The 288358-nt window shown below is 40.1% G+C and overlaps 4 protein-coding genes across 14 annotated transcripts; 3 read left to right on the top strand and 1 right to left on the bottom strand.

The window, feature by feature from the left end:
* Window positions 1–20961: 20961 nt before the first annotated feature.
* Window positions 20962–28887, top strand: ANKRD1 (ankyrin repeat domain 1). The gene is made up of 9 exons (XM_022569369.3): window positions 20962–21003; window positions 21664–21843; window positions 22760–22897; window positions 23025–23132; window positions 24172–24270; window positions 25802–25900; window positions 26043–26141; window positions 26279–26377; window positions 28473–28887. Exons 1-9 carry the CDS (start codon window positions 20977–20979, stop codon window positions 28581–28583), a joined length of 960 nt encoding a protein of 319 aa, XP_022425077.1. The 5' UTR covers window positions 20962–20976; the 3' UTR covers window positions 28584–28887.
* Window positions 28888–29174: 287 nt separating this feature from the next.
* Window positions 29175–72666, bottom strand: RPP30 (ribonuclease P/MRP subunit p30). Of its 5 annotated transcripts, XR_002643956.2 has the most exons (14): window positions 72558–72666; window positions 71004–71059; window positions 70400–70456; window positions 69117–69191; window positions 66178–66249; window positions 58371–58460; window positions 49985–50101; window positions 49405–49434; window positions 48994–49031; window positions 48530–48609; window positions 44850–45033; window positions 43547–43686; window positions 41571–41661; window positions 29175–40034 (listed from the first exon to the last, which is right to left on the bottom strand). XR_002643956.2 is itself a non-coding variant. In XM_022569367.2 (11 exons), the coding sequence occupies exons 1-11, from the start codon at window positions 72637–72639 to the stop codon at window positions 44924–44926; spliced, it is 807 nt and encodes a 268-aa protein (XP_022425075.1). In that variant the 5' UTR covers window positions 72640–72666; the 3' UTR covers window positions 43688–44923. The 5 variants fall into 5 exon arrangements, 3 of the variants coding, with proteins under 3 accessions (XP_022425075.1, XP_089754039.1, XP_022425076.1); XR_016388117.1 differs by having other exon boundaries at window positions 29175–41661; XM_022569367.2 differs by lacking the exons at window positions 29175–40034; window positions 41571–41661; window positions 43547–43686 and having other exon boundaries at window positions 43688–45033.
* Window positions 72667–87140: 14474 nt separating this feature from the next.
* Window positions 87141–210427, top strand: HTR7 (5-hydroxytryptamine receptor 7). 7 transcript variants are annotated; one of them, XR_016388115.1, is made up of 4 exons: window positions 87141–88044; window positions 169649–170407; window positions 180380–180516; window positions 193678–210427. XR_016388115.1 is itself a non-coding variant. In XM_089897907.1 (4 exons), the coding sequence occupies exons 1-3, from the start codon at window positions 87500–87502 to the stop codon at window positions 177616–177618; spliced, it is 1416 nt and encodes a 471-aa protein (XP_089754033.1). In that variant the 5' UTR covers window positions 87141–87499; the 3' UTR covers window positions 177619–177622; window positions 178226–178993. The 7 variants fall into 7 exon arrangements, 5 of the variants coding, with proteins under 5 accessions (XP_089754033.1, XP_089754036.1, XP_030620422.2 ...); XR_016388116.1 differs by lacking the exons at window positions 180380–180516; window positions 193678–210427 and adding exons at window positions 172027–172155; window positions 178226–178993; XM_089897907.1 differs by lacking the exons at window positions 180380–180516; window positions 193678–210427 and adding exons at window positions 177507–177622; window positions 178226–178993.
* LOC111172504 (heterogeneous nuclear ribonucleoprotein A1-like) lies at window positions 93622–146543 on the top strand. Its single transcript, XM_089897911.1, is given in 2 exon segments — window positions 93622–108737; window positions 108739–146543. Coding segments are annotated over 2 exon segments (918 nt in total). The 5' UTR covers window positions 93622–108327; the 3' UTR covers window positions 109247–146543.
* Window positions 210428–288358: the final 77931 nt, after the last annotated feature.

The following is a 288358-nucleotide window of genomic DNA, read 5'->3' as shown; positions in this document are numbered from 1 at the left end:
ATTATTTGCTCTCTAGACTGTTAAATATAATTACCTGAAAAATCACAAATGTGCACATGAAAAAAAAAGTTCGAGAAGTTTGGTTTAGATCCTCAATGTTTTGAGAGGTTTTTGGTTTTTTGCTAAAACAGACATGTTTTGTTTTGGCTTCATATTAGAAATTATTTTTCACTTAACTGGAAGTCAGATAAATAAGTGTTTTGGTTATCCCTTGCTGTATAACAAGCCACCCTTAGACTTAGTGGTCTAAAATAAGGATTTGTTTTCCTGATCCTGCATCAGGATCAGGTCCTAGCCTCTGCTTGCTTCCTTTGTGCCCACTCACCCAGCTGTATTCAGTTGGAGACTCAGCTGTGCTTACTTTTTTTCTATAAAGGGTCAGCTATTAAATATTTTAGGTTTCTATGGTCATAAGATCTCTGTCACAAATACTCATGTCTGTTATTATAACACAAAAGAAACAATAGACAATTTGTAAACAAGTAAGTGTGGCTATGTTCTAATAAAGCTTTATTTGTGACTCTAAAATTTGCATTTCATATAATTTTCATGAGTCAAAAAATATTCTTCTTTTATTGATATTTTCCAACCATTGGAATGGTTAAAACCATTCTTAGCTCATAGGCTATACAAGAAGAGCTGGGCTCGATTTGGTGCAAGGACTGTAGTTTGCCAACCCCTATTTACAAGGTCTGGGATGGTCTTGCTCATATGCCTGGCAGCTGCTGGCTGTTGTCCGGGGCACCTTGGTTTCTCTCCACAAGGCCTCTTATCCTCGGCTTTGGTTCCTGGCTGTCCCAGGGCTGCATTCCAACTGGGGGAAGACAGAAGCTACAAGGACTCTTGAGGCCTAGGCTCCAGTCCTCAAACATCAACACCGTTATATTCTCTTAGTCAGAGTAAGTCACAAGTCCTGCTCACACTCAAGGATGAGAGAATAGACTCCACCTCTTGTTGAGAGGAGCTGTAAAATATTGTGGCCATATTTTTCACTCTACCATAATGAGTAAATGTTATGGGTTAAATTGTGTCTCCCCAAAATTCAAATGTTGAAGTCTTAACTCCTAGTATCTCAGAATACAACCTCATTTGGAAATAGGGTTGTAGCAGATGTAGGCAGTTAAGTTGAAGTCATATTGGAGTAGGGTAAATCATTGGAGTAGAGTGAGTGACCTTATTTGGAAATAGGGTTTGTAGCAGATATAATTAGCTAAGATGAGGTCAGATTGGAATAGGGGATGGGCCCTAATCCCATATGAAATGTCCTTTATCAAAGGAAAAATTTAGAGACAGACATGCGCATGGGGAGATCGCCATGTGAACATGAAGGCAGAGCTCAGGGTGATGTGTCTACAAGCCAAGGAACACCAGATTGTCAGTATGTTAGTTTCCTAGGGCTACTATAACAAAGTACCACAAAGTGGGTGGCTTGAAGAACAGAAATTTATTGTGTCATAGTTCTGCAGGCTAGAAGTCTGAGATCAAGGTTTTGGCAGGGTTGTTTTTTTCTGAGGGCTGTGAGGGGGAATCTGTTCCAGGCCTCTCTTTTTGACTTACAGATGGCTGCCTTCTCCCTGTGTCTTCATGTCTTCTTTCTTTTGTGTGCGTCTGTGTCCAAATTTTCCCCTCTTATAAAGATACCAGTCATATTGGATTAAGACCCACCCTAATGACCTCCTTTTAACTTGATTAAATTTATAAAGACCCTACCTCTAAATAAGGTCACATTCTGGGGTACTGAGGGTTGAGATGTCAACATATGGACTTAGGGGGAACAGAAATCATCCCATAACAGCTAGTAAAACAACAGAAGCTAGGTGGGAGACATGGAACAGTCTTCCTCAAGACCTTCAGAAGGAACGAATCCTGCTGACACCTTGATCTCAGAATTCTACCTTCCAGAATTGTGAGAAAATAAATTTCTACTGTTTAAGCCACCCTGTTTGTGGTACTTCGTGATGGCAGGCCTAGAAAACTAATACAATAACCAGAAGTAAAAGGCAATTTTTCAAGAGCTGAAGCTGCAACTAGAAATCAATGACAGGTTGTAACACATTGAAGATCTGAAGTTCAGCACTCAAATGCTTCTATTCAAATCTGTTGACAGATAAAAATATTTCAGAAGTCACTTTGAGGGATTTTACATGCGTTAGTTACAAATACCAAGGGTTGGGAATTTTCACATATCACACTTTTTCAAAATAGAAATTCAGGCAATAGTCTTGATCTTAATTTATATTCCTACACAAACATGAAAACATAAATTGAAGCAAACCAACAGTCAAATATCAAAATAGGGCTTCCCGGGTGGCGCAGCGGTTGAGAGTCCGCCTGCCGATGCAGGGGACACGGGTTCGTGCCCCGGTCCGGGAAGATCCCACATGCTGCAGAGCGGCTAGGCCCGTGAGCCATGGCCGCTGAACCTGCGTGTCCGGAGCCTGTGCTCCACAACGGGAGAGGCCACAACATTGAGAGGCCCGTGTACCGCAAAAAAAAAAAAAAAAAAAAATCAAAATATTTAGGGATAAAAAGGGGTATTTGATAACAGCTAGTCTAACTTCACTTAATAGCTGAGAAAAATGAAGTTCCAAAAATATGTATGATTTATCTAAATCCAGGAAGTTAGTCAAAGTGTTAGGTCATTTCCTGGGACCCACTATGCAAGAACCGTGTGGTTTTTTTTTGTTTTTTTTTTTTTGCGGTACGCGGGCCTCTCACTGTTGTGGCCTCTCCCGCTGCGGAGCACAGGCTCCAGACGCGCAGGCTCAGCGGCCATGGCTCACGGGCCCAGCCGCTCCGCGGCATGTGGGATCTTCCCGGACCGGGGCACGAACCCGTGTCCCCTGCATCGGCAGGCGGACTCTCAACCACTGTGCCACCAGGGAAGCCCTAAGAACTGTGATTTTTAAATTCTTGACCAAGTGCTCTTTCTGCCAGCCAGCTAGCTTGTCTCCTTCTTTTAAATTTAACTGAGAAATGTCATATTGCATAATTTCAGTTTAGGGTTTATATATTTTTTTACATATATATTCTCATCTTTGTCCCGAATGATAGGATTTATTATCTCAGTTTTATAGGTGAGAAATGGGAGCTCAAGATCACTCAAGATAACCAATTTGGACTTTCCTGGTGGTCCAGTGGCTAAGAATCTGCACTCCCCATGCAGGAGGGCCAGGTTCGATCTGTCTTCAGGGAACTAGATCCCACATGCCGCAACTAAGAGTACGCGTGCCGCAACGAAGATCCTGCGTGTCACAGTGAAGGCCCAGCACAGCCAAATAAATAAATAAATATTAAAAAAAAAAAGATAACCAATTTAAGTGGACAGAACTTGAACTCAGGTCTTCAGATTCCAAACTCGATCCACTTTCTACTACACTTCAGCTGCCTCCCTAATAATGAATGAAGACATCTCAGAATACAAAGCCAATTGGACCACAGAATCAAGGAAATTAGATCTCACCTTAAGTTGTGAAACCAAAGCTTCACTGTAAAAGCTCTATGAGTCAACTTATTTTTTAAACCAATATTTACTTATAAATATATTTTATATATTTTAAATATATATGTATGTATGTACGTTTATATACATATATATTTCTCAAATTCCTGCCCTAAATTTGGTGAGAGGGATATGGATTCTCATTTTGTGGCATGAAAGACGAACTAGCATGGAGCGTATCCCATAGTGGGTGGAGTTTTCAAACACTCTTAACCATCGTCATCATATTGCTGTGTTTCCCATACTGTGAGATGTCACCAGTGTATTCACTCCTCAGCTGACCAGAGCACCCTGGTCTGAGCACCTGGGCTAAGAGGGAGCTATCAGTATTTTCTCATTTCTCATAACAGCATTACAGAGTTGGGTTTAGTGAAGAGTGTGGGCTTAGGAACCAGAAGACCTGACTTAGACTCTGGCTCTGCCACTTGCTAGCTGGGTGGATATAGCCTAGTTACTTAATCTCTACAAGCCTCAGGGTCCCCATCTATAAAATGAGGACAGCAACTAGAAGTACTAGCACTGTACTCAGCACATGGTTCTCCAATTTGGTCATCAGTATTTTTCATCTCATGCATATTATTAATTGGAGGGCATAGCTAAGCATTAAAGCAATGGAGGACAGGGAATTGGACGGTGACGGCCACTGGTGTTCATTGCTTAATCACACTGCACACCGTCCAGAGCATTTTTATTTTGGAAATTGTTAGCGTATTTTATCCCTGTTATCAGTTAAGGGGTCAAGTTCCTCTTTCTGCTTTGGCTGCTAGAAAATCAGAACCAAATTAGTGACTTAACCCTAATGGCAGGGCAGGACTGGAAGGCCTGTGGATCTTTGACTCGACTTTTCTTTCTTCTTGATTATCATACTGTTCAGTTTGTATTTTTTTTCTTATCATAGTTTTCATTTTCCATTGTATCAAATGGCTTCTTATAAACGACTTTAAGTCTTTTGTGGGACAAGGTCAGGCATGTAACTAGGTTACTGAAGAATTTTGACTTGTTGGAGTATAAACATGAAACATTTTGATTTCTTTCAATAGCTGTTCCCAAGTTCCAATTATACTCCATCGAATCATTCTTTAGGCTTTAACAGAAGTTAGGTATATTCCATAACCTTCCTGTCACTTTCTGCTGTTACAATTTAGCCTGATACAGTATAAAACTTCAATCTCTTACGTGGTTCAAAGCTCTATACCTTTCCTCCCCACTTGTCAGGGTGCTAAATATATACAGAGGGAACTATACTCAGTATTTTGTAATACCCTATAAGGGAAAAGAATCTGAAAAAAGTAGATATATCTGTATGTATAACTGAATCACTTTGCTGTACACCTGAAACTAACAAAACATCGTAAATCAACTATACTTCAATAAATAAAAGAAAGAAAAATAAATATATACACAGAGAGATTTATTGTAAGAATTGGCTCAGGTGATTATGAAGGCTGACAAGTCCCAAGATCTGCAGTGGCAAGCTGGAGACCCAGGGCAGCTGATGGTATAATTCCAGTCCAAGTCTGAGTCTGAAGGCAGGTGAAGACAGATGGATGTCCCAGCTCAAAAACAGTCAGGCGGAGATCAAATTCTCGCTCACTCAGTCTTTTATTCTATTCAGGCCTTCAACGGGTTAGATGAGGGCAATCTGCTTTACTCAGTCTATGGATTCAGATGTTAATCTCATCTAGAAGCACCTTCACAGACACACCCAGAATAATGTTTAACCAAATATCTGAGCACCTTGTGGCCCATCAAGTTGACACATAAAATTAGCCATTGCAAGTGAAGAAGAGGAAGGAAGAAACGGAAAACTTGTCTTCACTTAACTAGTTAAGGTCCTCACCTGTTGTGTTGCTAATTATCCAGTTTATGCCACCCCCTGTTCCCCCTGCTGCTGTGTAACTCCCTGACTAAAACATTTGGCTCCAGCTCCATGTCCTCTGCTCCTGGGCTCTCCTTCCATCTCAGCTCCCACTGAAGGTGGCATAGGCAACATCCTCTTGGTGGGTACTTGCACTGGATAGACAACCCTCTTAGGTGGAATAACAGCAAGATGGCTCAGGCCCAGCTCCCTGCAGTGCACTGTGTCCAGCTGTCCCATGGGCAGCTCAAGCTCACTGACAGGCCCAGTGGTGGGCATGCAGCTCCAAGTGGTGAATAATTTCTCTGCACCTTCCACATCTCTCCAATCCTCTTTGATGCAGAGACAGAGGAGCTGGTCTGCTGTGAATATCCAGCTGGGGGAAGGAGATGCCAATCTCCTTTTCATGCTTCCTCAATCTCTATACTCAATTCTCTTGGCATCTGCCCTCCTTACCATGTAACATCTTATTACAGGTATAAATTAATTAATAATATTTAATATTATTAATTTATTGGTGATTTCTGGATATTGGAAATGTCAGATAGGGAGATGTTCTGTGTTTTCCTTCTCATAAATTCTAGCTCTGTTCCTGTTTTATTGAACTATTTCACTCTGTAATACATTGATCACCAGGCCTACCATATTTACTTTGGTCCAGGTACATTTACTTTACCTTAGTTCATTCAATTCAGTTCCATTTCAGTTAGAATCAACTCAATTCAAATTCTGAGAATTCTCAGAATTTCTGAAGCTGGTCTCCATTTCCTCTTCTGTAAAATTATGGGACTGCACAAAATAGATCAGTGGTGACATAATTGTGGCAAGTGTGCTGCCAATCCTCATTCTGGTGTCCATGCCGACATGACTAATCAATCATGACACTTTTTTCTTGCCAAGTCTTGATCCATCCTGAGACTATTTTTCAAAACAACCCTTCAGACTAGTAATGCTCAATTGAGTGTAGTTGGCCCAGGAGAAGCCACTCAAAGGACAAAAGTGAGATGAACCTTGGCCCAAGTCTTGGCTCTGTCAGTTCCCAGGTATGTGACCTTGAAGGAGTCACTTAACCTCGTTGAGTCTTAGTCTCTTTTTCTGTTAAAATGGGAACAATAACCTCTAAATCACTAAATTCTAGAAAAAAGCACCTGAGATAATAGATATCAGGCTTTGCAAATGTATAGGGCTTAACAAAGCTAAATAGTTCTTACTACAATGGTCTCCATAATCTTCCCATCTGGGACATTCATTCCCATTGTGGCTTGGAGCCAATTTTCTCTCTGTAGCTGAACTCCTGATATCAAGTCTAGCCCTGGGACAGGTATTTAAAAATACAGACTGTAAGGTCAGCAGACCTGGGTTTGAATCCCAGATCTCTTCCTTCTTAGCTGTGTGAACAAACTGCTTTAACTCATCAGGCTCAGTTTCTTCATTGTAAAATAGGGAATATTAATCTTACCTGTATTAAAGGATTACTGTGAGATTTAAATGAGCTAATTAAACATTTATCCCATGATGTGGCATATGGTGAATGCTCAGTAAATGGTAATAAATAGGCTGGGTTGAGGGGAATGTACCATTACAGTTTAGAATTTGTCCTATAGGTGGGAAGTTTCACACCCTACATAGCCCTTCCACAAGACTTAAGAAAACCTTTCTAATCAACTTCATGAGCCATGAATTTAAGGGATAGGATTCCCTGCCTTTTTGATTTGGACTCCTCTTTAAAAAAATACATCACAAAAGGGAAATACAGAAAAATGAAGCTGTACCCTTGACATACGGCACTATAGCCTATCTCCCCTAACCTTCACTGCAGCTGTGTTCTGCAGCTGAAGTTAGTGCTGTCCATTTTGGTCTTTCTGCAGGTTCTGGAAGGATTCAGTAAAAGTGAAATCCCTAAAATACCAGAGACGAATGCTTGATTAAGCAAAGTCCTTTAACAAAAAAGTTATTTCCCCATAGGTTGGTTGAACGTTTTTCCATCAGCCTTTTGCTCAAGGAGGACCTTGGAAAAATACTTCTCAGGTGGGTTAAAGCTCAGGCAAACAAAATTATCCTTTATCCTTCACTCTAAAGAACAAGCAATTGCAGTGTTCTAGAATGTTCCTGGCATTAGCTACAGCAAGAAATGAGAGGAATTCTTGACATTTCAGAACTCTGATGTGGCAATTTCTTTGAACATTCTTTTAAAAGGAGGGTGAATTAAAAAAAAAAAAAAGATCTTTCAATAGTTTCATTGTTGTACCTGAGCATTCCTTATCCAGTGGATTTACTCTAATTATCTAAATGATTCTAAGGAAGACAGTTTCCCCTCCAGTAAGGGCACAGCAAAGTGATCCTTACGGAGACATGAATGTAAATTGCTTTGGGATGGAAAATTGACTGAATTTTAACAAGGGGCTTCTGCCAACAGAGAGCCTCTGATGCCTTTTATAAAGCAGGATTTGGCTACATCTCTCAGTCTCCTCTTGATCTCAGGAGCCTGGATGTGAGGTGGGCCAGTGTTTGCGATGGTCCTGAGTTCCCTGAGCACTGTGCAGGGTACAAGCACTGCTTGGCTACCATGATCTCAACCCTGACTGAAACCCGTTACCGTATTTGGTCATCCTGAATGCTCACGCCATCAACAGAAAATGCATCATAGCAGCAGGGGCAGTAGCACATCCAGAGCAAAAGGCAAAAGTAGAAAGAGGAGGGAGGCAGAGAGAGGAAGAGAGAAGGGCAGACAGCCTATGACTGACAGAAATACACTGAGCTCCATGAAGAGACACGCAGAGAAAAGAACTACCTACTGGCAGACACACAGGGAATAAAAAGCAGAGGCAGAGAGTTAGGCCAGAGAGAGGGGGAAAAGAGAAAAGAGAACGCAAGGAATGGAAAGGGAGAGATAGAAATAGGACCCAAATTAATATCTGCCTATCTACCTATAGGTATATACATGTATAGACATACACATATACAAATAAAAATACATATGTGTGCGCGTGTGTTCAATCCATCTACACACCAAAAAACCTTGTTTGTCCATCACCTAGTAGGATTTCCATTCTACATTCCCACAGAGTTTGGAAGTATTTATTGTTTTTTGTGTTTTTTTTGCCACGTGGCATGTGGGATCTTAGTTCCCCAGCCAGGGGCCGAACCCTCGCCCCCTGCCGTGGAAGCGCAGAGTCTTAACCACTGGACCTCTAGGGAAGTCCCGGAAGCATTTATTGGATTTGGATGTAGAACATAAGGTACCTGTGAGCTCAACTACATTAATTTTCCCTCAAGTGTTTCTAATTTATTCATTGCCTAATTTATACTTACCAGACAAAATACTATAGATTTGCACTTACTAGTTTTAGGTTTCCTTTAATATCAACTCAAATTGTGTCCCCCTCAAAAGACATCATTTAGAACCTAGGTGCCTAGTCCACAGACAACCTTCACCCTCATTAGCCTCTTGACCCCTTTCCTCCACTGGCCCAAGCCCTGCTGGAGAAGATGAGGTTTGTTTAAGAACTGAGCACTTTAGTTCCTTACTTTTCCTTACTTGCTTCTCATCTGTGAGAAGCTCTAAGCTACATCCTCACTCTCTTGCCTAAAACATGGTATATATGAGTTGAAGTAACTGGGTTTCTTTCTGTATATATTTCCATTTCTGGCAGGAAGGGGTTCAATTTTCTGGCATAAATTCCTTTCCTGGATTCATGCCCACAGTCCTGGAAGAGTTTAGCTATCAATCCTTTAAAGTTTGATTGATTTGTCATTTTCTGATGCTGGAATGAGTTTGTTAGGGGAAATTTATGAACACATTACCCTAACTGGCAAGGGCCTTGAGTGCTTGAGGATTTCCTGAAGAGACACTCCAAGAACCTTCTGTGGCTTTTTGTTTTTCCTTAGGATGTGGTGTGATCTTCACGGTCTATTTGTTATAATGCTTCCCTGACGTAAAACACTGGTAACGCGTAAATAAGCTCTCCCTGGAATACTTTGAATCTTTCCAATCTGGAAGTCTGAGCTTAAGCTCCCTGCTTTAAATATATTGCATACAAATTATCCACTGGAAGAGACAGCAAGTTCCTATCGAGCCCAAAGAGTACTTTTTACTCAAGTGTACCCGTTCTTAGCATGCCTGAGTACACAGATTTGGTCTTTAGAAATTTTGATGCTATGTTGTTGACTGCATAAAAATAATTATTGGTAGAAATAATTGTTGGATGGTGTTTTGCATCCTTCTTTGTCTCATTTAGTGCTTTTTTGCTTTGAATTTATTTTGTCTGATACTAACATGCCCCTTCTGCGTATTTTGGTAGCATTTACATGGTATCTCTTTGTCCGTCCCTTTATTTTCATTCTCTCAATGTCATCCTGATATAAGTGTGTCTCTTACAAAACAGCAGGTAGTTTGGTTCATATTGTTATACCCCATATAAGAGCATCTGTCTTTCAAAAGAGGCATTTAACTCATTCATATTTATTGATTTGGACATATTCCTGCCACTTTATTTCACGTTTACACCTATTCATTTACTGACGTGCTTAGCAAATATTTTCTCTGCTTTCTTGTTGTTTCTCAGATATGGAGTCTTTGTAAATTGCATTTGAGTTGTGGTTGTAACCATAGTGATGTTGATGAATAATGAAAGTGCCGCTTTTGCTAGCATGCCTTGAAGAAAGAATACTTGTCCTGAAGTTAATGATGTCTGAACTTGGTGAATCTTCTTGAGAGTGATTGCCATCGGGGTCGTGCATAGTTGTGATGGGATTTAACTACAATAAAAGTGCTTTGGACTTGGAATCAGCCTAGGGTTTGAATTTGCCCCTCATCGTCCACACACACACACACACACACACACACACAAACACACACATTTGTTATGTGACTGTGGATATTTAATTAACCTCTGCACCCACTAATTTCCTCATCTGTAAAAATCCTGAGATGATTGAGGGGATTAACTCAGGGAACAGCAGTAACATGGGAAAGCACTAGGCTTATTGTAGAGTCTTAACAATGTCTATATAAAAATAAAAACTCCATCTATCTTGGTTTGTGGTGCATTTCCTTTTCGAAGCTGGGGTCTGGTTGGTATGCAGGAAAAGGAGAAGGCATGTGAGCTATGTTATCTGCTTGTCATCACAAGGGGAGCCAAGTGGCAGGCCATGGATTGAAGCACATCCGGAGCACTGGGGTGGGCCTGGGAATTCCACAGTGAAGACTGTGAGATAAGGAAGTGCCAAGGGGGGAAGCTGCTGAATGGCTTGAGCTTCTGCTGACCAGGGCCAGGGTCTCATAGGATGAGAGATGAGGAGGGAATGTGGCTTCCACAGCCACCAAATAAGGAAGAATGTCATCTCTCTCCATCTCACCCAAGTGTAAATGTCAGCCACCAGAGCAACTCACCCCACACCATCTCAGGAACGCCAAACATGGTTTTGAAAGGATCTAGGACAAGCTCTGAGCTAAGTGGTACATTAGGAAACATTTCTTTTAGTTTTCAATATGCTTTCTCACCTCTCAATTTTTTTTTCTTTTTCTTCTTTTGCAAAACATAATTTACCAAGAGGACAGCTGTTCTTTGAAGGCAGGAGTTGCTTTACACATCACAAAGCTCCTGTGATCCCAGTCCCCTCGCCTGCCCCACCTAGTGTGCTCTGCCCAGGTTGGCGGTTCTGATCTGTCACTCACCCAAACTGCTTCCCCAGGGGGCCACTGGGCTGAGCCTCCAGAGGTCATTTCCTTGCCAAACATTCCTTTTCAGTGAGAGGACGTTTTCATCCCCTGGTAAACAATCCCAGTCCACACAAAGCAGAGAGGGGTGCCTGTCCCTCTTCACGCTCTCCACTCAGTCCTGAGCCCATTCCAACCCCAGAGGCGTCAGTCTGCTCTATAAATTCCTTTGTGAAACCTGAGCGCCTGGGCTCCGAAGGGGAGCAAAGATCTTGGAGGGGTTACAGTTTCCCTCCTCTCTAAAGATCTGCTTGTGTTGGCAGCAGAAGGGGATGTTCTTCCAAACAGGCTCTTCCCTTTCTTATGTGAATTCAGTTCACAAAGCACTGCCAGTCTCCTTCTAAGTGGGAGAGGTAAGACCACCTCCTTTGCAGGTCTACACAGGAAAGAGCTGACAGGCCTGGGGGGATTTTCTGAGTTAAGAGGGTCTGAACCTCTTTCTCCAACTGTCACTATTAGGAGGGACATGGCTCCACTTATGGGGGGTGTAGGGGTGGAGGCTGGCTTCAGCCTGAGCTTCACGTGATTTTTTTTTAAGAAAGAGAGAAAAAAAGAAGGAAAGAAGGAAGGGAGGGAGGGAGGAAGGGAGGGAGGGAGGGAGGGAGGAAAGGAGGGAGGGAGGGAGGAAAGGAGGGAAGGAGGGAGGGAGGGAGGAAGGAAAGAAAGAAAGGAGACAGTAAGAGGATAGAAGAAAGAAGAGAAGGAGAAAGAAAAATAAAGAGGAGGATGGAGACATTTTTAGTGGCAGGACTTTCACTGAGCACCCTAGTCCCTCACCACCAACTCCTCCATTAACTTCCAGTTCAGTTTTTGAATTCATATTGTATCATTTCTTAATATATACGTTTCCTTAACCCCAGAATTTAAAAACAAAGTAGTAAGCCATCAACTGGTAGAATCTTAGAAAACGCATCTTTGAAAAACAATGTATTGTTTTGGTGGCATTACAGGAGATAAAATGCAGAATAGAAGTCAGCTGTGGCTCTCCTGTAAGACTTTCCATTTCCCCATTTGCCCGGGGTCTCCTGGAGCTTGTGGTCCAGGAGGTTTTCCCCTGAGCCCACGGGGTGGCTGAACCCGTGTGTGCCGACGGGTGCTACATTTTAATACTCTCATCAGAAACATCTCCGTGTCATTTCCAGTTGGATCGTGGCGAATGGTGAGAAAGCAGGTCATGGGAAAGCCATTCTGGCTGAGTGACTCTTCTTTCCCCCAACCTTCTACCTAGCTGGCAGCACCAGGCTAGCGCTGGAGCCTCCTGAGGGAGCTCAGAACCATGCTGACAGGCAGGGCGCTGCTGGGCAGACACGCCTGCTCTCTGGCCTCCATCCATCCCCCTGAGTCCAGGCTGGGGCCACCTTTTTTGTTTGTTTTTCATTAAACAATGTTTATTGAGTGCCTACTATGTGCCAGGGGCTGCTCTAAAGACTTGCGGAACACCAGTGAGAGAAACAGACAAACATACATTCCTTGCTTCATGGAGCTATGTCCTAAGGTTCCTATTTTACTAAGAGGTTTTATTTATTTATTTTAAAATTTTGAAAGGGACAGAAACATTGAAATAGTACAGTGAGCACCAGTATACTCTTCACCTAGATTCAACTGTTAGTATTTTAAAGCTGTGCTCTTTTTCTTTCCACCTCTCTCTCAACACACAAACAGACACACACACACACTTTTTTTGCTGAACCATTTGAAAGCAGGTATCACGACACCTCACCCCTAAATAATTCAGAGTGTATTTCCTAAGAATAAGGACGTTCTCCTATACTACCTCAAAATCATTATTACACACAAGAAAACGATCATCAAGTCAAATACAGTGCCTAAAATACAGCCCAAATTCAGACTTCTTTAATTGGCCCCAAAATGTATTTTATGGCTTTTGTTCTTTAAATTACAGGATCCAACCAAAGTTCACGCATCTTGTCTGATTGTTCTGTCCCTTTTGTTTCTTTTACTCTAGAACAACTCCCCACTTCTTTTTTGTTTGGTTTTTCAAGTCATTGACGTTTTGAGGAGCCTAAGCTAGTTGTCTTGCTGACTGTCCAACATTCTAGATTTGTCGGAATGTTGCCTCATGATTGGATTCAGGTTAAACATTTTTGGTAAGACTATTACATAAGTGATGCTACTTCTTTTTTTTGTGTGTGTGTGTGATACGTGGGCCTCTCACTGTTGTGGCCTCTCCCATTGCGGAGCACAGGCTCCGGACGCACAGGCTCAGCGGCCATGGCTCACGGGCCCAGCCGCTCCGCGGCATGTGGGTTCTTCCCGGACCGGGGCATGAACCCGTGTCCCTTGCATCGGCAGGCGGACTCTCAACCGCTGCGCCACCAGGGAAGCCCCCATCATTCTTTTTGACATGACATATCCCAAATTTGGAGAGCAGGAGCCCTTACGGCCGTTACAGCTGCATCTTTGGGCAAGTTCCCCATAGTCCATGAGTACCTCCTTGCTTTCCAGCACAGTGTAGTCTGAGCTCATCTTGTACCTTCTCCATTCCAGACCTGGAATCAGCTATTTCTCCAAGGAATGGGAGCCTATATATATTAAAGTGACCAAGGTATAAACCTCTGTATAGGAGGAGGCAAAACATGAAATGATACAGTGTGGGCATTTAAATACTTGGAAGGGAACAGACCACTGAATATCAGCTAGCGTGAAGAAAAATAACCAAGATACTTTTAAGCTGGGGGTGGAGTACTGGCCTGGAAGTAGGGAGACCTCGATTTGGATCCTGACTCTGTGTGTGATTTGGGATGAAGTACTTAATCTCTTCTGGTGTCACTTGCTCCACTGTGTTTAATTTGGGGACTGGGCTAGACAGTACTGAAACCCTTTCTATGCTCCAAAATTTGATGTCCTGAAGAGTTTAACAATACATAGTTATAAGAAGGGTTTTGAGCCCATAGAGGGGATTGTTCCTGTAAGATTTCAAGGGCAGAAACTTCACCTTTTAGCTTTTTCTCCTCTTGATCTAACAAAACTCATTGTAAATGTGCTCAATCAACGTTTTTGGTGGTGATGATCTTTCCTGAAGCTAGAATGAAACAAACAGACTGAACTGCCAAGATTTAGGTAAACCATAAAAAAACAAAACAAAACAAAAAAACTATGTTAAAGTGAGAGTTTAAGCATTGGGATGTTTACAAAGGGAGGTTTTAATCTTTAAAGTAAGAGGGTCCTACCTGCCTAAACCTGGCCCTTCCTGATGGTCAGCAAATGGACTCAATGACTGCTCAGTGCTTTTCCTGGCCCTCGAGTTCTCTTCTTCCCAAACTTAAGATGTTTTGCAGCATTTTCTCTTTTATTAGGAAACTCCAAACTACACCAAGAAGAATTTTTTTCTAACACTCCTTAAAGTCAGAAACTGTGTTTAAAAAATAATTCTCCTCTGCTTTAATAAATGGACTAGAAAGCTTAAATGGACTTTCTTTCTGTTTGCAGTGACAGAAGCACTTATCTCTCACCCCAAGTGGATGTCCTATGTAATTGAATGTGAAGTAATTCCAAAGTTGCATCAAAATCTTTTCAGAGTGTTACTATGACAATCATACTTCTTTTTTAAAAACCACTTCAATGCAAACTCTCCATCATCCCACTGTCCATTCAGTACAATTTCATCGCATGAAGTAAGCTTAGCTTTTCAGAAAGCTTAGGGGCAGGAGGGGGAGTCATTATGCACGCACATTAGCTGCTTCTTCCACACACCCATTCTTCTCCGAGTGGTAACAGGCAGTCCACTCATCTTTATCACCATCTCAGAATGTTGGTTGTTAAAGGCTCTGCCTTCCTAAGACTGGGAATTAGGACAGAAGCCTAAAAGAGAACACACTGAGGAAATAAAGTCACTGACAGCTCTTCCTGCTTATTGATACCTTTCCTGCACGGACTCTGGCAAAAGCAAGAACCTGGGCAGAGATTCTCAGAGGGGAAGGAGGAGGGAAGGAGCCTTATCAATATCTCGAAGGCCTGGGAAACTTTGGAAAAGCATATTACCATTTCTTTCATTGGTTTGGGCCCCAGGCTGATCTTGACATTTCTATTCATGTTAACAGAGGGTGTGAGATCTTTATGTTTATCAAGTGGGGCATGTCTTAAAAATGTTTGAAATACGCTGGGCAAGTGAAGGCTTTACCGGCCATTTCCTGTTTTAGAGGTTTTGGAGAATCAACTTTGTGGTCTGCATGTGACCTTCACACGTGAGTGTTGTTTATTTCTATCTTTTGATTCAGTGGTTTTGAGACCTCAATAAAACTTTAGGGGCCCAGAAATCATTTTGTTCAAAGTTCTCCTTTGGTAACTTGAGGAGTTGAAGGGACTTGCTCAACTAGTCCCAGGGCAGAGGCAGGATTAAAAGCCAGGTTCCCTAATTCCTCATCCTACACCCTTCATCCTTTACAACTTCATATATATACAACTGCTGCCTTCTCTGACCCTCCTTGGCTTTGTGCCAGAAGAAGCATATTCTATTGCCTGCAGTTTTCCTTAAATAGCTCAGTAAAACTGAAAACTCCACAAGGGCAGGAGAGTTTGTCTCTTGTGTGCATTGGTATATCTCAGCTCTAAAAAATGCCTGACACATAGTAGGGCCAAATAAATATTGATGAGTAAATTTTATGTGTGTGTGTGTGTGTGTGTGTGTGTTTGTTTCCCATAGTCGTAGTAAAGGCAAAGCCTTTCACAATCAGAATTCTGAGACTGGGATAAGGATGGCTTGACTGCCTTCTACATCTTCAAGGATATACGTATGTATATTTATGTACATATTCATTTAAATCTATACTCTGGAGCGGTGTTCTCAATGCTGGGTGGAAATTAGAATCAACTGGAGAGTTTTTTTTTTTCCAAGACAATACCTGGATATTAAAGCAAAGATTCAGATTTCATTCACCTGGGTTGAGGTCAGGGCATCAGCACCTTTTAAAAGCTTCACAGATGATTCTAAGATACACTCAGCCTTGGAATCACACCCTAGGAAAGGGCACTTCTGAGGTGCCCTAACTGGGAGGTTACACTTGCTGTGGTTAGTTGGCGTTTGAAAGATGCTAATAAGTTGCTCATACTCCAGAGTAGGTCACCCACTTTAACTATCTTTACCTCTAATTAGTATTAGCAGATTATTTGTTATTTAAGAAAGGAGGATTCAAGATATGTGGTTTGGCTAGAAAAGAATGTAAGACTCCTGCCAGGTGTCAACTAAATATTTAGCTTCACTATGTGTCAGGCACTTCGCTGTGCCCTTTAGAGTCCTAGGCCTATATTCAGTAATAGGAATTGGTCAGATCTTGTGTTGGGTCATCCACGAAAGGTTCTGTCACCTGATTAGACTAGAAAGTTAGCTGAAATCTACTGCTAGAATGCTTTCATCTGCCTCAAGTAAACTTTTTGTGCCGGGCACTGTCTTAGGATCTAAATGGCCAGGGGCTGCTTCATTGAGTTTACACAACAGTCATGTGGCTGTGTGTACCTGTTGGCTGACATGAATCCATATGTGTGGCAGAATTTGGCTGGAGACACAATTTACATAATTTACAACAAGGCACCTGCTGCTGTAAGGTGTGGAAGAGAGACCTACAGCCTTCACCTACATCTACCAAAGGAGGCCGCCGATATCTGCAAAAAGGCAGCTTGTACTGGGTTGCTTACTGCAATGTGCATGCACTTTCTATACAGAGCCCTGGATACAGGAGGACTTTGGTCTTGACTCTGTCCTTTTTTTTTTTTTTTTTGTGGAACGCTCACTGTTGTGGCCTCTCCTGTTGCGGAGCACAGGTTCCGGACGCGCAGGCTCAGCGGCCATGGCTCACGGGCCTAGCTGCTCCGCGGCACGTGGGATCTTCCCAGCCCGGGGCACGAACCCGTGTCCCCTGCATCGGCAGGTGGACTCTCAACCACTGCGCCACCAGGGAAGCCCTTGACTCTGTCCTTTGAGAGGAGATAAAGGCAGATGCCACAACCCTGCTCAAAATGTCTCAGTACGTGCGGCTTTTCAAATGCAGGTGATTCCATCCCTGGTTGGCAGGGGAGGGGAAACAACCTTGAACCTCATTTGCTTCAGCCTTATGACCTCCCTTTGGTATTTCTGAGTGTGTAACTGAGCCTTGGCTTCCTTGTAGGGATACTTGGGTTCCTAGTTGCACAAAGTCAGCTATTTCACTGAGCCAAGAGTGGTGAGTAGCAGCTGGGACTGGGAAGGCAATTAGGAGGGATGGCAAAATGAGCAATTACAGGTGCAACAGCAGAACAATGTGGCTTCCAAGTCAGAATCTGGCTACAGTCCCCCAAGTCCTTCCTTTTAGTATCAAGGTGGGTGCTCTAAGGGAAAGGAGTATTAATAACAATAACATTTTTGTGCTATAAAATACTTTGGATTGTAGCAAATAAAAGGACCATTTTGAAACACAGCCTGAATGTCCATAAATAGGAACATGGTTAAATAAGCAAGGGTATGTCCACACAGAGAAATCCATATAGTTGTTGAAGATAATGAAACAGACTTATCTGTGCTGTTAGAAGATGATCTCTAAGACAAGGATCAAGTGAAACAAATCAAGTACCGAATCAACACTCAGCAAGATTGCAATTAAGCAACCTTCTCTCTGTGTTGTTTTAATTTTCAACAACATATTTATATATTACTTACACAGTCAAGAAAATATAGTAAAAAGTCTGAGTAGAAGTATAATATCCTAAAATTTGTAAAGACAAAATCGTCCTTGGAGCTGAGCTGTGGCCCACGAACCCTGGTGGTGTCTGGGCATGTCTCTCAAACCCTGGGGGACAGCAATAGGTGCTTTAGGCCCTGCTTCTCTGCCTCTCACTTTCCTCACCTGTAAACAGGGTTATAAGTCTGGTCTTGTTGAAATGCATAAATCCTGAGGGGAGGGGAAAGGTTCGTCAGGTAACTCTGGCCAAGTCCTGGCCAAGCTCAGGACTATTCCCCTGCTCATTCCAGCCACAGATAGTTGACACTGGGTTGCTAAATCATTCTAGAACCAACTTGCAGGTCTGTTGTCTTAATTCATCTTGGTAAGGAAAGGTTATGCCTAGTTTGAGGTTATGATCAAGCCAAATATACAAATTTCAGAACTTATCCCACTAGGGGAACTTTTATGGGAGGGAAGCTCCTGAGAAACAAGTGACAGAGAACTCTCCTCTAGTTGCAAAGTTTGGTTCTCAATTTTGATGAATAAGAATGATTTGAAAATACAATTTTGTCTGATGTGTTGTTAGGGAGCTAAATGTATCTAGAATTTCTTTCTGAAGAGCAAAATCCTCTCATGTTTTATAATGACAAATTATGATTTTCCTCGTGTGAAGATACCCGAGGATCTGGCCAGCTGGCTCCTTCTTTAAGTTCTGCCCATTCCATCAACCCTTCCTCAAGCGTCATCCTCTGCCAAGTTTTGGTACTTCTTGGACTCTCCTGCATACAACCAGTCAGGTTTGAGGGGATGATTAATTGACCAGAGGAAGGAATGGGCTTGGTGAGCCCTCCCACCCACTTTCACTTCCATTTTTTGAGGTGATCTGAACACAGAAGAGCCCTTTAATCAGTTTTGGTTGGGCCCTGAGTGGGTCTAGGTATGAACCACCATGGGAAATCTGCTCTGGCCTCAGTGATTCTCTGCTTCTGATGGATGGAATCCAAACTCTTCAACCTAGCATCCACCAACTAGCTGTGTGTCTGCAGCCAGTGACAACACATTTCTGTGCCTCAGCATCCTCTCTGCAGAATGAAAGCATTGGTCTTGTTTGAACTCTGAGGGCACTAACAGCTCTGGGATTCTATATCCAAGATGCTTAAACAACGCACAACCCTTCCCTCAAAGATATCTCCTAAGGCTCCCCTCAGTTTGGGTCAGGCCTGGAACAAAAAGGCATAACACAAATGGTAGGAAAACCTTAAATGGCCACTTCTTATTTAATGAGACCAATGAAAATGGTTATAGCTGTCTCCACCTCAAAGAAAATGCCAGGAAATTTCCTTTAAGTAAAACCTTTTAGGATAGAACTTTAGGAGACCAGAATATATAACAGGAGTTATTGCGAGGGTCCCTCTTTGCCAGCACTTTGGTTTTGGGGTGTGTGTGTCAATGTCTCATTCTGAAAGTTCCAGAAAAAACATCAGTTCAAGGGGGAAGAGATTGGCAGCCATGTTTGTTGTGTGGACACGTTTAAGGGAGTGATAAACAAAGGTCAACATAACATCCTAATGAACACACTTGTTCCATTCAGACTCTCACTCCCCCACTCCTTTCTTTTACTAAGAAAAATTAGGTTTTAAATGGCTTTGGAGATAGTAATCTCAGTTTCTCCTTGAACTGTAAAGAGACCTAAGTATTTTCACATAATTAAACACCTCAGAGATGAGAAGCCAGAAACAGAGGTCTTTTCACCCCATCCCAAAACAAAGCTCTTTGCTCCTCTGGCAACCTGTATCAAGCATTCATGCATCAGAATTACCTGAGTGCTTTGAAAAATACAGATTCCTAGGACTCACCATAAATCAACTCAGAATGCCTGAGGTGGGGCCCAGGGATATGCCTTTTTTATTATTATTATTTTTTACTTACTAATTAACTTTATTTTTTTTTCCAGGAATTTTAAATTTCCTTTTTTTTCCCCCACAACTCACACATACACACTGTATTTTATTTTTACAAGAGATAAACAAACTGACACCAAGCATTGTAAATGGATGACCGCAACAAAAGCAACAATGATTGCAATTACCAAACACGAAACACACTCATACTATGTCATAATATTGACATTCAGTCCGGGAATCCTCCACTGTAACAGCTCCTTTACTTTGCGGTGAAAATTGACTTGTATATTTTTTGCCTCTGAGTCCTTGTGGGATTTTTTTTTAATTAAAACGGAGAGTCACAAAAATTATAATCATCCTCATCAGGTCACTCAGTCCCATGTAATTATTTTTTTTATCTTGATCTTTTGTTGGCACTTTTATGAATTCATCAGTTTTCCATTGACCAGCTCCCACAGGTTAGTCTTTTATCCACAGCACCTGAGCACTTTGGCTCTCTGACCTAATCAAGGTTATATTGTTACTAATAACCGATCTCATATAACCTATCTTGGGACATTTTGGAAACTTTTTGAATAAAAATTGCTCCAGTAAGCATGCTGTTTAAGAAGACAGTAAGCATGTCATGTGCTAATTATGGCCTGTGACACCATAAAATAAAAGTGCATTACTGAATGCTTTCAATTTCTTATAATGATGGGAAGGTGGCATGTCATGGGGCCTTTTTAGCCCCAGACATCACTCCAGAGAATTCCAAACAGATATAGACAAGGGCAATTAGGACCCGGATCCTTTCCTCTCAGGCTGTTTACCCATGGGAATAGGATGTCCTGAAGCAACACTTCCCCCAAGTGACGTGTGGATAAGTCTGGTTATCAGAAAGATATTATTGGTGGTGTGATATGTAGGGCATTTACATTTTCTTGATAGGGTTAGTCATATGAAAGCTGACAAAGAAGGAAAAGGAGCAGTGGTGTGGTGCAATGTCAACAGACAGCTGTCCCCTGGCTTCCCGATAAATAGGATGACTTGCATTGCTGAGCGGTGTGGTCACTGCCAAAGGAATGGCCCTCTCACATTTCTTCCTGATTCACATATTCAGTGGGGTTACTTGTCATCCCCTCCCTCTCCTGCTTCCCAGACACTGAGTCTGGAATGAAACTTCACCTGCCTCTGAGCTGGCCCCGGGTGGGGGCAGGGGTGTTACTTGGGTTCCCAGGTTGGAAGATTAGCTCACCGGGCCCTAGCTATATAAGCTGATCAGAGCAAGGGGGCTCCCCAGGGCCGACTCAACGTTTCAACCCCCAGGAGGAAAACAGACAGAGGAACTTTAGGTCAACATGATGGTTCTGAAAGTAGAAGAGCTGGTATGTAAAGCACATTATTTCTACGCAGTGAAAAATGGGGCAGCCTTGATTTTTATTTGAAAATTGAAATGCCCTTTTCTTTCTTGCATAATGTGCTGGTACTCTGAAAATGTCATATATGGAAAATGGTTGGTTTATGTGATGAAATAAGTGAAACTGGAAAAAGGGAGCTGGCAGTAATGAATTCTCTACATATTTCCTATCTATTATCTTCTCCTTCGCTTTTATTACTAAAGTGTGTAATCATGTATTGTTATCAAAATGCCTTAGGGGAGAAGTTCTATTGCAAGAATATATGTCTGGAAACTATAACTCAAGGCAAGGGATCATCAACCTAAAATGAAACAATTTTAAATAATCGGTGGGGATGCGGAGGCCAGATTGTGATTTTCCTAGGAAAAATGTGATTAAGTAAATTAAAAGTAGATTTAAACATTTCAACCTAACCTAAACCTTGATTTAACCAAGAGAGGGGGACAAGCATCTGAAGGCTATCCTGGAACACTGCAGCAACTCGTTGCTGCCTGAGATAGGAGAATGTGCTGCAATGGAGGCCACCGTCAGCAGGGAGGGAAGGCCGGGGGCTGCCTGCAGCATCTTCTGTGGAGAATGACCCCAGGACAGGCCTGCTACTTCTGACCCTGCCATCTTCCCTTGTAGGTTACAGGGAAGAAGAATGGCAGTGGGGACGCTGGGGAGTTCCTTCCTGAGGATTTCAGAGATGGAGAGTATGAAGCTGCTGTCACTTTAGAGAAGCAAGAGGACCTGAAAACACTTCCAGCCCACTTTGTGAGCCTGCGGGAGCAACAGTGGAAAACTGAGAAACAGCGAGAGGCAGAGGTAAGACCCTTCCATGAAATTCATGAGTGGGAGGTTGGGGACGGGGCAGAGGATGGAGGTGCCAGACAGGAAGGAGAAGAGAGAGAAACCAAACAAATGCAACCATTCCAAAGATGTTTCTTTACCAGATTCTAACCTATAAAGAAGCAACTTCTGTGGGACAGGTTGCAGGAAATAATTCTTTGGCAAGACTATGACCTCTGGATTCCAAATCAATCACTGTATGTTCTGTGACTGTGTTTTGATTGAAAGACTTGGAAAGAGAAATGTGTCCAGTGAATTTCTGATGTCTTACACTGTCTAGTTAATCCCAAACAAGGGAGCCTTCTTTTTCTTAGTAATGTGGTTTGTGGTCCATGGATCATTGTTTGACTGTGGCCGCTTTCTGTGTTGACAAAATGTGTTGCTGGGTGAATTTTCATTACTTACTAACCACAGATAAAACATGCATTTGTTAGCTGTAGTCCAGGATAGTCTATTTCATGAGCCCTGCTTAGTGGGCCACCTGAAAGACACTGGCATTGACATTTTAGAGCTCAAAACTTATTAGTGGAGTCTTTTGGGTAAAAAAAAAAAAAAAAATTCATGAGCATGATACAAAATTCTACAGAAATCTGGGGTTTGTTTATGGAAATAATTACAAAATCATCACTTAGAAACTAGATCCTATCTCCAGTGAAAAGCTGATGCTATGAGAAAGGAAAGTGAAGATGAAGGCAATTAGCTGAAAAATTTGACCCCTAAGTACTTGAATAAGAAATCACTAAATCCAAGTCAAAGACTTATTATAAATTTTTTATCTTTTTGCGCAAACTGTTCACGTACTTAGCTCAGACCTTGCAGATTCTGTTTTGACACAACCAGAATGCTTGTCAGTAGAACTCACTGTATTTTGAAACATGGATTTCTTTTTTAGCTCAAGAAGAAAAAACTAGAACAAAGATCAAAGCTTGAAAATTTAGAAGACCTTGAAATCATCATTCAACTGAAGAAAAGGAAAAAATACAGGAAAACTAAAGTTCCAGTTGTGAAGGAAACTGAACCCGAAATCATCGTAAGGGCTGCTTGGTTTTGCAGTATTACACCTCGGCATTAGGCTACAGGGGAATAAATATCTGTGAAGGGTGTGACTGAATGTTGGAAAACCCATGGTAACTCTCACACTGTTTTTTCGGCTTTAGACAGAACCTGTGGATGTGCCTAGTTTTCTGAAGGCTGCCCTGGAGAATAAACTGCCAGTAGTAGAAAAATTCTTGTCAGACAAGAACAATCCAGATGTCTGTGATGAGGTAAGGCTTATACAAAGCACTGCAAAATCCAGCTCATTAGTTTTGTGTTTCTTATGCTTTGCTGCAGCCTTGCTAATCTGGTGCCAAAAATCAATCCACCTGAAACAGTCTCCCCAGCTGTTGCCACATATGCCAATAGCATAACAGGGGAGTGCAGTGGTCCAAAAAAAGAAAATGCTGGATTAGTGCTACGGATTGCATTATTTTTTGCAGTCTAATATACTTCTGACTGCTTTTTCAGCTTGTCTTTAATTTTTAGATCTTTGGGATAGACTCTTAATACGGCAGGACCAACGAGTCACCAATGGAGAAATATATTATTAGCATTATCTTTGATTGGACTCAAATACATCAGCTCCACACAGGGAATCTGTAGACTGGAGTTCAAGTGCTAGCTCTATCACTACTGGCCTATTTGATTTTTAGCAGCCAATCTGCATTTTCTGGACCTCAGTTTCCTTATCTGAAAATAGAGGGCATTGGAGTGAAATGCCTAAAAGGTGTTCCAGCACAGTCTATTAATCCATTTATATGAAGCCATTTACCAGAAATCACTAATCCTTTTTGTATCCTTTCCCCCATGAATTGAAATGGGGAATCATTTCTGAAGTTGAATGAAAAATGTCTCCCATTTTCTTAAAAATGAATTGAATGCTTTTTGATATTCAACCTATCAACCGTCCCAGATGGAAGAAAACAGCCTGAACTGCATGGCAAATACTACAAACACCATGAAGGCACAAAATACAAGAAAGGGAAATGTCAGCATTTAGGTAGTTTTGAATCTTTAAGCCCACGTGCCTCAATGTAGACCTCGAAGCACTTACAAATGTATGTTGCAGGAGGCGCAAATCTCAGTTGCAGAATAATTGTTGTCGACAACAAGTTTAGTAAAATTGACATTTCTAATTCATAAAGAAGCACTCAAGTTTCTATCAGCTAGGTCATCAGAGTCCCCAGCTTCATACTTCTTAGAAAGGATTTATGCTCATTTTTATATGCATCGCTCCCTCTCTTTCTTAAATCTCTATTTTGACAGTATAAACGGACAGCTCTTCATAGAGCATGCTTAGAAGGACATTTGGCAATTGTGGAGAAGTTAATAGAAGCTGGAGCCCAGATTGAATTCCGTGATATGGTAAATATATTTCTTTGTTTGGAAGTGAGCCAAAGTAAGTAGACTATATGAAACTTGAGAAAACCTACAATGGAAAAGGGGGCTGACTGTATTGAAAATTGATCCGCGAGAACTAGGCAGAAGCTCGTTTCTCCATACAAAGGGAAGTTGGGAGATGGGACTAGGTCATGTGGGAAGTATTTTCTACACATACTGAAAGGAGAGGAGTGTTCCAGGGAAACGAAGGAAGTGAGAGCTGCTGGACAGAATTCAATATCCTCATCGAAGACTTGGGTCATTATCAAGTCAGTAGCCTTACTGAGAAGTAACGCAGTCAACACTTGCCTTTCAGCCTCCATGTCCTTCCACCATATGTGGCCGCCTGCTCCTGGCCCCTTGGCTGCCAACAACATCTCAGAATTCTCTAGCTGCACACCTTATATGATAGATGCCGATTGCCATCTGTGAGATTTGGGGCTAGACTGCATACAAAATGAATTGCATCTACGGAAAGTAGCTGCTATTCAGACCTCAGTAATTCAACCACTGTGATTTCTACACAGACCGGTACACAGCATATTTTACGACCTGAAGATTGAGCTGGGAAAATGCTTTATTTAAATACAGCTCAATTTGACTTTTCAGCAAAGTGGAAAAGGGACTGGAAAAGTCCAAAGGAACTGGCCAAAATTGAGCCCAAAAGACGTACACACAGAAAAACAAGAAAAGAAACAAAATATAAAGTTTGTATAGAAAGACACAAAAATTCACAAGCATGGGATTTGGAGGGCCAGGGATATACCAGACTTACTCCTATGAGTAAGTGCAGTGACCATGAGTGATGATGGTCAAGGTACAGAGGGTGTGCTGGCACAAATGGCAGGAGAGAACCAGCAAGGGATGAGGAAAAAACAACAGGGACAAGGGAGAGGTGTCAGATCCAGATGAACATCTTTTGGAAGGGAATACTTTTATTCTGCCAGAATTTTAAAATACATTTGTCTAGAACTGTTGAGTCTATCTGGCAAAAGCGGTTAAAAGTTCCAGGCAGACTGTGGGTTGGAATATCTCTTCTGCCACTTACTAGCTGTGTTTCCTTGGGCAAGAAACTTGAATATTTCGGAGCCTTGTTTTTCTCATCTGCAAAACGAGCACAGAATACCCACTTCATAATGTTGCTGGGAGCATCATTGTGTCTGAAGTACGCGGCACTATGTTGGCACGAGGAAATTCCCAATAAATTGTAGTTCTTATCCTCTTTTAAAAAGATTTATTAGGTTTATTAAGAACCTCCTAACGATGCAAACACGCACATAGATACATACACAGAAGCGCATACACTCACATTCACACACTTAAGAGTTTAGCCAAAACATTAGGCAAGAGCCTTCGACTACAATAGTTACAACTGGCAACCTAGACGAGGACAGCCCAGTGTCACCCACGGATGCCCTAGCAAACCTGGCGTTCCTGGGCTTTAGAAACGAAGTACTAAGTCCTCTGTTTAGGTTCTTCTTTCACTAACTCCTGTCCTTTTACCTTCCCGGTATAGCTTGAATCCACAGCCATTCACTGGGCAAGCCGCGGAGGAAACCTGGATGTCTTAAAACTGTTGCTGAACAAAGGAGCAAAAATCAGTGCGCGGGATAAGGTATTTCTCCTCCTCCTGTCCCCCTCCTTCTTCCCCTCCTCCACCCTGTCCCTCCTCCACTTCTCCCCTTCACACATGCCTTGGGGTCTGGGCAGCCTTTGTCCTCAAGCCCAGGGACACAGCAGGCTCTTGCATTTTGCAGTTGCTCAGCACGGCGCTGCACGTGGCGGTGAGGACCGGCCACTACGAGTGCGCAGAGCATATCATCGCCTGCGAGGCGGAACTCAACGCCAAGGACCGAGTGAGTAGCCCGGCAGAGTTTGGCCTTCTAAAGCTTCACTCATTTACATATTTGGAATAACTGCCCCAGCCGGGCACCCTTGCGGGACCCACTTCCTGGCCTCAGGCTCACCTTGTCTGTTCACTCTGCTTCTCTAGGAAGGAGATACCCCCCTGCACGACGCCGTGAGGCTGAACCGGTACAAGATGATCAGACTCCTGATCACGTATGGCGCCGACCTCAACATCAAGAACTGTGTAAGTGCTCAAGCAAGGGGCCCTGCTTGCCAGCTTTCTCATGAACAAAAATATGGCTCACATACTTGAAAACATTCTTACAACGGTAGTGTTGATATTTCAGGGGTCTCTTGATGGTTTAAATGCCCCTGGTCATTCCCATAAGGACATTGCTGAGTTTGGCAAGGACTCAGATCACCTGGTCAGAGATGGGGAAGCCATCGTGACTGCTATGACCTCGGTGCCTAATATAGCCTGTAGTAATTCTTTAAAAATTTGGCCTTGAAGATAAAAGATGGCCAAACCGCCCACACTTACAGACATAAGCACAGTCTGCCTTGGCCATCCCTGGCTGAGCAAGGTTTGGGGTAGTCAGGAATAAAAACACCCAGCATTGCTGAAGCTGTCAAAAATTCCACAGTGGTCAATGCAACCAAGGGCCAAGGAACTCAAATTAATCAACATCTAATCCAAGTAATTCTGAATAGTCCTCCCCTCCTTACAGCAGCATGACAGGCTACCACTTTTTCCAGGGGGAGCCATGCTTTTGCTTTTTTTTTTTTTTCCTTTTTTTCTTTGCGGTATGCGGGCCTCTCACTGTTGTGGCCTCTCCCGCTGCGGAGCACAGGCTCCGGACACGCAGGTTCAGCGGCCATGGCTCACGGGCCCAGCCGCTCCGCGGCATGTGGGATCTTCCTAGACCAGGGCACGAACCCGTGTCCCCTGCATCGGCAGGCGGACTCTCAACCACTGCGCCACCAGGGAAGCTCCATTGCCTATATTTTTGAGATAATTTCTGTTCATTCTCCTCTTTGGTTTATCTGCACATCCCTCAAAATACTTTCCTGTATTTAGGCCCTGAAAATGCTTGTATAAGTCCCCTTTATAAGTACGTATTAATTAAGCTTCATCTGTAAGCCAGGGAATGTAACCAAATTTTCCTCATGGTCCCAATTCCCACTCAAGCATCATCTAAGCTTTAAAAATATCACTGGGAGGGGGCACAGGTGCGATGCTACAAGGTGAGAAGGTCCAGAATGAAGGTTGCAGGGCCACTAACTCAAATCCGCACAGGTTCCAGGCAGATGGCATAGATGACTTACATGGTGGCTGCTGGTGCCATGCACACAGCTTACTTAAAGGTAGCAGCCCTTCCCCAACTCAGCCCATTGCTGCTCCGTGAAACCACGGGAATTGTGCCGCCAGGTCTCCCAGTTTTTTCACAGAGATCACAAATTCAGCTGGGAAATCTCTTAATTTCCAACTGTTGCCAATTAATTCCAGGTTTAAAAAAAATCTAAGCTCTGTTTGGGCCAAAACAGGTCTCTAGCTTTATTTGCATCTCAAAGCTGCCAGTCTGCAATCTCTGGGATAAAGAGAGACTTCTGAATGAACAGAGATGGAAAATTTTAGGACTTCTCAAATTTAAAGACAAGAGTTGAGAGGTGACACAGTTTTAATTGTTGTAAATATCTTGAGATGTATGCTTGAGGTAAAAAACTTTTGGTCTCAAAAGTTACTTATTCATACATCATTGATATCATCTCCAAGAAAAATAAATTTCTTGGGAGAGACCAATGTAAGTTCTGAGCAGCTGTGAAAAATCTACCCCTTGGAGTGGTACTTGTGTACTTAAGCCAAGGTGTTGAAGCAGCTCATTCTCCACCAGTTTTTATCAATCAGGAATCATTTTCCAAATTGATAGGAAGTGGTTCTTGACCAAGAGGGATACTACTACCTCCCCATACCCATTTTGCAGGATACTGGGTAAGTATGGAGGCATTTTTTGAGTTTGAAAATGACTTGGCTTACTCTTGCTGTTTAGTGTCTAGGGACTGGGGATTTTTACCACCACCTGGGATATCCCACAGGAAAGAAAACCATTGCTAATCTGAAATGCCAAAAGCATTCCCGTGAGAAACAGTGAAGGGCTGGTTTGAATATAAACTGCAAATCACTCATAATGGAAAACATAAAACACTTCAATAACATACACCTATCCATTACCTCATTAAATACACATACACACACATACACACACACACACACACACACACGAGATGAATTTATAAACGCCTCCCCCCGGAAGTCAAATTCCCTCCTCTATTTTGATTAGGCTGGGAAGACCCCGATAGATCTGGTGCTACAGTGGCAGAATGGAACCAAAGCAATATTTGACAGCCTCAAAGAGAACTCCTACAAAGCCTCTCGCATAGAGACATTCTGAGAAAAACGACGATAGAAGCTTCCATTGGCTGCTCTTCACCGCCCCGAAGAGCAACTCATCATGAAAACCAGCTTCTCTTTATCAACCTGTTGTAAAGCGGCACCTAATTATGTTTTGAGAAAGCACAGGGACATAGGTATTGACATTTCCCTTAGTGAAACCCACTCTATTTATTTGTATTTATTACTGTTTATTTATTTATTTACTGTGATACCACCGACATTCAGATCCTTTGTGGTCACCCATTTGGAGAACAAGCTTAGTTTCTATGGGATGCATCAGAGCCTCTTCCCATAGGTAGCCCTTAAACTGTGTTAACCAGAAGTGCTGTCAGTGCCGACTTACGTGTCACCTCGCTTATGGAAGATGTTTCAGGGTGTTTTTGAAAGACAAAGGGGATTATTGCAGCCTTCTTTTCTCCTGAACTTTTCATGCTGAAGTGTGAGGCCATGGAAAGCCTGTAGCGACAGGAAAGGAAACAGAATGAAAGTGATTCTGTGAGGACTGTAAAGCCCGCCATTCGACGCCTGGGCCTGGTAATTCTTACTAGGTCACACGCTGTACATACCAAGGTAAAGAGAATGTCTTGAGTGTAAGTGGAAGGAGCGGGCCGCTGGGCCGTGCAGAACTGAATGAGTTCAAAAGAGATGAAAGTAACTGCGAATTGTAAATGTGTAAATGTATATTATGCTGTATGTATATTTTATGTTCATAATAAAAGCAAATCCTAACCCTCTTTCCTCCTTTTAGTGAGAATCATGCAAAAAGGCCATTTAGATGGGGTTTTCTTTGTCTTCCAAGCTTTTCATATTAGGAGTGTCCTGTAGAACCGCACCTCTCAGTATTTAACGTGTACACAGATCACCTGAGGATCTTGTTAAAATTCAAATTCCGATTCCTCCAGTGTGGGTGGGGCCTGAGATTCTGCATTTCCGACAAGCCCCCAGGCGATGCAGAAGTGGTGGTATAGCACAGCCACATTGAGCAGCACAGCTGTGAAAACCATAAAGATACCCAGGAGTTCAAGCTTTTTTGGCCCCAGTGATGGGGAGAAAGAGACCTCTGGTGGGCAAAATGATTACTGCAAGTTAAGGTGTTCCCTTAAGATGTTCCCCTGGGGCTTAACTAATCTGAGGATTGTGCACACCCGCGGTAATGTCAAAGACTGCCCACGAGAAAACACACCTGGCCAATGATTGCTGACCTCCAAGGGGAGCTACTTTGCCGCCACGTGCTGGGCCAGGTGCTATGACTTGTGATGAGAAAACCAAATTGTCCCCGTCCTGCCTTCCTGGAATAGATGAATATTAAAGAAATAATCACAGAAATAAATACACGGTAACAATCTGCAGTAAGTATATAAAGAAGTAAAAAGTACAGAGTGCTGAGAGTCTAAGCTGTGGAGACCCATCATTCGATGGGGAGGCAGCGGAGAGGGTTTCTACAAAGACTTCTTTGAGGTGGGAGCCTTTCAGGGGAGTCTGAAGGATAAACTGGAGTTATTCAAGCACAGTGTTCAGGCAGCAGAGAGAACACAGAAAAGGGCAAGGTTACGGGAAAAGTATGAAGGCCAACGTGAAACACTCGCACTAGTACCCCTCCCATAAAACACCCCAGATAGGATAAAACTCATAACCTCTTTGCTATGCCTCTAACACTTTGAGAGGGCGTGTAGGCACAGTCCATAACCAGAAGATCCTCCAGTTAGCTGATCATGGAATTGTGAGGATGGTTTGAAATATTTTTGTACCTTTTCTATCTAGTCTCTGAAGAATCTGTAGAGTCCACCTCGTGGGGGGCGTCAGGAGCTTCATTCTCTCTGTTATCTCCCTCTCAATCCCCTTCTGCCACCCCCTGCTCTCCCTTGAGGGTCCTGGCTCTAACCCGTCAGATCCTTAAGGCTTGGGGTCCTTCCATTTCTTCCAAGTAAAGCACCTACAACATAGGCAGCATCTCCACTGCTGCAATGATGTCTCCCACAGCATAGCTTGGGTGTGTTATTATTTACATGGCTAAGTTTTCTCTTGATGTCTTCCTCAAATTCCCCTCCCCACAAGAGCTGGAAGCTAAAGGAGAGAAGGAAGTAACGGGTTAAAACACTTTTGTGTTGCTGTGTATAAAGATTTGCACTAGTACAGAGGTTGGGGGCATGAGAATCAACATGGAATAAGTCCCATTATAACAAGGCCAACTCAGTGACCTTTGCTAATGGAAAAGATAAACACTTCAGGCAAAATCTTCAAGTTTCTGTCACACTGGCGGTCAACATTTTTTTTTTTTTTTTCGGTACACGGGCCTCTCACTGTTGTGGCCTCTCCTGTTGCAGAGCACAGGTTCCGGACGCGCAGGCTCAGCGGCCATGGCTCACGGACCTAGCCGCTCCGTGGCACGTGGGACCTTCCCGGACCGGGGCACGAACCCGTGTCCCCTGCATCGGCAGGCGGACTCTCAACCACTGCACCACCAGGGAAGGCCCTGGCAGTCAACTTTTATAAGCTCCCTGTCTTCCCACTTAAGCCAGCTCCCACCTAAGCCAGACCCACATTCTGCGTCTTGTGTCCTTTTACCAGTGAAGGGAATGTCCCACTGGCCGATGGAGACTCTTGGAAGTTGTTCTAGACTTTCCCTTTGCCTCATCCCTCTTTCAACCAACCACCAAGACTTCTTACCAAGCATACTACCTAAGGGGTGCTGTAATCTGTCCACTTCCTCTCATCCTAGGGGCCGCTCCCCTAGTTCAGATCACCACAGCAGCTCCCAGATTACTCAAATGCCCTCAGCTTACTTCCCTCCAGTCTGTTCCTCAAGTTGCAGCCAGGGTGATTTTTCTAAAATGCAAATATGATCAAGTCATTCTCCACTTCAAAATTTTTCAGTGGCTGCCCACTTCTCTCAGGATGAAATAAAAGTGCCTTAACGTTTTCTAAAACTCTTGAAATCTGGCTGCCGTTAACTCTTTATTCTCATCTATTTCTCATTACTTTCCTAGCTAAACAGCAAATTTCAACTCTACTGAATTTTCAGTTTCTTAAAAAATCCAGGCACTAGCTTTTGTTCTCATATATTGTGCCAACTCCCTGGAAGGCTCTTCTTCCCACCCCACTGCATCATTTCTCCCCATTCCTCCCCTTCAGGGTAGCTGTATGTCCTCCAGGAAGCCATCCTTAACTCTTACTTAGACTTTGTTAGTCTCAAGTGTGTTCCTGCTGTACTTTTTTTCTCCATGTCATAACATCTGTCATACTGCCTTTATCCCCCAAATGAAAAAATTTCCTCTCCCCTTGAACAAGCAATACATGCTCGTTAAGTATTAAGCCAATTATAGAAATGAATGAAGAAAGCAAACATCACCAATAATCCTAATTTAATGATGCTGATTATTTCTGTGCACATTACATATGGGCACTGTACATTTAGCTTTATAACTCTTTTCAGTTGAACAACTTATTCTAGACATCTTTATAAATGGTAGTCTTATGTTTCAATGTACAATGGATCATTTAACCAATCCTATCATTATTGGACATTCAGGTTGTTTCCATTTTCCCATTTTAGACATTGTTGCAATGAATATTCTTATCCATGCATCCTTTACACCTAACCAGTTATTTCTGAAGAAATATTTATAGAAATACCTATAAGGTTGGTATCAAATTAGCCCTTCCACAATGTTATTGCCTTTCCCCACAATCATGAAAATACTCATTTTATAAATGTTTTATTTTTTCAACCCAATTAGCAAAAGAAAGATATATTTTTGATTATTTTCCCTTGATTACTAAAAAAGTTCAGCATCTTCAGGTTTATTGAGCTTTTTTCTGGGCCAATCTTCCTTGCTCAATTTTCTATTAAGTCAGGTTCCCTGGAAGTGGTGCTTGAAATAAGGATTCTTGTGGAAGTGATTTCTTGACAGTGGTCTATAAGGGACTGAGGAAAACAGGACAGGGCAGGAGAAGAAAAGAAAAGAGGCAAACACATGGTTTAAGAAGTCTCTCCTAAACCCAATCCCATGGGGAGCTCAGGAGCATAAACTGCACCACAGAGGCCGGAAGGCCAGGCTGTAAGGCCCTGCTCAGGCATTCACCATGGGCCAACCTCCAGGGGAGGGTGAGGATAAACCATTAATATCCAACATCTGCAGCAGCTGGAGAAGGGGTACACCAGCCTGGTAAAAAGGATCTGGAGCTTCCCTGGTGGCGCAGTGGTTGGGAGTCCGCCTGCCGATGCAGGGGACACGGGTTTGTGCCCCGGTCCGGGAAGATCCCACATGCCGCGGAGAGGCTAAGCCTGTGAGCCATGGCCGCTGAGCCTGCGCTCCGCAATGGGAGAGGCCACAATGGTGAGACGCCTGCGTACCGCAAAAAAAAAAAAAAAGGGATCTGGATGGACACTAGCAGTATTTGTCATGTTGCATATTTGTTTTTTAAAAGCAATTTCTTTAAAGAAGCATATTCCTCTCTGGGATATGCACTGTAAATGTTCCTTCCTAGTTGTTCGTACTTTTCTAACACTAAATTTTTATAGACAAATTGATCAAGCTTTTGTTTCCTGGCTTTGATGACCACGTTTAGGTCTTTTCCAATCCAAGCTTATTTTCTTTTTAAATAATTACCTTTTTCTTTAGTATTTTACACTTTAAAAAATTTAAATCTTTAATCCACCTAAATTTATTATGCGTGTGTACTGGGTATGAGGTAGGGAATGGACTTGTTGTTTTTCCTAAATGACAGAGTAACAGCTGACATTTAGTAGGTACATTCTATATGACAGGTTCTGCTCTGGGCCTTCTACAAATTTTAATCCACTTAACCCTTGCAATAATGCCATAGGGAGAAGAGAAGAAGGAAGTGAGGCACAGAGTGGTAACGTCATTTGTCCAAGGTTACAGGTAGTAAGTACTAGCAAGTTGGAATTTTAACACAGGCAGTGTGTCTACAGTCTTTGCACTTAACCGTACAGTACTGTGCTGTCCTGCCTCTCCTGCCAGGTAACCAGTTGTTCCAACACCACTTACTGAACAATCCATCATTACTTCCTATAACTGAAGTGTTCTGGACTCCCAGCTCTTTCATTCTTCTATATGAATTTCTGTACCAATTATACACTGTTTTAGTTACTAGAGTTCTGTTGTACTCTGTAATACTCAGCTGTACAAGTGTCTTTCATTGTTTTTCTACAAAATTCCCTAGCAATTCTCAAACTTTTTTCTTTCAAAATAGCAAGTCTAAAAAGAAAACCTATACACAAGCAAACAAAAATACATACAGACACTTTGTTTTGGATTTTGTTAAATTCATAGATTAAATCAGGGGAGAATTTGATGTACCACATCTCCCTTCATGTATTCCAGTCTAATTTCCCACGTCACTTTTATTTAACAGTTTTCCTCACAGAGTCCCATCATTTCTCGGTAATTTATGTCTTTGTGATTAGGGCCACTTTTTTTTTTTTTTTTTCATTTTAAAGTAGACTTGTTTTATTTTTTAAAATTTTTATAAATTTTTTAACATCTTTATTGGAGTATAATTGCTTGACAATGGTGTGTTACTTTTTGCTTTATAACAAAGTGAATCAGTTATACATATATATATATCCCCACATCTCTTCCCTCTTGCATCTCCCTCCCTCCCACCCTCCCTATTCCACTCCTCTAGGTGATCACAAAGCACTGAGCTGATCTCCCTGTGCTATGTGGCTGCTTCCCACTATCTATTTTACATTTGGTAGTGTATGTATGTCCATGCCACTCTCTCACTTTCCCCCAGCTTACCCTTCCCCCTCCTCGTATCCTCAAGTCTGTTCTCTAGTAGGTCTGCGTCTTTATTCCAGTCTTGCCCCTAGGTTCTTCATGACCATTTTTTTTTGTTTGTTTTTTAGATTCCACGTATATGTGTTAGCATACGGTATTTTTCTCTTTCTGACTTACTTAACTCTGTATGACAGTCTCTAGGTCCATCCACCTCACTACAAATAACTCAATTTCATTTCTTTTAATGGCTGAGTAATATTCCATTGTATATAAGTGCCACATCTTCTTTATCCATTCATCTGTTGATGGACACTTAGGTTGCTTCCATGTCCTGGCTATTGTAAATAGAGCTGCAATGAACATTGTGGTACATGACTCTTTTTGAATTATGGTTTTCTCAGGGTATGTGCCCAGTAGTGCGATTGCTGGGTCATATGGTAGCTCTATTTTTAGTTTTTTAAGGAACCTCCATACTGTTCTCCATAGTGGCTTATCAATTTACATTCCCACCAACAGTGCAAGAGGGTTCCCTTTTCTCCACACCCTCTCCAGCATTTATTGTTTGTCGATTTCTTGATGATGGCCATTCTGACTGGTGTGAGATGATGTCACATTGTAGTTTTGATTTGCATTTCTCTAATGATTAATGATGTTGAGCATTCTTTCACGTGCTTGTTGGCAATCTGTATATCATCTTTGGAGAAATGTCTATTTAGGTCTTCTGCCCATTAGGTCTTCTGTCTTTTCTTTGTCTTGTTTATGGTTTCCTTTGCTGTGCAAAAGCTTTGAAGTTTCATTAGGTCCCATTTGTTTTTGTTTTTATTTCCATTTCTCTAGGAGGTGGGTCAAAAAGGACCTTACTGTGATTTATGTCATAGAATGTTCTGCCTATGTTTTCCTCTAAGAGTTCGATAGTGTCTGGCCTTACATTTAGGTCTTTAATCCATTTTGAGTGTATTTTTATGTATGGTGTTAGGGAGTGTTCTAATTTCATTCTTTTACATGTAGCTGTCCAGTTTTCCCAACACCACTTATTGAAGAGGCTGTCTTTTCTCCACTGTATATTCCTGCCTCCTTTATCAAAGATAAGGTGACCATATGTGTGTGGGTTTATCTCTGGGCTTTCTTGATCTATATTTCTGTTTTTATGCCAGTACCATACTGTCTTGATGACTGTAGCTTTGTAGTATAGTCTGAACTCAGGGAGCCTGATACCTCCAGCTCCGTTTTTCTTTCTCAAGATCGCTTTGGCTATTCGGGGTCTTTTGTGTTTCCATAAAAATTGTGAAATTTTTTGTTCTACTTCTGTGAAAAATGCCAGTGGTAGTTTGATAGGGGATTGCATTGAATCTGTAGATTGCTTTGGGTAGTAGAGTCATTTTCACAATGTTGATTCTTCCAATGTAAGAACATGGTATATCTCTCCATTTGTTTGTATTATCTTTAATTTCTTTCATCAGTGTCTTATAATTTTCTGTATACAGGTCTTTTGTCTCGTTAGGAAGGTTTATTCCTATTTTACTTTTGTTGCAGTGGTAAATGGGAGTGTTATCTTAATTTCACTTTCAGATTTTTAATCATTGGTGTATAGGAATGCAAGAGATTTCTGTGCATTAATTTTGTATCCTGCACTTTACCAAATTCATTGATTCGTTCTAGTAGTTTTCTGGTAGCATCTTTAGGATTCTCTATGTATAGTATCACGTCATCTGCAAACAGTGACAGCTTTACTTCCTTTCCGATTTGGATTCCTTTGTTTCCTTTTCTCTTCGGACTGCTGTGGCTAAAAATTCCAAAACTGTGTTGAATAACAGTGGTGAGAGTGGGCAACCTTGTCTCTTTCCTGACCTTAGAGGAAATGGTTTCAGTCTTTCACTAGTGAGAATGACGTTGGCTGTGGGTTTGTCATATACAGCCTTCATTATGTTGAGGTAAGTTCCCTCTATGCCTACTTTCTGAAGGGCTTTTATCATAAATCGGTGTTGAATTTTGTCAAAAGCTTGCTCTGCATCTATTGAGATGATCATATGGTTTTCCTCCTTCAGTTTGTTAATATGGTGTATCACATTGATCGACTTGCACATACTGAAGAATCCTTGCATTCCTGGGATAAACCCCACTTGATCATGGTGTATGATCCTTTTAATGTGCTGTTAGATTCTGTTTGCTAGTATTTTGCTGAGGAGTTTTGCATCTATGTTCATCAGTAATACTGGCTTGTAGTTTTCTTTCTTTGTGACATCTTTGACTGGTTTTGGTATCAGGGTGATGGTGGCCTCGTAGAGTGAGTTTGGGAGTGTTCCTCCCTCTGCTATATTTTGGAAGAGGTTGAGAAGGATAGGTGTTAGCTCTTTTCTAAATGTTTGATAGAATTCGCCTGTGAAGCCATCTGGTCCTGGGCTTTTGTTTGTTGGAAGATTTTAATCACAGTTTCAATTTCAGTGCTTGTGATTGGTCTGTTTATATTTTCTATTTCTTCCTTGCTCATTCCAAGGCTGAGCATTTCTAAGAATTTGTCCATTTCTTCCAGGTTGTCCATTTTATTGGCATATAGTTGCTTGTAGTAATCTCTTATGATCCTTTGTATTTCTGCAGTGTCAGTTGTTACTTCTCCTTTTTCATTTCTAATTCTATTGATTTGAGTCTTCTCCCTTTTTTTCTTGATGAGTCTGGCTAGTGGTTTATCAATTTTGTTTATCTTCTCAAAGAACCAGCTTTTAGTTTTATTGGTCTCTGCTATCATTTCCTTCATTTCTTTTTCATTTATTTCTGATCTGATCTTTATGATTTCTTTCCTTTTGCTAATTTTGGGGCGTTTTTTTGTTCTTCCTTCTCTAACTGCTTTAGGTGTAAGGTTAGGTTGTTTATTTGAGATGTTTCTTGTTTCTTAAGGTAGGATTGTATTGCTATAAACTTCCCTCTTAGAACTGCTTTTGTTGCATCCCATAGGTTTTGGGTCATCGTGTTTTCATTGTCATTTGTTTCTAGGTATTTTTTGATTTCCTCTTTGATTTCTTCACTGATCTCTTGGTTATTAAGTATTGTTTAGCCTCCATGTGTTTGTATTTTTTACAGATGTTTTCCTGTAATTGATATCTAGTCTCATAGCGTCGTGGTTGGAAAAGATACTTGATATGATTTCAATTTTCTTAAATTTACCAAGGCTTGTTTTGTGACCCAAGATATTATCTATCCTCGAGAATGTTCCATGAGCACCTGAGAAGAAAGTGTATTCTGTTGTTGTTGGATGGAATGTCCTATAACTATCAATTAAGTCCATCTAGTTTAATGTAACATTTAATGCTTGTGTTTCCTTATTTATTTTCATTTTGCATGATCTGTCCATTGGTGAAAGTGGGGTGTTAAAGTCCCCTACTATGATTGTGTTACTGTCGATTTCCCCTTTTATGGCTGTTAGTATTTGCCTTATGTATTGAGGTGCTCCTATGTTGGGTGCATAAATATTTACAACTGTTATACCTTCTTCTTGGATTCATCTCTTCATCATTATGTAGTGTCCTTCTTTGTCTCTTGAAATAGTCTTTGCTTTAAAGTCTATTTTGTCTGATATGAGAATTGCTACTCCAACTTTCTTTTGATTTCCATTTGCATGGAATATCTTTTTCCATCCCCTCACTTCCAGTCTGTATGTGTCCCTAGGTCTGAAGTTGGTCTCTTGTAGACAGCATATATACAGGCCTTGTTTTTGTATCCATTCACCCAGTCTGTGTCTTTTGGTTGGAGCATTTAATGCATTTACATTTAAGGTAATTATCGATATGCACGTTCCTAAGACCATTTTCTTAATTGTTTTGGGTTTGTTATTGTAGGTCTTTTCCTTCTCTTGTGTTTCCTGCCTAGAGAAGTTCCTTTAGCATTTGTTGTAAAGCTGGTTTTGTGGTGCTGAATTCTCTTAGCTTTTGCTCGTCTGTAAAGGTTTTAATTTCTCCATCAAATCTGAATGAGATCCTTGCTGGGTAGAGTAATCTTGGTTGTAGGTTTTTCTCCCTCATCACTTTAAATATGTCCTGCCACTCCCTTCTGGCTTGCAGTTTCTGCTGAAAGATCAGCTGTTAACCTTATGGGGATTCCCTTGTGTGTTATTTGTTGTTTTTCCCTTGCTGCTTTTAATATATTTTGTCTTTAATTTTTTTTGAGTTTGATTAATATGTGTCTTGGTGTGTTTCTCCTTGGATTTATCCTGTATGGGCCTCTCTGTGCTTCCTGGACTTGATTATATATTTCCTTTCCCGTATTAGGGAAGTTTTCAACTGTAATCTCTTCAAATATTTTCTCAGTCCCTTTGTTCTTCTCTTCTTCTTCTGGGACCCCTATAATTCGAATGTTGGTGCGTTTAATGTTGTCCCAGAGGTCTCTGAGACTGTCCTCAGTTCTTTTCATTCTTCATTCTGCTCTGCAGTAGTTATTTCCACTATTTTATCTTCCAGGTCACTTATCCGTTCTTCTGCCTCAGTTATTCTGCTACTGATCCCTTCTAAAGAATTTTTAATTTCATTTATTGTGTTGTTCATCACTGTTTGCTCTTTAGTTCTTCTAGGTCCTTGTCAAACGTTTCTTATATTTTTTCCATTCTCTTTCCGAATTCTTTTTCAGGTAGACTGCCTATTTCCTCTTCATTTGTTAGGTCTGGTGGGTTTTTACCTTGCTCCTTCATCTGCTGCGTGTTTTTCTGTCTTATTTTGCTTAACTTACTGTGTTTGGGGTCTCCTTTTCACAGGCTGCAGGTTCGTAGTTCTTTTTGTTGTCTGTCCCCAGTGGCTAAGGTTGGTTCGGTGGGTTGTGTAGGGTTCCTGGTGGAGGGGACTGGTGCCAGTGTTCTGGTGGATGAGGCTGGATCTTGTCTTTCTGGTGGGCAGGTCCACGTCTGGTGGTGTGTTTTGGGGTGTTTGTGGCCTTATTATGATTTTAGGCAGCCTCTCTGCTAATGGGTGGGGTTGTGTTCCTGTCTTGCTAGTTGTTTGGCGTAGGGTGTCCAGCACTGTAGCTTGCTGGTCATTGAGTGGAGCTGGGTCTTGGCGTTGAGATGGAGATCTCTGGGAGATTTTCGCCATTTGATATTACGTGGAGATGGGAGGTCTCTGGTGGAACAGTGTCCTGAACTTGGCTCTCCCACCTCAGAGGCACAGGCCTGACGCCTGGCTGGAGAACCAAGCGCCTGTCATCCACACGGCTCAGAATAAAAGGGAGGAAAAGAAAGAAAGAAAGAAAGAAAGAAGATAAAATAAAGTTATTAAAATAAAAAATAATTATTAAAAAAATTTTTTTAAATAAAAAGAAAGAAGAGAGCAAGCAAATCAAAAAAATCCACCAATGATAACAAGCACTAAAACCTATATTGAAAACAAACAACAAAGGACAGACAGAACCCTAGGACAAATGGTAAAACCAAAGGTATACAAACAAAATCACACATAGAAACATACACACTCACAAAAAGAGAAAAAGGGGAAAAAAAATATATCGTTGCTCACAAAGTCCACCTCCTCAATTTGGGATGATTCATTGTTTATTCAGGTATTCCACAGATGCAGGTACATAAAGTTGATTGTGCAGGTTTAATCCGCTGCTCCTGAGGATGTTGGGAGAAATTTCCCTTTCTCTTCTTTGTTTGCAGAGCTCCCAGGGTTCAGCGTTGGATTTGGACCCGCCTCTGCGTGTAGGTCGCCTGAGGGTGTCTGTTCCTGCCCAGACAGGACAGGGTTAAAGAAGCAGCTGCTTTGGGGGCTCTGGCTCACTCAGGACGGGGGGAGGAAGGGGTACGGAATGTGGGGGTGAACCTGCGGTGGCAGAGGCCAGCATGACACACCAGCCTGACGCGCGCCATGTGTTCTCCTGGGGAAGTTGTCCCTGGATCACGGGACACTGGCAGTGGTGGGCTGCACAGGCTCCCATGAGGGGAGGTGTGGATAGTGACCTGTGCTTGCACACAGGCTTCTTGGTGGCTACAGTAGCAGCCTTAGCGTATCATGCCCGTCTCTGGAGTCCACACTGATAGCCACGGCTCGCGCCTGTCTTTGGAGCTCCTTTAAGCTGTGCTCTTAATCCCCTCACTTCACGCACCCCTAAACGATGGTCTCTTGCCTCTCTGGCAGCTCCAGACTTTTTCCCAGACTACCTCCCAGCTAGCTGTGGCACACTAGCCCCCTTCAGGCTGTGTTCACGCAGCCAACCCCAGTCCTTTCCCTGGGATCTGACCTCGAAAGCCCGAGCCTCAGCTCCCAGCCCCTGCCCGTCCCGGCAGGTGAGCAGACAGGCCTCTTGGGCTGGTGAGTGCTGGTCAGCACTGATCCTCTGTGCGGGAATTTCTCTGCTTTGACCTCCGCACCCCTGTTGCTGCGCTCTCCTCCGTGGCTCCGAAGCTTCCCCCCACCGTCACCCGCAATCTCCACCCATGAAGGGTCTTCCTAGTGTGTGGAAACCTTTCCTCTTTCACAGCTCCCTCCCAATGGTGTAGGTCCTGGCCCCAACCTTTTGTCTGTTTTTCCTTTTTTCTTTTGCACTACCCAGGTACGTGGGGAGTTTCTGGCCTTTTGGGAGGTCTGAGGTCTTCTGCCTGCATTCAGTAGGTGTTCTGTAGGAATTGTTCCACATGTAGATGTATTTCTGATGTATTTGTGGGGAGGAAAGTGATCGCCATGTCTTATTCTGCTGCCATCTTGAAGCTCCTCCCTCAGGGGCATCTTTTAAAATGGTATTTTATAACGTTATTGTTAATGAAAACTACTGGCTTTTGTATTTATTTTATAATTGACCACTTTGCTGAACTTTTACTGAAGGTAATGTCACCTTGTTGCAACTAAACCAGTTCATGTTCTAACAAAAGCAAACTTTAAAGAAGCCCACTTGCTGTTCTTCACTGGTGACCAGCCATCATGCCCTCCTATTTTGAATAACAGGATAAGCACCTGCTCATAAACAGAAAGCAAGCCCAACTGCAAATACATAACAAATGTATTTGAAATACAGGTGCTAAAAAGCACCTGTATTTCTATCCTTTACCCAGTTGCTTTTCTTGAGTTTTTCAAGACTCACATTGTGCCATTAACTTTTCCTCCTTTCTAATATAACATGAAAGACCTCAATATTATACCTGGTACAGTTGGGGCTAAAATATAGTCAGTTGGTTGAAAAAGTAGATCATTGTGGGGCATCAAAAAAAAGTTGAACATACATCCTCTTAAACATTTTAAGTTTAAAATATATAAATGTACACTCACGTGCCAATCTTTTAAAGAAAGGTCAAAGCCTATTCTTGGAAGTATGGCTCCACTGATGGGAGATCTACAGTTTGTTCTTGAGTTCCAGTCTCTTTAAAGAAGAAAGAAAAGTGATATTTCATTAGGTTTGATTTGCATAATTAGTAATGTTGAGCATCTTTTCATGTGCCTATTGGCTATCGGTACATCTTCCAAAGACATATTGGATATTTTTCAGATCTTCTGCCCATTTTTATTTATTCACTTATTTATTTTTGGCTGCGTTGGGTCTTCGTTGCTGCACGTGGGGTTTCTCTAGTTGTGGCAAGCGGGGTCTACTCTTGGTTGCAGTGTGTGGGCTTATCATTGTGGTGGCTTCTCTTGCTGTGGATCATGGACTCTAGGCACGTGAGCTTCAGTAGTTGTGGCACATGGGTTCCGTAGTTGTGGCTCACAGGCTCAGTAGTTGTGGCACATGGGCTTAGTCGCTCTGCAGCATGTGGCATCTTCCCGGACCACGGCTCGAACCCATGTCCCCTGCATTGGCAGGTGGATTCTTAACCACTGTGCCACCAGGGAAGCCCCCTCTGCCCATTTTTAAATTGGGTTGTTTGGTATTTGTTGTTGAGTTGTATGAGTTTTTTATATATTTTGGCTATTAACCCCTCATCAGATATATGATTTTAAAATAGCTTCCCATTTAGTAGGTAGTTTTTTTTTTTTAACCTGACAAAAACTTTTACATACTCACACACACACACACATATATATGTATATTTCCAGATTCTTTTCCTTTATAGGTTATTACAAAATACTGATTATAGTTCCCTGTGCTATACAGTAGGTCCTTATTGGTTGTCTGTTCATTTTGTTGATAGTTTCTTTTGCTATGAAGCTTTTTAGTTTTGCATTTGTTTCCCTTGCCTGAGGAGATATATGTGGAAAGATAATGCTAATACCTATGTCACGCCCGATAGCCTGTTAGAATGGCTATTATCAAAAAGGCAAGAAATAAGAAATGTTATAGAGAGGATGTCGAGAAAAGGGAACCCTCATGCACTATTGGTAGGAATGTAAATTGGTCCAGTCACTAAGGAAAACACTATGGAGATTCTTCAAAAAATTAAGAATAGAACTACCATATGATCCAGCTATTCCTCTTCTGGGAATTTATCCAAAGAATATGAAAGCACAAATTCGTAAATATATACATACTCCTATGTTCACTACAGCATTATTTATATAGCCAAGATATGGAAAAAACCTAAATGTCCATCAACAAATGAATGCATAAAGATGTGGGGTGTGTGTGTGTGTGTGTATACACACACACACATATATAAAATGGAATACTACTCAGCCATAAAGTTAGAGGAAATCTTGCCATTTGTGACACCACTGATGGACCTTGAGGGTATTATGCTAAATGAGATAAGTCAGATAGAGAGAGACAAATACTATATGATTTCACTCTTATGTGGGGGAAAAAAAAGAAAAAGAACAAACTAAATGAAACAAAAACAAACACACAGATAAAGAGAACAGAGTAGTTGTTACCAGAGGGGAAGGAGGGATGGGGGGGAAAGCAAATCGGGTAAGGAGTCAACTGTATGGTGATGGATGGAAACTTTTGCTGGCAAGCTGTAATGTACACATGAGTTGAATTATAATGTATACACATAAAACAATGTTATAAACAATGTTACCTCAATTTAAAAAAAAAGAAGAAAAAAGAGAACTTATAAAGACTCTGGTAAAGCAATCCAAGTGCAGAATTTCCACTGGATCTCCTCTAAATCTAGTTGTCTTGCTCACAACTAATTTGACAGTTCTTTTTAATGACTCATCTTTTTCAAACTTTTCAAAAGCATTAATTTTCCAGGGAATTCCTTTTTTTCCCCTCCTGGTTCATCAGTTTTTATAATTTTAAATTAACTTATATTAATTTTACAATGCTAAATACAGTGGCATAAACAGACTTGTGAATAAACACACACCTAACTTTTGGTGAATCCAAGTGGGGTGAAGGCAGAAGCAAGCTGGCACTCAAGGAAGTGGCAGACTCTGGGTGTGAGGGCTCAGCAGCAGTGGCCATGAGTTTTATGGAGGGAGTGTAGTAGGCTAATCCATCATGTTGCTTAAGAAGAAGTAAAAAATGCTTTATTTTTAGAACCATGATGCTTAATACATATACAATATATAAAGAGAAATGAACATATACACATATGTGTGAAATATTCTTCTATTTGTATTTTGTCAAGGGTTTTTATTCTTGTTTATTTTTCAAAAATCAGGAGTGGACTTTAAATTTTATCAAATGTCTTACAGGCATCTATTAAGATGATTCTGATTTTTCTCATTTGACCTAGTAATATGATAAAGCGTAGTACATTGAAAAGAACTGAAAAATCCTTACATTTCTAGAATAAATCTCACCTGGTTATGGTATACTCTGTTTTACCAATATCTAATTTAAGGATCTAAATTCGTAAGTGAGTTTGGTGTAAAGCTTTCTTTTTAAAATTATCTATTCTCTGACTCTCAGAACAGTGTTCATATCTTCATTTAAATGATTTTCTTAACATCAATATAGCATAAATGCAGATATTTACAAAAAAGGCTACTTCTACTTAATACAATGATCCTGCTATTAAAAAAATCATTTCCAAAGTTGATTGAGTCCAGTGCTTTGAGATTTTTACTATAGCAATTAGAAAAATCAATATTAGGTTTTCAGGGGCTTCCAACTCAAAGGAATCCTATTTCAAGGATATCACGGAGGTAAGAACCAGCAAACGAAGAGGCCAGGTGTGATTTTACATGCACTTTTCCTTTCCTTCCGCAAATTTTATAGCAATTCCTTTTAGAAAGGACTTGGACTTGATGATTATAATGAAAGAGAGGCTTAAAGCAAGGGTAGATCAACTAAAAGCCAACCCCTTAACATAAGTTTTAAGAGTCCTCAAAATAACCACTTTTTGAGTAGTAAAATTTAAATAAGCCATGTATATCAAGTAAAGCTGAAAAGCATGAACTTTTAAATGAGCAAGAAACATTTTTAAAGAGTCTCTTGAATATTGAAACATCGTATTCAATTATACCTTCCATTTATCACTTAACGGAAAGGATAAATGAACTAGTCTTTGCTTTTCTCTTAAAATATCTAAATTCTTTACGGGGACAGCCTTTTTTTTTTTTTTTTAAATGCTTTACTAGGTTTTGCTATTTTAATGGCTTAAATATAAGACTGCTTTTATAGACTACCGGTATCTAGCTCCAAGTGAAAATAGTGAATCATACGAGGTTCTGTTTCTGTTGCGGCTGATGGATTCTCAAAAGGCAGAAGGGAGTGCTGACAGAGACGGGGACTCATTTCAGCTCTCACACTTGGCTTTCTTGCAGGCTGGAAGAGAATCATCATCTACTTCTGATGTCCGAGGTTTCTTCACCGTGGAAATAATTCCAAAAGCAGTTTTTCTAGTTTCTATAAGATAAACAGGGAAACCAAAGTGCCTGAAGTTAAGCCATGATTTCAAAAGAGGTGGTTTTAACAAGCATCCCCATGTTACTGTGACTTACAGCATGAGTAAATGATGAAACCATAATAAACTGCTATGAGTGTTGATGCCATTTACAGTTCTCACCTTTCCCCACCACCAGCTTCTACAAATATCTGTATATTTTTAACATCTAGTTCATTCCAAAGGGACTACCCCAAGGGTAAAACTACATAGGGCAGGTTATCGCTAATGGTCTGTCCGAGGCATCTTAGGTAGCCAGAACCCAAGTTTCAGAGCTTGGTGCAGCACATGCTTAAAGTGTGGTAGAAACACAAATGAATCAAGATGGCAACTACAACAGTCTGCTTCCCTGGCTGTGTGTGTGCTCACTTCATTTTATAGCACAGACCATTCATTATCTGTGTCCCCCACTAGATCATGATTATACCTCTGAAGAATCAATCGTATGGCGAACATCCAACAATGCCTGGTTATTTAACAGGTGTTTAAGAAATACTTGTTGAGTGAACGAGGAATAACGCACATGGTTATTGATCTCTTATATATTGGTGACAATGAACAAAGAAGAATGGGAATTACTAAAAGTTTAGGTCAGGTTGCTAGTAGAGTTCAACTTAAATGTAGCTAACTTCTGCTAAAAATGTACTAAGGGGCCAGGCTCTGTGTCATCTACAGAGGATCTTAGGATGCCTAACACAGTACTTCTTCCTACCACACACTGAGATAGCACATCAGGGGCAAATATAATAGGAATGGAGGCACCACAAGAAGTAACTCTGCCTGGATGAATCAGGAAGGTATCATGAAAGAAGTGATGCTAAGAATAGGGAAGAAGGAAAAGGAAAGGAGAGGAAAGTGTTCCTTTGCAAAGGCATAGGGAGAGAGGTAAGAAGAATCTAATATACTTAGGGGACGATATGGCCGGTGTAAAGGAGGAGCATGAAAAAATTAGGGGGAAACGAGGCTGGTACTTGTGAAGGGCCACAGTGCTGTGAAAAGAGATTTAAACTGAGTCCTTAGGAAACAGGGAAGGACTGGGGAGGAGAGAAAGAGAGACCCCTTGGATACAAAGGAGATAAAAATCAAAAGGATTTGATAAACATAAATTTAGTTAAGAATTATTTCTTATTTCATGTACAAAAGTCAATTCTAAAAGTTAAATATTACCTTCTCATTTATCAGGATTAATTTACCAAGTCTACTAAATCTTTGCCAGTTATTTAAAAGCATTTTAATTTATAAAAGGGACAAAACTGCTCTCAAGGTCATTAAATACCAACATAATCAGAGAATCTCAAAATAAACAGAAATTGCCCGTGATTTCCAAAAAATGTTACATTTAGAGATGTTTATCACTATGATTATGAGTAAACGTCTAAAAATCAGTAGAATGAATAAAAAATATAAAAATTAAATTGTGAAAATCAATACTTTGTAACAAAACTAAATGCATTAGTTTCAAAATTGTATTAGTTCCATCTCAGAAATATTTTTTTTTACATCACATGAACATTTACTTCTTAATCTAAGACAACGGATTATAAACCGTTGAAAAACAAGACTTTTATAATTATCAGATAAAGTAACTCTTTTAGATCTTGAACCTCTTTCCTCTGTCCCCTCCCCACAACCTCCTTAGAATTGCTATTCATTGGTTTCTAGAATCCCACAGGACCCATCTAACTGTGATGCCTTGTAGCAAGCCTTCCAATGTAGAAGCCCAGCTACTGCATGTCCCAAGTCTTCTGTTTTCCAGGTATCCATTCCTGCACTGCCTTCAACAATTGCTCTCATGATAAGGTTTTCACACCCTCCAAGAATTAACCATCTTCTGGTAGTGCTTCAGTGCAGTGCTGTCCTTCTTAAATGTGGCACTCAGGGTGATAGAGATGCCAGCCAGGACTTACCAGTGCAGAGGATAATGATGACACTTTGAATCTTCCTGCCTCAGAATCTTGTATTTCTTCTAATGTAACCTTAGGCTGAATTTGCAATCCTAGTAGACTGAATTTTGAAACTGCTGTCTCAAATTGATCCCAATGTCAACTAAAGTCAGGGTAATTATAACATCCTGTAGATGTGCTGTTAATTCTGCAGGGACAGCAGGCATACACTAGGACTGTCCTGGGCACAACTAGAATGAATGGGAATGCTAAAGTCCACAAGGCTTCTTTTAGTTTAGCTTCTGTAAAAGCCTAGCTTTATATATAACTTATTTTGAATAGCTGAGTTTTCTGAAGCACAGATCTTCATATTTTTCCCTACTAACTTTTAAAAATTAACTTCCCTTCCTTGTCTCAGTCTGTTTTAAACCACTAATTGTTATCCAAAACCTTGACGATTCCTTATGTTCATTTAAAATAGACAAAAATAATGGCAGAACTACCAGTGTGAATCAACTGTTCCCTAATTTCAAGAAAATCCTGATAAAGTTTTAATTAATTTGGTCATTCCCAGAGCTTATGTGATGGGTCTAGGCTATGTAATACAACAATCTCAAACTAAAAATGTTGAAAACAAAAGCAAAATCATCTAATTCACGGTAATACAGTAACCAGTTCTACGAAGTGGAAATCAGATTACTAAAATCCAGACGTAATACACAAGCTCTCAATAACCTAACTATTCATATGCTAAATCACCCAGTTTATATGTAGCAACCAATTCTGAAGTTTAACATTCATCTGGGTGATATCAAGTCAACTGCTTCTTGACCACTACCACCAGTGCTAAAAATTACGAAGAGAATGAAGATAAAACAGCAGATGAAAAGTGTAAACTTTTTTCTTTTAAAAAGCCCCATTTTTATTCTCCAAAGTCGTAGCATATCAAACACTTCTAGTTCAATTTTTATCATCTGATGAGTAAGAAATCCAGTGCATTCAAGTAGTGAAATTAAGGTGAGGAGGAAGATATATATAAATGAAATGTGAGTAAAAAATGTGTAGTCTTGCATAATTGAACAGGTAAACCAAATATGAGAAAATAATCACAAGTTGTAATAAATGTGAAAAGTTATGATTTGAGTTTGTTAGCAGGATTTTTAAAAATGTATTTGGTGCTTTTGTGTTCCTCATAACTGGCTTAACATATATTTTTCACCGTTCAGTTCTCTAAAACAGTGATTTTCAGCAGGGAAAGCATGTCCCTATGGAGGAAAAAGGGAGATGAGAAGCCTATCAAAATGCAGGTGGGGACACACGTGCAGAACTGGAAAGAACGCATTCAATACTCATTTCTGGAAGGCAAACTATATTCATTCCACAAACTACTGAAAATAAAGCCTGAAGTAAAGGGCGAGAAAGCACTGACGGGTATGGCTAAACAGGTTCAGAAAAGATGATCCTAATGGAACTCCGAGGGGCAGGATAATGAAAGTAGATATGGCTCAACTGTTTCACAGAAATGACTGGCTCTTAACATGACCACTCGGTGTTTTTCTTGGAAGGACTTGCTCACCTCCGTGCAGAAGCACCGCTCGGCAGTTGGTGGACACTGCGGCCTTGGCGTCACTTTCCGACAGCCCAAACAGCAACCCTCTGGGGGGTCGTTAAAGATTTCAACCCAGCGTCAGCTGAGGACAGGAGACTAACAGAAACATAACTGACAATGCCAGTTCACCAGAGAGGCACTGAGAGAGACACTTTAAATCTACAGTTCTTACTCCAAATGGAACAGGCATTTGAGAAAAGACTCATTTAACTCTAAGCTTTTATAGAGTCCTTCTTTCCCCCTTTTTCTATTTCACCCTTAATCCAGAAAACAAAAGGATGAAGTTTTCACAACCTGATGTAATTTGGTTTTGAAGCTATTAATTGATAAGTTTATAGTAAAAGGTTAAAAAATCTTGTTAAAGTATAACATACCAAATTCCAAATTTCCTAAAAGAAAATTTCAATGACTTCTTATTCAGAAAAGGATACAAGTTTGCCACATCGTATGGGCCTCTTATTTCTAAAGGCTAAAATAAAATGAACAAAAAATAGATATGAAAGAAGTTATTCGTAACATTTCAGTGACTTCATCTGCAGTAGGATGCTTAAGTATCTAAAAACAAGGAAGTCAACTGCATAAATTTAAGTCCTTATAATTTTGACGGGTTACTTACATTTTTGAAAATATAAAAGATCCCTGAAAAGCATTTTGCAACCATTTAAAGGAAAAACTATTTATATAAACAAAATTTGAAGCCCCAAAGGAATGGAGATAAATTTTACTCTTCACCAATTACAATGAGCAAATGCAATTAAAAACGAAAACATGCAATAAACCTTTATTACATGACTAATTTAACTTGAAAAGGGAAAAAATAAAGTACTTAATGCCAGACTTACCCTTTCAGCAGCACTAGATATAATTACATTCTACGAAATAGAAAGTAATCAATATTAATCTTAGATAAATGTCAAAAAATTGAAGTCTTATAATACAAATAACCAGTAATCAAGTTTTAACATAAATACCAACTTCTAAAGTTAAGGTAAATAAAGTGAAAGGATGAAAGACCTCATGTCAAACTAAAGGCAGCCTAAAATAAGAAACAGAACAAGAAGCCTTCCCAACAGTTCTTAGAAAAGATGCATTAGTTTAAAAAACTAGTTGAAAAGGTCATATAACCTTAATTCAACTCAATGATGCCAACTGTATCTAGATGATTCTTTCACAGTAGGTAAACGGCCAATTCTTTACTGAAAGGTAAAAACTTTCAATATAACTTTCCCCCCCTCATATTATTCTTCCTTAGGATAGTTTTCTTTCTCTTAAAACTTGCAGAGCTCATTGAAATGGGAGAATTTGTTGCTGTGCATTGAGAACTTTCTGCTTTAAGGATATGGGGTCAGCTTGATAACCCCAGTATATTAATAATAATAAACTGCTAGGTTTGAAAAATATCCTAAAATTATGGAGCCATACCTTTCCTTTGCAGACCTGCATCAAATTGAGGGCGTTGGAAATTGTGTACCTTCTCATTGTGGAGTCTTTGATAGCGGGGCTATAGACAAGTTCAAAGCCCACACCTCGGTCAATTGCCTTCACAGGAAATGAAGAAAATAACTGTTAAAGCTAAACACACACTGTCTTACTTTATTTTCACTGAACTTCCCCCTCACCTCACACCCCTCCCCCGCACTGCCCACCTCCTGCATGTCCAGGTACAGCCTTGAATAAAGGCGGATTTGTGCCCGAATGGCACCATCTACAGGAGAAGAAAACAGATCTGTGGCTCTGTCTCAACAGAGTTTATCTTAGCTGTGGGGAAGCTGACTTTATATAAACAGGAATCATCAAGAGGCTGAGGAGAGCAACGTCCCAGTGGGGTGGCAGAAGGGCTACTACTCCATGAATTATCAAAAGGAAACCGGAGATGTGTTCCCTACACGCAGGATAAACTGTTTGCAAACATAGTAAACCAAGTAATTTGACCCAAGAATGAAGAGACAAAGAAATGAGCTGAAAAACATCCAAAGAACAGGAGTGGAACGCCTCTCGGGTAAGTCATTTATTATGCATATGTTGAAGGAAGAAACTAACGGGCCACAGTTGAGTGCCATGTGCTAGGCACTGTGCTAAGAGTCTTATGTATTTATTTAACCCCTACAATACCTTTAGAAGGCACTGTGGCAGAGACAGCTAACTGCCCCACTATCTCTTCTCTTCTCCCCTTTTTCTTTACTAACAGAGCCCCTGATCTTAAACGGGGCTCATGGATGCCTGGCAAAAAAGATGAAAGCAACCTGGGCCCTTGACAATTCTGCCAAGCTTACCATACTAGCTTGGCGTTTTACATGAGAAAAAGAAACTTCTTTCTTATTTAAGATGTTCTTAATAGGCAGGCATCCACAGGTAAGAAAACAGCCTGGAAGAAGTGGCAATGGGATCTACTACACTATGCAGCTTCCCTGATGAGTGATTCAAATCTTCATCCATTCACAACAGATAGGTTTTTAAGCCAGCTGTGCGTGGGAATGGGTGAGCAAAAGCTGACATGGTTCCTCTGTTGTAAGAGCTTCCAGTTTAATGCAGGAGACCATCAAATAATTACACAAAAATACAAAACTTCCACTGTGCTAAGTGCCATCAAGAAGTCTGGGAGTGGGTGAGGAAGGACTTGATTAACTAGCAGAGAGAGGAGCATTTGCAGAGGGAGGGGGCAGTATGTGAAGAAGCTCTAGGGTTGGAGGAAGCATGTAGCATGTAGAGAAGGTCAAAGGCTGGAGAGGAGAGAATGAGGAGAGCCCTGTGGTGGGAGTGGGGGCTGAAGAGGATGGGAACTGCCAAACGGAGACAGAATTAATCTTAATAGCCACACGAAGCATCTAAGGATTTTAGCATGGAGGGGATAATCAGAGTCAGGACGGCAAAGTCGCTTGGTTTCAGTGGTCTTTCAAAGGAGCAAAGGAGGAAAAGCAGGCAAAGACCAGGCACTATGGTCCAAGTCTCTGCCTGGCAAACGATTTTCTATTTATTACCCAGAGGATGAGTTGGGACTGGTCCAGCTGTGACTGCTGGAGGTCTACTCCTGCGTGTTACAAGGACTGGAAAAACCTGTCTTCTTCAGATCTGGCAGTCCACCTTGATTTAATTCACATGTACTGGCAGATTCCTTCCACTTGCCCTTCCTGAACAAAGACTTCTTTTCTTCTGCCCCACCCCCCAATCTTCCCTTTCCTTAACTTTTCTGCCTGCCTTGAGGTGCCCAGAATTTATTTTAGATTGCCCTATATATATGATATTAGTTTAATTAGCATTTACATGCTATTTTCCACACTGCAACCTCCCCCTCTCCCCTTTTCAGACAACTTTTTCCTGCCTCCAATTCTTTGGCTTGTGTTAATTATATCTGGGAATGATGTCTGTTATGATACTCTTTGTGCCATAAATATATATCTCATTCTCCCTGCCTGACTTGTACACTTGAGAGCTGGTATCATGATACTTCTTTGTAACACAGAACTGTCTTTTATACAAAAAGCATTTAATATATTTATATTCTGAGTGAATAAATAGTAGCTTATGGAAAAGAGGTCATGTGATAATGCTGTTCACTATGGATTAGCCATCACAAAAGAAACCAGGGTTAACTTGGCAAACTGAAATTCACAGATAAACCAAAATATGTCCTTTAAACGTAGTCTCAACTATCCCCCTGGCTATTTCTCTTACCAAAACTACTAATTAGCCAAAGAGGCTTACTTACAGGTATTTCTTTTCCTCATCCCTCTAGTTGCTGAACTAAAACACAAGTCGGTAGGATGGAGAAGAGGGGACATAAAAGACGTGGATGACACACAGAACTAGGTGACCAGGTCCCAAAGAATTCTGGAAAATTTGCTGCCCCCTCCTTGGGGACCAGATCAAAATACAACTCCTTTTTTGGGGGTTGGAGAGGGTTAGATGGACATAATTATCCACTTAATTATTTTTTAAGAAAAAAGTTGATTCTGATCTTAGTACATTAATCAAATTCACTTTCAAGCTGAAAACTCTCAGAGAAACTGAAGATAATGTGCTACTGAAGGCTGTGAACATTTCTTTCATAACACCTTATTTAAAATTTTTAGACAGATGAAATACAGACTCATTACCTGAGCTCCTGCTTCTAAGCCCATTTTAATGTAAATTGCCTTAAGCTCATCACCTGATTGTTCCTAACAGCCTTTTCATAAAGAATGCCAGTGCCTGCCTGATTGGCTTTTGTCTGCATCTCTGACCAAAGGTTCTGGAATAGGCAGATGATTTCTTTACTAATGAGAAATAACAGTCATAACGATGCTACAAACCAAGAACAGGTGTGTGATATTTGAAAAGAGATGGTGGTGGTAAAATTCCAAGAACTAAGCAAAGCTTAAGAGAAAGAAGAGAGAAAGGAAATAGGGGGTTGATTACTGGGACAATACACAGATTCCCTGTTAATTTCATAAAAATTAGTTCTTTATTGAATTTGAAAGGATGATACTGTTGGTGTCATTCCTGGTTTCATTCTTTGAGACAGGTAACTTGTTCATATGATTCACAAATCAAGTAACATAAGAAAGCAAAAAAGCCTTCACTGTATCTCTGCTCCCACTTGCCCCACCCACACCTCCCATAATCACTTTCACTAACTTCTTGTGTCTTTTTCTAGCATTTCTTCATACAGATACAAGCAAATATGAATATATATTATTATTTTTCCTCTCTCTTACCCCAAAGGTAGCCTACTACATTCTGGTTCTGACTTGAAGGGTTTTCCACGTCAGCTCCTAACTGCAGCACTGCTTTACAGCTGCAGAGTGCTCCACTGCAGAGGTATGGCATTCACCCAAGCCTCTACTGATAGATTTTGGGTCGTTCCAGTCAATCTACAGCATAAACACTAATTTTTTAGTGTTTTGGGGGATTGCTGGATATTATGGGTTCAATTGTTTCCCCCCATAAAAGGTTATGTTGGGGTCCTAATCCTCAGTACCTTAGGATGTAACATTAATTGGCAATAGCGTCATTGTAGATGTAATTAGTTAAGATGAGGCCACACTGGGATAGGGCGGACCCCTAATCCAGTAGGACTGCTGTACTTATAAGATGATGGCCATGTGAAGACAGACAGGGAGAAAGAACATGTTGTAAAGACAGAGGTAGAGATCGGAGTTATGCAGTTGCAAGCCAAGGACCAGCAAAGATTGCCAGCAAACCATCAAAAGCTAGGAAGAGACAAAGAAGGACTCCCCTAAGGTTTCAGAGGGACCATAACCCCAATAATGTCCTGATTTCAGACGCCCAGTCTCCAGAACAGTGAGCCAATACACTTCTGTTAGTTTAAGCCGCCCCATTTGTGGTACTTTGTTATGGTAGCCCCAGGAAACTAATACACTAGGTCAGAGGGTAAAGCATTTATAATTTTGATAGTTGTTGCCAAATTACCCACTGCCCCGTAAGGACTGTTCCAATTACACTGCTACCGTCAAAGTATGAGAATGCCTGCTTTCCCACAGCCTCACAAAAGTGTATCATCAAACTTCTGGGTTTGTGCCAATCAGATAGGTGATTTTAACGTGCATTTCTCTTAGCATGATGAATTTAAGCATCTTTTCATTTGTTAAAAGGCCATTTGTATTTCCTTTCCTGTGAAATGTCTTTTCCATATTCTTAATCCATTTTTTTAGATTGATCATCTCTCTCTTTTTTTTTTAACCTTATCAATTTCTAGGAGCTCTTTATATATTACAGAGATTAGTCACCTGTCTATGATATAAGTGAAACTATTTCTACCAGTCTGTCATTAGTCCTTTTCACTTTGTTTCTGATGTTTTTTTTTTTTCTTGGCCACACATTTTTTTTGATACTGACAGGTTTGCTGGCACTGCTCCAAGTACTGGATCAATAAAGTACTTAACATAGTTAGGTTCACAATATGTGTGATGAAAAATAAAGTTTATAGAGCACTCACACCCAACTCAAGGATATATGGCAAGATTCCTGGAACAACCTCACTGCTTCAGATACTATTTACTGGATTTCTCTCAGTGGGGACTAACTGGACCATGAAGACAGAAATGGATTAGGGTTAAAGGAAATGCTGAGGGGAAAACATCGGAAAGAGAGCATAAAACATACAATCACTGGAAATGGCTCAATAAACTTGAAGTTATTGTTGAATGGCACTAACACTGTAAAAAAAAAATCAAAGGTGAAGATACGTGCTGCTTAAAAAAATTCTTCTCAAAGCCTGAATTCATAAAGATCATGTTTTAAAATATGAAATTATTCTGTGCGTAACAAAGAGCTCTGCTGTAAAGTAATTTTAAATAGCATTTCCCAGTGGGAAATGACAGCAGATTTAGAATCAAAGCTTAAGTACAAATCCCAAGTCAACCTTTGAGAGAGACATGTACCTGTTGTGAGCCACAAACTACCTGAGTCTCAATTCCATCACCTGCATCACAGAGGTAATTCACATCTACCCCACCCTAAAGCTGCTGGGCTAGAGCAGGTGTGAAAGTGCTTAAGCCTTAAAATGCTAAATAATTAGAAGCCATCTGGCTATTCAAGAAGAGGAGTTGAATTCAACTTTTTTGAAACCCAACTATTACATGATAAAATGATTCCCATACAACTTACTTAAGACTCCAGAGGAGGTTTGCAGGAGATTTTAGAGGGAATTAACATAATTGAAATTATGGTGCCCTAAGCATGTGGTGAAAATAACAAAAGGATTGAGAGCTGAAAGTTATACATAAGGAGTGCTTTGGTATGTTTTAGCTCCTGGGCCCTCCTTTATAATCCCAACCTTCTTTTTTTTTTTTATAACTTTGTTGAGGGATCATTGACAAATAGAATGCATATATTTAAAGTCTACAACGTGATGATTTGATATACATATACTCTACACTGTAGAATGATTACTGGGATCAAGATAATTAACACATCCACCACCTGACATAGTTAACCATTTTTTTTGTTTTTTTGTTTGTTTTTTTGTGTGTGTGGTGATTGTGGTGAGAGTGCCTAGGATACTCTCTCAACTATTTTTGAGTTACAATACTGGACTATTAACTACAGTCACCCACGCTGTACATTAGAGCCTCAGAACTTGTTCTTTTTTTAAGTGAAAATCTATACCCTTTGACCTACAATCCCAACCTTCTGAGCTGATAATTCGCACATGGCTTATGGCCTCTAGGTTAAAGGCTAATGAATTAAATACTTTAATGCTCCTATTTCTCACCATGCCATCCAAATTAAGATACCTATACAACTACTATTATTTACCCTGAACAATAAGGTAGACACTTTTTATTGTATGCTTCTAGCTTTTAATTTAATTTTAATTAATTTAACTTTTAATTCCAGTTTCTCTTAAATAAAAAAGAGGTGAATGAATTAATAGGGACTCTTCTGCTTCCTGACCAATTCACACCGCAGCCTACTTCTACACTAGACGAGGGCTAAAAATAATACTGCACAGCCTTCCCTCTACTCCATCATCTAGTTTTTATTAAACAACATATGTAAAATGTTCATACCAGATTTTTAAAAAAGCAGACACTGTGTTAAGTACTGCCTATACCTCTCACTTGTCAAATTTTTACTTTTCAGAATTCTTAAATTGAAAAATGTGGGAATGAAGCCAAAAATATCCATCAAAAAATAGCACCTTCAGGAACTTACAGATGGAATCAAAAGGTGCGCTGTCCTAGTGCTGCCGCCTCCAGTGCATCTCCTCCTCACGCCGCCCCAATGCCCCACCCCCCCTCACAGTGAATGCTGCCTGCCAAGCCCTGACAACCAGCTAAGGACTAACGGTTCACAGGATTTGGCTGTGTTCCCCAAGCTGTACCCAGACATGCAAAATTAGACATATACTCGTTCAACTGACAGATTTTAGGGAAGACCTCTTATAAGCAAGGTATTTGAGTAATGAAAAAAGGACCATGACACAGCTGGTGCTGTCTAGAAGCTCACAATCTGGGTTGGACAGCAGGGCACATTCCTAAGAAACCAATCAAAGGACGAAGCCAAAACAGCCACTGGGCAGCTTATCACTGTTGTGGGACATGAGGAATTATGTGCTGTGCACTGCTGTCTATTCCATGGACTTGGCCTTAGCATCACATGCACTATCTCCTCCCAGCCAAGGACACAGTATCGTATGTGGGTTTACTCAGGCAAAGCCATCTAGAAAATGGCCTTCCTAGTTCATTAAGGTGAAGAGAAAAGCAAAAAAGTTGTAAGTTTAAGAGCAACTTAAGGAGGGTGCCATCTACATGGAAAATGGATTGGCAGTGTGAAGCTGGCAAAAAGCTTTGGCAACCTTCTAGAGACAGACACTACTAGCTCTGGGGAGCAACAGCATGTGAGGCCAGTAAGACTGTCATAACCTTGGGAACTGTGTTAGTTTGAGCCTTTTATCATGGTAGCTGGGGCACATTGGAGACCTCATCTGATGGGGAGTCAACCAGGTCTGTCCCACCCCTGTGTCTGGAGAGCTGAACAGCTTCTCCTTCTTCATTTTACCACTTTTAACAACATGTATCTCCAATTCTAAAATGTGATGATTAAGGGTCTTTTTTTTTTAGTGTTTACTTATTTAAGTACTGGCAAGAATGTGGGGAAACAATGATTTGAGCTTAACCAATATTGTTATATGTTCAGTAGTACTCTCATTATTGATCAGAAAAGAGCTGTTTTATAGTTTGCCCTTTAAATATATAACTTTAAAATTCTGAATACTTTTCAAGTACAGCTTTAGTAGCACACACTTAGGGGTAGAACACAAGCCATCTTAAATTTTTCCACACTGCATTCAATTTTTCCATACCATACAGATCATTTTCTCCTCTCACAGTATCTCCCTACTCTCAGCATCAAGCTAATTCCTTAGCAGTGGAGAGGGAAAACAAAAATTGAAGAACTTGTGATTCTACAGAGACAAAAGAATAGGGGAGTTATCTATCCTGAAAATCCATAAATTTTTAATTTTCCAATTCTGACAGAATTGGGGATGTAATCTAGATTGTCTGTCAAACCTTTTTTCTCCTTCAACAGCACTTCTTGAGAATGGGAGAGAGCTTTGGAAGCCTCTATTCAAAAGCATCCTAACTCCTCCCAGGATCTGGTTGTCAATGCAAATAGTTGACAGCTCTGCCAACCTTACAGCTCCCATTGTGAATCAATATCACTTTTATGATGGAGTAAGACATAAAAAGGTGTGACAGGTGGAAGATAAGGAGTAGAGGAAAACAAGAGAAATTACGAGAAAAATTCTATAGCAGAGGAAGGAGCACAAGATCTGTTGAATGCCTGGTCCCCCTCTTCGGTTATCATAAAGGTAACCTTGGGCTTTTGTGTGAGCCAGCACATTTCAATGCCAATTTTAATTTTGCAGAGACCACGCCTACCGTGCTTTCCAGGCCCTGCCCCCTCCAGTCCCTGCCACCCCACCTTCCCGTTTGCTGGTGCCTTGGCAACCCTCTCTCTATTTTGTCCTACGCCTTTCTTGGCTGCTCTGTCTCCTTAATGTTCAACATTCAGACTGTAAGTGTCCATCATTATTAGCTATCCTCTTAGGAAATTTCCTTCACAAATTTGAGCTTCTAAGGCCTTTCAAACACATCTTGGTAATTCACTGGATATTTTTTATTTTAAGCTTTCTTTTCTACGTTTAGTCAGCTTAGAAAAAAAAAATCCTCTTTTTAAATTGCCTATTTATTACTAGCCTTTGTTTTTTCCCCTCTAAGAACAGCAGTTTCTTCTGCCCCTTTTCCAGTGTGTTAATGCACATGTAGAGATTCACATATAGAATGGAAACTGTGCCACTTACCACATTAATAGGGGGTCTTTTGAAGTAAAATGGTAGCTTCTCTGTTACAGTTACGCAGACTAAATCCACATCTAAATGTGTACAAGCAACCTGTCAAGAAGAAAAAAACAGGTAAATCCAAAAGGAAAATTGGCACATGTTAAGAATGGGGTAGGGTCAAACGTGATACAAAGAAATGTAAATAGATATGGCTCACTCCATAGGCATTACACGGTTCTGTGTTCAAATACATTTGTCCCTTTACAAAGTCAATGCTTAGCCATTCCTTCACATTTGGTTTGAATGGTTTAGCTGTAATCTAGCTGAAGCAGAGTGATATGTCTATAGACCATCTCAACAGATAGGGTCTAGAGACCCTCTAATTCATGGTCAGCTACATAAGGAGGGGCTGCTAAGAGAGGCTGAGTTTCTGGAAGGTTACTTCAGATTGTTCTAGAAAAAAGAAACTAACTGCTCTGAAATCCAAGAAAAAATAAATAAATAAGCCAAAAGGAATGTATGCATGGTCCACTTACTCCAGAAATTATTTATTTTTGTGCCAGTAATTGGCCCACGCCTGTGGCTCCTATCAGTCTATTGACTGGCCAAAGAAATATATGGCACTACTAATGGCATTTTGTTCAAATGCTAATAGAAACAGAGCATCTCCATAAATGGTCAAAGCAGAGCTGTTATAAATCAAATGACACTGAATGCATTTTTTTCAACTTTTAATTTCCCTTTCCTTTGTCCTCATTTTTGCTATTATTTGTTGATACTCTGCATTTACTTCCAAAAGAGATTTGAAGCCGCTTATAAAAAAAGACATGCAAGATAAAATAAATAGATAAGGAAATGAGCATAAAAGGAAAATCAGGGAAGGAACATAAAGCCAGGGAAAGGTTACTAGCATAACAGTGCAGGCCAAAAGACAGGGCTAGCAGCTGCATACCCGGCTCTCATTTTGCCATTATCTGATTTACAGCAATACAAGGAATTGGCTGTTTTGTACCATGACAAAAATAAGCCTTACTATCAATGCTGGTGTAATCAGGCTTGACAAACAAATCCAAGTTGCCAGGGTGGCTGTGCTGGCAAACTAACATCCGTGGCACGGACCAAGAGGAAGGGGTCAAGAGGGGGTGACAATGCCCCATAGGGTCAGCTCGACCTTCAGCAGTGACAGGAATGTCACATCTTATCCTTTCTCTTCAGAATCCCCACTTCAGTCGTTCCTACCCCCACCCCAGGGCTCCAGGAAGCAGGTAGTGATCAGGGGCTGCCTGGCTTTAAGACAGTCGTAGTAACTTAGTAAGCCTGGGAAGTAAGGCTGGTTTGGCAGAAACACTTGGCTCATAAAGAATCTGCCCCATCCCAACTGCTACAGCTGTCCAACTCATAAAAGAGTCATTGAAAATTTGATAAGAATGGATGAAGTAAAGGTCTGAATAGCAGATAAAACATAAAACACGCTCAGCTTCTGTTTGCCATTTTTAAACTACCAGATTAGCAAAGATCAAAAAGTTTAGCAATATACAGGTGACACAAAAGTAAATAAACAGGGACTCACAGGGTCTTTAAATCAGTACAGGGTCTTGAAAAGCATTTCAGCAATAGGTATCAAAATTTTATAAGCACACATCAGCAAATTCCTATAAGTATAGGAATGTATCCTATAGAGACTAGAAATGCATTCTATAGCCATATACCTTACAAATGCTTGAGGATATTGGTGAAAGGACGGTCGCTGCAACACCAATTACAAAAGTCTAGACACAACTAAACATCCCTCAATTTTACTTAAAAAAATTATGGCCCCTTTATGCAAGAGAATATGCTGACTCCTTAAACGGAATGAGGTACCTCTCTAGTGGATATTATGGAACCATCTCCGAGATATACTGCCAGGTGAAAAAACCTGGTATTAGGAAGGAAGGAGAGGAAGAGGAGAATGAAGAAAGGAAGGAAGGACTAGGTAAAAATACTTCTGAAAAGAAACACAAGAACTGCTAGCAGTGGTTGCCTCTGGAGAAAAGGGAGAGAGCGTTTTGGGTGGGAGGAAGGTGTACTTTTCAGTGCATACCTCTTTGCACTGTTTCAATTCATTATTACAAACACAAATTATTTTTCATTTCAAAAAGCTGATTCATTTCTTAAAAGCCTGTTAAACATTCTTCCCCAGAGTAAAGCTAAATTAGGTTACTTTTTTATTTATGTATTGCTCCTTTTTTCCCTCTTTTATGTAACAGTAGCTAATTAAAAAATATCCCTTGTGCTGGTTTAAGTACATGCATTATAATAAACTTTCAGTTACAAAGGATGGCTCCACTTGGCTCCCTCTGACACCTCAGACTTAAAATGTTTCAAACCGAATTCTTTTGTTATTTAGCTTTCTATTAATCCAAATGTTCAACTGATACATTTAGATAACTATAAAATAAGAGCTAATGTTCACACCATAATGAAATGCTTTCTAAATCATTAAAAATATTAAGTTACGTCCAAATATACTTGTGGTTGAGAATTTGATTATAGTGGTTTTGGCAGGTTGTATATGAATTCATATCAGTTGTTCTTAACCTTTTCTTTGGCCAAGGATTCCTATGAGGATTTAAGGAAGGTATTCCCCAAACTGCACATATACACACATACATTTATCTTTGATTTTATGGAACAAGCGGAATAAGAGAAGGGGGTTCAGTCTCCCCCAACTCCCCTTCATGGATGTCAGGTTAGTACATTCTAATATTTTATTCAAGGGAGAGCCAGGCTTGACCAGGGAAAAAAGAGATGCCCGTAAATGGGGCCTCCCAAACTAAACTGTTTTAAGAAAAAAAACAAACCTCCCTGAAGAATTTATTTAAAATGGAGATTACCAGGCCCTACTCTCAGCAGTAAATTCAGTAAGCAGGGTCTAATAACCTGCATTTTAACAAGGTTTCCTGGGAAATCTGACACCAGTGGAGCCAGAGCATACCTTAAAAAGAACTGCCTTGAAAGATACGCCTTTTCAGTAGCCTCAGGTGTTAGCAGCATATACTACAATAATGCTCTGCAAACAGTAAGGCATGGATTAAGCAGGAAGAAAACAGAACTTCTATTTTCATTTATTTTTAATTCCTTCCCTTAAAATGTTTTGTTCAGTGTGTGTATATTATTTCATAAAGCACACTGATATAATGGAGCATGCAAATAATTTTTTTATTGGAGTATAATTGTTTTACACTGGTGTGTTAGTTTCTGCTTTATAACAAAGTGAATCAGTTATACATATACATATATCCCCATCTCTCTTCCCTCTTGCTTCTCCCTCCCTCCCTCCTTCCCTATCCCACCCTTCTAACTGGTCACAAAGCACCGAGCTGATCTCCCTGTGCTATGCGACTGCTTCTCACTAGCTATCTATTTTACATTTGGTAGTGTATATATGTCCATGTCACTCTCTCACTTTGTCCCAGCTTACCCTTCCCCCTCCCCGTGTCAAGTCCATTCTCTAGTAGGTCTGCGTCTTTATCCCTGTCTTGTCCCTAGGTTCTTCATGACTTTTTTTTTTTTTAGATTCCGTATATATGTGTTAGCACACGGTATTTGTTTTTCTCTTTCTGACTTACTTCACTCTGTATGACAGACTCTAGGTCCATCCCCCTCACTACAAATAACTCAATTTTGTTTCTTTTTATGGCTGAGTAATATTCCATTGTATATATGTGCCACATCTTCTTTATCCATTCATCTCAATGGACATTTAGGTTGCTTTCATGTCCTAACTATTGTAAATAGAGCTGCAGTGAACATTGTGATACATGACTCTTTTTGAATTATGGTTTTCTCAGGGTATATGCCCAGTAGTGGGATTACTGGGTCATATGGTAGTTCTGTTTTTAGTTTTTTAAGGAACCTCCATACTGTTCTCCATAGTGGCTGTATCAATTTACATTCCCACCAACAGTGCAAAAGGCTTCCCCTTTCTCCACATCCTCTCCAGCATTTATTGTTTGTAGATTTTTTGATGATGGCCATTCTGACCGGTGTGAGACGATATCTCATTGTAGTTTTGATTTGCATTTCTCTAATGATTAATGATGTTGAGCATTCTTTCATGTGTTTGTTGGCAATCTGTGTATCTTCTTTCGAGAAATGTCTATTTAGGTCTTCTGCCCATTTTTGGATTGGGTTGTTTGTTTTTTTGATATTGAGCTGCATAAGCTGCTTGTAAATTTTGGAGATGAATCCTTTGTCAGTTGCTTCATTTGGAAATATTTTCTCCCATTCTGAGGGTTATCTTTTTGTCTTGTTTACGGTTTTCTTTGCTGTGCAAAAGCTTTTAAGTTTCATTAGGTCCCATTTGTTTATTTTTGTTTTTATTTCCATTTCTCTAGGAGGTGGGTCAAGAAGGACCTTGCTGTGATTTATGTCATAGACTGTTCTGCCTATGTTTTCCTCTAAGAGTTTTATAGTGTCTGGCCTTACATTTAGGTCTTTAATCCATTTTGAATCTATTTTTGTGTATGGTATTAGGGAGTGTTCTAATTTCATTCTTTTACATGTAGCTGTCCAGTTTTCCCAGCACCACTTATTGAAGAGGCTGTCTTTTCTCCATTGTATATTCTTGCCTCCTTTATCAAAGATAAGGTGACCATATGTGTGTGTGGGTTTATCTCTGGGCTTTCTATCATGTTCCACTGATCTATATTTGTTTTTGTGCCAGTACCATACTGTTTTGATTATTGTAGCTTTGTACTATAGTCTGAAGTCCAGGAGCCTGATTCCTCCAGCTCCGTTTTTCTTTCTCAAGATTGCTTTGGCTATTCGGGGTCTTTTGTGTTTCCATACAAGTTATGAAATTACATGCAAATAATTTAAAAGAAAATAAACATACACATATTGGGGATGTCGGATCACTATTTTTTTTAATTGATACAGTACACACTCAAGGTAGTTTGGAGACCATTGGACTAAATAACCTGAATTCTCCTCACCCTGTCTTGTCCTGAATGGGAGTAACAATGGAAAAGAATATGAAGAAGAATATATATGTCTGTAACTGATTCACTTTGCTGTACAGAAGAAATTAACATAACATTGTAAATCAACTGTACTTCAATAAAAATTTTTTTAAAAATCCTAAATGGGAATAACTAACTCAGAAGCTCCTGAAACTTCTATGTATCTCTCTCTCTCAAATTCCACCATCACCCCCATCCTAAGAAGCCCCAGCCAATGGAATCTGTTTACAGTCTTTCATCTTTGCCTTATCCCCTGGGGTAACTATGGAGAAAAAGGATTTATCTATGAGATATCTTCCAGATACTCTGAGTGGAAAAGAGTATGTTATTTCCCATGGAAACAACTCCATTTAAGGTGGTTAGATTTTATACTACTAATTGTTAACATGTGTATAGGAATGCTTTTATAACTCATTTTGGAGACCTTAGTTACAGAATATCATATCTACGGACACTTGTTTACATTCTAGATAATCAACTTACAAACCAAACAAATAAAATCACTTAACAGAACATAACCTGTTAAGCAACAAACTGCTTGCATCTGACCCAATTCCAAACCATGATATGCTTACAAAAGCTTTATAATTAAAAGAAAAAAGTCTTTTTAAATTGATTTTCTATATAAAACAGGGAGAATGTCAACTTCAACTGAATCTTAAAGGATGGGTAAGATTTGGAAAGATAAGATGTTCTGATTTTAAAAACTGTTTTCTCTGCAGTCAATTCCAAACAAATACTCTGTCAATTATTTATAGCTTTCTTCCATCTTCCAGAGTATTTCTGACTGTTCCACCCATCATCATGAATTATGTGTTCACAGTTTTGAATTAAAACTTGTGAATAATCTGAGAAGAACAAGTAATAAGATAAATTCACTAAATCAAATTATAATGTATTCTAAGACTCCAAAGTCCTATCTCTATGACATAACTACCTTAAGTTTAGAGCAAATCATTGAGCCTAAGTCTCAATTTTCTCTTCTACAAAATGGGGATAATAATAGGCCTTTGTCCCAATTATCCCCAGGATTGTTGTTTTCTCTAATCACCAGTAAATGGCTATGGAAATTTTAAGTTGTATGCTCTTCAAAATCCATTTGAAAAACAAGTGTACAATAAAAAACTGGGTACACTACCAACTTTTAGTCTACAGTATAAGTGAGTTGTTAATATTTAATAACAAAACTAAATTGCTGTTTAATAAATTTGGACATATCCATGGTCCATCTTAGGGTTTCAGCACTGAATTAGAACCCCTGTGGAACTTAAAAAAAGATACCCAAACTCAACCCCAAACCTACTGGATCAGAATCTCCAACAGTGGAGATCTGAACGTGCCTGATTTTAAAAGGTTCCACAGGGGTCTCTGATGACTAAGAACTACTCAATCCTACTCCCCGTTTTTCTGAAATGAAATTCTTGAGAATTACTATAATTGAGCGTTTTAGAAAAGGAGTCACCCAAAAACAGGAATTCACAGATAACTTGTACTATTTCTCTGCATTAATACAGTAAGTCCCCTACATACAAACCTTCAAATTACGAACTTTCAAAGATGCAAACGTGCCCCTGTATGTCAGCTGTTGTACTGTAGTACTGTGCTTTTCAAGGTACTGTACTGTAAGATTAAAAATGTTTTTATTTTTTGTGTTTGTTAGTTTTTTATGTATTATTTGTGTGAAAAGTATTATAAATCTATTACAGTACAGTACTATATAGCCGATTGTGTTAGTTGGGTACCTAGGCTAACTTTGTTGGACTTATAAACAAATTGGACTTATGAATGACGGAGCTCATTCGTATATAGGGTACTTACTGTATAAACAATTAAGAATTGTTAATGTGCCTTGAAAATGAAATTTGCCACATACGAGTCTCCTTAGTCAGCAACTCCATCTACTGGATAAACTTAGGGAAAATCTTATAATTTTAGAACGGACTTTGCTTAAAAACAAATTATGCTGTAAAAGTAAAACATCAAAGACCAGTGCTTTCTTTCCCCCCCCATAATATCCCTTTAGTGGATACACTTTTGGTAGATGGCTACCTAAATAAAGACTACATTCCAAACTTCTTAAGGAGCTATACCTCACTTTACACAGTAAAACATATTCCTGAAAAACTATATTACATTTGATTTTTTCTTTTCTGTGATCACTTACAATGCCCAGTGTGTTCTGTCTCAAGTTGACAAAATGACCATACACATTAAACAATTTTCCTTCCTGAAAAGTCATAGAAATGGCCATTTGAAAAGGACAAAAGAAATTAAATTCATAAAGGTTCTCTTATACAAAAAGGAATAGTATCAGCAGATGGTTGATTCTGAAGGATTTCTAGAAGACCAAAGGCTGATAAGATCATGCTGGCATATGGACCACACCTCAGAGCACACAAACGGGAAAGCTAAAACAGAGAAGGGATCTTCTATGCCACAGTAGAACCTTGCTCCCTTCTTCTGTCACAGGCAGCAGCGAATAGTAAGAAGGGCAGAAACTGAAGCGCTTTTAGAGCTAGAAAGAGATGGACCATCATTTACCTAAGAGAAGTTTCAAACGAATGAATGAAGCAGAGATAAAGAAACAGAAGAAAACTTGATGGACTCTTTTAAAAAATCTCAGCCCATCAAATATCTAGCAGAATAAATAAAACAAAACAAAATATGTCACCCAAATACACCCTTGTGCAATTCCAGAACACCAAGTATAAATGAAAAATCCTCAAAGTTTCCAGATGAGATGATACAGGTCACCTACAAAGGTATAACATCAAACTTCTTATATAAAATAATGAGTACCATTTTCTTTTACTGTTACTTACATGAAAAAGTTTTTCTGTCTTTGGAAAAACTGCAACGATATCATACAGCCGGACTCTTGAAGAAGTTGCTCTCTAGTAATATAAAAAGAATGTTACCATACAACAACAAATGCATATGGAATTCTGACTAATGTCCTGGCTGCACTTATATTTCAATCGTGTAACACTTCTAATATGCCACTGACATTTCTGCTCTGCTTTGTATGTTGTCAGAAAAGACCTCCTCAGCACATGAGACTCCAGATACCAACTTCCATCCCACCAAGGAGGAAGGAATCATCCTCCTTCCTTCCTTCCCACATTGTTATACTTTAACTGTGTACCAAACATTTTGTTTGAGATAGAAAAATCAAATTAGATAGCTGCTGCTCTTACAAGCTAGTGGAGAGCTTGCCAGAAATTTACTGAGCACCTGCTGTGTGTGGGGCACTGGGGATACAAAATCACTTAAGGCATATGTCTGTTCTCAGTGGAACTCACCATTTTTTGGTGAGATAAGAAATACACGTGACTAAGTGTGATGTGATTAGGTTCACAATGAGAATACTGTTAAATACAAATTAAACTGCTAAGCATGCAAGAAAATACCCGAGAGTCCTAAGACAGGAGAAATTTATCCGTTAAAGGTTGTTTATAAAAGAAAGTCTCAAACTTATATGTGTATGCATGTGAAAAGGCTGGAAAAATATATATTCAAGAGTACAATCTCTGAGTGATGAGATATGGGATATTTCTTCTTTGCCTGTTGGCACCTTTAAAATTTTTTACCTCTTATTCTGTAAAAAGAAAAGGCATGATAAAAATTAGAGGAGGAAAGAGATAGGCTGAAGAGAAGCAGCAGGTACTGTGCTTGAGCAGGTAAGAAAACCTGCTGGGCAGATGTATGCTGAGACAGGGCAGGCTCCAGGTCTCAGAAAAAGTCAGGATCCAGGACTCTTTGTCCTCTGCTTGCCCACTCCCATCTGGGATGTGGACAAATAGGGGCCACCAGGATGTTCATGATAACAAGAGAAAATCAAACTCTTTGTGACCATAAAAAGTCAGCTCCATTTATGTCTCCCTGGGCCTAGATAAGCAGAATGCTGCCTGCAGTTGTATAAAATCCCAAAATTTGGCTTTCTGTAATTTCTTTAGCAATGCTAATGTTAGAAAGGAGGCCAGCCCTTCCTTGATTACTCCTGTTCTATGATAGAGGAGGCCATTCCAGCTAAAGATGAAACAGCTCACCTTCTCAGAGATCTCACTTTCTCTCTCCCTCACTGGACCCATCCCATCAGCACCAGGCATTCTCAAGTCTCCATCTAACAAACAAAATCTAGACAGCAGGTTCTCATCCACCAGCCTCCCTATGCCTTCTGTTCCTCCACAGAAACAATTTTCTCAAGCAAAGTCAGCAGCACACACTGGCTGCATGTTCTCACGTCCCTAACATTTCCGTGGAAATGACTTTTACTAAGGCAACCAATGACCTCCACGTCATTAGGAGACTTGCCCATTCAACACGTTTTAGCCCTTCTCTGACTTAACTACTCCGGCACCTTGATGCTGCTGAGCCTTCTCACATTCCTCGTTGTCCACCTACTTCTCAGACAGTCCTGCCTCAGTCTCTAATCCTAGCTCATCCCTCATCTTTTACTCCACCATTAAATACCGAATTTCCTCAGGGCTCTGTCCTAGACCTTCTCTTCCCACATATTTTTACCAAGGAGTCTCATGATTTCAATTACTCTCTACAGGGTGACCACTTCCAAATCAGTATCTTTAATTAGGGTCCCTCTTCTGAGGGTCACACCTTTTTTTCCAACCCCCCATTTGACAAGCTCCACTGGAACTCTCACAATAACCCATCACGTCTGAAACATGATGATCTAAACTTACTTCTCTTTCTATGTCCCATCTCAGGAAATGGTACCATCTACTTACCTGGCTGCTCAGGCCAAGGCAGGGAGTCATCGCCTTCTATCCAATCAACAAATCCATCCAAATCCTGTCAATCCTCCCCTCTCCCCCAGCCCCAGTGCCTCTTAAATCCCCTCCTTTATCCCTTCTAATCTATTCTCTATAATGCAAACTTCATAATTGTATTCCCTTGGTTAAAACCTTCAAAGGCTTCTTCTAATTGCTCACCCAGACCCACCTCCCTAACCACATCCCAGGATAGACAGCTCATCAGGCTCAACTCAACTGGTGTTTCATTTTCCAGAATGCACCATGTTTCTTCTTGGATTCAGGACCTTGCATAATCCATCCTGTCTGTGGGAACATTCTCTCCCTCACTTGGCACCTATAACACTGATTCTTCTGGCCCCTGTTTGAACATCAGTTTCCTCGGTGGGCCTCCTGTTGCACATTCCCAGGACATTCCTTATTTGCTACCTCCCACTTTTTAAACATTCCTCCCATTTTAATTTATTTTTAATTTTTAATTTTTTTGCAATACGCGGGCCTCTCACTGTTGTGGCCTCTCCCATTGCGGAGCACAGGCTCCGGACGCACAGGCTCAGCGGCCATGGCTCACAGGCCCAGCTGCTCTGCGGCATGTGGTATCCTTCCGGACTGGGGCACGAACCCGTGTCCCTTGCATCGGCAGGCGGACGCTCAACCACTGCGCCACCAGGGAAGCCCCCCTCCCATTTTTAAAAGGATTGTGTCTGTATTATTCATAGCAATATCCCCAGTACCCACCTATGTCTACTTCATGTAAGTTCAATGAATACCACTTGCTGAAAGATTCTTTAATTGTGGTATTCTTATACATGTGCCATGAGTAGAAGAGATTCTGTTATACTATGTGAATTCTGAGCTAAGGAGAGCAGTCAAGTGTCACACGCTGGGGGTCGGGGGAGATGGAAGAATGGGAGGAGTTGGAAAAACAACAGTATTCAGCAGAAATCAATACAACTTACAAGGCCAAGAGAGAAGAAAAACAACTAACCTACCAAAACATTGCAGTGAGATGGATCCGAAACGATAATTGTCAGTCTAGTTAAAATCTTAATTGGTTTTGATTTTCCCTGTAATCAAAAAAGCACAAAATAGAAATGACTGATTTTCCTCCTTAGCAGTGGAAAGTACTCATTAAAAGGTACTAACAATAAAAGATAGTGAAGATCAGTAAAACCTAGTCCTCACTCTCAAGGAATTTATAATACAGGTGTACCTAGTTTTATTGTGTTTTGCTTTGTTGTGCTTCACTGATATTGCATTTTTTACAAATTAAAGGGTGGCGGCAACCCTGTGTTGAGCAAGTCTATTGGCACCATTTTCCAACAGCATTTGCTCACTTCATGTCTCTGTGTCATATTTTGGTAATTCTCCCAGTATTTCACACTTTTTCATTATTTTCATATTTGTTATGGTGATCTATGATCAATGCGAACCGGGGCCCTCACAGTGGAAGTGCCGGGTGCTAACCACTGGACTGCCAGGGAATTCCCTGATCACTGATCTTTGATGGTACTATTGTAATTGTTTTCAGTGAAAAAAACCATACCCATATAAGACATCGAACTTAATCAACTGTTGAAACGACAACGAAGGATTCAGAATATTATATAAACTTAGCTGATAAAGCAGTGGCAGGGTATGAGAAGACTAACTCCAATTCTGAAAGATCTGCTGTGGGTAAAATACTATCAAACAGCGTTGCATGCTACAGAGAAATCATAGTGAAAGGAAGAGTCCATTCATGCAGCAAACTCACTGTTGTCTTATTTTAAGAAACTGCTGCAGCCAGCCCAACCTTCAGAAACCACCACCCTGATCGGTCAGCAGCCTTCAGCACTGAGGCAAGACCCTCCACGGGCAAAAAGATTACAACTTGCTGAAGACTGAGACGACGGTGAGCATTTTTAAGCAATAAAATATTTTAAAATTAAGGTATATACATTGATTTTTTTTTTTTTAGACATAATGCTACTTCACACTTATTGAACTACAGTACAATGTAAGTGTAAATTTAATATGCACCAGGAAACCAAAACATTCGTGTGACTCGCTTTATTGTGATGGTCTGGAACCAGACCTACAATATCTCTGAGGTATACCTGTACAGCCAGAGAAAAAGAGATGTACATAATGTTTCGTGGAAGAGCTGAGTCTTCATGGAAAGCTAAGACTAGTAGACAGAGGAAGGGGCAGTACAGATTAGAGAACCACATATATGACTGGGCATGTCTGAGCTGGATGAATAAGTACTATGTTTCTTAAACAAAACACTTACCTGTACAATTGGCAAAGTTGTAAAGAGTTCAGAAACAGCTACTGGTTTTTCAATTTCCTACAACAAAGAAGAATATTTCTTAAGAAAAGCTAATTTCTGGCACTCAGAAACACTAAGTAAGTTGTGTGTGCGCATGTGTGTGTTTTTAATGAAGAAAAGCTAAAGCAGAGAAGCAGCTGAGAACGCCAATGGATACGAGGGATGAACGATAGTTTTCAGAATGAAACAATCTGTAAGGAACAGTTGTTGGCCTAAAGGGAGATATACACATTTACTAGTATGTTTGGGAGGGAAATCAATTAGTAATGAGTCCATGACAGTACAATAAAAAAGATTAAATATTGTGATTACAGTCTAATGAATAACAAGGCACTTTTAAGAAGTTATTGAAAGTTACTTAACATCAAATCAACTTTAAGAATCCTTATACCATGCCCTAGCACTTCACAAAAAACTATCATTTGTACAAATAGGCATCAGCTCAACTATTAACATTAAAATAAGATAATGCACAAAGAGTGCTCGTCTGTAGCTTCAATATTACCAATATACACAAAGTAACTATAAATGCTGGTTATTATTAACTTAAGAAATTGTATTTTACCTGTTTCTTTTCCTTAAATTCAACAACATGATTGATGGCAACAACTGAATAGCCCACTGAAAAGAAAAATTGAACATTCTTGTTAAATACAACAACCTCTTTTACACATAATCTCATCCCAATTCATGTCAAGACTAGAAGGTAGTAAGAAGAATGGTTATGGGCTCTGGAGTCAGACGGCCCATTTTCAAATCTTTGCATTACTACCTAGAAGTTACTTAACCTTAAGTTTCAAGTTCTTCGTCTGCCAAATGGTGATAATAACAGAACTCACCTTATACGACTGGCAGAATTCAATGAGATAACACGCAAAGGATGTTTTAGAACAGTGGCTGGCACAGAGTCAGGGCTTTGTTTGACTTTGGTGGTGTATTATTAGCATTATACCAAAGACACTTTGCGCAACTCCTTTAAACCATCATTCTCCTTCGTGTCCTTTTGTTCATTTTCATCCCATCACGTGTATACTTTTTCACCTTCATTCTTACTCGTTTCTTTTGCTTTTTACCCTTTCTACTTCAAAGGCCCTTTTGCTAAGGAGAAATGTAGTAACGACTCCCTCACACCACTGTCCACATACGCCTTTGAGCTACCCACCAAGAGACTGGGAACTCTTTGAAGCCAGGGCCTTGCTTTATCAGCCTCAACACAGCCCTGTTTTAGACATGCGGACTATCAAAAACATGCCTAAATCATGACTCCAATCTTTAAGTTATTTAAACACCAATGGGAACAACAGGATATTAATATTAAAAGATAATGCATATTAATGCCAAAATAGTGGTCCCCCCTCTCATTAGTTTGTCCAGTTTCCTTCTTTTCTTCCTCCCTCAATTATTTACCGAGCAACCATTACTTAACAGGCCCTGTAGAAACCTCTTTATTTTTAACTCCCTCTATTCCCACGTAGACATTTTACAGTCTAAGGAAAGAGACAGCAGTCGCGATTAACTCCAGTAATTAAAATGGGGGTCTTAACTCTCAGAGCTTTTGCTTCCCTTGGATTCAAATATGAGTAACATTCTGGCATTTTGGCCATGCTGCTCCCCTCTCACTCTCCTAGTATGTCCTCCGCCCCCACCAACCCTCCCTCTACATAATATAATTCAAACACTCGCGACCCCATGTCCCTCCCTCACTTCTCGGACCCATAGGTGCACTAGCTTCCTGCATTTGAGTGTCAGAACACTGTCGTGAGACGCAGGAAAGGACGATGTTAAAAGCACTGACGTAGGAGACTATACTTGGAAGCCCTGGCTTCTGCCATCCATCAGCTGTGGGGCCCTATGCAAATTCCCCGCCCTGTCAGGGCCTCAGTTTCCTCAATTCGCAAGAAATAAGGAGCTAGACTGGGTAACAGCTCCCCAGTGCTTTCGAGTTTCCCGCGCCCAGGATCAGAGCTACACCGCAGGGGCCTCAGCTTCCAGGGACAGCCGGGAGACCCCATGAGACGGGAACGAGGCCCGCCCGGGTCCCTCCCGAGCGTGGCCTGACAGTCTGGGGGGACAGAGAGACTGGGCAGGCACCGCGGCCCGCGAAGCCGGGGAGACTCACAGTGAGCAGCATTCTCCACTAGCCCGCGCAGCGCCTTCAGGTCGGACCCCGCCCGCAGATCCAAATCCGCAAACGCCGCCATGGCGAAATCACGTGATGGCCGCGCGCCTATCTGCGCAGCCGCCGGGCCCGCCCCCTCGGGCATGCCGGGAATTGCAGTTTACCTGCGCGGTCTGCCCCCACCCCCCACCCCCCTCCCGTGGACTAAGATTAGCAGGTTCCTCGCTCGCCTTCAAGTACCGGCAGAAATGAGTGTGTGGGAATCTACAGCCTCACTTCAATCCTTCTTCGTCTTCTTCCGAATGAGAATGTTTGGTTTCTCCCGGAGGAGTTCACATCTTCCACCGTTCCTCCTATGAAATAATGTAGAAAGTGATTCTTTCAAAATGTACGTATACAGCATTTATTGAGCGCCTACCGTGAGCCAAACCCTTTTGCTTAGGGCCGGAAACGCTTAAAAAGTAGTAGGGAACCCGTTTTTCTTTCCCTCCCCTAAAGTCCATTCCGTTGTTTATAAAATGGACTTAACGGGGAAATGGAGAAACTGACCTAAAAGAGGACTGCCCGAGAAAAAGGTCTTTTTGCCCAATCACAACTGGCGGTGCCACAGCACGCTACTCTTTCTTACAGTCAACGCTCTCAGCCACGAGATGACAGGGTTCTCTCAAGGATGAGCGGTTAGCTCCAACGCTGGTTTAGCCAAAAACCGGTTAGACAAGGAGGGGCAAAATTAAAATGTTTTACAGTTTTCCATCTAAGAAATGTACAATCAAATCCCACACATTTGATGTTTCCACATTTTTGAACTTCGTGTAAATGAACTCTTCTTAAAGATTGATAAATCAGTGATCCGAGAACATAAAACTGTGGAACTACAGTTTACATCAGTGCTTCTCAAACGTCTGTGATGAAGGGCCAGGTCGCTGCCGCCCCCCGCCCCCCCCCCAATTCTTCTAGGACCAGTACGTGGTCCATTGTGCATTACCAATAGGCAGATCTGTCCTCAAAAGACCAATCTAACATCTGAACTGCTCTGTACTCAGCTGAATAAGAAGAGTCCACTAACTGGGGGCTTGGGCATCCAGACAATGCCTAATGGCTGTGAAAGTTTCTAAACATTTCCAATTTCTGTGCTAACTTGCCACAAACAATACACAGTCTCTGGTCTATAGGGCCACATCTTGATTTGTACTCCTCTTCATGATTTCTTTCTTGGTCTCAGAAGAGAATTTTAAGAGAGATCTGTCCCATGTAATAGCATGTAATTCTCCTTTTGGTTTAATTTAGTAAAGACGAAATCTTTTGCTTTCCCAATACTTGGTATTTCCTGAGTAAGAACAGAAGAAAAATGTACTTCTGCAAATAGAACAAAGTCATATAAAGCAAACCCTTTGCTTTTCATCAGAAAACCTGGTGTTAATTTCACAGGTCTTCACCTATGACCACAAAATCTAGATTGGCCAGAAATATGTGTGGTGAAGATGAATAAGATGACTCATTATTTGATGCCAGCATTAGACTACAAAGAGCTTCTTTCTTTGAAAGTCATGGTGCTGTTGCTGTGAACTGTACCCTTTAGACTTCTTTTCTCATCTTCACCCTGGGCTTCAGTGACAAGGAAGAAAAAGGGCAAGAAGGAAAATGGATGGATAACACTTGAGCACTTTACTGAGGGCAAGTCTATTTGCTAAGTAATTACCTACATATCTATTTAATTTTCAAAGCAACTGTGAGTTAAGTCCTGCTTTTTAGCAACATCTGCATTTTACATCTGAGTCATCTAAAGCTTAGTTAATCGTGGTAGACCTACATTTGGATCCGGGTAGTTTGGTTCAGTTCTCACTTGGTGTACTGTCTCCTGGGCAAAGCAAGCAGAGAGGAGAGTTGGAGGATGGGAAGGGAGGAGGCAGAGAAGAAGAGGGAAAGGAAGAAGAGAATGGAGGGCTGGAGGAAGAGGAAAGAGGAAGTAGGGAGGGAGAGGGGAGGAAAGGATGGAGATGGAAGAGGGGAGGAGGGATGGGAAGAGGGAAAAGGGACGATGGCATAGGGGAGAGGAGCAGGGAAGAGGGGTCAGAAGTTGGCCTGGGGGGCTGGGTTCCTAGAGCAGAAAGGATCTGGAGTAGAAGACCTTGGAAATTTCTGACTGGAAGATAATTGTACTGTATAATTACTCTACAGACTTCCTATCTACTGTCTGATTTAATCCTCACAACCAGCCAATATTGTTATTGTTATTCCTATTATATCAAGTAGGAGTCCTGGGCTCAAAGAGGGTGACTCTTCAGTTATTTCCTCTTCTTTAGGGAGCTAAGAAAGAGAAAATGGGCTTTAGCATCCAAGGCAATGTTCCAGCCCTTCTGGGTCTCCCTGAGGGCCTCTCTTGGGCTGTCCCCTCAGTGTCAGTGCATGCTCAGTTGGTCTGTGCCCTTATCCTCTTCTGACTTGGCTCACCCTTCCTGAGGGAGCTGAGAAACACTCCTCTGGGCTTCCTGTCCTCTGTCAGCTTAAGGCTGAGGTGGGGCAAGGCAAGAAAGCAATATTATAACATGACTTGCACAGGTGTGTCAAAAACATCTGGCAGGGTCTTCTCTTCCAGATTGAGGGAGAAGTTTGGGAGATTTGGAGGGGATATGGGACGGTTTCCTGGAGGAGGTGATGCTTGAATTAAATTTTGATGCATGAAATCGAGGAGCAACAAGATGCAGAGGTCTGGCATGTATCCAGAACTGGCATAAATTAGGTGGTACTCAGTAAAAAGTTGCAGATTTAATAAGTGAACCCATGACCTCTTGTTTACCTTCATACCCATGTCAACCCAGTTGTAGCACTGTTGGATATATTCAATTACCTAAACACATGGCCAGAAATTCACTGAACTATGCATGTGGTAGACTGGCATGATAAACCAGCAACCCAAATAGAACACCCCCTCTTATTCCCAATGATGGAGCACTTACTGGAGCTCCTGTGCCGATCAGAAAAAGATGCCCTTCCTCCGACCAGACTCGCATTTGCCCCTGTTTATCACATGGCTGGTAAGTCTGTACAATGAGTCACCTGCCCAGCTTTTCCCAGGGGCCCTGGTAAAGCATACTAGAGGAGTTAATTGCTAAGTCTAGAACTCAAATGGGACTCCACAGGACATCACCAATTCAAGGAGCCTCTCTCAATAATTCCTCCCTCAGAAACTCCCCTTACTGACCTGATAGCATAAGAATTTGTCCATCTTCTAGGCTGTGAGTATCCCTGCTTGCAATGGTAGGGTTTTGTTTTTTTTTTTAAAGTGCAATTAAGATGAAAGTGAATTTTTTTTATATCTATGTGTCTATCAAAAGTTTGAAAACGAAACACAGGTGAAGAAGTCTAGTGTATTATAAAAATTATCATTGTAAAAATAAGGAGTATTCCTACCTTTTTAAGATGCAAAGTGTGCCTGTGACAAAAGAATACAACTTAAGACGTTATTACGAAAGAAATCAAAAGAACTATGATTGGTATCTGGAAGAGATGTGTGATGGAAACGAATGGAAAGAAAAGGGCTAAAATTTCAATATGGTTGTTTTTTTAATGCAAGTAAAATAAGTGATTGTATTAGTGTCAGGGTCCTCCAGAGAAACAGAACCAAGAGTGTATATGTGTGTATGTGTGTGTATGTGTGTGTGTGTGTGCGTGCGCGTGTGTGTGTGTGTATATATATATATATATATATATATATATATCGTGAGAGAGAGAGAGAGAGAGAGAGAGAGAGAGAGAGAGAGAGGGATTTTTAAAAAGAAGTCGACTTGTGTGATTTTGGAGTCTGACAAGTCCCAAGACCGGCAGTTGGCAGGCGGGAGACCCAGGAGAGCTGATGGTATAGTTCCAGTCTGAAGGCAGGCAGGCTCAAGATTCAGGAAGAGGTGATATTTCAGTTTGAGTCCACTGAAAGGGGAACACCCCTGACTCAGCTTGAAGGCAGTCAGGCAGGAGGAATCCTCTCCTATTAGAAGGGTCAATCCTCTTGTTATATTCAGGTCTTCAACTGATTGGATGAAGCCCACCTACATTATGGAGGTTAATCTGCTTTACTCAATCTACTGGTTCAAATGCTAATCTCATTCAGAAAAAAACCTCAAATACACAGCCAGAATGTTTGACACTTATCTGGGCATCCAGTGGCCCAGTCAAGTTGACAGAACCACTGCAGTGATGCTGCCTTGAATTGTTGTGTATTATTTTTTGGGGGGGGGAAGTATAGTTGTTTTACAATGTTGTGTTAGTTTCTACTGTACAGCGAAGTGGAGTTCCCTGTGCTATACAGCAAGTTCTCATCAGTTACCTATTTTATACATATTAGCGTGTATATGTTAATCCCAATCTCCCAGTTCATCCCACCTCCCCTTTCCCCACTTGGTGTTCATACATTTGTTCTCTACATGTGTGTCTCTATTTCTGCCTTGCAAACTGGTTCATCCGTACCATTTTTCTAGATTTCACAAATATGTGTTAATATACGATATTTGTTTTTCTCTTTATGACTTCACTCTGTATGACAGTCTCTAGGTCCATCCATGTCTCTACAAATGACCCAATTTTGTTCCTTTTTATGGCTGAGTAATATTCCATTGCATATATGTACCACATCTTCTTCATTCGTCAATGGACATTTAGGTTGCTTCCATGACCTGGCTATTGTAAATAGTGCTGCAATGAACATTGGGGTGCATGTGTCTTTTTGAGTTATGGTTTTCTCTGGGTATATGCCCCGTAGTGGGAAATTGTTGTGTATTAAGTGAAGAAAAAAACTGCTCAGGCAACTAAAACTTTGTTTTTTTTTTTCCTGAAGACTAGTTTGCAAAGAATATTTATAGAAGGCAAAAGAAAGAACAGGTCCTAAACAGAAACTAGCATTTGCAAACTCTATTCTCAGTATGTTGGAAATATAGCTTAGAACTTGCAGGGTAAATTGCATGAAAAAACTAGGTTATTTCTGGCATTTTCTATTACAGTTGATAAGTAAGTAGATATATAAAAGTTGTGTTGAGAATTTTGATATGACTAAATATCTTTTGGAAATGGTGCTCAAGGCACATCATTAGGCAGTGGCTTATTTTTGTGTATGGAGAAAAATTTTGAGCGTTTTAAAGTAGACGTGTTAGAATTGGTAACCATGACTACAGATGGGATTCCTGCAGTGGTCAGTGTTAACATCAGACTCATGAAACATAAGCACAATGTGACATTTTGTCAAGACACAGAATTTTAGCCAATTTATTATACTATAGGCCAGAACCACTTTGAGCTTTAAAACTTAAAATCTATACAAATAATAGCCATCATACTTGACCATGACCCACAGTCTGTGCTCAAAATAGCTGTAGTGCATATAGTGGATGCTGAGAAAATTTTGAACTGAAAAGCTATACAAATAATAGCCATCATACTCGACCATGACCCACAGTCTGTGCTCAAAATAGTTGTAGTGCATATAGTGGATGCTGAGAAAACTTTGAACTGCTGAAAGAAATTTACTTATTGATGCTATCAAGGAAAAAAATATCCACCTCGGCTCACCAGTGGAGGCTGGACCAGATTTGCTTCTTTTGTCGATGCTATAACCCCTTTAAATACTCTCTCTTCCCACCTTTTGAAAAAGCATATAAGCTGATTTGTTCATATATAGCAAAATTGTGTCTTTGGCAAAATGATCTGGCTAGGAATAATCTAGCTCATTTTTGGCATAGAAACTGGTTTCTAGATGTGAAAATTATGGTCTAACCTCATAGTGCAGCACCAATGTGGAGTTGAAGACTGTGATCCAAAAAAGATACTAAGATTTAAACCTTGAAACTTTATGACAATCTGCTTAATTTGCCCTTCTCAATTAATATCATTAATGTGATTAAAAATGACAAAAGGAAGTTTTTCTATTTAAGCACCTACGTAATAGCCTCAATTTTGCATCTTGGCCCACAAAACCTAAAATATCTACTATCTGTTGTAAACTACAGAAAACGTTTACTGAACCCTTCGTTATTTTTTTAAAGTATTTTATTCAAGTATAGTTGATTTATAGCTGTAAAATTACAGCTGTGTTAATTTCTGCTGTACAGCAAAGTGATTCAGTTATACATATATATATACATATATATATATATGTATATATATAGACATTCTTTTTCATATTCTTTTCCATTATGGTTTATCACAGGATATTGAATGTAGTTCCCTGTGCTGTACAGTAGGACCTTGTTTTTAGCTGCTCAACCCTTTTTAAATCAGAGGTCCACAACAGTGTTCAGACCCTGTATTCTACCTCTCAGCTAACCCTAGGGGGGCACTTGAAAATTGTGTGGGTATGTTTTTTTTTTTTCGCTTGTCATAGTAATTTGTTGTTTTAATCTTATTATTGTCACTATAATTGAGAAGTGAGGTGGTTGACACTAGCTTTTAGTGGGAAGACGCCAGAAGTGTTAACTATGCTGCAGTGAATGAGAAAGTCTCATATAATGAACACTTGTCCCTCATCTTGTATGACTTTTGAATATCAAGCCAGGCATTCACATGGGGTAGAGCTTGCTTATCACTACCTGAGCCTAGAACCTAAATAGGTTTTACATATAAAAGCACGGCAATTTTTTCACAATTTTTATAGGCACAGAACTTTCTAGGAGTATAACTATTGAGTAAATAGAGGGAAGATTGTACTTTTCTTTGCTTGGAACTATGAGAGTTGGTTGGAACTACATATATAAGAGAACTATAAGAGTTGTTCCCAATTTCAAAAAATTATGTCATTGCAGCAACACTACTTTTGTTATTCGAGTTGACAATGCAGCACACCTGTATCACTATGCATTTACAGCAGTCACATTCATGGTGATTCATATATGTACATATTACCAGACATACCCACACATACATACATACATCATCTTATATGCTATCTGATATATGTTAAATAAGTAAATATATATATGTATTTAGCCCTTACTTCAAAATATTATGCATAAGTTAGAACTATTGACAATATTCAGTTAGTTATCTTAAGTCTATATTTAAACATTTAAAAAATATAGGGTGGGATGGGGAGGGTGGGAGGGAGGGAGACGCAAGAGGGAAGACATATGGGAACATATGTATATGTATAGCTGATTCACTTTGTTGTAAAGCAGAAACTAACACACCATTGTAAAGCAATTATACCCCAATAAAGATGTTTAAAAAAAAAAAACATATTTGTTATAAGTAGATATAGGCATCTGCTATATTTTTGATACAGTGGTGCCCAAGCATTCATATACTTAAATACATATTTATTTATTCTCTCCTCTATCACTACAAAATATTTTATTTAAAAAGCAGGTGCTATGGACCGAATGTGTACCCCCAAATTCATCTGCTGAAATTCTAACCCCAAATGTAATGGTACTTAGAGATGGGGCCTTTGAGAGATAGTTAGGTCATGAGGGTGGAACCCTCATGATGGGATTAGTGCCCTTATAAGAAGAGACATGAGAAAGCTTGCTTCTTCTCTCTTTGATCTCTGCCATATGAGCACATAGCAAGAAGATGACCATCTGCAAACTGGGAAGAGGGTCCTCACCAGAACCTGACTTCCCAGCTCCAGAACTGTGAGAAATAAATTTCTGTTGTTTAAGACACCCAGTCTTTGGTAATGTGCCATAGCAGTCTGAACTGACTAAAACAGGGGGTTCTGAATCTCATAAGTTGAGAATTTGCCTCAAATATAAAATCAATTGTGCAAAGAATTTATCTGTGTTCAGAAGTATTTTTATTTCTGCACAATAGTCTTTGGTTATAAAAATGAATAAAACTAAATATTGCTTCCAGTTGGAGGAATCAAGGTTGAATTCTGTACTGTAGACAACGATGCAAAATAATAATAATACCTGAAACTAACTCTGTACTTTATTTTGGTTCAGGAAAAAAATTCATCAAGTTTCCAGTCTAAGTCAAAGGAATAGGGACTTCCCTGGTGGCGTAGTGGTTAAGAATCCACCTGCCAATGCAGGGGACACAGGTTCAATCCCTGGTCCAGGAAGATCCCACATGTCGTGGAGCAACTAAGCCCTTGTGCCACAACTACTGAGCCTGCGCTCTAGAGCCCACAAGCCACAACTGCTGAGCCCGTGCACCACAACTACTGAAGCCCGCGCACCTAGAGCCTGTGTGCTCCACAGTAGGAGAGGCCACCATGATAAGAAGCCCGAGCACCACAACGAAAAGTGGCCCCCACTCGCCACAACTAGAGAAAGACTGTGCACAGCAATGAAGACCCAACGCAGCCAAAAATAAATACATAAATAAAAACTTTTTTTAAATTTATAAATCAAAAGAATACTGATTTTTAAAAAATCAATTAAATATTTTTATTTCTCAAGTTGTGCATTTTCAATTTAAAATGTAGTCAATGACATAGTTTCCCAACCTTAGCACTGTTGCCATTTTGGGCTAGATAATCCTTTGTTGTGGGAGGTTGTCCTGTGCCTCTAATTACTGATGCCAGTAGCATCCGTCTGGTTTAATAACAGTAGATGTCTCCACACATTGCCAAATGTATCCCGAAGGGCAAAATCCCAGGCCAGTAATATTTAAGTGTTCATGCCAGGTAATTGTAGGGTCAGTGTCTGATTTTTGGGGAGGGTGGTTTTAGAAAGTGAAAGGAATACATTTCCTGACCATAGGGAAGATGTGGTTTGCTTTTCCTCACATAGAAGGGACCCTCAAGGAAGCGGGCAGACCTATTGCGGGATGGGTGCTCCGTTCACCGAGGGCCATGGACCCTTAGGCTCTGGGTGTACAGCCTCAGCCAAGGTTCCCATGCTCCTGAAGGACACAGGAGCAGCAGTACTGCTTCGTGGGATTATGTGGGCTTAGACAACAGGGAGAAACAGAGCAGCCTTGTGGAATGGTCTGCTTTGGGTACAAGACTCCAGGTCCATCAGTGGAACCTCAGGGTAGGGCAGGGGAAGAGGGAGCCACAATAATGACGAGTTGAATTGCCCATCAGATAAATAGGGTGGGGGCTCAGAATCATATTTAATTTTAGAAAAATATGACACTTCTTACAGAGTAAAGGTCATATGTACCTTGCATGGCACACGTGATTCTTTATGATTGGCCCCCAAGAAGTCTACCCTCGCCGTTTCCAATGCATTTTATATGATGCAGTTATGGCAAGTGTTCCACATGTTAATGGACCCCTGTTGGCATTGCACTCCCCTTTGCTCCAGTCTGCTGATGAAACTTCTGCCTGAGGGCAAGTGTTAGCTCTGTGAATTCTCTGGTCTCCCCAGGAAGAGCCAATGCTTCTTTCCTCTGGACTCCCACATATTTGTTTCATACTTATGAGGCTTTTCATATTGCACTGTATCTAGTCTGTCTCTTTCACCAGGTAATGAACACCTGCAGAGTGGAGAATTTTGCCTTATTTGTTCATCCCTAGCACTTAGCACGGTGCCTATTAATATATAGCTGGTACGTGTTTACTGAATGACTGGATCAGGGATAGTTTTGCCTGGAAGTGGGGACATGAACATAATGGCAATTTTCATATCACATGTTATTTTGAAGACTGTAGAAGGATTCCTAAAATTCTACAGGGGATTAGAAAATGTAGTATAAGATGCAGCCTATCAAGTCTTCAATGAAAGACTTTCTTACCTCTTTCTATTCTATTTATCTTTAAATACCACATGTCCCTCTATCTTCTGCCCAGTTCTCTGCTGCTCTTTTGAATAAAACTACTCCAAAAGTTGTATGCCCTCCCAGTTGCTATTTTCTCTCTCCTCATTATCTCTTGAACCCATTCTAGTCTACTTTTATTCCTGCCACTTCACTGGAATAGTTCTTTCCTTACTTGGCATTTGGCCGAGTTCATCAATTTCTTCTCCTTGAAACATCTTCCTCCCTTCCCTTTGAGCATCCAATCTCTCTTGGTTTTCCTCCTAACTCAATGGTCTCTCCTCAGTCTTTGTTGGTCTCTCTTCCTCTCCCCAACCTCAGGATGTTGGAGCATCCTAGGGTTAATTCCTCAGGCTTATTCTCTATCTGCTCTTCTTCTTGAGAGATCTTCTCCTGAACTTGTATCTGACTATATGACATCTCCACTTGGATGTCCAATAGGGTCTCCAACTTAACGTGTCCTTTTTAAAAAGAACTCCTAAAACAATACCTGGCATGTATTAGATGCTCAATAAATATTGACTCAATCGAGTGAATGCTCATATTATCTGTTTTTCTTTAAGGTGAAGGACTGAATTTTTCTTTCAATTAGTCCTTCAGATTTGGACTATGGAAGCTGACATTGTCCAATTTGTTCCCTGAAAAGAGCTTTCCATGGAAGTTCTCTCTGTGTGGAATTTGTATGAGGAATAGATTCACCACTAGAGGGTGAGCATGTACCACTTATATTTTGAGAAGGTCACAGTAAGAAAAAATGGAGTAGTTAGAAAAATAAGTTAAGTGTTCTTGGATCTATCCATTCTCTGATTTTCTGTTCATATTTTCTTGCTGTTGAGGAAAAATTTTAAAGGATACATTTACTTTGTAAAGAGAATGAACATTTTCTAAATGGAACCAAAGGAAAAAAAAACACATTTTTCTAGTTAACATTAAGGGAAAATGCAAGTGAAAGTATCACAATTAAAGGACACATACATCTGAATCAAAACAAAACTCACCATTCACTTTTAAGATGAGGAATTATTTTAAATCATGAACGACTCTTGGTTATAGGCATTTTTCTACATTTTGACAAACATTTATTGAGCACCTAGTATGTAGCGGGAATAAGAAAATATCCTTGCCTTTGGGGAGTTCACAGTCTGCTGGAGAAGACAGTCATGTAAACATAAAGCGTAATGCACCAGTAAGTGCTATAATAAAGATGTGTAGAAAGTGTTTTAAGAGCCTTCAGAGCCTAGAAAGGATGAGACTAGCCATGGTGAGGGGGATTTCACAGAGATGGGGACATTCTTGTGTCCCAGACTACCATTTATCCCAACTGGGCCTGCCCATATCTCTGTTGACAGTTGCTAGGATGGGTGTTCTGGCTCTGTACTACTGCTCTACAGCCCAACTGGTACACAGTGTAGGATTTCGATATTTATATACACTAAGCTTAGCACTATACCTATCTAAGCACTGTTTTCCTAGTCTTTTCTCATCCAATTCTGGGGTCAACACCCAGACAATTAGTTTAGTTGAGTGAACCAATAGGGTGTACAAGTAAGTAGCTGAAAAACTTTGGAGAAGTGCAAGAGTAGTCCTGTAGAAAGTCAGCCTCATTGGGCATTGGAAATTACTAGAGCCCCAGTCAGCGTGACGTTAGTATGCTTAACTGACCAGTGTGTTGCCAATGAATCTTATGGCATAGAAAGCTTTATTTTCCTTGTGTTTCTTAAATTAAATCTAGACTGTCAGAGTATGCTGGTTTATGGGAAAATAAACTCTCCTAAGCTTATGTCCTCCGGCTGGGTATGTGTGGGCCTGCAGAGATATGATTCAGCACATACCTTTAGATGAGCCAGAGGTGTACCTACAGGAAGAAGAGCTTATAAAAAGACAATAATTCTTTTTTTTCTTCTTTTGCGGTACGTGGGCCTCTCACTGTTGTGGCCTCTCCCGTTGCGGAGCACAGGCTCCGGACGCACAGGCTCAGCGGCCATGGATCACGGGCCCAGCCGCTCCGCGGCATGTGGGATCTTCCCGGACCGGGGCACAAACTCGTGTCCCCTGCCTCGGCAGGCGGACTCTCAACCACTGCGCCACCAGGGAAGCCCAAGACGATAATTCTTATTGCAGGATGCGGTTACTCTTCTGTACTCCCCCAGAACAGTTTTGAGTGCAGGAGATTGCCAGTTGGAAACCTCGGAAAGCTGTCGTTTCAGGTACCCTCATTGACAATTTTAGGAAAATGCTGTTATAGGAAATGAGAGTCTACACAAGGTTTGGTACTTCTTAAAGTAGCAGAGTTATTTTTTCAATGAAAGAAATCAAAGGGATTAAAAACTAAAGATGTGATTTGATTTAGATGCCAACCCCTCTCTTATTATCTCCAATATAAGAGCCAGAGTAGGGTGGCAGGGGGAGGGGAAAGGCAGCAACACCTTGATACGGATTTTAAAACCCCAGGAAACCAAGGGCAAAACAACACATTTAGGTGAATGTTTAGGTATTTTTATGAATATTTTGTGAAGCTGTATCTTTAGCTTTTTTGTGTGAGAAAATTATGGAAAAGGATAAATGAGATTTTAATATTTTTATTAAGATATGATTATTTGTTATTCAATGTTAGAGGGAAACAGAAAGAATTCCAAATTGTTCTGTCTGGATTTTGGAATGATACAATGATAGATGAAATTTAAACTCAACATAGCAAGGTAATGCTGCAGAAGCTAAGATTTTCAATAACTGTGTTTATGCACTGTGATAGCTTATAAATTAAAAACCTAGCAACTCTTAGGAAATACACTCAGCCATCACCAGGGACAATATAAGTGACTTCTGTATAAAAAGGGGAGTTTGGACCTGATGCTATATTGCAAATGGAAGAGGAAGTAAATTTGAAAGTAGTATTTTACTGATTATTTGGTGCATTTATATGTCTACAATGAAAAAACAAAAGCAAAAAACATCAGAAGCAGCTATGAAACATAAGTGGGCTGGGTAAGGGCTGACCAGAGTGTAGGGGGCAAATTATATTGACTTTAAACTCAAATAAAAAATATTGCTTTTCAAATTCTTTGTATAATTAATTAATGTGGAATATTACTTAAAAGAGCCAAGACATAAAGTAAGCTGACCCTGATTACTCAAGGGGGATAAAAAAATGAGAAAAGTCAAAATGAGTTAAAATAAGTTAAAAAGTTAAAATGAGAAAAGTCCCAAGTAGCTTGTGAAATTTACCACCTTAAGGAATTTTTAAGAGGCCTTGAGACAATTCTAAACCTCAAAAACCAAAAACCTGAGACGTTTCAATGCAGTCATGAGTGATTTTGGACAAGTCATTAAACTTGTCCCAGCCTCTATTTCCCTCTCTGTATTGCAGGGTGAACAAATGGTTTCTCAGATGCCTTCCAGCTACAAACTAGTTTTCTTTTGTCTGAAATTATGTTTAATACTAACTTAAGTAAGGTTGAAGAAATTTCCTCACCCATCCTCTTAACCATGAAATAGTATTTTTTTGTGGTCTACATGTTACGCTGCACTCTTTCTCTGAATGTGTTGATCCGCTTACCCCAGACAGAGGAGAGCCGCTGACATGTTCACAGTAGTGAAAGAGCTGTCAGCATTGGCCCATGATTTAGGGATTTATTTTTTCTACTTAAAAAAAATTTTTTTTGGAATGTGTAGAGGGAAGAATATGAACATAGTAATCAGATAAACCTGGGTTTGAAACCTCTTACTTACCAGCTGATTGCAATAGCAACTGTGTTTCCTTATCTGGAAAAACAGGGCTAACACCCACCCTGAAGAATGAAGAGTGTTACCCAGCACTCACATCAATACATTTTGAGGTTTCTGTTCCTTTTCTTATTTATGATCCGCTAGGATCTAACTAGAAAAGAAAACGGATTTGATTATTCTTAGTCTTTAGACTAAAGAAATCACTGCTGGCTTCCGATAAAATCTTTAAACAAAATGGAGTGAAATAAGTCTCACACATAATAAAAATCAGCCACTCTGACAGGGTTTCAATACCAAGGGGATTTTAGGCAATAGGCATTAATTAAATCAACATACACACCCAGGATTCTGCAAAACATTTATAACCGGTCATTTCTTTTCTTACGTGCAAGATTTCCAGAATGCCATGGGAGAATTAACCCTCATTTTAATATATTAGGCACTGAAGTCTGAATGTAAAAGCAGCCAAGGTCTATTTTCAGAGCTGAGAAGCCTGTTTCTAGACGCCTGGAGTGTTGGTCACAATGGGTTTAAGCCCTCTGGAAGTCCCTTCCCCAGAGCCCCCATCTCCTAGGTGTCAAGACCCGGGCGTCCCTCCCTCTCCCTTTTCTCCTTCTTCTGAGCTCCCACCCCCACCCCCATTCAGCCGCTTCTCTTTTTTCCATCTTCGCTTTCTCCCATCAGTGGTCAAAATAGGAAACGGAAGTGTCTGTCTGTTGCTTGGTGGAGTGCTAAGAAAGGTTTATTTTAAATCAAGATTAAAGAAAAAAAAATCCCTCCCCGGGTTCTTCATTTTGCAATGAGTCCGAGCGTCCGCGGGCTCCCTAGTCCTCCCCCACCAAACTGTCGTTCACTAGTGAGGAGGTTCGGGTCTGTCGGAGGGAGTGTGAGCCTCCTGCGGAAGATCCCCGGGCAAAGCGGCTCGGGATCCCGGGAGGCACGTGGAGCACCGCCCCCCGCCCAGTGCCGGGGGGCGCGGAAGAGACGGCGGCCCCTGTCCAGCCGGGGAAATCCGTCCCGGAGCCCGGGGCGGGCGGGCAGCGGCCGGCGGCGGCGGCGGCGGCGGCGACGGGGACGCGGCGCGGTTGCCGCAGGGGAGCGGCGGCGGCGGCGGCGGCGGCGGGCGCGAGGGGCGGGGCGCTCTCCGCAACTTCTGCCGCTGCCTCCCGGGCGCTCTCGGCCGAGCCACTCGGCGGCTGAAGTCTGCGAGCGGTACGAGCGGTGCGGTGCGGCCAGCCGAGCCGGGCCCTCCGGCCCCCGATCCCGCGCGTCCCGGGGGTCCGTCGGGTGCTGGAGGCGCCTCCCGCAGGGAGTCCCCGGGTGGCCGCGCTCCCGCGTCGTCCGCTGCTGTTGGGGGACCGGGACGTGCGGGGCCGCAAGGCCGAGCCGGGGCGCCCTCCAGCGGACTGCGTGGGCCCCATGGCTGGGCCGAGCGGAGCGGAACCGACGAGGTGAAGCCCCCGGGCCGGCAGCCGGAGCGCGTGGCGAGGGCGCCGGCTCCATGGGCAGCGACGCACAGCGGCACGATGATGGACGTTAACAGCAGCGGCCGCCCGGACCTCTACGGGCACCTCCGCTCTTTTCTCCTGCCAGAGGTGGGACGCGGGCTGCCCGACCTGAGCCCCGACGGCGCCGGCCCGGTCGCGGGCTCCTGGGCGCCGCACCTGCTGCACGGGGTCCCTGAGGTAACGGCCAGCCCCGTGCCCACCTGGGACGCACTCCCGGACAATGCTTCCGGCTGCGGGGAGCAGATCAACTACGGCAGAGCCGAGAAAGTTGTGATCGGCTCCATCCTGACGCTCATCACGCTGCTGACGATCGCCGGCAACTGCCTGGTGGTGATCTCTGTGTGCTTCGTCAAGAAGCTCCGCCAGCCCTCCAACTACCTGATCGTGTCCCTGGCGCTGGCCGACCTCTCCGTGGCCGTGGCGGTCATGCCCTTCGTCAGCGTCACCGACCTTATCGGGGGCAAGTGGATCTTTGGCCACTTCTTCTGCAACGTCTTTATCGCCATGGACGTCATGTGCTGCACGGCCTCGATCATGACCCTGTGCGTGATCAGCATCGACAGGTAAGGGCCGGGCTGCCCCGTCCCGGGGTCCGCCTGGGGATGTGCTGGCAGCTCAGCCCCACACACTTGCCTTTCTTGGCCGGATAAACCAGACTCCCCTGCGGGAGGAAGGGCTGCGCTTAACGCCCCCCCCCCCCCCCCCCCGCCCAACACACACACATCAACCCGACACCAACCAAACAACTTCAGTTACAGCGTAGCCTATATACACCTTTAAAAGAAGAGCTCGAAATGTTCTGGTTTACGGTAGTGAGAATTTTAAGACCAAAGTTAAGAGCATTTTAAGCGTTAGAAGTTCCACCAGGGGGTCCCTTGTCTTGGTTTTCAGAAGGAAGGGATTTGATCCTCTCTGAGCCTGACAAACCCTTGCTGTGAGCCTGAAAGAATCAGTTCTTACTTTAAGAAATCAGCGGGAGAAAAGCCACCTTGCTTTCCTGATTGCACAAGCTACTTCTCAGGCCAATAAAAAGACCTAGAATGGCCCCAAAATTGGGGGGTCTACATGTTTTAACGTTGCACCTCTATGATTGCTGATTCTGAGTCACATTCTTTTGGAAGTCTGGTTTTACTGTCTGGCAAGGCTGTCTGTATCCTCCAGGCTTACTGGAGCCTTATTCCCTGTCTGAATGGTTGGTTCTAGCATTTCATCATATCACTTGGGAATCTTCTCTTGAGAACTCCCCCACTGGAGTAATTGAAACAGAGGCTGACTGTCTGTCAGGGATGCTGGGGGAAAAATTCCTGTCTTGGATGTCAGATTGGAATAGGAGACCTGCAAGGTTTCTTCAGACTCTAGGATTACAAGATTCTGCAGAGGAGCTAGTCGTTGGTCCTAGAAATATTGTGCAGTTGACAACTTGAAGTACGGTCCTAATGCTCTGGCAACAAAACAACTCTCTGCTTCTCTGGAGACTGAAATAGTCAAACCTTAATATTCACAGTTGGAATTTTGCTAGTGTTTTAAAACCAGCACAGGCTGGTATCCTGTTGTGTTTAATGATACAGAGAAACAGTTGCTTATTTTCTTAGTGGACCTACAGAACCTTTAAATGTGTAGACCTTACAGCAAAGGAGAAGTAATTGATGCCTCCACACTTAAAATGAGAGTGTCTCAAAGGATGGTGTAGCACAAAACTGAGGTTTTCCTCCTTTTCCTCCCTGTAAACACTGCTATATTGTGTGTGTGGGGTTTTTTTGTTTGTTTGTTTTGTTTTTTAATATTTAACATGTTGTGCTATTTTACTGCTTGGCCAGGGTTTATAGTTACTGAAAGAAGGGGATATTTTCAGGGAAGAAAAATACATTGTATTTGCATTTAGTTAAAGATCTAGATTATTTTAAAAAATTGATCCTGCCATTTTGTATGTTATGTTAGGAGCTTCTAATAGCAAACAAGGAATTATTTTTAAGAGTAGAGCATGAACTGCATATGTGAGAATATTAGCTCCAAACTTGACAGCTGAAGTTCTGAATGACTGTAGTTAAGCATGACCACAGATATGCATTTACAGCCTGACTGCAGTCTGGCTGTGGCAACAGGAACTGGGAGAGTGCACTCAATATACACAGTAAGTATACGCTTGAATTATAAGCGTAAAAATCCGACTGTTCATCCAGCGAAAACGGTGCTTCTTGCATGAATGGAGTCCTTTTAAATGGAACTTAGTGTAATAAAGCGAATAATAATTTCTGCTGCAAGTAATGCATTTATAAGCTTTTTTCATTTCGTAATTGATAAATGATAAACAAACAGCACAGTGTGCTAATTTGTCTCCTAGAATGACCAGGTTTGGGTGGGACCACGCTGAGATTCCTGTACATGAGCTAAAGGTTTTCTTTACTCATGATGCACATGTGACTTAGCAGCAGCAAGAACATCTCCAGTACAGAGATGAGGTTAATCCTTTCTTTTTTTTAACATGTTTATTGGAGTATACTTGCTTTACAATGGTGTGTTAGTTTCTGCTGTATCACAAAGTGAATCAGTTATACATATGCATATATCCCCATATCCCCTCCCTCTTGCATCTCCCTCCCACCCTCCCTATCCCACCCCTCTAGGTGGTCATAAAGCACCAAGCTGATCTCCCTGTGCTATGCAGCTGCTTCCCACTTGCTATCTGTTTTACATTTGGTAGTGTATATATGTCAATGCCACTCTCTCACTTCATTCCAGTCCCAGCTTACCCTTCCCCGCCTTGAGAATGTCCTCAAGTCCATTCTCTACGTCTGCGTCTTTATTCCTGCCCTGCCTCTATGTTCTTCAGAACCATTTTTTTTTCTTTTTTTAGATTCCTTATATATGTGTTAGCATATGGTATTTGTTTTTCTCTTTCTGACTTACTTCACTCTGTATGACAGACTCTAGGTCCATCCACCTTGGCCAGAGCTTCTAATTTCTTTGTCAACTCTATCCTTCTGATTGTCACAAATTGTGTTAACATAGGAATAAAGATTCTGTCTCTTAGTTTTTTTATGAGAATTGCCCCATTGGTGAATTCTGCTTAACAGTTATCTTAGAAGATGAATATGTCATTTATTTAGATAAAATGAAGAATTTATAGCATCGGAAGACACAGATTGCCTTTCTTCCAAGAACACACAGAACTAAAAATGAGAAAAAGGAAAATGCATTTGTTATCGGTTGATTGATAAGGTGCATTATTTCTATTTTTTCTTCAGTTCCATTGTGGAATATGGCCAATGATATAAAAATGTGCTAAGAAAATATGAAAAAATTTAATCTTCATTCATTCATTTATCCATTCTCTCTCGGGTACCTAATAGGTGTTATGCTATGCTTCGTGCAGCATAAGCAAAGATGAATAATAATATTCTGAGCCCATGCTATGTTACAAGAATTTGGTAACCTGTTGGGCATTTAACCTGTCTAAAATGGAACATTTGATTTTTCTTAACGCCTCCCCACCATGCTGGGATGCTTTTCCAGCCTTTTCCAATGGAATTTCATGCCCTTCTTCTTCACAGGCTTCAACACTCTGATCCCCACCGTTTGTAGATAGTGACCCATGATCATTGAAAAAGTAGCAGCCATTGGATGGAAACTACTTTGTCTTTCCACCACCAAACAATTTTTCCTGCATCTCTACCCTTTTTATTTCCTTCCAGTTAAAAAACAAGAAGAAACTGTATCCCAGCAAAGACCAAACCACCTGCACTTCACATCCTATTCCCTCTCACATTCCGGAGGACTTGGTTTTTCCCTTGAGTCCTCATCTCTTCTTTGCCTTCAGTGTTGCCTCTCAACAGGGTCAAGCCTGATATTCCATTTTAAGAACTCCTTCTTTGGCTTCACTCCTCCCTCCAGTTACTGCTCCACTTCACGGTTAAGCTGCTCAAAGAACTGTGACCACAACCTGACTTTATTTCCTTACTCCTCAGATAGGTGCGTTTGACCCTCACTAGGTCTGCTGTAATACTTTAACTGGCCTTCCTGATTCCACTTCTGTCCAGTCTTCATCCATTGCCTATGAAGAAGCTAGAATGATCTATTTTTTTAAAAATGGTTTTAAGTGAGATAACATTTCCCTGTAGTGAAATGCACAGATATTAAATGTACATTTTGATGAGTTTTGACAAATGTATGTACCCATGTAACCAACACTCCAAATAAGATATAGAATATTTTGTCATCCCGGAAAGTTTCCTTGTGCCCTTTTTAGAATAATCTTTAAACAATAGAAGTCAAATTATCTTTTATATACAGTTTAAAAACATGCAAAACAGTTCTATATATTGTTTAGGTGAACTGACATAAGGAGTGAAAGTATAAAATAGTTCAGAGGAATGGTGAGCACCAAATTCATGAGAGTAGTTATCTCTGGTGGGAGTAACATACATATCAATGATATCGGTCATACTTTGTTTCTTAATCTTGGTGCTTGATACAGTCTTGTTATCCTGCATATAACTTTCTGTACTTACGAAATATATTTTCAAACGATTTTTTGAAATACATACAGAAAAGTGAGCAATCCTAAATGTAGAGCTTGATGCATTTCCACTAAGTGAACCCATGGAGGTAATCTGCAGCTAGATCAAGAAATTGAACATCACCAACCTCCTAGAGGTCCCCTCTTGCTCTTCTCCAGTTTCTAATACTCCCAAAGATAACCACTGTCCTGACTGTTAGCATCATAGATTAGTTTTTCTTGGACAAAACCTCATAAAATGGCATCGTATAGTGTGTACTCTTAAATCTGGCATCTTTTGCTCAATAATAATGTCTGCTGTGCGATTCACCCATAGTTTTTAGCCTGTCAATGTTTTATTCATTTATTTTTGCTGAGTAGTATTCCATTTAATTTGCTTATCAGTTCACCTGTAGATGGACATTTGCATTGTTTCCATTTTCTATATATCACTAACAGTGCTTCTATAAATATTTATTTATGTCATCCTGTGTACATATTGTCATTCCTTTTGGGTAAATATAACACTGGATAATAAGGTACCTTATTGAATTTTAATTCTATGTACCCCCCTGACATCTTTTGTGTTATTGCCATGCATTTTAATCTACATATTTAAAAAACCTATTAGATATTATCTTTATTGTTATTTTAAGCAGTCAATATTCATTCTTATTTACCCACATGGTTACCTTTTCCACTGCTCTTTATTTTTTCCTATATTGTCATGCCTTCGTCTGGGATCATTTTCTTATGCCTGTTAGACTTTCATTAGCATTTTTTAAAGTGAGGGTTTGCTGGTGACAGATCCTCTCAGTTTTTACTTATCTAAAAATGTCTTAATTTTACTATCATTTTGAATGATATTTTCTCTAAGTATGGAATTCTGTGTTTGAGTTTTTGTTCAGCACTTTAAAACATTATTCCATTATCTTCAGGCTTCCATCATTTCTGTTGAAAAATTAGTCATTTACCAACATTGTTATTACTTCTTTGAAGATAATGTGTCTTTTTTCCTCTGGCTGCTTTCAGGATTTTCTTTTTGTCTTTAGTTTTTATACATTTTTCTGTGATGTCCCTAGGTTTGGCATTATTGATTATTTTCTGTTGTTTATTTGCTGTCAACCCTGCTGAGGTTCTTAGTAACTTTTGTATTTGTGTATTGATATCTCTAATCAGTTTGCTAGTGTCTCTTTAAATACTTTTACTATCCTCTTCTTTCTTCTTCTACGTCTTCAAAGTTACATAATTTAGATTGTTTTACTTTATCACACATGTATCTTACACTCTTTTCTTTCTTTTCCATTTTATATTTTTCTCTGTTCTTCAGCTTTGAAGAATTTTGACCTACCTTCCAATTTATTAATCATCTCTTCCGCTCTGTTTAATAGGTTGTTTGGTCTTATCTATTGAGTTCTTAATTTTAGAGTACTAGAAATTATATTTGATTTTTTTATATTTTGCATTTGATCCTTTTTATTGATTCTAACTCTCTGGTGAAATTCTTTGCCTTTTCACTGAATTTCTCCAACTTGTTATTTTACTTCTGAGCATATTAATCATAGTTAGACTCTTTTAATACCAACTCTAATATCTGAATCACTTGTGGTTTCTTTGTGTGTGATCTCTCCCCCCCCACCCCGCCCCCAGCTCTGGGTTTTGGCTTTGTGTCTTGGCATGCTTAATAAACTTTAATTGTATACTCAACATTTTGTATGAAAACTGTGGATGTTGTATATGATGTTATTCTACTCCAGAGAAAATAGCTTCTAGGCAGGCATATTGGGGGACTGATGATTGTAATCCAGTTAGGGACTTAGCTGACTGTAGGCTTTGTTTTAGTTTTGATAAAGCTGTGTCTGCCACTGGCCAATGCCACTTTCTAGGGTGTAGCTTTCTTGGAACTTCAGCTAAGAGCATAGGGGGTTCTCAATGACTTCTCCCCTTGGCTAGTTCAGAACTCTGTTTCTTTCTCTCCTTAGCAGTGTGAGACTATCAAAACTCTCACTGAAAGTTTTTTTGGGAGATTTCTCCTTGGCTTCTTAGCCTCCTGCCCTGCACAGCTTCAGAATTCAGCAAACGTCTTGAGGGGAATACCAGCCAAGTGTTGGGCATAGTTTTCTGTTCCTTCCTTCTTATTTGGATCTTGGCATCTCAGGTCTCTAATTTTTGTTTTTCTTTCCTCAAGAGACTACCAAAATTTCTTCTGGTATTTTTGCCTCTTAATAGCATTTCTGTTGAGGCTTTTTGCCTGGATCCTCAGCTCCTTACCCCTCACCTAGTTTAGGCAAATGTCCCAAGGGAAAGAGTGGCTGCAGAATTTTGGCTTATCTCTTTGTGGTTCTCTCATTTCTAGGATTTTGTCCTCTCCACTCCTGGTTTTCTCAAAAACTCTGTTATGCCTTTAGGCAGGGGTGTGTGTGTGTGTGTGTGTGTGTGTGTGTGTGTGTGTATTTGTGCTTTATCCAGCTTTTCTAGTTGTTTTCAGCAGAAGCATTGGTCTGAAGCATTAAGCAACCCCATCATAGGTAGAAGTGGATGTGTGCCTGAAAGATTTTAAATGTATGCAGATATAGAAATATAATGATGTAAATTTTGGCTTAAAACCCTTCATTGGCTTTTCATTTCACTAGGAATACAATTCAAAGTCTTTAGCACACCTACAAGTTCCCTGATTTATTCCTCCCTTACTTCCCAACAACATTTTGTACTGTATTTCACCTTGCTTTCCATAGTATAGTCATATTGACCTTTTTCAGTTTCTCCATCATGCCGAATTCTTCCTACATCAGGCCTATTCCATGTAAGCCCACCAACTAATATATTTGCAATACTATGATTTCATGTCTGGAGTTCTGTTCCCTAATACATGTTTTTTGATCCTAACTTGGATAGCTTAAAAGTGTTAAACCCTCTAAGATGGCAACAATTAAAATGTCTGAAAAATACCAAATATTGGCAAGGATGTAGAGCAGAGGGAACTTTCGTACGTTACTAGTGGGACTGTGAATTGGTGAACTACTTTGAAAATAGTTTGCCATTATCATGTAGTGTTGATGATACATACACCCTATGATTCTGGGATTCTGTTATTTCACCACTAGGTATATGTCAGAGAGACTCTGGTCACCAAAAGCCTTGTACAAGAATATTTATAATATCCACAAACTTGAAACTCCCAAACTTGAAATAATATATAAGTGTATCCGTAGTAGAATGGATAAATCAATTGTGGAACATTCACAGAATAGAATACTATCGAGTAGTGGTTATCAAACTTGAGCATGCATCAGAACTATCTGGAGGACTTATTAAAACACAGATTACTGGACCCCATTCCAAGAGTTTCTGGTTCAGTATGTCTGGGGTGGAGCCCAATTATTTGCATATTTTCATTTAAACAAATTCCCCAATGATTCTGATGCTCCTGGTTTTGGGACCTTACTTAGAAAACTGTTGCTATACAGCAATGAAAATTGTTGTAGTAAAATGAATCTCACAAAGTAATGTAAACAGTTTTTTATTATAAAAATTTTGAAACTTATTTAAGAGTCAAGAGTATAGTATAAAGAGCCTAATCTATCCATTGCCTAGCTTCAACAGTGATGAATTTATGACCACCGTATTCAAAGTATACTTTGCAACTCCTCCTTCCTCACAGTATTTTAACTCAGATGTCAGACGTCATGTAATTTCACCCATAAATTCTTTGGGGCCACAAACATAATGCTGAGCAGAAGTGGAGTCCAGAAGAACACATGATTCCATTCATATAAAAATGAAAGAAACAACATTGTTTAGAGACATACATTAAGTGTAAATATCGTAAAGAAAAGGAAGGAAGTATACATCACGAGAACAAGGATAGTAGTTAATTACTTCTGGGTGGGAAGGAGGGGTGTTGTGATCAGAGAGGTGTGCTTTTGAGGTGGTGTAATGTTTTATCTCTTGCCTGTAGAGGTAGTTACATGAGGGTTCACTTTAAAAATTACTATTAAAATATTCATGTATATTTTAGGCACTTTCCTACATATGTATTTTGTTTTACATTAAAGGGACAGAAGTATTTATTTGATGACATCTTGTGAGGTGTATATGGATTTACATCAGATGTATGGTTAATCTGAGCGGATACAGTTATTGTTTTAATGCTCTCAGCATCCATTAGTTTTTAGCCTCATGTTTGAGGGCAGGGGTCATTTTTGGGTTGTCCACAGTTACAGGAACTCCTGTGGCTAACTTGCAAGAGCCATAATCTTTAGTTCTGACTGGTGTCTGGCTGAAACCTTGCTTCCTTGCCAGGTACTATGACTCATTTGCTTCGATGATCTGAGTTCTGCTCTTGGCCTTAATTCTGCTGTGATCAGCAGTGCAGGGTGCATTCTGGTTTCTCTGGATCCCCTTTATCTTTGAAGGAAGTCATTCTTGCTCATCTCTAAAATTAATTTTCAGCTTGTATATACACTTTAAGAGTTGATAGAATCCTCTTCTTTCTGTCTTTTTCTCCATCTTGTCACCTGGGCTGTGAGTATGGTGGCTAGAGCTCTGGCCTTCATCTTGGTCAAGACAGACAACCAGAGCCACACTTGGGAAGGAGAAGCAGTGCACTGGGAGGGTAGCCGGGATTCTGGAGGACTGTGGACTCCACAGGATTGCGGGACTCTGACTTCTTACTGATTGATGAACAGATACCATCATGTTGTCTGTCATAACTGCTAAACCTAAGCTCCAGTTTCTTATCTTATGGGCTTATCCTTCACACCATTGTCCATATACACTTCCTAAAACATCATTGTGAGGTGTCACTGTGTCATTCTCCTTTAGGAATAACAACTACCATTTTTGAGGGTCTTTTGTGCTACATAAATTTCTAGAGATTCACATAATATCTCATTTAATCTTCACAACACCTTTGTAAGGGCATTTATTGAGGCCTGTGCTGTCATTGAGGTCGGCTGGCCAAAGGTATAGGAGACAGAGTGTGAACATTTTAAATCCCATTCTGTAGATGAGGAAGCTGAGGGAACACACACACTGTATGTGGCAGGAACACCATCTGAATCAAAAGCCCATATGTGTTCCTCTACATCATTGTAGCCATTGTCTGCTATATAAAGAGAACATTGTTAAGATAGCATTCAAGGCCTCTTGTGACTTGATGCAGCCTTCTTTATAGCCTCAATCTGACTAATTCCATCATAGGCATGCTCCCTTTTAACAAGATGTCAGAACAGAACTAATGTTTTTACCCCCCAAACTTCTTCCTCTTCCAAGGTTCCCATCCCAATAAATGGCATCAGGCTGCACCCATTTGCTTTGCTAGACATTTAGGTATCACTTTTGAAACTTTCCACCCAGCCCCCCACTGTCACCAGTGCATCGCCAAGTCCTGCTCACTGTCCCTTCACTTTTCTTCTCCCCAGTCCCAGCGCCAGACACTCAAGCCAGGCCTCTGCCATCTTTCACTTGGACCATGCGAAGCAGCCTCCCAGGGCTTTCGTGTATCTACCCTTGCTGCACATTAATGCAGAGTGTGTAATCTTAGCTGCACGTTAGAATCACCTGGGCAATGCTCGGAGCCCATCTCTAGAGATCCTGATGTAATTGGTCTGGGTGGGCCTTGGCATCAGTATCTTTGAAAATATCCCCCAGATGATTCTAATGTGTATTCAGCCAGAGGGAGAAGCCCTGAGTTAGCGTGATCTTGTACAAATGCAAATGCGATTCTATCCACGGTTCCCAAAGTTTACTTGCACATTAGCATCACCTAGGAATGTTCAAACAATTCCAAAGCCCATACCCAGACCGTACACAAACCCAACCGATGCACAGTCTCTGGGAGTGAGACTCATGCATTATATTCTGGAAGCTCCCTAGGTTAACCCAGTGTGCATACAGGTCTGGGCGCTGCTGAACTATGCTGTTCTCTTCAAACTCTTTAATGGGTTAATGAGTTCCCCTGCTCTTGGGATAAGATCCTAAAATTTTAATATGATTTAAAAGATCTTATAATCTGACTTCTGCCTATCTCACTAGATCAGGGGTTGGCAATTTTTTTCCACAAAGAGCTAGATAGTAAATATTTTAGGCTTGTATGCCATATAGTCTCTGTCGCAGCTCCCCAACTCTGCCACTGTAATGTGAAAGCGGCTATAGACAATATGTAAATGTACGGGCATGGCTGTGTTCCAGTAAAACTTTATTTATGGCTACTGTAATTTGAATTTCATAAGATTTTCGCAATGTTATTAAATATTAGTCTTTTTAATTTTTTTCAACTATTTAAAAATATGAAAACATTCTTAGCTGGTGTGTGTGGGGAGGCTATACAAAAACAGGAAGGGACCAGATTTAACCCTGCTGGAGTTTGCCGACTTCTGCCAAAGATTCTGTTCAAGTCAGTTCAATTCTCTAACTATCGTGTAGATCGTCTCTCTTCCTCCCCTGCCCCCCTTCCCCCCCCCACCCCCCCATATTCTGGCAACTCTGAGCTTCTTTCTATTCCTTGAGATTTTGCAATTCAGGGACTTCACAAGTCTTTTTATTGCCTACTCCCCACCCCACCCTGCTGACACACTTATGTGCCTCTTGGGCTGGTTCATTCTTATCACTCTTCAGACAGGTCCTCAACTAGATGTTACTGCCTCATGGAAGCATTCCGAGAATCCCCAGACTACCTTAGACAGTCTTATAACTCCCTGCATGTTTTCTTTCTTGCGCTCACCTCAATTTGTAATGACTGGTTTGTGAAATTAATTGTAATGGATTCATGATTTGTGGGGTCATCCATACAGCAGGCATGGTAGGACCAGGGTCTCTCTTGTTGGAGACTGAATCCCCAGCCCCCAGCATAGTACTTGGCACATAGTAGGTGTTCAGTTAATCTGTGTGGATTGACTGAGGAAGGAAGGAAGGAAGAGAAGGAAGGTGGGTGCCTCTGATTCCCAAATGTCTGGCCTTGCCTTCTTTTTTTTTTTTTTGCGGTACGCGGGCCTCTCACTGCCATGGCCTCTCCCATTGCGGAGCACAGGCTCGGGACGCGCAGGCTCAGCGGCCATGGCTCACGGGCCTAGCCGCTCCGCGGCATGTGGGATCTTCCCGGACCAGGGCACGAACCTGTGTCGCCTGCATCGGCAGGTGAACTCTCAACCACTGCGCCACCAGGGAAGCCCTGGCCTTGCCTTCTTATTCTCCAGCTTCTTATGAAATATTCTTCTTGGTGAAGTTTTTTAGGGAAACCAAATTAGAGTCAGGAGATTGTATAATGAAACAGAAGCAGCGTGGAGGCAATGGGACAGTCCCAAGGGGTCGTCCCATCAAGCCATAGTAGGCTGGTGAGTCACTTTCTGCTCTCCACGTGGGTGAGGAACACTGACATAAACAAAGTCCTAGTGATGCAAAAGACTTAGCAGCTTAGAGCCAGGAGTCAGCTCTTTATTGTCATCATTGCTGTGCCATGAAGCAGGGTGAAAAGGCAGGCAAAATTAAGCAAAAATCCCAGATCCTTTTCGTTTCAATGAACAAAACATATTTCGACCAAGCTCATGCATCCCAGAAGGAAAGCCATAGGTGTCAGGCATGAAGGAGATACCCAAGTAGGGAAGCACAGTAACTGACAGTCGCAATATCATTTATTGAGCACGTACTATGTGCCGGGCCCAGTGCCACGGGATTTATGTGATGCATCTCGTTTCATCCCCATGACCACTCTGTGGTTACTCTCATCCCTGCTACTCCTGCAGGATGAGGAAAGGGAGGCTGAGAGAGGTTAAGTAACTTGCCTAAGAGCACACAGGAGGAAAGCAGTGAATCCTGCTTGGCTGAGGGAAGGTCTGACTCCAGCTCAGAGGGGTGTTGGCTTTGTGAACATCATCTCTGAACCATGTCAAGTGATAAGTGTTTTCTCCTGCTGTTCAGACAGGACAGTGATGATGTTAATAATAATTATTATTATATTCATATCAGTCCGTAGTCTCTTATCTAATATCCTTGGGGCCAGATGTGTTTTGTCACATTTTTCTCTAGTGTTCATCCATGGTATCTCCCACTCCAGTCCATCTGTTAGCTTTGGGGTTATGGTCAAGGTGAGGTCGCTGTGGAATGTTAAGATCCACATCTTCATAGTTTTAAGTTAGATGAGTAGGAGGTCCTAACAAAGAGGCCAAGTGTATATACGTGTGTGTGTGTGTGTGTGTGTGTGAGAGAGAGAGAGAAGAGGGGTGGAGAGAGGGTTAGGTAGGTGGTGGGGATATGGATGGAGAGAGAGAAAGAGAGGGAGGGGAGGTGAGAGGGAGAGAGAGGATACATGGGCGAGCAAGCTAGAGGAGATGGTGGGGGTGAGATTTATTTACTAAGCAAACCCTTGTTGTTTGCCTACTGGGTATTGAAGTACTGTGGGGATACAAAGCTGAATAAAGACGCAGCCTCGTCCTCAAGAGGTTATCTAGTTGAGCCTAAATTAAGATTATTTTATTCACACACCAGAAAATTTGGACCTTTAAAAAGTTAGGTTGTACATGTTGCTTTGCAGTCAATCCCTGTGCGATATGACCTTTCTTGAAAGAGTTTATGAGTCATTTAGCTTCTGTTTGCAAACAATTGGCTAGTTTGAGCACTTCCATCAATAAAACCCCCAGTACTCTATGGTCTGTTTTTGAACAGCCTTTCTGTGCCTGGAGAGTTCTTGTTAAGGACTGCTGCAAAACGAGGACTGCTAGGTCAGAACTAAGCGCTCATGCTTCTGATGTTGCCTGTTGAAGTACAGGATGCCAGCCTCTGGGGGCTGAGCAGCTGTGGGACTTTGGGGGAACATCTCCAGTGCATCTATTTGAGGAGCTTATTTTTGCCCATTTAGCCGGTTTGTATTCTCACTTTCATCCTGGCCTCTGTTCTGATTCAAATTCTGTATTTCTGGGCATTCTGATAATATTTCCCAATCTTTCAAAGAGAGGCAGCTGGATAGCTTTCTTCCTTCCAATGGTTCTTTCATCTGGAGCATCAGGCAGAACCGTCCACCTAAAGGGGGCTATCAATATTTATAGTCTATCATGGGGAGACTTAAATGGCATGCTTCAATCCATCTATAATCAATCCAGCCCAGCTGCCTGAATATTTCAGAATTGTATTTTGGGAGATGTATGTTCTATACGTTAGGTTTGAAAAAGTTTCTGATATTCTCAAGAGAAGTCTTTGCAGATTCTCCCGTTTAATAAACAGATTACCTCACGGTTTTATACTTGATAGATTTCTGAATACTGCCAGGCTCCTACCACTCTGGCTTCCTTTCTGGGTCACAAAGGTGATAGTCCTTTGTTAGCAATTTCTTCTTCTTCTTTTTTTTTTTGTATTTTGTTTTATTTATTTTTTTATACAGCAGGTTCTTATTAGTTATCCATTTTACACATACTAGTGTATATATGTCAATCCCAATCTCCCAATTGATCACAACACCCCTCCCCTGCTGCTTTCCCCACTTGGTGTCCATATATTTGTTCTCTACATCTGTTTCTCTAATTCTGCCCTGCAAACAAGTTCATCTGTACCATTTTTCTAGGTTCCACATATATACGTTAAATATGATATTTGTTTTTCTCTTTCTGACTCACTTCACTCTGTATGACAGTCTGTAGATTCATCCACGTCTCTACAAATAACCCAATTTCATTCCTTTTTATGCCTGAGTAATATTCCATTGTATATATGGACCATGTCTTCTTTATCCATTCATCTGTCGATGGGCATTTAGATTGCTTCCATGACCTGGCTATTGTAAATAGTGCTGCAATGAACATTGGGGTGCATGTGTCTTTTTGAATTATGGTTTTCTCTCGGTATATGCCCAGTAGTGGGATTGCTGGGGCATATGGTAATTCTATTTTTAGTTTTTTAAGGAACCTCCATACTGTTCTCCATAGTGGCTGTATCAATTTACATTCCCACCAACAGTGCAAGAGGGTTCCCTTTTCTCTACACCCTCTCCAGCATTTCTTGTTTGTAGATTTTTTGATGATGCCCATTATAACTGGTGTGAGGTGATACCTCATTGTAGTTTTCATTTGCATTTCTCTAATAATTAGTGATGTTGAGCAGCTTTTCATGTGCCTCTTGGCCATCTGTATGACTCCTTTGGAGAAATGTCTATTTAGGTCTTCTGCCCATTTTTGGACTGGGTTGTTGGTTCTTTTAGTATTGAGCTGCATGAGCTGTTTATATATTTTGGAGCTTAATCCTTTGTCCGTTGATTCGTTTGCAAATATTTTTTTTCTTAATTTTTTTTTTTTTTTTTTTTGCAGTATGCGGGCCTCTCACTGTTGTGGCCTCTCCTGTTGCGGAGCACAGATTCCGGACGAGCAGGCTCAGTGGCCGTGGCTCACGGGCCCAGCCGCTCCACGGAATGTGGGATCTTCCCAGACTGGGGCACAAACCCATGTCCCCTGCATCGCCAGGTGGACTCTCAACCACTGCGCCACCAGGGAAGCCCCGTTTGCAAATATTTTCTTCCATTCTGAGGGTTGTCTTTTCGTCTTGTTTGTAGTTTCCTTTGCTTTGCAAAAGCTTTTAAGTTTCATTAGGTCCCATTTGTTTATTTTTGTTTTTCTTTCCATTACTCTAGGAGGTGGATCAAAAGAGATCTTGCTGTGATTTATGTTGAAGAGTGTTCTTCTTATGTTTTCCTTTAAGAGTTTTATAGTATCCAGTCTTACATTTAGGTCTCTAATCCATTTTGAGTTTATTTCTCTGTATGGTGTTAGGGAGTGTTCTAATTTCATTCTTTTACATGTAGCTGTCCAGTTTTCCCAGCACCACTTACTGAAGAGACTGTCTTTTCTCCATTGTATATCCTTACCTCCTTTGTCATAGATTAGTTGACCATAGTGTGTGGGTTTATCTCTGGGCTTTCTATCCTCTTCTGTTGATCTATATTTCTGTTTTTGTGCCAGTACCATGTTGTTTTGATTGCTGTAACTTTGTAGTATAGTCCGAAGTCAGGGCGTCTGATTCCTCCAGCTCCGTTGTTTTCCTTCAAGACTGCTTTGGCTATTCGGGGTCTTTTGTGTCTCCATACAAATTTTAAGATTTTTTTGTTCTAGTTCTGTAAAAAATGCCATTGGTAATTTGATAGGGATTGCATTGAATTTGTAGATTGCTTTGGGTAGTATAGTCATTTTTACAATATTGATTCTTCCAATCCAAGAACATGGTATATCTCTCCATCTGTTTGTATCATCTTTAATTTCTTTCATCAGTGTCTTATAGTTTTCTACATACAGGTCTTTTGTCTCCCTAGGTAGGTTTATTCCTAGGTATTTTATTCTTTCTGTTGCAGTGGTAAATGGGAGTGTTTCCTTAATTTCTCTTTCAGATTTTTCATCATTAGTGTATAGGAATTCAAGAGATTTCTGTGCATTAATTTTGTATCCTGCAACTTTACCAAATTCATTGGTTAGCTCTAGTAGTTTTCTGGTGGCATCTTTAGGATTCTCTATGTATAGTATCATGTCATCTGCAAACAGTGACAGTTTTACTTCTTCTTTTCCGATTTGTATTCCTTTTATTTCTTTTTCTTCTCTGATTGCCGTGGCTAGGACTTCCAAAACTATGTTGAATAATAGGGGTGAGAGTGGACATCCTTGTCTTGTTCCTGATCTTTGAGGAAATGCTTTCAGTTTTTCACCACTGAGAATGATGTTTGCTCTGAGTTTGTCCTATATGCCCTTTATTATGTTGAGATAGGTTCCCTCTATGCCCACTTTCTGGAGAGTTTTTATCATAAATGGGTGTTGAATTTTGTCAAAAGCTTTTTCTGCATCTACTGAGATGATGATATGGTTTTTCTTCTTCAGTTTGTTAATTGTTTTGGTGTTTCACATTGCTTGATTTGCATATATTGAAGAATCCTTGCATCCCTGGGATAAATCCCACTTGATTGTGGTGTATGATCCTTTTAATGTGTTGTTGGATTCTGTTTGCTAGTATTTTGTTGAGGATTTTTGCATCTATATTCATCAGTGATATTGGTCTGTAATTTTCTTTTCTTGTAGTATCTTTGACTGGTTTTGGTATCAAGGTGATGGGGGCCTCACAGAATGAGTTTGGGAGTGTTCCTTCCTCTGCAGTTTTTTGGAAGAGTTTGAGAAGGATGGGTGTTAGCTCCTCTCTAAATGTTTGATAGAATTCACCTGTGAAGCCATCTGGTCCTAGACTTTTGTTTGTTGGAAGATTTTTAATCACAGTTTCAATTTCAGTGCTTGTTATTTGTCTGTTCATATTTTCTATTTCTTCCTGGTTCAGTCTTGGAAGGTTATACCTTTCTAAGAATTGTCCATTTCTTCCAGGTTGTCCATTTTATTGCCATAGAGTATTGCCATAGAGTTACTTGTAGTAGTCTCTTAGGATGCTTTGTATTTCTGTGGTGTCTGTTGTAACTTCTCCTTTTTCATTACTGATTTTATTGATTTGAGTCCTCTCCCTCTTTTCTTGATGAGTCTGGCTAATGGTTTATCAATTTTGTTTATCTTCTCAAAGAACCAGCTTTAAGTTTTATTGATCTTTGCTATTGTTTTCTTTGTTTCTATTCATTTATTTCTGCTCTGTTCTTTATGATTTCTTTCCTTCTGCTAACTTTGGGTTTTGTTTGTTCTTCTTTCTCTAGTTCCCTTAGGTGTAATGTTAGATTGTTTATTTGAGATTTTTCTTGTTTCTTGAGTTAGGCTTGTATTGCTATAAACTTCCCTTTTAGAACTGCTTTTGCTGCATCCCATACATTTTGGATCATTGTGTTTTCATTGTCATTTGTCTCTAGGTATTTTTTGATATCCTCTTTGAGTTCTTCAGTGATCTCTTGGTTATTTAGTAACATATTGTTTAGCCTCCATGTGTTTGTGTTTGTTACAGTTTTTTTCCCTGTAATTGATTTCTAATCTCCTAGCATTGTGGTCAGAAAAGATGCTTGATATGATTTCAATTTTCTGAAATTTACTGAGGCTTTATTTGTGACCCAAGATGTCATCTATCCTGGAGAATGTTTCATGCACACTTGAGAAGAAAGTGTAATCTGCTGTTTTTGGATGGAATGTCCTATAATTATCAATTAAATCTATCTGGTATGTTGTGTCATTTAAAGCTTGTTTCCTCATTAATTTTCTGTTTGGATGATCTGTCCATCGGTGTAAGTGAGGTGTTAAGGTCCCCCACTATTATTGTGTTACTGTTGATTTCCTCTTTCATGGCTGTTAGCAGTTGCCTTATGTATTGAGGTGCTAATATGTTGGGTGCATATATATTTATAATGGTTACAACTTTTTCTTGGATCGATCCCTTGATCATTATGTAGTGTCCTTCCTTGTCTCTTGTAACATTCTTTATTTTAAAGTCTATTTTATCTGATATGAGTATTGCTACTCCAGCTTTCTTTTGATTTCCATTTTCATGGAATATCTTTTTCCATCCCCTCACTTTCTGTCTGTATGTGTCCCTAGGTCAGAAGTGGGTCTCTTGTAGACAGCATATATATGGATCTTGTTTTTGTATCCATTTAGCGAGCCTGTGACTTTTGGTTGGAGCATTTAATCCATTCACGTTTAAGGTGATTATTCATATGTATGCTCCTTTTACAATTTTCTTAATTGTTTTGGGTTTATTTTTGTAGGTCCTTTTCTTTTGTGTTTCCCACTTAGAGAAATTCCTTTAGCATTTGCTGTAGAGCTGGTTTGGTGGTGCTGAATTCTCTTAGCTTTTACTTGTCTGTAAAGCTTTTGAGTTCTCCATCGAATCTGAATGAGATCTTTGCCAGGTAGAGTAATCTTGGTTGTAGATTCTTCCCTTTCATCACTTTAAATATGTCATGCCATTCCCTTCTGGCTTGTAGAATTTCTGCTGAGAAATCAGCTGTTAACCTTATGGGAGTTCCCTTGTATGTTATTTGTCGTTTTTCCTTTGCTGCTTTCAGTAATTTTTCTTTGTCTTTAATTTTTGCCAGTGTGATTACTGTGTGTCTTGGCGTGTTTCTCCTTGTGTTTATCCTGTATGGGACTCTCTGCGCTTGGGTGGCTACTTCCTTTCCCATCTTAGGGAAGTTTTCGACTATAATCTCTTCAAATATTTTCTTGGGTCCTTTCTCTGTCTCTTCTCCTTCTGGTACCCCTATAATGCGAATGTTGTTGCATTTAATGTTGTCCCAGAGGTCTCTTAGTCTGTCTTCACTTCTTTTCATTCTTTTTTCTTTATTCTGTTCTGCAGCAGTGAATTCCACCATTTTGTCTTCCCAGTCACTTATCCATTCTTCTGCCTCACTTATTCTGCTGTTGTTTCCTTCTAGTGTATTTTTAATTTCAGTCATTGTATTGTTCACCTCTGTTTGTTCTTTAATTTGTCTAGGTCTTTGTTAAACATTTCTTGCATCTTCTTGGTCTTTGCCTCCATTCTTTTTGCGAGGTCCTGGATCATCTTTACTATCATTATTCTGAGTTCTTTTTCTGGAAGGTTGCTTATTTGCACTTCATTTAGTTGTTTTTCTGGGGTTTTACCTTGCTTCTTCATATGGTACATAGCCCTCTGCCTTTTCATTTTGTCTGTCTTCCTGTGAATGTTACCAATTTCTTGACAGAAAAATTGCCTTTTCTTATTATGGGAGTCCTAGGGGATTCATCTATTCACATCTTCAGTATTTATTGATTACTTAATCTTCATTGGTTACTTTTTTATATCCTCAGCAAAAGCAAATAAGGCCTCTGCTGTCTTGAATCTTACATTCTAGTAAGAATAAATAGGCAAGAAACATATAAACTAAACACACACACACACACACACACACACACACACTGATTCATTAGTAATAAGTGCCACATGGAGAATTAAAACAGAGTGATGTGTTAGAGTGGTTGATCATGGAAGGCCTGTCTGAGGAGGTGACATATACATCATGATGTAAATAACGTGATGGAGCTGCCTATGTGAAGATCAGGAGGAAGAACATTCCAGGCAAAGGCAGCAGCTGGTGCAAAGGCCCTGGGCCAGTGTGATTGGAGTAGAGAGATCAAAGGAAAGCCCAGAAGGAGATGAGAGTAAAGCAGTGGTCACAACTCATATTGGGATTTGGGACAGGTAAAGAGATTGGATTTTATTCTAAATGCAGTGGAGGCCTTGGAGAGTTTGAAGTCTTGGGTGACATGATCTGGTTTGTAATCTTAATAGTTCCTTGTGGTTACTTTGTGGAGAATGAAATGGAAAGTAGTGTGAGTGAAAGCTGGGAGACCAATGGGAAGGCTTCTGTTGTTGTTAAGATAAAAGATGATTGAGAGGAGTGAAGATGGAGCAAAGTGGAGGAGTTCAAGATACGTCTGGGAGGCACACTGGCAGAACTAACTGATGGATTGGATCTGCGGGGTGAGGGACAGAGAAGAAAAAAGGATGACTAATGTGCTTTGGGCTCAAGCAACTCAGTCTATGGTTATGCTGTTGATCAAATAAGAGAGTAGCAGAACTGTTGGTGAAAATCAAGAGTTCTATCTTGGTTTTTTAAAAAATTTTATTTTATTGATATATAGTTGATTTACAATGTTGTATTAATTTCTGCTGTATAGCAAAATAATTCACTTATATATATATAATACACACACACACACACACACACACACATTCTTTTCCATGATGGTTTATCACAGGATATTGAATATAGTTCCCTGTGCTGTACAATGGAACTTTGTCATTTATCCATTCTATATATAATAGTTTGTATCTGCTAACCCCAAACTCTCAATCCTTCCCTCCCCCCACCCTTGGCAACCACAAGTCTGTTCTCTATGTCTGTTTTGTAGATAAGTTCATTTGTGTCATATTTTAGATTCCACCTATAAGTGATATCATTTGGTATTTGTCTTTCTCTTTCTGACTTCACTTAGTATGCTAATCTTTAGGTCCATCCATGTTGCTGCATATGACATTATTTCATTCTTTTTTATGGCTGACCACTACATTCCATTGTATATATGTACCACATCTTCTTTATCCATTCATCTGTTGATAGACATTTAGGTTGCTACCATGTCTTGGCTATTGTGAATAGTGCTGCTGTGAATATAGGGGTGCACGTATATTTTTGAATTATAATTTTGTCTGGATATATGCCCAGGAGTGGGATTGCTGGATCATGTGGCAACTCTATTTTTAGTTTTTTTTTTTTTGAGGAACTTCCATACTATTCTCCATAATGGCTGCACCAATTTACATTCCTACCAACAGTGTAAGAGGGTTCCCTTTTCTCCACACCCTCTCCAGTATTTGTTATTTGTAGACTTTTTAATGATGGCCATTCTGCTTTCTGCCTGTGGACGCCACCAAGTAAGCATCGTTGATGTCTCCCCCCTGCTCCACTGCTGTCATGTCTAAGTCAGAGTCTCCCAAAGAGCCCGAACAGCTGCGGAAGCTCTTCGTCGGAGGTTTGAGCTTTGAAACAAGCGATGAGAGCCTGAGGAGCCATTGTGAGCAGTCGGGAGCATGCACAGACTGTGTGGTAATGAGGGATCCAAGCACCAGGTGCTCCAGAGACTTTCGGGTTGTCACGTATGCCACTGTGGAGGAGGTGGATGCGGCCATGAAGGCAAGGCCACACAAGGTGGATGGAAGAGCTGGGGAACCAATGAGGGCCATCTCAAGAGAAGATTCTCAAAGACCTGGTGCCCACTTAACTGTGAAAAAGATTTTTGTTGGTGGCATTAAAGAAGACACTGAAGAACATCACCTAAGAGATTATATTGAACAGTATAGAAGTGATTGAAATCATGACTGACCAAGGCAGTGGCAAAAAGAGAGGCTTTGCTTTCATAACCTTTGATGACCATGACTCCGTAGACAGGATTGTCAGTCAGAAATACCACACTGTGAATGGCCACAACTGTGAACTAAGGAAAGCCCTATCTCAGCAAGAGATGGCTAGTGCCTCATCCAGCCAAAGAGGTCGAAGTGGTTCTGGAAGCTTTGGTGGTGGTCGTGGAGGGGGTTTTTGTGGGAATGACAGCTTTGGTCATGGAGGAAACTTCAGTGGTCAAGCTGGCTTTGGTGGCAGCCGCGGTGGTGGTGGCTATGGTGGCAGTGGGGATGGCTATAATGGATTTGGTAATGATGGGAGCAATTTTGGAGGTGGGGGAGGCTACAGTGATTTTGGCATTTACAACAATCAATCTTCAGATTTTGAACCCATAAAAGGAGGAAACTTTGGAGGCAGAAGTGCTGGCCCCTATGGTGGTGGAGATCAGTACTTTGCCAAACCATGAAACCAAGGTGGCTATGGCTGTTCCAGCAGCAGCAGGAGCTATGGCAGTGGCAGGGGGTTTTGATTACCGCCAGGAAACAAAGCTTAGCAGGAGAGGGGAGCCAGAGAAGTGACAGGGAAGCTACAGGTTTGTGAACTCAGCCAAGCACAGTGGTGGCAGGGCCTAGCTGCTACAAAGAAGACATGTTTTAGACAATACTCGTGTATGGGCAAAAAAACTCGAGGACTGTATTTGTGACTAATTGTATAACAGATTATTTTAGTTTCTGTTCTGTGGAAAGTGTAAAGCATTCCAACAAAGGGTCTTAATGTAGACTTTTTTTTTTTTTGCACCCATGCTGTTGATTGTTAAATGTAATAGTCTGATCATGGTGCTGAATAAATGTGTCTTTTAAAAAAAAAATGATGGCCATTCTGACTGGTGTGAGGTGATCCCTCATTGTTGTTTTTGATTTGCATTTCCAAGAGTTCTATTTTGAATGCTAAGTTTGATATCATTAGACATTTGGATATAAGAGTCCCGGGTTCCAGAGAGAAGTCAGGACTGGAGATACAAATTTGGGCTTCATTGGAAATGATATTTAAAGCCATAGGGTGGGCTCCAGCTACCCGTCCTTAGCAAGATAAAATGTTTAGAGGTCAAGAGAAGAGGAGGAGCCAGCAAAGTTTAAAAAGGGATGGGCAGTGAAATAGGAACATCTGGAGAGTGCTATCACGGAAATTAAGGGAAATGTTTTGACAAGGATAGAATATCACCTGTGTCAAACGCTGTTGTAAGATAAAGCTAGAAGAATGGCCAATGAATTGGGTGACCTTGAAGTCACTGGTGATCTTGAGAAGAGAGGTTTCAGTGAAACAGTGGAATGGAAGCCCCGGTGGAGAGAGGTGAGGAGAGATTGGGAGGAAGGAAGGAGAGACATTGACTAGAAACAGCTCTTTCAAGAAGTTTAGCTACTCACCTGGGTGTCGGGAAACCTGCATTCCAACCCTGTATCTGCTGCGTTGTACCTTCGTGATAATTGTTTATGTGCCTGTCTTAAATTCCATTAGAATGGGCAAGAACTTTGACTTCGATTTTCCTGGCATTTGCAGAGTTCCTGGCACACAGTAGGCGCTGAATCATATTTGTTGAATGAATGGATCAATGGATTAAGGAATATCCTACTAGAGTAGAAACACTTTAGGCTCAAGACAGTGTCTGATTCATCTTCCTCAGGCTCATGTACACTAGTGGGGATGCAAAAATATCCCTGAATGAATAAATGAGTCTGGTAAACTTGGGAGTAGAGTAGGGGAGCTTGGTGTGGAAAGGTCAGGGATCAGGGCTGTTTAGACCAGGATTCCCGTAGGATTCGGGAAAGCTCTGTTAAGACAGAAGCCAGGGGACAGGATACAGATTCTGTTTCTGTGACTCCTAACTGTGGCCTTGTGCAAGTCACTGTACCTTATTTCTAAACCTCGTTCCTCATGCATGGTAGAAATATCTCCATGAAGTTAACATAAGGAATAAATGAGATTATATACTTGAGTTTAGCCAAGGGCCTGACTCATATAAAACAACCACTGATTGAGAGCATTGTTATTATTACTAATATTAATATTAATTATAGCTGTGCCAGGGAATTGAGTTCTACCAGCTAGTCAGGGCAGCTCTCTGGGACTGGAGAGTTGTTTGAATGGGAAGGTTCACTGATGCCCTTTCTGAGTCTTTTCTTCTTTCATCCTAAAAGGAAAAAGTATCAATAAATCAAGTTTGCCTTTAGGAAAAGTCTATATGGGGTCTTGATGAGGCTTCAGGGAATGCCAGCCTGCCTGCAAACCACCCTACCTGTCCAGTGATGCCAGAAATAGGGGCCAAGGTCAGTTCCATGATTTCCTTCAGATGCTGCTTGAGGCACGTCAGGGACTTGAGTTCATTCATGCTGAGGTGCGCTCAGTGGGCCAGTCGGGAAGGATAAATGATTGGTACCTTGTATAATGTTGTAGAGAATGGGGAGGGGAGGGTTTGTGGTGCACCATCACTCCTCAGATAACATCCTAGCTGTCTCCTGCACTTGCCCTTTCCTCTGTCTACTTCCTATGTGTCACAGGAAGTATAGGGGCTACTTCTGTTTTCCTGCATATACCATGTCCTCCTTTGCTTCCATGTCCCAGTACATTCTGTTTCCTCTGCCTAGAATGCCCTCCTCTTTTCTGCCTATTTCCCAAGCATTCTTCATGATGCAGCGAAAGTGTCATGGTCTCCAGGAGGCTGTCCCTGACACCTTGATCTGGCTTAGGTGCTCCTCCCAGGCCCTCCCTGACCACTCTATTACCATCAGGCTGAAATGTAGTTGATTATATTTCTCTGACCCCACACATCAAGTGCTGAGGTTCGTGGGGACAGAGACATTTTATTCATCTCTGTTTGCTTCCAGCTTCTGTTGGTATGTGGAAAGTCTCAATAAGTATTGGCTGGAGAAGTGAACGAACGAATGAATGAATGAATGAAACTGGCAACAATTGACTATTTAATTGTGTCTTGAGTATGAAACAGGAAGGGAAAATGAAAGAGGGACATAGAAGCCACACCATTTATGACACAGTTCTGCTTCGGCAGGTCTTGTTTCCTTACTCCCTTGAGTGGGTACCTCATCATAGCTGCCAGAGCCTTTTTTCTATATCTTTGAAGGCACAGTTCTGCTTCTCATAGCTTATGAAGATGCTGTGGATTTCATTTCCAGGATGTCCTGTCACCAAGGTCTCCCTGTAAGGAGGGTCAGTATAATAGGGTTTTTACCTGCAGAGCATATTATATGAGCGTCCCCAGCAGCCTTATTGGGTTAGCTTCCAAGCCCCAGGGGCAAGATTAGACACTGGAGACAGTATGATGGGATGCACTACAGCCACAGATATTTCAGATATACTTGTACAAAAAGAAATCATGTTTGGAATCTAACCTTGCCTCCAGAACCTCTCATTGCTCCATCTTTGGTGAGTCTGAGGCATTTTTCCATTTACATGCTGGTTCCTGTCTTGATTCTTCTTCCAGGGAATAGCTCCTACCCTGGTAAATTCCTAGGAGACTGTTACATTCCCCTCAGATATCATTTGTGTGTAGCCTTGTGATAGATTATAGAAATGGCTCCCAATTCTTCCCATGTCTGTTGTGCCTTTCAAGTGTGACTTTACAACCCTTCCCATATTGACTCTTGGCATGGCCATCTAACTTGCTTTGGCTGATGGGACTTTAGCAAACATGATGTAGGCAGAGACTTGGAATTTGCCTTCTTTTGCTGGTTTTGGGAACCCTGTGACTGCTATCATGTGAGGAAGCCCAGGCTGGAAAACGAGAGACCCAGGGCTTAGTCTTCCGACTTCCCTGGCTGCCAGTTACCACTCAGGTGAATGAAGCCACCCTAAACTACTCAGGCACCAGCAGGTCTACCACCTGACCACAGACATAAGAAAACCCACGCGAGATGGACTGACGTTGCCTGGCCCAGAACGGCCCCCCTAACCTGCCAAATTGGGAGCTGAATAAATGGCTGGTGTTTAAACCACACGGTTTTCGATTAGTTTTTACACAGCAAAGGCTAACCGACAGCAAGCCTTTAGTATTTTGACCCTCCTTTCCCCTGAATTTATGTTCCCATGTTGATTTGTTTGTGTTATAGCACAATGTCCATAATGTTCTCTGGATGACTGTTTATAAGTCTACCTTCCCAGTAGACCTTGGATACTCCAAAAGCAGCAGTGGTGTCTGGAGGGCTAATAGGATTTGCTCACCTAAGGCCTATCCCAGCGCCGGGACCAAGAACGCACTCTGGAAATGTGGACGGGCCAGATGAGAATGTGCAGCTCAGTTGTGATGTCTTTGGGTCTTGGCTTCTGTGTCACCAACAGTCTCTTCACTTATTTCTTCCCCACTCCCCAGCTAGGTATCCAAAACCTGATGTTTGCTATACTCGTGACATTTTGTATTTTCATATTCTCTTTTATAGTTATGGTGGTCTTTTCCCCATCCTTATCCTATCTTTGTGTATCTATAGATAATAAGGTCCCCCACGTTTTTTAAAAATAGGATTATATAGTCATAAAAGATACTGCCGGAATAAATCCTTTTGATGGAATCCAAGTTTCCTTTTTCTAAATTATAGTTTTCAAATGACATTACATGATGATTGATTTATATTTTCTTTGATTTTATTTTCAATGTGGAAGATTTATATTTTCAAAATGAACAATTTTTACACTGAAAGCTATTAATTTCATCTTGTCTAAGGTGATAACTTCAAACAAATTTGTTTAATGTGTAGCTTCGGTAAAAATCTATGATTGATTGTTGGCATTTTGGGAACCCTAGAAAGTCAGTCATATGAAGGAGTCCTTCAGAGTCAGAATGAAGGAAGAGGAAGGTAACTCAGGTAATAGTCATTAACAACTCCCCAAGAAATTTTTGTTGGATAAATGCCCAGTGGAGGATTAAATGTTGCCTTGTATCAGTCAGACTCTGGGCTACATGCTGACCGTCTCTTTGAATCTTCCCAACAGCCCCACGCGGTAGGTTCTATTATCACCATTTTACAAACGAGGAGAGGCTTAGAGAGTTTAATCAGGTTACCCAGAGTCAGAACCTGGAATCAAACTTGGGTGTATCTGATTTCAGCGCTGGCGTCTTAACTCTTATGCTTCACAGAGAAGTGGATAGAAAATATGGTCTATTCCTTTTAGGTCATGTATCTTCTTTTAAAGATAAAAATCAGATAACATATCTAGACCTTGGAGGTTCATCTAGGAGCATGATATCAGCACCTTGAAAGATTCTGTACAGTGATAGCATAGGGGCCGACCTTGGTGTGTATGTTGCTCCATACCCATTCCTAACTGCCCAGAAGTTCCAGGTTTGGCATGTCAGTGGTCAAATTAACAGACAAACAGAATCAGTGAGTGTTAAAACTGGAAGGGACCTGTGCTAGTTCCCATCTCCAGGTCTTACCCTCTACCCTTCTCCACTCTGTTCTCCTCCCTGGGAAACTGATATGTTCTTTGACTTCTTGTTGAGTTCAGCCAATGGCAAGTCCAGGGAAGGATATCAAAGGGAGATCCAGCCCTTCCTGCAAGGTGATCACCTTGCACTGACTGTGCCCCTTGATGGGAAGTCGCTGCTCCTCTCAAGGTGGCCCTTGCTACATGACTCCTTCCTTTTGGGTCCTGTAACTGCCTCCTTGCCTCCTGCCTTTGGACCTGGGATGGTGATTATTCTTCTGTGGCTGCCCTGTCCTTTGTAGTTTCCCTACCTCCTGCTCATATCTCCGTAAATAGTCACCTTGAATTATCCTAATTTGAGTCTATTTCTTGCTGAGACCCTGATTGATAGAGAATTCTAGAGATTATGTAGTCCAACCTTTACATTCTATAAAGAGAAAACTGAAGCACAGAGAAAGTAAGTACCTGTTTAAACAACTAAGTGGCAGAACCAGAACTTGGAAGGCACACTGGACTGACTTGTCCAGTGACTCCAGTGACAAAAGACAGTGACTGGCACAACGTAAGTTGAGGAAGTTGTTCATTTATTTCCCTTTTTTGTAGAGCAACTTTTCTGGGTCACATCTTCCTGTGATGACTTTGGGCCATGTCATTGCTCAACTGCACTTGGGCAACTTCTCAGCTATGACTTTTGCCTTACCTTGGGTGCTCTAGAATAAAAAAATTCATGAATAGTCTTCTGTGTTTATCTGGTTACAAATTGAACAGCAATGTAGGCAGGTGGTTTGTGTGCGATTGTAATTAATGTCTTTCAGGGTAAATGCTTTTTGTTCTTTAGGAAAGGCAGGATTTTCATCAGCTTAATAACATCCACAAACCAATATGGCAGTGAATCAGGTTCTTACCATCAAGGGAAGAATATCATTACACTGTTTATTGATAACAATTATTGAATTGTATTCAAGTTGTAATTACTGAAACTTGGCTTTTGTCAATGCACTAGCACAAGATAAATAGTCAATAAATAAAAGTCTGTTGAATTATTGAATGAATGAATATTCTTATTGTTTAGTGGGAGATGGTTTAAAGTTAGCAGTAGCACCTAATCTGTCTAGAGCAGTGCTTCATTCTTTGACCTCTCAGGTGTTCTCTGTTGGCTGTTGAAATCTGATAAAATTAATTAAAATTTTATTGATGCCCTTTTTTTTCTTGTTCCTTTTCCATACCTGTGTTGATGTAGAAAGAGCACTGCTTTCAGAATGGAAAGGCCCTGCTTTTCGTTCTCATTCTGTGACTTCCTTATTAACTGTAAGGTATCATTTCACTCTCCCCGTTGTGAAGTTAGGTTGGTATTACCTTTCTCTTAGGGCATTTTGGTGGTAAAAATAAAAATGTGTATGCAAGAGTGCTTTTCTTGTAAGTTGTGGAGATTGTTGCTTTTACTGTAGTATTAGGGTGTTACAGCTGTCCTTTGAAACAACAGACTTGGCAGGACTGTGGGGTCTGTGTTGATGTTTTAATCCTTGTGTGTACTAGTTCAGATGCTTGGGATCCTCTCCCGGTATCTGTAAAAGTCACTTGTAGTTCTTATGATTCTAAAGAAATAACTCAAGAAAATGATCAGAAACCACATTTCCTATAGTGGATATCCCTCTTTTGTGGGTTGGGTCATTCTAAGAGCCTCCAAGTCCTTGCTCCAAATAATGTCTGAATTCATGTTCAGTTCCTCTTCTCATCAACTCTTCCCCCCCCAACATCTCTTTCAATGTGTTGGGGTCCTTCCTTCCCTCTTTGCCCACACCCTCCAACAACAAAAACAAAACCTAAAAGCCGTTACTCTCTCTCTTTTTTTTTTTTTTTTTGCGGTACGCGGGCCTCTCACTGTTGTGGCCTCTCCCATTGCGGAGCACAGGCTCCGGACGCGCAGGCTCAGCGGCCATGGCTCACGGGCCCAGCCGCTCCACGGCATGTGGGACCTTCCCGGACCGGGGCACGAACCCGTGTCCCCTGCATCGGCAGGCGGACTCTCAACCACTGCACCACCAGGGAAGCCCAAGCCGTTACTCTCTTAATCTGCCTGGGAACAACTTAAAAGATCTGTATTATTTTATTACGTAGAACAATTTGTTTCCTTTCAGCCCCTTTCTCTCTCATCAGATTAGCCTAGAACCTTCCCTTTCACGACCTAGGGGCTGTGTCATCCCAAGCAACAGAATGACTTTTTCCCCCAGAGGTGAATTCTTCACTTTCTTAGAACACAGAAGCAGCTGGAGTAAATGTTTCCCCCTTTTTCAAAATAGGAGATTTTCCTTCCTGATAAATATAGATGTAGTTATGATTAATAAAATGCAAATTTACTTAAGAGCATTTAAGCTATCATAGCTTTTCGTCATTCTGTACTTTTTCAGACAACTGATACTATAAGTACAATTACTACTAAGTGTGGGCTTGAAAAATGTTTTGACATTTAAAAGGGGTCCTCATTTTTGAAGGAGGATAGGAATCCCTGGGATATACCTTTTAGATTGTGAGATACTGCCTGAACTCTATTCCTCCCCAGAACTAGTGGGAAGCTAGCTGGTGCCAGTATAAGTGAGGTTCTTTGAGCAGGCTCTAGGATGGAACTGAGGGGTTTTGTTTCAGGTTTATACAGTGAAGAATAAGGCTGAACTAAAGCTAGTGTCCAGGACAAAAGTGAGCTTGGGAACCACGAGGACAGTTCGAAGCAGGTAGGCCACAGAAGTAGAAACCATATATCAGGTTAAGCCTTCATGGGGCAACTTGGGGTTGTGACTCCAAATTATCCACAAATCATTGGCTGTTTGGGAGAAGTTATGGCGGAATGGGGTATGCTGTTCAAAGACAATGTCCCAAACCCAGCAGATCCCTCTTGACTTGGTTCCCAGCCCTAGACATGTCTGCTTGCCATAGTGGATAAAGAAGTAGTATTTGTGAAAAGGAAGTAGGAGAGATTTTCTGGGAGGAAGTGCAATGAACACGTATTTCCATAGTGGTTTTTATTTCGTCTTTTCATTGTTGTTTAACAGCTTTAGTGAGGATAATTTACATACCATAAAATTTACGTGTAAAGTACACAGATCAGTGATTTTGAGTGAATTTATGGAGTTGTGTATCTATCACCTCGATCCAGTTCTGGAAAATTTTCAGTACATCCCCCAATTCCCTGTGCCCTTATTTCCCATTTCCCATTCCTAGGCAACCAGTCTTCTGCTTTCAGTATCCATAGATTTGCCATTTTTTTTGAAATTTCATGTAAATAGAATCATACAATATGTGGTCTTTTGTGTCTTGCTTCTTTCAGTTGGCATAATATTTTTGAGGTTCATCCATACTGTAGTATGTATCAGTAGATCATTCCTTTTATACACACACACACACACACACACACACACACACACACACATATTTGCAGAATAGTATTCTGTTGAATGGATATACCGTGTTTTGTTTATCCAATCAACAACTGAAGGACATCTGAAATGTTTCTACTTTTTTGGCTATTATGAACAGTTCTAAGTCCTCGTGTGGATATTGTTTTTATTTTTCTTGGGCAGATAACTATGAGTGGAATTACTAGTAAGAATATGTTTAACTTTCTAAGAAACTATTGAACTATTTTCCAAGTTGATTGTACATTCCCAAAAGTGATGTATGGGAGTCCAGTTTCTTTATGTTCACACGTCTTTTTTGCTTATAGCCACTTTAGTGGGTGTATAGTGGCATTTAGTTGTCATTAAATTTGCATTTTCCTATCCATTCCTGATTTTGAGCAATTTATTAGCCAATCGTGTATTTTCTTTGGTGAGATGTCTATTCAAAACTCCACCCCCTTTTTAGTTGAATTGTTTGTGGGTTTTTTTTGTTTTTTTTTTTGGTACGCGGGCCTCTCACTGCTGTGGCTTCTCCCGTTGCGAAGCACAGGCTCCGGATGTGCAGGCTAAGCGGCCATGGCTCACGGGCCCAGCCGCTCTGCGGCATGTGGGATCCTCCTGGACCGGGGCACGAACCCGCGTCCCCTGCATCGGCAGGTGGACTCTCAACCACTGTGCCACTAGGGAAGCCCTGTTTGTGGTTTTATTATTGAATTGTAGGAGTTCTTTATATATTCTGGACACAAGTCCTTTATCAGATATATGATTTGCAGATATTTTCTTTCATCCATATATTCTCTTGGTAGTATGTGAATTATTTTATTCATTTATTGTTGGCAAATATTGACTATCACTTACTGTGGAATGGATTCTGTTCAACACTTTGGGAATAGAGAGCAAACAAACCAGACCAAATCCTCGTTCTCACAGAACCTTGGATCTAGTGGAGGTACTCAAACAACACATAAACTAAAAAGTGTAATAGTAAGTAATTTGTGCTTTGCAGCAAATTAAAACATGGTGAGGTGAGTAGAGAAGTGCCTTTTTAGAGTGAGTGGTCTGGGACACATTTTCTCCAGTATTTGGACATTTGAACGAAGACCTGAATAAAATTAGGCTGTAAACTGCATGGCTGTCTATGCAAAGGGTCCCACTCATAATCTTTACAAATCATGACTCTAAATTTCATTGCTCTGGGACAAAGTCCTAGGTCATGAACACCAGGGATGATATTCAAGATATTTAACTATGACCACTGACCAATTACAGTGGATGTGGGTATTAGGGCTGGATGATGGAGATAGTGGGGGCCACTCAGAGAGCGTGGGGCTGTTTGCCAGCTAGAATGGAAGTATTATATTAACAAGTGGTACAGTCATACCAGTGTATATACCTGGTATGAGATCAGACTTACACCAGGCATTGTCATGCAATTTGAGGGAAAGAGGAGTTGAGTCGGGGAGGGTCTCAAAGTATCAGTGTGGAAGCACCAAGAAGAAACCAACCCAGAGTCTGGCCGGTGGACAGGGGACTTTTAGGGGTCCTGATCCAACGCAGACAGGCATGGAGGCTCAGCACGGCTCGAGGTCTTTCTCTAGAGTATTAACTCACAACCTGGGCTCCTATGAGAATCATCTGGAGACCTTTTAAAAAGTGTCTGCACCTGGGTCCCAATCCAGGCCAGTCAAATCAGAATATCTGCAGGCGGGGCTTAGGCAGCAAGCATTTTAAAAGCGCCCAGATGATTCTAATGGTATCTACATTGAGAAGCCCTAGGGAGAACCCATTTTGCTTTGAGCAGGATTGCATCCAGTCCTGAAGGAGAGAAGTAAAATGAAGATACTGTGGAGCATCTGCAAACATGCCTTCTTGTGTTGCTTGAGGAAAAGCAGAGAGAAGCAGCAGCAGCAACTCCCGTTTTTTGAGCACTCATTAAAGCACATGACTTCATGTAATCCACTAATTATTATCCTGGTAGACTTTGTTCCCTTTATACACGTGAGCAAACTGAGGCTCAGAATCACATGATTACATGTGTGATTACTCAAGATCACACAGTTCATAAGGGGAAGAAGTCCTCCTTTTCAGAGGATGAGCGTTCTTCATGTGACAGTCCTGGAAACCTTCAGTTTCTTATTGCAAACGGAATTGCAAAACCTGAAGTTTGGAAAAGAGGCTTCCATGTTCCCACAACGTATGGCCCAAGAGAACAACGTTAAAAGTCATACTTTGGGGCTTCCCTGGTGGTGCAGTGGTTGAGAGTCCGCCTGCCAATACAGGGGACACGGGTTCGTGCCCCGGTCCGGAAAGATCCCACATGCCGCGGAGCAGCTGGGCCCGTGAGCCATGGCCACTGAGCCTGCGCGTCTGGAGCCTGTGCTCTGCAACGGGAGAGGCCACAACAGTGAGAGGCCAGCGAATGGCAAAAAAAAAAAAAAAAAAAGTCATACTTTGTATTCTTAGAATATTTTTTTTCCATTTTGATTATTGTTATTTTTGGTGTAGTTCTAACAAGATTGCTTATCTGGTTTCCCAGTTGTCAGATTAGAGGCAGAAAATCAGAAAATGGAGAGGAGTTCATCAAGGCAGGAGCATTAAAATGGCACTTAAGTTAGAGGCAGAACTTCAGAGTGAAGGAGGAAACAGCTTCCTCCTCTGAGATGAGTGCGTTGAACTGGTTAATCTCTGAGTTCCCTTCCAGCTCTAAAATTCAATGTATTTAAGATAAAATTTATAAAAAGCTGCCAAAAACACATACAAGAATGAGAAAAACCTAGAAATCTGGACCCAGTCTGGAGGAAATAATCCTAGAGAAACCAATAGCTCTTGAGAGCATGTGAGAGCTGTGTCACAGGCAGCATAACACTTGATTCTTTGGATGATGGCACTGAGTCATCAGGAAAGCATTAGATTTTGTTCTGCAGATGCTGTTTCAGGATGCAAAGAAAGCACATTACTTTTGAAAGATTTAATTCAAAAATGCTTATCAAAATGTTTGCTGCCCAAACGTGTACTGTTTGAACAAGCTGCTCAGTGGGACATCTTCCTTGATATATTTTCCATGGTTTTATGGGGGTTTTGTTCCTCAGTGGAATAATTCAGATAGTTACGACAATATCTTGCATCTACTGGTTTATACTAATTCAAAGTATTTTTCCATCCTAGATTCTAGTTGGTACTTTGACAAGATTTCTAGTTCTTCTTATGGTGTGTGCTTGGTACGAAGCATTCTTGCAGTGCTTCTCACATGGCTTTATGGTGAGCTGACTATGAGTCTGTTAGACTCACGGCTACTTGAAAGCAAGGACTGGGTCTTCTTCATTTTAGTTTCCTTTGAATATCGATAAATGTGTGTTAGATCAGCGAATCAGCAAATGAATGAACTGCAAAAGGATAAAGTTCCTCAGTGGCCCTGCCCCTAAATCCTGTGGATTTGTCTTTCACAAGGCAGTGTCTCTTGTTTACCTTTCTTTCATGCCCATCACCCCTCCCCTGTTTTTTTTACTGTACTCCAAAACAACCACTGAAAAATAAATCCCCACATGCTGGTTGTAGAAAGTTTAGAAAATACATAAATGAATACACGTGAAAAGGAAAAAAAATCACCAGGAGGCCTGTTATCCAGAAATAACCATCACTGACCGTTAGGGGGTATCCTTCCAGTCTTTTTTCCTAGACATTTCTTGTATAACCCAGGTGTCAGCTGCCACTCAGCCTCGTCTCTGAGCTTCCCCAGAAGAATCCACTTGACCAGAAGCCATTTCTAATGTATTGTAAATTTTCTTTGGCAATGGAGTTTTTGTTTTCCTTTTAATCCTCCTCTTGCTTTTGTGGGCTCCCATCTTACTAGATCCTGCCTTCCTCCACCTACCTCTTTCCTAGACTTCTACTATCTTATGGAAGATACTATTTTATTTTTCATTATTCAGAGAACTTTTAAGCTTTTGCGCTCATACCATCAGTTTACTTAGTAAATTGTGGTAGTGGAGGTGGTTGAGGGAGGTGATAATTTTTTTTCTCTTACATATCAATGTCTTTCGACATGCTTATTTTTCTCCCCCCATTTAAAAAACTGTGGTAGGGTACAAATAAAATTTACAATCTTGACCATTATTAACTGTACACTTCTCTTCATCTTGCAAAACTGAAATTCTGTACCCATTAAATAACTCTCCATTCTTCTCTCTCCTCAGCCCCTGGCAACCACCATTCTATTTTCTGTCTATGAATTTGACAACTGCAGGAACCACATCTGTGTGGAAATCAGACAGCATTTGTCTTTTTGGGAATGTTTTATCTGTCTCAGCATTATGTCCTCAAGGTACATCCATGTTGTAACGTGTTGGAATAACCTTCCTCTTTAAGGCTGAATAATATTTCATTGTATGGATATATCACATCTTGATGATGCATTCCTCTGTTGATGGACACTTGGGTTGCTTCCGCCTTTTGGCTATTGTGAATAATACTGCTTTGAACATGGGTATACACATGTCTCTTCAAGACCCTGCTTTCTGTTCTTTTGGGTGTATAACCAGAAGTGAAATTGCTGGGTTATATGCTAATTCTGTTTTAAAATTTTTGAGGAACCACCATACTATTTTCCACAGCAGCTGCACCATTTTAAATTCTCACTGTAGATAGAATTTTATGTCTTGCTGTTTTCATTTAAAATTATTTTGGGTGCAGTTACCCCACAATTAAGTCATTTTTCAAAAGTATGTCTTTTGGAAACTGCATAATTGTGTACCATAATTTATGTAGTTATTTCCCTATTTAGTGATATATTTAGGTTATTTCTGGGTTTTGACTGTTATTAAAGAGTATGATGAAAATACTTGTTGGTGTCTTCCCGCCACCGCTGCCGCCACTGTCACTGCCGCTGCTACCGCTGCTGCTACTGAGGCTGAGGAGTTTGCTGAAGCCCTGGCCTCAGAATCAGCCCAGTCTTACCGCCCAGGCACCAGGCACCAGCTCCGGGAGCACTGACCACTCTGACCGGTGCAGAAGCAGGAGCTGCTTCAGCCTGTGGAGCAGCGGGGATGGCGCCGGCTCCCCTTCCCCTCCCTAACCACTTCCTTTCATCGTCTCAGTCATGGGGAATGCGGTGACCACCAAGAAAGGCAGTGAGGTGGAGAGCGTTTGCTTTAGACAAGTGTTTTAATACCTCCAAGCTGTACTATAAAACTGAGAAGGATGAATTTGATAAAGAGGCTGTGGTCTTTTCCAGCTTTATAATTCAATGATTCCAATACACTTATGAAAAGAAAGAAGGTATATTCAAAAAGTAACAAGACTTGGGAATAAATTATAGAAGGCTCTCACAAAATTATGTGGGTAGAGAAGTGGCAAGTGAGCCTCAGTGTGAGCAAATAGAAGAAAATGTATTTAGGGGAAATTATTGATCTGTACTTAAAGAATGATAGCCTCTGATCCACCAAAGGGCAGATAGCAGAAGCAAGAAGAACTACAGTCCTGTAGCCTGTGGAACAAAAACCACATTCACAGAAAGACAGAGAAAATGAGAAGGCAGAGGACCATGTACCAGATGAAGGAACATGATAAAACCCCAGAAAAGTAACTAAATGAAGTGGAGATAGGCAACCTTCCAGAAAAAGAATTCAGAATAATGATAGTAAAGATGATCCAGGACCTCGCAAAAAGAATGGAGGCAAAGATTGAGAAGACGCAAGAAATGTTTAACAAAGACCTAGAAGAATTAAAGAACAAACAAACAGAGATGAACAATACAGTAACTGAAATGAGAAATACACTAGAAGGGATCAATAGCAGAATAACTAAGGCAGAAGAACTGATAAATGACCTGGAAGACAGAATGGTGGATTTCACTGCTGCAGAACAGAATAAAGAAAAACACAATGAAAAGAAATGAAGACAGTGTAAGAGAACTCTGGGGCAACATTAAACTCAACAACATTCACATTATAGGGGTCCCAGAAGGAGAAGAGAGAGAAAAAGGACCCAAGAAAATATTTGAAGACATTATAGTTGAAAATTTCTCTAACATGGGAAAGGAAATAGCCACCCAAGTTCAGGAATTGCAGAGAGTCCCAGGCAGGATAAACCCAAGGAGAAACACACCAAGTAATCACACATAGTAATCAAACACACATAGTAAAGAAACACACATAGTAATCAAACTGAAAAAAATTAAAGACAAAGAAAAATTATTAAAAGCAGCAAGGGAAAAATGACAAATAACATTCAAGGGAATTCCCATATGGTTAACAGCTGATTTCTCAGCAGAAACTCTACAAGCCAGAAGGGAGTGGCATGATATATTTAAAGTGATGAAAGGGAAGAACCTACAACCAAGATTACTCTCCCTGGCAAGGATCTCATTCAGATTTGATGGAAAAATCAAAAGCTTTACAGACAAGCAAAAGCTGAAAGAATTCAGCACCACCAAAACAGTTCTACAATAAATGCTAAAGGAACTTCTCTAAGTGGGAAACACAAGAGAAGAAAAGGACCTACAAAAACAAACCTCAAAAAATTAAGAAAATGCTAATAGGAACTTACATATTGATAATTACCTTACATGTCAATGGATTAAATGCTCCAACCAAAAGACACAGACTTGCTGAATGGATACAAAAACAAGATCCATATATATGCTGTCTACAAGAGACCCACTTCAGGCCTAGGGACACATACAGACTGAAGGTGAGGGGATGGAAAAAGATAGTCCATGCAAATGGAAATCAAAAGAAAGCTGGGGTAGCAGTACTCATATCAGATAAAATAGACTTTAGTATAAAGAATGTTACAAAAGACAAGGCAGGACACTACATAATGATCAAGGGATCGATCCAAGAAAAAGATATAATAATTTTAAATTTTTATGCACCCAACATATGAGCACCTTGATACATAAGGCAAATGCTAAAAACCATGAAAGGGGAAATCGACAGTAACACAATAATAGTAGGGGACTTTAACACCCCACTTACACCAAGGGAAAGATCATCCAAACAGAAAATAAATAAGGAAACACAAGCTTTAAATGACACAACAGACCAGATAGATTTAATTGATATTTATAGGACATTCCATCCGAAAACAGCAGATTACACTTTCTTCTCAAGTGCACCCAGAACATTCTCCAGGATAGATTACGTCTTGGGTCACAAATCAAGCCTCAGTAAATTTAAGAAAATTGAAATCATATCAAGCATCTTTTCTGACCACAACACTATGAGATTATAAATAAATTACAGGGAAAAAAACCGTAAAAAGCACAAACACATGGAGGCTGAACAGTATGTTACTAAATAACCAAGAGATCACTGAAGAAATCAAAGGGGAAATCAGAAAATACCTAGAGACAAATGGCAACAAAAACATGACAATCCAAAACCTATGGGATGCAGCAAAAGCCATTCTACGATGGAAGTTTACAGCAATGCAATCCTACCTCAGGAAACAAGAAAAACCTCAAATAAACAATCTGACCTTACACCTAAAGGAACTAGAGAAAGAAGAACAAACAAAACCCAAAGTTCGCAGAAGGAAAGAAACCATAAAGCTCAGAGCAGAAATAAATGAAATAGAAACAAAGAAAACAATAGCAAAGATCAATAAAACTAAAAGGTGGTTCTTTGAGAAGATAAACAAAATTGATAAACCTTCAGCCAAACTATCAAGAAAAGAAGGGAGAGGACTCAAATCAATAAAATTAGAAATGAGAAAGGAGAAGTTACAATGGACATGGAAGAAATACAAAGCATCCTAAGAGACTACTACAAGCAACTCTATGCCAATAAAATGGACAACCTGGAAAAAATGGACAATTCTTAGAAAGGTATAACCTTCCAAAACTGAACCAGGAAGGAATAGAAAATATAAACAGACCAATCACAATCCCTGAAATTGAAACTGATTAAAACTGTCCCAACAAACAAAAGTCCAGGACCAGATGGCTTCACGGGTGAATTCTATCAAACATTTAGAGAGGAGCTAACACCCATCCTTCTCAAACTCTTCCAAAAAAGTGCAGAGGAAGGAACACTCCCAAACTCATTCTGTCAGGCCACCATCACCCTGATACCAAAACCAGACAAAGATACTACAAAAAAAATAATTACAGACCAATATCACTGATGAATATAGATGCAAAAATCCTCAACAAAATTCTACCAGACAGAATCCAACAACACATTAAAAAGATCATATACCATGATCAAGTGGGATTTATCCCAGGGCTGCAAAGATTCTTCAATATATGGAAATCAATCAATGTGATAAACCACATTAATAAATTGAAGAATAAAAGCCATATCATCTCAATAGACGCAGAAAAAGCTTTTGACAAAATTCAACACCCATTTATGATTAAAAACTCTCCAGAAACTGTGCATAGAGGGAACTTACCTCAACATAATAAAGGCCATATATGAGAAACCCAAAGCAAACATCAAACTCAATGGTGAAAAACCTAAAACATTTCCTCTAAGATCAGGAACAAGACAAGGATGTCCACTCTCACCCCTGTTATTCAACATAGTTTTGGAAGTCCTAGCCACGGCAATCAGAGAAGAAAAAGAAATAAAAGGAATCCAAATTGGAAAAGAAGAAGTAAAACTGTCACTGTTTGCAGATGACATGATACTAAACATAGAGAATCCTAAAGATGCCACCAGAAAACTCCTAGAGCTAATCAATGAATTTGGTAAAGTTGAAGGATACAAAATTAATGCACAGAAATCTCTTGCATTCCTATACACTAACAATGAAAGATCAGAAAGAGAAATGAAGGAAATAATCCCAATCACCATTGCAGCAAAAAGAATAAAATACTTAGGAATAAACCTATCTATGGAGGTAAAGGACCTGTACTCAGAATATAAGACACTGATGAAAGAAATTAAAGATGACACAAACAGATGGAGAGATATACCATGTTCTTGGATTGGAAGAATCAATATTGTGAAAATGACTATACTACCCAAAGCAATCTGCAGATTCAATGCAATCCCTATCCAATTACCAATGGCATATTTCGCAGAACTAGAACAAAAAATCTTAAAATTTGTATGGAGACAAAATAGACCCTGAATAGCCAAAGCAATCTTGATGGAAAAAAACGGAGCTGGAGGAATCAGGGTTCCTGACTTCAGACTATACTACAAAGCTACAGTAATCAAGACAATATGGTACTGGCACAAAAACAGAAATATAGAGCAATGGAACAGGATAGAAAGCCCAGAGATAAACCCACACACGTATGGTCAACTAATCTATGACAAACGAGGCAAGGTTATACAAAGGAGAAAAGACAGTCTCTTCAATAAGTCGTGTTGGGAAAACTGGACAGCTACATGTAAAAGAATGAAATTAGAACAGTCCCTAACACCATACACAAAAATAAACTCAAAATGGATTAAAGACCTAAATGTAAAAATGGACGGTATAAAACTCTTAGAGGAAAACATAGGAAGAACACTCATTGACATAAATCACAGCAAGATCTTTTTTGATCCACCTCCTAGAGTAATGGAAGTAAAAAAAGTGAACAAATGGGATCTAATGAAACTTAAAATCTTTTGCACAGCAAAGGAAACTACTAACAAGACGAAAAGACCACCCCCAGAATGGCAGAAAATATTTGCAAATGAATCAACAGACAAAGGATTAATCTCCAAAATATATAAATAGCTCATGCAGCTCAATATTAAAAAAACAAACAACCCAATGAAAAAATGGGCAGAAGACCTAAATAGACATTTCTCCAAAGAAGACATACAGATGTCCAAGAGGCACATGAAAAGCTGCTCAACATCACTAATTATTAGAGAAATGCAAATCAAAACTACAATGAGGTATTACCTCACACCTGTTAGAATGGACATCATCAGAAAGTCTACAAACAGCAAATGCTGGTGAGAGTGTGGAGAAAAGGGAACCCTCTTGCACTGTAGATGGGAATGTAAATTGATACAGCCACTATGGAGAACAGTATGGAGGTTGCTTAAAAAACTAAAAATAGAATTACCATATGACCCAGCAATCCCACTACTGGGCATATACCCAGAGAAAGCCATAATTGAAAAAGACACATGCATCCCAACGTTCATTGCAGCACTATTTACAATAGCCAGGTCATGGAAGCAATCTAAATGCCTATCGATAGACGAATGGATAAAGAAGGTGAGGTATGTATATATAATGGAAAGTTACTCAGCCATGAAAAGGAACGAAATTGGGTCATTTGTAGAGACATGGATGGACCTAGAAACTGTCATACGAAGTGAAGTAAGTCAGAAAGAGAAAAACAAATATCGTATATTAATGCATATATGTGGAATCTAGAAAAATGGTACAGATGAACCAGTTTGCAAGACAGAAATACACAGATGTAGAGAACAAATGGATGGACACTAAGTGGGGAAAGCGGGGGTGGTGATGGTGGGATGAATTGGGAGATTGGGATTGACATATGTGCACTAACATGTATAACATAGATAACTACTAAGAACCTGTTCTATAAAAAAAATAAAATAAAATTCGAAAATACTTGTTTGCTGCTATGAATATTTTCTCAGGGTAATCTCCTGTAAGTAGAAATTATAGGAGTTTGTTATTTTTAATACTTAGCGTATATATTGCCACGTTCTTCGGAAAGATAATACCAGTTTAGTTTCCACCACCAAGAGTATGTGAGAGGTATCTGTTTCATTGAATTCTTGTCAACACTTGGTAGTATCATTTTAAAAAAATTGTTTTTTAAACTTCGACAATTTAAGAAACAAACATGGCATCCTATTTTATTTTGTCGTTTTGATTAGAGATGTCCACCTTTTATCATATCTTATCTGGCCTTCTATTTCTTCTTTTGTGAATTGTCTTTGCCTGTGTGTTCATCTTCATTTTACTGATTTGGAAATAACTTTTATTTCTGATTATAAAAATACTGTGTTCATTGTAGAAAATTTGGGGTATGCAAAAAAATATAAAGGAAGTAAAATTTTACTTTTACAGCTTAGAGATAAATACCATTAAAATGGTGAATATTCAAGGAATCTTTTTTCTTTGTATCTCAATATCTATACTAATTAAAAATTAAGTCATAAGAGCTCTCTATATTTGGAGGCTAATCCCTTTTTTGTCATTGTTTGCTTTTTATTTTTGTGTAGTTTTTTTTTTTTTTTTTTTTTTTTTTAGCAGTACGCAGGCCTCTCACTGTTGTGGCCTCTCCCGTTGCAGAGCACAGGCTCCGGACGTGCAGGCTCAGCGGCCATGGCTCACAGGCTCAACTGCTCCGTGGCATGTGGGATCTTCCCGGACCGGGGAATGAACCCGTGTCCCCTGCATCGGCAGGCGGACTCTCAACCACTGCACCACCAGGGAAGCCCTGTGTAGTATTTTTAATACAATCAAAACTATCTTGTTTTATTTATTAGATTGCATTTTTGCTTAGGATGTCTTTATCCTTTGATAATTTAAATATTTGTGAATTATTTTAGCTATTTTGTGGATTTTTTTTTTTTTTACAGTCAGTTCTTTCATTATTTTCGTTGTTGTAAGGTTTAATACATACTGAGGTCTGTTTCTGGGCTATTATCCTACCTGATTAATTATCAATTCTTATACCACTATCTTGCTGTTTTAATTTTTTATTATCTGATAAGACCATTTATTTCCTTTCCAAAATTTCTTGGCTAAGATCATCTAGGTATTCTTCTAGATGAGCTTTAGAATTACTTGACTCATTTTGAGAAAACAAATATCCTATTATATTTCGAAGATACAATTTCTTTATAAACTTTTACTTTTTAATGACTAATATCTTGCCTGATCATTTTGGGATTATTAATTATGCTTTTAAAAATTATACTTATTTTAAAGTCTCTCCCTGTTTGTTCCAATAATTCTTCCTCTGGTGTTAGGTCTTGTTGAGTTTGGTGATTTTGGTTGTCCCCAAATGTTTTGGAGTTCTTGGTTGTGGACTCATCTTGCCTGTCTGCTAATGGTGTCTCTTTCACTGAAGCAGCCCAGTAATGATAAGGGAGGGAGGATGCATTTCCAGGTGGGCTGTTCTACTGGTCAGTGTTTGGGGCACAGGGGTGAGTGGGGAGTGACAGGTTTTGCCTGTCTGTTCCTACTGTGATAACTATCTCCACTCAGATCACACTATTGGTTGCCCTGGATCCCTCTCCTATATCCATCCTACTTCTTAGCTTAGAACACCCCCAGAAGCTCTACCACATTGTTCAGCAGTCATTTTCTCTGAGTATTTTGGACTGTGGTTCCTCTTTTCATCTGATCCAGTCTACTTTCTATCTTTAAGGTATTCTATATGAGTTTTGGTTCACTGAAGGTTCCCCTTCTTGCTTTCCAATACTGTTATGGGTTTTTAAAAAAATACTTTTTTATACATCAAGGAATTAGCATATAAGTGTTAAGGCCACAGTTTACACTGGTCTGCAATTCTGAGCTGATCTTATTTTTGTTTGATTTTTAAAAAATTTGTTTTTAATATAATTAAACTTTTCACTAGCTATATATTAGCATGTGTGTATATATATATATATTAGATATGTTGATATACAACTATATTATATAAATAAATTTCTTTTTTTATTGATTCAGGTACCTGAATCCAAGCCCCAGAACTTTATTTTATTTTTTAAAATTTTTATTGGAGTATAGTTGATTTACAATGTTGTGTTATTTTCAGGTGTACAGCAAAGTGAATCAGTTATATATATACATATATCCACTTTGTTTTCTATGTCTGTAACTATATTTCTGTTTTGTAGATAAGTTCATTTGTACCCCCTTTATAGAGTCCACATATAAGCGATATCATATGATATTTGTCTTTCTCTGTCTGACTTATTTCACTCAGTATGACAATCTCTAATTTCATCCATGTGGCTGCAAGTGGCATTACATTGTTCTTTTTTATGGCTGAGTAATATTCCACTGTGTATATGTACCACATCTTCTTTATCCATTCCTCTCTTGATGGACATTTAGGTTGCTTCCATGTCCTGGCTATTGTAAATAGGGCTGCAATGAACATTGGAGTGCATGTATCTTTTCAAATTAATGTTTTCTCCAGATATATGCCCAGGAGTAGGATTGCTGGGTTATATGGTAGTTCTATTTTTAGTTTTTTAAGGAACCTCCATATTGTTCTCCATAGTGACTGTACCAATTTACATTCCCACCAACAGTGTAGGAGGGTTCCCTTTTCCCCACACCCTCTCCAGCATTTATTGTTTGTAGATTTTTTGATGATGGCCATTCTGGCCTGTGTGAGGTGATATCTCATTGTAGTTTTTTTTTTTTTTTAATTAATTATTTATTTATTTATTTTTGGCTGTGTTGGGTCTTCGTTTCTGTGCGAGAGCTTTCTCTAGTTGCGGCAAGCGGGGGCCACTCTTCATCACGGTGCTCGAGCCTCTCACTATCACGGCCTCTCTTGTTGCGGATCACAGGATCCAGACGCGCAGGCTCATTACTTGTGGCTCACGGGCCTAGTTGCTCTGCGGCATTTGGGGTCTTCCCAGACCAGAGCTCGAACCCGTGTCCCCTGCATTGGCAGGCAGATTCTCAACCACTGCGCCACCAGGAAAGCCCTCATTGTAGTTTTGATTTGCATTTCTCTAATAATTAGTGATGTTGAGCATCTTTTTATGTGCTTTTTGGCCATCTGTATGTCTTCTTTGGAGAAATGTCTACTTAGATCTTTTGCCCATGTTTTGATTGGGTTGCTTGTTTTTTTTGATATTGAGCTGCATGAGCTGTTTGTATATTTTGGAGAGTAATCCTTTGTCGGTTGCTTTGTTTGCAAATATTTTCTCCCATTCTTAGGGTTGTCTTTTCATTTTGTTTATGGTTTCCTTTGCTGTGCAACAGCTTTTACGTTTAATTAGGTCCCATTTGTTTATTTTTGTTTTTATTTTCATTACTCTAGGAGGTGGATCAAAAAAGATCTTGCTGTGATTTATGTCAAGGCATGTTCTTCTGCCTGTGTTTTCCTCTAAGAGTTTTATAGTGTCTGTTCTTACATTTAGGTCTTTAATCCATTTTGAGTTTATTTTGTGCATGGCCTTAGGGGGTGTTCTAATTTCATTATTTTGCATGTAGCTGTCCAGCTTTCCCAGCACCACTTATTGAAGAGGCTCTCTTTTCTCCACTGTATATTCTTGCCTCCTTTGTTATGGATTAGGTGGCCATAGGTGCGTTGGTTTATATCTGGACTTTTTATTCTGTTCCACTAATCTATATTCTGTTTTTGTGCCAGTACCATACTGTTTTGATGACTGTAGCTTTGTAGTATAGTCTGAAGTCAGGGACCCTGATTCCTCCAGCTCCATTTTTCTTTCTCAAGTTTGATTTGGCTATTCAGGGTCTTTTGTGTTTCCATATAAATTGTAAATTTTTTTGTTCTAATTCTGTGAAAAATGCCATTGGTAATTTGATAGGGATTGCATTGAATCTGTAGATTCCTTTGGGCAGTATAGTCATTTTCATAAATAAATTAACATTAAACTATACTTGCATTCCTGGGATTAACCTCCTCTGTGGTCATTATGAATGATTCTTTTAGTTTATTTTAAAAATGTTTGTCAATATTTTGTTGTGATTTTCACATATGTACTTCATGACACTAATAATTACTTGTTTAATGGCTAGACTGTAAGTACCAGGAGGACAGAGAACATATTTTTTCTTATGTTTTAGCATAGTGCCTGGTAGATAAGGGATATTAAAATTAAAGACATGGGACTGGTCCATAGTTAATTTCAGCAATTTGTTTTTAATGGGAGCTAGTTTTCTCAGATATTAGAATTATATTAGATTTATAAAATGAATTGGTTGGTTTTACATCTTTTTGTTCATATTAGAACATCTGGTTCTGGAGCCTTTTTCTTCCCTTTAATTTTTCAGTTTCTTTCACTACTAATTAGTCTCTTTACACTGTGTACTTCTTTGGGGGGGTTATCTGTGAAATTTATATTTTCCTATAGACATTTCAGGTCAGCTGAATTGTATACCCTACTTCATCTGAAATTAATATGGCCATCTGCTTTTTTAAAATTAGCGTTTGCCTAGTGACTCTGTTTATCCTTTAACTCTCTGTGATTTTAATAGATGTGTTTATTTTAAGCTATCTCTTGTTGAATATTTTTAAAGATAATCTGAGGGTTCTTGTTAATAGTTAGATTATTTACTTAAGTGATTTTATAAGTCTTACATCTTTGTTTTTCATGACGGGTGGTTATTTTTGTGGGAAGCAGGGAGTGGCTGCTACTGGAATGTTGGCCAGTTGTCATTTTCTGTGACATTTTCTTGTACAACTCTGAACTTTCTGACTTTGGTTTCCTTCCCTTCGGACTGTTTTGGTTATATCCATCCTGCTGATTTTCCCCAAACACTACTTTGATCATTCATTTCCCCTTTGAGAATCTCCCCGTTGTCTCCAGAATAAACTTAAGACCCCTTAGGTGATGTTTAGAGCCCTCTAACCATAAGGTGTATCTTCTATTGTTTCTCATTAAGCCCGTTCACAAATTATTATTCCGCTGAATGAGTCTTTGTATCCCTCCTACTCCCTCCACAAACCTGCCTTGTAGTTTTTTGTGTTTGAACTTTGTTCAAGATTTTATTCACGTTTGGATATTATTTTCCATGTATCCAAATGCTAGTGAGCATCCTCGGCTCAAGTTGGACCGACTCCACTGAGTCTTCCCTTATTAACAGCAGGAAGTGGGCTTCCCCTCCTGTGTGAGGGAAGGCAGAGAAAGGGACAGGAAGGTGCCCATGGGTAGATATGATCATCTGCATCGTGCTTCTTGGGATGGATGGGGCATTCATGGTGTTCACTGTATTTGTAAAGATAAATAAAATAAATGAAAAAGAGAGTCATACACGGAGCAATGTTGATAATGTGTTATAAATGAAGAATTATGATTATTTCCATCTGGTATGGCTGTAGCCAAAAAAAAGTCTTCTATTTATAGACTTTATCTGTTATCTCCCCAATTAGACATAGAAGTCTTGGAACCAGGGACTTGGTGTTGCCTTATTTTTAATCCCCCATTGGACCCTGCAAGAAGATAAGCTTGGCTTGGAAGTCAAGAAACTTAAATATTGGAATCATGCTATCATGTTTATAGTCCTAGCACTGAGAACTTGTGTGATGAACTTGTTTGACACTTAAAAAAAAATTTTTTTTTAGTGTTTTTTGAGTTAAAAAATGGTTTCATGCTCCGTTTCATTTCATCCTTTCAACAGAGTCATCTAACCTTTACGGGTCATAGATGCCTTTGAAAATGAGGAATTGGAGTTACATGATTGTATGGTTTCTTCCCTCTTCAAAGTTCTTTAATTTCATGATGTATTTTTTGTAGACTATACCGAAAACAGACTTGGAGATTTCTCAGGTAAATACCAAAGAATTATAGGGAGCAGCTGTGACTAGATACTTCAAATTTGAAGAATTAAAACTCTTGTCAAATACTGGAATAATTTTCACATTTGTGAGGAAAGATCAAGAAACAGGAGGATTATCAAGCTTCAGTTTACTGGAAATGATAATGATATCTTGACTGAAAGAAAAAACTGGAAAGGAATATCAACAGTTCACTTTAACACTTTCTCTTTGGGCGCATTAGATATAGGATAAATACCAAATGTACATCTTTATTCTAGGTGCAGTTTTAAGGGCTACAACATACTTTAATTTAAGCTAGGCTTATCTCGGGTTGTTCTCTCTCCTCCCCTCCCCCCTTCAGCGCATGTGAACAAAAAAGTATATACACACACTGGACCATGCATTTTTCTTGAACATTTCCTGAATCTTCTACCTTGAGTCTTTCCATTTAACCCTCCTATTGAATTCTATTCAGTATTCAATGTGCAACTTCAATACTAATTATTTATATAACTTTTCCTTTAACTTCCCAGTTCAAATTGATCATCCCCCAATCTACCTCCTCATTCCTTCAGGTATTATATATAATTACACACACACACACACACACACACACACACACACACACACTTTGATGGCACTTCCCAGGTACTGCCTTATTGTAAATGTGCATATGTCTGTCTTTTCTAGATTTAAAGCTTGTGGACAGGTACTTGGTAATATTTTTCTTTGTGTCCCACCTAGGAATCATAACAGTTACTGGCCTATGGTAATTGCTCACTAAAGAGAACAGCTTGGAACAAAGTTTTCTGAACCCCCCCTTTTAAATGAAATATTATGTAAGATTCAAATATGAAGAAGAGATTAAAGGGACATTTTGTTAGTATAAGCTGTTAGTTTGAATTTGTGACATTCGATTACTATAAAGTCATTCAAAAGATCAATGAGGCTGATTTAATAAACTTCCAATGAAATTTGTGTTTATAGAAAACAGTTCTAGTCACATCAATCTAAGCATCCGATTTAATTTTCTCTCTCTTTTCATTCTGTGTCTCTCTGTATCTCTTTCTCTCTCTCATATACACACACACTCTCTCTTTACATGGTATCAAGAAAATCTGGGTTCACACAGATGAGTAGCTGCACATGGTAGTATATTTTAATAGCTTGCTCTTCAATTTAACTGTTACAGTAGCTCAAAAGAGTAGGAAATGCTCATTTCAAATTAATACACAGCAAGTAACAAGTGCATGCAATTATTAATTATTAAGTGTTCAGTTTAAAGAGTCAATTAATGTGTTCCTTGGCCATCTTAATTTGTCACCATTTAGCAGAAAATACCATATGAATGTATCTTGTCATTTAATTGAGTGGAGCACACGTCTGTTGTGCTGTATTGGCTTGTATGATTTTATGTGAGTAGACATGGGTAGGTCTGAATTTTAGCAAAACAAAACAAGAAAAGACCTGCAGTCTTCTTAATCAGCATCACATTCCCAGGAAGTTCAAATATATCCACAAGGAGACTTTATCGTGAGGGCTCCAGAAAAAAGCAGAGGTAATGCGGCAGCACAAATTAAATCATTTGGGGTCTGCTTTTTGTTAAAATTTGATAGAGAACACAAGTGAGTGTGGCTGATGCTTTATAGCACAGTTCCAAAAAAAGATTGATATATTTTAACAATGAAATTTGAACCAAATATTTGCAGAACCCTGGTAGCCATGTTTGACTACTCACACAACTAGGATAAAAGATGTTGGCATTGGAAAGTTTCATCATGTCTAACCCTTTCATTTTTCCAGATGGGAATCGCAATGGTGTGTGAAAGTCTCCAGCACAATGTTTAGTGTCTGCATTAAATGTTTATTTTCTTGAACTAATGAATAAATAAATGAGATAAGAGAAAGAATGGTAAGTGTTAATACTTATTGAATATTTACCGTATGCCAGACACTCTGCTAAGTGCTTATAACAAACCTGGGATTGTACTATTATTATTCCCATTTTACAGATAAGAAAACTGAGGCATAAAGAGATCAAGTAACACTTTCAATGTTGCCCAGCTTATACATGGCGGAGCATGGATTTAAATTCTGGCTCTGTGATCTCCCTAAATCCAAACATTTAACCATGGCACTATACCAGCAAGATGCATTTTGCAAGCACAGTGCTTTCTCTAGTGGCTTATTTTTGTTTAATTGTAGCTGATTTTATGCAACCATGCAAGGCTGATCTTTCTGTTTTATTCACCATTTTCATTGAACTACAGTGATTCTTAATTGTCTGTTAACCTTCAGCCGTACATTTGCCAAGAGCATTTAAAGAAAGAGATCATGTCTGGGCACTTGGATTTATAAAGTAGGTTTGGTGTTCCCAGTGAGCCTTTCCGCATTCTTTTCAGTTCAGGCAGATGCACTGATGTGTGTGGGGTGTCCTTACTGACAGTTTTATCGTGGGCAGAACAGACAAAAATAGCATTGAAAACCAAAGTCCTTGGTTATTTCTTCTACTTTACATTTCAGTGATGGTTGATTTTGTAGCTCAGCAGGACTAGTTTTGAAGACCATACAGGAAAAAAAAAAAAAATCACAAAAGGAGAGTCAAAGTAAAGGCCTTGAGAATTGCTGGGTCTTTATGCTGCTTTGAAGAGCTTTTTGTTGTGCAATAATACAAATAGTTTAGAAAGAAGGAAATAGTATTTGTTTAAATGATCATTGTTTACTTCTCGTTTCAGTAGTTATTTAGCTGGTGGATGTACTGAGACACTTCATAAGGAAGGCCTCATATTCTTTGTGGGAGAAGGATGTCAGTGCATAGTTATAGTATGATATGATATGATAATGTTACTTCTCAGGTGCTATAGGATCTCAGTAATGAGAGTGAGCAGCTGGAGGTGGGGCACAGAAGGGAAGAGCTTCACAGTGGAGGTGACACGTGAGCAATGTCTTGAAGGATGAATAGGAGTTTACTGGGTTAGGAAGTGGGGATTAGAAGTGTACAGACTCTTCCTGACATTTGCATTTTGGCCTATGACAGTGTTTCCCAGCATTTTTCATTGACTTCTTCTCTTTCTTTATCTTCACTTTATGTCAGAGGGGAAAAGCAACCACAAGTGACTAACTGAAATAAGATACTCTTATTTTTTTCTATTATTTTTGATAAGAGGTCTTAAAAAAGCAGTTAATTCAGTTTGTTTGGTTTAGATAGTACCTTTATTCTTATACTAATACATTGATATCACAATGTATTAGTAAAAAGAATGTGCAAAGAGAATTGGGTTCCTGCAGAAGTAGACATCAGGAGCAGTCATTTTCTTTTGGGCTTTATATCCGGACCCAGTTGAATTCTTGGCCTCCAAATGATTGGTTTTATCTGTTTTAGTACAGTCTTTTGTAGCTACACACATGTAGGTTTTTCCTATAAGAATTTGAGATCTTCCTTGTTATGTTGTGTCCATGATCATGGATTTTTCAGAAGAGCTGTTTAAAATGTTCTGCTTTGTTGACCCCTTAAGAATACCACGGATTGATTGGTTTTAGGTTTGGAACGTTAACTTTATATACTAGGCAACTAGCGTTGGTTATCAAATCAAGCGTGAGGTGTGTAGCATGATGGCAAGGCACCTACATGGAGACATTTTCCTGACATTTTCAGTTTCCTCGTATGTAAAATGGGAATAATAATGGTACCTCCCTCGCAGGGCTGCAGTGGAAATTGGGGGAGCTAATGTGTAAAACACTTAGCATCCGACGGAAGTGTTGGTTCTTCATGCCCATCCCCAGCTGCCGGTGGAAGGTAGTGAGCTTGGTCTGCACTGTTTACTGATGGACCCTAAGCATGCCAGGTAATTGCTATAACCTTTGGCTGCCTTTGACAATGCCGTCAACCACTCGGTAATATTAGTAGTCTTTCCTGTGCCAGGCCTCTTTCCACTACAACTGGCCGTTGTAGCTCCAGGGTAATTTAATAGTAATAGAAGGTGAATCATTTATTCAGTAAATATTTATTGAGTACCCACGACCCAGACTCTATAGGGGTTGTGAATGGTGATTTCCCAAATAACTAGGGTGTGGACCCTGCCCTTGGGAGGGTGCGCTCATTGTTGTAAACAAATAGTAAGGCAGCAGGAGGCCATAGTGAGAGGTAAACTAGTGAAGTGGTTAAAGCATGCTGATTCTGGAGCCGGGGTGTGTGGGTTCACATCCCAGCTCGTCTGCTTACTAGTTCGCCAGCCAGATACCCTCTCTGTGCCTCAGTTTCCTCATCTGTAAAATGCGAATAATCATAGTACCTCCCTCGCGGGGCTGCAATGGGGATTGGGTAAGCTAACGTGTGAAACACTCATTACTGCAGTTGATGGAAGTGTTGGCTCTTCATGCCCATCCCCAGCTGCCGGCAGAAGACGGTGAGCTTGGTCTGCACCGTTGGCTGAGGGATCCTAAGCATGCCAGGCACATAGTAGGCACTCCTCCTGAATAAATACGTTGAATGATAAGGGAGGGTGTGACGATGGGCTTTGTGAGTCTAGCTGAGTGAGTAAACGATAGAGTTATGGGTCCAACAGGGAGTCAGAAACTTTCTAGTTTACTCAGTTTCTAGATTTCTGTCCTGCTCCTTCGGAAGAGAGATCGTTATGATTAAAGAATGCCGTTTTTATGAGAAGGTCTTCCTGAGAAAATGCAACAGCGCAGAAGGTGGTTCTTCCCATGTCCTCTGCTGGAGGGGAAGGAGGGCTCCCAGAGTAACCTTTCACCCGCTGAGGGCATCTTATGCGGGGCTGGCCTCCTGGGGGTTGTTGTGGCCACTCCTGTCATCTGCTTCTTCCCTGCTCTTTCTCTCTACATTGAACAAACATCTTGAAGGTAAATGTCAAGACTAGGAGCTTAATTTGTCACATTGAGTGCAGCTGTGTGTGGAACTGCACTTTGCATTTTAATATCCTGCTTATTCCAGAAAAGTGGCATTTTACAGATTTCCTGTATTATTCATGAATTTCAAGGCTTTGTGGTTTTAAAAATAAAAGTTCAGGTAATAACCGAGAGTAAAGGGAAGTTAGACTCTGTCAGGGTTTCTCACCCTTTCCCCATCCCATCGCTTTTCCATTTTTTAAGCATTTCTTATCTTGTTCCTATGTCATGTACCCTGATGTCAGGAACAGACACACATGGAGTGTTAACTCAGGCATCACAGCTCGCCTCTTTATTAGCTTCAAAGTTCCCAAGAGAATGTGTGTGGGAAGAAAAAATATCACTGACCTGCGTAGAGAAATATGAACAGGTCTCTAGCAGCAGGCAAGTATACCCAGCCTTTTCCTGCGGCTGAGGCGGATGAACCTTGGCCACTTGGCATTGACAGAATGTGAAGGCCCCCAAGGCGGTTATCCTGCTTGTTGGGTGTGTGGGCAAATGCTGAGCTGGTGGTCCTCCAGCTGCTTTTCCAAATTATGTGTTTTTAATGAAAACACAGGTTGGTTCAGGTTGCAGATAAACCTGGGCAGAATGTGCTGAGGAAGTTCCTCCCCAGAAAGGCCTGGAAGGAGCAGGATTTTAGCTGGAAGCCAGGTGGTGTGAAAGCTCCTCACAGAAAGGCCACATCCCCATGGGCACATGAATCTAGGTTGGGAAGCACATTCCAGGGGCAGGTACATTCTCACGTTGGGTTGCTTAGCAGGCCACACGGTGACTGTTTCCTAGCTCTCCTGAGAAGTGCTGCTGAGGGCTGGAGGACTTTGTGGATCTCTGTATTCAGGGCTCAGTCCTTATCATCAGGCATTACAGTGCACTTTGAAGAGCAGTAAGAAATATTGGGGAAAAAACCCCCATGATTTTAAGAGTGCGTAAAGAATAAGGATCAACTATTAAAAAAGTCACAAACAATAAATGCTGGAGAGGGTGTGGAGAAAAGGGAGCCCTCCTACACTGTTGGTGGGAATGTAAATTGGTGCAGCTACTATGGAGAGTTATCCATTCTATATATAATAGTTTGCATCTACTAACCCTAAACTCACAATCCATCCTTCCCCCCCCCCTTGGCAACCACAAGTCTGTTCTTTATATCTGTGAGTCTGTTTCTGTTTAATAGATAAGTTCATTTGTGAAAACACTATGGGGGTTCCCCCAAAAAACCTAAAAATAGAGTTGCCATATGATCCAGCAATCCCACTCCTGGGCATATATCCAGAAAAACAACTATAACTCAAAAAGATACATGCACCCCTATATTCATATAGCAACATTATTTACAATAGCCAAGACATGGAAACAACCTAAATGTCCATCAACAGATGAATGGATAAAGAAGATGTGGTCTATATATACAATGTAATATTACTCAGCCATAAAAAAGAATGAAATAATGTCATTTGCAGCAGCACGGATGGACCTAGAGATTATGATACCAAGTGAAGTAAGTCAGAGAAAGACAAATACCATATGATATCACCTATATGTGGAATCTAAAATATGACAAAAATGCACTTATCTATGAAACAGAAACAGACTCACAGACATAGAAAACAAACTTACGGTTACCAAAGGGGAAAGTTGGTGGGGAGGGATAAATTAGGAGTTTGGGCTGAGCAGATACAAACTACTATATATAAAATAGATGAAAAACAAGGTCCTACTGTATAACATAGGGAACTATATTCAATATCTTGTAATAACCTATAATTAAAAAAAAATACGTAACTGAATCACTTTGCTGTACCCCAGAAACTAACACAACATTGTAAGTCAACTATACTTCAATAAAAACAATAAATTTAAAAAATGCCCAAATTCCAAAATTAATGAACTGAAAAAATACCTGGCCACGTACTAGTGAAATATTAGTGATTGCCTGATATAACATGTATTATTTTTAAAAGTCCTTAAATGATATTAATAAAATACTGTGTATGTTCATTGAAAAACAAAAGGATCAACTATAGTAAATATTATTTAAAATACATCACAAAAATGGAGGCTGGAGGTGGATTGCCGGAAGTTAACACTTTAACCACAGGCAAAGTGTTAGGATTTATGGGGGGAAAATATAGGGGTGCCGTTCAGTTATTCAGATAATATTTATTTAGTGGCTACGTACCAGGTAACAAGTCATGTACTATATGGAGGTGTGTGTGTGTATCAGAGAGAGAGAAAAAAGAGAGAGAAAGAAACAGACCGATGGGGGACCTTAAATAGGTGAAAAGGAATTTGCATCTAGGATTTAAAAATCCCTTAGACTCTTCTTGGCTTTCACCAAGAAGACAGCATTCAATGTGTATGTCTCTGCCACTTCTTCAGTTCGATTACCTCAATTAGATATTTAGGTCTGTCTGAGTGATCAAACACCTTTGACATTTCTTATACCTCTAAGTGATGTCTATGGGACAAGTAAGTCTTTTGCTACAGTTGTTTGTATGTTTCCTTCCTTCATTCATTCATTCATCCAACCAATATTTAATGCCTGTCAGCCATCGTACCAGGGTTTGGATTTCGTGCTGATCAAGGAAGAACATGGTTGCTATCCTAATGCATCTTACCTTACTGAGGATCCAAACAAATAAGTGTGTAGTCACGGTCCAGGGTAGTTGATGCTGTGATGAGGAGATGCTCTAGGAGCTCAGAGCAGGGCTCTCAGTAACACTGGAGAGTCTGGAGGAAGCTGCGTCCAAGCTGGTATGTAGAGAATGAGTAGGACTTAGCCTAGGAAAGACTGTGGAGCATTCCAGGCAGAGTAGCATCCAGTGCGATAGCTGGGAGCGCGAGTGTTCCCCAGAGTGGTCAAGAGCACGAACAGCTGATGCGTGAGCTGGGCAGTAGAATAGAACTATATGCACTTGTGCTAATGATGCTGAGTCACACAACCAGCTATTACAGATTCTGAATTGAGGCTTTATCCTGACTGATCATCTTGGAGAGTGGGTTAGTTCCACAGAGGACCAAGTAGAAGAGTGGTCAGATCAGCACACATTAATTCCCATTCCTTCAACAAACCTCTTGGCTTCCTTACACTTTACCGATACTGGCCCAGTTGTGCTCACTACTCCATTTGTGAGAATTCTGGGTATTTTTTTAAACTATGTATTAATAGAATTCGTTCTTTTAGCTGCTGTTTATTGAAGACAACCTATGTGCCAGGAACTGTACCAAGGATTTTACAGATGTTCTTATTTAAACCCTGTGGTGTGATGTGGTCCTGTAAGGGAGGAGCTGTTATCCCTGTTGTTCAGATGAGGACCAGAGGCTCATAGAGCTGTAGAGCAGGGATTCAAACCCAGGTTGTTTATCTCAGAGGCTGGGCTTGGAATCCCAATGCTTGAGCGTCAAAGAAAGAACAACGTGGAGGTATTTAGTATGTTTCGCGGCGGGCTATTAATGGATCTTTTCAGAGTCCTTTGTGATTAATTTTAAGGTAATGAAAGCGTTATAGGATGTAGATGGTTATATCCCCTGAGGTGGTTGGCAACATAATTAGATTTGTGTGTGGTGTATTTTATGACAGATAATGTACAAAATGGCATACTATTCCACATCATCTCTACAATAGGACTTGTCTTAGTGAGAATGTAATTAATCCCCATCTTTCTGTGTGTAATTTTGTTGTACGTGTCACGAACTAAATTTTCTAGAACTCTTGCTTGAAGTCACATGATAAAAATAATAATTATACAGTAACCTTTCTCCTCTGGGCAGACCTGGTTGGAAAGATCCATGGTGAAGAGCCAGAGCTTAATGGAAAATGAGAGGAGATAATAAGAGACAACTCAGGCTCTTAGGAGTTTGAGGGGGCGCCACAGTATAGCAGGAACATCATGATTACTGAAGCAGATGACGAGGAGAGGCAAACAAACCATTCAAATAATGGGGTGAACAAAATACTGAGTAAATTTTAGCATCAGATTAAAATCCAGGCTATTTCTGGTAGTATTATGGATGGACTAGTTATTCTGTAAAGCCTATCTAATGCAAAACCCTAGAATGCCAGATAAAATTGAAAGGAATATATGTCATTTAAATTTCATGGCTGATCTGGCAAGAAAGTGAGAGGAATCCTTATAAGCCTGAAATGGAGAGAAAGCAAGCAGTCAGAGGGGGAAAACCAGCATGGAAGCTCGTGGCCTCCCTTGGGAGAGCTGCTGATTTTTGGCGACCTAGAACCTTGACTGCAAAGACTGCAATCTGTAGGCAAGAGATAAACCCTGGGTTTTTACAAAACGGGGAATGAGATTGAAGCTGCCACTCGAATTCAGGACCCTTGCAAGGATGCCCTGTGGGTGTGGGGACTTGCAGGGAGTTAGCAGGGAAATTTGCTTTTCTTAACCCTGGCACCGTATGGTGCAAAATCTCTCTTAAGGATTTGTAACCAGAAGCAGGCACTGATGAGGTTTAGGTTCAAGTTCATAGTACTCCTGAGGTGTAAGGAAGACAAACCAAAAACCCCAAACTAGAATTTGGTATAAAGGAATTATGGATTGACAATGCTGCCCGGCCTGGCAGAAATGGATGCAAATGGTCTCTGGAGAAACACACGTTCATTATAGGCCTCAGAGAGTCCCTGCAGTTAAAGTCCCAGTAAGCCCAGGCTCACAATCACCACATCATAAAACTCCTCAGGAAACCAGGCACTGCTAGCGGACACTACTCACAGCCCAGTTGGGTCTGTAGACTTCAGATGTAATTATAAAATACTGAACCTCAGATACCCATGTTTACAGTTTTTAAAGAAGTAAAAGATGGAATCGAAAGTATGAGCAAGGAACAAAAACAATCAAAAATGACCAGGCAGATTTGTGGGAAGAGGAAATAAAAGGCCCCAGGATGAGTGTTCGAAAATTGTCCGAGCCTCAGATGAGCTCTTGGGAGCCTCAAGAACATGGAAAGGGGCAAGGGTTTGCCTTGTTTTGGAGGATCCTGGTTGAGTCTACTTGGCCATTCCAGGGCACTGTCATAGCTTTCTCAGAGTGCCTTTCCTCTGGAAGGATCCAGGCATCTCATTCCTTGATATCTAGGAAAGGTAATGGGGCATGATTCTAGGGAGTTAATTACTTTAGGAAGTCAGTAATTCTAAAGACTTTTGGAGAGGTCTGTATTGACCATATAGTACTCTTCTGATGTCTTCTGGATTTTCTGTGGAATATGAGCTCAGTTTTCTCATTGTTTCCATAGGAGAATGTCTTAAACTCTTCTTCTCTTTGAAAGATATATTTAAAAGCAAAACTCCAAAAAATTGTGGCTCATTGGTTTGGCTTAAATTCCTTATTCTCACTATTCAGCTTTAAAATAAAGGAGACATAATAGAGACTTGTCCGATATATACAGTGAAGAGAAAAAAGCAGGTTGTAGAATTTGTAGGGTATGATCTCATTTATGTGAAAAGATTACATATCAACACGTCTGAATGCAGTATGTGCAGAGACTTTCGAGAAGAATACGCCGTTATAGCGATATCTTCTGAGAGTAGTATTGGGAATCTAGGGCAGAAATGGGCAAGGAGACTTTCACTTTTGAATTCATACCTTTTCATATTATTCAAAATTTTTGCTATGGGTCTCGTATTACTTTCTAATATAAAAACTGAAAAGGTTTCAGAATTTAAAATTTCAAGTCCTATATGTCATAGATGTAAATATTTATTCCTTGTAAGGGAGTTTTGATTGTCCTTGTTTTCTTCTTCAAGAGTACCAGTGGTACTCTTAGGAGAGAGGGAGAAACTTAAGACATACGGAATCCTACAATGTTTTAGGCACTGGGCTATGTCTGTCTCTCGCTGGGACAAACAACTACAGCACCACCTAAAAAACTAACAAAAAATCAGATAACTTCCCATAATTCCATTGGATTTTACTTCTTAGATTTACAAATGTAGGGAGCTTGATTTTGTCAGTCTTAGTGATGATTGACCTTCACACTGGACATGAGTCTGTTCCATTTCCCTGTGGCATTGTGTCTCTCACTATTCCTTCGTACCCCCTGAGCTGCTCTGTTTATTCACTTAACCCTTTATCACACATTGATGAATCCCCTACTATGTGCCCCTTCTATACCATGTACTGAATTCCATACTTGAATTTTTAAAAGACAAGTAAAATCCCTTTGGAAGCATGCAATTTTGTGAGTGAGACAAATAATAACATGCTGTGACAAGTATAATGATATCAGCACAGTTCTCACTTAGCCTGGGTACCAGGCTGGAGGGTGAGGAATAAGAGATGGGAACGGAAGTTAACCAAGGTCCACTCTGAGGACCTAGAGTGTGGAGGTAGAAGAGAACATGGACTGTGTGGCAGGGATTAGCCTTGCTCACCAGTGTTTCCATCGTCCTCCTTTTGGACACGTAGCGGATTGACTTCCTGTCCCACTGTGGTTAGTTAAGGCTACATAATATGCCATAGCCAGTGGAATGTGGGTGGAAGTGACAAGCATTCCTTCTGGGTGGGAGCGCTCATCTGTGGGTGTGGGGCTCCAGAGCACACTTCCCCTGCCACGGGGATGGTGGAAGCATGCCTTGACACAGAGATGCACCACTTAGCCACCACTAAGGTGGAGAGCTGGACTACGGTGTTGCCTGGACTCACAGAAGATGTGACATGAGTGAAAAATAAACAACTGTTGTGATCTTAGAGTTGCTTTTGCTCAGAACATAACCCAGCTTCTTTCAACCAACACAGTATGTGAGAAACAAAAAGCAGGTGTAGGGCAGGAGTAGCCCGCGGTGAGGTTGGAGCAGAAGGCAGGGGTCAGATCACAGCGGGCCTTGGCTGTCGCTTGCTATTTCCTAGCTGGGATGTAACACTGGCCGCTTTCCAAAGTCACATCCGATTTTACTTCTTAGCAGACTCAGAAACGTAGAGAGTTTCGTTTTGTCATTTCTGATGATGTTAGTCCCTCTTCCCCTGTCATTTGTAACCCTCTTCTGTTCCAGCATTCTCTGCTCCAAAGGGGAAGAAAGAGGAAGAGAGCTTGCTGGAATTCTGGGTTTTTAAATTATTATTATTATTTACCGTTTTGGCTGTCTTGGTTCTTCGTTGCTGTGCGCGGGCTTCTCATTGCAGTGGCTTCTCTTGTTGCGGGGAACAGGCTCTAGGCACGCAACCTTCAGTAGTTGAAGTACGCGGGCTCAGTAGTTGCGGCATACAGGCCCTAGAGCATGCGGGGTTTAGTAGTTGCGGCTCGTGGGCTCTAGAGCACAGGCTAAATAATTGCGGTGCACGGGCTTAGTTGCTCCACAGGAACTTCCCGGACCAGGGGTCGAACCCATGTCCCCTGCATTGGCAGGTGGGTTCTTAACCACTGCACCTCCAGGGAAGTCCCTGGAATTCTTTTTATGAATCTTCAGGGGGCACACACGTTTCCCCAGGGACCATGCTTGGGGGCTGTGCAAGACAACAGCGCCATCAAGTGGCCTGTGTAAAATCCTCCCTCCCACTGGCACTTCACCAGTGTTCCCAGCCAGGATCCGGGTGGCAGTTCTCCCACTTCCAAGTAGAAATTTAGGGGTGCCTGATCTCCTCTCTGACAGGTGGGACAACACCAGCTGCGGGTCACCCAGGAGCAAGGCAAAGGTCAGGTTGCCTGGGGCTGGAGGGAGAGTGTTCTGAAGTCTGGAGGGATATTGCAGTCAAAGCTGAAAAATCAGGTTCAGAGTTGAGCCATATTTGGACGGTGGAAGAAACAGGAGAGCCCTGTGTGAGAGGCGGTGGGTGCGGGCAAGTGGGAAGTGGCCTGGATTAGTTATAGAGGTAGAAGGTGAATATCTAGCGTATGTTTCTGTGGGGGACCCCCGTTCGTTTAAAGGGGTCATGTTTGAGCATCCGGAGCCGTGAGACTTGTCTTTCATTTTAATATTACAGTCTCTGTTTTTGGGATAGTCAGGAGCCTCAGCATGTCCAGTGGTCTAGCCTGCTGGCTGACACGGCTGGCGTAGAAAGAGTCATGCCATTGTCCACATCCTTTGGGATCCATGGTTCAGCTTGTTAGAATCAACTTCAGGGGAATCAGAGGAGGAAAGAACAAGTAGGAATTGTACACTTGGGAGTGTCTGTCCATGGAGGACTTTCCAACATCAAGTGAGGAGGAATTGATGAAGAGGCATGTGTGGATGTGAGGTGGCATTGTTACTTGTCGATACAAATTGTGTCCTCTCATTACTGATCCTATTTGCTTCTCACTTCCTGTTCAGCTGCCACAAAACATAGGGGATTCAGGAGCCAACTCCCTGTTTCCGACAGTGGGAATTCCTTGTGTGCAACTGCCGGTTGTCTTTTCCAATACATTCTACCATTTTTCTTTATTAACAAGACGCTGGTTGGTTTGGTTGGCAATGCTTCCACTTGAACTACTATCCTCCCAGCCTCTCTTGGCACTAGAGCGGTCATTTTACACAGTCCTGGCCAAGGAGACTGAGATAGAAGTTCTTGGGGGCAGCTCCTGGAGAAGGGCTTACAACTGGACAGTCTTGCTTGGCTTAATCTTTTGCCTTTTGGCCTTTCTCCTGTCTTTTTGCCTGGAATGTGGAAGTTATGCCTCTCTTTGTAGGAGCTATCTTAAGGTCACAAAATAAGTCTGTTAAGAATGGGAATTTAGGATAGGTCCCTGATGGCATTGCAGAGTCACCATACCTGTTTGGGACCCCTGACCTCCATGGGAAAACAAACCCCACTTTGGAGAGGTTATTATGTTCAGCCCAAAGCAATCCTAACTGGTACACTCTCACTTACTCTATAAAATAATAGTTATTCTCATTTGCCATGCTGTAGGGAATTCTGGCCAGACCTCAGCTAAACTAAGACCTCAAGTAATTGGATTTTCTTTATATCTCTGTACAAGAATGGCTGTTATTCAGAATAATAACACCGAAGCTGCACAACTTCTAGAATCATCAAATAAAATTATGTTATAGTAAGTAGACTATACTTATTTAAGTGGAAGTCTGCCTAATATATTTTAGAAAGATTTTTCACAATCAGGAACAAACATTAACTTTAGAATTCAATTAACAAAACCATCTTATTCCCTAAGTATTCTGGTTAATCAGCATTTTTATACCTGATAATTTTATTTTACTCTGCTTAAATGCTGCTTTTAAAATTAAAAAACGATGTTATGTTCTTTCAACCTATGAGAAGTTCTTTCAACCTATGAGGTGTGAAGTTTATGAAATTACTTACATGGCTAAATTAAATTTAGGTCATGAACTTAAAAGAAAGAAAAAATAATTCAGCTTCACATCTTTTTGAAGGTTAATAAAATTTATCCAGTTAATTGCAGGATATAAAGATTGCCAGTATTCTACTTTTTTCAAGTAAATATCCTGAACTAGAGCTAGCCAGCCTACAACTATATGAGTGTGCTTTTTAATTAAAGTATTTGAAACTAAAAAGTTAATCTAAAGAGATAATAGAATGAGACAAGTTCCACCCAACAGATCTGAGTGATACTGGATATTAAAGTTAGCCAGACCTTTTAAAATTAAAATATTTATGAAGTTAAGTCCTCAAATATTAAAGGTATGATATAGCATAAGGGACACATTAGAAGGAATACAGAACGAGTAGAAACTATTGTCCCAAACTTCCAGGTCCAGTATGGTAAGCAGTAACTACATGTGGTCAGTGAGAATTGTGATGTGCTGTATGTGTAAAATATACATTAGATTTCAAAGGCTTTTTTACAAGGAAAAGACTGTACAATATCTCATTAAAATTTTTATATTGGTTATATGTGGAAATTATATTTAGGAAATATGGGTTAAATAAAATATTAAATTCAAGCTCACCTATTTCTTTTTACTTCTTTTTTTTACTAGAAACTTTAAATCTGTGGCTCTCATTATATATTTCTCTTGGCCAGTGCCTGTCTACAATAAGGAATTGAAACAGACTCTCAGAGACATAGGATAAAGCTTGTGAATAGACAGCATTGTTCTTATAAATGAGGAAAAAATGACATTAAAAAGCTGTCAGAAATTCTTGAAAGAAGTCTGCTTACTAGAATTTTGTGTCCATAGAGTCTCTCCTGCATAGAGCAGCACGAGTGAATGTCGCAAAATATAAGTCAGGCCCCGTCTCCCCTGCTCAGCCCTCCAAGGGCTTCTCATCTCATTGAGAATAAAACCGAAGGCCTCATAAGGGCCTGCCAGGCCCCACAAGGTCTGGCTCCTGGCCAGATGTGTCACTTACATCTCCCTTTCTTGCTCATCCGATGATGCTGGCCACTCTGGCCCCTCAGCTAGCTTTTGGACATGGCCGCGTGCTGCTCTCAGGGCCTCTGCATATAGGATTCACTTTCTCTGGATCCTCCTGTGACTCACTCTCACCTGTCTCAGGACTCTGCTCAGATAGGCCTGTCCTCACCTCATCACCTGTCCTTGCCCACTGCACTGTCGTCGCTCTCAGTCCCTTTTTAATTCATCTACCTGGCACCTAACACTGCCTGGAAAAGCCATATCCGATTGTTTCCTTGCCTTTATCACCACCGTATCTCCATTGCCTAGAAGAGTAGTGGGAAGCAGGTAGGTTCTCAATAAGTACTTGTCAGGCAAATGAATGAATGAAAACACTTTAAGAGAAGCAACCAAAAAAGACGGAAAAAAAGTTTGGAAGGAAATACACCACAGTGTTAATCAGATCTGTTTCTGGGGTGATGAGAGTATGATTGATTTTAACTCTTTTTTGCTACCTCCCCAAGTATGTCCCCTCTTCTTCCTTGTTAAAAGAACCTTATTTTGGGGCTTCCCTGGTGGCGCAGTGGTTGGGGGGTCCGCCTGCCGACGCGGGGGGCGCGGGTTCGTGCCCCGGTCCGGGGGGATCCCGCGTGCCGCGGAGCGGCTGGGCCTGTGGGCCATGGCCGCTGGGCCTGCGCGTCTGGAGCCTGTGCTCCGCGACGGGAGGGGCCGTGGCGGTGGGAGGCCCACGTACCAGAAAAAAAAAAAAAAAAAAGAACCTTATTTTGTTCAGGTGCCCCCTCTTCTACACGTGGTCATGTTTTTCACTCAACCACTCATGGTTGTCTCGTGTTTCTATCTGTGATTGGTTTAGGGATAAATATGTGATGTCATTCACAGCTGGAGAGCTTTGAGCAGAAGGCTGTGGAGAAGGCCATCTGGGAGGGTTTTACTGCTTAAAAAGAGATGCTCATGAAGAAACGGTATGTCAGAGTTCCACTGGGTTTGGTTTGTATGTGATGCTTGGAATGGCGGTTGCCATATCCTGTCCATGGAGCTGCCGGTCCCAGCACTGAGGATGTCAGAGTGAAAAGATGGAAGGAAACCCAGTCCTGCATGATGTTCTTGGGCTGGCAAATTAAGTACCTCAGAGCCAGCCAACTTTGTGACTTCATGTTTGGGGAGATAATAATTCATTCTCAGTGTTTAGGCCATTTTGAGCTGGTTTTTCTGAAAAAAATTTTTTTTCCTAGCCAGATGTATCTAACTGATCCTCTGTTATAACAAAATTCAAGTGAAGCAGCCTCCAAATTATAAACCTGTCAGACAAAAGTGCAGAAGTCATAATAAGAAATACGGTTGTAGAATCTCCCTAAGGAATAGGCTACAGTAGGGACACAATTAGCACAAAATGAGCACTCAGTACTTGAGAGAAGAACAACTCCGACAAAGAAGAAACACCTTGAATTACCAATATAATTATATAAGCTTGAATCATAAATCTAACACACAAATGTGAAAAAATGATTCTGCTTTTCACATAATCTGTGCTGGTTCAGGCACCTTTGGAGTCCTGAGTTCAAGTCTGTAGTCATGCTGTAAGATCACTGACAAATTCTACTGAAAAGAAGGATGATTTGTTTTCAGTAGAACTACTATTTTTGTCTGGGAAACTATCCCTACCCCTATTCTTACTCCATGTGTTTTGGTGAAGTGGATGCCCCATTCCGGGGTGTTGGGTGTTTTTCCTGGCCTGCATGATTTGTTCAGGGATGGATGTGTGAACTGATCAGAGCCAACAAAACACAGTAAGACATTTTCTGGCTGTGCTGGGGGAAAGCATACACTTTTGAATCAGATTGAACCTTGCAAAATATAACTCTGGAGCTGCTGGACACCATATTGCCATTCGCTGAGCTTGAGGGTTAAGCCACGTTGATGGGAATAGAGATGAGAATTGGAGAGAACCCAGATTCTGGTGACATCATTTTGGGCCCCTGGATTGAGACGTGCCTGAAGTGTAACCTGAACTTTTTTTGTCTGTGAACGCTTACACTTGCCTTCTTGCTTAATCTTGTCTGGGCGTGGAGTTCTGTCATTTCCAATGGAAAGGACCTAACTGAACAAAAGATGTGAAAAGATCCCCAATGGCTGCAGTCATTTGAATAGTTGTCATATGGAAAAGATTAAGAATTAGTCTCAGTCGCTCTAAAAGAATAACAGCCATGGAAGGGAATCCATCAAAAGGTACAGTTGTCCTGGACTTAGCGTAGAACTTTTTAAACATTTGTGACCATCCAACAGTGTAGCTGTTTGCTTCAAGCAGCTGTGACTTCTCTGTCAGTGTATGAATTTAACTAAAAGCTCGTCATGCTCTAAGTGGGAATTTCCATATTGAGTTAGAGTCAGGACTTCTAAGCTCTTTCCAGCTAGATATTCGATGATTCTCCAATATAAGTGGGAAACAGGGATTATACTAGACCAGGTATATGGATGCGCTTTGTAACTGATTCAGTAGAGAAGTGTGTATTGGTCAAGGGGAGGCTCTGGAGAAAAACCCATGTTTGAAACCCAGTTTTGAGCTTTATTAACTATGTGACATTGGGAGAGTAAGTTAACCTCTCTGAGCCTCAAATTCCCCATTTGTAAAATGGGGATAATACCTACCATTTAGGGTTGTAAGGACTGAATCCAGTGCTGTGTATAAGCATTTATCACAGAGCCTGGCATGCTGTATGCTCAGTAGATATGAGTCGGTATTATTCAAATGCTATGAAAACATGAGGCAGAATTATTTTTGCTCTTCTTGTTCTTTTAGCATAATCATTCTGGGGATAAAAGGAAAAAATAAGCCATATTTCATTAAACTTACACAATGGAGGGTGGGTTTATGGGTAGACAAAAAGAACACAATTTTTTTCCCCCATACATGTAGAAAGTAAGTTTATCGGCTATGATTTTTAATTCTGGAAGGTTTTTACTTTAGTGTAAAGACACATGTCGTGAAACAGGACTAAGGGAAAGAAGAGAATAGAAATAGCCTCTGCACTAAAGTTGTAGTGGGTTTTTTTTGTTTTTTTGGTCATTGAATTTTTAATTCTGTTTCTTTTTCAATAAACTCGTCCCATCTGATGACTTTCCTAGAAAGGGTGAGTATTACCTGGACAAAGCACTTACATAGGCCAACATGAAAATTACAAAAGGAAAAAGGATAAAGAGATTGCAACATTTGATTGAAAAATATTAATAAAAGTCTTATTCCTTTGAAGTAGTTCCCCTCTCTCCTTGGGGGGATAAGTGTCCCTTTCATATGCCAGATAACCTTTAAATTAAAGTTGTAGTGGTTTTTTAGTGATTAGTGTGCCAGAGGAGGAAGGAAGAGGAGGGGAACGTCTCTCTCTTACTGATGTACGTCGTGTATCCTAGGAGAGGAAGACAGCTAAGCTATTAGACTCTGTGATGGCTCATATAGACTACTAATACTGAATATTATTTCAAACTGATAAGTAATGCCATTTTGTGGGGAAATAATTTTAAAAAATGCAAGAATAAAGGATTAAAATGAAAGACAAGAATAAGTAACCAAATACCTGATGCCTATTTGCTGTTTTAAAGTATTATGTAGGTAAGAATAAAATTGTGCTGCTATGATGTGGAGGTTTTGTTTTTAGGAATTTCTCTTAATATCCTCTGAACTTAGGAGGTTATTGAATTATTTGATGGTAATTTTGTCATCAGTTTTCAATTGAGATGCCTTCCCAAATATTATTTTTAAAGATATACTGATTTATGGCTCTTCCCAAGAGGTTTTTCTTAATTCTTTCTTGTATGTTTTAATTTACTTTGAAAATTATTGGTCTTTCTATATGATATTTTCTTCCTCTTTTCGTTTCTTTCCTCTTTTAATTTCTTTCTCATCTCACGGTCCACAAAAGGGATTTTCAATTTTACTCATTTTGTTCAAAGCACTGACTCTTGGCATTTGGTGTTTTGCCAACTGGTTCTGATGTTACTGTTGTATTTTTGCTTTGGTTTTTAGAACCTAATTTTTAAAATTCCTTTTGTAGGTTGGAATACATTATATCATTGATTTTCTAATTGCAAAACATCTTTTGTTCATTGTTCTCATAATTATTTAAAGTATGTATTTGGTTATAGTTAGTCATGAGGTATAAAGCTGAGTATGTTTAAAACTTTAAATGAGAAAATGCATTTTGGTAAGTACAGGCTGATTTATATTCTACTCTATTTCAGTGGAAATATGTGAACATTTGTGATGGGCCTAGGTCAGATAAGCAATTGAGTTCAGAAAGAAAATATGTTGGAATTGTGTATTCATATGCATACATAATATGCTTTTGAAGATTAAATATACTTGCTAGTTGATTGCTTTGGGGGAAGATTCATGGAAATGGGCAAATTAATTATCAACAATAATGAATAGAAAAGAGTATAGAGTAAATTTCATTTGTAACTTTCCATACAATTCATTTAAGGGGAAATGGTGTTTTCAAAATATTAAATAGAGAGACATGTGTCTTTCCCAAAGCTATATATGCCATATTTTTCTATGCTTTTTAATAACTTGAATATCGATGAATTTAGACTGCTATGCATGATATCCTTAACGCAGGAGTAAAATGATGTTCAGATTCAAATGGTGCAGCAACTTGGGGTACATTAAGGAAACTTGCCTTCTTGTCTTTTCTGCAAGGATGGCTCAAGGACACACACCTTCAGCCGTTGCAGGATTTTTGTGAACTGGGCCCTGGGCTCCAGATAATGGGAGGAAACGTCAATTCTGTGCTGTGTGTCAGTGGGACCTTGAGTGGCTGAACACCAGCCTTTGCCAACCACATCCTTCCTTTTCTTCAAAGGCCAACTGAAGGACAGGTGGCCCCTAAGTTTTAGGGTTCATATCACCAAGATGTTGGAATTGTTTCATCCTTTATATGTCTGGGTGTTCGCATCTGAAGTGTGGATGTCCTTGATTGGTGGGTGGCATAGGTAAAAATGTTGTTGATACCAGTTGAATTTATTTATCCTACTATTTCTGGATTACTGGATAAATAAACGATGACTAAGCCTTGCAATGGAATGCTATGCGGCTCTGAAAAAGCATGAGGGAACTCTCAATGCACTAGTGTAAAAGTATCTCCAGGATATATTGTTAGGTGAAAAATGCAAAATAGTCTGTCCAGTATGCTGTCTCACGTGTAAGAAAGCGGACGTGAACACGTATTTCTATTTGCTTGCCTTTGTACAAAGAAAAGCTGGAGGAGCGCACAGGATTCTAATAAAAGTGATACATATACGAGGATGGAAATAGGATTTGAAGTAAGACTTCTCAATATACACCTAATTATATGTAAAATGTTGAAGTATGTGAAGATGTTACTTATCCAATGAAATAAGTTAACATTAAAAAATTTAAAAAGAAAATATCACCCTGGATGCATGAAGCGAATGGATTAGGAAGGAGGAGAAGAGATATGGAGGGCCGATTTAGAGGCTGTTGTGGCGATCCCTGGAGAGAGAGTGATTCTAGAGTGGTAGCAGTGGAGACAGACAGAAGCGGGTAGGTTTTAGAGGCACTGAGGAGGTAAAACAGGCAGGGCTGTGTCGATAACGGGGAGGGGAATGATGAAAGAGGAGGAGTCAAGGGTGACTCCCAGGTTTCTGGACCACACCCTTAGATGGATTCACGAATCAGGGGAATAGACGAAGGCTCAGTTGGTGGAGATGATGATACGTTTGCACATGTCGAGATGGGGCCAGACCCATACAAGGTGTTTAATAGAAGTCTGTCGAACAAAGGAGTGAATAAAATATTTCAGAGATAGCAAAGTAGACACGTGAAGGAGGCAGTTGGATTTGTCAGTCCGGGGCTCCAAGGGGAGGTCTGGGCTAGGGATTCAAATTTTGGGATCACCAGCCAATAGAGGTTTTTGAAGCACTGGTAATTGTGGAGGACAGCTAGGAAATTAGAAATAGAAGAAAAGTGGGGTTGGGACGCAGCCTTGAGGAATTCCAAAACATCAAGGCCTGCTAGGGAAGGACAAGGCAGCAAAGAAGACTGGGCAAGAGTGGGCAGAGGGGTGGGAAAACTGGGAGAGTGTGGCAATATTGGACCAAGGAAAGAGTTTCCAGAAGGAGGCAGTGAGTGTATACTGAGAGCTGCAGAGCTATCGGGTATGATGAGGATGGAGAAGTGTCCGCGGGGTCTAGAGAGGGCATCAGTCATCCCAGCGAGATCCATCTCAGAGGCCTCTTGGGTGAAAGGTGGATTACAGTGGATTGAGAACTGCTTACTTCAGATACTGGCCCACCATCTTCCCTGTCATCCTGGCTTGAAAACAGATGAGCTTCTTCAATTCCTCCTTTATCTTTATCCCTATCCGTCATCCTTACTAAACCATTTTCAAGTTCTGTTTACTCTGTTTCAACATTATCTCTTGCTTCTGTCTTCTTTTCACCATTCGTACTGCCACTTCACCAATTCAGATCCAGCCAGCAATCACACCAGTGAATTCTACAAACGCCTACTGTGTGCTGCTATACTCTGTTGTATGTAGAGATAACTCCCCTCTAGTCTTACTTCCTTTCTCAGATGCTTTGTATTACAGCCCTCTTACTCTCTTATTGGATCGACTCAGGTTACAGTTTTATTTGCCCATTCCTTTCTTTAAAAGGGGGTTCGGAGGAAAGGAAGTCAGCTATATATTTTGAGTGGCTGTTAGGTAGACAGTGGGGCAAAAGCTTTAGTTACATACATGTTCTCATGTAATCATCGTAGTGAATCACAAGATAGATATTCTTTTCCTGTTGCTTTATGTGTGAGGCAGAGAAAGCTCAGGAACGTTGAGGATCTTTTTCAGAATACTTTAGCTAGTTAAAGGGACAGAGCTAGAATTCAAACCAGATCTGCCCAGTGCAAGGTTTAGATTGTTTTCATTGTCTCTTGAGGTTAACTATCATCTAGCCACTCCAGAGATGGTACCTGTCCATGCAGCCTAAGATAAGGAAGGGGGCAAGGCAGTGCCACAGAAGTTGAGGGTGGAGAGCATTTTGAGAAAGACTGGGCAGTCTGCAATCACACTTCAGGGAGGACAGAAGTCGAGCCTTATCAGAAATGAGAGGGCTTCCCTGGTGGCGCAGTGGTTGAGAGTCCGCCTGCCGATGCAGGGGACATGGGTTCGTGCCCCGGTCTGGGAGGATCCTACATGCCACGGAGCAGCTGGGCCCGTGAGCCATGGCCGCTGAGCCTGCGCGTCCGGAGCCTTTGCGTCCGGAGCCTGTGCTCCGCAGCGGGAGAGGCCACAGCAGTGAGAGGCCTGCGTACCACAAAAAAAAAAAAACCAAAACAACAACAACAAAAAAAGTTAGAAATGAGAAAAAAACAATTAGAATTGACTAAAAGGGAGGTAACCTTTTATAGTAAAATGCTTTTGAGTGATGGGGGTGGAAACCAGATTATTGGGAGAATCAGAAGGAAGTGGGTGGGTAGGAAATAAAAGCAGCTGAGATAGACAAGGTGTTCCATAAAACTGGGGTGAAAAGGAATGAGAACTATGGAGGATTGAATGGAATATAATATAGACACACAGTAGAAACACACGCACCCACCCGTACATTTATACCTGTAGGTGGAACAGAATAAACCTGTAGACTTGGAAAGTTAGAGAGAGAGGAAGAGAAATAATTTAGAAGCTGGGCCTTAGAGGAGGGAAGAAAGCACAGGCCCACAGTCAGTGTTCTTTAAATACGTCCTTGCACGGGGAAGGTTTAGATTCTGTTGAATAAAACTTGTGTAGGAATCTCCTGCTTGAGATAACGGGGATCTTCAACCCAAAGGGACATGCCAATCTCAAATTTCAAGGAAAAGCTGAGGTCCAGACACCTGGCCTGGCAGGTAGAGGTGAAAGGGCTTCGAGGTTGTGATCACAATGCAAATCTGTGTTGCAGCTTGCCCCCAGCCCCACCCTGAACTCCCTAGTCCCCTCCCCTGCCTTATTTTCCTCCATTGCACTCATAATTATCTGACCCTACTATATGCTTTTACTTATTTATTTATGAGTTTTCTCTCCGCCCCACACCAGTTTGTCAGCTTCATAGATTTTTGTCTGTTTCATTCACTACCGTATCTCCCCAGTCCTTAAAGCAGTACCTGGTGTACTGCAGATAATAGTCTTTGAATGAATAAATTAATCAGTCAAGATGGAGTCAAAGTCCCAGTGTAGGCATGGAATGGATTTTAGAGTTGCTTCAAACACTAGTGTTTGTGGCTCACTTTTTAGAGGATGCAGGTGTCAAGTTAAAACAGTAGGGTTGGACAGACTCATTCCTAGTGGTGTGGTGAAGGACTTGACAGCGAATCCAATTTCTAAGGTCACGTGCTAGTTAGGAGAATAAGGCATTGTTACCGCTGTCTCAATTATCTACTGTTGCCTCATAAACCACACTGTAACTTTATTTATTATTGCTCCTAATTTCCTGGGTCAGGAACTTGGGCAGAGTGCATGTGGGTGGTTTGTTGACTCCAAAAGGCATCATGTGGGATTACTCACTTGGCTGCACTCAGCTGGTATCTAGGCTGGACTGAAAGGTCCAAGAAGGCTTCATTTATATGTCTGACTCCCCAGTGCTCCCCCACGTGGCACTGTCTTTCTTAACAGGGTTAGCTTGGGCTTCCTCACAGCATGGTGGACTCCTAAGGGGGAGTTTTCCAAGCAGTGAAGGTGGAAGCTGCAGATCTCTTAAGGCTCAGCCTCAGAAGTTACACAGTATCACTTGCCCCACTCTCTGTTGGTAAAGATAAGTCACAAGGTGAGTTTAGAATAAAGGAGAGGGGAAGAGTTTACCTCTCAAAGAGAGAGGGGACAAAGAATACACAGCCATCTTTAGTCCACCGCATCTCATTAGGAGATTATATTGTTAGGATGCTTAGAAGTGGCTTTCTCTCCCAATTTACTTTGCAATCCAAGAAGTTAGTGAGAATTCAGGGAGCACAGATAATTTGCAAAATTTTCTGAGGGATTGAATATGGTTAAATTAACAGTTAATTCCAAACTTGCCGAGTTCATGGAGAGATTTGTAAGGAACCAACTGGCAGGTGAGTTAAATGACTGGTTGAAATCATTATTTTTAAAAAGGCCTTGCTATATTTTAGAGAAATAATTTAATTTTTGTGAAAATTAAATGTGCTCATTATAAAAATTTCAAGCAATTGTAAAAAACACAAATAAAACCACAAATCATCTAAATTCCCTGTGCGGAGAAAAAAACTATGATAACATTTGGTGAGCATCATTTTAGTTGTCTCTTTGTGCTTATGTCCACTTAGAAGGATGGCTTGGCTGTCTGGTTGGCTGACTCTACAGGCAGGTAGATAGAAAGTTGATAGATAAAAACTTATAAGAATGAGATCACACTATACATGTTATTTTCATGAAATATTGAAACTGAGTTTACTTGAATTTAAAAGAAGAAAAATGAAAAAGAAGGAAGAACTTCAAGTAAGAGCTATTAATTTTAGAGCTGGTAGTTCCTAAAAGATTGTATGAAGGTCATGGGGAAAATATGAAAACCGGTGAGAAATTGGATTTACATAAACTATATATTAAAATTCTAGACAGTATCAATTGTTCCCCACTGTGAAAGTTGACATGGTTAGAATTCTAACGCTGTATCCTACACTGTTTCCCTCAGCTCCTGATTCTTGTGGTTTATATTGTTTTTACTTTGTGAAATTTACATTCTATTTTTCTAATATCATTCCCACAGGTGTTAGTTTCTACATTTAAACAGGTTCAGTGATAACCTTGGTTTAGAATCATGGTTCTAAATTCTTCAATTTGATTCATCTTTTGGTTGGATGAATTTTGGTTTCCCCCCACCCCCAAAAGGGATAAACCCATAAAGGGCACTATATCCCCCCAAATTCTTTCATGTTTGAGAAAGTCTCCTTGTTGATTTCATAACCTTAAATAGCAGGTATAATGTTATTGTACACTCACAGCTTTCTAGACTTTTTTAAAGTTTGTCCCGTTACGGATTGATGCTGTTGAGAGCCAGCTTGATTTTTTCCCCCCTTTCATATTCCTCGATTTCTTTTTTCATTTCAGATGTCTGCGTACGTCTTTCCACGTTCTGAAGTTCAGTGACTTTACCTGGATAGATCTCGTTGATAATAATTCTGTCATTTTTTCCCCCACTATGTTATGTGTCCCTTGGATCATAACATTCAGCTCGTTCATTAAGGAAAATATCCTTTTTATGTATTGTACCTCTGTTTACCTCTGCACCTCTGTTTTCAATTTTGTTGTTTATGTTTGTTGGGTTCTTTCGTTTCTTTGGGAACACCAGTGATGTTTACGTTGCATTCTCTTTGTATGACTGTTATCTTCTTTTTAATTGCTTGAATGCATTTTTCCCTCTGTGTTTTATTGATTGTTATTACCTCAAGCCTTTAGTTCATGCCATTGATTTGCTTTTCAGGTGTGTCTGTTCTATTCCACGCTGCTTCTAATTTATCTATTAAATCTGCACTGGTGGTGTTTTGGCCTCAGTTTATTTCCTTAACTCTACAGTCCCCTTTTTTTAAAAATTTATTTTATTTATTTATGTTTGGCTGCGTTGGCTCTTTGTCACCGCAAGCGGGTTTTCTCTAGTTGCAGAGAGCAGAGGCTACTCTTCGCTGTGGTGTGCGGGCCTCTCACTGTGATGGCTTCTCTTGCTGCTGACAACAGGCTCTAGGCGCGTGGGCTTCAGTAATTGTGGCTCGCAGGCTTCGTTGCTCCACGGCCTGTGGGATCTTCCCGGACCAGGACCAGGGCTCAAACTTGTGACTCCTGCATTAGCAGGCGGATTTTTAACCACTGCGCCACCAGGGAAGTCCCTACAGTCCCTTTTTGTGTCTTGTTCTGTTGTTTTAACACCTCATCTTTGAGCCTCTACTGTAGTGATAACATATACTTGTTCAGCTCCTTCACAGTGAAAAGTATTTGTAGGAAAACTGCTTCTCTTCTGAGGGTTGTGTTTTCTTTTTGAACTTTGTTCTTCAACAGTCTTATGCATATTCAGTTGCTTCTTCCACCAGGGTTATTTTTGTAGCATGTTGGTATAGTTACTATATCATTTTTCCCCATCTTGCTCATTCATGGGTTATATAAAGCTTAATGTTTGTTCTGACATAGTGTGGTTGACTTCTTCTTGATATTCAGCCCTATTTGATATCGGTTAATTTTATTCTTTAGACTACCGTTTATTGTATCTACTTCTCCATAGCCTGAAGGTGCAGGGCTGGAGGAAGGGAAGGGAGTAGACTTCACTGCAGCTGACTGTAGCCTTTAATGGAGGGCTGTTCTTTTTTCTGAATTCTCATTCAATGTCCTGTACCGGAGTACTTTCCACTGAGCTGAGGGTTACCCCTTGTGGACCTTGGTGTATCCCGGTTCAGCCCAGTGTCCTAAAAGAGAGCAAATTCTGGTGGCCCTTCTTACCTTTGCTGAAATGGTATGTTGGGGCTTCTGTTCACGATGGTTTTTCATTACATTTTTTCAGGCTGGCTTCTTACCACCTCAGTTTGCTTCTTTCCAAATAAGAGGGTACTAGTCCGAATTTTAAGGATTTTATTCACCTACCCTCTTTCTTCAGTACTGCTCCTGGGGGTGACGTGGGATTAGAAGCCCCTTAGTACAATCATACAACAGAAAAAAATATATATATATATATTTTTCCCTTCCTGTAATCTTTGAACTTTTTAGCTAAGCTTTTATGCCATTCCTTTGTTTTTGTTTTTGTTTTTGTTTTTTTTTGCGGTACACGGGCCTCTCACTGTTGTGGCCTCTCCCGTTGCGGAGCAGAGGCTCCGGAAGCGCAGGCTCAGCGGCCATGGCCCACGGGCCCAGCCGCTCCGCGGCATGTGGGATCTTCCCGGACCGGGGCACGAACCCGTGTCCTCTGCATCGGTAGGCGGACTCTCAACCACCGCACCACGAGGGAAGCCCCATTCCTTTATTTTATTGTTGTTGGTAAGTTTGGGGCTCATTCTTTGCCTTGCCACTTCTCTGTTTCTCTGAGTGGAAAAATTCTGTGGTGGGAAAATTCAGGGTCTGTTGTAAGTTCAGATACAACTGCAGTGATTAACACCAGGCATAATGTAGGGGTCACTAGTGATCTCCTATATTGTTCATTTTCATGACTTTCTGTAATTACCTAAAAACACTGCTTTGGTAGTTTTTAATAGACATAAAGAGTTTTATGTAATAGGTGACTAAAAAACCAAGTGGACAGTAAGAGGACCCTTATGTTTTTGCATTAAATGACAGAAAAATTCAGCAGAAAAACCATTGCCTTATGATAGAGTGCAGACAACATTAGTCTCACTGGAAGGCTTGTCTCAATTTGAGTAGGTAGCAAATAGGTCTTTGCTGAGCTCCCTTGGTGGGATATTTTCTGTCTCCTTAGCTTCTCTTATGACCAAGTGTCTGTGGTAGGCAGAGTTCTAAGATGGCCCCGAGATTCCCCTTCCCGAGTGTGCATGCTCTGTATACTTCCTTCCCCTTGAATGTCAACGGGCCTGATCTAATCAGGTGAGTGCTTTTCAAAGAGGGTCTAAAGATCAGAGAGGTTGAGAACTGCAGCCGATGCTTGAAGGTGGTAACCTCTGTGAGTTCTGTAGCTACAGGAAAATGAATTCTGCCAACAAACACATGTGCTTGGAAGAGTACTCTGAGCCTCATGTGACACCTCAGCCCTGGCCAACACCTTGATTTCAGCCTGGTGAGACCATGAGTAGAGAACTCAGTTGTGCTGTGTCCAGACTTTTGACCTACAGAACTGTGAGGACACCTACAGGATTGGTGTCAAGTCACTAAATTGTGGTAATTAATTAGGTAGCAACAATATATGAATATTTTAAAAGCGATTTGCTTTATTTTAATTAATTCTGATTCTCTCCCTAAAGGGAAAAGCTCATTTCTTGTTTCATAATTTACTTTTTCAAAGAGGAAGCTTTTGTTATGCTTTCCAAATTTTGTTGAATTTTGTTACTTTTTTGTCCCCGCTCCTCTGCCCACTTCTCTTCCTCAATACTGAGGTCAGAATAGGGATTTTAGATTGTTTACTGGTTTTAACTATAGTTACAGCTTGGACACACTGATGAAAATGGTTTAAAAGTATAGTGGAACCCCATTTTGAAAATAGTTTTATGCCACTTGATCATGCTGTATGATCCTTTTAATGTGTTGTTGGGTTCCGTTTGCTAGCACTTTGTTGAGGATTTTTGCTTCAATGTTCATCAGTGATATTGACCTGTAATTTTCTTTTTTTGTGGTATCTTTGTCTGGTTTTGGTATCCGGGTGATGAAATAGATAACTTATAAGGATCTACCGTATAGCACGGGGAACTCTACTCAATACTCTGTAATGACCTATATGGAAAACTAATCTAAAAAAGAGTGGATATATGTGTATGCATAACTGATTCGCTTTACTGTGCAACTGAAACTAACACAACATTGTAAATCAGCTACACTCCAATAAAAATAAAAAGTTTTAGAGAACAGGTCAACATCCAGTTCAATGGCATATGTTAAGTCCATGGTGTTTTTTATTTTAAAAATTAACTTTAATTATATATATTCTGAACACTACACACGTCCTAACTGCACAGCTCACTTAACTTCTACAAAGTGAACATACCTATGTACACACCCAGATAAAGAAACAGAACATTTCCAGAACATGCCCCCTCCCCTCAAGGCAACGACTCTTCTGGCTTCTATCACCATAGGTTAGTTTTGCCTCTTTGGGGACATTGTGTTCTCTTTTGGCTTTGGCTTCTTTAGCTCAGTGTTATGTTTGTGAGAGTCATCCATGTTGATGCAGTAGTTGGTTCATTCTTGTTATTTTATAGAATTTGCTGTGTAAACGTACCACAATTTATGTACCCATTCAACCATTGCAGAATTGTACTTATTTTATTCTTGTAGAATGGGTTGGTTTTATTTGGGGTTATTACCATTAGCACTGCTTTGAACATTCTTATACATGTATTCTGATGAATGTTCGTTGTATCCGTAGAAGAATTGCTGGGTCACAGAAAAAAATATATATGTATTGTTCTTTTTTATTTTCAGCTTTAGTAGGTGTTAAGAAATGGTTTCCCAAAGTTACATCAGGTTACACTCCCACCAGCAGTGCATGACAATTACAGTTGCTACGTATCTTCACAAAACACTTGGCATTATAATTTATTATTCTTACTATTATTGTCACCATCATCATTATTTAAAATTTTAACCAGTCTGATGTATGTTGGTATTATCTCAGTGTGTTTTTAATTTGCATTTCCCTCATGACTCATGATGTTTAATACCTTTCCATGTGTTTATTGAAGCCCAGTAATTTTCAAACTTTGGGTCATGCTCCATTATTGGGTCATGAAATCAAATTAGTGCATTAAGACCAGCATTTATAAAACCTGAAGTAGAATAGCATGCAGTAGAAGAGAGTGAATTGCAAGTTGTCATGGTAAGTATGGTATATATTTATACATATGAAACTTTGTTTCAGTTTCATATGTATAAATATATGCATCTGTATACCTTCATAGATTTACACCCATATGTATATCAATTTCTTATTTGTATACATAAATATGTATATTGCAACTGTGGGAAATGTATTTCTTGTTGTAAAAATATTCTTATTTCTTATTGTCAGAAAGGTTTATGAAACCCTACTGTGTATTACACATTTAAACAAATCTACAACTTGATGAAGACAAAAACCATACTTACCTCATTTGCATTTAGCACAGTTCTGAAAGCTAGAACTCATAACTGAGATATTGGAAATATGATTTGTGACAATTTTGTTAGGCCAAACTGGAAGCACACCATTAAGATGAAATATGAAAAGTAAAAGTAAAGTCCTTCATACAATAAGTGTAAAGTCTTTGTAATTGAATGAAGGAAAGTTACCCTAAAAGTGCATGGGGTAAAGAACCAGAATCATCAGTCCTAAATACAGAACCCTGAGTCTCCAGACCTCGAAAGAGAATCTGTGGATGGTGGCCCCAGAGTCTGTATGTTTCAGAAGATTCTTGGTGAGTCTGATAATCTGATAATTTCGGGAACCACTGATGTAGGCTGGAGCTTGCAGTGACTTTCACCTACTGTAAGGGAGGAGGTCTCATGGAAGAGAGATTCTAAGTGTGCAAACCTTTTTTAAGCCTAACATTCCCCAAACACTGTATTACAGAGTAATTCTACCCAGTTTCCTTTACCCTATAAAGTATTATTCTATAGCAACAAAACTCAGGAGAGGCCATTTAATTAAAGAACCACTATCTATAATTTCTATACAGTTAGGATAGAAGACAGGCAGTGAGTTAATCTGCTTTCCAATCCCTCTCCACGTGTATTTTAACTCCCTAATCCTCTTTTTCTCTAAACCCCCACTATAATGGAACCCCTAATGTGAGCTGCATACATTTTTCAATTATATAATACTTTGGTGCCTTTGTCTCTGAGATTTACTGTACTTTCACATTTGTATGCATTTTAAAGTAAAATTCTGAAGGCTTTTATAAGCACAGCACTTTCTAATTAACAGTGAGCATAAAATGCTAGTGTGACAAATGTTAACCATGCATATTAGGGAATATTTAGAATCAATCTAGGTTGCTTCCCCCCACCCCGCCCCGAAAGGTCAGGTTTATACTATCCAAGATTGGGGAGAATGAATTTGTAATTTGGACAAACACTTCCCTGAATACCAATATTACTTTATATAGTAATTATGGGATTTTAAATGCCAGTGAGTTCTGTTTTCTTTGTGTGAACTTGTGAATGTAATAAAACACTTTTGAAAAGCTAATCGAATAAAACTAAGATTTAATTATCAGCTTCTTACAGATTTTATGCACCAGATCATCTGTGTTGCCAAAATCACTTATGTGACTTAGGACTTAAGAATTCTCTTAAACCTTTCATTTTGTTCTTAGAATTAAAATGGCTTTTTAAAAATTATATACAGTTAAAAAATTATGCATAAAAAAGCAAAGAGAAAAAATTGTAAACTAATCAAATCTCTACAACTCAGATAAAATTGCTATTAATATTTTGGTGGATATTTTCCGAGACATCTCAGTATATATACATGCACACACACTCATACAAACACCTAGTTTTACATAAACAGATTAATAGAATATATGATACTCTGTTACTTGTCCTTTAGGGCTAGTCATTGTTTTCTATCTACTTTTGGTTGGGTTGTTTTCATATCAGTAAATAGATATATACATCATAATTTTTAATGGTTACATGATATATACACGCACCACTATAATCTGCTGATAGATATTTAGATTGCATCTCTTTTCTCCTCTATTATATGTTTAGTTAACATCCTTCCTTGCACGTTAATCATTTTGCACCTGTACAATTGTATTCCCAGGACAAATTCCTAGAAACCTGACTGAGCCAAAAGGCAAATGTTAATGTATATTAATTACCAAACTGCCCTCCAAAACTGTTACTTCAGTTGAAACTCCTGTCAGCAAAATGATAGAGCACTTGTCCTTATTTTAAAATTTGTATATCTTTAATTATTAATGAAGTTGTACATATTTCTGAGTGCTTATTGGATATTCTCATTTCTTTTTTGTTTAATTGCTTCACTATTTTTGTTGAGATGGTTGTCTTTTTCTTACTCACTTGTAAGAGATCTGTGAATGTTGAGATATTGTTATTTGGACTGCAAGTTTGTCATTTGACTTAATTCTGTATGTAGTGATTTTTAAATTAAACTAAATGTCATTTATTTATTTATTTAATAAAATTTTTGTCAAAAATTTATCGATGCATCATTTGACAGTTTCAAGCTTCTGTATCATGGTTAGCAATGATCTTTGGCCGGATTGCAGAAATACCTATATTTCCTCATAGTAGTCTTAGGGTTTAATTTTTTTACATGATCATCTTTGATCCATCTGGGATTTATTTTTGAATAAGGAGAAAGATAATTCAGATTTATTTTTACCCCAATTGCTAGCCAGTTGTCAGACTTCATGAATATCTAATCTTTTACTCTGATTTAAAATGACTTGCTTTCTGATATTAAATTCCCTTATATATTTGAATATACTTCTGGGATCTATTTTGTTCTATTGATCTGTCTATTTCTGAATAATTATTATTGAATTTTTATTTCTGTGGCTTTATACTTTTTTTTATAAGCATCCCTTCATTTTTCATCTTTTTCAGATTTTGTCTATTTTTGCTTATTTACTTGATGAACTTAAAAATCATTAGGTCGAACTAACAAAAGAAATGCTAAGATTTTCAGCTAGAGTTATATATTTTTATATTAATTAAGGGAAAATTGGCACTTTTGTAATACTAGATATTCTTATTAAAAAATTTTTTTCTCATGGATTCAGGCATTCCCTTAGGTCTCTCGGTATCATTTTATGTTTTCTTCGTATAGGCCTTGGTCATTTAAAAAGATTTTTCTAGATATTTTAATTTTTTGATTGTTGCTGTGAATGAAATTATTTTCTTCCATGATATTTTCTGATTGTTAATCCTTTTTTAGAAAGTTGTTGACTTTTGTGTATTTGTTTTATTTCCAGACACTTTAATGAGCACTCATATTTTTTTTCTGATCATCTTTTGGTTGATTTTAGCCTTTAAAAGTCCCAGGTGGTATCCAGGAGATTAAAGAAGAAAATATAATTCCCTTTACTGTAAGACATTACTTGAGGCTGTTAGAGAATGGAGCCTAAAATAGGGAAGTTTATGGAATATAATTTGTATATCCAGGAAGGACTGAGTCCTCATCACTGAAATGTAATGTAAGTCAGACTAAATATATTAGGATGAATAAGTATGTCGTTCTTATGAGATTATTTAATACTCTGAGATGTCATTTGATACTCAATTAATTAATCTCTCAGGATTAATCTTTGTAGATTTGATATTACTTATGTGAGCAGGAGAGAGGCTAGATTTAAGTAAGCCTGAAGATATAAGACCCTATTTAAGTAATGAAAATGTGAAGGATGGAAGGGAAAACGGAACTGACTTCCTCAAGAATTGGAGTTTACCAGGTTGTGAGTTCCAGGCTTGCTAATTTTTTGTATGACCCCCCCAAATACAATATAATTTATTTTCTTGTCATGAGTAATCCTCCTTCTCCCTCCTTCCAACAAACACCTACAGTATTGCTCTACCTACCTACCATCCCACCCCCCCCCGGTAAGTAGATGTAAGATGGTCTGACAGTGCCATCTGGTGGCCACCTGGGAAACTATATGAACTAATCACTGTCATTGGACCTCCAACCTGGGTTGGTACAATATCCTGGAAGCCAGGTCCAGGCTTGGGAACAAGCAGTTTATGCCTGTGGCTACAGGCAAAGGGAGAAAATGATCAAAGTCCAAGCCCTGGCAAAGGCTGCCTGGGGAATCTGGGAAGGAGCCCAAAGGCTCCATTCACAGGAGTTGATAGAGAGCAAGGATTAGGTCCAAAAAGGGAGGTTTGCAAAGGAGTTCCAGCAGGAAAAACTTGGAGAGAGCTCCTGAACCAAAGCAAAGAAGGGGAGATTTTTTTTTTGGTGGAAACTCTGCATTCAGCCTCAGGGCAGGGATGAGCTTAATTGTGAGCGTGCAGCCAGTTCTAACACCTTTCTTCAGGGCTTTCCTCATCTACCTTTTTTTTTTTTTCTTAAATTTTTTTTTCCCCATAGCTTAAAACTCAGATAATTTGGCAATTCTACATAAGGTCGAGGCTACTTCACACTTCCCTTCTCTCTATCTTTCCCCTCTTCTTCCCTTGCTCCCTCCTTCCCACTTCCTTTTCTCTTTTCCCTTCCTTTTCAGCTCTTATTCTTGAGTTCTCAGGAGAACCTCCCTCTTTCTCGTCCTTCATTCTATCCAGGAACCAAAACATAATCCTAGTTACAGCTGAAAAACCTAGAGATAGTGCTTGTGAGTCAGCTTTATCAAGGACAAGGGAAGGCAGAGGTGAAATGAAGAACTGGTACCACTAACCCCTGCATCCTTGGGAGGAGGGATCAGAAGTCCCTTCAACATTACCACGAGGCTCAGTCCTCCCATTCACCCCCTGCATGATCTCCCCATGTGCCTGCATTCACGATTTTTGTTTCTTTTGTTCACTGCCATATTCCCAACATTTAAAACGGCATCTGGCATATAGAAGGAACTCTATTGATATTTGTTGAAGGATGGAATGAATATTCTCACTGTATAAGCAAATCTGGCTTATTCATTTTTTACTGTATTTCAATTTTGCCTTGTAAGTGTTGCATTGATGCTAATTTTCATTGTGAAAGCATGATTTGTGACTTTTGTGAAATAATTCAAACATAACATGTGAGGCTATTTCTATCACAAAAATAATTATTTTTTAAATTCCAAACCACCAAGTGACCTACTTTCATAAAATAACTTTTCATGTTTCACGAGTGTATCTTTTATGTACATAAATGAAGTAGAAAACCAACAAAATGGCCAGCTTTTACCTATCTTAGCTTCTCACGTGCTCTTTGAATCCTCTCTCAAATAGAAGCTAAGACTATTAAGTACAGAGGAGAAAACAAATTTGGAAAGCGGAAAAGTACCAAGCATTTGACAGAACATCTTGCCAACTGTGTTTTCTCTGTTTGCTGAGTCTCTTTTGCGTTATAAATCCTTGATAACAGAGACAGAGAAATATCTATTCTCTATATAGAACTAAGCACAGAATTTGCCTAATATTTTTCAGAATTATGCCCTTCCTTGTGATCCTCCTTAGAACTGGAGAGACGAGGCAGGCTGCTTTCGTTTTACAGATTGTTCCTCGGACATAACTCTTGCGTGAGAATTTTCTGGGGATAAAAAAATGATCACTTGCTACTTTCCATTCCAAAACCCTAGGATTTCCTAAATATCTCACAGCTCTCTCTGATCTTAAAGAAGTGCTTTCATTTCAGTACAAAGGGGGACTGAAAATGAATTCAGAGCTGGCCTGAATTAAGACAACAGAGGAGATCAGTGGGTGTGTAATATCCGAGTGTGGTAGAGCTTGGCTAACTCACGAGGATGCATCACAACATCCCATCAGGCCTGACATTTTGTTCCTGGCTGATTTCAGTGGCAGTGATCATGGTGGGGGGGAGGCATATGTTGAATCTATAGTTCATTGACTACACAGTCTGTGAGAAGCTACAAGGTATGAAAAGAGCATGGACATGCTGGCAGTGCCTTTGGCTGACTGTGTGACCTGGAAAAAAATAGGTAACCTCTCAGAGTCTTAGTTTACCTTTCTATGAAATGGGAATAATGATGCCTACCTGGAAGGGCTGTGTGAAGAAGAGAGCTACTAGGTACACAGCCTAGTCCCTGGCTGGTGGTACTCCCCAGCTGATCTGCTGTGATCACGGCAGTCACGTGTTCTCTTTCCATTTCTCTCCCAGGTACCTTGGGATCACGAGGCCGCTGACGTACCCCGTGAGACAGAACGGGAAGTGCATGGCCAAGATGATCCTCTCTGTCTGGCTTCTGTCCGCCTCCATCACTTTACCACCACTCTTCGGCTGGGCTCAGAACGTAAATGATGACAAGGTGTGCTTGATCAGCCAGGATTTTGGCTACACGATCTACTCCACCGCAGTGGCATTTTATATCCCCATGTCCGTCATGCTTTTCATGTACTACCAGATTTACAAGGCCGCCAGGAAGAGCGCCGCCAAACACAAGTTCCCCGGCTTCCCGCGCCCCGAGGAGCCCGACAGCGTCGTCTCCCTGAACGGCATGGTGAAGCTCCAGAAGGAGGTGGAGGAGTGTGCAAACCTTTCGAGACTCCTCAAACATGAACGGAAAAACATCTCCATCTTTAAGAGGGAACAGAAAGCAGCCACCACCTTGGGGATCATCGTCGGGGCCTTCAGTGTGTGCTGGCTGCCGTTTTTCCTCCTCTCGACGGCCAGACCCTTCATCTGTGGCACCGCGTGCAGTTGCATCCCGCTGTGGGTGGAGAGGACATTTCTGTGGCTGGGCTATGCAAACTCTCTCATTAACCCCTTTATATATGCCTTCTTCAACCGGGACCTGAGGACCACCTACCGCAGCCTGCTCCAGTGCCAGTACCGGAATATTAACCGGAAGCTCTCGGCTGCAGGCATGCACGAGGCCCTGAAGCTTGCCGAGAGGCCTGAGAGACCTGAGCTTGTGCTGTAAGGTCATTTATCACTGTTTTCCTTCTACCCCCCCAACCCTTATATGGGACTCCTTTTGGAAGCACATCGTAGAAAGCTTCCAGAATCAGTAGCAAGCTTATTTTCTACTAAGCGTATCAGATTTGCATTTAGAATACTGTAGACTCCAGTCTTCCACCCAATAGAATTCCAAAAGCCAAAGATAGGTTTTTAGTTGGATTGGAAGAAGAGACTGATTCGCTGATGAATTGCAATTGATGTCAGTGCTGACAAGGAAGGTGATGTTTTTTATCCTTTCTCCATAAATTGGATGTTATTTAGGTCCTTATAGCTCTGATTCTTGTAACATTATCATTTTAGTTGCTATTACTCTTAGATCCAGTAAAACTGTTTTGATGACCTCGTCCTTCACTGGTGGAAATCATGAAGGAGGTGATATTTGGGGTGGGTCTTGAATAGAGAGTAGGATTAAGGGATGGCAGGGGTGGAGGTGGGTTTGGGGCTGCTCAAAGCAGAGGGAACAGCATGAACAGAGGGACACAAAACTGGATGGAGGTGCATAAAGAATCTGGGGTGTGTCTTCAGCAGGACCTGGAAGCTGGGTAGATTGGGGTCAGCTTGGAGGGCAGGTAGGCAAAGTGGGTGTGGGGAGAGCTGAAGGTTTTTGAGCTGGAGTGAGACAAGGTATGCCGTATAAATAGGGGTTCACAATAGGAGAAGGGAAGTGGGTAGGAGACCAATGTAAAAGAGAGGTCTCCTGTCAGGAGGGCCTGCACGAGGAGGGTGGGAGAAGGGCCCGAGTAGTCTGGGGCAGTATGGAATGGTTCGTGTGGGGAGATGCCAGGATGGAGCAAAGTCTTGAAAACTACAGAGCTTTTAGAAAGTACTACCCATCTTTAGGAGTTGGGAATTGATAGAGAGTTGCTGAGTTTGTCTGGGAAGCACTAGTAGCTTTCCAAGAAGCAATTACAGTGGGCATTGGGATCCAGAAAAGGACCACAAAGGGCCAGTGGTGATAAGGAAATGGGTTTTACATGTAACACACATATGACTGAATTTGGCACTGTAAAGAAGGAAGGAGACAATATAGCAAAGTTGGCAGGTCCAGTGAAGACCTTGTTTTAAATTTGAGGTAGAGGAGACATCTTCATGTTTGAAAGCTGAGGGGAAGAAACTGGATTGAGGAAATAGAAGGTGCTGGTGAGAGAGAGATTAGATCAGTGTTGGATGTGAGAGAAGAGTTATCCCTCTTCACTGAACATGGTTCTCTGGAATAGACCAGAGAACCATGGATGGTGGTAGCTTAGAGGGACCTCCTCAGTCATCTTGCCCAATCCCTTCATTTGACAGAAGAGGTAACTGAGTCCTGGCAAGTGAGATATCCCACAGTGATTAGCGTTACCACTGGGTCTAGATCCCACATCATGTGAGTCTTGCCTCTATATACTCTCCATATACTAGCCTTATTTGTGATCAAGATGGCCAGGGAGACCTCTGTGCTCTCAGCTGTCTCAGGGGAACAGGGTCCCAAGGTGCCCTCATGGATTACAGTAGACTCTAGGGGCTCCCAACCTAGGATACACCCCAAATGACTGAAAACCTCAAGGAACTCAGCTTGTTCTCTAACTCATCACCAGGATGAAGGAGGCAGAAACATCTCCTTAATATGGATAAGGGAAACCAGAGATCATCATTTCCTGTCCTAGGAACTCAAAGTTGTAAGACTACAGATATGCTAATTCTTGAGCTGTGAAATAGCTTCACAGGTATTTATTTTTACTTCTATTATATACACTCTTTGGTACACATGAAATTGTTCGCAGTAAAAAATTAGAGTTTTTTTTTTTAAGAAAGAATACAATCTTAGGTTTCAGAATATATGCAATGAGCAACCTATATCCCCAGGGATCTTTCCAGGCCTATAAGATTCTTACTGAATTGACCACTAGTGTTTGTTCACCAGGACCAGATTCTAAATTCCTTCAGGGAAGGAGCTACGTCTTAGTCAAATTCCTGTTTGCAGAATCTAGTACAGTGCCTGACACTGTACTAGATAATAAAAGTAATAATTTCTAACAATTATTGAACACCTACTACATGCTGTCATGGTGTACATCGTTCTACCTGTAAAGTAGGTGCTTCTGGCATCCCCAATTTTCAGAAGAATAACTGAGGCTCAGGAACGTAAAGTAACTTACCTCAGATCACATAGCCCCTAAGTGGTGGGTATGGTATGAATCACTCCAATGCATGTGCTCTTAGCTATTATGCAACACTACTTGTCAAATGACTTGAGTCTGTAGGAGTGCAGAGCTATTGAATGTTTTGAGCTGGGGATTTTAGCCATCAGCTCTCTAAGAAGACATTTAGAAAAAACTTGTTAATAGAAGTAAGTTAAGTTTATTAGACTTACTGTAGCTTTAGGAGGACACCTCCTTGACAGAGACTTGATAGCTTCTCAGATGGAGGGAATAAGCAAAGGATATTGGTAGAGTTTTAGAGCTTGGGCTGGGTCATGTTAAGGTAGGGAGCTAGTAAGGACTGGGCAGGGATTATGACATGATAGCTTTGGATTGGTGGGTGTAACTAAGTGAGGGCCTTTTTTTTTTTTTTTTAACTTTTTATTTTATATTGGAGTATAGCCGATTAACAATGCTGTGATAGTTTCGGGTGCACAGCAAAGGGACTCAGCCATACATATACATGTATCCATTCTCACCCCAAACTCCCCTCCCATCCAGGCACCTCGATGCCAGTATTAATGAGCAAACTATCAGTAAGTCTTGTTTGAGTAAGCTTGTTTAGTTGGTGCACAGTCTTATCTTTTGGAAACAACTATTTCCTGGAACAAGTACTGGGTGATTTTGCCTGGCCCCAGAGTTGTTTAGCACAGGAGCTGAAAAGCATGTTGGTTTCAGTTCCCAGGGGTAACATGCTGAAAGGTGCGTTTGAAGAGAGTCTCCCTGGCAGCAGTGGGAAGGGCGGATAAAATAGAAAGACTGGTGGCCGGGGGTCCAGTTAAGTAGCCAGTATAGAAACTAGGAGAGAACCATTGAAATCCTGAACTAGGAAACACCACTCTGTTAGTTTTCTTCCTATACAGTCAAAGAACTTGAGAATAATTTTATTGATTATTTAAGCTAATAATTCACACATAATTCAGATAGTTTACAAAATGCTAATTTTCAAATGTCACACAAGCAGGCTTTCCAGTTTGAAATAATAGTCACCCACATATATTGATGATTCACTCTCACGTATTACGCTGAGCACTCCATGTGAATTATGTCACTTAATCCTTATGACTTTATGAGAGGTGGGTTCCTTCATCTCCGTTCTGTTGGGGAGGTCAAATAATTTTTTCAGCCATCCATGTGGAGCTGGATCTGAGCACAGGACGTCTGTGTTTAAATGTACTTTTAACTTCCACAATACTATGACTTTTATGAAAGTAAATCAGCCAACATAACATCCAAGGATATTTGCCTCTGTGTCTTTAGCTAATGCGGAGTCTTGGGTATTACTTTCCTGTCAATCTAAGACAGGGCTCAGCAAACTTTTACTGTGAAGGGCCAGATGGTAAATATTTTAGGCTTTGCTAGCCATACGGTCTCCACTGAAACTACTTATTTCTGGCTTTGTAGTGAGCAAGCAGTCCCAGACACAAGTAACCAAATGAGTATGGTGGTGTACCAATAAAACTTTATTTACAAAAACAAGTAGCCAGCTGGGTTTGGCCCACGGGTCATAGTTTGCTCTCCCCCGGCCTCAGAAAATGACTGTGCTCTCATTACATCTCTCTGTTTGAATTTATAATTATTGATCTTATTTATAATTATGGAATGTTAAAATCATTTGGGATGAATGGCCTAACTATTTATTAAGTCTAGGAAGTTTCTAATTAGAGAGTTGGAATAGCTGCTATTTAAAAAATTCTATACCAGGCTGCTTTCTTTTCAGTTCCAATGTGGGAGGACTCCTTTTTAAATTCTTGTTTATAACCGTGTCAGGCGTTGAGGAGGGTACAGAAAACACATGATGTCTTTGCCGCCTTGTGCCTGTGTCTCTGCTGCACAGACTGTACATAAACGCGCACATGCTTATTCACTCTTTTTGTGTTGAGAGCACAGGAAAAGTGGAGACAGGAAAAGCTATAGGATTCAAAAGAGAGGAAAGTAACTCAGTGATTCCCCTAACTGATCAGAGAAGACTTCCGGAAGGATATGGGCTCGAGTACATCTATGAAAGTTAAAGCATTTATAACTAGAGGAGACTAGAGATGGCATTCCACATGAAGGAGACATTTGCTATAGAGGCGTCAGTGTGGGACCTTACGCAAAGGACAGGCTGCCCAAAGCTAAGCATTGTTGTAGGGGAGATTTAGAGATCATAACGGAAAGGTCGAATAAATTAAATTATGAAGGATCTTCCATTCCAGCCCCAGAAATTTGGGATTTTTAGTGTAGATAAGTGGTTCTCAACCTGGGGTGATTTTGCCCCCAGGGGACATTTGACAAAGTCTGGAGACATTTTGGTTGTCACAACTGGGGGAGGGGAAGACCTCCTGGCATCTGGTGGGTAGAGGCTGAGGACGTTCCTAAACATCCCGGCTTACACAGGCAGCCCCCAGACCAAAGAATCACCCAGCCCCATACGTCCATAGTGCTAAGGTTGAGAAACCCTAGTGTGGGCGGAAGGAAGCCATCAACTGAATCTCTGCAAGTAGGAAAATGGAATCACCAAAGCCATGGAGACTGATTTAGTGGCATCATGTGGAATGAATTAGAAGCTAGAGGCTGGAAGTAAGGCATCTCTTCATTGGCTTGTTTTCTCCAGAAACATTTGAGGGCTTCTTGTGTACAAGGCGTGGCGCCAGGAATGTCTGGGATATAAGGATGAATAAGTGACAATCCTTGCCTCTGGAAGCTCACAGTCCAGTGGGCTGGGTGGCTGTAGATGTGGTGGTGGCTGGTAAAAGACTAGTAACCAGAACTCCCACCATGGTCCATGCTCTGCACAGCTGCATTCAGGTAAACACCAGCTGGATAACCCCAAGCAATCCTAATTCTACTGGAGTCTCTGGAAGAATAATGTGGCATCCAGTCCATAGCTCACAGCAAACCTTAGAACCCTTTGTCCCCCCCACCCTATCTCTCTAGCGCTCACACTTCTTGGCCAACCTAGAGACTCCGGGCTGCCCCCTCCAATCTCTCTAGCTCTTTTCTTCCCCTCTGGCTGCTTGGGTTCTAGTCTCTTTTACTTTTGTCCCTAATTCCACCTTCTTGGCTCTATTTTTTCTCCGATATAATAGTTTTCCTCTTTTCCTGTAAAAACAGTCTACTGGATTGTGTATTGCTACTTCCAAATATTTCCCCATTTTCTTGATCAACATAGTGAGAGGCTCAGGAGTCTGGCAGGCACTCAGGAGTCTTCCTTGGGTAGGGAGTGAATAGAGGGAAAAGGCTATAAATACTTCACTGGTAATTGTAATTCACTAGTCTAAATTACAGTCTTGGTCACCTTTTCACAAGTATTCAAATACTGGTAATATAAAACCAAATGTGATAATGTGATAGAAGCAGGGATTTAAAAAAAAAATTGATGGCTTTATTTATGGATTTGCTTTGAATCACCATAAATGGCTTTTAAGTGTCACATTTAGATGACTTTTGTTCTTTGACACCATTACTGTGAACAATATTGAATAGCAGTTTCTAAAATACTTCCATATAAAAGAATTTCATGAAATTGTTTTGAAGTAGCTCTGCCTTCCCTTCTCCCTTCTTTTCGTCAATGAGCCTCTTATAATCCCTGTCAATTGCAGTTCTAGTGGAATAACCTTGAGTTCCTGCCATGAATTCTGTCAGTATGCTGCTCCCTGGTTTGTACTGAAGCTTTGGAGTTCAGGGTGATTCTACCTTTTCTTTACAGAAACCAGTGATTTAAAAAAAAAAGATGAAACGGGTCCCAGTGGAAATTAGGAAGAAGCATCAAGCACCTGGTTATCTGTGGTGGGATGTTGTCTTAAAGACAGAAACAAACAAAAATTTGGCTGTTTCATAGATTTTCTTTCCCCAGAGTGGTATTTTCCTCATCATTAACTAGCTGGAATTCAGCTCTTTATTTTTATTAAATCATCAATTAGTACTAATAATAGCTTGTTCACATCATGCTTTGTAGTTGCCTACATTTTAACTTCGCAGCCTCTTTAAAGTAGGAAATGCATGCAATTGACCTCTCTTGCTTTTTCTAATATTTTTGTTTGTTTGTTTTCTTAGTAGACAGTAAATACACATAGCACAAAATAAAATGAAGCAGTACAAACATACCTACGAGAAAAATAAGCCTCGGGGGCATGTCTTAGAAAGAAAATATCCATGGTGGAAATCATGAAGGAGGTGATATTTGGGGTGGGTCTTAAATAAAGAGTAGGATTAAGGGATGGCAGGGGTGGAGGAGGGTTTGGGACTACTCAAAGCAGAGGGGACAGTATGGACAGAGGGACACAGAAATGGATGGAGGTACATAAAGAACCTGGGGTATGTCTTCAGCAGGACCTGGAAACTGAGTAAATTGGGGTCAGCTTGGAGGGCAGGTAGGCAAAGTGGGTGTGGGGAGAGAGGAAGGTTTTTGAGCTGGAGTGAGACAAGGTATGCAGTGTAAATAGGGGTTCACAGCAGGAGAAAGGATTGGAGACCAATGTAAAAGTGAGGTCTCCTGTCAGGAGGGCCTGCACGAGGAGGGTGGCATTGAGACTAGAAAAGAGGCCAAGGATGTCTGGACATTTGGAAGTTGACTAGCAGATGGGTGGTGAGGAAAGGGGGACTTCAGAGATGGTGCTGGAGTCGGGAGAGATTCAGTAAAGTTCACGAGCCGTTGTGAGCTGCAGAGGAAGTGCAGTCTCCTCTATGGGACAAGAGGCAGAGGCCCTAGGCTAAGAATAAGTGTGGAGCCCCACTGGGGACACAGCCTTTTCCCAGTGCCTGCGCCTACATACCCAGCAGCCTGGAGCCACGGGTCTGAGCTGAAGCGCGGTGCTTCTCCTCAGGCACCATCACGTGGGGTAAGGCACAAAGCGAGAGATGGTGTCTTATGGAGAAACTGATCCTGTCACCAGGGAAACCCATCCGACAAGTCTTGACAGCCAAGTGAGAGGGGCACTTTCAATGGGATGGGAAGGCAGAGGCCCTGGACCCTCTAAGACCTGGCTCTCATGCACGTGGATATAGTTCGGTAAGTTGAGTCCTGTGATCGTACAGAGGTAGGAGAGTGTGTATCTAAAGGGACTGTGGCTCTACACTAAGGAGAAAGAGACTTCCTCAGCTGTTGGCCAAAACTTCTCCATGACTCATGGCACTTCTGTGAAGCTAGGAGGAAGGAAGTCAGGGAGGTGGGGTTTCCCAGTCTCTGCACACAGGGTTTACTATAGCGCACCCTCCTAGGTTTGACGGGGAGAATACTCGCACTGTAGTCAACATTATTATTTTCAAGTATGGCAAGTGCAGCAGTATTTTGCAAGGATTATTGAGAGTAGAGCCATTTTGGGCTAAAGCTATATTATAAAAGTGAATTTCTAAAGGGTTATCTGGAGCTGATTTGCAAATATATTAAGGCCCTGGCAACTTATAGAAGCTATGAAATGTATGAAAAGAGCCATAGCACTTTTTCTTTCCCCTTAGATGCTCATAACCCCTTAGAAACCACAAATAATTCAAATTACTGAATGCAGTAAAAATTAAATCCACCCACCACAAAATGAAAACTCACATTTACAGTTCTGCTAAATCATTTTCTTGCCTCCTTTCTCTCTCTCTCTCTCTCTCTTTCTCTTTATAGACAAAACTCTGACTACTGTAGAAAAAAAAGTCATGATTCATGATCAAAAGCAGAATAATGGAGATGAAATAAACAAGGCAAGACAGAGGTGGAAACAGAACGAAATCATTTGCTGAGACTTCGGAATGGAATGAGGCTTCTGTCCTTTCTTGGGATGGCTAAAATGTGACCAGCAAAGTATACCTGCTGTTCAAAGTATATTATGAGGGGGATGGCGACCTCTCCTTTTTTTCCTGTGGATCACTGCTATTGTGTGCAGATGAAAACAGCCCAATCAGCTCAGCAGTAAGCACACGCACAGAACTGAGTGCCAGAAAGGAAACAGTTTCTGGTGCTTTGCTTCTGTCCAAGTCCGTGCAAGTGAAGAAAGTTCCCATGCACGCTTCCCATGCTTCTGAGTCTAGGCCTTGTGGTGAATATTCAGGAATCATGTATGAGACAGATGTATTTTTGTTTTTGTTTTTGTTTTTGAGACAGATGTATTTTGTTGTGGGACAGAAGGGTGTTTTCCCCAGCAAACTGCGGTAAGCATAGTGATGAATACGTTGCATGTCCACGTTAGAAAACAGAACCCCGTCATCAGCTACTACAAATGATCTCCCAGAACAGTGTCTGTTCAGCTTCTGTCAAACAGTTTGGCTTTTTTGCAGGGTCCCTGTGACGTCCCCACCAGTGTACTTTCTTTGTTAACTCGCTTCTCTCATTATGGTGTTAACTCAGGAACATCTCAGGATGGAGAGAGTAGTAAATAAAACCTGGATAAAGCTTTTTCTCGCACTTGCTCTTCTTCTGGGGGATCCTGAGAGGTGAGGGCAATTCCTCCTGTGAGGAGTTTTCCCTGGATGAAGAGCGGGGGCTACCTCACCACACCATATAGTAACATGATTGTTGGCACAGAACTTGTGACTGTTGTTTACACCTGGGCGCAGTGGGCCCACAGCCTGGTCCCTAACTGTGAGGATTGGGGGAGGAAGTATGGGAATAATGGGGTTTCCATGGAAGACTGTGACGCTTCTGGAGATGGAACATCCACATGTTAATTCTCATTGAGCAGCGTTTTATTAAACTGTGTGCATCGGAGGTCACCTGGGCCAGTGTTAGGAGCCTTCCAGAGTACCATTCTGTTCCTTCTGGAGGATTGGTTTTTGTGTTCTCTGTATCTTAAATCAAATGTGCGCCTGGGCAATTCTGTTCTTCTCCTCTCCCTCTCCCCGAAGTGGTAGACATTCAGGGCAGGTCAGGAAACAGAAAAGATCCCTTTGTAGATAGTGTATATTTTTTAAATGGTTCTGTGTAATATGTATGAGCTAGGGAGACAGAAAGACAGTAGATCAGAGAAGAGTACCTCTAAGGGGACAAAATGAATACCAACCTTCATGTGACAAAAGAGAACTGAAAGAGAATATTATTTTCCTATAATATATATAGCTGTTCTCTCACAGGATAATGTGGAGTTCCAACGTGGATGGTGGATTTCTTCCAACTTTCACTGACATTGCTTCTTACAACACACGGGGAAGGGTCTGCCTTTCTGAAAGGGGAGGTGGGCACTGTCCTTTCCAACAAAGCTTGTACAAATTCCTGAACCGCAGATTTGCTAAAGTAACTGTAAATAATTATATTCATAATTTAAATGATTATTTCTCGTCAGATAAATGTTGTTAAATTTGAAAATGTTTTATTACATTACATCAAATAAAGTTTATTTGTAGCTGTAATAAAGCAACTTAAATGACTTTTAATTGAAGGTCTGATGTTATAAATGTCGCTCTACATGGAATAACAGAAGGGCAAACTTTATATATCTGCTACAATCCTAACAGGTAGTTAAGACAGTTCTGTAATTAATTGCATCCATTTTGTAACTTTTAAAAAAAAATAGTGACTCCTTGATTTGATTAATGAGCATTTATTGGGTTCCTGCTACATTCAGCACTGTGGACATCGAGGGAACCAGAATGGGTAAAGTAAGTCCTTCCTTTTGAGGAATTTGCCATCAGAAGGCAGACATTTCTCAGCTTGTCACCATATAGTATAGTAAGTGCTGTAGCGGTTTGTAGGGAACGACATGTTTCCTTCCTGTAGTTTAAGACAGGACATTATGGTTAATTGGGTTGATGCAGGTTTTCATATGTGTTTAATTTTTTTTATTAGGACCTTAGATTTTCATATTGGCTCTTTATCCTGCCTGACTTGAACGCCTGATCCTTGAACTCTGCTTCATTCTGGCTACAGAGGCTGGACATTGGACACTGTGCTTTCCATGTATGGCAGCCAAAGGAAAGGAAAAGGTAGAAATTGAGAGAGAATGAGAAAAAATGTCAAACAATTTATACTATTTCACCTATGATATAATTTGTGCCAAAGGTACAGCTTTTGTTTTAACTAAGAATTGGGAAGATCACTGAGGTAAACATTTTACATATATTTTTGGACTGTTCAGCAAGAATGACTGTTCTAATCTCTCTTCTCGCTCTAGGATATCAGCTATCATCTTTTGGTAAGACTGAATGTTGGGAAAGGATTACTGAGCAGTAATGTACTTGTAAGAGATAACATAGGGACTGTTGCCTTAGTTTGATTCTGTAAATATAAAACAAGAGGCACTCATAGAGCCTAGGTTTTCTGGAAATTGTTTCATAAATTCTTAAAGCGTTTACCATGGTGTTATGTGCTTGAGATGCCTGTAAGTGGTTTTATTTTTTTCTGTTTTTCTTTTTTGTTTCTTTTTTGAATTTTTGAATTATATTTTATTTATTTTTTTATACAGCAGGTTCTTATTAGTTATCCATTTTATTTATATATTAGTGTATATATGTCAATTCCAATCTCCCAGTTCATCACACCACCACCCCTACCCCCCCACCGCTTTCCCCCCTTGGTGTCCATATGTTTGCTCTCTACATCTGTGTCTCAATTAGTGCCCTGCAAACCGGTTCATCTATGCCATTTTTCTAGGTTCCACATATATGCGTTAATATACGATATTTATTTTTCTCTTTCTGACTTACTTCACTCTGTACGACAGTCTAGATTCATCCACGTCTCTACAAATGACCCAATTTCATTCCTTTTTATCTCTGAGTAATATTCCACTGTATATATGTACCACATCTTCTTTATCCATTCATCAGTCAATGGGCATTTAGGTTGCTTCCATGACCTGGCTATTGTAAATAGTGCTGCAGTGAACATTGGGATGCATGTGTCTTTTTCAATTATGGTTTTCTCTGGGTATATGCCCAGTAGTGGGATTGCTCGGTCATATGGTAACTCTATTTTTAGTTTAAGGAACCTCCATACTGTTCTCCATAGTGGCTGTATCAATTTACATTCCCACCAAGAGTGCAGGAGGGTTCCCTTTTCTCCACACCCTCTCCAGCATTTGTTGTTTGTAGATTTTCTGATGATGCCCATTCTGACTGGTGTGAGGTGATACCTCATTGTAGTTTTGATTTGCATTTCTCTAATAATTAGTGATGTGGAGCAGCTTTTCATGTACTTCTTGGCCATCTGTATGTCTTCTTTGGAGAAATGTCTATTTAGGTCTTCCACCCATTTTTGGATTAGGTTATTCATTTTTTTAAATATTGAGCTGCATGAGCTGTTTATATATTTTGGAGATTAATCCTTTGTCCATTGATTCGTTTGCAAATATTTTCTCCCATTCTGAGGGTTGTCTTTTTGTCTTGTTTGTAGTTTCCTTTGCTTTGCAAAAGCTTTTAAGTTTCATTAGGTCCCATTTGTTTATTTTTGTTTTTCTTTCCATTACTCTAGGAGGTGGATCAAAAAGATCTTGCTGTGGTTTATGTCAAAGAGTGTTCTTCCTATGTTTTCCTCTAAGAATTTTATAGTGTCTGATCTTACATTTAGGTCTTTAATCCATTTTGAGTTTATTTTTGTGTATGGTGTTAGGGAGTGTTCTAATTTCATTCTTTTACACGTAGCTGTCTAGTTTTCCCAGCACCACTTGTTGAAGAGACTGTCTTTTCTCCATTGTATATCCTTGCCTCCTTTGTCATAGATTAGTGGACCATAGGTGCGTGGGTTTAACGCTGGACTTTCTATCCTCTTCTGTTGACCTATATTTCTGTTTTTGTGCCAGTACCATATTGTTTTGATGACTGTAGCTTTGTAGTAGTATAGTCTGAAGTCTGGGAGCCTGATTCCTCCAGCTCCATTTTTCTTTCTCAAGATTGCTTTGGCTATTCGGGGTCTTTTGTGTTTCCATACAAATTGTGAAACTTTTTGTTCTAGTTCTGTGAAAAATGCCAGTGATAGTTTGATAGGGATTGCATTGAATCTGTAGGTTGTTTTGGGTAGTATAGTCATTTTCACAATATTGATTCTTCCAATCCAAGAACATGGTATATCTCTCCATCTGTTTGTATCATCTTTAATTTCTTTCATCAGTGTCTTATAGTTTTCTGTATACAGGTCTTTTGTCTCCCTAGGTAGGTTTATTCCTAGGTATTTTATTATTTTTGTTGCAATGGTAAATGGGAGTGTTTCCTCTCTTTCAGATTTTTCATCATTAGTGTATAGGAATGCAAGGAATTTCTGTGCATTAATTTTGTATCCTTCAACTTTACCAAATTCATTGATTAGCTCTAGTAGTTTTCTGGTGGCATCTTTAGGATTCTCTATATATAGTATCATGTCATCTGCAAACAGTGACAGTTTTACTTCTTCTTTTCCAATTTGTATTCCTTTTATTTCTTTTTCTTCTCTGATTGCTGGGGCTAGGACTTCCAAAACTATGTTGAATAATAGGGGTGGACATCCTTGTCTTGTTCCTGATCTTTGAGGAAATGCTTTCCGTTTTTCACCATTGAGAATGATGTTTGCTGTTGGTTTGTCATATATGGCCTTTATTATGTTGAGGTAGTTTCCCTCTTTGCCCACTTTCTGGAGAGTTTTTATCATAAATGGGTGTTGAATTTTGTCAAAAGCTTTTTCTGCATCTGTTGAGATGATCATATGGTTTTTCTTCTTCAGTTTGTTAATATGGTATATCACATTGATTTGCGTATATTGAAGAATCCTTGCATCCCTGGAAGAAATCCCACTTGATCATGGTATATAATGCTTTTAATGCGTTGTTGGATTCTGTTTGCTAGTATTTTCTTGAGCATTTTTGCATCTATATTCATCAGTGATATTGGTCTGTAATTTTCCTTTTTTGTAGTATCTTTGTCTGATTTTGGTATCAGGGTGATGGTGGCCTCATAGAATGAGTTTGGTAGTGTTCCTTCCTCTGCAGTTTTTTGAAGAGTTTGAGAAGAATGGGAGCTAGCTCTTCTCTAAATGATTTATAGAATTCACCTATGAAACCATCTGGTCCTCGACTTTTGTTTGTTGGAAGATTTTTAATCACAATTTCAATTTTCAGTGCTTGTGATTGGTCTGTTTATATTTTCTATTTCTTCCTGGTTCAGTCTCAGAAGGTTGTGTTTTCTAAGAATTTGTCCATTTCTTCCAGATTGTCCATTTTATTGGCATAGTTACTTGTAGTAATCTCTTAGGATGCTTTATATTTCTGTGGTGTCTCTCATAACTTCTTTTTCATTTCTAATTTTATTGATTTGAGTCCTCACCCTCTTTTTCTTGATGAGTCTTGTAAATTGTTTATCAATTTTGTTTTTCTTCTCAAAGAACCAGCTTTAAGTTTTATTGATCTTTGCTATTGTTTTCTTTGTTTCTATTGCATTTATTTCTGCTCTGATATTTATGATTTCTTTCCTTCTGCTAGCTTTGGGTTTTGTTTGTTCTTCTTTCTCTAGTTCCTTTTGGTGTAAGGTTAGATTGTTTATTTGAGAGTTTTCTTGTTTCTTGAGGTAGGCTTGTATGGCTATAAACTTCCCTCTTAGATCTGCTTTTGCTGCGTCCCATAGGTTTTGGATCGTCATGTTTTCATTGTCATTTGTCTCTAGGTATCTTTTGATTTCCCTTTCATTTCTTCATTGATTTCTTGGTTATTTAGTAACATGTTGCCTAGCCTCCGTGTGTTTGTGTTTTTACATTTTTTTCCCTGTAACTGATTTCTAATCTCATAGCATTGTGGTCAGAAAAGATGCTTGATATGATTTCGATTTTCTTAAATTTACTGAGGCTCGATTTGTGACCCAAGATGTGATCTATCCTGGAGAATGTTCCATGCGCACTTGAGAAGAAAGTGTAATCTGCTGTTTTTGGATGGAATGTCCTATAAATATCAATTAAATCTATCTGGTCTATTGTGTCATTTAAAGCTTCTCTTTCATTATTTATTTTCACTTTGGATGATCTGTCCATTGGTGTAGGTGAGGTGTTAAAAGTCCCCCACTATTATTGTGTTACTGTCGATTTCCTCTTTTAGAGCTGTTAGCAGTTGCCTTATGTATTGAGGTGCTCCTTTGTTGGGTGCATATATATTTATAATTGTTATATCTTCTTCTTGGATCGATCCCTTGATCATTGTGTAGTGTCCTTCCTTGTCTCTTGTAACATACTTTATTTTAAAGTCTATTTTATCTTATATGAGTATTGCTACTCCAGCTTTCTTTTGATTTTCATTTGCATGGAATATATTTTTCCATCCCCTCACTTTCAGTATGTATGTGTCCCTAGGTCTGAAGTGGGTCTCTTGTAGACAGCATATAGATGGGTCTTGTTTTCGTATCCATTCAGCGAGCCTGTGTCTTTTGGTTGGAGCATTTAATCCATTCACTTTTAGGTAATTATTGATATGTATGTTCCTATTACCATTTTCTTAATTGGGGTTTGTTTTTGGAGGTCCTTTTCTTCTCTTATGTTTTCCACTTAGAGAAGTTCCTTTAGCATTTGTTGTAGAGCTGGTTTGGTGGTGCTGAATTGTCTTAGCTTTTGCTTGTCTGTAAAGATTTTGATTTCTCCATCAAATCTTAATGAGATCCTTGCCGGTTAGAGTAATCTTGGTTGTAGGTCTTTCATCACTTTAAATATGTCATGCCACTCCCTTCTGGCTTGTAGAGTTTTTGCTGAGAAATAAGCTGTTAACCTTATGGGAGTTCCCTTGTATGTTATTTGTCGTTTTTCCCTTGCTGCTTTCAATAATTTTTCTTGGTCTTTAATTTTCGCCAATTTGATTACTACGTGTCTCGGTGTGTTTCTCCTTGTGTTTATCCTTCCTGGGACTCTCTTCACTTCCTGGATTGGGTGGCTATTTCCTTTCCCATGTTAGGGAAGCTTTCGACTATAATGTCTTCAAATATTTTCTTGGCTCCTTTCTCTCTCTCCTCTCCTTCTGGGTCCCCTATAATGCGAATTTTGTTGCGTTTACTGTTGTCCCAGAGGTCTCTTAGGCTGTCTTCATTTCTTTTCATTCTGTTTTCTTTATTCTGTTCCGCAGCAGTGAATTCCACCATTCTGTCGTCCAAGTCACTTATCCGTTCTTCTGCCTCAGTTATTCTGCCATTGATTCCTTCTAGTGTATTTTTCATTTCAGTTATTGTATTGTTCATCTCTGTTTGTTTGTTCTTTAATTCTTCTAGGTCCTTGTTAAATATTTCTTGCATCTTCCCTATCTTTGCCTCCATTCTTTTTCCGAGGTCCTGGATCAACTTCCCTATCATTATTCTGAATTCTTTTTCTGGGAGGTTGCCTATCTCCACTTCATTTAGTTGTTTTTCTGGGGTTTTATCTTGTTCCTCCATCTGGTACATAGCCCTTTGCCTTTTCATCTTGTCTATGTTTCTGTGAATGTGGCTGTTGTTCCACAGGCTGCAGGATTGTAGTTCTTCTTGCTTCTGCTGTCTGCCCTCTGGTGGATTAGGCTATCTAAGAGCCTTGTGCAGGTTTTCTGATGGGAGGGACTGGTGGTGGGTAGAGCTGGCTGTTGCTCTGGTAGCCAGAGCTCAGTAAAACTTTAATCCTCTTGCCTGATCATGGGTTGGGCTGGGTTCCCTCCCTTTTGGTTCCTTGACCTGAGGCGACCCAACACTGGAGGCTACCTGGGCTCTTTGTTGGGGCTAATGGCAGACTCTGGGAGGGCTCACACCAAGGAGTACTTCCCAGAACTTCTCCTGCCAGTGTCCTTGTCCTCATGATGAGACACAGCCACCCCCCGCCTCTGCAGGAGACCCTCCAACACTAGCAGATAGGTCTGGTTCAGTCTCCTATGGGGTCACTGCTCCTTTCCCTGGGTCCCGATGCACACACTGCTTTGTGTGTGCCCTCCAAGAGTGGAGTCTCTGTTTCCCCCAGTCCTTTTGAAGTCCTGCAATCAAATCCCGCTAGCCTTCAAAGTCTGATTCTCTAGGAATTCCTCCTCCTGTTGCCGGACCCCCAGGTTGGGAAGCCTGACGTGGGGCTCAGAACCTTCACTCCAGTGGGTGGACTTCTGTGGTATAAGTGTTCTCCAATTTGTGAGTCACCCACCCAGTAGTTATGGGATTTGATTTTATTGTGATTGCGCCCCTGCTACCATCTCATTGTGGATTCTCCTTTGTCTTTGGGTGTGGGATATCTTTTTTGGTGAGTTCCAGTGTCTTCCTGTCTATGATTGTTCAGCAGTTAGCTGTGAATCCGGTGCTCTTGCAAGAGGGAGTGAGAGCACATCTCTTCTACTCTGCCATCTTGAACCAATCTCTGCAAATGGCATTATCTCATTCTTTTTTATGGCTGAGTAATATTCTAGTGTGTGTGGGTGTGTATCACATCTTTATGCATTCATCTGTTGGTGCACACTTAGGTTGCTTCCATGTCTTGGCTATTTTAAATAGTGCTGCTGTGAACGTTGGGGTGGATGTATCTTTTCAAATTAGAGTTTTTGTCTTTTCCAGTTATGTGCTTAGGAGTGGGATTGGCGGATCATATAGTAGCTCTATTTTTAGTTTGGTAGCTATATTTTTACTTTCCTAAGAATCTCCATACTGTTTTCCATACTGGTTATATCAATTTACATTTCCACCAGCAGTGTAGGAGAGTTTCCTTTTCTCCACACCCTCTCCAGCATTTATTCTTTGTAGACTTTTTTTTAAATTAATGTATTTTATTTATTTATTTTTGGCTGCATTGGGTCTTCGTTGTTGCACCCGGGCTTTCTCTAGTTGCGACGAGTAGGGGCTACTCTTCGTTGTGCACTGGCTTCTCATTGAGGTGGCTTCTCTTGTTGCGGAACATGAGCTCTAGGTTTCTGGGCTTCAGCAGTTGTGGCACACAGGCTCAGTAGTTGTGGCTTGCGGGCTCTAGAGCACAGGCTCAGTAGTCGTGGCTCACGGGCTCAGTTACTCCATGGCGTGTTGGATTTTCCAGGACCAGGGCTTGAACTTGTGTCCCCTGCATTGGCAGGCGGATTCTTTTTTTTTTTTTTTTTTGCAGTACGTGGGCCTCTCACTGTTTTGGCCTCTCCCGTTGTGGAGCACAGGCTCCGGACATGCAGGCTCAGCGGCCATGGCTCACGGGCCTAGCCGCTCCACGGCATGTGGGATCTTCCCGGACTGGGGCATGAACCCGTGTCCCCTGCATTGTCAGGCAGACTCTCAACCACTGTGCCACCAGGGAAGCCCCTGCCCATTTTTTGATTGGGTTGTTTGGGGTTTTTTTTTTACATTGAGTTGTGTAAGTTGTTACTGTATTTTGGAAATTAACCCCTTGTCAGTTGCATTGTTTGCAAATACTTTCTCCCATTCTGTAGGTTGTTTTTTCTTTTTGCTGATAGTTTTCTTTGCTGTGCAAAAGGTTTTAAGTTTGAATAGGTACCATGTACTTTTTTTTGTTTTTATTTCTTTTCCTTGGGAGGCTGATCTAAGAAAGTATTGCTATGATTTATGTCCAAGAAAGTTTTGCCTATATTCTCTTCTAGGAGTTTTATGGTATCATGTATTATATTTAGGTATTTAAACCATTTTGAGTTTATTTTTGTGTATGGTGTGAGGGTGTGCACTAACTTCATTGAGTTACATGCGGCTGTCCAGCTTTCCCAATACCACTTGCTGAAGAGACAGTCTTTTCTCTATTGTATATTCTTGCCTCCTTTGTCTAAGATTGATTGACCATAGGTTTATAGGTTTCTTTCTGGGCTCTCTATTCTGTTCTGTTGAATCTATATGTCTTTTTTTTTGTGCCAATACCACACTGTTTTTTTTTTCATTTTTAAATTGGGGTATAGTTGTTATACAGTGTTGTGTTAGTTTCTGTTGTACAGTGAAATGAAGTAGAGTTCCCTGTGCTATACAGCAGGTTCTCATTAGTTATCTGTTTTATACATATTAGTGCATATATGTCAATCCCAGTCTCCCAGTTCATCCCACCCCACCCTTTCCCCCCTTGGTGTCCATACATTTGTTCTCTATATCTGTGTCTCTATTTCTGCCTTGCAAACTGGTTCCTCTGTACCATTTTTCTAGATTCCACATATATGTGTTAATATAGTATATTTGTTTTTCTCTTTCTGATTTACTTCACTCTGTATGACAGTCTCTAGGTCCATCCACGTCTTTACAAATGACCCAATTTTGTTCCTTTTTATGGCTGAGTAATATTCCATTATATATATGTACCACATCTCCTTTATCCATTTGTCTGTCGATGGGCATTTAGGTTGCTTTCATGACCTGGCTATTGTAAATAGTGCTGCAATGAACATTGGGGTGCATGGGTCTTTTTGAATTACTGTTTTCTCTAAGTATATGCCCCGTAGTACCACACTGCTTTGATTACTGTAGCTTTGTAGTATTACAAAAAAGGAAAATTAAAGGCCAATATGTTTGATGAATATAGATGTAAATATCCTCAACAAAATTTTAGCAAACCGAATCCAACAATACATAAAAAGGATCATACACCATGATCAAGTTGGATTCATTCCAGGGCAGCAAGGATGGTTCAACATATACAGATCAATCAGTGTGATACATCACATTAATAAAAAAAAGACAAAACCACATGATCATTTCAATAGATGATCAGAAAAAGATCAATAGAATAGATGCAGAAAAAGCATTTGATAAAATTCAACATCTATTCGTGACAAAAAGTCTCACCAGAGTAGGTATAGAGGGGACATATCTCAACATAATAAAAGCTATTTATGACAAACTCACAGGCAACATAATACTCAACAGTGAAAAGCTGAAAACCTTCCTGCTAAAATCTGAAACAATACAAGGATGTCCACTCTTACCACTTCTATTCAACATAGTATTGGAAGTGCTAGTGACAGCAATAAGGCAAGAAAAAGAAATCAAAGGTATCCAAATTGGAAGGGAAGAGGTAAGTTGTCATTATCTGCAGATGACATGATACTGTATAGAGAAAACCCTAAAGACTCCAGACAAAACTATTAGAAATAATAAATGAATTCTGCAAGGTAGCAGGATAAAAGATTAATATACAGAAATCTGTTGCATTTCTTTACACTAACAATGAAATATCAGAAAGAGAAAGTAAAAAACAATCTTGTTTAAAATCACTTCAAAAACAATAAAATACCTAGGAATAAACCTAAAAAAGGAGGTAAAAGACCCATGTGTTGAGAACTATAAAACATTGATAAATATTTCTTAATAGGAAGGAAGGAAAAAAAGGAGAGAGGGAAAGAGAAGGAGGAAAGCCAACGTTGACTTGGCATTCTTTTTAATTTTCAGATGAGGAAATCCAGGAGACTTGGTATAATCAAGTGACACGTGCAGTGAGTGGGCAGGAAGGAGCTGGAATTAAGCTTTCCTATGTGCAACTTAGGGCAGGCCCTCCGCTACATGGTGCTGCATCTTTAGCATGAGTTTCTCATGTCAGGAGAGTGACCTTTTCTTAATTTTCTGCACTAGTGAAGCAGTGCCATGTATGTGTTATGGTCCATATGTTGAAACTTGTTTATCTACAGCTAGCCAGATGGTCCCTAACAGCTTACAGAGAAGCCATTTGGAAACTTTCATCAAGTCAGCACATTTTGAAAGCACTGGGAGTAATGCATATTGTGATGTCATTCCTTACTCTAAGCAGAGTAAATCCAAAAAGGAAGGCCTTGTTAGTATTACACGTGAAGCATGCAGACCTTGGGATCTCATGCCCAGAGACAGAAGTTTATTTAATTGGGTCTCTCTTTCAACTTGCTTTGTCTACACTTTCTCTGGAGAAAAAAAGTAATTTCTTAACTTAAAACACTTTGCTTTTTAAGCTCCTGCTGGCTAATTACATTAAAAAAAGAAGACAAAACCAAAACCCTGCTTATACAATGCAAGCAAGAGAGATGTGATGTGATCATCAATAAAAATCTAAAAGCAAAATTTATGATGTCTAATCCAAAACAGAAAGGGAGAGAGGTTGATAACTTATCAGAAGTAGACTTAACAGGTAACAGTTATTCTGGGCATCTGGCACTTTACAAAAACCTGGGAAGGAATTAAGACATCTTGTAACTATGGCTCCCTGAATAGACACATGAAATCTTAGATTCTATTCAAACTATACAATTTGTGCTCAGAGATTATGGAACAAAAGGAAGGTAATGGACAAGAAATACTCAGGAGACAATAAAGAAATGAAAGACTAATCCATGTTTCTTCCTCTAAGAAATTCACTTATTCATCCGTTCACTCATTCAATCACATAAGTATTTATTAATATGTCAGAGGTTATCTAAACAGTAGAACTAAGTGGTAAGACAGAAATGCATTCCATTCTTGTGAAGCTAAATGTTTAGCAAGGAAGCTGAAACGTTACACAAATGATTATAATAAATTATGATGTCTACTATGATAAGGCACATGCAGGGAGTTCAAAAAGAAATGCATACTTCAATACATTTATATAAATATTTAAATCTCAGTGGAGGAGAGAAGTGGTAATTCAAAATAGCAGATGGCAAGAACTATCTAGAATTCATTTTTGTTATGTACTATATGATATTTTTGGTGCCAAATTACCTTCCTTAATTACATTTTGATTGGGTTATTATTAAAATGTTCTTTAGAGCTACACAGTCTCACAGTGGGAGAGATGGTGCAGAGCTACGAGGAGAGGCAGCAAAACGTCAGTGTAGATATAAAAGTTTGTCATGGTTAATTCACAAGTGAATAATCCACCCATAGGTAAATGAGATATACTGTATACACAGAGAATTACAGACCTAGAGGATCTCATGGCTGATCTAGTACAACCCCCTCCTGGTTAGCAAGTGAGAACATGGTAAACTAGAGCTGTTTTGTCTGAAGTTGTTTACAAAATGTGATATAGAGCAGTGCTTTGCAAACTATCTTTGGTGAAGGAATGTTTTTTAAATCTGTGACACAGCTATGCATTTAAAAATATAATAAAAATGATTATTACGAGAAAAGTGAAGTGAAAAAACCTACAAAATATAAGTTCAGTTTTTTTCCTTATTAAGTTCAATAGATGTAAAACTGCATTTCAATAAATATGGTCAGAGCAAACATCACGTGGAGGAAAAGAAATGAATCACAAAAACCGACCATCATCCACTGAGAGTGTGCAGTTACTCAATTAGGGAAAGCCTAGCACTTCCCCAGCTGAGAAATGACTGTAGCATAACCATGACATGTGCAGAACACCAAGTGTGCAAGGCACGTATGCAAGGCAGGACACAACACATGTGATGAGCGTGATATAGGGAGAGTGTACTGATGGGGCGGGTGAGGAACAGCTCACCCCTGAGAACTACCCCTGGGGTAGTAGAAGTGCAGAGAAGTTACCCATGGTCACAAATCACAGCCTTTAAGCAACTGAACTTTCCCCCGCTCTGTGTTTCTGCTCTTTAATTATCTACAATTGAATTGAATCCAGAATGCTGACCCAAAGGCACGGAAAACTGTTTAATTTTTTTGAATGATTCTGTTAACTGAATTGTTCTTAAATAAGGCAAAGAAAGAGACTGAACTTTGATAGAATGTCAGCCACAGAGTTTGAAGGCGAAGGGCTCTGATATTAGAAATGTTAATTCTAACATTAGCCATACCACCTTATATCTTAAACCCAGTGTTTTCTGAACTTCACTCTGAATAAGAATGATCCAGGGAGCTTATTAAACATAAAGATTCCTGGGCCCCATTTACAGAAATTCTGATTCATTATGCCCTGGGGGGCAGTGGAGGGTGCCTAACAGGTGATTCTGGTGCAGCTCATCCGGGTTCCAAATGTTGAGAATCGCTGTTCCCACAGATGCTAGAAAACTGAATCATCTAGCTGATTCTGTGTGCGATTAGTATGGAAAGCGTGATGGGTGTGAAATAATATTTAAATCATTTGTATATGGTTACAGAATCTTGTCAGAGGAATACACAAGATTCTCATAAACTCTCTTGTAAGTACCCTTTAGGATTCCATGCTACTGTTGGTACCAAAAATCCAGCAAGCTTGTGGAAGGAAATAACCCACAGGCCATCTTAGATAGTTTTCAGTTATATTTAAAGACATATGGGTTTTAAGTTTAAGTGCAGACCTGGCTAATTCCTACATTATTGAGGAATTCCTGGCATAAACTAATTAATATTGGTGCTAGCACAGGGTCGGCTAAGAATCAGTGCATCATGTTTCTGTCCCCATGGCCAAGCAGCTGATCAGAATGTTGTCAACAAAACAAAGAGTTGATCTTTGTCAAATATGTGTTGAATATTAGCCATTGAGAATGAGATGTTGACCTTGGCCAAGGTCCAGGCTTTCACCATCGTATGTGTGTGTGTGTGTGTGTGTGTGTGTGTGTGTGTGTGTTATGGCAGCGATTGATACAGCTTACATTAATTGAGTGTTTTTTACTCACCAGTCATTCTGCTAATCCTCAAAACAACCCTAAAAGGTCTTATCTCCATTTTTTGGGTAAGGGGACTGAGGTTTACGGAGCTCAAGGACATTAACTTGTAAGTAATAAATGTGAGCTTTCCAGCTGATGTGTACTTTTCCTTACATTCTCCCTTCCACAAAATGCATCTCACTGGTTACTGACTGTTTTTGTGGGCCTGGAAATATGCATCTGAACTCAGAGGGGACTCACTCTTGCTTCTCCAAATACTTCATCTTACACTGAATACCCAAAAACAGTTGTTCAAGGTTAAATCCCAGATCATGGTGAAGGGAACAAAGGCTGTGATTCCTGCTTCCAAATCCTTTTCTTGGATTCCTGCATTTCTAGGTACCTAGTATCTCAGTGCTTTCTTCTGGTTATCCCTTTCTATTGCAGCCTGCCTGTGATGGTTAATTTTGTGTATTAATTTGACTGGATCACGGGGTGTCCATATATTTGGCTGAATGTTTCTTTCAGGGTTTTTCTGTAAGGGTGTTTCTAGATGAGATTTGAAGCCATAGATTGAGTAAAGCAGATTGCCCTCCCCAATGTGGGTGGGCTTCATCCAGTCCACTGAGGGCCTAAATAGAACAAAAAGATGGCGGGTGGGAAAACTCACTCTATACCTGACTACTTGAGCTGAGACGTCAGTCTTCTCCTGCATTTGAAATGGGACCATCAGCCCTCTGGTTTTCAGGCCTTTGGACTCAGACTGAACTGCATCACCAGCTTTTCTGGGTTTCCAGCTTGCAGATGGTAGATCGAGGGACTTCTCCACCTCCATAATCACGTGAGCAATTCCTTATAATAAATCTCTTTATATATGTATGTGTACAAAACTCTCTGTCTCTATATATGTATAGATATTGACATAGATATCTATATATATGCATATATATATCTCAATAGAATATTGGTTGATATGTATGTAAATAATATATATATGATGTATGTATATTAAAAACCTATATATAATATATTTAAAATAACACTGGTTCTGTTTCTCTGGAGAACCCTAATACACTGCCCTAACTGCTATTGCCCTTTAATGTGTGCCTTTCTATAGTCTCCTTATTAAAACTTAACTCACCTGTATCCCATTCTCTCATCTTTTGCTGTCTCTTTATGGTCAGCCAGTTGGTCAAATACACTAATCCATTATTCAGAGGCAATGTCCCCTTCTTACAAGATACATTCCTTGGATCAATGTCTGAACCTGAGAGAGTGTTTATAGAAATTTCAGACAGTGTTGGCAATAGTAGCTCAAATCAGACCTTTTTCAGTTACTTACAGACCCCCCACGGTCCCTTGCAGCTGAAAGCAAGCTGTTAACCAAATCCATCTACGCCATGGGCCAGGTCTCTCTCCCGCTCCATTGGAGCTGAGAACTGAGAGAATTCCCTAGCTTTTTAAAGCAAAGACAAATGAGGGTAATTAGGTAATAGCTGAGGTTTGTCAGGAAGATTTGGCCAGTTGCCCCCAGTCCTGGTCTTTGGGAGATCTGCACCTGTGAGACAGCTTTGACTGCTTTTTCTGGCTCAAGAGAGCAATTCTATTGAGGAATGTTGCCTCTCATCCCTGTTACTCCATCGACTTTCTCATCAGTGGCTCTGAATGGAATGTTAGAATATATTTTAGACGTGGAGATAAAATTAACACCTGAAACTATTTGTGGGTGCATAGTCAAAGATTACTCTTTATACTTGTTTGTTTGGCTCTTAGAAATTTAATTGTAGCAAGCTTTTAAATATTGGCTTTTAACTTATCTGCAAAAGTAAAAAATTTAGTAAATTAAATCAATTAAGGGAACATTTGGCCTAATTCCCAATCATCCATTTGGATCAGGCAAAGCACAGATCTTTTGGATGTAAACTATCTCTTCAACGTTATAACATGAACTATAGTGGAGCGTGAGCTTTTATAGCAACACTACCTAATATAGGCTGAGGTAAAATGTTTTCATTTCCATTTCACCACAGCAAAGATAAAAAAGGGCACTAATTAATTTATCTACCATTGGTGAGGAAAGCTGAGAAAAAGACATGTTTTCTTGAAAAATATCTTAACCAGAGTTTTAGAACGATCTTATTAGACAAGTTTGAGTTTCTGAAAGAAGTTAGTTTGAATTGGGTTTCTGACATGAGCACCTAGGAGAATCCTGCCTTATAGAGAACCTCTGCTGAAAGAATATTGCAGAGGCTCTCCCAGTCTATTTCTAGGGTCTCAAAGTTCAGATTTTTGAAAGCGAACATTTTGCCTCACCAGCCACATTGTATAATATTTTATATTTCTCTACCTACTAATTATGACATAAAATGTATGTATCAAACATGGCATATGTGGACAATTGGAATTCCTGGGACTATTTGTCCAGGGTTACTGTTGCAGGTAGGTTTTCTAGACCTGAATGATCTTAAGTCGGGGCCAAATGATATAAAGATAAACCTATTTTTTAATCTTCCATGTTTATTAATCCATTCACAAATGAAAGTAGACAACCCTCAGAATGGGATTGTTTTACAGATAATTCTCATTTTCAGTACATTTTCTTTTAAACTCTGAAATGTTAAAGAATTATCTTGCTGGAGGAGGTCTTGTTCAAGGGAGGTGGGCACCTTTGGCAAAATGGAACATCACAGCTAATCTTTAGGAGACACTATAAATACCCTGAGGGAAGAAAGTTAAGTAACAACTGCTGCAGTTGTGGAAACAGAGATCTTTGCACATAGAGGATTTTTATAATATGGGAAAGAGACAAGTTAGTGGAGAAAGAGGGAGTTGCAAGAGCTCTTTCAGTATAAACAGTACACGGTGGGCCAAAGCTCTGGCTCTCCTAATGATCTTTTTAATCCCTTTTTTGGGAATATAATCTATTTTTCCTTGACATTTCAATAATTAGAATTATTGAAAAAACAGGATTCATAATTGTTGAAATTAACTTGACAGTCACCTTTGAAATAATGTTTTACTCAAAAAAGTGTTAACTGAATTTTTGTAAGGCAGTTTCCACAACCAATTCGAGTCTGCATGCTCTATTTTGGTAAGTTTCAGAAGAATCAGTAATGTGTCAAGTGAGAGCAAGAACACGTCCCTTTACCCATTTCTCCTTGCAAAGAATATGCCTAGTTTTCAGTGCAGTGTACCACTGGTGTATCTGGCAGAATTGAAATGGCTAAAATTTTTAAGCAGATTTCAAGGTGATTTAGGAGGTTCTGGCTTTCTTCCCACCAGTAAGACACAGAGATATGGCTAAGAGTGGGCTCATGCCTAAAAGTGTTCAACAAATAGGCTCACCTAAGTAGGTTTAAAACTATGAAACCTAGGTGTCCCCAGACTTCAGGGAGCTCCCCTCTCCTTTGAGACCCCGAGTCACATACAGCAGCAGAGGTTCCCCAGGTATCTGAGACTCCACGAAGAAATCATCCATGTCCTATCCATTCTGATTCTTACTTATCCCTTCAGTCAGCTGTTTCTGTGTGAGCATTCTCCATCCTTCTTAGGTCACTTCTTGCTTTGGCAACAGTCTCTCCTTCCTGCTGCTCTTGTATTTCTGCTACACAACAAGGGTAGGTTTGGGCCTTGCCTATGTCATAGATGAGATCAGGCTGTAACACCAGGCAAACATAACTGAAAGTGTGTTTGTGGCACAAGGGCATTGCAACAGAAAATATTATAGTGGATCACGCCCATAGAGCCCAGTGGCCATGCCTCTCTACAGGAGGGAATTTGCCTGATGTCTCCCCCCTTAGCTTCCAGCTTCACCAGCCTACCTCCCCACAGTGGGAAGGCCTTGGACAGGCCAGTCTCTGTTCATCCTGTTAACGTGTAAAGTGAAGTCACTTCTAAAGCTGTGTTTAATCTATTCTAAGATGCCATTAGTTGTAAAGTACAGCATTATTCTATATACCTCTTGACCAGTCAGGGACTTATTTACAAAGGCACTAATTACAAAGGTGTAGGGGAACCAGAAAGGGCAGTGTAGAAACCTAGGGCTAACATCTGAGGAACTGTCACTACCTTAGTATAAAAGAAAGAGGGATGGGGGGTGTTACATAAACCTGGAAGGGGAGCGAATTGTAGAGCGACAACCTAGCGAATTGTAGAGCGACAACCTAAGTCAGGAGCTCACAGGCAGGGAACAGGTAAGTGAATGCTCCGTCCGCCTGCCCTCCCTCCCTCCCACCCTCCCATCTCCTGCCGGGCCTCTCTACTGGTCCAACCCAACCTGAAGCCAGTGGGCACAGGAGCACGTCCATCTGCCTCACAAGGAGAAGTGTGGGAAGTGGACCCGAACGGGCGAATGGAAGACATCTCTGCAACAGACACCAAGACAGAATAAATTCTGCCAATTAAACTATGAGACACTGCTCCCTTATCACTTGAAAGTTTTATTTTACACCTATTGAAAGAGTTCTGTTAGACATAAAGAAAGGGATTTGTTTTTATCATGTAGTACTTTTCTGGATTTAAGATAACTTTCCTTTTTTTTTTTCCGGTACGCGGGCCTTGTCACTGCTGTGGCCTCTCCCGTTGTGGAGCACAGGCTCCGGACGCGCAGGCTCAGCGGCCATGGCTCACGGGCCCAGCCGCTCCACGGCATGTGGGATCCTCCCGGACCGGGGCACGAACCCGTGTCCCCTGCATCGGCAGGCAGACTCTCAACCACCGCGCCACCAGGGAAGCCCGAGAACTTTACATTTTAACGCTAAACGCAAGTATCATCTTTTTGAGAACGTTTTGTGGCAGATATTTTTTTCCCCAAAGGTGATCACAGTAATAACTCTTGTCCCACATGTGCTTCTAGAAGCTTACTACTGCCGCATTAAGTGGGGAAGTCTAGTTTCTCATTCCTTGAATCTAGGCTAGTTTGTGACTTGCATGTAAGCAGTGGAAAGCATCCGATGTGGCACTGCATGACTCCTGAAGCCAGGTCTGAAAAAGATGATACAAATTCCACCTTGTTTGCTGGAATATTTGCTCTAGAGCCCAGAGCTTCCATGTTAGCAGTCTGGCTGGTCTGTGGCCGCCATGCTGCAAGGAAGCCCAAACTATTCTAACTCAGAAGGATCACATGGAGAAGCCCCGAGACTAGCAAAGAGAGAAAGATGCTTTGCCAGTTTCCAGGTGCTCCTGCACCCTCCGTCTCTGCTGTTCTGATTCCAGCCGCTATGGGACTGCAGTCTCATGAGAGATTTCTTAACCAGAAGCATCCGATCAAGCTCTTCCTGAATTCCTGGCCCACAGAAGCTGTGAGAGATAATAAAATGATGGTTGTTTTAAGCCATTAAGTCTCGAGGTGATTAGTTATGTAGCAACAGTAACCAAAGCAATTTTAAATGCCAGTTATACTCAACAGATGTAGTACCAGTGATGTCTGCAATTAACTGAAGTGATGACACTATGAATAACTATAACCAAGTTTGCACATACACAGGCACTGACAGCTATGTCATGTCAGCCTCCTGACGAACAGCAATTGTGAGATGCCATATATTTTAAGATGGCTCCTAGTGAGAAAAAAATGCGCAGTTTAGTATTGAAGAAATGTGGTACTGTTGGTGTAGAGGGAGGGACAGAACCAAAAGGGTTGGGGAACTGGTTGGCAAGGTGACTTATTTTGGAAAAGCTTAATATTTTATAGTTAAGAGGGTACATGCTCATTTAGCAAGTAAATAAATAAATAAAAATCAAATGAGAAAAAAACCATTAAGACCATAAAATCACCAAATCTCACCATCCAGAGATAAACTTCCAGATTTCTAAATGTACATGGACACATGTATAGATATGTGGACATATGCTTTATAAATGAATTCATCCTTTACTGCAGCCTACTTTTTTCCCCACTCAGAAGTGTGCTGATTTCGTGTTTCCACCTCAAAAGATAAAAAACTACAGCCTTAAATTTTAATGGTAGCCAAGTGTCTCATTTACTTGACCAATCACGTAGTGACGGACATTTTGTTGTGTTTTGTTTTTTCAGTTTTGCTTTTATCATTATTAAAACAACGGGCATGTTTACGCATTTTCCCCCCTATGCTGTAACTGTGTCTTTGTGGAGAATTTCTACATACGAGATCTTGGATTGAATGAGTTGTGCCATTATAATTGCGGTATGGATTGATAAAAACGCCTTCCAGAAAGATATCCGATACCCCCTATCAAAAGTTTTGGAAAAATGCCAGTTTTTTTTCCCCTTTGCCAGTGAAGGAGTTCAGAGCATGTCACCCCAAAATACGCAGATTTGGCATATTGCTTATTTTGCATTAAAGGCACGTGAGAAACAGCAGAGGCAAGATGGGCATTCAGACCCTCCTTTTTATTCCTGAAAGCAGGATATAAAGCTCCCATGGGAAAGGTGTGATCTCTGTGCCAGGAAAGAGGAAGACGTTCTTATCACCAGAGACACGGAACTGAGGCAGAAAGAACTCTGTACAAACAGACCTTGTTCAAATAATTCTTACCTTCCTTTAGCCTCTCTACAGTGTTTAGTTACTTTTCCACAATTGCTTCTTTCTTTCAACCTAATATAAAAGCATGTAGGTTCTGCCATTTCTTTGGGTCTTCATTCCTTATGAGGGTTCCTGTGTCATGTAAAACTTAATTTAAATGTGTATACTTTGCTCCTGTTAATCTGTCTATGTCAGTTTAATTCTCAGGCCCAGCCAACAGTAGTAAGAGGGTGGAGGTAAAAATTTGCCTCTTCTAGACCAACATTTGATTCACCTGATGCCAATCTTACGGTTTAAAAAGATTTGTTTTTTGTTGTTCTTTTTTTGTTCTAGAAAATAATGAAACTGAACATCTTTTCATACTTTTCATCCATTTTAATTTGTTCTTTCATTAATTGATTATTCATAGTCTTTGACCATTTTTCTTTTTATAGTTGATTTGTAAGAGCTCTTCATCCTGTAGTAGTAATTCTTTGTCCATCCTGTGTGTTACTAGTTTTTTCTAAGTTTTTTACACTTCTATAATTGTGTTATTTTGTTTTGTTTTTGCTGCCAGGAAGTACTTAATTTCTATGTAAGTGCATTTTCTTTTATGGTTTCTGGCTTTGGTGTCAAGTTAGGAAAGACTTGTTCCACTTTATTGTTATTAAAAGTGTGTACTCAGAATTTTGTTTCACTTTTGACATTTATTAAAAATTTTAATCTACCTGGAATTGAATTCATGAGATGTAATTTTTCCCTTAAGGTGCCAGTTGCCCCAAATTATTTAGTGAATAGCAAATCTTTCCCCTGTGATTTGAAATGCCACATTTATCATACACTTGTTGGAGGAGGTCATGGTGAGGACGTGACTACTAGTTGACCTGTAAGCTGGACCCCGGGCAATCAGAGACTTCTCGCCCCCTCCCCTATCCTCGGAATGCATGTACCACCTACTCTGCCCACCTAGAAGCCCTTCAAGGACACAGCTTTGAGAGAGTATTGTGTTGTTGAGACCATCTGGACTGTATGCATGACTGAACCCAGTTAAGGCCTCTGTATAAACTTTTAAGATTCTGGGGGGCAGGTGCAGAGAGCTACTCATCTTGCAGCCACCCATGGCAAGCATCGTTAAGTTCCCTTCCTTATTAAACCTGCCACCCACCAATAGGGAGTGGCTTGCCTCCTCATGGAGGGGTGGGGGGGACAGTTTCAAATGTCACCCAGGAAGCTCCTGAGTTTGCAAACCCACAACACTAAGCTTTCATAATACTTGAGTCTGTTTCTGTGATTTTCTACTCCCTCACCGCCCCGCTTCACAGTCTGTCTTTTCCTATGCCAATACCATCCATGTTGTTGCTGTTGTTGTTATTACTATTACTGCTAAATACAAGATGTCACTATCTAATAGGGAAAGTGCGTGTCCCCTCCCTACCTCTCCTTTGTTATGGTCTTTGCAGATGAACTTGAAAGTAATTTTTGTCATGTTGTAAAATAATCCTGTTGGATTTTTATTGAAATTTCATATAATTTGTAGTCTATTTTAAAGAGAAGTGACATCTTTACAACACCAAATCTTTCTGTCCAGAAGCAAGGTATGTCTTTAAATTCATTTTTATTGAGGTATATTGATAAAGCATTGTATTAGTTTCAGGTGTACAACATAATGATTTGATATTTGTATACATTGTGAAATGATCACCACAGTTGTATGAATTCTTTATATATTTTGGATATTAAACCCTTATCAGATGTGTGATTTGCAAATATTTTCTCTTATGCAGTATGTTGCCTTTTAATTTTGTTGATTGCTGCATTTGTTGTGCAGAAGCTTTGTAATTTGATGTAGTCCCAGTTTATTTTTGCTTTTGTTACTCTTGCTTTTAGTATGAGATTTAAAAATCATTGCCAAGACCTATGTATTTCAAGAAGCTTACTATGTTTTATTCTAGAAGCTTTATGGTTTCAGGTCTTATGTTCAAGTCTTTAATCCATTTTGAGTTAATTTTTGTGCATTGGTAGAGTTTTATAACTTGTATTACTGTATATTTCTTTTCAGTTATTTTTCTATTTGATTTTCTTTGTTTTTGGTTGTAAACGTGGTAGTTTTCTCACTAGTTATCACTGGTAAACGAAAAGACTGACTGCATTTTTGTATATTTATTTTAAAACTAGCTACCTTACTGATACTCTTAATAGTTCCAAAAGTTTTACAGTTTGTTTTCCTGGCGTTTATGAGTATAAAATTATATTAGCTGGAAATTATGATAATTTTGCATCCTCGCTTCAAGGATGTATACCTCTTATTTCATTTCCTTGATTAATTGCATTGTCTCAAATGTTCAGAATAGTACTAAATAATTGTGACGATCTAAGAAATCCTTATTTCTGACTTTAATGGAAACATTTCCATTATTTATCCACTAAATATTGGCCTTAAATTTTCAATATGTATTTATCTTATACATTCAGGCAATATCCATTCCATCCAACTTCACAAATTTTTTAAAAAATCAGGAAAAGATTTGGAATTAAATGTTTTTGGCAGCTAAAAGAGTATGTTAACTTATTTACTTATATCAAATTATCCTTGCAATCTAGAATGAATTACACTTATTCATGATCTACTATACTTTCAGTGTCTTATCCAATTCTATTTACTAACATTTTGTTTAGGATATTTTTTTGTTGACATTCATAAGTAAGATTGGTCAGTAGCTTTCTTTTAGTTTAGTAAGATTTGGCAATAGTGTAATGTTGTTTGTACCATGTATTTGGAATATTTCCTTTTCCTTTAAACTGTTCCAGGGCTCAGTAACAAAATTTATTCTGTATAGATGTTTAAAATTTGCTCACAAAATTATTCTACGAGGACTTTTTGATAAGTGGCTTTTAAAAGCTTTTTCATTTTCTTCTTTCTTCCAAGTTAAGAAAGACTTGTTTCAGTCTAATTTTATTAAAAGTGTTTACTCCTACTTTTGTATTGCTTTGTTAAAATTTTCTATTGTTAATTAATTTTGTGCCTGTTTTTCTTTAAATATATATATTATATTATATTTTGGGTTAAATACTAATTAAACATTTTATGCTAACATTTTGATAAAGAATGTATTTCAAGCAACACAAGTTGGACAACAATAACAAAATACTTGGCTGAGTTGGCCACAGCTGAGGTAAATTTTACCCAGTGACAGTTATTCCAATTTCACAGTTGTATATTATTGTATAAGAATTGCCCAAGGAAGGGAAAAACAACAAATAACACACAAGGGAATCCCCATAAGGTTAACAGCTCATCTTTCAGCAGAAACTCTGCAAGCCAGAAGGGAGTGGCAGGACATATTTAAAGTGATGAAGGAGAAAAACCTACAACCGAGATTACTCTACCCAGCAAGGATCTCATTCAGATTTGATGGAGAAATTAAAACCTTTACAGACAAGCAAAAGCTAAGAGAATTCAGCACCAACAAACCAGCTTTACAACAAATGCTGAAGGAACTTCTCTAGGCAGGAAACACAAGAGAAGAAAAAGACCTACAATAACAAACGCAAAACAATTAAGAAAATGGGAACAGGAACATACATATCGATAATTACCTTAAATGTAAATTGATTAAATGCTCCCACCAAAAGACGGAGACTGGCTGAATGGATACAAAAACAAGACCCGTATATATGCTGTCTACAAGAGACCCACTTCAGACCTAGGGACACATACAGACTGAAAAGTGAGGGGATGGAAAAAGATATTCCATGAAAATGGAAATCAAAAGAAAGCTGGAGTAGCAATTCTCATATCAGACAAAATAGACTTTAAAATAAAGACTATTAGAAGAGACAAGGACACTACATAATGATCAAGGGCTCGATCCAAGAAGAAGATATAACAGTTGTAAATATTTATGCACCCAGCATAGGAGCATCTCAATACATAAAGTAAATGCTAACAGCCATAAAAGGGGAAATCAACAGTAACACAATCATAGTAGGGGACTTTAACACCCCACTTTCACCAATGGACAGATCATCCAAAATGAAAATAAATAAGGAAACACAAGCTTTAAATGACACATTAAACAAGATGGACTTAATTGATATTTATAGGACATTCCATCCAAAAACAACAGAATATACAATCTTCTCAAGTGCTCATGGAACATTCTCCAGGATAGATCATACCTTGGGTCACAAATGAAGCCTTGGTAAATTTAAGAAAATTGAAATCGTATCAAGTATCTTTTCCGTCCACAACGCTATGAGATGAGGTTCCTTAAAAAACTAAAAATAGAACTACCATATGACCCAGCAATCCCACTACTGGTCATATACCCTGAGAAAACCATAATTAAAAAGAGTCATGTACCACAATGTTCATTGCAGCACTATTTACAATAGCCAGGACATGGAAGCAACCTAAGTGTCCATCGACAGATGAATGAATAGAGAAGATGTGGAACATATATACAATGGAATATTACTCAGCCATAAAAAGAAATGAAATTGAGTTATTTGTAGTGAGGTGGATGGACCTAGAGTCTGTCATACAGAGTGAAGTAAGTCAGAAAGAGAAAAACAAATACCGTATGCTAACACATATATATGGAATCTAAGATAAAAAAAAAAGGTCATGAAGAACCTAGGGGCAAGATGGGAATAAAGACACAGACCTACTAGAGAATGGACTTGAGGACGTGGGGAGGGGGAAGGGTAAGCTGTGACAAAGTGAGAGAGTGGCATGGACATATATACACTACCAAACGTAAGGTAGATAGCTAGTGAGAAGCAGCTGCATAGCACAGGGAGATCAGCTCGGTGCTTTGTGACCACCTAGAAGGGTGGGATAGGGAGGGTGGGAGGGAGGGAGACGCAAGAGGGAAGAGATACGGGAACATATATATATGTATAACTGATTCCCATTGTTATAAAGCAGAAACTAACACACCATTGTAAAGCAATTATACTCCAATAAAGATGTTAAAAAAAAGGGTGAGATCTTTACAATGATAAAGTGTTATTAAAAGTTGGTTATTATATGTCAATAAAGTGTAATGCTGTAGATGAAAAAAAAAAAGAATTGCCCAAGGTATGCAGGGCTGAAAAAAGCTTTTCCTCTTTTTGGAAATTAAAAAGAAAAATTGTCTTTATCTTTCTTTTTGGGATACATGAATATCTGTATGCCAGATTTTCCTATTTTCTTTCCTAAACCAAGAAGACAAACCAACCCTCTATGAAAGAATTTGTCTTCATGCAACAGCAAAACCTCATGGGCAATTTCATAAAGACCTGACTGACTTATGTGGGCAGAACTTAATGGCCTGGTGCTTCACGGAGGTTAAGAGATGTCCCAGTGTGGAGGAAAAGAGACACGAATAAAAGAGAGGGGACCAAGAATGGCTTCCACTGAAACTGAGATCTGAATTGACCATGACCAAAAGCAAATAAGCGACTGAAGGCTCACTAAGGATATGACACAACTTTCCTTGCCATCCTATTGCAACTGAGGACACAGCGTTCTAGAAAACTCACACTGTATCTAAAGTTTCTGGAAGGATTTCCTCATTTATGATTAGATTCATCACCTAGCTTTAACACTAGGCTGTGTGATGAGTGCTTTCTTGTGTTTGCTATTACTTATAATGTTGAAAACACAATTTCTGAAGCTGAAATGGAATGTTTATGATGTGAAAAGATTTTGTATGGGTCTTTAAATGACTGAAATATATAATTAGGGTTAAAATGCTTTTTAAAAATATATTTGGTCTAGGCATTTGGTTTAGGAAAATTATTGAAAATAAGGTAAAGATTTATGTGCACATCAGTTGATCTCAACATTATTTCTGTAACATTTATAAAACCATCATCCAAAAGTGGTGCTATAAGTGAAGAAACACAGATTAGTAATAATAACAAAGGAACATAATTCAAAGAGAGTTCAAATTCTATATTAGGGTCCTTTGATTATAAGCAACAAAAAGTAACTGTAGCTAACTTAGGCAGCAAAGGAATTGGTTGTAAGGATGTGGGTAGATTATGGATATGAAGGAAAAGTCGAATATCTAGTTCTTGTAAAAGACAGTTCCCAGGCTACGGTGGTCCCCCTTGCAGGAAGGAATGGTTCCTGCATTCCTTGGAAGGAATGGTTATTACAGGGCACTGTCATCAGAATGAACCAGCCCCAAATGTTTTCCATCTTTTTGTCACTTTACTCAAGATTCAAATAATTGGGAAGGAAGGAGATTCTGAATAGCCTTACTTGGGCCCTGTCTACCATTTGGCCAAGAGAACACAGATACCTTGAGTAACAGTTTTATCAAGACTTCAGAGAATAGAAAGTGATAACAGAGACTAGCCATCTCTGGGACACAATAAACTACATTCTCAATTTCTCTTGCAGCTAGATGGGGGCTACCTGACTGAATTCTGGAAAACAGAACGGAGCAAAAGCGATGTACTCCACCTCCACGTCTGGCCCATTAAACCTCCTGCCGAATCCTTGGTGCTCTCTCTGCTTCCTGACCTCCAGGCAGGATGTAGAAGGACCAGTGCAAGACTCAGAGACCCTGTGGGATGTCAGATCCACCATATGGAAGGAGTTGAGTTCCTGTGTCACCACCTGAAGTTCACCCACTGAACACCCCAATGGACAGTGACATGAGCGAGTCCTAAACTTTAATGATGTTAAACCACTGAGATTTGGGGGCTGTTTGTTTCAGGAGCTAGGATTCCCTAATCCTAAAGGATGAATGTTGGGCAGGCAAAGAAACCCACCTGATTCACTTCAATTTCTGTACTTACATATTTAAGAACACAGTGAAGAGGCTACACAGACCACTGCAATACTTTTTACCTCCCACATCTCTTGTCCTCCAAAATTCTCAGAAAATCCCTCTTGCACTCCTAGCGCCCACACACCTCTTGTTCTTCAACTTCAGCTTCACCTCTTTCCTTCTCAATCTGCATCACAAAAGCTCAAAGACTCAACAGGCAAAATAGAGCTCCCCTCTGAGGGTGGGAAAGAGAGAGAAACAAAACAGCTGTCAAGTAATGGGGAAAGACTGGGAAAAGTCATACATTAAGAATACTGTAGGGCTTCCCTGGTGGCGCAATGGTTGAGAGTCTGCCTGCCGATGCAGGGGACACGGGTTCGTGCCCTGGTCCGGGAAGATCCCACATGCTGCGGCTGGGCCCGTGAGCCATGGCCGCTGAGCCTGCGCGTCTGGAGCCTGTGCTCCGCAACGGGAGAGGCCACAACAGTGAGAGGCCCGCTTACCGCAAAAAAAAAAAAAAAAAAAAAGAATACTGTAATATTTATGACAGTGAAATTTGGAAACCACCTAAATGTCAAACAATAGGAAAATGGTTAAATTATGTCATACTTGTTACTGGTTATACGAACAAGATAGTCCCTATGCTCATGGAGCTTATAGTCTAACAGCCATTAAAAATAAACATGTTTTGGAAATATAGTTAATAATATGTTGGGCTGCAGCCCGCAGGCCTACGAGGCCTGTGCTTGCCCAGCTTCAAGAACAAAGAAAGAGCTCGGAGTCAGCAACAGAGACATCAGTGATTTATTGGAGGGGGGAGCTTACGAAAGCAAGGTCCTGGAACACCCCACCACGTGCAGCGAATGATGGGCAGGACGCGGCGGCAGTCTTCGCTGGGGTTGGTGGGGGAGAGGTTACCAGTTATAAGGCGAATTGATGTCAGGTGGGCTCATTAGTTACCAGGGAAACTAGCAGAAGGGCACGCCCCTCCCGGCCCCTTTGATAAGAACAATCACCAGCTGGGGCCTGGGGCAAGTACATAGGAAGGTCAGTCAGGTGAGTAAGATATAGGAGAAGCAGGCCACTGGTTCGGGCAGGGGATGTTCTGAGAGCGAGAGAACAGCCATCTTGAGTGGCCTGACCGTACATAATACAAAAAGAAAATTAATGGCACAATTTCAAGTGAAAACTTCCAGGTAAGAAGCTGCATTTGCATATATAGTAGTAAAATCCCAACTGAAGAAAAACTTATATGTGTAAGTCCTTGTGTATGTATGTATACGTGTGTATACCAAACTGCTAAAGTGGTTATTACTGAATATTGACATTATAGATGATTTTTATACTATTCTGTATTTTCAAAATGTTAATGATAAGTATATTTTTAATAGTAAATGCGATTTACAGCCTATTCTTTTCCCTTTCCTTGTAATTTTCTGCATAGAATGTATAACTGGAAAAAAGCATCAATTAATTCACAGTATTGATATCACTGTGTACTGAGAGACTGTCTGCAGAAGTGGCTTCCTAATTTAGTAGACTTTTGCCTCCAATAGATCTGTAGACCTGAATATATGTGTATGTGTGTATGTGTGTGTGTGTATGTATTTATATCATAAATGGATTTTTACAACAAAATGGATTATTCCCAAAGTGCAGTTTGAATATGCTTTCCTAGACTGTCACCATGGACTCTAATGAGATTGAGCTTACCTGCCCTTCAAAATACAGGCACATCAGATGGCTTTTAAGCAAGCAAATTCATGTCCTTAAAGTATGGAGATGTAATAACACTAGGCCATCCCGTTCAAATTTATTTAGTAAATTTGCTTTGCTTTCTTCTTGTCAATATGGAAATCTGTAGAGATATTAAAATGTAATTTATGTTGTGCTTAAAGAAAATAACTGTTGCTCAATACAATACGAAGCAATTGAATGCTAACACCATGCCCCTCCTTGAACTACCAAATACCATTGAGAGGAGTGAGTGAATTATCGCAGGTGATTTTCATTTAGATTACTAAAACATTTCCATAGATATAGAAGTCTGAGTTGATTAAACTTTAAACTTATCTGGCTATAGCACTTATTATATTATGGTTGAAATTACAGGAAAGTACTTCAATTCATTGGATAATTATGAATGAATAGGGAAAGTACTTCAATTCATTGGATAATTATAAATGAATAGGGAAGGATATGACGTAGAAAATTTGTTTCAGTTATTTAAGTGATAACTATATGAAGGAAATTAAGAAACTGAAGCTGTCTCAACATATCAAATTGCCAGGCAGAAGCTTTGAAGATGAATGGCTTCATGGTGCCTATGATGCCTAATTATCTTCTGAGACGTTGTTTCCTTAGTTTAAGAGATAAAAAGATAAAGATAAAAACATGCAAATTCAACTAATAGAAAGGCTGACCTATTGAATATTATGTGTCTCTAGCTTATTTCCTTAGCTGTTTTTAGAGAAGTCCCCCAGCAAAAGTGTCATTAGGTGTCCTAAACAGATCTTCCTCACAGAGCTTTTCTTTGTTTGCAGCTACTCTGTAGTTAGCCTCCCTGATTAATGAGCATGATTAGTGGACAGTTACACATTTAAAGCGCTGACATCCACAGAGGATGTTTAATAGTGATCCCTGTTTTCAACTTAAACTCAATCTGGGAGTTATGTTTCTTTTCCCAAAGCTAAGAAATGAAACTTCCTTTATGCTGTAAAATGAATCAGAACAGGGACGTGGACTAACGTGGGTAGAAGAGCTAGGGAGAGAGCATCTTTTGGGGGAAAACCCATTTAAATATTTTCTGCCTGTCCATGTGCTTAAGTTAACTGTATTGTAAAACTGTACATGGATCTTGTTACAAATTGGGATTAGTCATTCTCATAAAATCGTTGGCATCTCCATAAAGGCATGTCTTAAAGAACTGTTCCATCTGTTGTAACAGACAAATATCTGCTCTGGATGCTCACCCACTGTCTATAGACAGAGGAGAAGACAGTTATAAAGCTCTTTCTTTAATTCACAATCACTGCTTCCCTAGCCAGTCTCCCATCAGTGAAACAATGCTCAGCTCCCAATGATAGCCTGATATTGAGCAATTTGTATGCTTACATTCCTAATATCTCTTGCTGTCATCTCTTCAGGCTTCATCCTTTTCTCAGATACCAGGGGGAAGTTAAGTTTGAAATCAATTGATAATGTCAAGCATGACTATAAGGTGGCTTCACAGAGATAGTAGGAAATAAAATTCTTAAATAATACAGGTCTGTGAGAGTATAAGATTGGCAACTTATATTCTTAGGGCAGAAGTAGCCTTCCTTCCTTCCTTCCTTCCTTCCTTCCTTCCTTCCTTCCTTCCTTTACTTCCTTCTATACCTTATCTTACTCTATATAGGACTTGAGAAAATTTCTATTCACTCATTCTAAGCCTTCCTAAACTGCATGGCTATAAAGAGGAGAGGTGTGCCACCTCTGTCTATTTTGCTATTTTATTTTCTCCAATACCTGAGAGAGGAAGAGGATGACTTATGTTCCTTCTGCACCTTAGTAGGGTCTTAGTAGGGTCTTAGTAGGATCTGCACCTTAGTAGGGTCTATCCTTAGTAGGGTCTATCCAGATTTAGGTTTGGCAAATCAACCAATACTTCATTGTTTCTTTAAACTGGCACTTTTAAGGCAAATTTATAATAACAGTTAAGTAGTATTTTTTTGGTTCCCCTCCTAGTTGCTCAATGTTTAAAATGAGTTACTTTATTTAAGCCCCCAAATAAGCTTATCATTAAGATTTTATTATCTCCATTTTTCTCCTATGGAGAAACTGAGGCATAGAGAGATTAAGTCACTGGTCCAAGATCTCATGAGTGATGGGGGCAGTGTTTAAACTGACTTGAAACTCAATGCTCTAAACCCCCAAACTCCCTCTGCACATACACTGTGAATTGTAATCAAAATGTGCTAAATATTTAAGCCAAACTTAGGGAGTTTCTGGTTAAATTCTTGTAAAAGCATTTTTACTCCTCTTTCCTCCCTTAAAACTCACCTAAAGTGGCAAAAAGAATGAAAACCAGGGGGGAAAAACCCCTTATATTCAATGAAACAATAAAATGGCCCCAACTGCCACCTACCCCAAACTGCCCCAGATTTCTCTCAAATGTCCCAAACCTAAAGACTCATCCTATAATTCTTTAGATTCCCAGGATGTCTTCTATGCTATGACAGGACACAGGTCCCTAAGTGAGGAATGCCCTATGGAGACCCACGTTAATAGTTCTCACTGGCAGTGATGCCATCTCTAAAAGAAAAGCCTCACTGACATTCCTTTTTTTTTTTTTTTTTTGCGAATTTAATTCTCTTTTTTATTGAGATACAGTTGCTTTACAATAATATATAAATTTCAGGTGTACAAGATAGTGATTCACAATTTTTAAAGATTATACTCCATTTATAGTTATTATAAAATATTGGCCATATTCCCTGTACAGTATATCCTTGTAGCCTATTTATTTTAAACACAGTGGACTGTACCTCTCACATATGAGGCAACTGAGGTCCAGAGAGGTTAAAGTGTCGAAGTTTACCCTGGGAGTAAGGAAGTAAAAGGTAGAGCTGAGATCAGAGTCTAGGATATTCCTCTTGTCTAAATCCATCCAAACAGCAGCAGGATAAAGGAGAGCGGGGAAGCTGTTTTTCACCTACTCATAACCTAGAAAGGACTTGATGGACAGCGGCACTAACCCTCAGAGACAAAGGGGAGACATCCTCCCAGGGCAAAGCATTAGGTCTCCCACCTCTGGACCTGCCCTCTGGCAGATTTCAGCAACCACACCCTCCTCCCTCCACCTTGATGTCCCTGTCCGCACCGCCCCCCCCTGCCCCCCGCTTCTCAGCTCCTGGTCTGAATCAGTTGGGGCTTCTGAATTCCTAGGAATGGCAAGAGGAAGCACTTGGGAAGGAGCAGAGCAGTCAGGGCTGTGATTTGAATCCTTCTTCAGCTTTTGGCTTTTCCATGTAGGTACTAGAAATATGAGTCAGGAGGATAAATGTGCGTAATCAGAGCTTAATTTATTGTCTAACCAGTGGCACAGATCAGTTCTGAAATTCTGCAGTACTCAAGCTCTAAATCCCAATACTAGAGTTTCTTATACACGTAACTCTGCCTCCTGCATAATTCTGAGTATGAGTCATCCCCTTTCTCCCTCTCCCAAGCATCCCTTTCAGTTACACATCTTTTGGTTCTAACTCATTTTGCCCCTGCCTATCCCTGGGTTTATTATTTACCAGCAGTTTTCATTACCATTTCAGTATTTCACTGGGGATGAGAAAATATTCCACTGTGATGCTGAACAACACTGAGCAGAAGTGTTAACCTCCATGAATTTTCACTCCTAAGGAAGGCCGGGGAAAGATAGAGAGGGGCCTGCCTGTAGCTGAAAGTGATGGGTCCGCAGCAGGGGCTGTATATATTCCAATCTCTTTGGTAATCTATATGTTTCATCAGCCAGGAATGTTGACGATGAGCACTCTTTCAAAGCGGGTGAAGGTGTCCAGATGGCTGTTTCCTTTCATTCTGATTAAAACTGTTAGCTTAACATATGCACCAGAGCTCCCAGCCCACCATATAAATTGAGATAGACTCAGTGAGACTGTGTCCACAGCCATGAACCTGAATTGACTTTGTGGATTGCTCTAGATCGCTCTCCCCTGTCCACATTTTTCCTTAGCTAATAGTTGGCTCCATTTAAAGAAGACTCACTATTTCCATTTTAAAGGGTAGAAAAAAATGCATTACAAAAAGAATCAACCCCAAAAAATTACCAACAGAAAGGAAGAGTGCAGACAAATAAGCGTACATATTTTTAAAGAAATTACATTATGTTTTCCAAAAGAGAGCTCAAAGGGTTCTGTGAAGAGACTATAATACATCAAGCAGGAAATGAATAGTATGCCAGTAGAATTTAGGGAAGAACTGCAAGAAAACAAAATCATTACAGAGATGAAGCACACTTCAGAAGTGACAAGAATAAAGGACACAGTGCTGAAAACACGACCAGAGGTAAAAGTGGTGAATAGGCTTGAGGAATCACAAAGACAAAAAGGAAAAGACAGAGATATTAAAAAGGGTATATGGGAATTCCCTGGTGGTCCAGTGGTTAGGACTCAGTGCTTTTACTGCTGAGGGCCCAGGTTCAGTTCCTGGTAGAAAAACTGAGATCCTACAGTGTGGCCGAAAAAAAGAAAGGAAAAGAAAAGAAAAGAAACGTTAAAAAAAAATGGTCAGATTGGAAGACAGAGAAAGCATAATCAACAAAAGTATAATTGATTTGCTGAAGAAGAGAACAATAAATGGAACAGAAAAAGTATTCCAACATATCATTTATGCATTAAAGGAGTATTGATTGCATACTTACATAACTCTAGACATAAGGGAAAAATTATCGAGCAAAAATATAATAGAAGACAACTTTTTTGAACGAAATAAAAACATGAAGTTACAGATAAAAAAGACACAGTTTATCCTAGGAAGAAAAAAATAACAACCTTGATATAGAATAACTGAAGTTAAGGCACATCTAGGAGAAATTACTATATTTTAGGAATAAAGGAAATTCAGTGGTCAGAAAATTTAGATCTTATACAAGGGAAAAATACGTTTGATCCCAGCTTTCTTAACGGGACCAGTCAGTGTCTGAAGACAATGGAACAGTATCTACCAATATCAAGTGGCTTGGTTATGCAAGTGGAAAGTTGTAAAACAGACATTCTAAATCATGTGGTATCTGTGATCCAATCTTGAAATATCTACAGGATGACAAAATGTAGCACATTAAGAGATAGATGATGATGTCATGATTTGTGGATAGTGGCGAAACTCATGGAATTAGAGACCAAACAGCTATGAGAAATACGACCACAGAACAGACTGTAATATTATAAACTTTGACAATGTAAAATAATTGTGTACTAATAAAAAGTGGGAATTGAGGGAGGGATGGTGGGAGAAAGTATGGTGTTAATTTCCATATCTTTCAAGAAGGGAATGACTAGGCATTAACTAAACTTAAGATAAGTAATTTAAAAAGAATCTTAGCCTAGTTTAAAAAAATAACTCTATGTCTTTTCATTTGGGTTCCTTTTTATAAATTAACTCTCAGAAATATTGATTTGAGATTTAGTGATTTTTCAGTTGTTCTTTGGTACCTTCCGGCAAATTTCAAGAACACTGAATTTATAGTGAAAAATTTTATCTTGCTTAAGAGATAGGTTTTAACATGATCCCAGAATGTGAATATTACATGTAATCAAAATTTTCTTTGAAAATCTCAGAAAGTGTGTGGCAGTGAAGGCCACTTTTGCTTAGTAAGTTCAGCACGGCCAATTTAATCTCCAGCTTTGGAAGAAATCATTGTTGCCTCATTAGAGTACTGGGTAAGGTAGTAAGTTTGTGTTTGGAGGCATATTATGCAAACAGTATGTCCTCTTGAATGCCAAAGCTCGTATTCAGTTCAGCGAGATACTTGCACTACGGAGGTACCTTGTCGTTGACTGTGAATGAGGAACAGATAGAAATGTCTCTCATGCTCCTTAAGTGAAAGGGAAGGTATATAAGTGTATGGTTGTATATGTGTAAGTTAAAGAAATGCTTAGTGCTGACTTTAAAAAAAGACAGCGTAAGATTTGTGAGTTTAAGTTTTATTCAGGGTCTTGCTGAGGACTAGAGCCTGAGAGTCAGCTACTCAGTAGCTCTGAGGAAACTGCTCCAAGAAGGTAGGGGAGGAACAAGTTTATACATGATTTTTGGTTAGGAAATTCATGCAGTCAAGCATACATCTTAGTAAAAGATTGCTGCTAATCGTGAGGAACAGAATCTCAGATTAATGATTTTAGTGCTTTTCTGTGTATGGGAAGATGCGAGAATCTGGGGTCATTGAAATTCTTCCTGATGTATGCATCTGACTATTTGAGGGCTTGCTTCTCAGGAAGCACAGTGCCTCACCCTGTTTTTCATCCTGAATTCCTTTCTGGGTTTGCTGTTGGTGGTCAGCTGCAGTGGGTTCTGACTTAGCCCTTGTAGAACTGAGTGGTGAGTAAATGTTCTTTGTCTTAGCAATCTTAATTTTTGCTGTATCCACATTAGATAATGTGACTCCATGGAAATATTTTAATGAAAACAGATAGTGTAAGTTCATTTTGCAAAGGTTTTCTTTCTTTCACTGTCTCTTCCTCCCCTCCCTCCCTCCCTTCTTTCCTTCCTTCCTTCCTTCCTTTGTCTTTTATTTTTGCTTGCTTGCTTGCTTCCTCTTTCTATCTTTTATCTATTTGTTTTGTATCTGTGTACATCCTTCTGTTCATCCAACCATGCATACAGTTATGTGTGTGACATATATGTGTATGTGTGTGTGTGTGTACTTAGATGTGTGTGCTTGTATATATATATATGTTTATATATATGTGTGTGTATAGAGAGATAGATATAGATATAGACATATCTGATTTACCTGAAATGATGTCTACCATGTGGTTTTAATGCTAATCTCCAGTAGGTGGGATTTGGGTACTTTTTTATTGTCTTTTTTTCTACCATTCAGTATTTCTAGAATTGTTTCATGAGAATGTATACATTTATAGAACTATTAGTCATTTTTTTCTACTCTCTATACATAAAGAATTATACAAAATTGACTCCTAACATGTTATGCTATTATATCTACAGGTAGACCTGCACAAGCACTGCATTTTGTACTTAGATCAATAGGGAGCTGGCAAAAGCTGATAAGCCAAAGAAGAGGGTCTTGGTGTCTCTCCATACTCCATCTCTTCACCTGTTAGCCATCTCTGTTGGCTTCTCCTATGGAGCAATCAGTTCCCAAAGATTTACTGATTGTGTTGCTCCTTGGGCTGTCATCTTGGAGGTGACCTACTCTCACTGGGGACCATTCACTGTCTGCTTGTCGTTATCGGCTTTCTAATCATTTCTTCTCTTTGTTCCCTCACTTTCTTCTTTCACTTTGCTTTTATGCTGCCCTCTGCTTCTTTCCTCCCTGCTTTCCTTCCATTTCTCCCTACTCTTTCTGTGGTGCCATGCATTCTATGCTATGGCCTCGACTTATTTCATTTGGACTTTCTTTTCTATTTTCTCACTCATGGGGTGGGGCTCTTCATGGCACTCCTAAGGGTAGTTTGTTATTTTGCCCAGGAGGAACTGATACAGTGAACTCTGCCATCAGAGTCTATCTCTTTCCAAAAGAGCACTCTCTATCCTGGTTCTCAGGAACAACTGAAAGCATCTTTAGTAGAAGCTACAGGACATGGGATCAAAGAAGAAAGGCAAATCGATTCCCTGGAATGCTGCCAAACATTCTTATTCCTAGGTGCAGGCATTGCCCAGGGAAAAGAGAATCAGATTCGAGAACATTACGCTGTAGTCCTAGTTCCTTCATCTTTCTTCTTAGGCATATACATGTGTGTCTGAATCACTTCACACCTAAAACTACCACAACATTGTAAATCCACTATACTCCAATATAAAATAAAAAGTTTTCAAAAAACTAAACAAAACATATTGTTTCTCCCTTCTTATCTCTGCTCTCTCTTCCATGAATTCCCAACAGACATTTTTGGAACTCATGTAATTTTTCTTGCCTCTTTACTTTTCCATGTTTTTATCTCTTTATCTCTTTGTGCTGTTTTTTGTTATTTTTTTTTTTTCCCGGTATGCGGGCCTCTCACTGTTGTGGCCTCTCCCGTTGTGGAGCACAGGCCCCGGACGCGCAGGCTCAGCGACCATGGCCCACGGGCCCAGCCGTTCCGCGGCATGTGGGAACTTCCCGGACCGGGGCACGAACCCATGTCCCCTGCATTGGCAGGCGGACTCCCAACCACTGTGCCACCAGGGAAGCCCTCTTTGTGCTGTTTTATGTGAGACTCATCTGGGGAAGCATCAGCATTCAAGCTAATGTGGTTTTTGGGAGTGTTCAGTTCCTCGCAGGCTGTTGGGCTGAGGGCCTCAATTTCTTTTCAGCTTTGGCCAGAGGCTACCTTCAGCTCCTTCTTGCCTGGCCCTTTCCATATGGCAGCTCGCAATATGGCAGATTTCTTCTTCAAAGAAAGCAAAGGAGAGAGAGACTCCTGGTAAGATGGGCTAGTTTTATGTACACACAGTCACCTACATTCTGTTACCTTTGGCATGTTCTCTTGATTAAAATGAAGTCACAGGACCCACCCACAGAAAGCATGGGAATCATGGGCTCACCCTAGATTCTGTCTGTCACAGACACCTCTATAATTTAATGCAAAATGAACCTACATAACCACTAAAAATAGAGTGTTGCCTGTACCCTTTAAGTTCTTTTTGTACCCCTTCCCAATCATTTTTTCCCTTCTCCCTAACGATAACAACTCTGTAAAACAACCTCATTTTTTCAAAGAAAACATATTTATTTATATTCCACCTAAGAATGCATCCCTAAACAGTATGGATTAGTATGGGCTATTTTATTTATTTTTTTGTTCGACTTCTGATTTATTTTAAGGATACAGAAAAAGAACTTACAACTTTTATTCCCACTAGTCCCCTACTGCCAGGCATAACATCTTCCAGACACAACAGGAGGGAATTCACTCATGCATAATAACTTTTTTTCATTATGACCACTGCATCTTCCTGACCCCAGCAGCTCTACGTGGCACATGGTACTGCAGCATGAGCAGACTAATTTATTTCTTCCCCAAATTACATTGAGGTATATACACTCTTATCGGCCAGTTTGTCTTGTTGGTTTGTGTAGATGTTAAAGTTCTCTGTGCTTTGTTCTCTTACAAGTGTTAACTAGAACACTTTTGATAGGGTCAGAACTCAATCTTTTTTTTTTTTCTTTATTGAAGTATAGTTGATTCACAATGTTGTGTTAGTTTCAGGTGTACAGCAAAGTGGTTCAGTTATATGTATGTATATATATATATTCTTTTTCAGATTCTTTTGCATTATGGGTTATTACAAGGTATTGGATATAGTTCCCTGTGCCATTCAGTAGGTTCTTGTTGTTTATCTATTTTACCTATAGTAGTGTGTATCTGCTAATCCCAAACTCCTAATATACCCCCTCCCTCGTTTTCCCCTTTGGTAACTGTAAGATTTTTTTCTATGTCTGTGAGTCTGTTTCTGTTTTGTAAATAAGTTCATTTGTATCGTTTTTAAGATCCCACAAAGAAGTGATATCATATGATATTAATCTTTCTCCCTCTGACTTACTTCACTTAGCATGATATTATTCAGCCATAAAAAAATGAAATAACGCCATTTGCAGCAATATGGGTGGACCTAGAAATTATCACACTAAAAATCAGCTATTTTAAATGGAACCATCTTTTTTAAAGTGTTCCAGGTTTGCTTTATTTAGCTCAACATTAGGTTTGTGAAATTCACCTAGGTTCAGTGTGTAGCCTTATCTTGTTCATTTTTATTGTGTTATAATAGTTCATTGTATGAACACATCACACTTTATCAAGTTTATTATTGATGGACATTGGCTTATTCCAGTTTGAGGCAATTGTAAATAATGGTGCAAGGAACATTCTTGCACTATGTGTACGCTTACACTCATTTATGTGGGATATATATCTAGAAGTGGAATTCCTGGGTCATAAGGTCTGCATATTTTCAATTTTAGTAGTTATGCCAAACTGTTTTCCAGAGTGGTTCTTCCAATTTACACCCTCCACCAGTAGTGGGTGAGAATTCCTTTTGCTTCCCATCCTGACCAATAGCTTGTATTGTCAAGTTTTTCGTAAAAATTGTTTTTAGTTTTAGCCCTTCTAGTAGGTATATAGTAGTACCTCATGTGACTTTAATTTGCATTTCTCTGATCATCGATGAGGTTTCATGTGTTTGTATATGGTTATCAGCATTTTGGATAGACTTTTCATATAGGACCTGTTCAAATTTCTTGTTCATTTTTCTGTTGAGTTGTCTGACGTTTTCTCATTCATTTGTAGGGATAATTTTCTTTTTAAATGTGCATTAGACATGAGCACTTTTTCAGTTATAAATAATATTAATAACTTCTCCCACTCCATGGGTTATCTTCTTACTATCTTAAAGGTGTCTTGATTTTAATTTATTCACATTTGTCAGAGTTTTCCTTGATAGTTACCATTTTGTGTGTCAGGTTTAAGAAGTCTTTACTTTTCCTTAAACCATGAAAATATTCTCTTCATTACCTTCTAGGAGCTTTATTTTTGGCCTTTGCATTTAGATCTACAATTTACCTTGAAATCATTTTTCTGTATGGTGTGAATTAGGGGGTTATGTTTCTTTTATTATAAATGGATTTACAATTGTGCTGGGACCATTTATTGTAAGTAATATCCTTTCCCCACTACTCTGCCATGTTATCTTTGTCATAAATCAAATTTCCATAAGTGTATGGGTCTGTTTCTGGGCTCTCTATACTTATACTTTCTGCTATTTCTATCTTTTCATCAATACTGCAGTCTAATTTTTTAAAATAAGCTTTATTTTTTAGAGCAGTTTTAGGTTCTTAGCACAACTGAGTGGAAAGAACAGAGATTTCCCATATACCCCTTGGCCCTCGCACATGCATAGCCTCCCCTATTATCAACATCTCCTACTACAGTGGTACATTTGTTACAACTGATGAACCTACACTGATACATTATTATTAACTAAAGTCCATAGTTTACATTAAGGTTCATTCTATGTGTTGTATAGGTCTATGGATTTTGACAAATGCATAAAGTTATGTATCTACCCTATAGTATCATACAGAATAGTTTCACTGCCCTAAAAATTCCCTGTGCTCCACCAATTCATCCTTTTTTCCTTCCCACCCCAAGCCCCAGGAAACCACTGATCCTTTTGCTGTCTCCATAGTTTTACCTTTTCCAGAATATCATATGGTATGGAATCCCACAGTATGTAGCCTTTTCAGACTGGCTTCTTTCATTTAGCAACATGCATTTAAGGTTCCTCTGTGTCTTTTCATGGCGTGATAGCTTATTCTTGTTTAGCACTGAATAATATTACATTGTCTGGATGGACCGCAGTTTATTTATCCATTCACCTACTGAGGAACGTATTGGTTGCTTCCAAGTTTTGGCAATTATGAATGAAGCTGTTAGAACCATCCATGTGTAGGTTTTTGTGTGGACGTAAGTTTGCAACTCCTTTGGGCAAATACCAAGAAGAGCAATTGCTGAATCATATGGTTAGGGTGTGTTTAGTTTTGTAAGAAAATGCCAAACTGTCTTTCAAAGTGGCTGCACCATTTTGTACTCCCACCAGCAATAAATAAGAGTCCCTGTTGCTTTACATCCTTGCTAGTATTTGGTGGTGTCAGTTTTCTGGATTTTGGCTATTCTAGTAGGTGTGTAGTGCTATTCCATTGTTGTTTCAATTTGCATTTCCCTGATGACATACGATATGAAGCATCTTTTATATTGCTAATTTGCCATCTGTGTATCTTCTTCGACAAGGTGTCTGTTAAGGTCTTTGGTCCAGTTTTTAATTGGGTCATTAGTTTTCTTATTGTGCACAATCTAATTTAATGTAGCTTTCTATCTTCATAAATAAAGTCTCCTACCTTGTTTCTTATATAAACCCCCGCACCAAACCCAGCCATTAAAAATAAGTTACTAGGTTTGTTTTGCCAATATACTGTTTAGGATTTCTTGTGTCTGTGTTCAGGACTGAGGTTTTGTTTGTAACTTTCTTTCTTGCAGCGTCTCTCAAGTTTTGATAATAAAGCTATTATGGAATTGTTACCGAAAGCAAGTTCACATGCCCGATGCACAGTGAGGCCAAACAAACTGAAACATTGAAGTTTCAAGCAGAGAAAAGTTTATTGCAGGGCCAAGAAAGGAGAATGGGTGGCTCATGCTCAAAAGACCTGAACTCCCCAGTGGGTTTCAGGGAAGAAGGTTTTATAGGCAAATTTTGGGTTGCAGGGAGTCTAACTCTCCTCTGATTGGTTGGTGGTGAGGTAACAGGGTGGTGTTCCAGGAATCTCAATCATTAGCCTTCTAGTTCCAACCAGTTTGGGGGTCCATGTTCTTGTGTTTAGCCTGTAGTTACCAATCTCCACCTGGGTGGGGGCCATAGTTCCTGTAAAAGAACTCAGAGGTATGTATCAGATTGCTATGAACATCTGCCAAAGAGGAACTAGGACCCCGCCCCATCACTGCATTATCATTTTTCTGTGTTCCCTCACTCCTCTAGTTGCTAACTGTTTGAACCTGCCCTTTGTAACTCAGAGAAGGTCTAGGAGGCTGAAGTCTTTTTCCTACAGACAAGAAATGGGGAGCACAGAAAGGCCTTTATATACACTTGGGAGGGCCCCATAGGGTGCTACGTGGTTTCAGAATCATAAAATGAATTGGGTCGTGTTCATACTTTGTGTATATTCTTTGGTAATATTTTCCTGTGAGCCAACTTTCTGTGAGCCTTGTGGGGTTACAAGGTTTTTAATTACAGAGTCAGACTTTTAAATTGTTAGTAGACTACAAATTTACTATACCTTCTGTATCAGTTTTTGTAAGTCTTATTTTATAGGAATTTATTTAATTCATCTCTTAAAAAATTTTTTTTTAATTTCTTTATTTTTTGGCTGTGTTGGGTTTTCATTGCTTGCTCTAGTTGTGGTGAGTGGGGGCTACTCTTCACTGCAGTGCACGGGCTTCTCATTGCGGTGGCTTCTCTTGTTGCAGAGCAAGGGCTCTAGGTGTGCGGGCTTCAGTAGTTGTGGCTCACGGGCTCTAGAGCGCAGCCTCAGTAGTTGTGGCGTACGGGCTTAGCTGCTCCGCGGCATGTGGGATCTTCCCAGACCAGGGCTTGAACCCGTGTCCCCTGCATTGGCAGGCAGACTCCTAACCACCGCACCACCAGGGAAGTCCCCATCTCTTTTTTTTTTTTTTTTTTTTTAGTTGACTAATATCTCCAAGAGTTGATAAGTTTATTCCTTTTATTAAAGCACACACATTTTAGCTTGGTTGATATTTTCTATTGTATGTATTATTTCTAGTTCATTAATTTTGTTATCTTCCATCTTCTATTTATCTGCATTTGGTAGGTTTTTGTAATTTCTTGAGATGGATGTTAGGATGTTTATCTCATTGATTTTCAGTCTTTCCTTTTTTCTAATACGTGCTTTAAAATTATAAATTTGCCTCTAGTTGTTTTTCATAAGTTTTGATATGTCATTTAAAAAACAATTTACATACCTTCAAATTTCCATTTGAATTTTTTTCTTTGACTCCGAGGTTACTGAAAAGTGGTATTTCTGAAGTTGCAAACAAATGAGGATTCTCTGTTATCTTTTTGTTATTGATTTCTTTGTGGAAATAATTGTTTGCAAAAATCACATTAGGTGATAGTATCTTCCTCCAGTGAAGATCTAAGTTGCTTTTGCTAGGCATCTGGGGACATAGGAATCCAGGATAAGCTTCAGAGGTTGATATGATTCGAAGCTGAGCTGCAGGCTCTGTGAAAGCCTATTGATTTCTAGGAAACTCCTACTCCTTGAGTGTAGCTCCTCAGGCCCTAGAACAAAGCTAGGGGCATTCACTGGTCTTCACCTTTGGCATGCCCTGGACTTACTACTTAGCTCTTTTAGACCATTTTGCTCCCACCTCTCAGTTTTCTCCTGGAATGGGCGAACACTCATAGCAGAACAGCATCCTCCAGCACTCTTGGACCACCAATTATCCCAGAATCTCTGCATCACACTCCTCAGTATCCTGTGAGCTCTCCAGTGTCCCTAAGCAGATGTGTTTGACATTCCACCCTGCTTCTCTAATTGTCCCTGGTGGAAAGGTTTGTCTGTTTCCCTTAGTCTGTAATTATTGAAAGTGGAAATTTTATTTAGTTCTATTTCATGTCAGGTTAATTCTGGTAGTAACTTGTTCTTATCTTATACTTAAGAAGAAGCCTCTTTTATTTCTTTAAATATATGAAACATACTTATTTTGTATTCTGTATCTGATAATTCCAATACCTGAAGTTTTGTGGATTTGATTCTATAGGGTTTTTTTTTTTTTCCCCCCAGCTGTTGAATTTTAACTATAGTGTCTTCTTACCTCATAAGATTAGGGATTTTTTTCATTGTGTGCTCAATTTCCTGGGAACTTTATCTTAAATTCTTTGAGTCCTCTGCCTAAAATATGTTAATACAGAAAGGATTTTCTTTTGCTAATGCCATGTTCCTGGGGGCATAACAAACCTAAACCACTTTAAACTAAAATTTTAGTTTAGGCTTTCCTGGGCCACACAGGCTATTTGAGTTTTAGCCCCAAATTTGCCTGGTTATGAATTTATGATTAGGAATTCTAAGGAGCCTTTTCCCCAGCTGTTTCCACGGCCAAGGCCAAGGGAGTCAGGCATTCCTGTCCTCTCCTTCAAGGGTGAAAATCCTTGGTGGGGGGAGCGGTTTCAGGTTTAATTAGAGTCTCTGACTGACCTTTATCTTATTCTCATAGGTTTGTTTCCAGCCTCTTTATGCCTGTTAAATCCCAGCTCTAGACCTCCCAGGATTAATGGTAGATTGGTGCTTACTTTTGACCCGTATTTCTTCCTTCCCCACAAGCTCAGCTATAAATTTTTAAAGGTTTTGAAAGATTTCATCCAGAATTTTAAGTTTTAGGGCTGTTTCCGGAGCGGTTTCCATAAAAATCTGCCCACTGATCAGAAGTCTCTCCCCTTGTCATTCTACACTTTGTGATTCTAGAATGACTTTGTTACTGATTATTGCATTACGGTTATGCTTGTTACACAACACTCCTTCCCTATCTACATTTGCCTGGGGTCTATAGGAGTCCAATACATTTTGACCAAAAGGAGGGGGGATACAGCCATTAGTCTGGATGTTTAGTATATTACACAGGTCAAACATTTAGGTAATTGATTAGATTCTTCATCACTAAAATGTGCACTGTTGTTTAGATACATCAGTAGTTTGCATGTCCTGATTTGCTGCTATCATTTTAGATATATCAATAAATATGAATAATTCATTTATTTTGATTTTGGTGCATCTTGTCATCTCACTGCTGCTCTTTCTTTTTTGTAAATATGCCAAGAGGGGAGGCATTATTTTAGAACTAGATGTTAGTATAAGAGTATGGCTAAGCTACAGTGGCATGAAATTCTGATCATAATCAATTCCTTTCTTGGCATATTCTCCTGAGGATGGGATTACATAGCAGAGGACATTAGCATCACCACTTACACTGATGCATCTATTCTGGAGCATTAAGAAAAATGCAGAATCCAAAGAATAATTTGGAATTGTTAAGGAGTTTACTTACTGGGTGATTTCTGTTACAATGTTTTAATCCCATTTTATCCACAAGGAATCTCATACTAGTAATCAAATGACTTACTGATTTATTGAGAAGTACCATAAACTAGGAGAAAATAGAAGCAAACCCATTAGTTCTTATGGATCAACCAAGCTTCTTCCTAGAATTTTGTTCATATAGTTTCTAAATAATGAGAGATGTGCTCAGTTCACAGCAGCGAGGCCCATAACGTGTATTTCTCTGCTTGTTCTACACGTTGAAATAAAATGGAGGACTTCCCTGGCAGCGCAGTGGTTAAGAATCCACCTGCCAATGCAGAGGACACGGGTTTGAGCCCTGGTCTGGGAAGATCCCACATGCTATGGAGCAACACAGCCCGTGCGCCACAGCTACTGGCCCGTGAGCCACAACTACTGAGCCTGCATGCCACAACTACTGAAGCCCGCACGCCTAGAGCTCGTGCTCCGCAACAAGAGAAGCCACGACAATGAGAAGCCCGCGCACCACAATGAAGAGTTGCCCCCACTCGCCGCAACTAGAGAAAGCCCTCATGCAGCAAAGAAGACCCAATGCAGCCAAAAAATAAAATATAAATAAATAAATAAATAAAATGGAAACATATTCAATAACATCCATCTGAGGTCAACAAAGCACAATGAGCAGAAGACCTAAATAGACATTTCTCCAAGGAAGATATACAGATTGCCAAGAAACACATGAAATGATGCTCAACATCACGAATCATTAGAGAAATGCAAATCAAAACCACAATGAGGTATCACCTCACACCAGTCAGAATGGCCATCATTAAAAATCTACAAACAATAAATGCTGGAGAGGGTGTGGAGAAAAGGGAACCCTCTTGCACTGTTGGTGGGAATGTAAATGGATATAGCCACTATGGAGGTTCCTTAAAAAACTAAAAATAGAACTACCATGTGACCCAGCAATCCCAGTCCTGGACATATACCAGGAGAAAACCATAATTCAAAAAGAGTCATGTACCACAATGTTCATTGCAGCTCTATTTACAATAGCCAGGACATGGAAGCAACCTAAGTGTCCATCAACAGATGAATGGATAAAGAAGATGTGGCACATATACACAATGGACTATTACTCAGCCATAAAAAGAAATGAAATTGAGTTATTTGTAGTGAGGTGGATGGATTTAGAGTCTGTCATACAGAGTGAAGTAAGTTAGAAAGAGAAAAACAAATACTGTATGCTAACACATAGATATGGAATCTAAAAAAAGAAAAGAAAAAGATTCTGATGAACCTAGGGGCAGGACAGAAATAAAGACACAGACGTAGAGAATGGACTTGAGGACATGGGAGGGGGAAGGGTAAGCTGGGACGAAGTGAGAGAGTAGCGTTGACATATATACACTACCAAACGTAAAATAGCTAGCTAGTGGGAAGCAGCCGCATAGCACAGGGAGATCAGCTTGGTGCTTTGTGACCACCTAGAGGGGTGGGATAGGGAGGGTGGGAGGGAGACGCAAGAAGGAGGAGATATGGGAATATATGTATATGTATAGCTGATTCACTTTGTTATAAAGCAGAAATTAACACACCATTGTAAAGCAACTATACTCCAATAAAGATGTTTTAAAAAAAGTAAACATTTAAAATAAAATTTGAAAAAGAAAAAAAAAGCACAATGAGCACTAGAACAAATTTGTTATTGTTCTAAGCTCACTGGCTTCCACAAATATTATCCTCCTTATATGAAAATGAGAGACCATAGTAATTCACCTTAAGAAGGAGGTGAGGGATTGGGGATTATATTCAGGAATGAAGATAGATTTGGCTCAGACCACCCACGCTCTGCTGGTTGAACTAGCCCACACTTCCTCTGATGATGATAATAAGAGGAGTAACAATTAAACAGACTTACGTTACTGTAGCAATTTGTAATGTGCAAAGAGTTTTTTTTTTGTTTTTCTTTTTTTTTTTTTTTTTTTTTGGTACGCGGGCCTCTCACTGTTGTGGCCTCTCCCGTTGTGGAGCACAGGCTCCGGAAGCGCAGGCTCAGCGGCCATGGCACACGAACCCAGCCGCTCCGCGGCATGTGGGATCTTCCCGGACTGGGGCACGAACCCGTGTCCCCTGCATCGGCAGGCGGACTCTCAACCACTGCACAACCAGGGAAGCCGGCAAAGGGATTTTTATTTACCTTCTCTTAATCTGATCCTACCAAGAGCCCCTTGAAGTTGAAGAGGCAAGGATTATGAATTCCTCCTTTTACAAAGGAGGAAACCAAGGCTTAGGGAGATTCCATGACACACCTGAGACTGAAATCTAAATATCCTGATTCTCAGCAGAGTGTCCTGCCCCTCCACCAGTCTAGTGATTTGGCAGGACTCTTGCTGCTGTAGGAGGAGAATGCAAACAAAACTAAGGGAGCGTTTTGGCCACATGACCTTGACGTGGTCTGTGACATGATTCCCTGACACTCTTATGTTATGAATTTCCTGGGGATTCTCATGTTATAACCTCTCTGTGCTTCACCAACACCTTGAGCCTTAATTATTTTGGAATAAAACAAACACATCAACAACTTTTCCTAGAAGGTATTTGGTGAATGCAATGAGTGGGGGGTTTGGAAAAGTGAGAGGGAGGGATGCTTTGGAAGATTTTTCTTTTATCTTTTTGTTTATTTCTGTTATTAATCCAGTTAATCTTGTTTCCTTGCTTCTCAATGGTATGAAGTTCTCTGGAATATTCCTCCTGTTTCTTGTCTCTCTTTTTTTTTTTTTATCCTGCTGTTGGTTGACAGTGGATGGAGGTGGCTGACATCCTGGAGCACAGTGAAGTGACAAATAGCATTTCCTGAAGAAACTTTAGCCAAGTGATATGAGGGTTTGACATCTTTTCCTTCTCTTGTATGAAGATCTAAGCTCTCCCGTCATTGACTTTTCTAAGCCCTGTTCGGGTTTTGCCTTACTGGTCTATGTCCAAGAGGAGATTAGATTCCTGAAACATTAACTTAGGAATTGTCCATTAGAGGGATTCAGAGTGGCAACAGAAGACAGCGCCCAGACACTCATCGGACTATTGATTTAGCATGTTTGAACCAAATGTTTCCAGTTCTCATTGAATTTGTTTTCTTTTTTTCTTTTATTTTCTTTTCTCTTTCTTCCTTTTTTTAAAAAAAATAATAATAATGGGTTCTTCTCTTTTTCAACTACCATATGCAACCTGTATGGCCCACCTTTTCAAGTATGTATCTCCATTCCTGTCTCTGGAGCCCACTGCCATTGTCCTGGTTCAGGCTTGTGCAGTTCTCAAATGCATCAATCCATCAACGTTCTAACGGGTCTCTTTGCCTTCATTTTGGCTCCTCTCCCACCTGCCCTTCCTTGTGCTCTCCAAGAGGGATTGTTATAAAATGCAGTTCTTATCATGGTATTCCCTATTTAGACTCTTTCACCATCGTCTCCTTATAATTTTCACTAGTTTAGCACAGAAGACTTTCCGGATGTTGGCTCTTACTTCCTTTAGAGCTTCATTTCTCACTCAGGTACCCTGTGTCCAGACAAACTAAATCACTTGCAGTTGCCTGAAGATGCCATGGTATTTGCTGCCTTTGACCTTCATATCTGTGCAGTTCCATGTCCCTTACGTCCTTGTCCACCTCATGCACCTGGCTGGCTTTCTCACATCCTCACAACTCCAGAGAAGCCTGGTTTTCTCTGGCTAACTTCCCCTGCCTCTTCTCTCCCCCAGCCAGCTTAGATGCCACCACTTTCACCTGCCGTCCAGCCTCACTTGTCCCACAGCACATGTCGCCCGGGACTCTAGTCACCCTTGAACTTGTCTGTCTTTCCCACGAATCTGTAGATTCTTTTTTGTAAATATATTTAATTAATTAATTAATTAATTTTTGGCTGTATTGGCTCTTTGTTGTTGGGTCTTCGTTGCTGTGCACAGGCTTTCTCTAGTTGCGGTGAGTGGGGGCTATCCTTTGTTGTGGTGCACGGGCTTCACATTAAGGTTGCTTCTCTTGTGGCGGAGCACGGGCTCTAAGCACGCGGGCCTCAGTAGTTGTGGCTCGCGGGCTCTAGAGCTCAGGCTCAGAAGCTGTGACTTGCAAGCTTATTTGCTCCGTGGCATGTGGGATCTTCCCGGACCAGGGCTCGAACCCATGTCCCCTGCATTGGCAGGCAGATTCTTAACCACTGTGCCACCAGGGAAGTCCTGAACCTGTAGATTCTTGAAGGAAAGAGCTGTGTCTTATTTGACTTGGCATCTCTAGTAACTCTCTAGGTTCTTTTACATGATAGGCACTTAAAGAATGAGAATGAGCAAAAAAATGACCCCAGAGATATCCTGGAGAAGTTATGTTAATTGTGCCATGTCAGGGGTAACCCTGCTGCACACCCAGGTGCTGGACTGATTCTAGAACTTTCACAGTCAAGGATGACGTGGCAGTGTGGGCATGAGAACTGGTTCAGCTCCTGCCTGTTTATGCCAAGTGGCTGCCCATGTGTTATGACTCAGGGTCAAGCAGGGTCTCTCTCCCTCCTGCTAGCTCCAGATGCCTGGAACTGTGCTGTGAATGCAATATTTCCCCAGGAGAGTCATTGCCCCATTAAGATTTCATCTTTAAATGTCAAATACAACCGAAGTATGAGTGGCCATAAAGGTGTTCATACCAATTCTTTAGACAACTGAACTAGAGAGAGACTCCTTGAAAAAGTAATCCCTAAGGCCACACAGCTAACAGTGACATCTGGGCTAGAACCTCAGTGTCTTGGCCTTCTGTTCGGGTGTCCCCTATGATATGATTCTGCGGTCCTTCTCAGTTCTACGTGTGGAAGGATGACCTAGCATGGTGACTGCAGTGGGCTCCGTACTTGTGAGTCAGGAGGTCTGTGCAGATTTGGGAATCTCCGTTCAGCATCATGATCCGGGGAATATTGATGCAGGTTGGAGGTGTAAAACTAAGCTTGTGAGAGTGAAGAAGTTCCCTCCCAGGATTAATCCCCTCTCAGGTAGTTTGTGCGTCTGTTGGGTAACTTATGTCTGCCAGGTAGGCTTATAGGGGTGGAAATATGTGAGAAGGGCAAGGATTATCATTTGCTGCCTTGTGCTTTTTATGGAAAATGTTATTTATTTACTTTTTTAAAAAAGAGCAGAATTGGGCTCTACCATCTACTTGGAAACAGTAAGTAGAAGTAAGTGGAATAGCACTGCCCTCAGGGCTCGGCTCCCGGATGTTCTCTCCGATGTTCTCTCGGGCCAGTCCCAGCCCCTGGAGTCTTGGGGAGCAGAAGTTGATCACTTTCCAAGCCTCTGTGGTTGGGGCTATTTTCAGCTTGCCTCTGGGTTTCCTGTGTTTTATCCACACGTGAATCACAGAAGGGAGTGGTACTTTATCACTTGCCACAGGATTTCTAACCTTACTTCAGAGTTTCCCAATATTGTTGAAAACGGTTCCTCTTTCTTCTAACTAGAAGATTTTCTTTTAAAAAAGGAGGCTGGACTGGTTTCTTCTGAACATATGAAACTTTCAAATTAAGTAGAAAGCTGTTTAAGACGTCTTGCTTAGGGTTTCCCTGGTGGCGCAGTGGTTGAGAGTCCGCCTGCCGATGCAGGGGACACGGGTTCGTGCCCCGGTCCAGGAAGGTCCCACATGCCGCGGAGCGACTGGGCCTGTGAGCCATGGTCACGGAGCCTGCATTCCATAACGGGAGAGGCCACAACAGTGAGAAGCCGCATACTGCAAAAAAACCAAAAAAAAAAGTCTTGCTTATAGACCAGAGGGAGCTCTTTTGAGCTCCGCTCAGTATTGGTGTTGACTGCAGTCCTTACAGGGTGATCATTTGGTTCTAACACTGAAGAGTGCATGAATTTATCACTTCAAGCTTCAGGGACCTTAATAAAAATCTGATCCAACCATTATATTTTACAAGTGAGGAAATGAAGGCCAAGCAGCAGAGGATAGAATAAGAGGGTATTAGGTGCCTATGAATAAAGGGTGCCCTGAATGGGAAGAAAGGCATCACGTTTTAAAAGGCATTTGTGATTCTCTGATTGACCAATTTCACAGGCTTTCCTCCATCAGGGTTGCAGCCCACAAGACAGTGACACATCACTGGACAAGTTGGTTCTGAGATTCTCCAGGGTTTTAAATCCAGGCGCTCTCTCGATGGCTCTCTGAGCATTTTAATTTGATCTTGTCTTTGTTCATAAACACGTGATATAGAGAAAGGGAGGGCCTGTGATTTAGAAGGGCAGCATTTCTGGGCACATTCATAATTCACTTCTTCTGAGGGGAGGAGTTTGGGGTTTCAGAGAAGGGAAGCCTTGTTTCAATTTACCCTGGGTCTCAGTGTTAGATATATGTATATATGTATATATATTCACACACACTATATGTATGATGTATGTATATATATACTACATGTATGCATACATATTAGTATATATATGCACACACATTAGCACATATATATATATGTTTAGACACACACACACACACACACACTGTCTTTCTGGCCCAGAGGTTGTGCATGTTGCCTGATTTTATGGTGTCAGTGTCTCTTGTCATCTCAGTTGAGGACACCCCACTCTAAATTTCAATCCAGTGGAAGCTAGACTCTCTCTCTGCCTCTCAGTGACTTTTTAGGAAAGGACCGTGCTAAGGGGGCTAAATTAGACACCAGGGGCACTCAGACATGGATCTCTTATTAAGTCTCCCAAAAGGATCATTTTGATATCCCACCCTTAGTGGAGATAACATTTTATCTCCTTACCAAAAGAACAGGAATTTTAAAAACATTTCATCAACCATGTCTTTAAAGGTGATAGTAAAAAAAAAAAAAAAAAAAAGTTTTAAGTGTAAACTAAATCTGCAATAACCTTTAATGCTTTTCCCTTTTTCCCTTCCTTTGCTTTTTCTTCTTTTAACATCTTTATTGGAGTATAATTGCTTCACAATGTTCTGTTAGTTTCTGCTGTAAAACAAAGTGAATCAGCTGTATGTATACATCTATCCCCATATCCCCTCCCTCTTGCATCTCCCTCCCACCCTCCCTATCCCACCCCTCTAGGTGGTCACAAAGCACCAAGCTGATCTCCCTGTGCTATGCAGCTGCTTCCCACTAGCTATCTGTTTTATATTTGGTAGTGTATATATGTCCATGCCACTCTCCCACTTCATCCCAGCTTACCATTCCCCCTCCCCATGTCCTGAAGTGCATTCTCTACATCTGCATCTTTATTCCTGTCCTGCCCCTAGGTTCTTCAGAACCATTGTTTTTTTAGATTCCGTATATATGTGTTAGCATACGGTATTTGTGTTTCTCTTTCTGACTTACTTCACTCTGTATGACAGACTCTAGGTCCATCCAACTCACTACAAATAACTCAGTTTCATTTCTTTTTATGGCTGAGTAATATTCCATTGTATATATGTGCCACATCTTCTTTATTCATTCATCTATTGATGGACATTTAGGTTGCTTCCGTGTCCTGGCTATTGTAAATAATGCTGCAATGAACATTGTGGTACATGTCCCTTATTGAATTACGGTTTTCTCAGGGCATATGCCCAGTAGTGGGGTTTCTGGATCGTATGGTAGTTCTATTTTTAGTTTTTTAAGAAACATACATACTGTTCTCCATAGTGGCTGTATCAATTTACATTCCCTCCAACAGTGCAAGAGGGTTCCCCTTTCTCCACACCCTCTCCAGCATTTATCGTTTGTAGATATTTTGATGATGGCCATTCTGACTGGTGTGAGGTGATACCTCATTGTGGTTTTGATTTGCATTTCTCTAATGATTCGTGATGTTGAGCATCCTTTCATGTGTTTGTTGGCAATATGTATATCTTCTTTGGAGAAATGTGTATTTAGTTCTCCTGCCCATTTTTGGATTGGGTTCTTTGTTTTTTTGATATTGAGCTGCATGACTGCTTGTATATTTTGGAGATTAATCCCTTGTCAGTTTCTTCATTTGCAAATATTTTCTCCCATTCTGAGGGTTGTTTTTATATCTTATTTATGGTTTCCTTTGCTGTGCAAAAGATTTTAAGTTATATTAGGTCCCATTTTTTTATTTTTGACTTTATTTCCATTTCTCTAGGAGGTGGGTCAAAAATAATCTTGCTGTGATTTATGTCACAGATGGGTCTGCCTATGTTTTCCTCTAATAGTTTGATAGTGTCTGGCCTTACATTTAGGTCTTTAATCCATTTTGTTAGGGAGTGTTCTAATTTCATTCTTTTACTGTAGCTGTCCAGTTTTCCCAGCACCACTTATTGAAGAGGCTGCCTTTTCTCCGTTGTATATTCTTGCCTCCTTTGTCAAAGATAAGGTGAGTGAAAAATGCCAGTGGTAGTTTGATAGGGATTGCACTGAATCTGTAGGTTGCTTTGGGTAGTATAGTTATTTTCACAATGTTGTTTCTTCCAATCCAAGAACATGGTATATCTCTCCATCTGTTGGTATCATCTTTAATTTCTTTCATCAGTGTCTTATCGTTTTCTGCATACAGGTCTTTTGTCTCCCTAGGTAGTTTTATTCCTAGGTATTTTATTCTTTTTGTTGCAGTGGTCAATGGGAGTGTTTCCTTAATTTCTCTTTCATATTTTTCATCATTACTGTATAGGAATGCAAGAGATTTCTGTGCATTAATTTTGTATCCTGCTACTTTACCAGATTCATTGATTAGGTCTAGTAGTTTTCTTGTAGCATCTTTAGGATTCTCAATGAATACTATCATGTCAACTGCAAACAGTGACAGTTTTAATTCTTCTTTTCTGATTTGTATTCCTTTTTTTTCTTTTTCTTCTCTGGTTGCTCTGGCTAAAACTTCCAAAACTATGTTGAATAATAGTGGTGAGAGTGCGCAACCTTGTCTTGTTCCTGATCTTAGAGGAAATGGTTTCTGTTTTTCACCATTGAGAATGACGTTGGCTGTGGGTTTGTCATATACGGCCTTTATTATGTTGAGGAAAGTTCCCTCTATGCCTACTTTCTGCAGGGTTTTTATCATAAATGGGTGTTGAATTTTGTCAAAAGCTTTTTCTGCATCTATTGAGATTATCATATGGTTTTTATCCTCAGTTTGTTAATATGGTGTATCACATTGATTGATTTGCATATATTGAAGAATCCTTGCATTCCTGGGATAAACTCCTCTTGATCATGGTGTATGATCCTTTTAATGTGCTGTTGGATTCTGTTTGCTGTATTTTGTTGAGGATTTTTGCATCTATGTTCATCAGTGATATTGGCCTGTAGTTTTCTTTTTTTGTGACATCTTTGTCTGGTTTTGGTATCAGGGTGATGGTGGCATCATAGAATAAATTCGGGAGTATTCCTCCCTCTGCTATATTTTGTAAGAGCTTGAGAAGGATAGGTGTTAGATCTTCTCTAAATGTTTGATAGAATTCACCTGTGAAGCCATCCGGTCCTCAGCTTTTGTTTGTTGGAAGATTTTTAATCACAGTTTCAATTTCAGTGCTTGTGATTGGTCTGTTCATATATTCTATTTCTTGCTGGTTCAGTCTTGGAAGGTTGTAGTTTTCTAAGAATTTGTCCATTTCTTCCAGGTTGTCCATTTTATTGGCATATAGTTGCTTGTAGTAGTCTCTCATGATCCTTTGTATTTCTGCAGTGTCAGTTGTTACTTCTCCTTTTTCATTTCTAATTCTGTTGATTTGAGTCTTCTCCCTTTTTTTCTTGATGAGTCTGCTAATGGTTTATCAATTTTGTTTATCTTCTTAAAGAACCAGCTTTTAGTTTTATTGATCTTTGCTATCGTTTCCTTCATTTCTTTTTCATTTATTTCCTATCTGATCTTTATGATTACTTTCCTTCTGCTAACTTTTGCGGTTTTTTTGTTCTTTCTTCTCTAATTGCTTTAGGTGTAAGGTTAGGTTGTTTATTTGAGTCGTTTCTTGTTTCTTGAAGTAGGATTGTATTGCTATAAACTTCCCTCTTAGAACTGCTTTTGCTGCATCCCGTAGGTTTTGGGTCATTATGTTTTCATTGTCATTTGTTTCTAGGTATTTTTTGATTTCCTCTTTGCTTTCTTCAGTGACTTCTTGGTTATTTAGTAGTGTATTGTTTAGCCTTCATGTGTTTGTATTTTTTACAGTTTTTTTCCTGTAGTTGATACCTAGTCTAATAGCGTTGAGGTTGGAAAAGATACTTGATATGATTCCAATTTTCTTAAGTTTATCAAGGCTTGATTTGTGACCCAAGATATGATCTGTCCTGGAGAATGTTCCATGATCACTTGAGAGGAAAGTGTATTCTGTTGTTTTTGGATGGAATGTCCTATAAGCATCAAGTCTATCTGGTCTTATGTGTCATTTAAACCTTATGTTTCCTTATTTATTTTCATTTTGGATGACCTGTCCATTGGTGAAAGTGGGGTGTTAAAGTCCCCTACTATGATTGTGTTACTGTTGATTTCCCCTTTTATGGCTGTTAGCACTTACTTTATGTATTGAGGTGCTCCTATGCTGGGTGCATAAATATTTACAATTGTTATGTCTTCTTCTTGGATTGATCCCTTGATCATTATGTGGTGTTCTTCTTTGTCTCTTGTAATAGTCTTTATTTTAAAGTCTATTTTGTCTGATATGGGAATTGCTACTCCAGCTTTCTTTTGATTTCCATTTGCATGGAATAGCTTTTTCGATCCCCTCACTTTCTGCCTGTGTGTGTCCCTAGTTCGGAAATGGGTCTCTTGTAGACAGCATATATATGGGTCTTGTTTTTGTATCCATTCAGCCAGTCTATGTCTTTTGGTTGGAGCATTTAATCCATTTACCTTTAAGGTAGTTATCGGTATGTATGTTCCTATTACTATTTTTTTAATTGGTTTGGATTTGTTATTGTAGGCCTTTTCCATCTCCTGTGTTTCCCACCTAGAGAAGTTCCTTTAGCATTTGTTGTAAAGCTGGTTTGGTGATGCTGAATTCTCTTAGCTTTTGCTTGTCTGTAAAGGTTTTGATTTTGCCGTCAAATCTGAATGAGATCCTTGTTGGGTAGAGTAATGTTGGTTGTAGGTTTTTCCCTTTCACCTCTTTAAATATGTCCTGCCACTCCCTTCTGGCTTGCAGAGTTTCTGCTGAAAGATCAGCTGTTCACCTTATGGGGTTTCCCTTGTATGCTATTTGTTGCTTTTCCCTTGCGGCTTTTAATATGTTTTCTTTGAATTTAATTTTTGATAGTTTGATAATATGTGTCTTGTCATTTTTCTCCTTGTATTCATCCTGTTTGGGACTCTCTGTTCTTCCTGGACTTGATTGACTATTCCCTTTCCCATGTTAGGGAAGTTTTCAACTATAATCTTTTCAAATATTTTCTCAGACCGTTTCTTTTCCTCCTCTTCCTCTGGAACCCCTATAATTCGAATGTTGGTGCATTTAATATTGTCCCAGAGGTCTCTGAGACTGTCCTCAATTCTTTTCATTCGTTTTTCTTTATTCTGCTCTTATTACAGTTATTTCCACTATTTTATCTTCCAGGTCACTTATCCATTCTTCTGCGTCAGTTATTCTGCTATTGATTCCTTCTAGAGTATTTTTTTTTTTTTTTTTTTTTTTTTTTTTGCCATTCACTGGCCTCTCACTGTTGTGGCCTCTCCCGTTGCAGAGCACAGGCTCCGGATGCGCAGGCCCAGTGGCCATGGCTCACGGGCCCAGCCGCTCCGCGGCATGTGGGATCTTCCCAGACTGGGGCACGAACCCGTGTCCCCTGCATCGGCAGGCGGACTCTCAACCACTGCACCACCAGGGAAGCCCCCTTCTAGAGTATTTTTGATTTACTTTATTATGTTGTTCATCATTGTTTGCTCTTTAGTTCTTCTAGGTTCTTGTTAAATGTTTCTTGTATTTTCTCCATTCTATTTCTGAGATTTTGGATCATGTTTACTATCATTACTCTCAATTCTTTTTCACTTAGACTGCCCATTTACTCTTCATTCATTTGGTCTGGTGGGTGTTTACCTTGCTCCTTCTTCTGCTGCATATTTCTCTGTCTTCTCATTTTGTTAATTTTCTGTGTTTGGGGTCTTCTTTTCACAGGCTGAAGGTTCATAGTTCCCTTATTTCTGGTATCTGCCCCCAGTGGGTGAGGTTTGTTCAGTGCCTTGTGCAGGCTTCCTGGTGGAGGGGACTGGTGCCTGTGTTCTGATGGGTGGGGCTGGATCTTTTCCTTCTGGTGGGCAGGGTTGTGTCCGGTGGTGTGTTTTGGAGTGTCTGTGAACTTAGTATGATTTTAGGCAGCCTCTCTGCAAATTGGTTGGCTTGTGTTCCTTTTTAGCTAGTTGTTTGGCCTGGGGCGTCCAGCACTGGAGCTTGCTGGCCGTTAGGTGGAGTTGGGTCTTAATGTTGAGATGAAGAGCTCTGGGAGAGATCTCACGAATTGATGTTATGTGGGGATGGGAGGTTTCTGGTGGTCCAATGTCCTGGACTCGGCCCTCCCACCCGAGAGGGTCAGGCCTGACACCTAGCTGGAGCACCAAGGCCCTACTAGCCACATGGCTCAGAAGAAAAGGAAGAAAGAAAAAAAAAATGAACACACAAAACCCTAGGACAAATGGTAAAAGCAAACCTAAACAGACAAAATCACACAAAGAAGCATACAGATACAAACTCACAAAAAGAGAAAAAGGAAAAACAATAAATAACAAAAAAAGAAAATAAAAGGAAGAGAGCAACCAAACCAATAAACAAATCCACCAATTATAATACGCATTAAAAACTAAACTAAGATAAACATAAAACCAGAAACAAATTAGATGCAGAAAGCAAACCCCAAGTCTACAGTTGCTCCCAGGTCTACAGTTGCTCCCAAAGTCCACCACCTCGATTTTGGGAACATTCATTGTCTATTCAGGTATTCTGCAGATGTAGGGTTTATCAAGTTGATTGTGGGGATTTAATCTGCTGCTCCTGAGGCTGCTGGGAGAGATTTCCCTTTCTCTTCTTTGCTATCACAGCTCCTGGGGTTCAGCTTTGGTTTTGGCCCCGCCTCTGCGTGTGGGCCGCCCTCAGGAGTCTGTTCCCCGCCCAGACGGGAGGGGGTTAGAGCAGCTGCTGATTAGGGGGCTCTTGCTCCCTCAGGCTGGAAGAGGGAGGGGTACGGCAGTATAGTTGGAATGCAGGGCGAGCCTGCAGTAGCAGAGGTTGGCATGACATTGCAACAGCCTGAGGCGCACTGTGTTTTCTCCTGGGGAAGTTGTCCCTGGATCTCGGGACCCTGGTAGTGGCAGGCTGCACAGGTCCCAGGGGGGTGTGGGTAGTGACCTGTGCTTGCACATAGCGTTCTTGATAGCAGTGGCAGCAGCATCAGTGGTTCATGCCCATCTCTGGGATCTGAGCTGATAGCTGCGGCTCACGCCCATCTCTGGAGCTCGCTTAGGCAGTGCTCTGCCTTCTGTGGGCATGTGGGGAAGGAATCCCTTTTCCTCATGCACCCGGAAACAATGGTCTCTTGCCTCTTCGGCTGGTCCAGACTTTTTCCTGGACTCCCTCCTGGCTGTGGTGCACTAGCCCCTTCAGGGTGTCTTCACACAGCCAACCCCTGTCTTCTCCCTGGGATCCAACCTCCGAAGCCCGAGCCTCAGCTCCCAGCCCCCGCCTGCCCTGGCGGGTGAGGAGACAAACCTCTCACGCTGGTGAGTGTTGGTCAGCACCGATCCTCTCTGCAGGAATCTGTCTGCCTTGCCGTCCGCACCCCTGTTGCTGCGCTCTCCTCCGTGGCTCCGAAGCTTCCCCCCGCCATCAACCCCCTGTCTCCGCCTGCGAAGGGGCTTCCTAGTGTGTGGAAACTTTTCCTCCTTCACAACTCCCTCCCAGAGGTGCAGGTCCCGTCCCTATTCTTTTGTCTCTGTTTTTTCTTTTGCCCTACCCAGGTACGTGGGGAGTTTCTTGCATTTTGGGAAGTCTGAGGTCTTCTGCCAGCATTCAGTAGTTGTTCTGTAGGAGTTGTTCCACATGTAGATGTATTTTTGATGTATTTGTGGGGAGGAAGGTGATCTCCGTGTCTTACTCCTCCGCCATCTTGAAGGTCTCTCCCACTTTCCTTCTTATTTAAAATTAATTGTCTTAGAGTCAAAGACTCTTCCCAGTGAATAGACAGCATGAGCTGACTTACTGTGCAGTGTCAGGGCATTCCTCAGCTGTTCACCTCTATTAACCAATTGCATTCCCTCAGTGATCTATGGCTTGCTCCCGTCTCTCCTTCAAGGCTCTGCTCAAACCTCCCCTTAAAAAGCAAGGCCTTCCCAGGCTGTTCTTAATAAAACAATGATCCCTGACTGCCCCTTCTCAGCACTCCCTATTCTCCTTCTGTCCTTGCGTTTTCTTATCGCCAACCACTCTATTTGTTGGTTTGATGGTTGTCAGCTGGCTCCACTAGAAATTGAACTCCCTAAGGATAGGGATTTTTGTGTGCTTTGTTCACTGCTGTGTCCTTAGCACTGAGACTCTCTGATGCATAGTAGTTGCTCAATGAATGTTTGTTGAATGAAATGTACAAGCAAATGAAATACTTAAATAAAGTACTGCTATTTAGTACTTTTACTTAATAGCAAAAAATAAATAAATAAATAAACACGTAAACAAAAGCTGAGCATATGCTATCTCCTGCTTCTAGCACTCCTGGATTCCATCTTCTAGGACAGAAGAAAATAAAGTAAGGCACTTACCAGTGTGGGACCAGAGTCTGTGTTAGACAAATAGGTTACGGACAAAAAAAGACAGGGAACACTATACTGTCTCTTGTAACTAGGAAACAGAGGGATGGGTCTGGGGATGCAAAACAGCTTAAGAACTGTGGCTCTCTCTCACTCTTCAGCTCTTTTCTGAGCTTCTACGGTATGTCTTGGCCTCCTTCTTCTAGTGCCATCACAGGGCAGAGGACATGGCTGCTGGGAGCTCTGGGATTGTATCATTACAGCTCTCAATCAAGGGGGGAAAAGGAGTATCTTTTTCACTGTCTGCATGTAAAACTCTAGAAAATAACTCCAACTGGTCTAATTTGGCCCAACTCCTCCAACTAGGATCTAAGCTCCAAGAAAGCAGGAACTTTTTCATTTTTTGCTCACTGCTGAATTCCAAGATCTTAGAATAGCTCATGGCACAAAATAGGCACTCAATAAATAATTACTGAAGGGGTGAATGAATCACTATGACCAGGAGCAGGACACTGATTGGCAACTGTGCTCTAATCAGAGAGGATGGGGCAGGTGTTTTTCCCCCCGTGCCCCACCAAAAATATTAACTCAGGGAAGGAAGGGATACTGGGCAGCTAAAATATTAGGTGCCTATCTTAGAGTATAAAGTCTTTTTTTTTCAGTCAGAAATGGTGATTTTCCATTAATCTTAGAGTCCCTTCCTGGGAGAGAACAGTCTTTGGTTGAAGGGATTAAGCATTAAGGTTGAAATGAACTGTGGGCTTCTTCCAGTTATAAGCATGATGGGACAAAATGCCATTGTTTCTAGGTGCATAATTTTTACAGAAACAAAAGGATTAAAATGTAAAGGGACTGAAGGATGAATACATAGGCAAACAGATGAAGTTAGTTAACAATATTCACACTTGATTTTTAAAAATTTAAATGTAGGAAGGAATAGATGCAGTACAGTTTCATAGATTGAAAGAATGAAAAGTCCTTCATGAGCAACTCCACAGCATTTACTAAAAATTTCTAAAATTGTTCGTATTTTTTGATCAGCAAAACTAGGAATTTTTCTAATTTTTCTAGATTTTCAGAAATCTCTTCTAAGGAAATAATAAGAGATGTACAAAAAATGTATGTAAGGTCACAATTACATTTACTTATAATAGAAAAAGAACCTCACAACTGTTAAAAAGTGGGAATTAAATAATCTATGGTGTATTTATATATAGAATAAGATAAAAATCATGTTTTAGGACACTAATAACACAGGAAATTGCTGACAGTATACTGTTAATTGAAAAATGCATGATTGTAGATCCTGATGTAGAATATGATTCCATTTTTATAAAAAAGAAAACCATCATGTTAACAGTGTGGTTCTCTTGACAGAGAATATTAAAGTATTACTGGTGGATTTGATTTTATTTTCTTCTTTGTGCTTTTTTGTGAATTTTGAATATTTACAGTAAACATGTATTTGTTTTGTAACAACATTAAACATAAAAATATTTGTTCTTCAGTCTTCTTTGTATATAAAGCTTAAATAGCTAACCAATCTTACGAAGTACTCCTAGTTATATTCAACATCCTGACATTTATAGAGAGACATTTTAAAATGCATGTATCCTGTGGACCTTTTATTTATTTTTGGTTGGAGGAATTTGATCCTGCAGCATTTGTTTTTGCAATAACTGCCCATTTCTCCACTTTTTAAATGATCTGCACTGAAATTTCCTGCAAGAAAAAGATGTGTAGAAGTTACTGCAGGGAGCCCACAGTAAATATATCTGGATGTGAAACTTTAAATGTAACAAAAGTGTTGATTTGCTTTTGCTTATAAAATCAACCACCAAATGGGATGCTAGCAAGTACTGTGAACAGCTCAACAACGGCATCTATGGATAGAATTAGAACAATGTGGGAGGAAAGTGAAAGGTGATTTCAAGAGGACTGGTTAATTAAAGGAGTAGCAGAATGGTGCCATGCAGGTGGGAAATCAGGAACATTTCTTATTTTCATGCAAACAGACTTGGGGAAAAGAGACAAAAACTAAACAGAAACAGAGCAAATCCTACAGTTTAATTCAACCCAGAAAAAATGCTTAGTGTCACTACTGATTCGTTTTTTATGTTTAGTTCTTAAAGATACCCCAACTTTTATTTTAATTAGTGTGTTTTATTGATGGTAATGGTTTCGTGTTTGTATAACAAAACGTTGACAGAAAATAATATGTTGTTTACCTGGCAGAAGAATAAAGCAGGCAGAAAAAATTGTGGAGGACTAGTCATTCAAGAATGGATGTAGACTTAAATTAGTGAAAATTGCAGCAAAAATCTTCATTAAGATTTTAATCACCTTGGGCTTCCCTTGTGGCACAGTGGTTGAGAGTCTGCCTGCCAATGCAGGGGACACGGGTTCGTGCCCCGGTCCGGGAGGATCCCACATGCCGTGGAGCGGCTGGGCCCGTGAGCTGTGGCCGCTGAGCCTGCGTGTCTGGAGCCTGTGCTCCGCAACGGAAAAGGCCACAACAGTGAGAGGCCCGTGTACCGCAAAAAAAAAAAAAAAAAAGATTTTAATCACCTTAATTTTGCAAGGACTTACCATAGTTTCAGCAAGAAAGCTTGAACTCAAAAGAAGATAGATTACTCAAAATAGGTTTCCAAAAAAGAAAAAAAAAGGTTTCTTGTAGGGAACTTAAGGAAACAACAATATGGGAGGACTATTTTGCTCAGAATAGTTGAAAAGTTGGAAAACTCTGTATGTTTAGTAATAGAGCAGTGGTTATATGGTACATTATGATATAGTCACTCTCTGTGGTATAAGTATTAAAATGATGGTTAATAACACTCTGAGGGAGCATATAAATATTTACACCCTAATGTTAGTTAAAAATCAGAACATTAAATTATATATATAGATAGACATCCATGTATATTTATAAATAGCATATAAGGAAACATTCTAGTACATACTAGAAAAATCAATGGAAGGAAACATTCTAGTACATACTCCATTTCATTATTTTTTTCTTATCCATGCTAATAATATCAATTAGGATAGTGGTGTTTTATTTTTCATTTTCCAAAGTTTCCATATTGTGATTATATGAAAAATAACTTTAAAAAAATTTACTCATATTCATCTCTAAAATTAAAAAAAAATTGCTCTGAGTCAACTCCTCTAATTATCCTTCTAAGATTAAGCTGACATCATGTTAATTTTTTTATTTTGTACAACATAACAAAAAGTATCAAGTTTATTATATTTTTAACATTGGCGTGGAATATTATTGTTTCCCAAGGATTCTAAATTTATTTTAAGGCACAGACATTTTTTTTCTACTTAGGTTTAGATGAGGTAATACATTTGGAAATTATTTAAAAAATAAAAACACTATAAAAATGAAAGCTACTCTTACCATCATCTCTATTATTCATGGTATAAGATTGTGAATGCAGTAGACACATGCTCAATAAATGCTTATTTGATGGATGAGTGAACTCATGAAGGCTAATGGCAACCGAGCCAAAAGATGGTTTTTCCTGGGTGCTTAAGGACTGGGTAACGTTAAGTGATAATTGCATTACAGAGTTGTCTGTAAGGGGGATACAAGGATCTTCCCAAATCCAAATTTATATCTGGTTTAAGCTGAGTTGAAGGGAATGTCAAAGGAAGCTTGTATTGAACGAGTCCTTTAAAGGCCGTCTAAGGGCAGCGTGGAGGGTGGGAGGTTAGATCTGTTCACCTACATAGAGGAGGGTAGGACAGAAAGAAGGATAGTGTGGGCTCATAGGAACTGCAATTCTTTAATTATCTTTATTTAGAAGTACTTGGAAGAGCCAAGAGAAGATGCCAGAGCTGTCCATCACAGCAACTTCTCCCTGCTCACCAGCAAAGGCTGCAGCCAAGATTGGTGTCAGAGTCCCCAGTCTGTTAAGAGTGGAGTTGAGGTAACCACCTGGGTAAGATGGATTTTAAATTTTGGTTATCTGTTTAGGATAAAGAATCTACCTACCTTGATAGGATTTACTGGACTATTTGAAAACTGAGTCTGTCAGGTGAGGCCTAGACAGAAACTGGCCTATTTGAAAAACTTAGTTTAATGAGGAAAAGGATACCTCACATTAAGGAACAAAACTAGAATTTACAAGAGGTTACACATTTGTTACAGAAACGACCCTTCTTCAACAGGTGTGAGGTCACATTTCTCCTTAGTGACCAAATTTGACTGCCTGTAGAAATTCCACTGGTTTCCAGGTTTCCCTATGTTGGTATTTCTGGGGCTTCTGGGAAACGCTCACATTACAGACATCGGTCATGGTTCTTGTTGCCACCTCTGCCCTCTGTCAGTTCATTTCCTGCCAACTCACCCCCAGCTTGCTGCTTCCCAGCCCTCTTCGTCCTGAAGCTGGATGGCCTTTGACTGTTTTCCCCAGGTGGGCACAGTCACTTCCCTTAACCCCCCATAACTGCCTGTTAGATGGTCTGAGGCTTTATGAAGACTTAGGGGTTTCAGAAGGGAATAACAGCAAAGAGAATGCAAAAAGGATTCCAGGTGCGGCAGGGTTCAAAGCCCCTTCATGAGGTCATCTACAAGGTGTACCTTTTTCCCCAACTCCCCTTTCAGTGGAGTCCCCAGCCTGCTGCCTAACTGTCCATAGTGCAGTGCCCTTGAGCACGTTCTTACCTAGAGTCTAGCCCCCCTGCCATAAAGACCTCCAAACATTCATGTTCCCTACCTCTCCTTCCAAGATGACTAGAGATATTCATTCCCTGTAGAGAAAACTCCACAGGAAGAAGGTTTTCTCTGAAGGCTCTAGAATAAACCAGAAGTCTGAAGTTTGAGCATATTCATTTTCCTAATTCAGTTTTTCATGACACCAACTGTGCAATGAAGAACCCAGGCCCAGCATGGACAGCAGCAGTCCTGGCCTGTTCCTTTTTACCTTCTCTCTTGCACTGTAGGTGAAGAGAGCATCAGGACTCCACTCAGGCTCCTCTGTGATGCTGGCTCTTCCATCCCATCTTTGCAACTCCTGGACACAAATGCTAACAGAGACACACTTTGCTCTGCCACATGCACTCATGTATATGAATACAGCATTATAAATCACACTTAGGGAAGAAATGTCTCTCTATTGGCTATATAAACTATAGAAACAGATCTGTTCAAAGATCTGCCCAATTTACATTTCTAGACAGACCCCTTGGCTTCAGATGGAACAGATTGCTTCTGGGTTTACATTTAGGTCTTCCCCAGAGCCAACGGGTGGGCATTGCACAACCAAAGGACCCACTCAAGTGGGTTGTCACAGAACTAAAGAACAGTCATCAAAAGCTCAAGCCACTACTCTTGAAGAGGGAGTCTGCCTGCAACGCTTCCAGCTTGAAAATAAAACATACTAAAGAATTATGAGGAAAAACTAATCCTACCAAGTATTAAAATGCATAATAAAGTTAGAGTAATTAAGTCAGTTTATAATCAAGGTGTAAATAAAAAATCAGTGAAACAGACTACAGATTCTAGAAATAGACCTGCATATGTTTTCAGACTAGACACGCTGGATAGTATTTGAAATCACTAAGGCAAAATTAGATCATATAATAAATTATTTTTGGACAACTGGAAATTTGGAAACAGTCCTTATGTCATGTCTTATACCAAAATAAATTCCAAATTATTAAAACATTTATACTTAAAGAATTAAGTAATGAAAGGGCTAGAAGAAAATACCAGTACTTAAAAAAATAATTTTGGAGTGAGGAAGCTCCTGGGGTGTGACATAAAACCCAGAAGTTATGAAGCACAAAGTTGACAAATTGGGTTATGTTTAAAAATGTATAAAACTTTAGTATTTTAATAATACTTGTAAACAAAGTAAAAAAATTCAAAGATCAAAGTGGGAAAAAATGTGGATGCAAATGATAAAGATATTGTCATTTCCTATATGTGTACATCATCTTACAAATCCAGAAGAGTGACTGAACAGTCCAAAAGAAAATGAGTCAAGGATATGAATAAGCAGTTCATGGAGGAAATGTGTTTCTGTAAAACTAAGGCATTATAAATGCACACTGAAGATTTATTGTGAGTAGGGACATTCCCAATTTTATTCATAATTAAAGAAATGGAGATTAAAACAATAAAATCCCATTTTCAGTTAGTGGTGAATACTGGGCATGGGCCAAGCTGTGGAAAAGCAAACACTTTACCTTTAACTATTGTTGAGATCAATCTGACTTCATCTATCAGAATTTACAGTGTACATACTTTTTAAGCCTAGGATTCCACTTCGAAGATCCGCTTGCACAGCTACACAAATATATGTGTACAAACAATTTAACTGCAGCATGGCTGGTGACAACAAACAACAGAAAGTCACCTAACAGCCTCTTATGAGAGGATTCATTAAATTACAGTCTGCCCAAACAATGTTCAGTTCTTAAGAAGAACAGATTAGATCTGAGCATACCGATATGGAAAAATGTCCAAATACATTAAGTTTAAAAAGCAAGCAATGGAACAGTGTGCTCTGTGTGATCCCCATTTGAATATTTAAAAAATTATTATCTACAGAATCAGTTGCATATGTATAAATCATTTCTTAAAGGATATAAGGATATAAGTCAGGTGATAAGGAGAGGAATTTTACCTTTCATCATATACCATTCTGCATTATTGAAGATTTTACTCTGAATATGTAATATTTTTACAATATGTAGTGAATCTAATCTTTGGGACCAGTCTTGGCTAGGGCAGCCCATTATGTAGAGGAGCTCTAGGTTGACGAAGCTGGATGGGGTAAAAAGCACATGGGATCACTCCAGAAAGAATGACTTCTTACCGCCTGCCACTCTAAGGAATACAGTGTCACCAAGAACATTTGGTTAGCACTGAGGTGAAATGGGACAGTCTCTAAGTCACACAATTCCCATCTTTCCTCTTCTCTCAGCTGTGGCGCGGTGCAGAGGGTGGTCCCTGGCACAGGTCTTCCTCTCTGGGTTCTCTGGGGAGCCAGCTCTGCCCTAGGTTTGTGCTACCTTGTCATGGTACCCCAGGTCTGCCCATCCTCTTGAAAAACAAAAACAAAAAGATGGTACAAGAGAGTAGCCGTTGTAATTGAGAAGACTCCTTAGCTTCCTCTACTAGGCTACAGCATTAAGATTCTGGGAAGGTAAGAAGCCTCCCATGTCTAATTACTATAAATGTTCTTATGCTTTAGAAAACATTAGCTTAATGACAACAGCTTGAGAATTGCTCAGGGAGTGTTAGGAAAAATGAGAAATTTTTGACACAGCCCGCATTTATTATCACTAGGGGAAGGAAGGACTCATAGAAGGAACTCTGGAATTTGACAGCTCTTGAATGTTTTTTGTCTTTCTTCTTTCTCCTTCTCTGGGAGGCCAGACATAATCCTTTCAGCTGAGTTTTCATAACTGCCTGAGGAGGTGGCTGTTGAATATTTTTTTCAGCTTGCTTTCTTTTTCTTCTACACCCAAAGCAGCGTTTAGGCCCCAGTCAATGGTGTGCAAATGATAGGATTCTCATGACAGGATGAGAGGCTAAGGACCTGGAAAATTTCATTAATGATAAGTCACTGCCCTCAGGGGAAAGCTGGAAGGGAGCCCAGTTCAACTTGGCAAGAGAGGAGGGTAGCCTGAGCCCCACTGGGCAGAGCGAGCAGCTGCCTCTGGCCAGCACATTTCCTCAGTCCAGAGGTATGTCCTCGAGAAGTCAGTCTTCATAGCTGCAGTAACGATTCGAGGTGCACAGCTCCCACTGGGTGGGAAAATGCTAGGGTGTGCAAGCCAGATGCTGTGCGTGTGTTAGGGGGTGTATATGTGGGCTGTGGACAGGAAAAACTGGGACCAATTGTATTATTTCTCCTTTGGACTTTCCAAGCAGGCTCCCTGTTCAGGTGGCTTGTCTGGGAAGGACTAAATTCTCAGTCCCTCTCAATGCAATGCAGTGATGTACCTACATGGTCACCCTGCAGAGCGTGTGTGTGGGGTGTGTGTGTGTGTGTGTGTGTGTGTGTGTGTGTGAGAGAGAGAGAGAGAGAGAGGGAGAGGGAGAGACAGACACATGGTAAAAGAAAACAATAGAGCTAGAGATACTCTGAGAAAAAGAGGCTTGAGCTTCATGTGAACTAGTTCAGACAAAGGAATTTTTGCCGTATGTTTGTCAGGTAAGAGCTTCCATTTCATGCAAACTCTCTGTTAATTAGGGTATAAGCTAACTTCTGATAAAACGGTTGTCTGTATCTGTTTCTGAACTCAAAGGGTATTCTCCTAACCATCTCATTGGTATGGCATAATTGGTGACAGTAGAGTGTCAGAGCCAAGGAATTGAGAGCTTCTGCTTCTCACCTCAGCCCGAGTCCTCTCCTCCCTAGAAGGTTCTCTGGGAAGGGGCAACCATATGGAACATGCAGAAAGTAAGCTGAGAAAAACACTACATGTTTGCAAGGGGGTTTGGGCCTGAGCTCTCAGTTCATAGAACTCTGGGAAAGCTAATGGGACTGTATCAGCCTAATCTTTAATTCCCCCCCAGCTGGTTATACCCAGTCTATCACATCCGCAGCAGCAGGGGTACGGAACTACAGAGCGAGGGAGGAGAGAGAGACTGTAAGGAAAAATGCAGTTGTTTCACAATCCAAGGCCCAAAATAGCAGAGGCTGCAGATGGGCTTGAGCTCTGCTGTGGACAGGGAACAAGGGAGGGCAGAGTGGTACAGAAAACAAGCCTTGGGCCAACTTTCCACTTCATCTGCATGGCTAAGAGCAGGGAAGGGAGCTACGGCCAAGTGCATCCCACTCCCAAGTAGGCATTTGACTGCACGGAGACCCCGCTCAGCAGTGAAAGTGCCGCCATCAGTATCTTGGAGTCTGATCATCAGACCAGTCTGAGATGTCACTCCTGTTTCCAGTGGTGTTTGCAATGGGAAGGGAAGAAGCCAGTGTGTGTATGGGATGGGGGGTGGGGAGGGTAGAAGAAGGAACCTTAGAGCTGGAGGTTTGCGGAGGACCTCAGAAATCATCTCGTCCAAACCACACGTGTTGGAGATGAGGAAATATATTGAAATGAAGTGAATTCTACCAGCAGATCCAGGATTAGAACCAACTTTGGCCTGGAAACCCTTCTAGTTGCCCTAAACCACTTGCAGCTGTGAAAGCCGCTGAGGTGACTCTGCAAATCTCAGGAAGAAAGAGCCTTGTTGGGAAATCACGTGCTGCACGAGTCCGCCTCACACTCTGGACCACATTTTAGAGACCCATCATAAAAACAGATATCCCGCTCATGGACAGGCTACCCACAGTTTAATGGTCACAACATTGCTTTTATGATGTGAATTTATATGTTTATAAGGATATTTTTTCTGAGCATGTCACATAGTTCTGGATACTGTAGAGAAGAATTGTTATTAAAATAGAGCTAGTGATGGCTCTTTTTCTTTTAAGTTTGGGCTTTGAGACCAGGCCCACTAAAGTACATAAGAAATCAACTACTGTATGAAACATGGTGGTTTTAAAAGCTCACAACTGCTTTTTCACAAGCCGCTGTCCTCATTTAGCAAACCCGTGGAGATGGATAAGGTAGACTCTTCCCAACTTAATGACTGTTCTTCAGAATAATTTCGTAAAAATAGACCTAGTGCAGCCCAATTACTTCCACTCTTGTCTGAAAAGCAAGGGAAAGGTCTGAAGCATGCCTTCAGGAACTAGTCCTGGGGGGTGGAATTAGTGTTGCTATGATTCTCTTGTATTTTTGATTATGAAACCTATTTATGAAAATACAGGCAGACCTCAGAGATACTGCAGGTTTGGTTTCAGGCCACCACAATAAAGCAAATATTGCAAAAAAGCAAGTCACATGAATTTTTTAGTTTCCCAGTGTATATAAAATTATGTTTACATTATACTGTAGTCTATTACCTGTGAAATGGCATTGTGTCTAAAACATGTATCTACCTTAATTAAAAAATCCTTTATTGCTAAAAAATTAGACTATTATCTAAGCCTTCAGCAAGTCAAAATCTTTTTTGCTGGTGGAGGGTTTGAAATATTGTGAGAATTAGCAAAATGTGATCAGATGCTGTTGGAACAATGGTGCTGATAGACTTGCTCAGTGCAGGATTGCCACAGACCTTCAGTTTGTAAGAAACACAGTATCTGTGAAGTGAAATGAAGTGAAACGCAATAAAGTGAGGTATGCCTGTAAATGGAAAAGGTGTTGGAGGAAAAGCCATGAGTTGGGAGAAGTTGATGAGTGAGGAAAACTTACTATATGTAAGCAGTTGACCTAAAACTGGACCATGATACAAACACAACAAAATCATTATAAGTAGAGACTCCAGAAGTTTAGAGTTCTGTTGGAACCAGTTGATCTCTAGAGAGATCAAGGTCTAGCTTATTCCTCATTTGACAGACTATTTGGGGTGCACCTTCATTTTGTTGGTATACATAGAGAGGTCATGAGGTTGTCCTCCTATATGATAATATCTGTTACTGTATATTAGTCAGAAAATGAGATCCTACACCCCTACTTGCTCCAATTGTAAGGGTCAAGATTTTACCATCTGCTGAATTCAACAGTAGGAAACATGAAGTGGTAGCATGAGAAATCTTAGACTTCAAATCCAGATTTCAGGGTTTAAGTTCTGAACTTGCCACTTCTTCGATAAGGAACCTTGGGCAAGTTAACTTTTGCCTTGCGGTTTTCCCAGTTGGAAAATAGGGTCTGTTTTTACCAATGTCAGAGAATAGGTGTGATGATTAAATGAGAGAACGTGGGCATAAACGTGCTTAACAAAGAGCTTGGCACATGGGAAACTGAGTGATGGTAGTTAAATATACTAGCTTCTGGGACATTATATGCATTTTAAAATAGTAGCTTCATTTCTCTTCCTTTCCTCCTTGAATCCAAGGGTCTGCTTCTCTTAGGATCACATTGCTAGTGGTAGCAATCATCATCGTACACTTGTTAAATGCTGTGATAGGCAAAACATGTTTTTCATATTTTATGGCCCATATCACCATATAAGCACAAATATTTTCTGTGACTAAGTCAGATGCTCTCAGTACAGGAAACAAAATTCCTGACGGGGACCAAGATAATCTAAGTGGCTTCTCCATGTGTTATCAGGATAACATGATAGATTGAAATCTTCAGAATATGGAAAAGTCAAGGGTTCTTTTCTTTATTAAAGTTATTTGGGAAGGTGGTCTGAGAGTAACATCAATGAGGACCCCAGCCTAGCAGCGAGCTAATTATTTCTGGAAACTACATAAATCCTTTCATTTGGTGAAATGTATTCTCATTATGAGCGTAACACGACTGACTTGCCAGCGCCATGGTGATGAGCCCCACTCTTGCCAGAGCTCCCTTGGCACATTGCTAGAAGAGATCACAATTCTTCTGAGAGGTTCAGTATCACATGGAGGATACACATAGACTGTTTGAAAGACAAATTGGTGGGCTTCCCTGGTGGCGCAGTGGTTGAGAATCCGCCTGCCAATGCAGGGGAAACGGGTTCGAGCCCTGGTCTGGGAAGATCCCACATGCCGCGGAGCAACTGGGCCCGTGAGCCACAACTACTGAGCCTGCACGTCTGGAGCCTGTGCTCCACAACAAGAGAGCCCGTGATAGTGAGAAGCCCGCGCACTGCGATGAAGAGTGGCCCCCGCTTACCACAACTAGAGAAAGCCCTCGCACAGAAACAAAGACCCAACACAGCAAAAATAAGTAAATAAATAAATTTAAAAAGAATAACAACCCAAGCCAAGCTGTAGGATGTTATTTGAGATTCAAAATAGATTAAGTCTCAGGAAGATAAATAAACCAAGTGCCCACTGCTTTAAAAAAAAAAAAAAAAATTGGTAATCATCTAATCCGTGTGCTGTGAGGCTTTTAAAAAATTACATGGAGAAGGCGCCTAGAATGAAAAAGTATTCAGCCTCTTCCCATTCTACTCTTTCTAGCCATTTATTAGGCATTTCCTGTATGCCAGGTACTCTGCTAGCCTTTAAAAAATATTATCTAATATAATTCTTACAACAACTCTGGTATGAATTATTCTCTTGATTTTAAAGATGAGGAAACAAGAGGTTAAGAGAGGTTCAAAATGCAGCTCATAAATGGTGGAGTTCAGATTTGAATTTAAGTCTGACCCCAAAGACCAGTTATACTAAATTACTTTGCAAGTGGGTTTGTGGTACATGGGTGGGCAGAGGCCTTTACCTTTAACCTGTGGTCAGATGCTGGTCTTATAGTCAACAAGTCCTGTGGCTACTGAAATTGTCTTAGAGGTATGCGTTTGAACAAAGATTTTCCTTGGCTGCTATGTTTCAGGCTGCATATCCTGCAGAAGTTCTAGAATAAATTGGAATAGGAGTCTTACCTGGTTCCCTCAAAGCAGGAATGGAACCAGACTCACAGGGAACTCTGTTGTCCCAACTCATTCATTTACCAACGTTTAGTCAGTATATTCAGTGCCTACTCTCTGCTAGGCAACTGCAACACATTTGTGAGCAAGATACATAAGGCTCCAGCTCTCCTTACACTCTGGTTTATATTTTAGGCTCTGAAAGTTCCAGAATCGTGCTGGATTTCCAAAGAGGAATGGAGTTTGCCAGTATGAAACTCTGTAGTGGAGATAGTCCAATGATTTGATTGCTTTTGTAGACTACAATATTTCTTCTCTATTCCTCGAGTCTAAGTAAATGTCAGGAATACTGAAAAAGTTGAAACTGACATGTTTCTGTCAACAAATCCATATTGTTTGGATGCAGAGGGATGAAACAGGCTTAGAAATCACCCACCCTCCAGGTATGCTGCTCTGCTTGTATCATTTGTGACCTATGTTGGTGCTTTGGGTATTCATTGGATTCTTGATGTGTCAGAATTGTAAGTGCAAATGCAGATCTCAACTCTTGTTTATTTCTGCCCTGGAAGGTCAGATAAACATGTCCAAAGGTTCTCTGCTAGACAAACATGATACTTGTTATAAAGAGTCTTTTTCAGTAACAGAAACAATGGCCCCCTCCAAAAACCAAACAAAAGCCCCCAGAACTGGGTTTTCTGAAATCTACCCTTCTCACGAACCCCCAGGCAAGTATGTAGCTGACCATTTCTTTCTTTATCTCTGAGGCCTGGAAGAGGAGGGCAGTCAGCATAAAACTTCTACTCTGAGAGGAGGCTGGAACACAGTGGCTAAACTCAGGAATTCTGAAGCTGGAATGCCTGAGTCCAAACGTTCGGCTCTGCCTCTAACCAGCTGTGTGACCTTGGCAAGTTACTTAACCTCTCTGTGCTTCAATATTCTCCTCTATAAAATGTGGATGATAAGAAGAGGACCTACCTCATTGTTGCCCCGTGAAGACTAAAGGAGTTAAAACATGTAAGTCATTTAGAAAGGTGCCTGGCACACAGTGAGTGTTCAAAGGTAGCTATTATTGATTATGAGGTTCGTTGTGTTGTGAATCTTCTTAATGTGTCCTCCCAGACAAATACCCGTGAGTCCCTCCAACAAGCCACGTACTTAGGACTAGTCTGAGAATTCTCTGACCTGCTGTATTCAATAAACCACAGGATATGTCCGTGAGATGCTTCCATCTGGAGGGTCAAGGGGCAGATGGGGGTAGGGGAAGGGAGAGAAATAGTGTGTTGCTTTCTGTTGCCAGCACTCAATGGACCCTTGTTTAAAAGCTTGGGAGTCTAGAATCCTTCATTTTAGTAGCCTCATCATTTGGGGAGGAAAGTAGGAAGTAAAACACAAGCTAAGGAGCTATACATTTTCCTTGTCGCATGTATTGGAACCTGAGGCCATTTGTTAGCTAGAATTTACCTAGGACTTAAAATGTGGCAAATTCTGTTTTGGAAACCGAGGTCTGTATAGTGGTTTAGGTAAAAGTCTCACTTAAAATTCATAAGACATTTGCACCTAGTGAGGGAAGCAGTATGTAACTGTATTTAAAAGCTACTGCTCTTTCTAAATTGTGCTTTTAAATGTTCCAGGAGCAAAGGCCCCAGTAAGGAATCATTTTTGCTAAGCACAGCTAAGCCAGAGAGGTCAAGTGGTGTAGCAGGCAACTCCTGGGCCCGGGGAGGAGGGCTATTCGAATGAATCAGCAACTTGGTTCCTTCATGAGTTTTTAGGTTGAGTCATGATTAATGGCTAGAATAGCCATTTGGGGGAAACTCTTGGGGATTTCAAAAGTCTCAATTTTCCTCTTTCTGATGCAGAAAAAGAAATAGAGTATGGAATCACCACAGGTAACACAACCCCCAGGAACAGATAGCAGTTTTCTTCATCCATAGTATGAATATTTAGTGAGAACTAGCCTCAATTTAACTCTGTCAGCAGGAGGACACACCCTGTGTTATATAACACGCAAACTACAAATAGTTAGGAGGGGAGCCCTGGCCTCAGGCATGGAATTATTTCTTTTTTTGAGAAAATAAAAATTTTCCTAAACCAAGGTTTAGTTAAGTGACGATGGAAACAAAATTTAGTGGCAAGAGGTACTATTCTTCACCTATCTTTGTTTCAATATTATTTCAAAATACAGTCAGCTCTCCCAAACCGCAGGTTCCACGGATAAGGAGGGAGGAGGGACTGTACTCGGCCATTTTATAATATATCAGGCACTGGAGCATGCATGGATTTGGGTACCCATGGGGGGCCCTGGAACTAATCCCCCACGGATACCGAGGGACAACTGTACCTGCTCATCATGTGATCTTAGGTAAGTTACTTTCCTCTCAGTGCCTTAGTTTCTTAATATGTAAAATGAGATTAATATTAGCATCTATTGCATGGGGGTCTTGTGAGGATTAAATGAACTGACACATGCAAAATGCTTAAAATAGTACCTGCTCGCTCACAGTATTTGCTTTTATTGCTATTACAATATACATTTATGTTTAATAAGTACTGTGTTTAGATGACCAAATACATTATTGTTCTAATAGTTCCTCTGAAGAGAAAAATCATCAAGCAGTGTGGAAGTACACTTTATCTCATTTTCCTCTGTCAACCATGCCGAATGGGGACCTACTTGGTCTGGTCCACACACCCACAGCAGACTAGGCTTTGGAGAGGAAGGGAGTAGTCTGTGTAGGGCTGATCTTTTATTTTTCAACCTATTAAGTAATGGCAAACATCTCTCACACACAAACTCTAACTGAATGATTTGTTTTATTTATCAGCATCACTTATTCCCACAAGTATTTGGAATGGCATTAGAAAACCACTCTAGACTGTTACATATGTATACTGCTTGGGATTTTAGACGAGGATCTTAACTTTAGAAATTCAGTAGCACCATAAGGATAGATGCAAAACTCACCTCTCCTGTATCTGTAATAATTCTCTACTTATTGTTCCTGGAGAGACACACAGGTTGCACTGTTCCTGTCACATCTGTCTTGAAAGAATGTTTGAAAGATGAAAATGGTAAAATAGCTGAGAGAATATCCAAGTGGTATCCTGATTAAGCAGACCACTGAGCCATTTTTTGTTTAATGGAAGCAGAAGTGGCTCTTTTCTGCTTATATCAAGGCTTCCTATAAAGTGATCAAACATCCTTGTTTTCACCTTCTTGTCCCAGCTTCTTTGAGGTTTGGGCTCCTACCGAGAGCAGCGTAACATAGGGAGAGGGAGTCCTATTTTCCTCAGGAGAATGATGAAAGGAAAATAAGATGGTGAGTCAGCCGGCCAGCAGGCGGCTACTGCGCAGGGAACACTCGGTACTGCTCGCCCTCTCCTCCACCTGGTGTTCTGGCTGTTCCTGAATTAGCTCCTATTGCTGCGTACAATGCAACAGACTTGATAGAGGGGTTCTAGGCTCACCCCACCTCCCTCATCTCCTGAAATTCTTGACATTGACTGTCCTCTATGGCTAACTCAGAAGTATCAGAAACTGCATGAAGAGCATGGCTACTCTAAGAAGGGGCTGGAAGCCTGGAACTCCCCCTGCCCAGGGCCCCATAATGATGCAGTAGAAAAGTTGACAAAGAGGCCTTTGACTTAGGAGAGAAGAGATGTTACCTCATAGTGATGCATTAAAACGACAGAGCTGAGTGTTCCTGCCACCAGTGCAGAATTAAAATGGTCAGAGTTAAATGGGATAGAAGGACGTGTAGGGAGATAGCCAAGAGTAAAGAGTAATTATGCACAGTTGGTCAGTGTAATTGCATTTATACAGTCTGGAAGGTTTGCCACCGAGCCGTGCGGGGTACCTCCACTCAGCCTTTCTCAACTGAACACAGAAAAGGATTTGGGTGCCGATTTTCTCAGATTCCCTAAGGATAATATAGAACATTCTAGATGCATAAGAGAGACATTAATTTATGACATACAGTGGATGCCTTAGGGCAATAAATCTTAATTCTCTCAGGTTAAGAAAGTGTCCCCACTGTTCTTGGCATAGCATGTTTCAAAGATGGGGCTAGTAATATAGACAGCCCATGGTTGGGGATGTATCTTTGGTCAGGGGGTAGGATATGTTTTCTTCAACCCCTTGACTCAGTTCAGGTTTTGGCATATATATAATTGTGAAATGCCATTCATTCATTCACTCAACAAGTAACTGAATCTCTTGCCCTTTTCTAGGCACTGTGCCAAGAGCGGGAGTTAGCATGGTAAACAAGAAACAGACAAACACAGGTAAATGATAATCTACGCTATGTTGAGGAAAAACTCCAAGGGACCAGGAGGGAGAAAAATAATGGGTTTGGGAGTGTGGATGGTGGGTGTGTCAGGAGGTAGGCATACTTTAAAGAGGGATGTTCCTAAATATACAAACGTCACCTCAGCTTGGTAGATTCACCTATCTGGCAGGTGGTGGTAGCCAATTACTCAATGTTTATGCATTTATGCAGAGAAAAAAATGTTATCTCACTGCTTTAGTTATTTCATAAACACAAACAATTCCTTCTCAGGATCTCTGCCATGGTGCTGGGAATCTCTGCATTGCCAGCACATAAGAGAGGGCCTGGGACATAGCAGGCATGCAATAATGTTCAATAACATTAATGGATAAATGAAAGGGACTTTTAGAACCATAGGATGTTGAATCTGTGGTGTCATAGAATAAGTCAATTCCACATTTTCTCTACTTATTGTTGAATTTTTGGCAATAATAAAGCACTTTCATTTTTTTCTTGATCTTATTTTCTGAAATCAAAAAAATCACAGAGAATGTAAACTCCTGAAAAAAGTTGCATTTCTCTTCCATATAAAAGGGGAAAAACCCCTCAGGTTTCTGGTGTAGTGAGTATTATGTGTGTGTTGATTTTTGCCTGTGTTGCTTCAATTCCTGTCATGTACTTCTGTGGCAATATGGCATTGGATATCTGACCTTAGAATGCTTTCCAAAACATTCTACCAATTTATTCCTATATTTATAAAGAAGAACCTTGCAATATTTTAGAGCTTTTTCTTTATCTTTAAACAACTCTAAAGCTTACTTGTGACATAATTTTCTCCTTTACTACTAAAAGAGCTATGCCAAGTGTATGAAACAATCATTTTGACATTTCTTGAATTTCTTTTAGAACAAGAAAAGTTATATATTTATTACTCTGGTAGAATGATATGTAAATAATTAAATTCTAGAAGATCAATAGTTTGAGACATCAGTAGGACTGGGTGATGGTAAAATTTTATGTGTCAGTTTGGCTAGACTATGGTGCCCAGTTGTTTGATCGAACACTGCTTTAGATACTGTTGTGAAGGTACTTTGTGGATGTGATCAACATGTACAGTTCCAGTTGACTTTAGGTAAAAGAGATTACCCTTTATAATGTGATTGGCACTCATCTAATCACTTAAGACCTTAAAAAACAGAAACTGAGGTTTCAAGAAAAGAAGGAATTCTGCCTTAAGACTGGAACATAGAAATCTTGCCAGAGTTTCCAGCCTGCTGGCCTGCCCTGTAGATTTTGGATTCAAGACTACAGCATCACCTCTTGCCTGAATTTCTAGGTTGCTGGTCTGCCCTAGGGACTTCTTTTTAATTGAAGTATACTTCACTAACAATATTATATTAGGGATTTTAGGCTTACCAACTCGCATAATTGAATAAGCCAATTCCTTAAAATAAATCTTTCCATATATATAAAATAAGATATACCATATATAGGTATATACCACACATAGGATATATATATATGTGTGTGTGTGTGTATCTCCTATATCTGTCCATGTCTCTCCATGTATATGGATATGCACATATACATATATTTATGGATTCATATACATATATTTATGGATATACATATATGAATGAGCCTGCTTCTCAGGAGAACTCTGACTGTTGCAGACTGTTAGGTTTGACTGATTCTTCTCTCCTGCAATCCAGTTGGACCAGGGAAAAATTGGTAACAGTTCCTAGATTTCTACTGCTCTGATATGAGAGCAGAGAGATTAAAAAGGAAGCCAAGGCAGTGTCCCACTCTTAAAGCTGCCCCCTCCCGAAAGGAAAAAAGCTTGGTGCTGGGAAGAGGAACACTGAGTACACCCATTCATTTGATTCATTTTGTTGTATATTTGGCAAAACAGAAAAATATGGGTAAGATTTTGAATCTTCCTAAACCATCATATGGGTCTGCAGGTATGCTGTGAGTCCTGAGCCTGTCCTGGAGGGAGTGGCAGTGCTTCAGTCCTTCTCTATATGATGGGGCTCAAGGGGCAGCGCCACTCACAGCATTCATCTCATGACAGCATTTTTGTCATCTCTGGTACATGACGTGAAATGATGTGAAGAGGAAAACTAGAAAAGGTATAGTGGATATGGTTCTAGAGTCACAGATTCAAATATTTTGTAGCTAAGATTGATTTTGAGATATTTCTTGGTATTGGGGTATTGGTACTTGAGGTAACTCACTTTGTTCTATTGCCCTAGCTTGTATCTGTAATAGAACCAGCCAAACATCTGGAGATTCCAAAGGTTGATATCCAGCTGGTTGCATATATCATTGGTTGTATATCTCAATGTAGTATATACCATTTTTCACCACTACCCATCACTTCACTCACTGATGGTAACAAAATGTCTCCTAAATAGCTAGAACCAAGATTCAGAAGCAGAGTTTCTGTTTCTCCCCCATCCTCTCATCAATTTCACGTCGTCCCATCCTGGACCTTCCATCCTGCAGCAGCATTTTTTCCTTTCTTGTCCCATGTTCTGTCAACCTGGGTGGCAGGGTTAGCTCCATACTCTGTCCCTTTGTTCTTAGGATTTTATTTCCATTCCCTTTTCCCCAAGACCAACTTTACTCCACATTTGTAATAGCATACATTTTACCTACCTCTCGTGTAATTCATTTTTCTTGTATTTATACAAGATCTAAATAGACCCTGAAATCTTGATCACTGAAAGGCTGGGTTGGGGAAGGATAGTGTAATTCAGGTCGTGGAGTTTCATTCCAATTTTACAGAAGATAAATGGGGTTACATGTCTTTCCCAGGACACACAACTCCTACTACTTAAACTTATACCTGGTCACTACTCTCTAACTTGATTGCTGACATCAGCACAAAGAATGTTGATGTTTTATTATTCTAGAGTATGGAAGATTGCTTGAATTGTCTCTCCTAGATCCTTGGGCTGTGACAAAGTGAGAGAGTGGCATGGACATATATACACTACCAGATGTAAAAGAGATAGCTAGTGGGAAGCAGCCGCATAGCACAGGGAGATCAGCTCGGTGCTTTGTGACCACCTAGAGGGGTGGGATAGGGAGGGTGGGAGGGAGGGAGATGCAAGAGGGCAGAGATATGGGAACATATGTATATGTATAACTGACTCACTTTGTTATAAAGCAGAAACTAACACACCATTGTAAAGCAATTATACCCCAATAAAGATGTTAAAAAAAAAGAATGAATAATAGAACTAAAATGAATCTTAAGATATCTAATAGGCCTCACTGCTTTCAGGTAGTTTCTAGAACAGAAATGGGAAAACAAGTTTAGATTCATATAAATAGCCTAATTAATTGCAGGTGACTGCCTGAAAGCCTATGTTGATATGAATTCTGTGATCAAATCCAGGCTCTGGATTTGCCATGATTGATTAGTGATGTCTGACACGGGCAAGGGATAGGAAAGTGCTGATACTCCTGATACATAACTTCCATTCCTGGTTAAAATCAGCAGAGATGGAGAATTACTTCTTCAGTTTAAAATGACTTCACACAATGAGAAAGGGTTCCTGGTGAGCAAAGGCAGGGGAAAATTCATCTTGCTACAGAGGAAAGAGGATGTTGACAAATAGCCATATTTTTTGAGTATGATAACTTTTCCAAAAATGTGCTAAAATAGAACAGTACTCTTGAGATGATTATATGGACTGTGAGAGAAACTTTAAAGCCTAATAGAATGCCTTTGCTTGTTTTCCTAGCTCAGAAGGACACAATACTTAGAGTGAAAATAAGAAGTCAATGAAAATTGGCGTTCTTCACAATTGAGGGAAGTTGATCTTTCCATAGTCAGAAAACATTCTTAAATTGGACTTTCAGTGCTCTAAATTTAAACATAAATTTAAAAAAATACTGTTTTCCATTTAATGGAAAATCCATTTCCTCATAAAAACAGAACTTGCTGTTCTTGGTTCAGGTAGCTTCAGAGACAGTTTTTTTTGTTTGTTTTAAAATATGGTTACCCTATACTTAGCTTAGAAATAAACAGAAGCCAAAATAAATTTCTTTCAGAGACGTTAGCCTGGAAATATGATTCTGTTGTGGCTAAGGTCCAACAAAACGTCTGAAGGACTAATGATGTCTTTGTAAATGCAGGCAAATGGATTTACAGCCCCCTTCATAAAACGTGCATAGTGACAGCAATAATAATAATAAGCCACCATTTATTATCATTTATTATTATATGCCTGCTTGCTTCCTGACTTCCTTCTTTCCTTTCTTCCTCTCCCCTCCCCTCCCAGCTCTTCCTCTTCTTGTTTCCATGAATACTGAGTTCCTATTATGTTTCAGGAACTATATAATACTCAGGATATGATGACATTGGGTTTCCGGATAGACAAGGATTCTGACTTCACAGAATTTACACTCTCGTGGGGAAAGCAGGGTATTCATTAAGTATTAACAATGATGTGTTGTGTCAGGATGGGCTGAAATGTCTATCTGTATCCTTTTTGGTGGACAAAGGGGAAATTTGGGGACTAGAAAAGAGTGATTTCAGCGTGCAGCTATTTATTGCTTACTATGAGGAAGGGAGAGGACAAATGGATATTGTTTTGCAAGGAATTGGGTTAAGTTCATATTAATAAGAGAAATCAAACTTTAAAAATGTATATAGACCAGACACAGAGAACAGACTTGTGGTTGTCAAGTGTGGGGGAGGGGGAGGGAGAGGGGTGGACTGGGAGTTTGGGGTTGGTAGATACAAACTATTACATTTGGAATGGATAAACAACAAGGTCCTACCGTATAGCACAGGGAACTATATTCAGTATCCTGTGATAAACCATACGGAGAAGAATATGAATAAAAGAATGTCCCTGTGTGTTTAACTGAGTCACGGCTGTACGGCAGAGATTGCCACAACTTGTAAATCAACTCTACTACAATTAAAAAAAAAAAGAAAAAAATGTATATAGACCAGATATCTTGATCTTTAGAAAGAAATTTACCTTTATCGTGGTAAGTTCTGTCCTGTCAGCTGGGTTTGATTCTGCTGTAATGTGGGGACTGCCAGAAAGTGGCTCCAGACTTCCTCACTTTCTCTCTAATCCCTACGTATAGATCTCTCTTGATTTCAGGAGGGTGGTTGAGGGTGATGAACGTTATTGTGCTATTGGATGTTAATTGTTATCAATATTTTTACTAAATAAATTAGTCTGTCATGCATCTAGCTATAGCTTAAAGAGTTTTAATCAAAACAGCATACATTTGTGGTTTTTCAAAGCTGTATCTTAGTTTAAAAAACACAATAGAGGACTATTACAACATTGAAGATGAACAATCGAAGCCCTTAGTTTCTTTAAAAAGGAAGAGGTGGTTGTCAATGATGAAACAATGAATACTTCTTGGGTTGGTGCAATTAAAAAATATCCAAATATCTCAAGACATAAAACCTGTGTGCTTCTATCTTTTACTCCATGGACTTGTGTGAACTGGGATTTCTACATAATGCCATAGTGAAAATAAATATAAGAATATTCTTGGTACTGTACCAGAATCAGAAATATTCCTAATAGTTAGAGGCTTTGTAATAAAAGAAAAAGCCACTTCTTTTAGTAAAACATTTTATATCCAAAATTTATAACAAAAATGTAAGATTAAATATATAATTTTGATCTTAATAAATTAAGATGATTTAAGTCTCTAATATTTTTGTTACTTCATAAAGTAAAATATGCTGAACATTTCTAGCATCATTTAACACATCTGAATGACTTTTCTTCTTTTTTTAAAATTATGTTCATTCAATCATGGATTATGTCATATAAGCGCCTATCTCAATGTGTTCAATGAACTACCTGTTTTTTTGTTTGTTTGTTTTGTGGTACGCGGGCCTCTTACTGCTGTGGCCTCTCCCGTTGCGGAGCACAGGCTCCGGATGCGCAGGCTCAGCGGCCATGGCTCACAGGCCCTCGCTGCTCTGCGGCATGTGGGATCTTCCCGGACCGGGGCACGAACCCGTGTCCCCTGCATCGGCAGTCGGACTCTCAACCACTGCGCCACCAGGGAAGCCCAATGAACTACCTTTTAATCAAATACCATGGTCAGATGAGTGGTGGTGGCTAGTGGTGGGGAGGATGCTGCTTTAGAATGAAGGCCCTTCAGTAGGAGAGTAAGACTATAGTTTCATAAGTGTGATGCAGTGGGATTAGAAGAAGCTTAGAGAGAGTAAACAAACATTTTAATCATGCAGTTATTGGAGTAGCAACATAGAGGAATGAAACCAGTCCTTGATGGGGCCCATTGGTGGAGAAATCTAATCAAGTAGCACACACCTGAGGTTGGCCGGTTCCTTCCCTCTTATGGCTAATGTATCACAGGTGGAAAGTTGCAACCCTATAGAAAGTTACAGAGAAAGATTATGCAGCAAAGTAGGCCAGGGCCCTGGAAGGAGAGATGTTGGAGTTCAAATTTATGCTTCTTATGCTCTCGACCTGTGTTTCACCACCTCAAGTTGGAGTTGGGAAGGATGACCTCTTAATTCTTTCATTTTATACCTTCCTTTGGAACAATGCAATTCATTGAAAATAAACAAATGCACCTTTTAAAAACCATTTTACTAATAAAATTAAAATCTGAACTTGTTACATAGTTTTTGCATTTGAACTTCACCTGGCATTTCCTTCCTGTTCTTCTTCCTTGATTCCGTTCCCTGCCACATGGTAATGCAAAATGCTAGCCTTGTATATATCTTTCCATGCTTAAGTAGCTCTCTTGCATGTTTCTTTTTGTCATTGTTTTAGAAAATGAGATATTATTCCCATTTCAGTGCATTTGGATTTTATCAATTAATAATTCCTATGGAAATTTCTCTAGGATAATTGGGTTTTCTAGGTATAGAGACATATATCAGGAATAACATTATTTTTTTTCTTTTTTAATGCTCACATTCATTGTTTTACTTTTTTTTACTTACTGGATTTTCTAGATGCTTCATAGAAATAATAAAGAATGTTGGTGTTATATATCATTTCCTCTGTAATACTGGTTAATTTAAAATACTATATGACATTAGGATATCATATCAGCATCTGTTGATATGATATAAATATTTTGACGTGTCATCAAATTCTGTTTGCAAAAATTTATTTTTAGTTTTGGCATCTATGTTCACGAGGAGAATTGGTTCATTATTCACTCAAATGTTGTTTATTGAGCACCTGCTTTATGTCATGTATCAGTCTGGGTACTAAGGTTGTAGTATTTAAGCATAAACATCCCTGTCCTTATTGAGTTTATATCTAAGGGAAAGGGTTCTTTCTTGTTCTCCTCCCCCTCCTCCTCCATCCCTTCTTCCTCCTTCTCCTCTTCCTCTTTTTCTTCTTCTTTTTTGTTTAATACCTTTATCAGTTTTGATGTTAGAATAATTTTATCTTCCAAAATTTAACTGAAGAAATTTTCATCTTCTTCCTAGGAATGGAATAGATTAAATAAATATTTGTCTGTTCTTTAAAAGATAGCAATACATGGCTATGACCGCATCTGGTGTTGATGCGTTTTTGAATGGTCGATTTTTAATCTCCTTTCCAGTTTTATGATGATTGGAATATTTGAGTTTTCCATTTCTTCTTAGGTCAGTTTAAAGAATTTGTGTTTTCAGGAAAAGCATTTTCAAATGTGTTTTGAATGCATCGTAAACAGTTTCGTGATATATTCTCTTACAATTCTTTTAATTGCTCCTACATCTGTGGTTATATTTCCTTTCTCAACTCTAATATTGCTTTACTTTTGCTCTTGTTTTTTCTTATTCAAGGGCCTGATGGAAAAAATTATCTATTTTTTTTCCTCCAAAGAACCAGTTTGTGGATTTATCTTTTTTCAATCCTCTCTTTTTCTGTTTTCTATTTTATTAGTTTCAGCTTTTATCTTTATTCTCTCATCATTGCTTCTTGGTTCATTTTATGGTTCTTTTTTTCCAATTTCTTAAGATTAGTACTTAGCCCCTTTGCATTATTCTTCCTTACTCATTCTTCTTTAATAATAAAGGCATTTAAGGCTATAACATTTCTATGAAGTAGAGCTTTCCCTTTATCCCATAGATTCTGAATAAATGGTTCTCTCGTTGCTTCCTAGATGATACTGATTTCTCTTTTATTGTACTTTTTTGATCTAAGACTTACTAGAAATATGTTTCTAAATTTTTCAGTGGTAATTCTTGTCACTTATTTCAAGTTTCATTGGTGTATGATCAAAAAGACATAGTTTGTAACAATCTTCATTTTTGGAATCCATTAAGTTTTTGAATCGAGTACATGATTAAGTTTTCAACGTGTTCCATTGATATACAAGAAAAATTGTATCCTCTATTTGATTGTAAATGTTCATACAGAGACTCAGTGGTGTGCTGATAAATGTTTAACAACCAAATCTCTAGATACGATTTGTAGCACTTGTAGCATTTGTTTTCCATGGTGTATATACTCCCACCATGACCTATTTCTAGTTACTAATGTGACATCACTGAATATGAAGATGGGAAGAGATACTGACAATTGGCTTCCAAAAGCTGGTACAAACTAGTTCCTCTACCCTACCACATAATTTATTAAATCAACCTTATTGACCGTATTATTAAATTTTTCTGTAACCTTAGCTAACTTTTGACCACTAGGTTCTGAAAGAATTGTAGTGAAGTCTCCTATTTCAATTGCGTTTTTCAAGTTTTCTTTGTATATCTAATAGTTTTTGATTCACATATTTAGCTGCCATTTTTTTAGTATGTATAGTTTGTAGTGATTTAGCTAAATTCCTCAATTATACTTTTTATCACAACATAGTGATTCTTTCAATCGTATATAACGTTTTAGCCTTAAATTCCACCTTATATGTTATTAATGTTGCCATTTCTGTTTTCTTGTCTGGTATCTCCTTGCTGATCCTTTTATTTTCCATCTTCTTTACCACTTCAACTTAAATGCAAGTTTGCAAATAACAAAATGTATACAACGTAATCCAACAGTCTTTATATTTTAATAGGACACTTCAGTCTATTCACATTCAATGTAATGACTTTATTTCTTCAATCTTTGCATTTCATTAGTCATTTTCTTATTTCTTCTGTTTCCTTTTTCTTAACCTAGCTGGTTTAAGTTGATATTCATTCTGTTTCTTTCCCCTTGTTAAATTGGAATTTCTTGTGTATTTTTCTCTTTTAGTAATGGTTGTCTTCCACCAGAGGAATAAACCCTGACTTGGTGTGCACTCATTGTTTGATGCTGTTTCTCCAGTTCTCCCTGCCCTACAGGATGAGACCACTAAAATACTTTCACTTCTCTCACCTTTCTTTCCCCTCTCGCCACCATTAATCTTTTGGAATGCTTTTCGATTTTCCAAATGCCTAGATTTTGTTATCACAATTTAGTACCTATTAGAGTTTTCCTTAGAGTGTGTCCCTGCTATTTCAAAAGCCTTCTTTACCCCTTAGGTAAGCAATATCATGTAGTTTATCCTCATCTTTTTATGTCTGTATCTTCAGCTGTCGATCTCTATCCATCTTTATGTACAAATACATCATGTTTATTTTGTTCACTGCTCTTTTATCTTTCTCTTTTTCCATCTTTTGGTCAGTTTTTGGTTTCATTTATTATTTGGTTAATGTTCCTGAGTATTTTCCTTAGATGGAATATATAGGTGATTCACTCTCTGGGGTCTTGCACATCCTGAAAGGGCAATCATAGCTTGATAGGGCATAGAATTAAGTTGCAGTCTTTGCTCTTAGCTGTAGATTTGATTCTACTGTTTAACTTCGAATGTTATAAATGCTAGTCTGATTTTTTTCTTCCTGTGTAGGTAGTAGTTGTTATTGTTGTTTTGCTTGGGAGCTTGTAAGATATCTCTCTTTACCCTTAAGAGATCAAAAACTTTATTACAGCATGCCTCAGTGTCTCTTTTTCTTATTCCTGTCCTTGAAATCAGAGAGCCCTTTCAATCTGCAGACTAAAGTCTTCCATTATCTCAGAAACATTTTTCCTTTTATTTGTCTAAATGCTACCTCCTCTCATCTATCTCTCTTTATCCTTCTAAACTATCTCTTATTCATATATTAGGTCTCCTGGATATAGACTCTAAGTCTCTAAAATATTTCTTCATGATTTCCATTTCTATAGTTTTTTCCTCAAGTGTTTGGGATATTTCTTGCAGGCCATTTTCTAGGCTACTAATTCTGGTTTCAATATGGATCCTCCACAAAAAAGTGAAACGCTACTTTTGTTTGATAAAATTTCTCCTTTAAATTTATCCAGAGTTCCAGAGCATGGATGGATTTTGAAGTCACAGAACAGGTGTTGGAATCCTAGTTCATCCTTTATTAGCTTGTGACCTTGGACAACGTGCTTGCTCTCTTAAAGCTCAGTTTCCTCATCTATGAGGAAGGGACTGATTTCACCCACTTAACTATAATAATGATTAAAAAATAGGAAATAAAGATATTTTTTTCAAGGTATTGGAACCTAAAGAATGTTGCATAAATATTTCAGTGTATCATTTGATTAAGCATCCATATCAGCTAATATAAAATTGAAGCATGTGGGAGGAAATCATAAGGCTTTTAAGTTTGTGTTTTTATGTATTTTTTGGTGGCCTTTGCATAAAAAGCTTTTAAACTTTGCTAATAAATCATAATGTCTTACATTTGTATAGCACTTGACAGTTTATCTATAGCCCTGTGCTTGAAAACTGGTATTATTATTATAATGCTACTGCTGTGGTAAACGATTTTCCAAAGGTTACCTGGCGAACAGGTGGTATAGATTGCACTCATTCTCTGGTCTGAAAACATTTCTCCTGTTGAGAGTCAATGCCACAAATGTCAATAACTGAGTTTTTAAAAATATAGTCATCAGTTTCTGGTGGGATTTTATTCATTCAGTTATGTATACAATGAATAGAAATGAAAATATATGCGGAAGCATCTTACTATGTACCATACATTGTTTTGAGTGCTAAGGAGAAAATGATGAACCAAAACAGATGTTTTTTCTGCTCTCGTGAAGTTTACAGTCTAGTGAGAGAGATATACATTAATCAAAAAATCATATACATACATGTAAACTTACCACTGAGAAGAAGTACGTATGACAAGGTGATTTTACATTTTTAGGAAGGTTAGAAAAGGCTCCCTGAGGAAATGATGATCAGGTGAGATCAGAAGGAAGAGTTCTGTTAGCCGGGCAAAGGAGGGTTAAGTGGGGAGAGGAGCCTTCAAGACAGAGGGAATAGTATACCCAAAGGCCCTGCGTCAGGAGGAAGCCTTTCAGATTGAGAGACTGAAATCACACCGGTGTCACCAGAATGAGAGTGAAGGGGAGTGTGTGAAGGGAGGCTGCAGGGGACCAGAAGATGCAGGATTCTGAGAGGCATGTTAAATACCTTGGTCTTTACCTTAGAGTAATAGGACACCAGCTAGGGTTTTAAGAGGAGTATGTGTGTGTGGTGTGTGTGTGTGTGTGTGTGTATGTGTGAGCTGATTGGCACACATCTCTCTGGCTGAGGTGGGAAGAAGGGATTAGAAGAAGGCCAGAGTGGACACAGGTAAACCAGCCACCTGACTGGTTTGAAGAAGTCCGAATGAGGGACAATGGTGACTTGGAGCAGGAGGTGGCAGTGAAGACAGAGGGAAAGGGGCAGATTTGTGAGGTAATTAGGAGGTCAAAGAAATAGGACCTGATGATGAATTATATAGAGAGGCTGAGGTAGAGAGACTTGCCAGTATTAGCTCTAAATTTCTAGCTTGAATAGCTGGGGGATGGTAAATGCACTTATTGTTTTAAGGAATTCCAAGAGAATGCCAGATTTGGGGAGATTAAGATTATGAATTTGGTTGAGTATATTCAATTTGACACCATATAGACATACGAGTTTCACTTGGCTACATATGTCAGATGTAGGAGTAGTCTGGACTGGAGATAAAACATGTTGAGTCATCTACTGTAAATGGTTATTGATGTCGTGGGTGTAGTTGGAATGATGAATAAGATTCCATCTCTTGTACTTTCTCAGACATTTATTTCTGGAACTCTTTTGACCACTTTATTCAGGAGATTTAGGAGCAGGGGCCAGCATGACACCCTACATCACCAGGATTAGATGCATCTCCACAGACACTGGTAGAGAGTGCCTAGGAGCCTGTCTGCACCAACACTTGCATCGTAGAACTGTGAGGTAAGGAAAGCAGGTAGACTAGATGGCCCAGTCCTATGAGGAGAGGATGCACACTCAGATACTACACTGTGAAGGAGCAGGGAATAGGAGAACACTGAAATTGAAGAAAGAGGGAAAAACTGCTGAGAGGGAGTTTGAGACTATTTGCTCAAATGAAGTTGTTACACTGAAGGAGGCTTTTTAAAACTTGAAACGAAATAACCTTGAATTGTCATATTTATTTCCTTTTTCCACTATTGGTGGGAATGAGAGCCCCATAAAGATGTGATTAGTTATGGGACAAAAAGGACTTTTGTTTTGTTTTTGTTGCACATGTGAATTGTATTGCACATATCAGTGCCCTGCCTCACCATAATTTAAATTATCTGACCCATAAGCTTGTTATGGACCTCACTGGATCTTAGAGATTTACTGAGCTAGTTAGTGGCAGAGCTGGAGGAAAACCAAGCTCTTTCCACCATGTTTCCTCTCAAGAACTATAATTAGATAAAGTTTGTATTCCTTTAAAATTTATTCTCCTGGGTATTTTATATCCATGCCATGTATTAATTCAGTCATATAAGTACGTGTTTTGATCTATAAATAGTTTTAACTTTTGTGTATTTTTGTGTATGTGCAGCTAGTAATTGGGCTTTGTTATATGTATATATACACACACACACATATTAGGCATTATACAATGTCATATGAGATATTATATAAGTTTTACATTATAAATTATATAATTTATATAATGTATGTGTTGTATATGTATAATACTATGTATTCTACATGTATTACATAGTATCTCTCTATATATATACTTTCTGGATTTAGTTCCCATGAGTCCAGAAGCGGTAGCTGGGCTACTCCATCAGCAGTTTCTACCATCTAATAGCAGCAAAATCCAGAAGGGTGAGGTAATCTCAGCTGCATTAAATAGCTGCGTTTATTTTTATTTTTACTATTATTTTTTAATAGATCTTTATTGGAGTATAACTGCTTCGCAATACCGCGCTAGCCTCTGTCACCCAACAAAGTGAATCAGCCACATGCACACATACATCCCCATATCCACTCCCTCTCGAGCCTCCCTCCCACCCTCCCTATCCCACCCCTCTAGGTGGTCACAAAGCACCCAGCTGATCTCCCTGTGCTATGCGGCTGCTTCCCACTAGCTATCTATTTTACATATGGTAGTGTTTATATGTCGATGCTACTCATACTTCGCCCCAGCTTCCCCCTCCCCTACAGTGTCCTCAAGTCCATTCTCTACGTCTGTGTCTTTATTCCTGTCCTGCCACTAGGTTCATCAGGAAATTTTTTTTTTAGATTCCATATATATGTGTTAGCATACGGTATTTGTTTTTCTCTTTCTGACCAGTCTCTGGGTCCATTCACCTCACTACAAATAACTCAGTTTCGTTTCTTTTTATGGCTGAGTAATATTCCATTGTATATATGTGCCACGTCTTCTTTATCCATTCATCTGTGAATGGACACTTGGGTCGGACAGCTGCATTTAGATTGCAAACACAGCACAGCAAAAACCTGACTGTAGAGGACAGCTGTCTCTACTCCTCACCTCGTGTGAAGGGACTGACCAGGAAATGAACAGCTGCAAGAGGCCTGGCCTTGCGAACATAAATCCGTAAGTTCGTTGTTACCATTATTCTTCAAGCGTGCGTCCAACTAGCTCATCAGTGTGCACCTGAAATATCCACTGCATGACCTTTCAGCAGACTCTGGAGGCTGGTTCAGGGAATAACGATCCAGCCCGGCCTCAGCCAGCTGTCTGCACCCAACTCGGCTCTCTTCAGACTAACCGTGAAATCTTGGAGAAGCAGAACCCATGTTGAGATTCTTATTCCAGATCACACAGCCAGTGACTCAGGACATGTTTTATGCCGAGGTTCATACTCTAGCTGTGGTCCACACTGCCTCTCGTGGGGCAGTGATTAAAAACCAAGGCATGGGAGTCAGACAGTCCTGGATTCAAATCTTCTACTTTCAAGCTGCTTGGAAAAGCTAATTAGCATATTTGAACTTCACTTTGCTTGTCTGGAAATTGGAGATGATAATACTTGTATCATGGAGTTATTATGAGGAATAAATGCGATAGCAGAGGCCACATGCCCTTGGCACTACATCTGAAATGTAGTTAGGACTCAATAAATAGCACTTTATTGATGGTGCTGTTTTTGGGGTTTTTTTGCTGTTATTTCCTTTAGAGGAATATTCCTCAGAAACTGCCATAAAAGTTCCAAATTCTTAAAGAAATCAACACCTGACCCACAGCTCTCTGTAAATGACTTTTGGTGCTGATAGCAAGTATAAACCATGTGGGTTCTGCATGAAGCACTTCAGTTGAAAGTTCTCCCTCAGATTGGGTTTAGCATACCACTCTTTGGGTGCAACATGAATTTCCTCAGCTAGTTTAAGCACTGACCTTTTAATATTTTCACTAAGGGAAATGGAGGTAAATAACACAATTTGAATCTGATAAACCCCTGGAAGATCAAGGAGGGTAATATTGTTGCTGACAAGTTAGTAAAATCACAAGTACCCTGAGAAATTATATATGGGCTCTAATCCTCACCCAGTGCTAATGTCCAGAAGCTTCTGAAATAGGCATTGCATACTAAGGAAGCTTCTTGCTGCAACTCTTTTTTTTTTTTGTGGTACGCGGGCCTCTCACCATGTGGCCTCTCCCGTTGCGGAGCACAGGCTCTGGATGCGCAGGCTCAGCGGCCATGGCTCACGGGCCCAGCCGCTCCGTGGCATGTGGGATCCTCCTGGACCGGGGCACGAACCCGTGTCCCCTGCATCGGCAGGCGGACTCTCAACCACTGCGCCACCAGGGAAGCCCTTTGCTGCAACTCTTGTGGGGCATGGTGGTAAACACCATTGATCTGAATGTCTGTTCAGGTCCTCTTTTCTGAGAACTGTGTACCCTACTCTGATGCAAGAAACCAGATACTTCAGTGAGGCTGTGTGGGTCAAAAACAATATGGGCTGTGCAAAGGAAGAGGCTACCTGGCTTAGAGCTTGTCCCCTGGCTGCACTGGATAAAGGCTGTCTCCATGGCGCTTAGTGAGGAGGAACTGGATACTGACATCAGAACCCAAAGGGCCTTTCTGTTCCACTGTGTACTGGCTGGTATCATCACCATCATATTTGTCTTTACTAACAGCATCATCTTCACTGAATCCTCATAAAGGTGAAAACAAAACCTAACCTTATCGAACCAAAGGAAATCGACTTAATTCCAGCAAGGGTGCTGACACCCAATGTAGGAAACTCTGGTAAGTAGTTGCCCTGCCCTCTCACAGAAAACAGTTCCATGAGGCTTCTTTCTGTCTCTGTGTGGGAAGTATCACTCTTTTAAAGCAGAACCCTAAGGAGATTAGACTTCCCTTGATATTTCTGAAGCATGTTTGGAGTTTAATTTAATTGCATTTAATTGGGCCTCAGAGTAGCTCCAGATTTCTGGGACAGTCCTGGAGCCCACTTCGGCTTCTGCCCGCAGGAATTTCCTTAAACTAAGTCCCTTGTGGTTTCAGTCCAGAAGCTTCCTGGAATAACAGAGCCCACCAGAGCCATTTCTTTTCCTCCTAGAGATGATGAAAGGGCAGGCTGCTGAAAGAGGCTTTCCTCCCTCCCATTTTCACTGCCACCACCTTGTATCTAATACTGTGTTTCTCAACCCTATCAGACCCAACACCTAATTAAAGCAAACATTTGGTAATGTCCTCTTTACTATCCTAAAGGAAGATACCCATTCACACAATTAAAACGTTAATGTAACATTTTAGTGATAATATACAGGAGAAATAAAAAGGAAACAATTTCTGCTAAAGTGATATAGGTATTTCAATATATAAATTTTCAAATATAACCACAGTGGAAGACCTAATGAAGACATTGTATACCAGGCATTTATATATAGAACCTCTGTAAATGCAGAGACTACAAGTGCAAGCTCACACAGTCTAAGATCCAGAAACTACCATCCGTGTTGCTCTAAGTCATGGTACCGTCCAGAATGGTGAACGGCTTGTGGAAATTTGAAACGATGAAAACTCTTTGGTTTACCTGGCGGTTGTTGTTTCTGCAGAATTAATAGCTTGCAAAAGATACTTTGTGTTTCTGTGTAACACAGAACTGTGTTCTAGGCTCTGATAAGTATGCCCAGATTTTGCTCGTCATGGCTCTCTGGATGTGTAAAAAGCGTGTGGAATGGAGGATAATTGTTTGGTAGGTGGGACCCTGCCAGGTGTTGTGGGACATCTAGCAATTCCTGCCTCTCCCCATTACTGTGACAACCAAAAGTATTGGTTGGACAAAGTCTCTTTGAGGATTTCAAACATTGGCATTTAAATCTGCACAACTCAACTCATAACCCACTCTGCTCTTCTTAATGATGTAAGCAGTATGCTGGTAACTTTGCAAAAAGTGATAGAGATTTGTCTTCTTATTTTAATAGCCTTTCTAGGCTGCTGGCCTGTGTTCAGGTTGGAGTCCAATCCCCAGGGCATTTTCCTCAATACTAGCCCCTTATAAAAGTGCATTTCCATTCCAACCCCTGGCCTAATGTCTGCCCCCTGCCCTCCCTGGTGGGGCTCTGTTTCACATGACCACACACAGGCTGAGATGGCTAAGACCTGTCATCCAGGCCAAGCCTTAAGGACTGGGCCCTTCCGCCATTTGCCCTCTCCCTTCCAGGAGAAGCCTTCTGGCTAATTATTAAGTTCTTTTTCTCTAGTCATGAATCTTTCTCTAGAAAGAGCCTATTAGCCACCAATAAATTGAGCCCAATGGCATGAGCAGACAAATGGAATTAAAAGTAGGTCAGGCCTGGTATGTTCCAGCTGTCGTTTCTGGCAGTGGAGGAATGACAGGCACTTGAATTTAAAGGGAATGGGGCGCCTGTCAGCAGTGTTTCCCGCTGCTTTGCCCTTCCAGCCATCCCCTTTTGGAAATAGCCTTGATGGGCTGGGCCTCCCTCTGACTGAGTGCGGTCCAGTTCTTAGTCCAGCTGCCAGGTCCTTTCTGATCTGGCTCTTCCCACGTCAGTGTCCTGTTTTGTGACACCTTTCCCTCCCACTTAATGCCCTGACAACACCAGAGGGCTCAGTAGTATCCACATCTTTACCCAAGCTGTCCTGCTTAGGAGGCCTGCCCTCCCCACCTCCTGATTCATTCCAGAAAATTGCAGCTCAGACAGTGCCTCCCTCCTAAAAGCCCACCTTTACCACCTGCAATATTGGTATTAACCCTTCCATTTTCTGTGCAGACTCTGCACATTTTACACGCATCCATCCTTACACATTCCACACTGCATTACAATTTAATTACTTGTCTCCCCCATTATTCTGGGAGTTCCTTGTGAACCTAACCCATATCTTTAAAAACAAAAAAAAAACTTTAGTTTCTAGAACAGTTTTATATTTGTAGATAAATTGCAAAGATAGGACAGAAAATTCCCATATACCTCTGCAGCTTCCCTTATTAATAATGTCTTACGTTGGTACAGTGCATTTGTTACAATGAAGGAACCAATATGGTATGGTATTATTACTAGATCCATACTTAGATTTCTTTTGTTTTCACCTAATATCCTTTTTTGTTCTAGGAGCCACCACATTACATTTAGTTTTCATGTCTCCTTAGACTCTTCTTGGCTATTACAGTCTTTCAGAACCTTCTTGTATTCAATAACCTTGAAAGCTTTGAGGAGTACTGGTCAGGTATTTTGTTGAATGTCCCTCAACTGTGATGTATCTGATGTTCTTCTCATGAGCTGGCTGGGGTTAGGGTACATGCAGTTAACCTGACGCATCACTGTTGATGGTGACCTTGGTCATCTGGCTGAGGTAGTGTTTTGTCAGGTTTCTTAAAGTTGTCGGTCCCCCGCCACTTTCTACACTGCGTTCTTTGGAAGAGAGTCACCGCGTGGGGCTCTCACTTATGAGTGGGGAGTTATGCTTGAGTATCTACATAAATTATTTGGAATTCTTCTGCATAGCAGATTTGTCTCTTCTCCCCATTTATCCATATGTTTTTACATTATTGAATGGACCAGGGGAATGGGAGGCACTTAATGTGTTTTATTGGTTCTTGTTTTCTGAGCATCCATTGTAAATCTCTCTCAGTATGGACATAACAGTACTAATAACAGCCTCAATAATAATACTCAAATAGGAAATACTATTTCAGAAGCACTATTCTAGGTATTTTAGCTCATTTAATCCTCACAACAATACTATCAGGATGACACTGTTTTTATCACCACAGAGGATTTTTTAACTTATCTGAGGTCACACAGCTAATAAGTGGTAAAGATAAGATCCAAATCCATGTCTTTGGACTCCAGAGTCCACACGCTACAGCTATAGAGGCTGGACTGCTCTTCGGTCTCTTTTCCCATTACCTTGGACTTGCTCTGTTGAGCTTATCCCCTTAGAGAACAGGGTCCAATATACAAATAGTCCCAGCTGGAAGTCCTCTAGTGGAGTCTTCTTATTTACCCCAGACTCTCCTTTCAATCTGTGAGGTCTCCAAAGCACACTGGAGCAGAAATTCTGAAGTCATAAGACGCCTCCCTTCTGAAGCTTTCTTCAGAACAGTAATCAAGTTCCCCACGTTATGGAGGCCAGACTCCAACATTGTGTCCTGGAAATGGGTAGACAATACTCAGCTATTAGAAACAGGAGGAGCTGCCTAAGCTTATGGTCTTAATATTTTTCACCCTTAAAATGGAACACATGGCTCTTCAGGGTTATAGGGAAGTAATAAAAAAATCCACTTAGCTATTTGAATTTCCAGGATGATCTGAGAGTTTATGCTAAGAATAGGCCAGAATATTTAACATTGGAACTGGATTAGGAAATGAAGATATATTGTCAATATGCTAATTAGGTATGAGTTGAGGGCATAAGTATCAGCCCCAAACATCTGGGGTTTTTTGTTGTTTGTTTTTTTTAAGGTGTATGAAATCTGACGACGATAGAGTAATTCCTTTGCATCTTGAATATCCTGCTGCCAGGTTGAATAAAATGGATGGATTAATGCTTTTATAGTCTGCCCCATGTCTAGATTTCAGAGTGAAATCAGTCATTATAAGTGAGGAAAAGAGAAACTAAAGATAGAGAGGAAGCTGACATTTTTACAACAAGCAGCTGCTGTTCTTTAGTAGCAAAGGAATCACGGAATCTTGCACAGTTTATCTTGGTACAGTTTGTTTACATACTGTGTAATAATTTCCCCAAATAGAATTTATCCTAAGCCCAGAGTTTGAGAGATTTTAGCAATTTATTTTTAACTCCATTTAAAAACATAAACATCTCCCAAAGCATGATCTTACATTTTGATTTACAGCCATAAGGAATTTAAGAATAAACCCATTGAGTCATGGAGTTCCTTTAAGCCAAAAATAGCGGAATTCCTTTAAACCAAGATATTCAAAGATTTCAGACTAAGCATTGAGCCTTTTAGATGCCCCTATGGGATGGGCCTACCTGTTTGTCATCAAGTAATTGTGCTAAGCTCCCACATGTGCAGGCAGCTAGAATCTGCTCAGATGAAAAAAACCAATGCTTTATGCAAAACTGCTTGTTTCACTCATCCTTTAGAGATGATTTATTGAGAAGTCCACGTTCAGCAGGCTACAGATAGTGGTGGCCCATAACCAGTAGCTCTGTTACAGCACTCTTGGCAGCTGACGTTACTCAACGATAAGAGAGGGAGGTATTTTCCCTCTTTTCCTCACCATTTCACATTGAGGTTCATGACTGTTTTCTTATCTGCATGCTTTCAGGATGAATTTAGGCCATCACGAAAGGGGTTTCACTTAGCTATTCTATTTGGTAGAATGGCAGGCACTACTGCGATTACTTTAGGTGTATTAACTCATTTCAGCCTCATAACATCCCTGTGAGGTAGATACTATTATTCCTCCCTTTGTACAGATGAATAAACTGAAGCACAGAGAAGTTAAGCAATGGGCCCGAGATTGCACAGCTAATAAATGATAGAGCTGGGATTTGAACCCAGGCAATCTAAACTCAGAGTCTATGCTCATAACTAAGATACCATGCTGCCTTAGTGAATTCACTGGTATAAAATCATAAGCAATTAGGGCTTCTTTATTTACATCATCTGTCTTAAAGACCTCCACTCTCTATTTTCTGTGCTGGCAAAATGAATTTGGTGGAAACTCCAGCTACTCTGTTTATTCAAGTTCTGTGTCAGAACCACCTCTTACAGAAGTCTGTGACGTTTATTATCCTGTCAGGAAAAAAAGTGGGGCTGCATATGAACATCAGGACATACTTCAGAGGACTCCTGTATCCTAAGAATAGTCAGAAATATGGAATAAACCTAAAGAACAAGAAAGTTTGTCACAGTGTAATTTATGAGGGCAAAAAGGAGAACCAGTTGTATGTTTCTCTGACCCTAGTTGGGAAATCAACCTAATTACATTTGACCCTTGAACGACACAGGCTTGAACTGTGTGGGTCCACTTATTTGTGGATTTTTTTCAACAGTAAATACTGCAGTCCTACAGGATACTCGGTTGTTGAATCCAAGGATGCAGAACCTTGGATATGGAGGAACCTCAGATACAGAGGAACCTCTGACAAGGAGGAATCGCATATAGGGAGAGTTGAACCTGACATTGTTCAGGTCAACTATATTTTAGTTAATTGGAAAACACATGTATAATTTACCATTTGCTAGGCAGTGTTGTCAATAAATATTAACTTATTTAAACCTTAACAAAATACTGTGAAGTGGATACCATTATCTCCAGTTGACAGATATAGCACCTGAGGCACAGGGAGATTAGGGAATCTGCCCAATGTGATGGAGTCAGAAATGTAACCCCGACAGGCTGGCTCCAGAGTACTGGCTTTAACCACTCTGCACCTGATTGCTTGGAGGCCACTATAATTGTGCTTTTTGAAGAATTTTGTTTTCTGGTATTTTAATTTTTCTGTTCTTTTTTCTTGCCTTCCTGAGGGCTACTTAAATTCAGTTTTGATTTATCTATAGCATTTTTGAGTGTTTCTTTTTGTATAGCTTTTATCGTGGTTGCTCTAGGTGTTACGTTTTATATAAACACCTTATCACAGTCTACAGGTGTCCACATTTACCAGTTTGACTTAAGTGTAGAAAACTCACCCCGCTTTTCAATCCCTTTACTTTCTCTCATTATACTTGTCTTACATATTTCCTCTATATACATTGAGAACCACAGCAGACAGTGTTACAATTTTTGCTTCAACCATCCAACACAATTTAGAAAATTCAAGAGAAGGAAATATTTCGGCATTTACCCATCTTTTGATTTTTCTGTGCTTTCTTCTATCCTGATTTTCCAAGATGTCTTCTTTCATCATTTTTCTTTCTGTTTAGAGAACTTCCTTTAGTCATTCTTTTCTAGTTGGTCTGCTGGCAACAATTTCTAGTTACCATTTATCTGGAAATATCTTATTTCCTCTTTATTCATCAAGGATATTTTTTGCTAATTATAGGATTCTGGATTCATGGTTCTTGTCTTTCAGCATTTGAAAATTGTTGTGCTACTTTTTTCCAGGCTTTAGGGATTCCAATGAGAAGTCTGACTCATTCAAACTTTTTTTTTTTTCCTATAGGTATGCATCATTTCTCTCAGGTTGCTTTCAAGATTTTTTTGTCTTCAGTTTTCAGAAGTTTAGCTATAGTATGTCTTGACATAGATTTCTTTGGGTTTATCCCATTTGAGTTTCTTTCAGCTTCTTGTATCTGTAGGCTTGTGTCTTGCCAAATCTGAGAAATTTTCAGCCATGATTTCTTTGAATACTTTTTTTCTTTTAATTTTTTTTTAAAAAAACTTATTTGTTTTATTTATTTATTTTTGGCTGCATTGGATCTTCATTGCAGTGTGTGGGCTTCTCACTGTGGTAGCCTCCCCTGTTGCAGAGCACGGGCTGTAGGCACACGGGCTCAGTAGTTGTGGCTCACGGGCTCTAGAGCGCAGGCTCAGTAGTTGTGGTACACAGGCTTAGTTGCTCCGTGGCATGTGGGATCTTCCCGGACCAGGGCTTGAACCTGTGTCCTCTGCATTGGCAGGCAGACTCTCAACCACTGCACCACCAGGGAAGCTCTCTTTTTTTTTTTTTTTTTTTGCGGTACGCAGGCCTCTCACTGTTGTGGCCTCTCCCGTTACGGAGCACAGGCTCCGGACGCGCAGGCTCAGTGGCCATGGCTCACAGGCCCAGCCGCTCCGCGGCATGTGGGATCTTCCCGGGTCGGGGCACGAACACGTATCCCCTGCATCAGCAGGCGGACTCTCAACCACTGAGCCACCAGGGAAGCCCCAGAAGCCCTCTTTGAATACTGTTCCAGCCCACCCTCTTTCCCCTTTTTTACTGGACTTCAGTGACATGAATGTTAACCTTTTGTCATAGTCCCCACGTCCCTGAGTCTCTATTAATTTTTTTTTTTTTTTACTGCTTTCTCTCTGTTGTATAGATTGGGTAATTTCTGTCATTTTAATTTTCAACTTTATTGATTCTTCTCTGCCCTTTCCATTCTGCTGTTGAACCCATCAACTGAGTTTTTTATTTCATTTATGGTGTGTGTTCTAAAATTTCCATTTGGTTCTTCTTCATATCTTCTGTTTCTTTTCTATGACTTTCTATGTTTTCATTTGGTTCAAGCATGTTCATATGCTCACTGAAGCATTTTTTTTAGATGGTGCTTTAAAATCCAAGTCAGATGATTCCAACATTTGTGTTATATTTGTTCATTTTCTTTTCTCATTTGATTTGAGATCTTCTTGTTCTTGGTATGAATGATTTTCAGTTGAAACTTGCACTTGTGATGTTATAAGACTGGATCTTATTTAAATAGCTTATTTTAGAAGACTTTTTTTTAAAATATGGAGACTCAGGGCTCTAAGCAGACAAAAACAAAAGCTGTAATTCCTCTTAAAGCCTAACATCATTATTTGTAAATGTCATTCTGCCACATTCTACTGGCAAACAAGCTTCGATGCCAGCCCAGATTCACAGGGAGGGAAAGTCAAACTCCATCTCTAGATAAGAGGAGTGGCAGTCACATTGCAAAAGTGCATGCAGGAGGGAGAGGTGGTTGTGGCCATCTTTGTAAACGATTTACCACTTAAATAGTTATTTTGTCTTATGAAATTATAGATTACTCTTGTTTCATCAATTATTTGTGTGTGTTTCCTAGTTTTCTATTTTAGAACAATGCTCCATTTATAGTTGACCCTTGAATAACACAGGTTTGAAATGTATGGGTGCACTTATATGCAGATTTTTTTCTATAAATGTATACCAGATCTGCCATTGGTTTAATCCCTGGATATGGAACTGTAGTCATGGAGAGCTGACTGTAAAGTTATTCATGGATTTTTGACTGCATGGGGGGGTCATTGCCACCAACTCCTGTGTTGTTCAAGGGTCAACTGTAGTACAAAAATGTACATCAAAAAACACCAAAAAATGTCATGTGTCAAATTATAATGTCAGGCGCTCTGCAGATGGAATTTAACAACTGTGATCTTTGCTCTTTAAAACTGTAAAATGTCTAAAGGTAATGCCTGGGATGATTTCAAACACTTGGAAGTGATGACTTGCATGTGTGTCTTTTTCATCTGATCATCCAGTGTAAAGCACGGGAGGATACTCGCTGTACACCTGTCATCTTTGCCTTTACACATGTTCAGGCAAAGGAGAACCTCTGCAGCCTTCTCACCCACAGGGCTGCTGGGAGTTGGAAGATGCCAGGTTTCGCTCAGAGTCTCCCCCTCCCCATTCCTCCACTCATCTTATTGGCACAGGTGGGAACCATGCCTGGATCTCTGTAGCCATGTAATTATAACGTCCATGAAAATAACAGCAACTCTATTTTCCTGGATATGCATTAGGGAGGGCAAAGCAATTGGAGAGATTCTCTAGCTTCTCCTTAGGGGTAGATTAGGGCTCTGTACATATGGGGTCAGAAGCTCCTTGAGGGTGGAGGCTGATTACACATAATAGTGGGTGCTGAACATGCATTACTGAATGCATTTTAAATTCAATAGAATTTAAATGAATTAGATTTTAAATTCTGTGATGAAAATGCACTACTTTAATCTTTGAAAGGAAGACTTGGGAAACATTATACTCCTTATCTTGAGTAATTATAACACTTTATGCTAATGTACAGTTTTCAGAGCGTTTTCATGTTACTTTTACTCTTCACATGACTTTCAGTGTCTGATCTGTAAAATGGAAATAATGATATCTACAAGCCAGAATGTTGACACTTAGATAACATCTACCACTTTAGATAGAAGCTAAGAGTTTTGTTTAGAATTTTTTTAACATCTTTATTGGAGTATAATTGCTTTACATTGTTGTGTTACCTTCTGCTGTACAACAAAGTGAATCAGCTGTACGTATACATGTATCCCCATATCCCCTCCCTCTTGCATCTCCCTCCCACCCTCTCTATTCCACCCCTCTAGTTGGTCACAAAGCACCAAGATGGTCTCCCTGTGCTATGCAGCTGCTTCCCACTATCTATTTTACATTTGGTAGTGTATATATGTCAATACCACTCTGTCACTTAGTCCCAGCTTACCCTTCCCCTCCCCGTGTCCTCAAGTCCATTCTCTATGTCTGTGTCTTTATTTCTGTCCTGCCCCTAGGTTCATTAGAACCTTTCTTTTTCTTTTTTTTTTTTTAGATTCCATATATATGTGTTGGCATATGGTATTTGTTTTTCTCTTTCTGACTTACTTCACTCTGTATGACAGGCTCTAGGCCTATCCACCTCACTACAAATAACTCAGTTTCATTTCTTTTTATGGCTGAGTAATATTCCTTTGTATATATGTGCCACATCTTCTTTATCCATTCATCTGTCGATGGACACTTAAGTTGCTTCCATGCCCTGGCTATTGTAAATAGTGCAATGAACATTGTGGTACATGACTCTTTTTGAATTACGGTTTTCTCAGGGTATATGCCCAGTAGTGGGATTGCTGGGTCATATGGTAGTTCTATTTGTAGATTTTTAAGAAACCTCCATACTGTTCTCCATAGTGACTGTATCAATTCACATTCCCACCAACAGTGCAAGAGGGTTCCCTTTTCTCCACACCCTCTCCAGCATTTATTCTTTGTAGATTTTTTGATGATGGCCATTCTGACCAGTGTGAGGTGATACTTCATTGTAGTTTTGATTTGCATTTCTCTAATGATTAATGATGTTGAACATCCTTTCATGTGTTTGTTGGCAGTCTGTATATCTTCTTTGGAGAAATGTCTATTTAGGTCTTCTGCCCATTTTTGGATTGGGTTGTTTGTTTTTGTGATATTGAGCTTCATGAGCTGCTTGTATATTTTGGAGATTAATCCTTTGTCAGTTGCTTCATTTGCAAATATTTTCTCCCATTCTGAGGGTTGTCTTTTCGTCTTGTTTATGGTTTCCTTTGCTGTGCAAAAGCTTTTAAGTTTCATTAGGTCCCATTTGTTTATTTTTGTTTTTATTTCCATTTCTCTAGGAGGTGGGTCAAAAAGGACCTTGCTGTGATGTATGTCATAGAGTGTTCTGCCTATGCTTTCCTCTAAGAGTTTGATAGTTTCTGGCCTTACATTTAGGTCTTTAATCCATTTTGAGTCTATTTTTGTGTATGGTGTTAGGGAGTGTTCTAATTTCATTCTTTTACATGTAGCTGTCCAGTTTTCCCAGCACCACTTATTGAAGAGGCTGTCTTTTCTCCATTGTGTACTCTTGCCTCCTTTATCAAAGATAAGGTGACTATATGTGCATGGGTTTATCTCTGGGCTTTCTATCCTGTTCCATTGATCTATGTTTCTGTTTTTGTGCCAGTACCATACTGTCTTGATTACTATAGAATTAAATATGATGATAAATGTGAAAGGAGCATTTAAAATTTTATGATGACATTCAACAGTGAATAGTTACTATTCTTGTTCTTATTCCTTTAGGCACAGCATTTCCTTTTTTTCCACTTAAAAATGAAGAAACTGAGATTCTCAGAGGTTAAACAATTTGCAAACTAGTTAAATGATGGAATTTGCCTTTAACTTCCATGTTGTGGCTCCTATTTCAGTGATCTTCATGTTACTATTATTATTGCAAATTATTTTATAGCTTTGCAACATTCCCCTGACTCCGTCCATAAAATCTATCAGGCCTTGAATATCTCTGTAAAGATAAGACCATCACTTATATCAGGAGTCAGCAAACTGCAGCCAATGGGTCAAGTCCCCACCACGTGTCTTTGTACTGGACACAGCCATACTCATTTATTTGTTGTCTGTGTCTGTGCTTTCACACTATAAAGCCAGGGTTGAATAGTTGCAACAGAGGCAATAGGCCTGCATAGCCTAAACTATTTATTATCTGACCTTTTACAGAAAAAGTTTGCTCACCCCTGACTTTTATTGTCATCCCAAATACTGTAGAACGCTTGCCCACAAAGAATGATTTTCCAGAGTTCACAAGCAACATTAACAAGTGCCCTTTTCAGCTCTTCACCCCCGTTAGATCAAGGTGGGAAAATGGAGCCCTTTAATTTTCATGTATTTCCTCCCCAGGAGAAACCTGGGTTCTGTGCACGCTGGAAGCATTTATTCCTAGGAAACTTCATTGAACATTAAATCAGGAAGGAAGGGCCTTAGAAACATGTGGTTCAGCATCCTCACTCAGAACATGAGAACACTGAGACCCACAGAAGGAAAACCACACCTCTTAAGTTAGGTAGCAGTTGGCAGTTAGCTGAAAACCCAGGTATCCTGACTTCTGGTGGTTCTGTTACACTGAAAACTGAGTTAGACTGAATTATGGTTCCTCACTTTTGGATTGCAGGTATGAATTTTTATCCAGGTATTTTGTGCTGGGTAGGAAAAGGCCACAGATTAAATGAATCACAAGACATCACCCAGAAAGTTCACATTAGGATCTGGAGCCCTTGAGCCTAAGTATATAGATCAAGCATCTCCTTGCTTTGCTAAGAAAAATTACAAAGAATAGCCTGCACTATTCATTTTGGTCTGTTTTGCCCCTGATTTTCCTCATCTCCTAATTCCCTCCTGGCTAAATATAGTATTGATGTTAGTGTCTGACCTGATGTCGTGGAGGGTTCAGAAGACCAGGCTGAGCCTGTGACAGCTGTTCAAATAGCATAAGGGAGTTCACAGAGGGAGGGAGTTCATGGAGAGGCTACATTTCTGCTCTCGTTTCTGAGTTTCTTTGTGTTGTTTCTGGGTGAAGATCACAGTTTTTAAGTTTTCTTGAGTCATCAATTTTGTGGAGTTTGTTTGCATCTCTAAGTGAGAAAACCAAGTCTTACATTTGGAGCACCTAGGCCTACCCATTGGATTGATGGTGTTTTATGCCCTAGTTAACCCATAAAGAGCTTTGCCCCTAAAGGCAATTCAACTCAGCAGGACTTCCAATGGGAAATTGGCTGGAAGCACAAAAGGCCCAACAGGCAGGCAGGTTGGGGAGCAGGAAAGGTCATGGCAAGGACATAACCAGAGGGTGATATCACTGAACAGGCCATTAAAAAACAAACAACAACAACCCAACAATGCCTTTTTAGAAGGATTTAACCTTGTGTAACATTGATGATGACTCTCACGACTGGGCGTGGAATATGGTTTCTCTCTTGCCAGCAACATCTGTCTCTTATTCTGGTAACAGTACCTCCTCCCTTCAGGGATGTCACCCCTCTTCACTTCATACAGCTTGAACGGGGTTTTCCATCACACAGCTCTTTCCCTTTGACCAGATGTCGTCGTATGATCCAAGCTAAGCCAATTGGGTTAGGTGTCCTGGCAATTTCCATCCTAAACACAGAAGGTGGATGGGGCAGGGACCCAGGTAGGAACGTTCACTCTACTGTGGGGATGCCCAAGTCTGCCCTGGGCGCAGTCTTTCCAAGGTCTGGTTGCTCTCTCTTCAGTTTTCTGAGCTCACTCAGTAACATTTATTATTACCAATTTATTATTATTTTTTTGCTTAAGTTAGTAGTTATCTGTTTTTGTTGCCTATGGAGTGTTTACATGATCCCAAGGGGCACAGAATAACTGGGCTTAACATATGTTATCTTATATACTTAACAAAAATACCATCTATTATTATGTATATAGGTTAAATATATATTATTAGTTCTGTTGCACGCATGAGGAAATTAAAATTAGAGCTTAGGTAATTTGCCAAGGTTTATGCTGGTAATAAGGGAAAGAGCTAAGGCTGGAGCTCAGGACTGTCATACCCTGGATCCATGACATCACAGAGCCCGGGGGTGCAGTGTGCGGCTGACAGAAGGCACGACAAGTCTGGGTCTCAGGAAGCATCCAGGAGAGCTGCAGGGAAACCAGTTGTTCCTTTAGGAACAGGAGCCAAGCATCAATCCCACCCCTCCCACACCCTTTCTGATTTCCTGGGAGCAGTCACATTTTACCTGCTTGGTTTTTTCTCTTGGTATAAAAGGGTTAAGGCACATTTCTCAGAGTCAAAATCATTTTACAGGTGAGGGAACTGAGCTCCAGCGATGTCAAATGGATTTTGACACACAGCAAGGTCACATAGCTCTTGGTCACATAGCAAGTTAGTGCCAGATCAGGGATCAGGTCCAGGGGATCCTGATTCTTAGTCTGGCACCCTTTCCAGTTCTTCACATACTCTTACTTCCTTGATGACTCTGGAAGTGATGGCATATCATGCTTTCCTGAAACAGTAGAGCGGAGTTGCACCAAATACACATTTAACTTTTGTGAATTTAAGTGTTTAAACACTTGGCAATGGAAAGAGACAGGAACAGAGAAAGAGCAAATTTTAATATCCCAGTGATTCCATCTGTCAGTCTGGCTTATGGGCCAAAGGAAAAATGAAATGGGAGAGAGAGGTGAGTATGATGATCATTCAGTGGGTTTCAAATCTCATATATCTCTCGTAGTGTGAACATCTAACCATTTATAAAATACATGGCCGTGTGTGTATGCATTTTTCTTTTAAATTCAACCTGGACTCTGAAACTCAATCTATCTATTTATACTGACCTCTCTCCCTCCCAAACTCTAGCTGTCTGTTCAATACTGGAGGAAAAAACTGACTCTGGTGGACTTCCTGACAGCTGGTGTTGTAATTTATAGACAAAGACATTTTCAAGGATAACTTGAACTGCAGTTATTATTGGCTTAGTATACTGATGTTAGATTTTCAGCCCCATTTAAGTTGCAGCTTTATGCCTTACCATAGTGAGAGGCAGTAGAATATAATGGAACTGTAGGACATGGGCTCTTGTGTTAGAAAAATTCACATTCATAAACGTTCCCTGTGTGATTCTGAGCAGTCCTTCATTCCTCCAGATTATGGGGAAAAGCCGATGTGAAATGCTTAGCATGATCATCTGTCTATATTAAGTGCCTAAGTGCTAGTTAGTAATATGTTTATTGTAATAGAACTGATCAAAGAAATTTTGTAATATTAGCTAAATGTAGTAAAGAAAAGAGCTGGTGCTTCTGACTCTTAGTTCATGTCCTTTATGTTTTTTCTTTACTTACATTCACAAACTGAGGAAATTAGACCCAGTTTCTTCCCAAAGATCTATATCTCTGATGATGGCAATATGGATGCTCTCATCTATTTCTGTTTTAGTTATCTATTGCCTAACAATTTGTATAAAACCAAATCTTAGTGGCTTAAAAATACGAGTATATTTAGTTTGCAAGTCTGTCAGCTAGGCAGTTCTGGTCTCCCATGGGCTCATTCTGTGTCTGTGAGCAGCTGTGGGTTGGATAAGCAACTCTGCTGATCATGACGAGGCTCTCTTACACATATGTGGATCAGCTGGTTGTAGGCTGGTCTAGGACAGCCTTGGCTAGTACAACTGAACTCTCCTCCAGCAGGCTAGCTTGGGTTTGTTCATATGATTGTGGCAGGGTTCCAAGAAAGAAAGGGGAAGCATATAATGCCTCTTGAGACTTAGGCTCAGAACTGGCACAACATCACTTTCTCCATGTTGTATTAGCCAAAGCAAGTCATAGGACTGGCCTAAGTTCAAGGGGTGAATAAAGAGACTCATCAGGGGCTTCCCTGGTGGCGCAGTGGTTAAGAATCTGCCTGCCAGTGCAGGGGACACGGGTTCGAGCCCTGGTCTTGGAAGATCCCACATGCCACAGAGCAACTAAGCCCGTGCGCCACAGCTACTGAGCCTGCGGTCTAGAGCCCGCGAGCCACAACTACTGAAGCCTGTGTGGCTAGAGCCCGTGCTCCGCAACAAGAGAAGCCACCACAATGAGAAGCCTGTGCGCCACAACGAAGAGTAGCCCCCACTCGCCACAACTAGGGAAAAGCCCGCGCTCAGCAACAAAGACCCAACGCAGCCAAAAATAAATAAATAAATAAATTAATTTAAAAAAAAAGAGACATCATTTTCATAGGATAAGCTGCAAAGATACATTTTTAAGGAGCGTGGATACAATAAGGGCTATAATTGGGACTATTTTTTTAAACCAATTTTTCATAACTTCAGATGTCTTGGTATCTGTCAGTGAGCTCTGATGTGTTCTTCAGACAAATTTTTGTCTTCCCTGGGGGAGAATTCAGGTTCTCCAGTAGCTTATGGTGATTGACACATGTAGGCCACTAAGTTTTCCCTCAGTCTGTTCTCTCCCAACAGGATTCCTGAAGTTGAGACAAGGTTTTTAATAGAGATGGTTCTAGCCCTGTCAGAACTTGACCTGGAGAGACAAACATTTGTTTTAGATTTGGAATAAAATGCTATGCCTATTAACTCATAGAATTGTGACCATCTGGACATGGCCTGAATTGACAAATGCATTTGTCAATTAGGATTGCTCAAAAAGGCAATTATTGCCCCAAATAATGACAGAAGAATCTACTTCATGATCTTCAGAAGAGGGGAACATAGGCAAACATATGGCAAAGAATGCTACTTTTGATAGCTACAATATAATTTTTGTCCTTTTCCTTAGCAATGGTAGAGATGGTGGTAGTGTGTGTGTGTGTGTGTGTGTGTGTGTGTGTGTGTGTGAGGAAACTTAGCAATGTTCTTTAAATAGGAGAGTGGCTTATCATTAGATGTCAGCCACGTGGTGTATAGTGTTCTTGTAGCTGCCGCTGGTGCTTATACGGGTATAGTATTTGTCACTGATGAAGATGAGGGTCACTAGCTCTAGAGTTCAAGAATAGAGAGTGTGACTTCTGATATCATGGTATAAGGTCCCTGGGGCACAAAAAAATACTAGTTCTACTATTAATTGCTCAAGGAAGTAGAAACTGCAGAGTCCATAGCCGTGTTTTTTGTTTTATATTTTAAAATTTATATTAATTATATATACACATATATGCACATATCATTAATATTCAGCTTGAAAAATTTTCTTTGTGTGAACACAACTTTGTAACCAACACCTACATCAAGAAATAAAAAACAATATGGGGACCAAGGAGCCTCTCTTTTTCCCTCCCAGTCTCTACCACTCTGCAAATGTACCCACTCTACTGTCTTCTAGCAGCATGATTGGTTTTGCCAGTTTTTCTGCATTAAGTAGGTGGAATCATCAGAATGTTTTCTTTTTCCCCCCTGATTTCTTTCATTCAACATAATGATGTATATATTCATCCAAATTGTTGCATCTATCAGTAATCCATTCCTTTTCATTGTTGAGTAGTACTCCATTGTGTGTGGATAATTCACAATTTGTTTTCTCATTCACCTCTTGATGGACTTTTGGGTTGTTTCCAGATTTTGTCTGTTATAATTAAGCGATAGATCAATTTGGTGAGAATTCCCAACTTTACAATATGAGTCTTCCAATCCATGAACATGGCATATTTTTCTATTTATTTAGGACTTCCTTAATTTCTCTCACAATTTTTTACAGCTTTAAGTTTCAAGGTATTGGGTGTTTTTGTTAGATTTATTCTTAGGTATTTTTATATTTTTGATACCACTCTGAAAGGAATTTTTTAAATTTCACTTTGCAATTATTTTTGCTAGTATATAAGAATACCATAGGTTTTAAAAATGATAACCTTGTATCCTGCATCCTGGATAATGTTTTTATTGATTCTACTAGTTGTTCTGTAGATTCTTTGAAATTTCTATGTGAAAAATTATATCATCCACAAACAATGATGATTTTCTTTTCCTTTTCCAAGTTTTGTCTTTTTTGTCTTTTTCTTATCTTATTGCAATGACTAGAAGTGCCAGAACAATATAGGTTAGAAGTGGTGAAAGCAAGCATTCTTCCTTTGTTCCTGATTTCTGGATAAAATAATTTGCACTTTAACCATTAAGTATAACATTAATGGTAGATTTTTAAAAATACTGTTTACCACTTTGAAGGTATTCACTATTATTTCTAGTTTGTTCAGAGCTTTCATTATGAATAGTGTTAAAATTTTTCAAATGTTTTCTTCTGCATGTATTGAAAGTATTATATAGATTTTCTGCTTTATTTTTTTAATATAGTAAATTATATTGATTGATTTTTGTATGTTAAGCTAACCTTGCATTCCTAGCATAAACCTTAGTTGGTCATTATTATCTTTTTAATTTATTTAAAAAATTATTTACTTATATTTTCTTAAGGATTTTACTTCTGTATACATGAAGAATATTCCTTTGTTCCTTCTCTATTTTTTAATAAAGTTTGGGTAATATTGGTGATATTTCTTCCTAGAATATTTGATATTCACTCTTAATATGAATTTTATTGGAATTTTCTTTTGGGGGATGTTTTTGATATAAAATTTAAATTATTTAATATATATTTAACTATTCCTGTTTTCTGTTTCTTCTTGTGTCAGTTTTGGTAAATTGTGCCTTTCAAGAAGTTATCCATTTCTTCTAAGTTGTTGAATTTGTTGTCACAAAGTTGTATGTAATTTTCTCTTATTATCATTTTCATGTTTGTGGTGATAACCTTCTTTTTGTTCCTACTAAGGGTGACTTTTGTTCTTTTTTTTATTGATCAGTTTATCTAGAGGTTTCTCAATACTACTGATATTTTCAAAAAAGCAGCCTTTTATTTTTAAAATTATCTATTATCTGTCCATTTTAAAATTTCATTAAATTCTGTTTTTTATTATTTTCTTCCTTCTAGTTTCTTTGGGGTTACTTTGCTCTTTTTCTAGTTTATTTTTAAGGGGGGACATTATATCATTGGTTTTAGATCTTTCTTCTTTTCCAATTTAGGCATTCAAAACTATAAATTCCTTTTTAAGCAATACCTTAGCATCATCTTGCACACTTTGATGTATTGTATCTGATGGTTAATTTTATGTGTCAACTTGTCTTGGCTA

Source organism: Delphinapterus leucas, chromosome 16, assembly GCF_059928025.1.
Source record: "Delphinapterus leucas isolate spDelLeu-1000000601 "Yukka" chromosome 16, BTC_Dleu_Yukka2, whole genome shotgun sequence".
Taxonomy (NCBI): domain Eukaryota; kingdom Metazoa; phylum Chordata; class Mammalia; order Artiodactyla; family Monodontidae; genus Delphinapterus; species Delphinapterus leucas.
This window is presented reverse-complemented; position numbering and strand designations above follow the sequence as displayed.

What these genes read in the sequence shown, in the direction of transcription:
- ANKRD1 (XM_022569369.3), top strand. Translation starts at nt 20,977, where the DNA reads ATGATGGTTCTGAAAGTAGAAGAGCTG. An exon ending in AGAAACAGCGAGAGGCAGAG is followed by an intron (nt 21,844 to 22,759) that starts GTAAGACCCTTC and finishes TTTCTTTTTTAG; the next exon opens with CTCAAGAAGAAAAAACTAGA. An exon ending in ACCTCAACATCAAGAACTGT is followed by an intron (nt 26,378 to 28,472) that starts GTAAGTGCTCAA and finishes TATTTTGATTAG; the next exon opens with GCTGGGAAGACCCCGATAGA.
- RPP30 (XM_022569367.2), bottom strand. Translation starts at nt 72,639, where the DNA reads ATGGCGGCGTTTGCGGATTTGGATCTGCGGGCGGGGTCCGACCTGAAG. An exon ending in AAAGACCCCCTATTAATGTG is followed by an intron (nt 50,102 to 58,370) that starts GTAAGTGGCACA and finishes TTTCCTGTGAAG; the next exon opens with GCAATTGACCGAGGTGTGGG. An exon ending in CCATACGATGTGGCAAACTT is followed by an intron (nt 48,610 to 48,993) that starts GTATCCTTTTCT and finishes ACGACCCCCCAG; the next exon opens with AGGGTTGCTGTTTGGGCTGT.
- HTR7 (XM_089897907.1), top strand. Translation starts at nt 87,500, where the DNA reads ATGATGGACGTTAACAGCAGCGGCCGCCCGGACCTCTACGGGCACCTC. An exon ending in TGCGTGATCAGCATCGACAG is followed by an intron (nt 88,045 to 169,648) that starts GTAAGGGCCGGG and finishes TTTCTCTCCCAG; the next exon opens with GTACCTTGGGATCACGAGGC. An exon ending in GAGAGACCTGAGCTTGTGCT is followed by an intron (nt 170,408 to 177,506) that starts GTAAGGTCATTT and finishes TCCTGTCACCAG; the next exon opens with GGAAACCCATCCGACAAGTC.